This window comes from Dromaius novaehollandiae, chromosome 5 (assembly GCF_036370855.1).
Source record: "Dromaius novaehollandiae isolate bDroNov1 chromosome 5, bDroNov1.hap1, whole genome shotgun sequence".
NCBI classification, from domain to species: Eukaryota; Metazoa; Chordata; class Aves; order Casuariiformes; family Dromaiidae; genus Dromaius; species Dromaius novaehollandiae.
The window spans coordinates 8,061,339-8,349,696 of NC_088102.1; the positions used below are offsets into that span (position 1 = coordinate 8,061,339).

At 43.5% G+C, this 288,358-nt stretch overlaps 2 protein-coding genes and 1 long non-coding RNA gene across 9 annotated transcripts; all 3 read left to right on the forward strand.

Annotated features, from left to right (window-relative positions):
* The first annotated feature begins 307 nt into the window (after positions 1-307).
* Positions 308-10,090, forward strand: SNAPC1 (small nuclear RNA activating complex polypeptide 1). Its single transcript, XM_026114455.2, has 10 exons — positions 308-529; positions 1,139-1,298; positions 2,099-2,239; positions 2,733-2,837; positions 3,834-3,992; positions 4,448-4,522; positions 5,158-5,220; positions 6,229-6,370; positions 7,556-7,639; positions 9,584-10,090. The coding sequence occupies exons 1-10, from the start codon at positions 363-365 to the stop codon at positions 9,616-9,618; spliced, it is 1,131 nt and encodes a 376-aa protein (XP_025970240.2). The 5' UTR covers positions 308-362; the 3' UTR covers positions 9,619-10,090.
* Positions 10,091-14,361: 4,271 nt separating this feature from the next.
* On the forward strand, positions 14,362-130,966 carry SYT16 (synaptotagmin 16). Of its 7 annotated transcripts, none has more exons than XM_064511933.1 (7): positions 14,362-14,513; positions 84,381-85,013; positions 98,332-98,544; positions 103,845-104,101; positions 108,057-108,500; positions 109,575-109,764; positions 121,989-130,966. In XM_064511933.1, exons 2-7 carry the CDS (start codon positions 84,452-84,454, stop codon positions 122,300-122,302), a joined length of 1,980 nt encoding a protein of 659 aa, XP_064368003.1. In that variant the 5' UTR covers positions 14,362-14,513; positions 84,381-84,451; the 3' UTR covers positions 122,303-130,966. The 7 variants fall into 7 exon arrangements, with proteins under 7 accessions (XP_064368003.1, XP_064368008.1, XP_064368006.1 ...); XM_064511936.1 differs by lacking the exon at positions 84,381-85,013 and adding an exon at positions 72,770-72,949 and having other exon boundaries at positions 14,366-14,513; XM_026113864.2 differs by lacking the exon at positions 14,362-14,513 and adding an exon at positions 72,828-72,949.
* Positions 130,967-138,472: 7,506 nt separating this feature from the next.
* LOC112991757 (uncharacterized) lies at positions 138,473-147,810 on the forward strand. The gene is made up of 4 exons (XR_003261352.2): positions 138,473-138,653; positions 139,983-140,105; positions 146,687-146,804; positions 146,893-147,810. It is a non-coding gene; the product is annotated as an uncharacterized LOC112991757 (long non-coding RNA).
* The last annotated feature ends 140,548 nt before the right edge of the window (positions 147,811-288,358 follow it).

The following is a 288,358-nucleotide window of genomic DNA, read 5'->3' on the forward strand; positions in this document are numbered from 1 at the left end:
CGCGGCGCTTCCCGCCCTGCCGGGGACCGGGGGCACCGCGGGGACGGGCAAAGCGCCACGTCCCGCCGACGAGGCGGCGCGAGTCGCCTGGCAGGATGCCGGGGGTTTCCCCGCCACTTCCCCCGGGCTGCTCTGCTGAGGGGGCGCGCAGCCGCCGCGCCGGGGGACGGGGCTCGCCACAGCGCCCTCGGCGACGGGCACGGCGAGTCCCTGCTACCACCGCCCTCCCCTGGGGGGCGACGAGGCGGGTGGGAGCGCCGCCCCTCCCCGCTGCCGTTAACGGCCCGCGGCGGCGGAGTGCGCAGGCGCGCAGGGCTCACCCGGCGGGCACTGCGCATGCGCGGCGGTGCGGGACACTGCGCATGCGCGGCGTGCGGCGCGAGGGCGGCCGCGGCGGGGGGATGTGCTCGGTGCCGGGGCTGCAGGCGGACTGCGAGGCACTGCTCGGCGCCTTCCAGGAGGCCGACACCGTCCGCTTCGAGCGCTTCGCTGAGCTGTGGCGGGAGCGCCGCTTCCACGCCATCTTCTAGTGAGTGAGCGGCCGCCGCCCGGCCGCCCTGCCCGTGCTCCCCCCGCCCCCCCCGGCAGCGGCCGCCTCCTCGGCCCCTGCCCCGCCAGGCCCGAGCGGCCGTTACCGCCGGGCACCCCCCCCCCCTCCCCCCCGAGACCCCGCGGCCGAGCTCGTCCGCCGGCAGAACGCGGCGTCGGTTCCCTTCTGGCGTGGCTTCTGGGAAGGGTTTGGGCAGGCCGCTGGCGACGAAGCGCCCCATCCCTGTGTGGTGCAGGAAGAAAAACAGGCAGGAGTTTTTATCTCGTATACTAGTGATGCCTTCTTCAGCGCTGTCTTTGAGGAGCTTGGTGCCGTTCTCGTGGCGTGAGGTTTAAAACACGTGGCTGTAGGGCATTGCATTTTCATTCTAGATCTAGTCTAATCCAAGGAATGGTATGCAGTACTGCCAGGGAGCCTGAGGCCTGGCCACCTTTGGAGACTTGCCTCAACTTGAACCTTAGATTAACATGTTCTAAAATACCTAATGTTTATAATATTTATTTCTAAATTTAATTTAATTTGTTTTCTAAAACCCTAGCTCATTTTGTAGTCGCTGGCTTTAACATACTTCCTTTGTGTTTCCTCTAGCGGTAGAATAAGAGCTTTGGAGAGGAATAAATTCACAAAGAAGACTTTGGAACTGGTGCAGCAGTATTTCTTGCCTCCTTATGCTTTCCAGATTCGAGTTGGTGCTCTGTATCTTTTGTACGGGCTCTATTCTACACAGCTTTGCCAGCCAAAGCAAAAAGTAAGTGTTCTTGAGTTTTTTTTCCTCTGGAAATACTAGTTGCAAGATATGTGGTATACTTTTAATCTACTTTGTCATCACAAATTGATACCATATTTCCTCTCTCCTTGCTTTCCTAAAATAAAACTGTTTTGAACAAAACAGTCTGTTTGGAAAAGCTAACTTTGCAAACACCTTTGGGTCTGAGAGCTTAGGTGGTGACTAAGGTATTGTTTATATCTCCTAAAATTTAACCGTGGTGTTCTCAGAAGCCTTACCAAATATGAAGCTCTCTATTATTCAAAAATTAAGAAGACTTTAGCTTTGAAAATGGGAATTGGGAATGTGCTTATCAGCTGTGGGGACGCCTCCGCTGCAGCCCCAGTTATTCCTTAGAATTTCAACAGAATGGAAAGTGAGTAAATCAGTGCCCGTTCTTATTGACTGGAACCATGTTTTGCAGCGAAGCTAGATTTTTAACTATAGCTACTTGTGAAAGCTGCTGTTATCAGCAGAGCAAGGTTCCACGGGTGTGCGTTAAATAACAAGACTTAAAAATGAAGTGTGGAGAGAACTGTCGTAAGTGTATGCTTCTTGCTTGGTGCAGAAAGTCAGGATAAGCTTCAGGAGCATATTTGTGTTTGTTAGCTGCGCCCAGTGGAGTAGACCAGGGGAATTGGAAGAACGCGTAATATATCCCCTTGAGAGGGAAGCTCTTGGTCTTTTTTTTGTGCCTCATGGAGACTGAAAGGGAAGTTAAATTCCTATGTAGATTGGAAATATGCACTTTGGTATAACAATATACAGCTCTTCTCTTGCAGATCAGAATTGCACTCAAGGATTGGCCTGAAGTCCAGAGGTTTCAACAGGATCTGATAGAATCTCAGCATTATGATGCAGCATATATCTTCAGGAAACTGCGAGTTGCCAGAGCATTCCATTTCACAGCAATGCCAAAGCTAGTGAGTTGTTATATTAATGACTACTTGTATTTAAAAAGTTATCTTCAGTTGTCTATTGCTGACAGAGTTCAGCAACACTAATGCTTTTAGTTCATCTTTGACACTGTGTTGAAAAATGCTACATCTTGCTTTACGTAACTGGTTATATAAAACAAAACCTAGAGGATGTTTGAAAGTACCATACTCCTCACTTAATAAAAATATTTGCTGTTGAAAAAATATTTTTAGGTTTGAGGTACCTCTTAATCTATGGGAATTTCAAACTTTGAGTCCGAGTGCTTGATTAAATTCCTGACTAGAGAATACAAAAATGTAAACTTTGAAAAGTGCAGACTCTAAGCACTTGATAATAAAGTTATGTATTACTGTTCTTGGGATAGGTATATGCCTTCCATCATCTATTGACTGCTGGATATGCAGTGAGAATTTTCAAGAGGAGATGCACTTTTAAGTTTACTATTTAAGTTATGAAGCATTGTCTCTGTTGCTTTAGTTAAATTACAGAACTAAGAAGAAGATCCAGGAAAATGAATTTAAAGAAGAGTTTAAGGACCCAAGTAACCGAGTAAACAGCCTTATCACTAATGATGTACTGGAGGTACAGTAACTTTCAAACTACTGATCAATCATTGTGTTTTTCTCTGTTGTCCAAGAGCTAATTGTCTCTAATTGTCCCAATCAGGTCTTTCGTAAGTCTTGCTTATGGTATGCATATTAGGGTAATAGTCTGTGCGAGCAATTTTACTTAGTATCCAGAAACATAGCATTTATTTCGGAAGACCTGTGGTACTTTTTCAGCACCAAAATGTGCTCTAGTGTTTTGTAGGCACCTTAATATGGTCTAAAAGGGAAGGGGACAAATGATCAACTGTCACTTAAGCAGAGAAAAATGGAAAATGGGGTGGGGGGAGGCAGAGAGCTTGTTTGTTTTGATACATCTGTAATTCGCGGTTGGAGACTAGATGGTTATGGTAATAAAAGTTAGCTATCTGCAAGGTTGTTGCCTTCTCTAACCTTTGTTTCTCCTTTTCAAACTTGAGCTTGTTTAGTATTTAATACATTTTTTTAAAAAAAGGTAGTCTTTCAAGCAGGATATAGCTTTTTATGTTGGTCGTTATAAGTTGGTCGTAGATCTTTGCTTCCATTTTTTTTTCTGCTTGCAAAGATAAATAGTCAGTACAGATGACTACAGAATGGTACAAAAATCAATAATCTGTGAAATGATGGGGTGAGAAGACTGCAAAATCTCTCCTCCAGAGAGATACGAACAGACACCAGGATGAGAATGGAACCTCTGTGAGCACTAGTCATCAGTGTCACTGAGGCTTCCTTCTTGGTTTAAGTAACGAAATATACTCTCTCTTCCTTTGTTTATTTGCTGGACTGATAGGACAGTGCTGGGTAGCAATATTGCTAGGCCCCCTGAAACTGAACAGTTGATACTAAGGGACTCCATTCATAACACTCCTGTTTGTTCAGTAGTTTGTTTAACCCTTTTTTTTTCCACTGAGGACTAATTTTGGTTTGCTGCTGTAACCTTTTCTCCTGCAAAGCTTTTTCTGTTTGTTTTATTGTTGTTTTTTTTTTCTTTTAGGAACTGATGAATATTCATGACCACTATCAGAAAATGAAGTGTGTCATCTCAGCTGACAAGTCTCAGCCAGACAAAGCCCTGAGCTTAATAAAAGATGAATTTGTAGTTAATCTTAAAGATATAACTTTGGAACATCAGGAATGGCAGCAGAAGAGGATGGTAAGTTATACTGACCATTGTGCTGTGGCGACTTAACACTTTATGTGAACATGTAAGAGCTGGCTGATTTAGCTTGATGACATCCAAGTGTACTTTGTAAATCTGCGACTTAAGTAAAAAACTGTAACGCCAAAGACATGGAATAAGTGAAACACTAGACAAACATATGGGAGTGTTTTGGGGATTGTCTATGTGATACTGTCTCTCTGATAAAGTAAATATGTACTGAAATGTGAGCTTGGTAGAAGTGGCTTATGAGTAATACTGGAATGAGTGCATTAAGTACCTCTGTTACACTTATTCTGGGGTCAAGCAAAGGCCATGGTACTGTAGCGTAAGGCATGAAGAAAACAGAGGTATATGGTTACTTTAATATTTTTGTTTTGCACAGTTCTTGGATTTTTTTTAACTGCCTTGTGTATGATATTTAAAAAATTCATCTCTTTTTCCCCTAGAAGTTATTCTTAAATGCTAAAGACGCTGATGAAATACCAAACAGAGAGGAAGAAGGGACCTCTCTAGCATCAGAAGTAAGAAAAATTATCTAGTTTACCACACTCTGCAGACAAAATCTGTTAATTTCTCGATTTTAGGACTTGATAGTATCAAAGCAAGTTATAGGAATAGTTAGTGGAGTTGGCTTGGGCTTTTTTGTTTCTATTTTTATTTTTTTAATTGGGTTGTTCTCGTATTACTGTTCGCTACTAATGTGGCTCTTAGATGCTTATAATAAAAAGCTATGGTCCCTTTCAGGTAAGGAGGGGAAATAGCTGTATCTTCTTGGCCAGACTGCTTTATGGTTCCTCCTGCAGTTTCAACTAAGTGCAGTATTCACTAATTATGCCACAAAATTATCTGCTGTTGTACTGCCTTCTGTTTAAATACCTGCTTATTTCAACCTTGAATTTAAATGAGATAGGAAATTTCAAATTCCAGTTTTTCTTCCCGTGCTGATGAAGGCCATCAAAATTGTGCTTTGCCTTTTTTAATGAAACTTGTATTACTACTTTTCTTTAAATTTAGCATCAATTCTGCAGCATTTGTTATAAAATTACAGCTCTAGTAAGATATTGCTCAAATAATGTCCTAATTTGATATTGCCTTTTAATATTGCTATCATAGAATGTGAAAACTTTTTCTGACAGATTTCTTTGTTTCTTTGCAGGGCTCTGAAAGAGCAAATGCATTGGCTAAGATCAAGTACAGATCCTATTCTGCAGTTGCTGAGGTAAGGCATAAGATTATATTATAGGGATGTGTTTATTTTTTAAAAAATAGCTGTAAGTACCAGCATAACATAAAAATTAATCAAAAAAGAATGAGTTAAAATTGCACTCGAATTCAACTTTTGAATGCTCTATTTTCCCTGCTGAACATGCTGGGAAACCACAAAGCTTTTTTTTTTTTTTTTTTTTTTTTTTTTTTTTTTTTTAACACGTTAGATTTATGGAAACAGTGCAGTTAGGTATGAGCAAGCAGATTTTTGTTTTAAGTCTGAAATTGTCTCTGCTTGGGGAATTCTTGTTTACAAAGCTTTTTTTTTTTTAATGTCAATGCATCATTTTTTAAGTAGATGGAATAAAAAAATTAGGAAAACATTTGAAGTATTTGATTGCTGAAATCCCACTGACCTTGAAGCTCAGGTATTGGAAGCTCTGAAGATGCTTGGGGGTTTAAAGTCACTTGTCAATTCTTAAAAACATTGTTTCAAGTACTGCTAGTTTAGAAATATTGTTGCATTGACTTCAATAGTGGACCTGTGGTAAATGTTACATCTTTTTTAGTTGTTAAAATCTTATTTGAATGTGTTGTGGAATAAAACAGTTGTGGAATGTACGGCAGTCCAGCTTTGAAAATGTGGGGCGATACTGTTCCCTAGGTATCTAAGCAAGATACGGTAATAAAGGAAAGAGGCTTTATAACACAGCTGTTCTTGGAAGTGTTCCTTTTGGTTGCACACATGAAGATACAGAATGAGGAGAATAGACAGTGATGTGAAAATAAATGAATGTTTCATTATCTGAATTTAAACAATACACTATTAAACTGTAGGAGGGCATTGTCCTGTTAGGCTGAAGCACTGTAATCAGTGAGAATCCCCTCACTCCCTGACATCTGAAGAAGATGACACTTTAGTCCTTGCTGGCTTGTGAACTGAGTGACACACAATAGTGTGTGGCTGTAACAGCTTAGTTTTTTTTTTTATTTATTGCTTATAAATCTATTTGGGTTTTAGGCTTCCAAATCCAGAAGACACCGTCAAGTAAAACTAGAATCTTCTGATTCAGGATCAGATTATGGGAAATCTCAAAGCAGAAGTAGGAAAAACAGTAAAAGACCACAGGCCGCAAGGAATAGAGGTTCTGCGGAAATTCAAGGTATGTCTTCACTACTGTGGTGAATCTGAAGATGCTGCAAAAGTTTGTCTACTGCTTTGCCCTCTAAGGCAGCTTGGTTAAATTTTACTGTTCATCCATGGAGGTAGAAGATTAAAGAAACTGTTTGTGATGCCCCCGTATTAATTGAACCTGCCTGTCTGTTTTCCACAGTCTGGCTGGGTAGAGAGAGTGCATGCAGTTATATAGTTAATCTGAAATCTCACACATAATCTTCTGAATTTTTCTTTGGAAAAGCAACTGTTAAAACACTGCTACACTGCTAGCAAGGTAGCTAATTCTTCATGTTGCCATGCAAGAAACTTAGTGGTGATTAAGACTTGCATCTAACTGTTTCTTCTGTTGACAGATAGGCTGGTCTTCATAAAAGTAGAAGCAGGCTGACAATTTTGTAGTTAATACATCTTGGCGGAGTTCAAAGTAAAGCCCACCTGTCTCGTGTCTGTTCCCGGTGGGCTCTGGCAGGAATACCAGTTAATGTTTTTGAAGAGAAAATAATATTGATGTCTTAATGACAATGCTTTGTAAGACCAGTAGCTGCACTGTTACATCAGTCATTCCCTTTACATCTGACACTTGTTATTTATTGTCTTTTGTTATTGAAACTTTCAATACTTCCAAGTGAATTGAAACCTGTCTGATGCTGACAGTTGATGCAATTTCAAAACTCTTTTCTAATTGTTTTCTAATACTGCAATTATTACATCCTAGTTGTTCAAACTTTTGATTAGTTTACAGCTAGATCTAACTTTGTCCTTCTTGACAAAAGTTTTTATAGTCCTGTGACTCACTGTTTCTGACTCTGTTCTGTAATTTTATTTTCTTTCTCCTGAGAAGTACTTTATCATTTTAACTAGCAATAAAATAAAAGCAATTTTAAGAAGCAGACTTTTTAAAACAAGTACAGGGTCCTAATTCCAATATTTGGGCCCTTTTTTCTCTTTTTGAAAATGTACCCTGGAAGAAAACACTTTTAATGGCTTGTACTCTGTATAGTTCCAGGTTATCTGTATCAATATAAGAAGAGCACTGGGATGACTCTGTATGTGCTCAATGAAGGCCCTTGCTTAATGCAGTCAGGAAAAGACTGCAAAATTTTGACATGGAAATTTTTGGTGTAGAGGCAAAAGTAGATGATGGGTTTTTTCCCTATAAATTTATCACCAGGTGAGATGCGGACAATGAAGGAAACTCTTACTAGGCATGTTGGGATGCCTGTAATCACAGAAGAAGAAACCTCAGATGAAGAAGGTACAGTTGAAATTCTCTAACAAACCGGAGAGTTGTTTTTAATAACTCTCTACTGTTCTGTATGTTTCTGCAATGAAAACTGATACTTTGGACCATGTTTTGCCAAGGCTAGGTTTGTTTTTAGCCTGTATAGTGTTCTCTGTATAGAATTGCATGAAAATTGAAGCTTTGCCCTGAGGCTTTTTTACGAGCACACAAGTGATGACACAATACTGCAAGTCATATGCTTTTTCCACATAGACTTCACTGCAGTATGTTCAGAGTTTAAATTGGTCTGGTTAAAAGGAGATTTACTCTTCTATAATGTAAATCTGTTTTGAAGAGTTCCAATGTATAATATTAGGAAGAGTTACTTTCAGTTACTCTCCCACTTACTGAAGATGCTTGTTGATAGTAGTTGTGAAACTTCTGTAACCTGCTCTCAAGGTCAAAGTAGCCCTTGCTGTCTTCACCTTCATGGAAATGAGGGGATGTTGAAGTTTTCCCTTGAATCTTAGGTTAGGCTGGGCAAAGCTTCCAGGATTAAGTTCCAAACTAGTATATGTACAGTGATAGCTTCGTTGTCTATATTAGAAGCTGTCTGATGAAGTTGTAGAATTCTGGGAATTTGAGCTGAAGAATGATGACTTTGCTATCACTTGTATGTTACTGAAAAGAATGTAATTTTTGTTTGGAAGTAGTTGCAAGCAGGCTTCTTAAAGGTGATAATGGAGTTACTCTATGAAAGCCACCAATGGATTTAGTAAAAACTAAGGTGTTAGATGAGCTTGAACTGATCTGCAGCTGAGAAGCTATAGATGAGATCGATTTTTTTTTTTTTTTTTTTAATGTTGCTTGAGGAGAACATACACTGAGAACAGAACACCATGGAACAGACAATGTCCAGAGAACATTACACCTTTTTTTATCTTGAGATACCTCATTCAGCAGTGCTTTGGGCAGAGGCTGGAGTTCTGCTTTGTAGCCATGTCTCCTCCTGTACTGGTAGCATTCCTCGGACAGGAGCTGGCTAGCTAAAGGCATGATTTCCATTGGCAATTCCTAACTGGTCTAAGACTGATGGGTCTTGCTTATGTAATGGAAAGCAGACTTGATAGACTGAAGAAACTCGTTCTTAGCTTAAAAGAATAGTATTTTATTAGGTTACCTGAAGGAGCCCGAAGGGTTAACTACAACTCCTGAAAAGCTTTAATGGCATAGATGTGTGAGGAATGTACCTTTTGGAACTGACTTTCTATCCCAAATTGCATGTAAAAGAAGGATGCCTCATAGAAGGTAGCACGTTAAGAACTATTAAAATAGCTTTACAGTCAGGTAGCACATTTGTTTGCTGTTTTCAAAAGCACAAGGGCATCTTGTAGTTCAGAAGCGAGATTACATCCTCTGATCACCTTAGTCAGTTGTAGGCAGTTTGAATGCGTTCGAGTTTTAGGTGGTCAGGTTGAAAGCATAATAGTGCATTTAATACTGTACTTGAATTGCTTACGCTTTTTTCAAATTGTTGTGGACAAAACCAGTTTCTCTCTAAACCAGGCACGTTCTCCATTTCACTGAATAACTACCCTAGCAAATTCTGAAGCATTTAGAATACTCCTAGGCCGTTTCTTTGGGTATCGAGTGTTTGTGAGTATTCCATGTGTGAAATTCACAGTGAAATCCTAAAGGAGTTCATGGGAAGCAGAAAGGTGCTTACTTAAGCTTTGAAGTGCAGTATTTTGTTCAGTGTTTGGATTTTTTTTACTGATATTTTGAATGAAATTATATACTGTAGAATCTGGAAAGATTTTTTTCATATTAAAAGTGATGGGGAGAGGGGTTAGAAGGGGTTCTCGAGCTCATCTAATTCATTTCCTTTACTGAGTAGAATTAATTCTGTTTTAATCATTCCCATGAGGCAAAATGGATTGAAAAGCTTGTCAGAAAAATCTCTTTATTTCCTTTCAGAAGTACCTCTCCCCAAGAGGAAAAAAAGGCGTTAGAGGATCCAGTTGGAGAAGCACTAATGTGAATTTCAGTGACAAAATGTAAATGCCAGAAGTAACAAAGTGCTTGTTTTGGATGCCTTTGAATGTATGCATGAGATGCGGCTGGGACCAGAACTACAGGTGACACTGGAATACTGGTAGTGACTGGAACACCTTAGCTGTCTAGTGGTAAAAGCACCCAGTGCTTTCAGAAAAGGTAGTGCTTCTTGTAGGAGACAAAGTTGTTATACCCCTGTTTGAGATGGAATGAGACAGAGGATGGTTGCTCCTTTTATTGAGCTTGTACAATATGAGTAATCATTTAGAACTAGGTTGACTTGCAGTGATGTTTTTAGCAAAGGCTGGTAAAAGAACTGCTCACAAAACGTTTACTGATATAAAACATGTTTGGAATCTTTTATCTCTGAACATAAAATTATGGTTACTGACTGTTTAAGACTAGTGCAATAAATTATTCTTCACAGAGTTTCCTTGCTCTCTTTCATGGTGCGGAACTTCAGCAATATTTATCACTCTTAGATCTCTCAGGTGTGGGAAATGAAGATCAGATTTCGTAATGAGCCTGTTTATTGTACTCTGTCTCCGGTGGGTCTGGTATCATTGTATATTGAATGTATATATGTATATTGAACAAAGAAGTATAACATGCATTTATTCTGCAGATGACACCAAGCTGTTCGAAGGTAGGACTAGAACTCAGAGTAATTTTTACAGATTGCAAAGGTGATGTGGGAGAAACGGGTGTGTAAATAAACATGAAGATCAGTACTGAGAACTTTGCAGATGCAGGATTGGGAAATGATTGCTAGGCAACAGTACCACAGAAGAAGAAAACAGACTGGGAGTCATAAGCTGGAGTATTTTTTGTAAACAACAGCAAGCACTGGCATTAGACATTGTCATTCAGCCCTGTAAGGCTGTAGACTTAAATAGCTCCTTCTAACCCTGATAATTCAAGAAGAATGGTGATAATTATTCTCCTTGGTATTTTCTCTAGTTGATCAGAGTTGTGACAAGTATGACCTATCAAGAAAGGCAAACTGAACAGGAACTGACGTGTCCTCATCTAGAAGAAGTACAAAATGGAAATATGAAAGGTTTTGCATGTAAAAGAGGCCTAAATTGAGTGAATTATTCAGTAGTATGACTATCAAGAAAGGCCAAAAGAACTGAAGTGCTGTTATCTACAAGAAGAAATGCCAAGTGGAAATATATAAAGGGCTTTGAATATAAAAGGGGCCTGGACTAAGTGAAATTTGTTGGATAGGGTAAGGAGGAATACACTTAAATGACAAACAGAATTAAATTAGAAATTGGAAAAACCCTGATAATTAAGCACTAGTGTTACATTCAGTCCTGTTTATGGGCAAAGAGGAAATGTACCTTACTATAAAGCCAGAAACTTATTGTTTAAATAATGGAAATCTTAACAGTCTAATCCAAGAGTCATTATTAGACCAGATCTAATTACCACAGAAAAAGAAAGACTACCTTTATACAGAAGAAAATCTTAATAGTACTAATAATGCAGTTAACTATGAGGTGTCTGTATGATGATTTTTCTACCCCTTTTTCCTGGTGCAGTGTTCACCCTTCCACTGCTCTTCCAGGTCCTAAGATTGTTGGGTTCAGTCTGGGGTGTGTGTGTGTGCGTGTGTGTGTGTTACAGCAACTCATCAGCGCTTGGAGCCCTATGCTAAGAGGAATATGATGTTGATGGCTGCTTCCTTTGTCTTTTTCACTTCATAAATAAACTAGATAGAGAAGTTTCAGCTGAAACTTCTCTAGGATGGATGTATGACTGACTGAAGAATCCTATTCATAGGACAGTAATCACTATTCCTTGGCAAAGCTAAAGGATACTCCTGAGCGGAGGCTTGGATGAGTGCTACGCAGTGTTCACGAGTACAATGTGGGTGATGAAAAACAGAATACGCTTAACACAGGTGACATCAATTTAGGAGCAGTTTACATGGAGATGTTTTCAGTGTTACTTTTATACTAATAACTGGAGAAATCAACAATGTCTAACTAAGTAAAGGCAAGTATAAAAAGCTGCACTTGAGAAAGACAGATATTGGCTAGGAATGCTTGACTAAGCAGCTGTTTTGCAGGTCGGCTAGCAATGTGGGGGTGCTGTGAAATATCCCAAATGCCATTGCAGGCAGTGGTGATGTATATGGTGTACGGTTTGGGGAGCCTGTAGGCCTCACCTCTGAAAGAATCGGAGAATCCTGAAAAGGGCAACAAAAAGAAAACAGACCTTGTGGAATTTAGTCTGGAAAAGAAAAGCTTTGAGGAATCGAGTTAAGCCTTTCCAGTAACAATTTGCACAGCTATGTCAAATGTGTTTATGCAAATGGTGACTAATTGTTCTCCATGTCCACAGAGGTAGAGCTAACAGTAATCAATTTACAGCAATACAAATCTACTTAACTAAAAAAATACTCATTATTTTATGAAGATAGGTCCAGTGACTAACACAAGAATTGCTTTCACTGTATGAGTTCAAGGTTTAAAAAAATAGTAATCGTTTTCTGGTAGACCTGGTTCTGCCTTGGAAAAAGGACATGGACTAGAGAACATCTGGAGGTTCCTTCTAGTCCTATATTTAAACGTTTTACACAATAGCACCTTGTACAGACAATTTATATTCTCTCATCACACACACATAGTAATAACATTCTCCAAATGATGCAGCTCTTTTCTGACTTTTCTGGTAAGTTTCATTTTGAAATTCATCCGACTTCCGGAATTGTCCGTTCATGTTTTATAAAGCCTGCTGCCGTCTGTCAGCGCAGTTCTCTGAAGAGCTTTGTGGAATTCGCAGGAGTTGCCAGCATAGATGGAGCATCAATGTTCACTGCAAAAAATCTCTTCCTTGGCCAGATTAAGTGCTTGCTGATTCTGCTGCCTACAAATGATAAGGGTGATCCATTGGTCATTGCACCGTATGTGGGAAACTTTGGGATACAAGAACAGTGTAGTAAGATTCTGTCTGAGGGGAGGAAAAGAGGTGAGCAACCAAATAAGCTTTTTACAGTTGTTTTTGACTGATCTAAACTGTGTGCTGTTTCCTTCCCCTTAACTTTGAGACTGTGAGCAAACAGACCTGCAGATAGGTATTGCAATGTCTAATATTAAATGCAGGCTATTTTGTTTCCTTGAAATTTGATTTCTTTGCTTTGGCTAAACAAAAGTTCAGAGCTCTGCATCACTACCGTAGCACACTTCAGCTGGAGGCCTGCAGCTACCTGTTGTGGAAGTGGGAAATGTTTTTCAGCAGCTTAATTCTGGGGTTGGGGGGGGGGGAGGAGTGGCAGCTTCTATGCCTGTTACTAGTAATAAGATATGGTCCTGATTGCGGTGTGGTGGAGACAGACAGTCTAGCTAGCTTGAGTGAGTGGTGCTCTTGGGCCAGGGCAGCCACAGGCTTCAAAACCTGCCTGGTTCTCAGGTACTTTGCTGCTCCAAACCCTGTGCTGCTCTGACTGGTCTGCTAACCACCACCTTGTGACCGATCATATGTAGCTTGGGACAACTGATGAGGCCACTGCGCTCAGTTTTTCCAGCTTGCACACCATGTGTTGGCAGCTGAGCTGCTGGTAAGCCAGGAGCTGAACCACCTCGGTGCATATTGCTGTCTGTGGAGGTGCAACCATCAGTCAAGTCAGCAGCTGCTTTGTGAAAAGCAGTTGCCTTTGCTCTGGGGCTGGAGTGAGCAGTCCTGGGAAGTGCTCTCACTGTCACCCTGGGTGTGGTTGTTAATTATAGGTAACTATTTAGCATTAGTATGGATGTACCTGTGCTTGAATGGTCCCCCTAAATGGATCTGGCTTCCTCACCCAACCTTCAGCTTTGGTCTTGACTTAAGCACCAGGTGAGGCCTGTTAGCTGAGTGCTTCTCCCCTGCAGCTGTACAAAACCCAACACTCGGATGCAGGGCTGCAGTGGCTTCACAGGCTACGAGGGGTGGAGAAGGGTGCTAAAACTCCATCCTCTCCTTGGTGTTTCAGGGCTTAGGTCAGCTCATCTCTACTATGTGGTAGTTAGACTGCAGTAGAAAGAGGCACAAAGCAAACGTATTTTGCAACAGCCTGAACTTTGTAATAGACCCCAAAGTGTTTCCCCTTTAGTCATAGAAATGTAAACCTGGATATGGAAGTTATCTGAAATGGAGGGGCTAACTGGTTCCTTTGTGAAAGAGCTTTGCGCTTGTGATGGAAAGTGAGGTAGCCTTAGATGCAGGCTCAGCCCAGCCTCCTCGGTCCGCGGGTGGCTTTTTGATGGAGCGGAGTGCTGAGAAACTCCGTCCAAGCGCGGGTGGAGTTGGCCGTAGTAAGACCATACTTCATGCTTGCTCGTGACAGGTCAAGAAAGTCCCGGGGGAACTGCGTGTGAAAAGCGATTCTTGAAACCGGCACGAAATTTTGGAAGGCCTCCTGCCACGCGGGGACAAAGCCGCCTACCCTCCCGGGTCGTGTCCTGTGAGAAATGTCGCAGGTGAGGCGAGTGCGCGCAGGGGCGATGCGGGGGGGGCCGCGGGCGTGTGGGTGGCGGGGGGCTCTGCCCCCCCGGGTGAGCCTGCCCTCCGCGGGGCCAAGGCTGCGCTGTCGGTGCCAGGCCCGGCTGCCCCCCCGCCCGCCCGCCGCGGCGCCGGTCCCCGGGGGCAGGAGGGGGCTGGGCTCGCCGAGGCGGGGAGGCGCCATGCGGGTCAGCGCGCCCCCTCCCCTCCTTCCCCTCCCCGGCGGCGGCGGGCGGCGCGGCCCGGTCCGGCTCCCCGCGTCGCTGCGGCCGCGGGCAGCGCGGGGCTCCGCGGGGCTCGGCCGCCGCCATCGCGCGGGGGAGCGCGGGCGGCCGCGCCGCGGCCATGGCCACGGTCACGGACAGTAAGTGCGGGCGGGGGGCGGCTCGGTCCGGCCTGGCCGGGCGCCGGCACCTGCTCCCGGCCCAGCTCCGCCATGGCGGGGAGGGCGCCGGGCCCCGCGGCCGAGCCGGGCGGCTGGTCCCCGCCCTGGGGGGCGCGGGGGCCTCGTGCGGGGGGAGGGTGGGGCTTCGGGTCCCGGGGGGGCGTTGGGGGGCGGTTGGGAGCGGAGCCACCTCGGGCCCTGCCACTGCTGCCGGGCTGAGACCCCCAGCCCCTCGGGGCCGTGGGGCAGGCCCACCTCTCCGTGGGGCAGGGCCACCTGCGTGGTTGCGAGTGTGGGGCAGGACCACCTCGGTGGTGCCGTGCGTGGGGCAGGCCCAGCTGTGCTGGCTGGTGTGGGGCAGGTCCTCCTGTGTGGGGGGCAGGCCCACCTGTGCGGCTGCGTGTGTGGGGCAGGCCCAGCTTCACTGGTCAGGTGTGGGGCAGGACCACCTCGGTGGCGCTGTGTGTGGGGCAGGCCCAGCTGTGCTGGCTGGTGTGGGGCAGGTCCTCCTGTGTGGGGGCTAGGCCCACCTGTGTGGCTGCATGTGTGGGGCAGGCCCAGCTTCACTGGTCAGGTGTGGGGCAGGACCACCTCGGTGGCGCTGTGTGTGGGGCAGGCCCAGCTGTGCTGGCTGGTGTGGGGCAGGTCCTCCTGTGTGTGGGGCAGACCCACCTGTGCGGTCCCACCTGGGCCGGGGAGGAGGCATCTGCCAGGTGCCAGCCCTCAGCAGGCTCCACCCTGACAGGCGTCAAGAGGAGTGTGGTGAGGGTCAGAAAATGCACCTGGGTGGACGTGAAAACGGGGATGTTCAGTTCTGTCCTTCCTCCTCCTCCTCCAGGAGGCCTGCGTGAGGTGCTGGGGTGGGCTCTCCTCACGTGTAACGTGCGTTATTTGGAGGATGCCCCCTTCCTAACCCTGTTTTACATAGACTGAATTTTACAAAATGTGTTCACCCTGCGCGTGCGTGTTGTGTGTACCCTCTACAAAGGAAGAGACAGGCAGGTGCACACGTGCTAATACAGATTTTAGGGAGAATCACAGAATTGGAAAACTCATTTTTAGCAAGGAACAGATAATCTTGTAATTGTGAGAGAGAAGTCTACTTCTCACTGTGCGTCTGTGAACTTTTGGCTCAATTGGACTCTGAGTTGTTAGATCTTCTGACCACGCCATGATGCAAATAATCTTAATCATCTTCCCTTTTTTGATTGATTTATATTGTTGCATAATGACACGTACTGCCCTGGTTTAAGTCTTGGCTGCAGCAGTGGCGCAGCTGTATGGAGGGCAGATATTTCTGTTTATTGATTCAGGTCACAGCACTGGGGAGTTAAACCCTGAGTTGGTACTGTTAGCTTCTAGGGTCAAGGTCCCAGTATTTTCCTCCTCATTTACTGCACGGACATCAATACTTATTGAAGATTTCCCAGTTGATTGTTTTATACCCTGGAGCCTGACTGGGAGAAAATAATCATGGGAACCTTTAACAGATATGAAGATGACATGTAACAATTTCTAAGTAGTCCCGAGCAAAATGCTAGGCTTGAGCTTTTCAAAAAGATTTAATTCAATGGGGAATCTAATTTCTCCCTTTTGCCACTTAGTGATATTCACTTGTGTTTGCTTTTCCTTGTTTTCTTTCAAGAGCATGTCCCTAAGGAAGGATGATCTTGGGCAAGACCCAGAAGAAATGACATGCAAGTCATTCAGTACTTTTATGGAGAGGCCTTTGGAGAAGTAGAAATTGATCTGATTTGTTCAAAATAATTGTACAACTTTACCTAGCAAAATCTGTCCTTTCCTTAGATCCTCAGAGCAGAGATCCAAAGGCAACAATGGTGCTGAGTCCCTAATTATCATTGGTTTATATTTTATAACATTTTACAAATTAATAAAAAATACAGTAAGTTGGCTGCTCACCACTGTTTGTGCTGCACCAATATGAAATGAGTAATTATAAAATATTTAATTAATTAGAAGTCCTTCTGACCCCAAATCCAGTGGAGTTATGGCTTTGTTCCTTAAACACCACCTCTCCCCCAAAATCCTTGCAGGAGCAATCATTTGTTTATTGCAGCTCTTTCCCTGGTGATAGGATCAGGCTCTTTAGACTCAATCTTTAGGCTGAGTTAGTTGTTGGGGAACGGTTTCCTGTGATTTATATACAAAAGGAACAGGTTCTTCCTCTCCCTTATCTAGCATAATGTAACTTCTTGACAATTGTCACCAAAAACAAACACTGACCTCGTCTGCGTAGTGAGCCATTTTGTCCTGTGCGTGTTGGTCAAGTTTTAGAAGACACCTGATCGTTTAAACCTTCTTGTGTGATCTACAGTAAGATGAGGGCTTTGTAGGTCAAACTTTGATTATCTCGGAGAAGTCTATTATATTCTTTCACCTCTAATATACAAAACTCTCAAGCTGACTATAATTTTTAAATCTTCCACATAGAGAGGTGTGACTTTTTCCTCCTTTTACAATGTCTCTTGTTCTGCAGTAAGCCCTAAGAGAGTGTAATGCGAGGTCATGGAGACAACGTAATGTAGCCACTGAAATAATAACAGTTATAAAGGAAAGTGCTGATTTCTCTTTCATTATTTTGATATTTCATTGTTTTTCATGTGCATGCCAGTTCACTTCATTTTCCAGCTTCAGAGAGAATAAGACCTTTGAAAGCTGTTAGCACCTCACTTGTCCTTAATTTTGAACTGTTAAAGTAATTACTTTAGAAAGGAAGAGAGCTCTAGAGCACAGCCTGGGGTAATAGAAAAAGTAAAGTCCCTGAAATTGTCCACAGAAATGTCTTGTAAGAAAAGGATGGCGGAAACATAGCTGCCATCTTTCAGTTTGTGCAAAGATGAGAGAGAAACTGCGAGTGCAGGTGGCTTAGTGTCCGTTTGGCAGAGGCGTGACAGAAGCAGGAGCTGGGCCTTTGCCTGAGAAGAGCGTGTAAAACTCAGGACTGTGAGTGGAGCCTCAGAGCAGGATAACCCTATAAAAGAAGCTTCTGAGCTCATAAAGCTTTACTGGATGTTTTGGCGAGCCATGTGGGTAGTCTTTTTTTCCTCTGAGGCTACATGGTTGAGGAGTGGGGATGGCTGAGCTCCCACCATCCCACCCTGTGCTGTTGGCTTCAGGGGTGGCACGAGGCACTTGGATCAGCCGTGTGGACAGACTCTCCCTAGCCTAGGATTAGCAGGGCTGAGAAGGGGGGTGAGCGACATCTCACTTCATAGGTTTTAACTATGGGATCAGACCTGGTGGCCTAGAAGATCTGCATGCTTTCTAGTGAAGGGGAATTCAAGGAATCTTTTTTCTAGTATTTTAACTTGGGCACATTATTATTTTTTTTCTCTTTTTTGTAAGTGCAAGGAGATTGAACTAAGATAGCAAACAGTGAATTAAAGCAATTACTTACAGTGCTGTAAATTAGCTCCTCATAAGCATAACCCATACCAGGGATGGGGTTCACTGTAAAGTATGATCAGTGTATTGGGAATGTTGAAGTGCTAATAAACTGTCGTAAGTTTAGTGAGGCAGCCTAGAGACGTTTGCTTTGTCTTATAGCTCAGTTGCTGAAGCTCTGGTGTGATCAGCATTTCCCAACCTGCTTGTAGCTGAGCCTTGCTTGAGGAAGTTGGAAATGTTTGTTCTACACTGTATGCTGTTCCTTGTGGTTTCTTCTGCATTTTGCTGTTCTAGGGCTGCTGCTGCCTCTTTCACTGCCAGTGAAAGCAGATCTGCCAGAACTTCTTTTTCCTCCCCGCTCTGTATCTCAGCTGTGGCCTTTTCAGAGCTGAGATACTCGCTTGGGTGCTTTATGTTCACTATGTTCCTTGATGTTTTTTGTCTAATTTTGATGAGGACACCTATCATTTAATTCCTCAACTGGCTGAAAATGACTGAATGTTTTGATTGAGAAATACTTGAAGTAAAAAAGGATCTGAGAGAAGCTTAATAGAATGAATAAGCTGGCGTTCCTTGAACTTGGTAAGATGATGTATATATATTAAATTCTGTTCAGATATAGACTATCGTATTAGTTCCAGTGGCAAATTTGATTTGTTCTGTTTGGCTTTATATGCAGCAGGCACCTTAGCAGATGCCAACCCTGCTTGTACTTGCATGGAGCAGTAGCAGCAGAACTAGCTGCCTTGAGGAGCTTTGGGATGAGCAGGGTCATCCTAGTAGCTCAGGTAGTATCACTTCTGTCTTGTGTCAGAGCTGCTCCTCACAGAAAGGAAGGGTTGCCAGGGTGTCTGTATTCCTCTGTGATTCTGGGCTGCCAGAATAGTTGGTGGTGATGATTTGAGGTGGTCAGAGATACATGTTAGAGCAGTCTGCTCTGATTTTTATTGTTAAATAATTCATTGTTCCTGCTGGCTGAAGGATCAGAAGTGAGGGAAGTTTGGTCTCCAATAGCTTTGGCTTCAACCCAATTTGAAATGAGTAAAGCTTGGATGCAGTTCAGATCAGTGCTAATGAGAACAAAAAGCTGTGGATCATTTGAATGCACTTCTAATAATCCTCATGGTATTAAATATGTTCTGGACCTTTTTAAATGAAAATCTTCTAAGAGGATATATGGAAAAGAGTAGTTAGAGGGAGATGTATGTGACTGTTCAGAGTAGTCTTTAAATACTAGAAAATTATATTAGTTTTCATATGCAAATTCATTTCATTGTAGCTCAGTTTTGGTTTTCCTGACTTAGGAACCTCTGAGATGTAGAGAAATTGGTAGTGTTATAGGGATGTCCGAATTCAGTCCTGCTGGGTCTGGGGTATCGGGGCTTAACACCATTTCACCTCGCTCCCTTATTCATTGCGTAGAAGGGTGTGCTCACTCTGTTCCACCCAAAGGCAGCTTTGCTCTTTTAAAGGGCTGTTGGTCATTTGAACTAGCTTTTAATTAAGCAGTCTGTACCTATGTTTTTGTATCACTTCATGTATGTGGGTATCACAGCGCGCAGTAAAGTGGCAGTGGTGACTGCAGTAATCAGATCCCAAGTAGAGTAACTGAATCTTGAGTGAATTGTTGTCCGTAAAGATAGTGGGAAGGGGGTGTCTGTCTGGTATAGTACCCTGGAGGAAGACGGTCTCGTTCTCTTGGCTATTAAGGTCTTTGTTAATAAGCTTAGAAAATACAGGCAAGACTAGTAGATGCTTCTTCAAAAATAAGTGAATAAACTGACAACAACAATTTGGAGTCTTGCTGATTAACTTGCCTCATCTCTCTGGATGGCCTGAAGACGTGGATCTTTATGGTGTTTTTAGGAATTAGTGTGCCCAAAGCGCTGTCTGGGAAGACATGTACCTACTGCAGCTCGGTGTTTCTCAGGTTTTGTGGCAGGGCGATCCCTCAGCACTGTTTTCCCTCAGGAGTTCAGAGCATCGTAGCAGAGTGAGCTCCTGTCTCCTGTAACGTGTGGCCTTGTTGGCCAGCCTGGCCAAGCTCTGCAGTGGGCAAATGCTCATCCACACCGGGTCATTTGGGCCTTGCTGCTGCGGGGTGAGAGGTGAAGGCGATAGCCTGGCCTTCAGCTTCTCCTGCATAATTTGGGCAGCCTGTGGTCTGTGTGATCGCATTGCTGGGGAAGCTGGCTTGGTTTCCAGGTCCTGGGTTGCCCGAAGAGATGTTGCCTGCCTCAAAGAGTTGTTCTGCCGCTAAGCGAGGGTGGTCTGGGTCTCTCACCTCGGACCATGACTTTGCTGCCTTCAGGAGTCTGCTGCCCCAGGTAGCTACCTCCTTGACGCATGCCCGGAGCCACCCCTGCGCCTGTATGCCTGACATCTTACTGTAAAATAGTGCGTAATTGTGGAAGGCTTTGTTGAGTGGTGCCACGCTGGCGCATATGAAAAACCTTCTATTTGAAAATAACCAGAACTGTTAGATATTTTGATTTTTATTGTGTTACTACTTTTGTTTCAGTCTGACATCATGTTACTTATGTTCTTGCTAATAACAGACCTGCATCACATCTGGTTGTGTTGAAAGCACATCTTGAAAAATGCCTGCTTTGTGGAAAATATTGATTGCAATTGTATGCTCTTTTCTAAACACCTGAAATGCAGTTAATTTTATAAAGAGCTTATATTTGTGCTTACACTGTGTCCCCTTGAGAAAACATTCGAAGAAAATTACTTAGGCTTAAAAATGGCTTGCAAAATAAATTGAAGAATGTTTTAAACATATTTCCTTTCTGTTTTGATACGCATTCAAGTGGAGGATATTCTCCAAGGAAGCTGCCTCTGAAGAGGGTTTGTTTTGGGCATTAGTGTTCATGAAGATGGGCAATTTTATATGCTCCAGGAGGTGGTAGGGAGTGATTCAGCTGAAGAATGGGGGTGCCGTTGCAGGGGTGTGAGGAACCAAACCAGAATTTTGGGGCATGTGAGATACCTTACATCAGATCTGGCCCTGGATAATTATCAGGCTGATAATGGCTGCCTCACTAATTTAGTATTTAGTAATTTAGTATGCTGAGTTCACCATGAAATGGGTCCCTTTCAATGGAGATGAGTAATTAAGGAAGAATTGCTGCAAGCCTGGTGGTGAATCTCTGGTTGTGGAGGGGCCTCGTGCTGTGAGCCGTATGGCAGCAAGAGACCTGCTAGTTGCGTAAAGGTTTGTAAAATGAAGTTCTGTGGTTTTTCTTTGCTCTGAGCACTGAGGCCAGCAATTCCTGGGGACCCATGTGCAATAGTCTGTAACGTTTATTGCATGTCACTTTTTGGAAGGCTTCTTTTGATTCCAGTTGGCATGCCGAGCAAGTGTGTACCATCTGGCCTAGTTAAGTCCTTCCATGATGTTGCTCAACTGTAGAGATGCCTCCTATGTAAACAGGAGCAGTCATAATTAGCAGGGGAGGTTATCTAAAAACATGAGGCAGCTTTATTTTCAAAAGCAGCCTCTTATATGCCTCAGGCAGGCTGACGTTATGATCAGTGAGATTAAGTAGTCATTTAGGAGACCTCGTGTTCATTTTCCATTTGTATGATCTATTGCTGATTGCTCTTGTGCACTGAGAGAGTTTGATCAATTATTCAGCAAGGGCTTGAGTCTAATCTGTCAGGGGATGGGAAGACTCTGTGAACTGTTTTTCTGTGATTTGCTATTTAGGCATACAGACTTTGCACTGACTGTTCCACATGTTTTTTCAGGAGATGAATTCCCACTCAGAGGAGGATATAGCTATTAAGTATTTATGTGATATATATGCACTCAACCTACTACAGTGGCTGTAAACAAATCTGGTTAGACATCTTTTAATCAGTCATGGATATTGTGTTAGCTGTGCTATCTTTGGCCTTTTTAGGGGTAAGATAGATGAATATGGTGTAGAAGGGTTAAATGATGGATAGACAGTTGGTTACAATGGCAGGTGTCTAGTATTTACTCAGGATACCTGGGAACAATAAAGATGATGATGAAGGTGAAAGCATCTGTGTAATTCTTATTTTCTCTTAGAAGCTACTGCAGTTACAAATTGCACATTGTCCAGTAAATCTGCTGCCTTGATTTTGGTAACAGCCTTTTGCACTGACAGTGCCTTGGGACCAGTCTGTTTGTGGTAAGTGGGACAAACCACCAACTGGCTGTTTGCCTACCACACACCTGTTAGCGCTGTCTGGCAGTGGTTGGACATGTCTTCTGTATTGCTAAAGGGGAAAGGATGTGGCCCAGGTCTCTGTGGCTTTCCGATCCCTCATTTCCCCAGTCTCTTGACTGCCCCATCATCTTCACTTGTGGTAGGACCTGTGTCCCTCAGCACTGGCAGAGGAAGGGAAATGCTCAAGGCACTGTGTGCACATGGATGGGCCTTGCAGTCCTTCGAGTTTCTGTGACATTTGTCCCTTTGCCCTAGCTATCTGCATCTACGAAGATGATACCTGGCACTTTCACATTAATGCTCTGAGAATCCTTTTGCAGGTCCTGAGAGTGGAGATGTTTTACTCCCCTTTCTTTTCCTGGCAAGTGCCTGCCCATGTTTTATCTTTCATAGACAGGGTGTTTAAAAAAAAAAAAAAATTCACATAGATGAAGCACCGCAAACCTCATGAGATCTCTAACCCTGGGTTGCGCCTCCAGAGCCTGCTGGAACTGACAACTGCATGAAATTGCAGGCATGCAACGATGTACCCGAAGAAAGTGTGTGCAGATTGTAATGTCAGTGAATGCAATGGAAAGCAGGTTGCTCCTGACAGGCTCTTCTCAAATTCTTAGGTCCAAAGCTAATGAATTTTTTTGAGGTTTGACAAAATGTACCAAGCCGGCTCTTCATCAGAACATCTAGACAAAATACTGACTTTAAAACTGGCAGTTATTCTATGTTCTTTGTTTTTGTTGAGGTTCAAGTTGCCTATTGCAAACAGAGGGGAGTAGGTCCCTTCTGTAGGCTGAGGATCCACCAGCAGCACTAGTACTACTAAGAGTAATGCCATCTGGCCGCAGTATGGCTGGTCGCAGGACTTAGTTAAACCAGTGGATTTAGAGAGTGACCTTTCTAGCAGCTTTCTGTACGGGCATGAGGAGGACAAGACAACACTTGTGAAGTCCAGAGAAGAGCAGCTCATGGTAACCAAAACAGAAGACTGGGAAGAGCGTTTAAACTGTATGGGTGGAGTATGGGTGAATTGCAAAGAGCATAGACGTACAAAGAGATGTCGTACCAGAGCTTGATGCTTCCTGTGTGTGAGAGCAACTTCTGAGGCAAGAAGATGACCTGACTTTTGGCCAAAGTGGTAGATAGCATTGTGCTGGTGTCAGAGAGGCTGAAGATAAGGGCTGTGTTTTTAGGCACTTTGAAGTTTGAGCTGAGTTACAAGATGTACAGCAAGAATATTGGAAAGATAGCACATTGGAAAGAGCACGTGGCTGAGACTTGTGCCTGGGCAATAGTCCTTGTTTTGCTGCTGACCTGTTGGGATAACTGGCATTTTGTTTCCCTCCCCTGCCATTGTTTCCCTGTGATGTTTCCCATGTGATGCTGATTCTGTAGTACTCTGGCATGAAATGTGGTATATTTGAGCCAGGTATTATTGTTAAGCTTTTGGGGCCGAAATGTTTAAGATACTGGGTGCCTCCAAGAAGTAGACTTCCATATCCAGATAATGTGTACAAATTAAGAAGAAGAAAAGACCCAAACGTCTTCCATCACCTCCTCCTGAAAACCAAATGCTTATGCAGTGGATACAAACATATTATATTTGATGACTGAACCAAAACAGAGTAATTTTCACATGGATCTACTCAGCCCTTCATGGTGTCTGGCTGTGAAAGAAAAGAGATTTCTAAAAGAATTTATCGCTCTTTAATGTGACACTTTCTCTTTTCCTAACCATTAGCTCCCATAAAATCACTCTTCAAGTCAGGGGATTCTGCAGATAGAGGGCATCTGCGCACTGCTAATTCCTGCTGGTATGTCTGTTAATTTGATCAGAAGATAAGCAATCGAGCCGCTTTTTAAAAGTTGATTATGAGGATCTCGTGACTGTCATCTGCAGCAAACAATTTGTAATAGATTTTTCTCTTTTTCAGTGTTTAGTTTGTCTCTGTGAGAGACAAGGAAGTGAGGCTTGCAGCAAAGAGTAAATCTTAGGAGTGTCTAATGCAGCCCACCAGCCCTGCCAACAAATATGGGCCTAGGAGGAGACGGCCGCTCCGTGGCCTGTTTGACAAAGGTCTACGACGGACTTGTGCATCCCTTTCAGCAGCGTTTGCCTGGTTTGCTCACTGCAGACTGTTCGATCGCGTGCTGTTTAAACTGCTGAAGGGACAAAATTAACATGCAGCCCTGGTTCCTAGGCAGATGCACATATACCTCAGGTAGTTGTGCACTGGACAGATGTGCCTCAGCTTCTCCCATGCTTTTGTCCTCTCCGTGAGCAGAGGAAGGCAGATGCTCTCTGTCCTTCACTTGGGAAGTAGAAAGGGGGCCGGTGTCCTGCTATGCTGCGTGGTTGGGTGGCTGGCTGAAAGAGGAGGTTGCAGCATCCAAAGGGATTTTGCAGTGTGCGCTCTTTACCTCTGTGTTTTGCAGTATCAGATGGGCTTGCAGTTTCTGGTGCAGAGCCTTCTGGAGCTTTGCAGGGTCTGTGTTTTGCTAAGATATGGTGACTTGCATTTTAATGGTCTGCTTAAGAATCGGAAGCATAATTAGGATATCTCTTGTGCTGTGGTGTCTGTGTGTTGGCTGTGGGTATGATATGACTCCTTCCTTAGCACCTGTGTCTTGAAGACCCCAATTGCTGTAGTGGATTTGTGGTGCGTTGTCTCTGAAGTTATTTAGTTAGTGTTGTGTTTCTCCTCTCTTGAGAGTTAAGTGACCTGCGTGCAGTTGCTCTTAGCCGTTGGTGTAAATTGATGACTGTGCATGATGTGTTTAGATGAAGTGTACTTTGCAGTGCATAAGGAAGTTACGCACTGAGATTTAAATTCCGGCTCCTTTTGTACTGTATAAAATGAGCCTAAACTTTTTATTGGACAGTGGCAGTGGGGCTTGAAACACTGACTACAGCTGATCATTTTATCCTCTTTTTTTGTTTCCTAGTGGATCTTTGGAGTCAGCATTTTCTATCAAAAACTTTTGTTGAAGAATATACCTGAGAAGCTTTGTTTTTTGAAGTCTGTTTTGCAAAACATGTTATGGTTATGCTTTGTGCTCAAAAACCTTGAGTCAACACCAGAGTGTAATGCAATCACCATAAAAATCATGCACAAGATGTTTAATGTGTAGGAGGTTTTTGTTGTCTTTCTTGTTCCGCATGCACAAAATGTTTAATGTGTGGGAGATTTTTGTCCTGTTTCTTGTTTTGCAGCAGTTGAAGTCCTGTGAATTGCTTTTCAGAGGAGCCGGTGAAAGGGAAGAGGGCATTTTTTTTCATAGGCACAAGGACTAGAAAGGTATTTGTTGTAACAGCTGCATGTCTCACTTCATCATTTGCTTCAGGATTTACATGTTTAGGTAAAGTACGTATTATTGTTCAATAAAGACTTACCTTTTAGTTGGTGAAGTTACAACAGCTGCATTAAACAGTCTTTTAAATAAATGTATATGCTCCATGAAGCTAGGGTGCAGTTGCAAGTTACTTTATTTTCCAGTTGCAAAAATGGCTTTAAAAGTTCTATACCTTTGACCCTACGATTGTATTTGTCCGTCATCCTGTGGGTAACAGAACTGTGCAGGGAGCCTTGCTGTGGAATGAGTCTGGGGGTTCCGTTGTTGTACTTCAAGATAAATGTTTGTTATGGTTTCACGGAAACCCTGTTAGATGAGATACACAAAATGCTCACAGCATTTTGCAGCAGCTCTTTGCTTTTTTTGTTCTGCAGCTTTCAGTACTCGATTTGTTACCTGCATTTATGTATAGAATAAATAAGTGTTTCCCCCCTTCATTTGGATTTTATATGGTTGTACATGATGCATTACAGACTTTTCACTGTAAGTAGAGTACATTTCATGATATTGAAGTCAGAAGACAGCCTATAATCAAATTAAGTTATAATGCTATTGCCAGGATTCATATTGGAAAGTTCTGCTATATTTTTTAAGGGCAGTCCCTGATGAGGGATTTGACAGTTTGCAGGCTTTTCTCTGTTTTGTGCTGTTTGTGATGCTGTATATCTAGGCTGGTCAACCTCCCTGACACCAAGAGCCACATGCCAACATTTTCATGAGAGTGAGAGCCATGTGACGCACATCTAATGTCATGGAGAGCCATAGTAAGGGACAGTTCATGAGTGGGAAGATAGTGATTTCTCTGAGATCCTGCTGCTCAGTGACTGTTTGTACCTCATGAAATTCTCATTGATATCATATACTATATTTGCCAATGCTGGCAGCAAACTTGCAGCTGCGTCCCAGCTTTGCTTACCCAGGAGCTCTCTGGCTGGCCACATGACCCAGTCTGAAATGCTCCAAAATCACATAGGAGTTACAACTAACTTAGTAATTTGGTAAATCCAAGTGGAAAGTGCTAACCTGAGGAAGGAGTCCTCAAATTGTTGGATGCACTAACTATACTGATACAACTCAATGTGTCCTAATTTGATGATGTTCATGAATTTCCCCTTTATCACTGGGTCTTGCTGTAGTACCTGCTGTGACGATCAGAAGAGGCAGAGAAGGCAGCAAGGAGACATGCTGTTCCCTGGGACTGATGTGCTTTCTGAAAATCTATATTCACTTTGGTGTGTCTGAATGGTACTGTCTAGGCCCTGTGAGGAGGTCAGGGTGACAGTGTTGCTACCTGCTCAAAATCCATGAACCAGGCCTCCCAAACCTGTAATGCAGAATTTCAAAAGACTTTAAAAAAATAAATAAATAAACCATTTTCAGTGACTCCTGGGTCTTTAGTATACATACCTCCGACTCTCAGATTTTTCCCATATTTCTTCTGCAAACCTGAGAACCAGAAACAAAATATAAAACAAAGTTGAGTTTCCCTTTTGTAATTATAGGGTTCCTAGAGCTATAGTTTTAAGAAAAACACCAAATAACTAAAATCTCGTAGTTGCTCTGGTAACAGAGCTGCAGGTCCTCCTTTTTGGGGAAAAGGAGTGGATTAAAGGTCTCCTAATAGGCAGTCTCACAGGAGAGAAATGTCCTCGCCAGCACACTTGTTTTAGTGCTTCTTCAGTAAGAGGGGCGCAGGACATGAAGGCGTTTTTGCCTTGCTGAAGGTGCATGGACAGACCTCCAGAACTATTCTTCTTATCCCCATTTACTTTCCTCTTGCTTTCTTTCCTCTTCCTCATTCAGTTATTTTCTTCTGAACTCTCTCCCTCTCCCATCTGGCAGAGGGATGCAATCCGAGCTTCTGCTGTTACCTTGTTTTCTGTTTTGTTCTCCCTTTAGACCAGGGAAAGAAGAGTCATGTAGAGTTGGCCCCTTGGGAGGGAGAAGGAACACTTGCTCATATGGTGTTGTATAGCAGCCCTTGCCTGCCTGAAGTCACTGAGCAACATTTATGAGTGTCCCTTGCTGAAACCAGTATATGAGTCATAGGCGGTCTGGGATCTCTCGAGTTCATTTGGAGCATTAAATCCATGATTAGATGGTTCCAGAGTGGGAGCAATGGAAAATTAAGAGTGGTACTTGACGTGCTCACTCACAAGTTGGAGACATTGGAGGAATATTTCTCTCCCAGGCACTGCAACGAGATCCTTGATGAACTCTTTTCAGACTATAAACAGAATAGCCCCATAGCTCTTATGGTCAGTCAGGTGTCTCTGTGGGATACCCTACAGCCAGCAGTCAGTTTAACGCACTCAATATGAAATGCTGAGCAGAATAGCCTGGAGATGTGCCCCTCTCTGAGACTGAAAGGAGCAGCATTGCAGGCTCCTGAGCCTTTGCTGAGGTTCTCAGAGGTTCACATCAGCAGCCCCTGGAGCACGAGCTAGGGGTTGGGATTGCCTTGTGTCAGGTAAGCCCTCTAACTGTTGTGCTATGGAGTTGTGCTCCTTTGGCATTTGTCTTTCTGGCCCACCGAGCATTTAAATGGAATAGTTTCAGTGGCACATACTGAGAGCTCTTCTCCTCCAGGAAACCCCGATAGGCTGAGGGAATGTGATGTTGGGGCTTCAGCACCTTCTAGGCAAACCAAGGACCTTCAGGTCAGGGCTGTCCCGGCTTGTAGCTTTAGCTACTAAACTGCTGGAGAGAAGGTGCTTTGAGCTTGCTTGTCTTGTGCAATGCTTAATCTCTTTGGTAATAAATAAGCTCATCAGGAAATGTGGGCAAATATTTCTGCATTGTGGGTTACAGGAAGGATTACGAATGAGAGAGTGCTGCTGATGTGGTTAGCGCTGACGAGGCTTCTGTTGAGCAAGGAAGTGCTTGGGGAACGTTAACGCAGAAAGTGTTGGATTGCCTAGGGTTAGGTGCCAACTGACTGACAATTTTGAGGACTGTAGTTTTGAATTTGGCACCTAACATAGGAAATGAGTGGGACTCTTGCCCCTGATTTCCTTTGAGAATCAACCATTTTGATACCTTTAACTTTGGGATATTCAGTTCTAATATGTAAAGATTCATTTAGTGAAACTCTTCTCTTGTGCTCTAACCTGTATGCCTCCCTGTAGCATACGCTGTACAGCTTCAGCTAATGCGATGATGCTGGGTTATGTGAGGCATAGCAGGGTGAGGAGTGTAAGCCCTAAAACACACATGCTTAGTAACACGTTTGTAATGTGATGATCGCAAGGTAGCAACTCTCTCACCCTCTCGCTTTCTTTTTCGTTTTGAAACCTGCTCTGCTTGTTTTATAATTACTTGGGCTCATCATGAAGGTAAAAATAGCTTCTCTATTTAAAGAGAACAGATGGTTTTTCTAATGGTTTTCCCTTAACGTTGAATGAATTGTGGTTGAGTCAGAAACTGCCAGCACAGAGAAGTATGTTTTCATTAGAGAAATACTTGATTAGGTTAATTGAGTGTGATTCAATGTGATGTACATTTAGGCAACTTAAAAGCTTTCCAGCTTTGTCTTGGATGGAGATAACAGTATCTCAGTGTTCGCGATAGTGTTCAGTAGTTGCTAAAAACATTACGTAAGTAGTAATGAAACATTAAGGGGACGCTACAGAATTAGCAAAGGGAATATACATTTTGGTAAAATACTTCTTTTTTTTTTTTTTAAGAAAGCAGCAAACATAGGATGTATATTTAAGTCACGTCCAGACATAAAACTTACACTAGTTTAATTACACTAATTTAGCATATGTAAAATTTTAAGCAAGGTGCGTAGCTTCCCGAAGAACATTGGTGTCATTGGGATGGATCTGAGAGCAAAGGTGAGACTCAGCGTGAGATTGAGGCAGAACGAAGTGGTAGGTGTCTAAGCTCCCATTACAGTTAATGGAGATCTAGGCGGTAGAGTCCATGAAACTTGGAGAGTGATTCAGCTCGCTTTGTAGTAGACACATCGCGATTTGCTCAGCTGAGTGGCACTCTAAGCTCCACAGGCAGTGCTGAGGGGATATCCACTGGCTCTAACAGGAGTTTGGATGCCTGGTGCACACCCACCTGTAGATGACTGGGTTTTGGTGTCTTAAGTTTGTACTGAGGCTCACCCTTGTGGTCACACTTGCATGGCAGCTGCGTGTCTGGAGTTCCTCATCTCAGAGGGCACCAGCTCCAAGGAGCTGCTTTTGGAAAGGACAAAATTCAGCGTGTCCATGGCCAGGCCAGGAGCCCAAAAGCAAGCTCAAGCCTCATGGGATAGGGTAAAGCAGAGCTGATGTGGAGATTTGGGAAGCAGGCAAGCTTCAGGGAACAAGCTGAAAAAACAACCCCTTCAATGTTTTGTGATGTGTGATGGAGACTAAGGGATCACGATATCTGCTGGAGACCTCAGTCCTCCATCCGACTCTAGCTTATAGTCAGAGAAACTCTTTCTGAAAGGCTATGTGCTGTGCCCCTGTCCTCTGTGCTTAGACCTGGCACCCACAAAATGCAGCCCCTGATGTTCTTGCTGCTGCCCAGCAGTTAGTGTGGACAGTGTCAGGTCTGTCTATTTGGCCAAGTGTGGTTTCCCATGGCTTCGTATAAACTGCAAGGTATTTGAGAAGGGTCCTGAAAGTCCTGTTTTTGTCGCTTTGTAGCATGTCTTTCAGCAGTTGGGCAGTCTTTCATGCTTTTTGCAGAGTTTCTTCCTCCTGCTCCCTCCTCCCCATCTGAAGGACTCATGAGGCTGAGACCTTTTTCTGTCTTGGAGCCTAACTCACTGTTATTGCTGTGTTGGTGAGAAGAACTGGGCCAGCTGACAGGTGGAGACTGATCAGCCACGTTGCTCCATCCTTTCAAGAGTACTTTGTATGTTCAGGCATGTATGTCTATTATATGTCTGAAGTTGTCTCCCACAGCATTTGTGCAGTTTGATATAGACAAGGGGATTCAAACAAAATGTGTTCTTTCCTTATTTCATCTTCATTTTGTTCCTTCCTGAGGCTCCAAGTGAGTTTTAGGATGTAGGCTAGCTCTTATGGGGAGTTTATCAGGGACTTCTGCAGTCAGCCACAGCCTTCGAGTACTGTTCAAGTACAGATGATATATTTGTGTATTCCAAACCAGCAAGGCAGACTTTAGCTGTTGGGACAGTATATGAGCATAACTAACAGGCATGAAGTGAGAAGCATAAAGCGATGTGTTGAGGGTGCTCGGTCAGTTCCAATGCAGAAGGACAGAGTAGCCAGACCACTCCCTGCCCCGAGGGCAGTGGGAATCTGGGCGGGTTCATGGCTGTTAGGATGTGGTATCAGTGGAAGATATTTGATATGGTTAATGTATGTTTTGTCTTTCTCCTGTTAGCTTATGTTGGGAAAAAGACTGGTGGTTGGAGCCCTACAAAAGGATACATATGGTAGGGCTGTGTTGGGGAATCTTTCATCTATGAATTTGAGTGAAGGGAACTGAAACTCACTTAAAGCTCTACTGGGAGTAATATTCATCTTTCTGCAGCTTGGGGTCTTGCTCAGCAGTGTGCAGAATTCGAACATAACAGATCCGATTGCAGCAATTACCTGTCTCGGGAGGAGCAGGTTAGATCCTCCCTGCTGTGATCTGATTTGCAGGAGTGGCTGTGGGCAGCTTCTGAGCCTCTAGTCCGGGTCACAGAAGTAATTTCATGTCTTTTACCCTTAGTTTCTGCTTTCCTCGCAGGCATATATTGTGAAGGGAGCAAGTAAGAAAAAATATAAAATATGTTTTTACCTTGTTAGCGCTTTTATTTCTGTAGGATCTAAAGAATCATGTTGAAACTCCTTTGTAAATTATGTTACACTGTATTTTATGGAGACGCCCTCTTAAATAGGGGGGAAAATATTGCCAAAAGTAATACTGAGGACCACTTGAGGAGTCTGAATTTGAACTCTCATCTTAATTATTTGCTCTGCTTCATAGCTGGTCAACAGTGCTCCCCTCTGCAATGTCTTTAGAGCCAGTTTTGTAAGAATCTCTGCATCTAGATGCTGGAATGATAAATTAGCAAAGACTCTAGAGGGCAGTGCAACATCCTTGCCGTATGGGGAGCTCTGGGTTTTTTTCAGAACCATCTAACCCTTTAGGATGATCATTCGAAATAGGTAAAAATAATTTAGAATGACCTAATGTTCTGTTACTTTGCAGAAAGTTTTGATTAATGAAAATTGCTGTGCCAAGAGCATTTGTCCCTCTTTTTTAGAAGCACTTGGAACATTAAACTGGCTGTTCCAGTTTTAAAGAGGATATAATTCCTTAAAAACACTTGTAGGATATTCATGTGTGGTTTAAGCAAACAAACCTAAACTCAGTCTAGCAGAGTCTACAAAATAACTATTTGTTTCCGCGTTGCTTTCCTCCTGCTCTAGGACAGTCAGATGTAGCACATCCTTTGTCTGGGGGAGCTGTCTGTTTTCCTTGTGTAGAAGAGAGAAATTGATAAATCATACTGTCAACAGAGCAGAGCTTAAAGTGAAATTTCTGTGTGCACAAAGGTTTAGAATTAATTTTACGTGGGAGCTCGGATGTGCCAGGCACACATGTCTACAGATAATATCACAAGGCTGCATTCAAAATGACATGGTGTTGATTCAGTATGTCAAGCTGCTCTTAAGGTTATTTGGCCACAACCTAGATAGCTCCTTACTATCCAATATACGGTTTGTGTGTGTGGCAGGCGATGACCTAATGAGCATTTGACATGGATTTTTGCTTTATGTGAGAATTTGCAGCTCCAGCCTGTGACCTTACGTTTCTCTGCAAAGTGAACTGAAATCCAGGTCTCTCACCACGCTCGGCTTGTGGAGCCTGTCATCTGCTCAGCGTTTGCTTGCTGTAAGTTCAAGTGAGGGAACTGCACTCAAATGCCTCCAGTTCTCTTTGGATGGGGGCTGTGTGTGCGGGCACACAGTCATCTTGAAGGATGTTTCTGGAGGCATGCGTGGCACACGTGTCCCCCTTGCCCTGGTAGTCCTGAAGCAGGTAACAGGCGTGCTGTGGTCCAGTAGTGCCTGCTTGCTTATAGCCATCAGCAAGGCTTGTGGCTTTAGGTGTCAACTGTCCTTCTTGAGATGCCATAAGCTGCCTTTCACTTGGTCAGAGGAAGTGTCGCACACTTCTGCAGCACATGCTCGCTGCTCACACAACTGCACGTGCTGGGGACACGCAGAGAGTGAGGGCTTCCTACACCTTCCAGGCAGTCAGTAGTAGGTGCTGAAATCCCAGTACCGAAATCCAACAAGCAGGCGCTTGAGAAATGAGCGTGCTACCAACATAGCTCTGAAAGTCACCAGATGATGGGTTTCTGTTAATTTTCACAGTAGCAGTGCTTCTTTCAAATTAAAATTGACTTCTTTTCACAGCAAGAAAAAGAGAATCGTCCCAAAAAGTTGCTGTGGGTCCATGCAAAAATCCCTGTGTGTGAACTCAGCCTTAAACAACTGACTTTCTTCGACTACACATTTTTTGTTTTGCTTAAGGACTTTCTTCCGTTAATAGCATGAAATGCAGCTACTGCCTTGTGTTGTGCAAATTACACAGCATGTGTCTCTGTGCAAAGCAGTTCTAATTCTCTTTGATACTTTTGAAATAAGTGTTTGTTTTCTAAGTACACTGTAGCCTGTCCATCTGTGCAAACTGGAAGTGAAGATGGAAAAAGCTGTGGATCACAGAAACAGGACTTTACATGACTGGGCTGAGAAATAAGAAACAGCATGATCTCTTATTTAAATCCAAGTGAAGGGAAATTGCTTATACATACTTCCAGAATTAAAAAGTACAGTTTGATCCCTCTGTTGTATACAGTTTCTTTATTTTCTTCAGTTTTCATTAAAAAAAAATTAGCTATATGAGAGCTGTAAATGCCACACTTCTGTCATATCTTATTTATCTTGATTACCTATTCTCTATTTATCTATTACCTATTTGTCTTGTTGCATCTCTACCTTTTAGTCCTCGCTCCTGCCTTTGGAAGCTGCTAGTGGTCTAACGCTGGAGGCAACATCTTGTTGCAAAAGGATGCTGTTACAGTGGAGGGATCACAGACTCTTAAAAGGCCTCTCCTGTTCCTCAGCCCTCCAAATGGCCATGCAGAGCAAAGAACTGGAGGAGCCAGTGCAGAGGACATGCCTCCGGCCACCTATGTAATGTGGCCCAGGCCCTCAGCTCCTGGCCCTGTGGAGCACTGGAGAAGACACTCAATTCCCAGGGCTCTGTATCCCGCCCTATCTCTGCTAGGGAAAATACAGTCGTTGGGAAGGATACGTCCTGCAGGCTGGCTGGCTGCAGGCTGCCAATTGAACTGCACAGCAGTACCAAGGATGTGCTTTGTGCTGCAGAGGCTGCTATGAAGGTACCTTTGCTTATACTTTTAGAGCAAATTCTTGTATGAGCTGGCCTGGACACTGGAAGCAGCCTGACTGCAGCAGCGTGGAGCTCTGTAGGGCCAAGAGCCTCCTACAGTCTCAGCTAGTTGGGTATCTATGCTAGGTTCTTGTCAACATACCCCTCTCAAACAGCATGGTTGCTTTTTTGTTTGATAGTCTTTTCTAGACCATTGCAAACTCACTGCCTTCTTTTATTTTCCTTTCCTGAGTTGATGTCCATTGCCTTCTCTGAGCCCGGTGGACTTTCCCCATTAAATTTACATCTTTCAAATTCCAGGTCTGCCTGAGTATGAAGTCAGGGGCAAGTATTGCATTAAAACAGAGATGTATCTGTCTGATTTCTCCCCTGGAAAGTGCAGAGGGTTTTTTGGGGCTGGCGGTGGCACTGTTTGTTCAGTAGGCCAGATGACTTATCAAGCTGGCTGTCAGACTGCCCCGTTCTTCATGTACTGAAATATGGTGTGATCAAGTATAAGACAGATCAGGAAGAGTCTTTTTGAATCTGATTGATTATTGTGTGATGAATACTGCATAGATATTGCATAGAGATCACAATTTATGTTTGTACCAATTAATTTCCATGTGCGTTTTCTGATTAACTAAGGTGTGACTTTAAAGTGGATTAACATACAAGGATTTGGCATCATTCTATGCATTCCCCTTGTGAATGAAGGTTGTTATTTCTCTGTAGTTTAAAATTAAGCCACATGTGCTATTTTATTTGATTTAGACTAAAGGGTATGAAATCAGCTTAATTTTATACTCTTATTTTTTAAGACTGCTTTGATCTTTGAGGAAGAGAGATAGCAAAAGTGCTTAACACCATTGAACTGATCTGCTGCAAGTTCTTGTCTTCAGCTTTCTGTTGTGCATGCCTTTCTGTCAGTGCTTTTAAAGAAGTGGACCTTTTCTCTATTCCCACTGCTCCTCTTAGTATCTGCTTGGCATTCTCACATCATTCCCAGACTGCCTGATGTTCCAGGTATTCAGAAACTGATGAATAACAGAGGAAAAAAGTCATTTTTTTCCTGCAATTTGAGAGTCGAAATCAAGTTGTCATTTTTTAACAACAGTCGAGCTGGGGGTTGCAATTTTTTCCCCAAGTGATTTGATCTCCCATTAATGGGGGCAGATCTGCCACCAGGCAGCGAACTTGGCTGAATTCTTTAACAGGCTTTGGTGAATTTTATGCTGGCCAAAATTGTTTTGACAAAAAACAAACAAACAAACAAACAAAAAAAAACACAAATAAAAAAACCCACCAAACCCACCAGCTCCCTCTGAAAAGTTCAGGAACTTAAAAATCATTTCAGTTTGAACAGTTTGGCTGTGAATGAATAAATCTCTGCTGCAGTGCTTGGAACTTGTATCCACTGGATACACAAAAAGGGAATTGTTCTGCTAATGAGAGATTCCTCCGCCTCTCTCAGCTGGGTCTGCTGGGACCTTGGAGAATTAAGTAGGATGAATCTGGGCTCTAATGCTTAGTTAGTAACTAGTGTTACTGCTTTTGTAGTTGCAACCAGCAGAGAGAGAGATGACCACTGGATTTTTAATATTCTCTCTCTGTTAAAGGTGTGTTTATGACTCGCAGGGCTGTATCGGATGCAATCATCACAGCTCCCTGACTTCAGTGAAATTAGTCTTTTACAGTGGAAAAAGATCTGACCAAGTTTTTAAAAACGAAATGCAATTCTGTGTTAGCTACTAGCAAAGGCTGTTCCACACCTGCTGGGGCTGCAGGCGTGTGGCCACTTCAGATAAAATGTGAACAATCACCAGAGATTAGAAGGATAAGCCCATCGGCAGTGCTAGGGAAGGTACGCCGTCTCCTCTGTGTTCGTGTTCAATATGCTCTCCCTCGAGTACTGCTGCCTGTTTTAACGCTGGATGAAACATTTTTCTACCTAATACGTGAAAAAACAAGCATCGAGTCACGTGACAGCCAGGGCACATCCATGTGTCAGTCATGTCGCAGCAGAAAATCTTTGTTGCTAAGCTGGTGACATGCGAGAGCCAGAGCGTGCTGGGGAGGCTGCCCCTCCAAGGGGGTCCTTTGAGGGTGAGTCCTCTCCAGGGAGCACAGCCTCGTCTTGCTTCCAGCACCCACAATCCTGGATGTTGTTTGGGTGCTGAGATGGGAAACAAGCCACAGTGCTTTGCTAGGAAGGTGTGAATTGCTGCTGCTACAAGAAGAAAGTGCAAGACAGGGCTGGTGGGCGAGTATGACAGAAACCACTCAGAGGCTTGACAAGTGTGTTGCAGTTTTGCCAAGACAGAAGGGCTGGTTCCTGGCTCATCCTCTGACCTGTGCTGCCAGTAGCATGGAGTGGGGGGAGCCATCCGAGCGTGCTCTCTACTTTCGTCCCTTGTATGCTGATTGCGTCCAGAACGGACTTGGGTCCAAACATCATCCAAGAGAAGGAAACTTGGATGGCCAAGCCAGAAGGGATCACTGTGTGCTCTAGATAATTACAATGACAGGAGTTCGTATGGTACTTTAGTTTATGCCTGCCCTGGAGTTAAAATATAGGCTGTGCTAGCCCATCATATAGGTGCGGGAAGAGATGGAAGGATGAGGCTGACCCACTGGCTGAGGGTGCATGCAGGGCCCATCCTTGAAGCCCTGGCGAACAAGGAGAGATAATGAATTGGAGTTTTCCAGTCTTCTCTAGAGGCTGTGAGGAGAAGAATAACTGCAGCGGTGAGAGCAAAGAGCCATCTAGCCGGCATCCCAGCTCCGACGGCAGGCAGTGCTTGGGAGGAGCTCAGGAGCAGGACAGACCCAGAGGGCTGCTTCCCCAAAACACTCCCAGCTCTCACGAGTTGCTGCTCAGGTGCACCCCGCGCCAGACACGGTTATCTTTGCTGCAGGTTCCCGCGACGTTGCTTCGCAAAGTTGCATGGATGCAGACTTCAAGCAGGCAAGGTCACACTGCTTTCCTGTAAATGGCAGGCATGTGCAAAGTGTAATGGATAATTCCATGATGTCAACTACCGAAAGCAAACGTCTTGCAGAGTGTAATTGGTTTTTCTATAGTGTCAAGAGCTTTTATGTGTTCAGCATAAATATCTTTGCATTGATTGGAAGAAGGAGATAAAAATCGATGATTTACAATGCAGAAACGCTTAGAACATGACATTAAAAAGACTCTGGAAGACTTAACTCATAGCATAAGGACATACTAAATACTCAAGAGGTACAGGAAATGAAGAGACTCTTCCCAAGTCCTGAAAACAGGCAATAAATTTAATAGAGTCTGTGTTTCTCTGCATAATGAATTGTAATACTGACTTTGCTTTTGTAGAACTGTTTTCATTTTCACTGTTTGGCTTTGGTTATTTTTTACTCTGTCTTTTTTGTTCTGTTTGGGACCTGAGGCTAAATGGAGACTTTGTTGTTTTGTGTGTATATGTTCTAGCTTTCATGAAATGGGAGCCAAATTCTATTTTGACTAGCTTTGTATACTTACCAACAACAGGGTTTCTTGACCCCTGGGTTTTGAGGAGTTACCCCAGCACAGATATTTGTAAAAAAATAAAGCTAGAAAGGACCGCAGGTCCATTGCCTTGCCCCATGTCTAGAAGAACTGCATCTAAATCACGCCTAACAGATTTTCTTGCTGCAGTTTAAGCTCTGTACCTAATGGATATGAGGAACAGATTAATTCCCTTTTGATTTGTAGCAGTTTTTTTTTGTTTTCTTCCTTTCCTCTAACCTTCTGCTCTTCAGCCAAAATGGTCCTCCTTTGTTTATCCTCTGCTTGTATGTCATGTCTTCCATGACCTTTCTTTTTTGTATTTTTTCCTGGACATTTAAATTGGTCCAATCGCCCCCCACCAGTTTGCTACCAGACACTAGATGCATTGTGGAGTGGTGCAGAGAAAAGAAGGATTGCTACTCATGCCTTGCAGAGGAATGCTTGCAGCTCCATGCTCATGAATGCAATGGCAACTGCAGGGGATACCCCAACATAAAATTTCAGCTCATCAGAGGAGAAGGAATGTGCAACCCAGCGGTGTCAGCTGAACGTGGAACTGGTGTCCCTTGGTCGTAAGCACACCATAGGTGTTCAGGACTCTCTAAGGTAAACGGGCTTGGTCCCAGAGAAGCTTACAGCCTTTTCTGCATCTATCCTGCTAACTAGTCCTTGGCAGGACTAGTCTGCAAGTCCTGCCATGGCCAGACTGTCTCCAGTAATTGTGTGAGTTAGCCTGAAGCCAGCTGAGATCTCTGCTGCATCATCTAATGCAATGCAACATACAAAACAGACAGACAGCAAGCCAGTCTCCTTATCCCCTTCTGCAGAGACTGTCCCATGTCAGACCAGGGGTACCTTGTTAGAGCAGTGCTGCAGCTGAAGCCTTCTGCTAAGAAGGGCGTTTTGTTCCCATTACTGCCCTAAGACCATTGTGTTCACTTTACACAAGAGTTTCCCAAACTTTTTGCAAGCATGGTTATCTTGGGGCTCATTTGTTCTTGTGCAGTCCTTTCACTTCCTGCCCTCTTTTCATATGGGAGAGTTTAGTTCCTCCAGGGCTGGAAAATGAGAAGCAACTGTAAGAGTTCTTGCTGCAAGTATTTATATATTATTTTTATATTAGTCAGGAAAATGCTAACTGCCTTTCATTGCTGGCAGTGACTAGCAGTACAGTTCCCCGGAGAGGATAAATAGTCTGAACTTCCTCAAGACTTGCAACCCACAGTCTGAGAAATTCAACTTCGTTTTTGGATTTTAAAGTAGAAGAAAAAACGGCAACTGAGAGATCAAGGATGCCAGATCCGATTGATGGAGGAGGAGCCCATATGACTGTAATGCAGAAGAAGTATGCAGGAGGTTTGCTGGTCTGTTTAGCTGAAAGTCAGATGTTATGCGCTTGCCTTTATGTGAGGGGTCCAGAGCAGGATGTCCCTAGAGTACTCTGCTGGCATTGTATATCAGTACTAGTAAATGGCAGCATAAGGTTTTACTCTGTCCTTGGCCTATTTGTAAGTAACAAGGGCAGGAAATCACCTGAAGGGAATTGCCAATGATATTTTCAAGAACTGGTACCATGATTGCATCCTGCTACCTGCAGGCACAAGGTAAAATATCATCACATAGATCTAGTGCCTCTTTCTGTCTTCCTTGTACCTACACTGGGGAAGGAAAAACTGTTTTCTCAAGGCTTTCTATCTTATCACCACACAGGTCTGGTTTCACTTTGGCTGCTTGCTTTAATTGCTGTTTAATGAAAAAGCCATAAAAAGCCTGTGGAACAACCAGTAAGTCAATAATATATATGGAAAAAAAAGTGTGCATTCCTAAAATGACATGAGAGCAATGAGGGTGTGTTCTTCTAAGATCTTTCAATTTTTTCCCCCAAAGCTCTGAGGAAGCTCCCATTTTTTCCCGTGCCTGTTGTCAGAATCGATGATTTCTGTTTTGCTGTCTCCCAAGCCACGAGTTGCCTTTGAATCCAGTCCAACCCAGCTCCTCTGCCAGGCAGACTGGTGTGGGTGGTGCTGACTGCACGCTTATCTAGTGCTGCCAGTAAACTGCTGCCCTAGGGTGAAGCCAGGAATATTTTTATTGTTAAGCTTTTACAGAACAAGCCAAGGCTACTGCTGAACTGAGGATAGAAACATGCTGTGAGCTGAAATAATTAACACTGCTTTGATCACAGAAATACGGATTGCTTTATGTATGGTAATATAAGCATCACAAAGTTTACAGGAGAGAGTGAAAGGTGTTAATGATGCTTCTTCATTAACCTAATGCCCTAGATTGGCATTTGGGGGATTAGGTCCTGTTTCTGTCCCTTCCACTAATGTGATGTATGATCTGGGGCGAGTTGTTTCACCTCTCTGTGCATGTGTTTCACCCCTTCTCTCTTGTGCCTATAGGACACAGGCTGTTTTACAGAGTGTCTCTATAGTGCATTGAACTGCGGTGGCACAATCTTGGTTGACAGCTTTAAAGTGCTAATGTAATGCAAGCATCAATTTATCAAAACTGTGTTTGTTAAAGTGTACCCGTTCGGCCATCACCGAATTCCAAATAAACGAAGAGGGCCTGTCAGCACGGAGCAGGGCTGCCTGCTTGGTGCCTCCGAGGAGCTGTGGCTTCCTGGCTGCGTGTTTCTCGGAGGTCTGTGTGCGCTGCTGCGCGTGCTCTGGGTTTCTGCATTGCTCTTGCAGACAGGGTGACTGGATTAGCTGTGCTGACTTGTTACCCCTGCAAAACCATGAGAGATACAAGATTGTCTCTTGCTTGGTTATTTGGCCAAAAAGCAGTTCCAAAAAAAGAGCTGGTGGTGCCTTTTGTTGAGTGATTAAATATATCTTTCTCCCTCTTTAGTGATGCTCCTCTTTCTGTGCCTTTCGCTTTGCCCTCCTCAGGCTGTGGTCTGAAGAGGGGTGATGCTGGATCACCTGTTGGAATAATTTGTGACAGTTTGAAGCACAATTTAGGTAGTCAGACTATGGGCAATGGTGAGATGGTGCTAGTATGAGCCTTTGGCCTGTGGTGCATTATCACTTCCCACTGTGTTTGGCCTTTGCTTGCCACCTTCTTGGCTTGCCGGATGGCAGCCCTGCCAGCTCCTGAACGGCCGTGCTGAGTCCACGTGTTACTTGTCATTGCGAGGGGTGAGAATGCACGTCTGCGAGGAGACAGGGTTGCAGGTGTTACCTGAAAGCAGCAGTCCCCGACTGTCTCCACTCCCATCCCAGCCTGTTGAAGGTCTGAAGGTGATGGCTGTGCACACAGCTGGGAGGTTATGTGGGCAGTTAGGAAAGTCGTAGACATGGGCCCTCTGAAGGAGAGAGAGAGGCGACTTGCCAGTCCCCCTCCTCCGCCCACCAAGAGAGCTGGAAGGCCCCTTCCCTGTGGATGCTTTGACTGTTTCGTGGAGGGTGTGCGTTGGTTTGGCGTGTATTTGGTTTCCTCTGTAAAGAAGGAATCCTCTATCCTGTAGTCCATTTTTTATTCTTGCCTGCCTATGCCTTTCTGCTCTCTCCTCCCATGTTTTGCAAGCTGCGGGTGGCCAGGCTAGGGCAAACCTCAAGCCCCATAGTGCTCTTCCTGCCCTCTCTCCTGCATGCCTTGTAAGAGTGCTAGACAGGCAGCAGCACTGGGCAAGCACACAGCAGGGACAGGGAACATCTGTTCAAACTGAAGAATAAGCAGGAATGGCAGTTTTTGAAAAGCTGCTGAGGGTTTGGGAGAATGGGAGTGACGGAGGAGAATCTCGCTGTCCAAGTCTCGGTGATGGACTGTGTAGGTGTTGGAGGTGCCCCGTTGCTGGCTGTTGCTGCCCCAGGCAGAGCAGCCTCAGCAGCACAGTGCAGGGTGGATGGCTTTCCCTGCCGGGGCCGGCTCTCCCCGCAGCAGGTTCTCGTTGCAGACCCATCCGTGGGGGCTGGAAGAGGCAGGCAGAGCTGGCGTCTGTCCTGGTGGGCTGCTAGCACGAACCGCGAGCAGAGGCGGCACAGACCCTGCTGGCTGGGACCAGCTGCTTTGGAAGTCTCCTCGGCACAGAGGTGCTGTGCAGGGAGTTAGCGTCCACTCAGCCTGGATGGAGGGAGTTTAGCACAAGTTTCCCCAGCATGCTTACCAAGTGGTGGCTTAAGTCAGCCCAGGACAGTGGAAGGTATTTTTTAGCCTGGGCACGTATCCATCTACATCCAATCTGTGCAGCATCCAGTCCTGCTAAAGAGCAGAGACGTGTCTTTCCTGGGCCTGTCTCTAGCTTGATGTCTTGCAGAAGTTAAAGCACCATATGGAAGCTGATGGCACAGCCTGACTGTGTAAGCTATCTAAGAGAGAGGGAAAACTCGAGGCCCACATTTTTTTGGATAAAGGAGGGTGTGTGGGTGCCATTTCCTCGGCAACTGAAGCTGTTGCATTGTCTGATCAAACTCTGTCTCCCCCCAATAGCACTTCAGCCGAGGGGACAACTGGGAAGAACTTTTTCTCCATAGTAAACTTCTGGGAAGATTAGATTTGAAGTCAGAATGTGATTATTTTTTTAGTTCCTATTTTCTCAGCAGACGCTGAATTTTCCGTATGTGTGATGCTTTTGTTTATATCAATGACATTTCTGCTTTTAATTCTGATAATACTACATCCCTGATGTATTCTTGAGGGGCTTTTTTTTTTTTCCGTCATTCCCCCTTCCTTCTGCCCACTGCTGTTTCATAATCCCCCCTGCTATTTTATGTCCCCTCCTTCTTCAGAAGTTGAGCACTGGAATTTCTCACTGCTGAACTTAAGCATTATTTCTGCTACTGTGCCTTCTTTTTTAATATCCTGGACTAGTTGCTTAGCCCCAGATTCCCAGACTTCTGTCTCATTTGCAGTATGTAATTTTGATGCCCTTTGGACCCAGTTTCTTAAGGTACTTGGCAGGCAGAGATCCATGGAAGATACGGGTACTCAGCACGTCTGAAAATTGAGTGCTTGTGTCTCCAGGTAGACTGACAGAGATTAAGGTGCTTAAAAGTCTAGAGAACTTTTAGAAAATGTACCCTCCCTTCCTAAAGATGGTCTCCTGATTTGCAAGAGGAAGTTAATTCTGCGTGCAAGGTAGTTGTGAAGATGGTAAATTAGCTTTACTGTTCATAAGTGGTCATTTTTTGTAGTCTTGCAAGTCAGTGTGTCAACCCACATCATTAAAACTCAGTGCATGTGTGCTTGATATTAAACAAATTGGATAGCTCTGAGATTGCTTATTTCTTCCAGGGATACAAGGATGAATTGAACCCAAGCAGTTTGCAGCTCGGCGTGTTTCAGCTCAAGGCTGCTAATGACGCATCCTAGAAATGCAGAGCATCAGCAAGTCCTTTGTACCTTGCTAATATTTTTCCTGCAGTAACAGGAGAGCAATTATGGCTTGGAAGGATGGAAGCTGGAAGGCTGGAGGAGATGAAACAATTCTAAGAGGAGAACAGGATTTCTTTAAGTGAAAGGAGGGGTGTACGTGGGTGGGTGGGGGAGCAAGCATCTATAAGTGACTGCCTTGGAAATATATAGGAATTTGGAAAGATGCATGTAAAACACCTGCAAGTGTGTATATGTTTCATGGAAGAAGAAGGGGAACTGCCTGCAGACTGTGAAGAAAGGAGCAAAAGAGCAGAGCTAGACAGGAATCCATGGAAGGGGTGAAAGGAAATGAAGCATAAACAGAGTGAACTTGAGGAAGAAAGAGATGAATTTGAAGAGGTCTTCTGGAGTGGGCATAAACTACAGTGCAGCTGATTTAAAATTTGCTGTCTTGCTAGTGACCAGCAGGGAGGGGGAAATTGCTGCTGCCTGTCTGCCTGCCTTTCCAGTCTCTCCTCCCTCCCCCTATTTTATCTTTTGATTTATAGCAATAAGAAATTGTCCTTCCTAAGAGCAGATCATGAGACTCAGCTGGGGGATTAAAGCCGAGGCTCTGACCTCTGAGCGCATTGTACTGCTTGTGAGTCATGGACTCATTCTCTGTATTGGCAGGTTGATGGATTCCTAACTCGGTTGTTAGTGGCATCTCCGTGTTGCTGTCTAAGGTGTGTCTTTTGTGTTTAAACTCTGACTTAGAGAAACAAGTTCATTTCAGGCTCTTTGTGCTTCTCTCCTCCTTTTTCCAGCTTTTACTTCTTTAAATGTAGACTTCTTTTGACAGATCATCTCCATGGTAACGAACAGGACCGGGCTGCCTACAGAAATTGTAGTAATAAAGTGGTTGGTTTTTACACGTGATGAAAAGATGATGAAGCACAATGATAGGTGATAAAGACACAGGTAATTGCTCTAGAATAATATTGCTGCCAAGAAGATGACTGAACTCCCACACAGAAGATGAACAGATGGTGTATTTATTGAAATTCATAGACTGCAAGAAGAAAAATGTAATTGATGGCTGTGTAGGTTTTGTTTCAGTTTACTATATATTGAACGGAGCAGGGAGACCTGGTGTGCCGGCAGATGGAGCCCTTATGCAGAGCCACTGTATTTTCTCGCCGCAGAACCGGTTTTCCCCTTTCGATCAGAATTCCACTCAGAACCATAAAAGCAGCAGAACTGCTAATTGCTTTGGTGCATTTCACTGTTTTAGATCTGTCGCATAGCCTGGTTTTATTTTAGAAAGGGTGTAACACTTCTGTAAGAACAGTCGTGGTAAATTATACTAGCATACTGGGAATGTCTAAGTAGAAAGTAGAAAAGCAAATACTTGCAAAACTTGTGCTTGGTACAGATTTTCCAAGACTGGTTGCATGTTTGTGTTAGTAAACGGCAGCTGTAGTTTACTTGCTGATCTCGTTGCTGAGATCTCTAATACGGCAGTCTGCTTTACAGAATCCGTGGGAAGGGAAAGGCAAGGTTTTTATTCTGGTTGCTCTCTCTGCATTTTCAAATATGAGATAAAACTGGTCAATTTGATGTTGAGGCTTACCTCAAAATATTACCTGCCTGTACTTCAGAGTGCTGTAGATTTGGCTTTGTTGCTTCTCCATGGAGTTCAGAGGGGTCCTGAGCCTGGAGTGCTGTGGCATCTCCTGCCACAGGACTCTGCCTTCAGCTTCCCCAGAAAATCACTTCAGTATTGTCAAAAGAACATAGGTGCCTGTGGTACCCGTTGTCTGAAGGGTTTTTTTTCCCGAGAGGTGCAAATAATCCTAATTATGACAAGGAGTAATGGCTCTGGAGCCAAAAGTGGGGGTTTTTTGTTTTTGTTTTTGTTTAAATGTGTAGCCAGTGCTAACTATTAGGAGAAATACTGTTGGGAAGAACTGGTTGAGCTGAAATGTTAGTGACAGATTACTGCTTATCTCGAGGTGCTAGCAGCTCCCCTGTTCTCAGCAGTTTTTAACACCCCAGTTGTGCCTCTCCTAACTTGTGGGATACAGTGATATATTGGTGATAATGTTTGGGTGCTTTTTAGTCTTATGGCTCTTTTCCTCTACTGCCTGGGGCTACTTTGATTATATAACTCATTTTCACATCAAGTTCAGTAAGGAAACCACTTCCCAGTTGGGCTTACATCCAGCTGCATCTACTCCACTTTGACTATATTTGTAGGACTTGCATGCAAGGGATTTTGAGAAGGAGTTTGAGTAAAAGAAGAAACAGGTTCTTCTTTTACATTGACCATGATAGCATTAGTGAGAATGAAAATAAATGTGTAGCTAGTACAGAAGAGACTCTCTCCAGCACACTTCATCCTAGAAAAGAAGCTACAAGCTGTGGGTCCATCATTTCACAGGAGGTATTTGTGTCCAGCAAACTCACACCCCTTTTTATTCTTTCCCTGCTGCCTGACAGGGCCCCACACCTTTCATGGCACCTGCAAAACCACATTTACATGCAAATAGCTCCTGTTCAGGTTAAAACACTTTCAAACTTCTTTCCTTTTTCTGTAATGGAGAGGGAGAAGAAGTTTCTTAGGTGATGCACTGCCTCCATACAAGATTGAGCAGAATTGCGCTGGCAGTAGAAAGACATGCTTTTTTGAGACCTGTCAGCCAGCCAGCAAATGGAGCATTAAGTTAAAGAGGCACCAGAGAGAAGCAAAATATTAATAAAAGAGAGAATAGGAAAGGAAAAGAATGTGAGTCTGAGCGCTGGAAGGAGACTCACTTACCGGCTGTATTTGAGAAGTTACTTGAGTGCATGAAGTGTGGTTGGAGTCACGTTAACCCAGCTTGGTGGTTGTCATTGTGTGCTGATTGGTTCCTAAACAGCCTCCTGATTCATTTTCAGCACAAGCAGTTCACATCTGTAGAGCTACGCATCCTGAAGTCCCTGCAGATGTTGCAGGTGGGGATGTGGCAGAGCATGAGGGACCCATGGGTGAATCTTCTGGTGAGTCTGGTGGGGTTCTCTGGGGAAGATGGTGCGGGGCATCTGGACCATTAGAGCATGAGCCCTAACGGCTGAGAAAGGACCAGACACGTCAGCTTGAACACAGGATTGTCAGCAGCTTGCTGGCCTGGGTGCTGCCAGCTTCTCTCTCTCTCAGGTCAGCTTTATGTGCTGCCCTTCTGCTGGCCTCCTCTCTTTTTCACCCTATTTTCACTCTGCCCCTCACCACTAATTGAGTGTTTCAGGCAAAGCTGGTCAAAACATTTTTATTCAACACTTATTTTTCTGTCAGCCTAGCTTACTTTAATATTTCAGGGAAAAATTCTTATTTTCAAAGCTGGAATCTGAACTGTTTTGTCACCTGGTTAGGGGAGGGAAGACCTTTCTTACTGCTTTTTTCCATTTCTATTTCACCTTTTCTCCCCCTTTCTTCCTTCCATCTCTATTTCCCCGCCCTATTTCTTTTTTTCGCCTGTTCGACTGTTTAAAAATTGCCAGAAAGGTCAAGAGAATCTAAACTGATGTGAAGAATTCCTCCCCAGGTCAAATGGTTTTCATTCAGAAAATAATTGGATGTATTTCTGGCTCCCTTCCCCAAAACGTAATGGTTGTTCTTGGATGGTTTCTGCCTCAGATGGGCCAAGGCTTCTCTGCTTCCCTTGCCCATCTGAGGCAGCCGGTAGGGCAGAGCTGGGTTGTGTGCTGGTGCCCTGAGCGCTGGTTCCCAGGACCTCCCATCAGAGAGCAAACACCATCTGTGAAACTATCTGTGTATCTTGAATATCCCACTGATTATATGCATGTGACTGAGGCTGAAAGAAGGATGATGTTCTGCCACTTTTAGAGTGATGTTACCTGGCAGAGAGACTACGGCTTGTTAGTGTTTATCCTTGTGGAAGAGGAGACCCCGGGCTGTAGGAGGAGTAGCCTGGTAAAGGATTTGTTACCAGAGCAGTGACCTTTCCCTGTGCTCCTCGGCATGAAATGACTCCTTACCTGAGTAAAACACGCATAAATAAAGGTAAGACTCCAGATTAATACTTTGCCCTAGTTTAGGTGAGAATTTGGATTATGCAATATTGACCATACTTTTGTACAACTGAGTTGCAGGACCTGGGGAGTGGTGTTGACCTGTGTGCACAAAACGTACAGGTTGGGCTGGAATAGTGCACTATTAGTTGCCAGGTGATTAGCAGTATGAACTAGCTTTGAGATATCATTTTTGCTGGGCCTGCTACCCCTCCGCTTTAAAGCAAATGGTCGGAAAGGTTCATTTGACAGATAAAGCTACTGGAGCAGGTTGTTTGTTTGATCTGCTGAGTGAGAGCTGCAAACCATGGCGTTATTTTTTACCTTCTGTTATACCTTTATTGTCTTATGTATTTAGATTTGTATTTTTAAATTAAAAAATATTTTTAAAAGTTTTTTTTAAAAAAGCAATCCATGGTGCACTGCCAGAAGAAAGGCTAAACTGCATCAAAGCAAGGATCCCTGATACTTGCTGGCAGCAAGTACTTGGGGAATGAGTTTAAGAAACAGAGAATTTGGCTATGTGTTTCCAGCTTCTGACAATCAGCAATTTAGGAACTTTCTGAGCCAGAGGTTTCAGCATGACATTTATGCTTGATAGCCCATGATGAACCCATGCTCCATTCATCTCTTTGCTTTTTGAGCCCATGTATGCTTCTAGCCTCTGCAGCTTCCTGCAGCAGTGAGTTCCGTAGTCTTGGGTGTTGCATAAAACATTATTTTTATGTACTGCATTTTATACCTGATACCCATGCATTTTATTGTGTGCCCTCTAGTTCTTTTCTAGAAAAGAATAGTATCAAGTTATTCTTTATTTATCACCGCCATACTATCTTATTACCTCCCCAGTCCCAACCTCCTAATTGCCTCTTTCTCTAGCTGAAGAGGTGAAGTTTCCTCACTGAGTAGAAGCTATTCTAGACGTCTGACTCTCCATGCTGCCCTTCTCGGTCTGGCTCTATTACGACCTGTTCTAGGCAGTTGCACTGTACTGAAGAAAGCAGGTGCAGCATGGATTTATAGTGGCAATATTGTTTTCAGTTTTATTCACCATTTTGCATAATTTTTCATGATTTTTATATGCCTTGTTACTGAACATTGAGCTATTTTCAAAGAACTGTTTGGAGAGTTGCTGAGATCTCTTTTTTTGAGTGAAACTAGCTGAATAAGGGCATTCTGCTTCGCTGCAGGTAACACTGATGCAAAATGTGGCTTTCCTGCAGTAGGCCTATCATCAGTGAGTGCACCTTATACACCTCCATAATCTTTGACCCCACCAGCTCTCTGGAAGGCTTCCTATTTCTGCAACACTTGAAAAAGAACTGTAATTAAATTTTTATGCCTTTAGAAAATTGCTTACCACAGTTGTTTTTTGGTCTGCCCTCTTACAGTTCTTCATTTAACTTGCCAGAAGTTCATGTTCTTTTTTCTTTTCCTCCTTTGAACGTGACATTCACATTCTGAAGGATATCCTTTTTTCCCTTTTTTTTCTTTACAGTCAACAGCTTTCTTAATATGCTGTTCAACCACAAACAAAAAATTGGGTTTTTTTGTCCTTTTGGAATGTTTTTAATTGAGGATATAGGTATCCTGATGCCTTACTATGGTACCTTCATGTAGTTTCCTGGAAATACTTCCATCTTTTTAGCTATTTCTTTTTACTGCTACATTGATTTTTGTGCAGTTCTCCATTTTCAAATTAGAGTTTATTGCTGAGATTTTATGTGGGATTCTTCTCTTCCGCAGGGTTGTTGAAGAATAGCCATTCCTGTGTGTCACTTAGGAATTGTTGATTAGCTATTATGGGTTTTCAACTAGTTATTTATAATGTCTAAAAATACAGTGTTTTTATCACCCTGTCAAGATATTTTCCCAGTCTGTGTGGGGTAACTGTAGTTTCAAATTATTACTGTTTTCTGGCTAAATATCTAATTTCCCTTAGACCTGTGGACACTGTCACAATCTGGTTGGATCTGCTAAACTTAATCTGTGCTTTTTTTAATGCATCACAGCATTTGTCCACTGGCCTCACTTGCTCTGCTGTTCTGATGCTTTTCACATTCTGGGATTTACAGTTTCCCACTGACTTTTATCTTCCTTCAAGCCTTAACTTGATGTCTCCCTTCTGCAAGTCTTTCCTCTCCCTCAGCAGTATGGGGGTTGCCAGACTGGAGGTGTAACTGTCTGTGAGATCTCTGCAAGTCTAGTCTGTGTCTCTGATCTCCTGAGTTCGTCTGCCTTGCCCTCTGGATATGGTGGTTTTTGTCTCTGAGGATCAGGAATTGCCTGTCCCCATGATTTCTGTGCTGTCCACATGCGAAACTGGGGTATAATCATGGAAGCTGCCCTTTCTTTCCACACTTCTATTTTACTTGTAAGGTATTTGAAGTTATTTGTTGCTCTTATATAAATATATTTTCAAGTGTTAAGGATACAAAATCTTTCAGCTGAAATCCACTTATAAGCAAAGTCTTCTACCTTAGAAAACATAACCTTGAGTGTTGTGTGCAGTTTTGGCCCCCCTCATTTCTAAAAGGATGTATTAAGACTGGAAAAAGTCTAGAATAGGCAGCTAGGCAGGTCAAAGGTATGGACTATCTTTGATACTGGGCATGACTCACTGACTAAGATTCATAAACTGGGAAAAGAGAACAACTTTGGGAAATCTGACAGAGGTCTGCAGATTTACGTGAACAGTAATGGTGGGGTGGGTAGGAGTTCACTGCCTTACAAGATCTAAGGGTTAGCGAAGGGAGTGAGCAGGAGCCAGGTTCAGAACAAACCAAACGAGATCTTTACGCAGTGGCATTAGGTCTGCAGAGATCCCTGCCAAAGGATGTAGTGGGTGCAAAAAGTTGACATGGGTTCAATGGGAGGTTGGACAAGTACTTGGAAGAAGGATCTATGGGGGTTTCTGCAGAGACGAACAATATCAGACTCAAATCCTAAGAGATGAACGTGGCTGGAAGTTGTAGCACTACTCGGGAGAAGAAGTCACACGTGGTTTTCCTGCTCACGCTCTTTCCTAGGCATCCCCTTAAGGCTACTGTTGGAGAACAGGCTACTGTGGGGAGAGGGATCCTTGGAGGGAAGTGTGGCTGTTGTTATGTCCTCATCTTGTGCTGAAGCTTTTGCAGTAGGTTTTGATTTACATCTCTGTTCTCCACCAGACCTTCACCTAATTGAGTAGATTGACCCTGGCTCCTACACAGCAGGCAATTAATCAAAGACTGACTAATCAGCTCTCCCTATGGCTGGCACAGTGCAGAAAAACTGAGAATCACTTATGCGGTACCTCCACAAACTAGTTGTATGCTTGAAGATTTATAGTCAGTTAATCCTGCTGAATTCTGTGGATTTACTGTAAACTTTAACTATTGTAAGTTCTGAAATGTAATAAAAGTTACTTCCCTTAGATAACTTAAGTGGGATTTTAAAAACTAAGTTCTGTAGATGTTTTAAATAGCTACGCTCAGTAGTTTTACCACACTTTTAAAATTTAGCTGAAATCTATCATCTATCCTTAAATTAAATACCTCAAAGACTGACTGGCTGAGCACTAGAATTTAAGCTTATTCTTCAAGGTTTAACAGTTTTACTCAAAGGTCTTAATATTCATCTGGATAGCTTTCTAAATTATGGTCTGACACTGCTGAAATCTATAGGTTGACTTTTAAACTAAGGTTCTCATTTATCGAGCTTCAGGATTTAATAGTTAATCTATGATATTTAACTGCAGTCTATAGCTGCAGTCTATTAGGAGTTTTAAATTGGAGATGCACTCTGAAATAAGATAAAACTAGACAAAGCAAAGTATAGAAACACCTACCCTTCCCCATCGGCCAAACTCATTTCAGTCAGTGCAGTCTGTGCCAGGGCTCCCTTTGCCTGCCAAAGCAGCGGGCACCGAAGGGATCCCGCTGGAGGCTCTGGCAATGTCCTGAGGGCCCTGTCTGCACGGGAGCAAGCAACTGTTGCCATCCTCGTCAAGGATGACGTGAGCAGTGTGCGGGCTCCCAGGTAGTCCTCTGAGTCCCATTCGGACTTCATTTTTCTGTAGGAAGAGGTAAGTGGACTGTGCCTTGGTTGGTTTGTCACTGCTCAGCTTTGCTATGACAGTTCAGAAAATCAAATGCATTTTCTTACTGGAAACAAATGTTCAATTCTCAGATTTACCAGAGTAAATACAATTCATTAAGAAAACTCACTTGCCACAGACCAGAACCAGGGTTCTTCTGAGTTGTCCACTTCCATGTGCCTTGGGGCAGACCCAGTAACTCATGTAGCACAGTTTAGATAATTTTCTGAGCTAACATCAAGCACCTGGAAACTAACTAGCTCTTTATTAAGAGAGTTCCTTATGGAAATGCTGCTGCCGCACTGGCAGTCAGGACGTGTGTGTTGTCTGATTCCTGGCACCCCCTCTGAACTATGCCCTTTGGGAATATGTCTTTTAAAGCAACTTTTTCTTCGCTTACAGGGGCCAGAGTTTCCTAGCACACAGCTCACCAGAGACATATTATCTCTACTGCACTGACAAGTGTGCTGGCCTTGGAGCCATTCTCCTTCACTTTGTTTGCTATCAGTAGGGCTACTAGCCAATTATTAACCATATTTTTTTCTTTAAGTATTGTTTTAACTAACAATGATCAATTTAAAATTTATTTAACCAGTCAAGTGCATCTGCAAATGGGGCATAGTGTTTCCCTCAAGGAGACTTGAAAAAGGAGGAGGGCAAAGAGGTGAGTAAGCACTGTGGGGTGGGGAGTGATGTACAGCAGTAAGCATGACCCCAGGGAGCTCTAGGTCCCAGCCTCTAATCTGTCCTGCAGGATGAGTAGGAATGGCTGGGCTGGAGCTGGGAAGAGAGGGACTGTCAGCTCTTAGAAGGTGAAGGAGAGAGAAGGGTAAGTAGTTTCTGGAGCTGGGTAAGGTGAAGGCTGGGTGTGATGTCTTGTTGGGTTTTTTTGGATCATAATTGCAAATTCTGGAGCTACCTCAACAACCTCAGTTCTCCCTCGTGAAGTTGTCTGCACTGCAACTTCAGGTCACCCGTATATTGCTCAGATACCTCATTTCTTTTGAGTTTCCTGGGTATCTGAAGCATGGTGTAAGTCTCTCAAAGTGGTTACCCTCTCTCGCTGTGTAGGCTGTCCATTAATACTCCACAACTTTCCTGTGGTTCATCTTCTCACGATTCTGAACCCTGGAGGTCATCCATGTTACGTATAAGCCACTAACTTTTTCCATAGGTTCCCATGACTGATTGATTGACTGAGCGAATCCCCGACAGTGTGCTTTGCCTGCACGGTTAGTCTAATGGCTCACTCTTCCCTGTTTAATTTTCTTTTCATTGGTTAGTACCAACCCAGAGGAAAATGTTTCATGTTCAGTCTCTGGCTGTTCCCACTTTGCATTGCTGGTAGGCAACTATGTTGTGTTCAAGCGGACTGGCACAGAGTCCAGAAAAGTAGCTGATCTGCTCAAAGTGTGGGATTCCCTCCCTGTTCTGGGGCCTGGGCATTTTCTTAATACATTTCAGTTTCTCTCTGGAGTTACTGAATGTTTCTCAGGATTATAACTATCCGTTGTTGAAGTATTCAATTTTTCCCCGTTCTTTTCTGCATTTGGACAAATCTGTGATTTGGAGCACTCATGAAACTGGGCTGAGTTGGCAGCAGGGCCCTGGATTCCTCCTTTCCCCTCGTTGCAGTGAGGCACAGCAGGCAGATCCCTGGCTTTCATTCACACGCACAGAGCATGGACAGAGGACAGTGCTCATCTGCCTCAAGTGCTGTGAAGCTTTTGTGATAATAATCCTGGTGTTTTGGGCTCCTTATTGGCTGCCTGCATTTGCACATCCATCTCATCCTTTGCTGTGTATCACGAGCAGCAGGTTACTTTCCTCCAGTCTGATATTGCTGCTTATCAGTGTTGCCAGGATTAGATTGCAGTGTTTGTACATGCCAAGTGTTTGAATTAGCTAAAGCCGCTCTGCAGACATCTTCCTCTTCTTTGGCAGTATTCTCAGTTACTGCACGTCTTGCTGTTTAGTTGGGTTTTTTTGTTTTGTTTTGTTTGTTTGTTTTTTTTCCTTCCTGGGATATTTGGTTCTGTTTCCTCTCTGCTTTTTGTATCACTTTCCACAGTGCCCACACTGGTTGATACTGCCCAAATTCTGGGCCAGTTTGGCCCTGTCTGCCCTGTTGGGTTGCTTTAGGAGGAGCCTATGTGCTTGTTTAGTATTTGTGTTCTTACTGTTTTGGTTTTTTCCCTGGACAGTTCAGCTGTCCATGGCTTTCTGTAAGCATTTTTTATAGGTTTAGATCTGCTCTTCTCCATACTCTTGCTTTCAAGTTGGGCTCATAACCCACAATCACTAACTAGCTAGACCTTTCCAAAGCAGCATGTGGACTCAGTTGCAAGGTGAAGAACCCTGATCATCTCTTTCTTGATTTCTGGTTAAAAGCTGATGTTTTTCTGGGGAATTCTAGCCTCTCTTCCGCTGCAGTTGTAATATTTTTGCTTGTTATTTCTGGCAGCAGTCTCTTTCAATGCTTATCCTTTTCCTGGAGATATATAAAACAACCCCACCCTTAACTAAAAAAGGAAGATCCCCGCTCTTGATTTTGAGGTCTCTAAATAGACTTGATCCTGTCTTCTACCTTTGTGTGTATAGACTTTTTCTCTGGAAATCCACCTTCCTTGGAGTTTGAGTCAGCCTTTCTGCTTGCTCTGTTTTTAAGGGTTGACTTGTCTGCCTGCTTGTCCCACAGGGACAAGCCTGGTGTCGCACTAGGCTCAGTGCTGCTCCCGACTTTCCTCCCTCTCATCTCCCCTGTTGCAGGAGACTGAGAAATGTGGGTTGCGATGGAGAACAGAAATCCTTGGGTCACCCCCTGAAACTGCTGCAAAAGTCTGTGAGCTGCACAGCTGACTTCAAACATTAACTTAGTGGGAAAGTTTTTAACTGGAATAAGTGAACCCTGGAGTCTAAGATCGGGGCAGAGGGCAGGATTGGATCATAAAAGCCTTCTGTGAAGGGTGCAGGTACCCAGAACGTGTAGTGAGCCAGTGATGAGACAGCACATGCAAACAGGGAAACTGTTTGATCAGGTAACTGCTGATTTAATAATCTGAGAGGACACAACTTCTTTCTTTGCATAATTCTGCAAACTGGGTCAGATTTCCCTACAACAGGCTTAGTGGGCACAAAGATTTTGTTAGTATTTTGGATTATAGGCAATGACTTATGATCTCATCTCAGTTTTCAAATGTGGTTTTAGGTAAATGAGGTTGCGTACTTGGTCTGCTTCAGTTCATAGAAATTTTGGGAGGAAATGCAATGGAGTCCTGGCGTGTGTTTAATTTACACACTGTTTCTGCTGGGACAAAAAGTTTCTTCTTCTTGAGTTTGGGACATTGCCATTTATCCCTGTGAGCAAACAGCAAGTGACTATGACTTTGGAAATATGTTGTACAAATATTTCTGACCGCACACTTTACTGGAAGATGCCTGTGCTAGTTTAGCTTGCTCCTATGCATCCTCTGTTGGCCTAGAGGAGTGGAGTACTGGGTGGGCGCTGGGCTGGTTCAGCAAGGCAGGCCTGGGATTTCTCATCGGTGCACTTGCACCTTGGTAAAAGGCCTGGGAGGTACACTGACTGCAGTTCATTTCACAAGGTCTTCCAGTTTGTGGCTCAGTGGCTGCTCATCCCTTGGCTCACGCTCAGGGTCCTGACTATTCTACACAATTTTCTCTTTTGTCTTATATTTCTTCCAGAATGAGGTGGAGAGGGAAGAGTAGTTTTCCCTTGAGCCCAATCTAATAGGAGACATTTTTACTTTTGATAAATCTTTGAGGAAGGTTTAATGCAGTGAAAGCGTGTGACATTGCTGCTTATGTTATAGGTACATCTGTGATCCTCCTTTCCCATTACATAAAGGCTTTATTCAGCCACGTTTACCTTTAGCAAATGCTGTGTACAGTGATATTTGGTTCAAAAAGAAGCTTAAAAAAAAAGTTTTTGGCACTTAAAAATAAGTTGAAAAGAAGATATGCCAACCAGTAACACAGTTGCCGTCTCACCGGGTTCGTAATGGATCTGTGTGTATCAAGTGTGAACAACAGGCATTAACGATGATTGGTATTTCAAAGATAATGGTACCATCAAAATGTACTGGAAGGAGAGCATCGCTACCTTCTGAAATGCAGCCAGTCGCATCTGGTGAGGGTTGGGCATGGCCCTGCCCTGACTCTGTGAATACAGGAATTCCTCTTGTGGTTTCTTGTAACACATTTTTCGCCATTTGTGTATGTTATGGGGCAGATCTTGTGCAATAGAGAGGAATATTGTTGCTACTCTATGAGGAACTGAAATAAGTTGCACCAGTTTAACGAGTCTTTTTCATGGTGTGGGTAGGTCATGCTGGCATGATGCAAATGTGATGTTTCCTCTTTTCCCCCTTTGTTAGTAACTGTCTGTGAGAGTTCATGAGTACTGATCTCAGGTGGCTTTGCGTGTAGTGATTTGATCTCCTGTCCGTGTCTGGGGCATTTGTACTGTTGTCGTCTCCATGAATTCTTTGGTATCCTGCAAAGGGTGTGCATGTACCAAAGTGTTTCCCCTAACAACTCTAGTGGATTCTGTCTTTCACTTAGCTGCCTATTTCCCTAAGTCTAATATATTAAAGAGTGTTCCCCTTGTGATAGATTTGCTTGAAATTAGCCAGCAGATTCAAACCTTAGCCGCTCCCCCTCAAACCATGAAGGAAACCTATGCATCGTGGTCTTTGTGCCGGCACGTCCTGCCCCACACTGCGGGATGCCAAAGGATTGGGACTGTAAACGAGGAGAGCTTGTCGGGATCAGTTCATTTGATTCGGTATGCCTGAGAATAAGTGGGGTCAGGTGGTGTGAGACAAATGGCAGTAGTCTCTGGGGAAGACTCCCGTGATGAAGTCAGCTTTACACCCTAGAGATGCTCCTGCTTTGCCCTGTCTTGCTTGAATAGTATTTGGGGAAGAAAGAGCCTGGGGTGGGCAGAAAGGCTGTGGTATAGCAGGGACAGGTGGTGCAGAAGCTGGGGCTTCTGGTACCTGGACACCTTTCTCTCTGGGATCTCGTGATGTCCCATGGCAAAGGCGTCCCTTCTTCCCTCTCCAAGTGTTTGCAAAAACTCCTCTTTTTCCCTTCCCTCAGTGCTTCATGTGTCTGAGTCAGTGCCAGTTTAGACCTATGGGGTGATTTTGTCCATCGTGAGTCTATTTAATTAAATAATTAAAGAGATGACATTCCCTGTCTGCAAAATCACTACCAGGAACATGCTGGCCTAGTTTTACTCCAGGTTCTTTATGTGGTGATGTGCCTTTTTATCAACATCAGGGCAAAGGGGCTCTCAATGATATTCTTTTGAATTCAGCTCAGTGCAAGTGAGCTGCTTGCTGTCTGAGGAGGAAAATTGTGGTGCGGGAATATGCCAAGAAGTTTGCTTAGCTTTAAATTAAAAAAGCAAATTCAGATAAATGAGCAGGCTCATGTGAAATACCCTATGGTCTTTTTTTTTTTCCTCGCTCGGAGAGATGTAAGCTTAGTGCATCTTTAAAAGGAAGAATTAAAAATCAATTTATGACGGGTTCATTTAAACACTACAAAGACACCTTGGCAACAGACTTTTTATAGAGCTTTGAAAGCGAGTTTTGGCCTGCCTGAGCACTGATTCGCTGCTGCGTCTGGTGAACTCCTGAAAAGGATCTCGCTGTTCCATTGAACTGGAAGCAAATTATGTTACCAGGGAAACTGGCCGCTCTCTGATTCCCAGGTGAAAGGATGTTTGATCTTTAAAATAATGGTGTAAAGGTTTATGTGAGAGACATTGTCCAGGTTTTAAAAATAACAGCTTGACATTTAGCAGGGCATAAAAGGAATATTTCTACAGTTTAGCTGATGGTTGACAAATAATAATAAAAACTGGGTCCCTTTGAAAAGGTGTTTGGATTTCTACCGATTCCACTCTAGCTCTTTTAGCACAACAGTTTGGAAAAACCAGAGTGGGATGAAAAAGGGAAGTGTTGAGCAGACAAGGATGAGAGTTTTATTCTCCTAACCTTATTGTAGCAAGATTTCTGTATTGCATTTCCAACTGGAACTTCATAAATGATGAATTCGAGATTAAGTTTAGTAAAAACTTAATGTGAGAGAGCAAGGAAAGCAGCCAAGTGCAACGGAGTTGGAGCGGAAGACTTAAATCTCCTATTTTCCTTGGTAAATATGACAGTTCTAATGAATTCTGGAGAAAAATGTAAGCGAATAAATATACTGTTAGCACAGATGTTAGTGTCCCCAGTGAGAGCTACAAGGTAGAGACCTCAGTAGTGAGGGAATGGCAGAGGAACCAGTGGGAAGAAGTTTGGTGTAAGTGACTTGTCTGGCATAACTGCGGCCTGGAGCAGCATCCTGGATGGAGCATGGTTTTCCCAGGGGCCAGGTAAGCTACCTCGAGCCTGAGACCTTCCTCTCTTTGCAGGTCGTTTTCATTGCCTCCCTTCCAGATCTCCTGCTAGTGCATTGTTTTTTCATCATGCAGAGTTGTGGCTACATGTATGTATGGGGGCTGGGGGAATCACCGACCTGCATGCTGAAGTGACCCGTCCCATGCCTGGTAGCCCATCTCTGCAAATCTCCAAGGGATTGCTGCTCTCTTCACAGTTATTGGGAGATTTCCCACCGGCTTAGCGGGCAAGCCAAGCATTGCAGCCATTGCACAACACTCGCTCATTCAGCTGGTGGCAAAACTGGACTCCGTGTCGCCCTTGTTGCTCCGCTGTGCCCCTGCATGTTTTGAGCTCAGTGCCCTGGCCACCTTCTGCCCGGGGACCTGCTGGTGTCCCAGAGGCCGGGGAGAGGCTGCGGATCTGCAAAGAGCCCCGCTAAAAAGGCACGCGGCCCCAGGAGTGGCCTTGCACCAGGGCCTGCCCATCCTGTGCCCCCTCCGTCTCCCGCGGTCGTCACGCAGCCCAGCACACCAGACGCCCACTGCGGTCACCTGGTGCAAGACTCGAATACAGCAAGGGGTTTGATATCGGTGCAGCAAGGACTTTTTTCCCCCTCTTGGGCTCTAAGTTGGTATTATTTTGAAAATTTCAGTGTGGACTAATGTAAAGGGATCTGCAAAGCAGCAGCTTTTATAAGATCATCATAATACCTTTTTTGGGGGGAGGAAAAAAGGTGTGGTGTTAGGAACACCTGCAGAAAATTGCCTCAGGGAGCTGTTTACCTCGGAGAGACAAGATCCTGCTGATCCACAGATCGCAGCCAGCTTGCGAGGTCCCACCAGCAGCGGGGCCAGAAGCCGTCCTTGTTCCTGAGCCGCAGGCTGCGAGCCCCTGTGAGCACGGAGCGTGCTCCCCTCCTGCCCCCATTTTTTGTCCCCCTTTCCCACACATGCTCCTGTTTGAGCACTGTCGGTAGCTGCATTCAGGTGTGTGATTTTTATTTGACAGCCTTTCCATGCTGTTTTTGAAGAGCATTAGATATTATAAAAGCCAGAAAAAGAATTTTGCACTAATTAATAAATTGCTGGGAACAGCTCCAGTTTCACTGCCGAGAGACCTTTTGCAGGCAGAGACAGTGGGGATTAATTTGCCCTGAATGCATGGGAAAAATAACCCCTTTTCCCACTGGATATTAAAATCTGTATCCAAAATCTACATCCAAAGCAGTGGTTGCATGGACAGTGAAAACAGGATGAGATCCCACAGGAAGCATCCCAGAGCTAGAAGCCTTCATTAAAACATGTTAAGCTTAAAAAAACCAGGCAGATCAGGCAAGTGTGTTCTATGCTTTTTTTGCAGTGAAGCGTGGTTTTATAAGAAAGACTGCAATATAAAATCTGCAGCTATTTGTATGTACAGTGGGTGTGAAATGGGTATATCATCTGGTATGCATTAGGACCGGTGCTGGGCTGCAAACATTACTTTCATAATAAATGCATGGCAATTTGCTCTTTTTTTCAGGCAAATTTGTCAGCAGGATGATTGTTCAGGTAAAGAGGTGGTTATCACACAGGCGCAGGGCAGCCAGGAAAGCTACAGGTGAGGCGGTAGTTTTTAAACAAACATCTTTGGAAGTGGCTTAGGCTGTTTTATCTCTTACTACTTGGGCTAACATTCCTTTGGTGGTTGTCACATGTTTACCAGCCAGCTGCCTTCCTTGTTCCTTGGGGCAGTAAATGAACAAGTATGTACAGAGAAAGAGCAAGAGCACCACTCCGGGCTTTGAAACTCAGGACTGTGCTTCTGTGCGGCTTTGCCCAGCTTGTGAAAGCTGCAGAACCATAGGATTTGGCAACCTGTCGCAGGATGAAAGCTTCAAAATGTGTGATTTGTGAGAAGAGTGTTCTTGGGAAATTGCATGGCTTGTTTGACTTGTTTTGCTGCTTTGTGTAAGGTCAATTAGGTAAGTCTGGTGTTTTGAATGTTTTGTGGCTTTTTCTTGGTGAGAAGGTAGCTGTCGAATTTTGTAACTTCTGTAACAAATCCTGTGTTATGAATGCTTGTTACTTTGGATTTGCATGTTTTGTTGGTTTTCTTAAAGTGAGTAATACAAATATCCTGGAGGCTGCAAATAGTGAAACAGAGCTGAGCTGTTTCTTCCATTTTCTGCTTTGATATTGTTACTTCCTGCTGTCATTTAAAACTTTACTGTAAAGTAATAGCAAGACCATAATGCTAGACCCATCGTGTATAACAGAAGTGCAGAGCATCTGCATTGCCATTAAGTAGAGTGCACATCCGATCACTGTACAAGGGAAGCCATGGATACTTGCAGGCATGTGCAACTGAAGATGGTTAAGAAAAGGGCCTAAATATAGCATGATGGCTGAAGAGATGAAAATAAAATAGTAAGTAGAGCCCATAGCTTGATTCCCTGGGTCTGAAAACATCCAAGGAACATACTGCTCTTTATTTTTGTGGTCCTTTATGTCAAGTGTTTTGCAGAATGTGTGTGGAGACGTTTGTTCGCAGCAGCTAGACTGAAGTTTCAGAGCTGCAAAAGTGCTTGAAATATGTGGAATCTATTTTAATATCTTCATCGCATCTGCTGTGGCTAACGGTCACCTTTTTTTTTGCCTCCCCCCTTCTCACCATTCTTCTGGCTTTTAAGTGATATGGCTCTCCATTTTAACCCTGAGAATGGTCCAATGTCACAATTTTTGCTTGAAAAAAACTCCTTGCGGGTGCTTTTGAAACTTGTTAATGTAAATGAATCATCTGAGGCAGAGCTGTGGTCGCTTTCATCTGGAGGGGGCCGTTCTCACCGCTTTAATAGTGCTGGGATCCTGCTCTCTGCTTTGCTTTTTCAAAGGAATTGTGGAGGCAGTCTTGCATCACCAGCATTTGTTTTCTCCGAGTTCGTTCCTGCTCCCCACTAGATCAGTGACAACTCTCCTCTTGATTTCCATGGCTCTCCACCCATGCCCTGTAGAGAGAGATATTTTGGGCATGAGATTCCCAGGGTCCATCTTTCATTCTGTTTGGTTCAGCTGAGTTTAAGCAAGACTGAGGAGAGCCGGTAATAGACAGAAAGCCTGATTTAAAAAGGAATAAAGTGGGAAAGCAGGTATAGGCATCCAGCCATTCTCCTGACCAGTAAAGTTAGCTTTGGTTCCCACTTCCTTATATCTCCAGGACTTCCTTTCCCCTGTAACAGTGTCCTTGGCTAGCTGAATGATGATCTCAGTCCCTGCCCTTCCCCTTGCAGCCCTAGTAGCAAGTTAACTGGTTTGTTATGCTAATGTTATACTAATGTGGTTAGAGAAAAGCTCCCAGTGATGTGGTAGAACGTAGCAGTACTCACTAAGCTCTTCACCGACAAATAAGTGAATCTAGAAACCACTGGCATCTTCCCCCCAAGCATTTGTTTCAATGGCTTTCATTATTGTTAGAGCATATTTTCCCAGGGCGTAGGTCAGTTGGTCGATACCAGTGGCCTAGAAACCTTCCAGGAGGCATTCTTTCTTTGAAAACACACCCTCTTTTATGAGCAGCTTTCTTCCGCTTCAGGATTCCTTTGTAAATGCCAAGCTTTCTAAACAAGGGTTCCTCCATCCTGTTTCTCAAGAGCTGGATCCTGAGGTCAGGAGCTAGCCCATGTCCCAGGGAGCTGCATAGGAGGCAGCTTTGCTATGGAGATGCCCTTCATGCTGGGACATAAATGATCTAAGGGTCCCTCAGCTTTCCTGACAATTGTGGCAACAAACACCAAGGGTGGAATAAAACTCGGTGTAGGGCCTGTGGCTTCTAGGTTCAGAGAGCAATGGGTTAATGTCTTCTAAGGTATGATACAGAATGGGAGGGAGAGCCCAAAAGCCATGACTGGACTCTGCTGTTTGGACTGGATTACAGCCTCCCAAACTTGCTTTTGCAATGGTGTGGAAAGATCGTAGTCAGGGCCATGTTAGACCCTTAGGTGAGGTAGTGCTGAGGGATGTTAAATGGTAATTGGTGGTTTTTTGCAGACATGAATCTCTTCACCACCAACTCCTGTCTCAGCAGCAGCAGTGTAGGAAATTCTTCTCCCATCTGCCGTTTGGGCCTCTGCTTGTGGCCCCTTGGCTGTGTGAAAAGCAAGACTCATCGCCTGTCTTCATGACTGTACTTCGACTCAGGGGATGGAAACCTTTAGAGGAGTGGGAGAAAGGACGGTCTTGTTCCTGCTTTAAAAAAGAAATCAATTACTGATTGTGTTTTTAAGGCAAAATTAGCCACCAAAGCTGCCCTTTTAGCGTTTCAATTAGAAGTTTCATAATAAAGCAAGCCTTCTGCACTGCAGCTTGACAGCAGTCCATGGTCTAGGAAGGCTGAGAGTCAATGATACGTGATTGTCACCCTTCTTCTCTTCTATCAGCAGATTGTCATTGCTGTTGTTACTTGGGTGTGTTCAATGGGTGCTCGAAAAAGGACAGAGTGCAGTGGGAAGGCTGCACTTAGAGCAAGTAGGGAGTGTATGTTACCACTCTCAAAAATGATTTTTTCATGCAGCATGTGGAGGGGGACACAAGACTAGAAGGGCCCCGCTCTCGTGCTATGGCAGACAATCCCTGTCACATAATCCCATTCAAAATCCCACTGTGAAACCAGTTTCCCCCTCCTCGTGATTCTCTGTGGCTCTTGCGACTGCTCCATCATCTAGAAATCTTGTGTTAATTTTCAGTCCAAATGTGGCTGTGACAAGGTGAAACCTATTCACCCTCATGCCAGTGTTGCCCCTCGGGGTAAATACTTCTCTTTGCTCATGCCTGCCCTGTCACATAAGCATGGGGAGGGCAATCGTAACTCCTTTCAGACGTCCTTTTGCAGTCTTTTGATCTCTTCTGGTCGCACCGTGGGTCCTTTGGCAGCCCTGCTGTTTGCATGCCGCTCCCAGCCAGCAGCGGTCTCCTGGCCTCCTTCCCTGTCTGCTCTCTCTGAACTGGCTCTCTGAGATGACCGCGATGGCTGGTGCCTGAAGAGCAGGATATGGAGCTCGCGTGCAGATTTCCGAGGATGTTGTGGCCCCTTGTCGCCCCCTCCGCTCCAAACATAACTATTGGGAGATGTCTATGGCCAGCAAAGAGCTGACAACTAACGAGTCAAGGAGAGGCCAGGGCTGTATTCGGAGGGTGCCTTGCTTTCTGTGGGCCCGTGGCCTGCTCTCCACAGATGGGAAATCATCTAACTATTAAGAGATTTGGTTTGATTAGCTGATATCTCCTGTTGGCAGCACATTTCCCGTCCCTGGAGCAATAGAGATCAGACAGGTTGCCAAGGCAACACGCACAGCCTTCAGTGAGAGGTTTACTGCTACATCGTCCTTGGTCAATTGATGGAGTAGGGTTTATTTAGGTCTTTGAAAAAAAGCTGCTGTCCGGCCTTTTACTGTGATGAGTCATTCTGCCTTGGGTCAAATCAGTGGAAATAAGAACAGGGTTTTGTGGATGAGAAAAATAACTATGTGAGAGCATAAAGATCCCAATTAGATTCCTCTCTGAAGAGGAGAGAGCACTTCAGTTCTGAGTGGAGACAACTTATTCTTTGTTATCCCCCAAAATAAGAGAGAAGCAGTAACTGAGATCCTTCTTTCTTCTCCATCTTCTTTTCCTCTTTCTCCTTCCCTAAGGTAAAATATTCATTTTTGTTCACTAGAGGACTGTGTGCTCACTGTTGAATTCTTGGCCCATACCAGGGGATCTTTCCGGTTTGACTTTTCATCAGTGCTTTGCTTGCTGCTCTCCATTCCCTCTTCTGTTTCAGAAGCCTTGATAAATTCAGCTTATAAAAGCTTTCATTTCATTACATTTCTCACCTTTTGCACCTCCTGGGAGATGAAATGTTCAGCTTGTCACCACTGTGGACTCCACTGAGACAGTGCAGCAGGGCTGAGGTGTGTGTGGAGCAATGGTTTTGTGCTGAAAGTTGCTCCTGTTTGCCATTACCTGTTCATGGATCTGAACTTCACACTCAAAGTCCTGGAGTGTGTTGGGACATGTGCATTTCTCACTTTGACTGTTCTCTGGTTTTACCAAGATAGTAAGGTTGGGCCAATGGTATGGAGAGCTTCCTCTGAAATTTTGGAAGGGAGCTGGTGCAATGTTCTTGTACACATAGTCTGGGAGAGAAATGCCATCATGCTGAGTACGGGGCCTTGATTTGCTAAGGTGATAAACGTTCCATTAAGGTAGTTCTGAGGGTGACAGAAACCATACTACAAGGATAATAAGACCACACCTGGTCACTTGAAGATAGTATATGGGAGGCATCATCAGCGTGCCCTTTTGATTTCTCTTACCGTTGAGACAAACGTGGGTTGTGCTCAGCAGTAGATACCTTGCTGGTTCACGAGGAAATCAGTGGGCAAGTGAGAATTATGAAGCAATCACTACATGGTTTAACATGCAGAGCCAGGCAGGCATTTTCTGAATGTGCAGGTGCTCTGTTTTTCTCATGAGTGTGTACTCCCCATATTACATGATACCAGCCGAAGAAGAGATGATACCAGCCGAAGAAGAGAAGGAATTAAAAAAAATCTCTGGACACTATTTGCCGAGAGACAAATTCTGACCTTCTCTGTCTTAAAACCAGCTCGTGTCCTTTGTAGACAGCAATTGCAATTTGTGTGTGTGAGAGAGAAATTAAAAAGGGTGGAGAAGCCTTTAAAAGTCTACATTAGCATCCTTATTTATTTACCCTTTTTTGAGAGGATGCCAGTTGATAGATGTGTCACTGATGATGCACAGTTATCTTCCTTCCCTGTCTCAAAATACTGCATTAGTGATACCATGGCAACAAAGAAATTGTCTTAAAAAAAAAAAAAAAAGAAAGAAAAGAAGTGTGACTTCAGCGTTCAAGAAAGGTGGCAGACTGACAGCCCCAGTCTTTCCTTTCTACCAGTAAAGCAGTGGTGATGTCAGCTCTGACAAAATGTATCTGACTATGAACTCTGTGTTGTGCTATGACTGAAAATAAGCCTGGGACATGATCAAAGACAAACTTACTACAGTAAGAGCTGGCTGGGAATCTTCTGAGGAAAGAGCTTCTTGTCAGACAACATAGTTCTGTTGGAATTATAACTTTTCTAAGAAATACATCATCTTTAAAAACCTTTCCTAAACCCAAGTTTTGTCCTTATTCAGGATGGAATTCCTCACTGGGGAAGAGTATGGTGAAGGTAACAGAAACCAACTGTCCTTTGCCACAGCAGTAGGTGTCTGGAGATAAGTCAGTCAAAGGACATGTGGAAGGTGCAAGTTCAAGTCTTGGCCCTTCTTGGTTCAGACTTAGTGTTTGAATACAGGTCTGTCATCTCTAACCTGAGAGCCTTAGGCAGCAGGGGATTGTCTTTTATGGACTAGCTTCTTTCTCCCTTGTTTGATTTAATCCAGATTATATAGGCATCACTACAACAAAGGCTTTTTTCTTGCTTTCTTACATCTTAGGTGAAAGCTTTGACCGCCAAGTTAGTCCCCTTACTGTGTAGTCTTATGGTTATTTACACAACAGAAAATCATTCCAGCAATCAGAATTGAGAATTTGAGCATAGCTCAGAGGTTGGGATGAGTATTGAGATAGAGAGGAAATGACAGGGCAAAGATTTGAGTTCAAGGTTTTTTTTCTCTTAGAAGACAGAGTACTCACTGGGCATGTAGATTCAGTCTGTCTATAGTCAATTCTAGCTGGAGATAGTGTTACCAGTCTCAGTGGGTTGATGATGAGGACAGTTACCAAGAGACTGAAATTCAGATCCCTGGAATGTCCCCCCCATCTGTCTCTGAGCTGCCTTGGGCTGTATGTGTTGGTGCCTCTGTGTGCCTCATTTCCATTCATTTATAATTTTCCGAAAACCTTGGTTTTGTCCCAGTGCTGAACAGTACATCTCAGAAATGCTTGTGGAATAGGAAAATGATTTTCTGCCCATTTCTATTTTTTCTTTCCAGGTCTGGCAATGGGCTGAGACTGACAGTTGTGAAGGCTAGCAGTTTTTCATCATCTCAGATGTTGGCCCAACTCTGAGAACATTTGTTTTTTCTTTATCAAAATTTTGCATTTGGGGCAAAAGTGACAGGAAGAAAGGGGATGGAGCCTCTTAGTGGAGCAGCTCACGGAAAAAAAGAGAGCTTAAGACCGCTTCTCTAGGGGAGGTAGGAAGTGTGACCACTGCTGTGTGCAGTGGGACTCACAGAAGGATTCAGGCTGCTCTGCCCAGCCTGAAGTGTTCATGAATATTGGACTTGTGGAAATCTAAATGGGAGGAGGAATTATCTGGGTATTATAGTTGCTTTTGTCTCTGATTCTTGAGCACAGTAGGCCTGTTTATTGCTAAAGATTTGTGCCATGTTTTTCCACCAGTTTACCTTGAGTTCCCGCAGCTGAAGTAGAGTTTTGGGGGAGGATCTGTACATGCAAGGGGTTGCTCAGGAGGATAGTTTGGGGGTCAGGCAGAGCTAAGTGCTCCCAGTGTCCCAGGGAGGGAGACTTGGTCTGTGTGCGCAGCTGGAAGTGGCGACAATCTCCTGTTAACTTGGAAGCGTTGACTAGGCTAGGCTGGGACCAGTGGTGGCACAGACGGGCCGTGGGATGGGTGGTAGCTCATGCTGCCCCTGTTAAACGTCTTCAGCTCTGACTTGGAGGGGACCTGCTTTGAATATGTGAATGGCAATTCAAGTGCTGTGCTGCTCGATTCTCAGTCTCCCTGGCCCTGTTAACTTCAGTGAATTTTAAATACCTTGCTGAATTGCAGTCTTTTTCTGAGATTATTAATAAGATTGAAGATTAGTCTCTGAATCACCCTTTAGAGGCCTAGACTGTTACTTGAATCACTTCAGTTAGACAGCATGAATACTCCCTTGTCTAATATGACACACTTTTGTTTCCTTGTTTCCTTTGTATTTGTCGTGTGTGTGTGCGCTTATGTGCAGAGAAGTGGGGTGAGAGCCAGTGCTCTTCTAGATGCAGATCATCAGGCATAATAATTTGCAAATGTTTTGTATTTGCTGTTGACTTGAACTAATGCTCCAGAGTTAATTGAAAGATATCTAGCAAAACTAATACTTCATCTTTTCTAATCGGAAAATGCCTTTTGTTCAAGGCAGAATATTTCACAAAGCTGTATCTGCCTGCTTGAAAACGTTGTTAGGAGCATTGCTCAAGACTAGCGTGGAACTTCTGCTGGAGGCGTATCAGTGCCACTGCAGAGTCATATATAGTGAAATATGCCCTCTGGAGACCCAATCTCAAGGAAAGCCTTCTTGAACTTGGGGCTCTCATTGGCTTGTGGCTCTCACAGCTAAGCTGCTGGCTGCTTTGAGGTTGGGGTTCTGATGATTTCTCTTTCAGCAGATACTTGGTTAGTCCAGACCAAGTCCTGAGAACATGAGCCTGGGTCTGCTCTTTTTGATCAAGAACCCCAGTAGGCAGGTTAAAAACTTAAGACATATTAATGCTGGCTCTACTGCTGGTCTAGAAACTGGCTGTGTAGTGACTCAGGTTTGGCAAGAAGGTAAGGGGTGCCCTTGTGTAATCTTGTGGATAGAGCATAGTACTGGGAAATGAAAAATGTGCGTTTATGGGGAACTTATCTCAGGCCTTCCATTTCTTAGGTGAGTGCCCTAACTTTCTGGCATTACCTCCATGTCCTCTGTTGTGCCTGATGTGCCTTCCCTTAAGCCTGGTGTTCTCAGGAACTGTCAAGTGTCATCTGAACACGTCTACTGGGTTGTGTCCCTTAGAAGAGGTTTGAAGGGAAGAAGTGCCAGTTCTGTGGCTTTCAAGCAACTCACGGTGTCTGAGGAGATGCCTGGAGGCCCACGTATACCAATGTGCTGTCATTTGTAGGAAAGTGCAGTGGTTGCTCTACTATGAGGGCCTCAGTCTTGAGGTGAAAAGTAAGGTATTTTTACACACTGAGGTACCTAAGCAGATGGATGGGACTTTTCTACCTTGTTCTCCTGGGCCTAATTTCCACCATTTTTGGTCCCCTCTGTGCCGTGGCCATCTTTTCGTGGAAGAGTTCTGTTAGCATTTCCCTGCTTTATGGAATTGCTGGGAGGATAAGCACACTGAAGACTGCAAGGTGTTTGGATACTGTGGTTACGCAGATTGAGAAGAAAGGGAAATGAAGTTGCTCTGCTGTCCCTGAGACCTTAGAAATTGCATGCCCACGTCATATGCCATAAGGGCAGCTTAAATCTTTAAAGGTGACCTACAAACACATCAATAACAACTATGAATAGACCCATTTTTCTACCCTTTGATCAATCAAATTTTACAGTCAAATTTAATAGAAATACCATCAGGCTCAGTTTATCTTTTAGTTCTTCATATTCTTAAAAGGGCTGGAGAACCCCCTCATTCTTGCTATCTGGTGTGTAAATCAGCACATAAAAATAAAGTGTGTGAAACTGAGCCTCAATGCAGGGCAAGTCCCCCTGTCTTGGGTGGGAATTTCACCCTTCTGCTTAAGTGCTGAATCTAGTCTGATTGCATTTCTGATAATGTATTTGCGGATCACCTTGAGGAGAAGAGGAGGAGTTATACAACTGTTCCCTCACAGTGCTGTTAGGAAGGTCGGGCTTTGTCTCATTTGAAATAGATATCAGGAGAGAACTGCAATCCTGTGAAAACACACATTTATTTCTGAAGCGTTTGTGTACTCTGTGTGTGGTGCACATGAATAGAAGTGCCACCTGTCCAATGCTGATAACGATGGTCCAGGGAGCAGTGGTCATGTGCGCCTCGTTCTGGCAGTTTGCTGTATGAAGGATCAGCTCCTACAACTCTGCCTTGATCTGAATTCATGAAATGCTGCATGCAATGACTTGCATTACCCTTTGTAGCACTTTCTGAGCTTGCATAGATGTAGATTTGTTAGGGGCTTTGCTATTATGGAAACACTATTAGCTGTGACTGATGAAAACCCTTTAGCCTTTTTTTGTCTCACTCAGGAAAATCCTATTAGCTCTCCTATCCCTTTAGGAATCCACATATGACACTATTTTCCTTTATAACCCTGACCTCAGCTTGTGGATGGGCAAGGTGACTTCATTCTAGATCCTGATACCCATGTGCTTTGGGCAAAGAATAAAGGAATTGACTGAGAAACCTGTGTTGTGTTCCCATTGCACCCAGCAAGAACTTGTACTTCCAGTGTATCATCATTTGGCCCCACGTGTCTTCTCTTCAGTAGTTGCTGATCATTGCCGAGAGTGAGGCTTGTTACAGATGGCCTGCCATGCTTTGCCGCACTGTGACACTGTTGACAGGGGTGAGGGTATGTAGGTATGCAAGTAGGTGGAAACTTTCTAATACACTATAATAATAATAATGCACACTTCTTTTGCCTTACAGCTTTTGCTAGAACTTCTGCCCACACATCAGCCTACTTGGTTCACAATGCTGTGTGCATGCTAGACAATTAGTGGTTGATAATGAAAAATGTCATGGGAACCAGCAGGAAAATCATAGCTTACTCCAAATATATAATGAAATGTAATTAGCACAGACAGTAAAACAGACAATTTATGGGTTTTTTTGTAATTAAAAAGTATCAGTAAACATTCCTTTTGCAGGAAGCTTGGTAGCAAATGGAATTAAAAAGCTATTGTCTGGAATAGGATTTTGTCCAAAATTTAACCTTTGCAAAGCTGAACGGATTCTACTTGTAGAATCTCCAAGTGAAACTACTGTGGCACTTCTGTTTATTTTCCTGGTCTGTCTGGAGGGGCCCAGTGTGCTAGTCTGGAATTGCTGTGACACTTGTCACAAGCCAAATACCCAAATGGATTTGATGAACATAATGGTGTGGCCAATATTTCCCTTGTGCTGTTCCAGACAGACTCTACTCTGCAGTCACCTTGTAGTGTGAAGGTGGCTTGGAGAGAGAGGCTGAAGTGGGAATACCACAGTAATATCTTAGACTTTCTACATCCTCTGTCGAATGTCTTCTGTTCATCTCCCATCCATCTCTGATCTCTCCTTTTCTTGCAGAAAGGACCTTAGGGCCCTTCAGATTGCATTTCCTGTTTGTTTTTAAACAGTGTGTGCAAAGGAGCGTGTGCAGTTACACATCCTCAACCTGCCAGGAATGTAAATGCAGTTTCTTGGCTTGCGCACTCAGCCGGGGTTACAGAATGTGTGGATCCACTATGGCATTGCACAAAGGCGTCTATGGCATTAATTTCTTAGTTTAAAAATGCATAAATGAGTGGGAAAGAGTCCTGGCTGAACAGACTGTTCATGCCACAAAGCACATGGTAGCCAGCGCCTTCCCTGGCCTTGGGTATCCAAGGTTTGAACGAAGAATTGAAGGTAAATGTTAGGAGTCTCGTGCGAGTGCCCAACCTTTTCTCTTGAGGTCAATGCTGGTTTATGCCCATCACTGAAGCTGGGATGACTGGTTTGAGAAGACTGTAGCCTGTTTGTGGCTGGAGGTTTTTCCTTTTTTCCTTATGTGAGAAACTCAGATGCGCCCTACAGATGCTGTAACACGAGTGATGGCTGTGCATTACTGCTGCTGTACCTTCTCAGCACCCTCCCAGGCCCCCAACCAGAGCAGAGCTCTGCCCCCAGTCAATCTTTAAGCAATTTCCCAGGTATCGTCTTAGCCTAGAACTTCATGTTTGCAGAGAAAGCCGTTCAGTTAAGGGTGGAGAGGAGAGATGGGCCACGTGGTCAGGACTGTGTGCAGGTGCAGTGTGTTGTGCTCCCTGCTGACGGAGGCGCAGAGACCCAGCGTGGCTCCCATCGCTGAGGGATACTCACTTCCAGCAGAAGCCAGGTGCACAGATTGTAATGTTTCTACCCACGTATGTGAGACAGCGTTCAGGTGCAAACTCACAGCCCTCCCTCAGAGACGCTGCGGCACAAACTTCTAGTATCTAGCATGGATAATGGGGAGAGAAGAGGAAACTTCTGCTTAAAGCTGTGGGACAGGATCCAGCCACCTCCTTGCAGTCCAACAGACCCCCCCTTAGGAGGTGGGCTCTGTGCTTTGCTGCAGGAGCAATCTGTGCACGGAGGTAACGTGTCGTGCATGAACTGCGGTGGTCCTGCTGCAGAGGCACCTTTTCCATGGTGCCTATAGTGAAGGGAGTGGTGGTACAGGGATCTGATCCCAGGTGATAGCTGACTGATAACCTTTGCTGTTCAGGATGTGTGGGGGTGCATCCATGCTGTCCCTTCTCCTCTGTGCTCCCAAAATGGAGCAATGGGCAATGATGCTGTCATGCCAGTTTGAGATCCTCTAGACTGGGTGGATAGCAGCTCATAATAGGTCTCCAAGTTTTTATAGCTTTTTGTTTTTATAAGGTGGCTTAATAAATAAAAAGTTCTTGCAGCGCCTCTACGTCATGGCCTCTGTAATGAAGTCGCTCACACTGACAGTAATGTTTTGAAGGCTCAGTTTGCTCCATACCTGCTCCAAACTTGCAGATTTTAAGCTAACCCCCCCTCCCCCCTCCCCCACACACTTGTGTTGCAGATCCGTGGAGATCCAAGGATTTTGTGTGTGAGATAGAGACCAAATCTTTCTTCCTGCCTACGCTATGCTCAGGAAAGGAAGGACTCAGCGATGGGATGCAGCCAGGCTGTTGTATGTATTCTGGGGTTATGGCTTCTTTGATTTATACTTGGCTGCTTTGATTTATTCTTGGCTCTAGCGGCCTCTCAGTGGTGACTTCAGCAGCTGAAAATAGCTAGGGTGAATGTGGCTCCAGCCACTCTCACATCCTGAGCCCTGCTCTTTGGGTTGAGGTCTGGGGGAGGAGATAGGACTGGTACCTGCTCGCCAAATCCTCCAGGGAAGCCGTGGTACCAAGTGTCAGTCCTGACAGCGAGACCTGCTCTCCTCACGGTCCCCCTTCAGCACTGGTGTGGCACAAGAAGGACGTAGAAGCAATCACCAGAGAAGGAAAATGTAGACTTCACCTTGTTGTTTAAGCTCCGTAATTCAGAGCACTTTACTCCTATTTCTTCATGCTACAGTGAGCAAGGTCAGAGCCAGCTCCAGAGTTTGTGTAACCCATGCTCCTCTGGGTTCAGTCTCAAACGCTTGTGTGTCTTGCATGTGGGCTGCTGCTGTGCATTTGTGATTTTTGTTTCCGATCGAGCTGCGTTGGCCTGTCTTACCTGTGTGGCGGGTTTTTTTGGCTTGTTTGTTTGTTTTTTAATTCCCTGCATCATGGTCCTAGTGTGTGCTATCAGGGTTGTAAGTGGAGACAGTTCAGCTCTTCTAGACTGAGTCTTTTGCTGAGTCAAGTCTTGTAAAGTCCCAGTGGGATGTGTCACAGGCAGGGCTGGCTCTGTTTACATCCTCTCCTCCTGCTCATCTCATCTGTGAGCTGTAGCTTTGCAAGCCGTCAGCATTCCTGATGTGCCCCTGATATTTCACTTTTATGGGGTCTTTGACTTGAACTGGACAACTGAACTTCGTCCCTTCCTGGTGAAGTAATTACCAGAATAACAAGCCAAATTGTTTTGCAGATGGCACTTACAGTTTTTGACGCTTGTGCCCTTGCTGTTTGCACCGGACGATCTATGTAGTGTTTGTCCCTTGTTTTGGCATTTTGATAAGTGTGAGAGAGGTGAAATGGCTTTAAAAGTTTTTCTGCTGGCACCTGCAGATTGTTGCAGACCCAGTGGCACAGGCAGCATGTGATAAATGGAAATAAGACTGTTCCTGTAGAATTTGACAGTGATGTTGACTTACAGGACTAGGTTGTCAGCTGGTGCAGACCCACTGTGTCTAGTTACATGTGGCCAAACCTAAAGGAACTGAACTGAATTACCTCAGTTGGAGACTGGTCCTCTGCAACCAAGAGTGGTAATTATGTAGGACAGTAATTTACTTCTTTCTAAGGGTAAAGTAACAGTTTAACAGGGTTCATAGGCTAGACATTAACCTGGTTCTTAGTAAATTTGATGAAGTTTTCTGAGTACCAGAGCTGTAGTCTGATGATTTAAGAGAAAACATGCAAGTTTCCCAAAAGGCGTTGGGCCCTTCACCCCCTTCAGCTAGTCCTCAGTTCAGCCTCCTGGGAAAACTTACTGTGCCAGGGTGCATTGAAGTGGTTTATGATGAACTGCCCTATCTTAGCTGAGTCCTTTTTGCCAAACTGTGAATGCCTCTCCTGAAGCCAGTGGACTTTTGCACTGCTATGAAAGTTTATTAGAGTTGGTAAGAGCCTCTCTGTTGATGGAGTTCATCAGAACAGAAATGCGTGGCAGAAATGGAGTCCTTGATCAGAATCAGATTTGGTTGGTAGTGTACCCTCTGGTCGATATCCTCAGTAGATTGGCCCGATGTGGATGTTATATCCTTTTAACGCAAGTCCAAGTTCTGCTGAATTTTATTTCTAGTTCTTTCTCAGAGAGGAAGGGAAAGTAGGGCTACAGTTGCAGATGTGATTAAACCATGTCTTTCTCTAAGGCAGTTTTTCCCGGTTGCACTGATATTTTTCTTTCCAAATTTTTGTTCCTAGTTCCTCCAGAGGCTATTGGGTTTTTGTCTGCTGTTGGAGTCTTCATTATCCTCCTTGCAGTCCTCTTCCTCTTCATCAACAAGAAGCTCTGTTTTGAAAAGATAGGTGGGCTCCTGTGCCTGGAGGAACAATGGAGACGAAAACACTACAAAAAAAAGTCTAGAGATCACAAGGGCCTTGGTAAGTATCACAGTATTAAACCATCTCTGATTACGGGATCTTCTTGAGGCTTTGACTACTGTGAGGATAGAGCTATTTGTTGTCTAGGGTTGTTTGTGGGGAAAACAGTAGGGTTTTGGATAGACTATAGTAACTTCCGAAACTGGATCAAATAGATATGCAAGTTGTTGCAAGGCTCCAATTTTCTTTGTCGTTTGGAGAAATCTCTTGAGAAATGGGGGGCAACACTGGGAGAAAGCACACTCCTTGTGTACTCGCTCTCTACCTGTTATGGGAGTATTTTGTTAACCCAGTGAACAGCAAAATGTGAGCAATTCTGAGTAATGGCACTGCCTTTCTGTCACTGAAGGATATGTCTGTCTTTGTTCTCTTGCAGTAGCTATTACATGCTCTTTCATGTGTTAGTTCTAGTGTGGAAACATTATATTTTGGGTAAACCCATGAGTCCTAGAGTCAAAAGAATAGTGAGTGTGTCCATCAGGGAATTTTAATACATCACTAAAATAGTATTTTAATGCTTGTAAGCCATCAAAAATGCATCCATTCCAGTAACAGTGATGAGAATTTGGTAATTTCATCATACATTTCTTTGTAAATGTGCTTGTCATAAGTATAATCATCCAAATAGTTGCCTCAGAAGCCTCCCAATAGAAAGGTCCGCTTCTTTTTAGCGGTTCAGTCTTAAAGCTAATTGTAAAAGGGCATAATCACAAAGCCTGGGCCTCCAGGAGTTTTTTTGATGCATATTTTGCCTTGTCCACTGAGTTCAGCATGGCTATTGGAAAGTTCATGGTCCAGCCATGCCCCGAGAGTCGAGGACTTGGGAGTGAGCAAAGGCTTGGACGCTGCATGCCATGGGAGGTCAGTCAGACTGAACTTCTTGCTAAAGGCTTTAGTAAGCCACAACCAGGCTGATGGCACTAACAAGTTGAAAATGTGGATGGCACTAAAGATTTTTCCCTTCCTTTTAAAACTCCTAAATTAAATGTTTCTAAGCAAAGATTGTTATTTTTTCACTAAGTTTCCTTTGTCAATATTATTTTTAAGTCTTCCTTCCCTTCTCTGTCCCTCCCATGAAGTAGTATAAGACTGTGGCTTTTATTTCAGTTTTTAAGATGACACATCTCCCAGGAATGTGTGGGCGATGACATTCTATGGAGCTGTCACAGGCTATCATGTAAACATGTATTTGCAGTGCCTTTTAAAATGTGAATTATTAATAAACAGAGTGGCTTGCTTTTTTAGTTATTTTGTTCCTTCCAAATTTTGAAGGACAAAAAACTGCTTCCCAGCTGACACACTCAATGGCAATTTTCATTTCAGAGTAAATCTTACGTGTCTGAGTAATAAACCTTTGAAAACATGGGTTTATAATGGAAATACTAATTCAACTTTAACTACAGCTGTGCCGTTCAAGCAAAATACCAAACACATTAATGAGGTGCTAAATCTGATACGGTAGAGGAATGTGTTGTAATCATTAATTAAAATGGAGGCTTAAAGCTGGAGACTGTTTTTTCCGTTCAAACAAAATCAGATTGGCGAGTCAGAGCTAAATGCTATTTAAAAATATCAAGCCTCTATATTTAGGTTAAATTTTGCCATAGCTTTTCAATGTTTGTAAGGCCAATATAGAATATGTGTGTTACACATGTTCTATAATACAGTTTGTGATGGTAGCAGCCTGTTCGATTGCCATAATTGCCTAATGAGGGTGCCCTCCCAAAAGGAATATTGACAAGCAAGAGTTTTGTTTCATGATCCAGAATCTGGCTTTTGCTAGGTGGAAAAGAGCAGGATGTATAGCATGTAACGTGTTTGATAAGGTTCACTTTTTTGGTCTCAGCTTCTTTCTTCTGGTGAGCTGTGTTTCTTGCAAGGAGGTCCTGATTCTACAGTAGGATAAACCTGAATTTGCAACAGCGTATATAAATTAAGACCGTAGCCTAAGAAGGTGCGTCTAGGTATGATGCATGAACTGTTTTTCTCTTATCCTTGGATCTAGTTGAGCGTTGACTTATATACCAATAAAGAGAGAGCTGGTGTAGGAACATAAGTAATTGTCTGCTTTGCACTTTGCAGGTGCACAGGGTGGCATTCAGAAAGTGTGCTCTAAAGTATGGGGTATCTGTGCAAAGTTTTTTTTGTTGTCTTTGCCTTACTATATACAGTTTAACCTCAAAATGGACGAAGTGACAGAACAAAAATATATGTTTCTGTCATCATGGCTCTAGGATACATCTGGTCATTTGATTCCTAATTTAATTATAATTGCATAGTTTGTGTCCTTATGAAAGGAACAGGATAAGGGAAAGATCTTTGTGAAACTGAAGAATTAATTGAGAACCTTTCAGGAGACTCCAGGACACAAAGCCTCTTAATTACTGGGACACAATGGCTAATGTTTTTGATACTTAAGGTTTCTGTGGTTTATATTCTTGACTGCCTCATTGACCTTAGTGATGAGCCGATGTTTTGAGCTTGGATGTGCTGCCACTGATTGCTTCTCACTCAGCTGCAGGAATCCATTCACTGCAAGAGCTGGAGCTCATCTGGATGTAGTCAGCCTTAGTCTATTTAGGATAGACTTAGCACTGCTAGAGAGAGCTTATAGCAGGCTGCAAAGCTTGATAGAGAAGCTGGAAAATACTTTGCCAAGAGCAGGGTAGCAGAGAGTTCACTTTGTATGTATCGAGCTTGCCTGGTTACGTTTGCAGCATGTGCAGAAGAGAAGTGACAGCAGCATGGAGGAGTCCTTAGATGACTGGAGCAACCTACAGCCTGGATGTAGTTCATGTGCACAATTCCTTAGCAAGAGCAAGATTAAACACCACATTTTTCTCTCGGCCTTGATAGGGTCCACTGGAGTGGTTCCTCACAGAGTCGGTGATCTTTCAAGTGGACAGGGAGGGGAATTTCCTCTTGGATCATCTCTCAGTGCAAGGAAGGAGTGCCTTCCCTCAGAGGCCTGACAGATGTCACTGCAGTCTCATGTGAGACTTTTCTTGATGCTGTGATGGTTTGGTGTGTCTTCCTATAGTGTGAATTTCATGATCAAGAGGTGATGATAGTGTTCTTACTTACGGTATTTATAGTTTTGCTGAGCCATTAGTTTCAAAAGTTCATGTCTGAAATGAACTTCTTTGCAGAAACATGCAACAACACTGGGCAAACTCTTGTGTAAAGAGCTGTGTCTAACTATGTGCTTCAGAAAAGAAAACCACCCACTTTGTTCTATACCTTAATCTTTTTTCCTCTGGGCCTTAGGTCATATCGTTATAAAGAAAAAAAAAAAAGTGATGTTCTGACTCTGATTCATACAAAAAGATTCCAGTTGTACCTTGCCTTGAACATTTGCCATGATGATAAGAATGTACTCCTGCTACGTGAAATCAGCTTAAACATCATGAGATTTGAAGAAAAATTTTTCCGTTTTTCTCTTCTGTCTTATCAACCTTGAGAGTGCTTTTAGTTCATGTTCTCAAGCTGTTCTACACAATCACTGTTCTAGCCTCCAGGGCTAGCAGTGTACTTAAAATAAATAAATGGAGATGCACTTCTTACATAAAGTACTCATCTCTTGTAGCTGAGGCTGTAAGGAAAGCATCAACACCTAGAAAATTCAGCAAAGCCAAGAATGTTAGCAACACTGCCTGGATGTTGCTCTTGCTTTGCAGTATAGCCTTCTGGGCCCAGCCAGGCACTGGGAACCTGTCATGTGCAGAGTGTGAGACCATCATATGTTAGCAGTAGCTTAGTTTGGTGTTTGTTCATGCACAAGGTAGAGAAAAGACAAGTAATGTGGGTGCAGTGTGACAGTAATGCTCTGGTATGTACAGTAAACTGGCTTCCTCCAACAACACAGTAAGTCAGAAAGACAAGAATGTACTCTTCCGAAGGCATACCGTTGTGATTGGTCTTTTTAACACTGACACCGAGTATCCTGTAGTATTGGGCTTTGTTGTCCTTGCCAAGCTGCAGATTGAAAATGAGTCTGGGTGATTTATGTCACCTAGCTGGAACAGGTAGCTTAGCCAGGGTGTTAGACTCCCTGAGCAGTCCATGGAGGGGGAGAGATGAGCTCTCGAAATGGACGTTTCCAAGTGCCAAATGAAGCTGCTCTTCTAAATTGCCTTCTCTCTCTCTTGCTTTTGTGGAGGATCTTAGGAAGAGTGGGTCATGGATATGGGACCATGGGAACGTTGCTGTTGATGCCTGCCTTTGACATCAGAGAGTCGAGTTTGAAACGAGGTAGAATGAATTAAATGAAAGATAAGAGTTAGCTGTGGGAACAGTTGCTAAGTTGGTAAGAACAACTGCTGGACCAGTTCTATGGCTCTGAATTCTTTTAAACCATTTGAAACTACATCTGGCTTTACCAGTGACCTCTCAGTCTCCCAGCATGACCAGCTGAACTCGTGGTTGACCTTGCAGAAGTGAAAGGAGGTGAGAAGTATGGACTTACCCATGCATGCACACAAAGATAACAAGGGTATCCAGGTCGGGCCACAATGTAGACATCACTACCGCATCATTACCACACCATTACCATTACCACAAGGGGTAACAAGGAGCAGACAGTTTTCTGGGGTTTGCTACTCAGGACTGTGGTTCCCAAACAGCACTTTCTGCACCACTTGCTGGTGGTCTGTGCAGAGCAATTCCTGCAGACTCCATAGCAATGGAGTGTGTGGGGGAAGAAGGAGTAACAGTAACTGGGTGACTCCTCACAATGTTTCTAAAATAATTTCATTGTGTTAAGCAGCTAGACCTGCTGTCCCACTGTTAATTTCCATGCAAATAATTGCTCTGATTGACCCTGGCTTGCTTAGTTACTGCAGATGGGGTAGAGTGATTGCCTCAGTCTATTGGGTCTGCTCTGTGAGAACAGCTTGACAGCACCAGTGGGTGGGTTCAAGTGGTGGTGTAAATTGGTGTTTCTCCAGCCTTTTGAACTTGTGATTTCCTTTTGGCTCCTCTGTCTTCATGCAAGCTGATGAATGACAGCAGCTCAATTACAGAATGTGCTGTAATTTCTGACTGCAGGTTTATACATTCATTCCCCTAATCCAATAATTACAGATGTTTTTCACTCCTCTGCCTTCAGAGAACTCAGTTGCTGCTACTAACACCACTTTTCTAATACTCCAAGGATCTTGAGTTTCTTTATGCCCTCTTTGTAACCCTCAGTTTGAGAAATGCAAATATAAATAATAAAAGTTATTCATTGGTGGTTTATTGTACTACCACTCAGCACAGAACTGTGTTTTTGTGAGCCTATTGTGACATGTGGCTATTTAAATGCAAAGGACCTTATTTTGGTTTGGAGGACTTTGCTGGCTGCAGGGGAGTGACTCTGGAGTTACACCAGTGTCAAGACAGAATCTAGCTCTCTGGTATATCCAGGCCAAATATTATGGTCAAGGAAGGAGTTTCCATTTTCTCCTTCCTGAAAATTCACTCAAGGTAAGAATGGAGAGAGGCAGCAGCATCTGTGCATGCAGTCGCAGGTTCCCGGTTTTGTGAGCTCTGGATGAAAGTGAAGGAAACATACTTCCAAATTCAAGAGCTCTTGTAATCTAAATAAAGGGAAAGGTGCCCAGTAATCAGGAATGAGAAATCGCCATCGGTGCATCAGCCCTATTGTGGGTGCAATTTTTGAGCATAAAAAAATATTTGGATGTTGGACTTCTGGGAGCACTTTTTTTTTCTGCCTAAATTTTTTACCATTCCTCTACATTGTGGACAGACCTGGATTTTCTGAAAGAGGCTCAACAGTTTTGTGTCAAGTGTGCATAATAACTTTTGCTGCCATCCCTTTCCACTTCTCCCCACTCCCCTAAAACTGGGGGGGGGGGGGGATCAGTAATTAATTTTTGCTATTTTTGTAGCAAAAGGAGAGCGTGCAACAGAGGACTGGGAAGAACAGAGAAAACAGCACGGGGTTAAATAGCCTGACCAAAACCACTTCTGTCATTTGGAAATCAGTTTTTACAACTAATTTGGCACAGCATCAGTAATAGTGAGCTGCCTGCAAAGACATGAGGTGACTAGGGAATGAGGAGTAAGTCTGCAGGCTTCCCCTGCTTAGGCTAAACCCTGTCAAGTAGGGTGCATTGCTGCCTGTCTGGTCTGATCTTTGTTTTTACTTCACCCTTTCAGGGGATGCAGGACCAGTGCTTTGCAGCAGTGGGTTTATAACCCTTTGATTTGTAACCCATGAACATTTTCCAATGAAATGTGTATAATTTATTGACATAAACCATTAGGTCTTGCTTGAAGCCCCTGGAGTTTTTGGATCACCAGCTGCAAACTATTATGACAAAACACGTGATCACTTGGAAAATGCCTCTCTGTTCTCTTTTTTTGTTTTTAATTCGGCTGTGTAAGTAGCATTTTTATAGCATGTAGGCCAGAAAAGTACCAAGATGTTCTGTATTTTTGTTTTGTTTTACCTTAGGGAAACTGGGTCAGCAGCGAAGCTCGCTGCTGACGTGAACCTTGAGCAGCACTGGTGAACTTTCCTGATAACACTTCTGTAAGAGCCTCAGATTAACAGAAAGGCTTCAAGTGCACAGGCTGGATTTGACACTGTGAGCATTTTAACTGGAAATAGTTTCATTGTAGCCATCCATGCTTATCCTTCGCTGTGCAAATGGAGGAGCTTTATTAGCGTCTTGTTAAACGTGCTTCTGGCAGCCGCAGGGGGAGCGGAGAGCTGAGAGTGTTCCCAGAATTGGGATAGAGGATTCCTCGGCCCAGTGCTCCCGCTGCCTGCCTTCAGTGGAGGCTGTTTCAAATCTGTTCTGCACATGTGCTAATTGGACTCCAGACTAAAAGGAGAATCAAGCTGATGGTGATTTTCAATAGCTTAAAAAGAGCTCTTAATCATCATACTCTTCCGAGCCCTCTTCTCTTCCTCCTTTCATGGGCTTGCCTTTGCACTGACCCTTGATGTTCTGGGCATCAGCTTGGACTCAGGCCTCATTTTAGGACTTCACTCCTAGACTTAGAGCCAAGCTTTATGGTGTGTCTGTAATACAGCATTTCCTAGGTGCCCCCACAAATAAAGCTCCTGTGCATGGGTCAGTGGCATTCCAGGTGGCTGTGGAGGGCTGGGTGCTCTCTTTATGAGATCAGGAAATAAAGGTAAATAATTATCAGTGGCTTAATTAAAATTTGAGAAGTGGGGAAGGCAGGAATCAATCTCTCCTTGTTCTATGTAGTGTCTAAACTGGTGACCTAGTACCAGCTGAGTTTCAGTTGTGGGAAGTTGGATTCAACAAACTTCCCAAACTGTTAATAAAGCTTTTTGGCACAGTATTTTGGTAGTGGCAAAGTCTTTCTAAAATGGTGATATGACAAAGATGTCTTCTGATCTTCGGAAGCTGGGAGCTCCTTGTGTTTCTATGCTGGATAGTACGCTCCCAAGCAGAGAGGTGAGGCTGGAATTCTTCCTCATTGTTTCAGGAAAAAAACTTTACTTGAAAATTTTCCAGTTAATATATACTTGGACACTGTTTTCAACCTATGGTCTACAAGCCTTAGAGGGCCTGGGAGGCATTTGGCAAACACAATGAGACTTAAAAAGCAGAATTTCATGCCTATAGCATACAGTAGCCTGAATAAGGGAAGTCCCTGTAGGGACTGCATGTTTAATGACAATTTTTTAGGGGCCTGCATATCAAGAAGATTGAAACATTTTGCTAATATTATAAACCTGTACCTTCTGATAGTTCTTGAAATTCTGCTCATAGTTGTCTTTTTTTAGCTATGCTGTAATTGCACCTCTCAATGGGAACACTGCTTGAGGAAGAATGATTCTATCAGGACAAGGAAGTATAGATTGTAGATGGCCTATAGTAAAGGTTTTGATTAGGTTTTATGAAAGGTTATGATGGTTTCTGTGAGAGGCCTAACATTGAACCTTTTAGCTGTATGATTTTCCAAGAGAAGAAAAAACCGCTCTGAGTTAAGCAGGCTATTCTATGTGAAAATTCTTGCGGTTAGTTTTAGAAGATGGAATTTGAAGTGAATCCACTAAGTTGTTTCTTTTTCTGCTCTGTTTTTGGATGAATGCTTTTAGAAAGAAATGGATTTTTCTTTCCCACACATTTCAAATGCTCTTCTCAGTTCTCTTTTTTCCCTAATGCAAGCTGAAATTGTTAGAGTATTTAAAAGTAAAAATCTGTAATGTGGAAAAGGCTGTGTTGTGAACTGTATCGTAAACACCCCGTTAAAACGGTACCTGCTAATTAAGGGAGAGAGCTCCTGGGAAACAGCATGCCTATAACACAGATCAACCCCCTTTGATCCTCTGTAGAGTTTGTAAAACCGTTGCCCGCCTAAACTTGTCTGCAGCTTGTTACCCATTTTATCCATCTGCTGCAAGACCAGAAATAAGCAATTTATAGTTTGATTGAACTCCAGTTGTTCAGCATATCACTGACTACAGCATGCTAAGTAAGAGAGAGATCACAGGAGGAAAAGCAAAGCAGAGACTCGGCAGAGTCGGGCACCCTGGAAATTGTTACTTCTGCTGGTAAGGGTTGTGTAGTCAGCGGCTGGGTTGCACGTTGTGCAGTTATAACAACGAAAAGGTTCAGCTTCTTCCGGTGATATACACTTCAATGTCTGCCCGTTACCTATCCATTGAAATCAAAACATTTGTTTTGGATGTCCGGCTTTAATCCAGACAAGTTTCTCAGGTCTTGGTTAGAATTATGGATGGGTGTACGTGTCATTTTTGCCCCCAGGCTACTGATAGCAAGATGTTTGGGACATTCACCTGATACGTGAAAGATGCAAGTTCAGCTCCATCTTATTGAGATGACTGGGTGACCACATCCCAGCCCTCCAGGCGATTTTAAATCACTGCATTAATTCTGTGGCTAAACTGAAATCTCACTGTAAAAAAACTCTCTCAGTCTTTGTGGTCGGGACAACAACCTCCCGATCCTGGAGACTATTGTGCAGCGCTGTGATATTTGCCCAAGCCTTCAGGCAGCCAGCCACAGCACCTGAAAGAAGTGGGCATGGTTCTGTTGAACCAGAAGAGTGTTACTCTGAAATCTCGTAACAAGACAAGCTAATTATTCCCTGTGAAAAAGATCACAAGCCTATGTTCTGTTTCTTGGGTTTTTTTGGTTATTGTTTTTTAAAAAAATCAGTGCTTCATTTTAGCACTGTTTTATCTGCGTTGGTTAGCTATCACTCCTGCATGCTCGCATCCCTCCAAGGGTTACTGCTGTCATATGCCTTGCTGCTGAGGTAGAGGCAGAAGGTTAAGAAGTCCTCTTTTTCATCAGAGCTCAAAGATCCCTTTGCTGTTGCCTGTATACAAGTGAGAGGTTAAAAATGCATCCTGTATCCAGTACTTACCCCAAGTTACCTCCTTCCATGCCTGGGGGAATCTCACTGTCCAGACTATCGTCTCCTCCCAGTGACTTCTGTGGTGCTGGTGACTTATAGCAAATCTGCACTGTCCTGAAAATGTATCATTTGGACTGTGTAATCAGTTTAGGTCTGTGAGAAAATAACCAAATTACACAAAGCAGAGAGGCTTGAACAAGGGCAGGGCTGGAAAGAGGCAGGTCAATGAAGGGAACAGCTCACCTGGGAGGTTATGTCATGACATTGTTCTTTGCCAAAGATTTAATGCAGAGCAGGGGACATTACCCAGGTCCTAGGGCTGAGCCAGCAGCCAGTGGTTGACAGATGGAGATTGGAACAACGTGTGCCCTGAGCCAGGAAAGTTTGTAACAGTCATCAGCTTTTAAAATGGCTTTAATCACCTAAATTCATTTATTGCCTTTGTTAGGACTGTAATTTTAAATACGTATTGGAACTGATGATAACCTTCTTGAAAGTGTCTGCAGAATACAGCGTAACAAGGTCAACATTGCCAAGCGAAGTTATTCGGCACAGGTGGTTCAAAAGGAAAAGACCTTCTAAGTCACTGATCTCATCTTTAAAAAGTTGCTCCCCCCAAAAGCTGGGATCTCCTTAGTCCATGCTCATTTAAATATCCAATACAATGAAGTTTCCGCTGCTTTTCTCTGGAAACCATTTCACAGGGTAATATACATTGATGCTTAGGTTATTTTCTTGCTGCTTATGCTGTATTTTCCCTTTTATACTTTGATTACTCCTAGCTAAGCTTTTGCCATCATGCTAAAAAGTTGATTCTTGGGGAGTGAAACACTGACATTGTAGAAACCTCTAAATTCAGCAAGACACAGATAAACGCTGGTATTGACTATTCGAAGCGTTTTTTTGTTTCTTTTAAGTTGCCCTTTACCCCCAAATCTCTATCTATTTAATTTTCTTCCTAAACCCATCATCCTATTTGTAGGTTTTTCCTCCTTCTGTAAGTTCATCGAAGAAGTTCTTATCACATTGTGAGAGATCTCATGTGGGAAGGTATATATTAGATAAAAATTAATTTTCTGCAAGTTATGAAAACAAAGACCTGTATTCTTATCTAGGATCAGATGAGTTTTAAGAAAACAAGATATGATCAGTCTGTCTCCATCCCCAACTTCAGAAAAGTCACATCCCACAGTTTATCACAGTCCAAAAGGTTAATATTTACGATTCTACAAATATGTGATTATTCCAGATATAACACTAGTTTAATAACAAATAAAATATACCAACTTTTATAATTGCCTTATGATTGCTCTGCACTTAAGTGCTATAAAGATCTGGGCCATGTCTACTTCCATAGTGAAGGTGTAGCTTATTCTAGCCACTGAGGGTTATAATGGGTATGTGGACATCATACCAAGGCTTTTGTTAACTCTCCTGTTCCCACTAATTTCATATCTAAAATGTTCCACCTCCTGTGTTTCGTTCACTTCTGTGAAGGGGAAAAGAAATTTGCATTGTGTTATTCTGTAGATAGAGAGGGCTTCTTTAGATCCTTTCTGGAGCGTGGCATTTGAGGTAGTTGTCTGCCATGGGCTCATTCTGCAAGCTTTAGGCCTGTCACTTTAATCAAGCAAAACCCTAATTCTCTCCAAACTCTCCACACTCCACATCTGGATGTGATAATGATTAAGGGTGTGGTGGAAATCAGGACCAGGAAGTTCTCTTGATTTTTGGCTGCAGGTTGTTTTGTAATTTTGTACCAGCTCTGTTGACAGCTGTAACCAGAACGTGTGTGCTTAGAAGAGGTGCTTTTGCTCAGATGCTTTATGTTTACATTTTTACATAAGGCGGCAGCAAGTGAATGAAGGCTTTCCAGAGTTCTGCTGGAATCTATATAATTTGTCCATCATTTCTGGATTTCCAGTGGAATTCTGAAATGGGTAGAAGTGTTTTTTTCCATTTCTCCTCTCCGATCTAGACATCTTAGGTACATACTGTGTCGTCATAGTGTTGATGGGCAAGCAATTTACAGTAATCTCTTATGATGCTTATTCTATAGCTCCCTGAACTATAAGTGACATGCTGGCAAAACTGAACAACTGATCATCAGATACTGGCATAGTGTTAAACATGGCTTCTGAGGCTGCTCAAAATTTCCTTCAGCCACTGTCTTCTTGGATGTCTCAAATATATGAAGCTATCCAACAAGCAGGAGACTCTATATCTGCGTCACTGCTGAGCTTGAGTGGAGCGGGTCGTAAGTCAGAGGAAGAGCGAAACCGGGACCTGGAGGATAATGGAGGAGTTTATGAGCATTATTGTGAGGAATCAGAAGATGAAAGACACCTGGACCTGTGGGATGAGGAATACTTGCATCCTAGAGTAAACGGTCACGTTCCACTAACAGGTCCTGGTCTTGCTTTGCAAGCCCTCCCCTGTGGCTCTGATGTGGGTCTGCAGAGGCAAAAACGGGTTAAAAATGCCACCAGCCTGCCAGAGCAGTGTGCTGAAAGCACCAGGTCTTTGGCAGCCAACGGATCCTACTGGACTAATGAAGATCTCCAGCCGCTTGATCAGCTTCCTACCATTGCGGAGGAAGAAGGTGAGCCCTGCATGAGGATGAGAGACCGTGAGCAGAACATCAGCATGGGTGGCTCCTTGAAAAGTAATAATGGTAAGGCAAGCTTAGCAGGTAAGCAGCTAGCAAGCACCCTGACAGTATTATCCAGGCCTCTCTTCTCTGGCATTAATTTGATTTAATTGCTAATCTGCTTATTTTGTTCTCTGTCATCTGTTTCTCACAGCTAAAGAAAAACCCCAAAGAAAAATCCAACTCTTCCCTGTTGTGTTTCTGATTCTCCTCTCTTTTCTGAAAGTAATCTCACTGAAATAAATGGAAATCTCCAGGGTGAAACGCCATGTGTTTAAAAGGCAATCAGGCCCTATTGCTGTAGCAAAGAGTAGTTTGTTCCTCCCATGTTTTGCTTCAGGTATCAGGACCCTTCAAAGGGAGTGTTTAGCCTTAAGCCTTTGCTTTGAGAACCATCTGCCTTTGCGTCATTGCTATTAAAGATATATATAATCTCAAACCTTGTTTCTTTGTGCCAGGATTCTCAAGATGTTACTGTGCCATGTGCTGTGAAATGCTGTACTAAAAAGCTAGCCGTATCTCATGATTTTATGGATGAAAGGTTCCCAAATCGCTTTCCTCCCCTCCCACCTCCCCCACAGCTTTTCAAATAAGTCTGAAGAGAACAGTAGGCAGGAAACGATGGGAAGGAGAACCAAATTTGATATTTTTAGTTTTAAATAACCTAACTACAACTTAGGATCATTAAGTAACATGAACGGTTTCTCAGGCAATTGCGTTCAGGACTGAATCACAGCCACCTGACTCCTACTTAGTAAGTGTGGCTTGAGGTTCCCCAGGTCACAGAGGACTGATGAAGGTGCATGTCCCAACAGCACGTAGGAAAGCTGGAATCCACAGCTGACCCCATCTTTGGGTCATGGTGGGTTAAAGCCCCTCTTTAGGAACAACGTCCTTTCTGAGAAAGGAGGGCAGTAAAGGAGGAGGGGGGGTGTCTAGATATGAAACTGATGAAAATCTTGAGACTCTCTAAAGATCTTCAGAGCTTGGTTTCAAATATCTACGTTATTTTTTGAAATAGGAGGTAAATGCTTTTGAAAATATTTGCCTTAAAATGACAAAGGGTTTTTCATTGCTTTTGGCTTCTGGGGAAGTCTTGTGTACCTAGCCTTGCTGTGCAGCCAGCAGAAAATCAGCCTATTTGTTTTTGTATTTAATAGGAATACCAGACTGAGAGGGTATAAACCTTGATGGTGTTCTGTGATGAGTGTTAAAATTAGCTCCTTCCTTTATTACCGTTCCTTGCACCGTTATGGCCAGGGAGTAAATAATTAGGAAGAGCTTTTGGTCTAGCTGTTCTGTCTCCCAGACTGGGGCTGCTCATGTCATATCCCAAATAAACAAGTGCTGATTCTCAGGTTAAGCCCCCCAGAGCTGTATCTGTTAGAGCAGGAGCCCAACCTTTTGTCTGCACGGCTTCTCTACCTTTTGGTACCCGCAGGTCCTTTCCCTATGTGCCGCTTATGCGGTATCCTGACCCCAGGGTCTGTTCACAGGCACTGAGGCAAAGCTGAAGGGCTGGATTTGCTGTGTGTGCGTGGGTCAAGTGTCCAGCATGCACATGGACACGATAGAGCTGACCGACCATCCGAGCATCCATCCGTGTCTCTTATTGTTAGCTTTCCTTCGCACTAGCCTGTCTGGAGGCACCAAGGACTGAAAGGCTGCCGTTGCAGATCTTCCCTACATCGCTTGTGCTGGGAGCTTTCTGCTTCTGTTTGAGGAGCTTTAGAGGCATCGCTCCATATTTTGTACCAGAGGGAATGTCATTCCAAACGCTTTCAAATGGTCATTTATCTGTTTCTCTCTGCAATGCACTGCACAAAGGGCCATCCAGTGCTCTTGAGACTTGATAGTCACGAAGTTGCCTGCTTGAGGGTCAGAGGGCTGGGACCTGATTCCTTTTTTCTTGGAACTATCTAAGTTATATAAAACAGGGGAAAGCACTGAACTGTGGTTTGAAAACGTCTTCCATAAGAACTTTGATGTGGAAGAACACGTTTTGCTCTCACAAGTGCTGCTTCACTTCCAAAACACACGCATGCTCTCTTTCATTTTTCAACTCTCTATTTCCTCTTCCTCCTTTAGATCCGTTCTCCAGCATCAAGAGTATGCACTGGTCTGATGATAACCTAGGCAAGCAGAGAGGTTGTAACGCCCTGACAACTTAAAATTTCAGTCATGGATTAAAATGATCAAAAGAAGATGTTTGAGGTATCCTTATTTCTCTAAGCTTTGTTACCTAACCCTAAGTGACAATGTAAGAGAGCATATGGACTTGCTGACATTCAGCAAAGGCATTCAGTAGCATCAATATTAGCTTTGAACATTTTTTTTCCTTGCATTTGGCATTTTCCCCCATTTCTGCAAAATACATATTTCCTGTTTATCCTTATATTCTTTTCAGAACATTGCATCTTGACTTTATTTCACTTAATGTACTGTATTTCTCTCCACAATAGAATATTTTAAAGCTAAATTGGCACAAAACAGTAGCAATGCTGAATGCTTTTTGTTGCCATGGAAATATTTCTGGGCACTTACTGAAGACCTGGTTGCCAATAGTAATGTAACAGAGAAAATAGACATGCTTCATTTAGCAGCCACTGGTGATTAAAGAGCCACAGAAACCTGTTACAAGGTCATTCCAATATGTAGTTTATTGGGTTTAGGCAAAAAAAGAAAAAGACACAGATAAGAAGCTTTTTCTTTTTTTCTTTTTTTTCCTTTTTTAAAGACACAAAATCCAGTTGTCATCCCCCATTCTTAAACTTATAGCATGCTTCTGAGATGAAAGAAAGTAGAACTGCAGCTAAAAACCATCATTACCCCTTCTCGTTTTTATCAAGTATGTTTTTGCTCACATTTTTTCCCCCTAGGAAATGTTTCCCAGCTCCCAGAGTACCTTTTCTGAGGCCCCAAAGCAGCACGCACGTTCCTGAAAACCATTTTTAGGCAGAGGGATCTAATAAAGTGTTTGAGCAATGAAATTCTTGGGCTCTTAAGTCAAACGTCTGTTAGGTAGTGTGAGGCATGCTAATCAGCAGGGTGCACGTTTGGCTGCTGCTGAGAGCTAGTCTGTACTTAAAAGATGCTAGTAATATTGTGCCAAGATTTCAAACAAATGCAGGGAGAAGTTCTTCACCTCAGATGCTTTTGATCCACAGTTAAAAAGCGAGGAGGTAGTTCGGCAGCAAATATTGCAGTGCTGGCTGGTTGGTTTGAGAGGTTAGCAACAGGAATCCAGCCTCCTCATACATGCAGGTCCCTGCCACCACTTGCAAATCGTGTAATTGTAAATTTTGCAAATGCAGATGAACTTGCTTCTGCAGCTTCCTTGAGACCTTCCTTCATCATCTCATCTCAATGTTTCTGACAGAGCAAGTCTCCTGCCTTAGCAGGAATGGGGAGAGGGAAGCCTTTGCCTCTCCCAGCGGCTAAGGTACTGCTGGTCAGCTGACTGGTGGTGGCTGCCAAACCTATCATTGTACATTTGGCTTAAAAATTGAAAAAAAGCAGCAATAAGTCACTTCTAAAAATAGTGCGCTGTCAGCAGAGGAGTAGAGCTGGCCAGTCCCTCTGTTTCCCAACATGACTCTGTTGAGAAAATAAGTAATAACAAAAAAGGTGAAGAGCAGCAATAATTGTGTAATCAATGCAGCAGTCTTAGCCCACTTCTTCCACAAGGCCCACGTCCTTTGCAAATAAAAAGTCAAAGTGACCATTGAGCTAGCAGTTTCAGCAAACACAGAAAAGATATGGAGACAGAAACACCAGCAGAGCTGAATCTTTTGGATCAGAACTGAAGTACTTTTGCACAGCACATTCTGTGAAGAGTCTCCTGTGCTGTCTGACACCATGTTCATAATGCTGGTGTAGTGTATAGGTGAGCACTGAACTTAAGTTGCACAAGGTCTTTGGCAATTTTTCAATTAGACAATCTCAGTGCTAGCTAAAGGTTGCATTTTGATCACACTAAAACAATTTTTTAGACCTTGGAATACCAGAAAGTTTGACTAATAGGAATTTGAAGATTCCTAGTAGGAATCTTCTCTGGGTGGTTAGATAGTTATCCTCAATACATGTGCAAGAGGAGGCACATGGAGGCTCTGGAAGTGTTTAAAACCAGAAAGAGCTATTGCATTTACTTCCTTTGGCCTCCAGCTTAACAGGGGTCACTGAATTTTGCCAATAATTGCTGTAGTAGAGGGAATTATTTTTTCTGCTGTATGTGAGCACTTCTGACCTCAGGAAATGATTGTTCATACAGCCAGGAATCCTTAGGCGAGTTTTCATTAGGTCCTGCAAACCTTTATAGCAAAATACACGTATAATGAAAAGACGTTGCATGTGTGATAAATCAAATTTCTGCTTGAACTTGAGACTAAAACAGATAGATGGCCAGTTTCCACATAAAGATCCTAAGTGCAGGTGACTTTTATCACCTGTCTGGTTAAGGAGCCAACCAGTGCTCTAGCTAGAATACATGTTTGGGAGCCCTGTAAGGACCAGTGCCCGTACTCATTACTCAGGACATTTAAAGAGGCTGCACTGAATTGATAGCACCACTAGGACTGAGTGAAGGAAAAGAAAGACAGACGATGGACAAAAGCAACTTCACAGAATATGTTCCTGGCAGCTGAAGTGGGAGAAAGCACTGATGTGACTGGGGATATGCATCTGGTCTCCGAAGCATGTGGTAAGATCCTGCGGCTTCCTGAATTGAAGCACAGATGTGAGTCTGCACTGAACGCTTGCTCTCTTTCTGGGAAATTTCAGAGCCACACAGAATGTGTTTGTGCGTATACTTTTGTCCTTGGGAATGTGGCACCATATTTCTTTTTATTTTCCCATTTAAAATACTCCTTTGCACTTCCGTCTTTTCAAAGTTTCGTGTTACAAGATATTGTCATCCAGAATGCCAAAATTAAGCAGTGATGAGAGTATGCGATGGCCCTGGGAGGAGGGTGAATTGCAGTATGTCACCTTCACAGCTCGGGGAATGGAGGCAAGGAGTGGGTCAGGACAGAAGCTTTTGAAGGTGCTACCGTTAAGGTAGCTTCATTTTAGGCCTGATTAAGATCATTGCTCTTCTTCCTCACCTCCACTAGGAAAATCTGTGATTTTAGACACTGTCTTTGTAAGCCCTCAGTGGATCAGAGTGGCCTGGATTTTCATCAAGTTTCTTGTCTGGCGGGCAAAGCTGCCTCCTGCCCCGCTCTCCAAGGGGCGTGAGGAAGGATATTCTGTCCAGGAGTGTCTGTCATCTGTGCTTGCCATCTAGAAGGTTGCATAAGCTATATGGAGGAAATCTAGAGAAGGATTTATTTAAGAGAGAGAAATGGATGTTACTATTCAGCACAGTTACCGAACAAATTGTGTGTGTGAGCGTGTGCGTGTTTGTGCCTGTATTTTCTGATCCACTTTTGCTAAGTGGCATCCTCTTCCCACTCCCCATATGGCAGTTGCGACTCTGTCTTCCTCTGGGAAGATTGTTTAGGACTCGAGAGGCTTCATTTACCAATAAACAGCATCTTGGCAGCATCTGTGAAGTGCTGCATCTCTCCTAGAAACCCTGCCTCCTCACCTTCCATCTCCTACTACAGGCAAGGCAGGTGTGAATGATCTCATTGCATCGTGGTGGAGCTTAGATGCGCTCATACTAGCAGCACTCGCTGCAGAGCTGGATCATAGTATTTGTGTGCTGATACAAACTGTAGTCCTTTTTGTCTTTTTATTTTCACAGTTGCAGTCGTTGCTAGCTCGACCTCCTTTGTAGCAGGCTACTCATGCAAACCCCCGAGAGCAGGCAAATGCTTGCAGGAGGGACTGATCCTTAGGATTGCTAGAAGCGTGAACAGTCCTTTGTTTCTTCCTAGCCTGCTTGCATTGCTTAATGTGCAAATGCACAGAAAGCACTAGTGTGCGTTTAGATAGGATGAGCTCACTGTGCCAAAAGGTAAGCTGATGTTGATGATTCTTGCCAGAACAGAGGTGTGGATATGACTTTCTTGTGCCCAGTTAATTTCTGGCTATTGTAATGACCTTTTGGTAGCTGCCAGCATTTTGAGTCACCTCATAGACTCATGAAGCACAGTTGTAGAAACTAGGGGGGGAAGACTGAGATGAAAGAAAAGAGGAAACTTATACTCATGGAGGAAAAAATGTGCAGTTTTATGCATGGAGGATGGCAGTGTTGTGCTGCGTGAACTTTTTAGGTAATGAGGAAGGTGTGATTGGGCTGTACCTCTGCAGATGCTGCTTGCGTGATTCTGAAGCAGTTCCCTCAGATCGAGTTAGGGAGACATCATTAACGTGCATTTGTAGTCTAACGATGGATGATTTAGAAAGGTTGAATCTCAAGCCAGTCCACAGCAAGATCTGTAGATCCTGTCTTATGATTGTGCAGATAGCTCATGCTCTCATGAGCTCTCATGAGCTAAAAGTTCCCTGACGTTCAGGCAAGCACACCCATGTCTAGAGAGCTCAGCACTGGGATGTGAGCTGAAGTGTCCCTGGAGGTCCTTGCTGCAGCAACTGTAAGTGCAGCAACAGCTGGGAGCTTGGATTCAGCTTGTTCCTCGGGTTGGAAGAGGTGCAAGCTCATATCTTCCCTTCTAGAAGACTGTGACAGCATCATCTGTGTGGGAGCATTTCCCAGCAAATAGCATGAGAGTTGCGGTGCTGGAAGGAAAGCCCTGAATTTGGATTAACGAGAGACCAGAGGTTTGCTCAAGGTCTGTGTCACGTTATTATCATAAATAATGTAGCCATAAAACTATTGAGCCTGAGGATGCAGTTTTGCAGCTGTCAGTAGCTGATCTAAAACTGCCTTGCAGCTGAAATAGGTTGTCCTGCCCCGGTGACAGAGTTGCGCTCCTTTCCCTGCCAGGCCTAACTAGTGTGCAACCACATGGGGAGATGCATCTACTCATTGCTTTGGCTGGGCGTTACCAGCCCCTTCCTATTACTTTTTGATCACATGAGTTGGCCACACAATTGCTAAAACTGGGGAACGAGAGCAAGGGGAAGAGAGGAGGGAAAGGAAGGCAGGACTGCCCCTGTTGGTGGTCCTGGATGCGTGTGAGTCTTGCTGCACCGCAACCTCGCTCGCCGCTGCCTAAGCCTATGATTTTCCCCAGTGTGCCGTGGAAACGGTGTTGCAGCAGCGCATTGGTAAAGGGAGGCCGCGGTGAATCAACCCCATGGCAGCACACAGAAAGTTTCAATTAGAAAAATCAGTGGGAATATAAATATCTGTCTTGTTGCAATGCAGTAGTTATCCGTAGCAACCCCAAATAAATATCTTTGCGAGGGAGTTGATTCCCACCCTGTTAATCAGCAAACAAAGACTTGTGGGTGTGAAGCTAATGGTTACGGGATTGAGTGTTACGAATGGTATGTAATCAGTGTGTGTACGCTGGAGCTGGCTGCTCGCGAGTGTGGCACAGGGAAACCGCGCTTTAAGGAGGAACGGGAGTGAATGTCCTGGGTTTCCTGGCACTTCCTTTGCCAGCTTGAATTCTGCTGGGAGGGAAGTCATTTTCTGGGAGAAGCTAGTCCCAACTCAGAGAAACTTCCTTTACATGCGTTGGAGAGAGCTGGGATGCAGTTAGGCAGCAGAGCTGGATGAATTTTGGGGAAGAGTTTACAAGGCAACTCTGTTGCCTTAGGAGGAGGAATGAGTGTCTAAACCAAGCAAACAAATAAAAGAGGGAACTGATAGGGAGCCTAAAAGAATTCAACCCATCATGGTATAAAGTCTACCAGAAAAAATGTGATGAAAATAATGTTTATGAAGTGAAAGTTATTTTTCCTTAGGAGGAAAGACAGCGTTGCAAAAAGTGGCCATGGGGATCCAGCGATCTGTGCAGTTTCCTGGTCCGTGAGCATTTGCACTCCCGCACCCCAGAGCATGTGCAGCGACGCCTGTGCCTTGCGGACCCCCCACTGTAGACACAGTATCTGCTGCCAGAAGGTGCGTTTCTGCCTGTGCAGCTGTATGTTTTCTTCAAGCACCCTAACCTAGGCTGACGAAGGGCTGTAGGCTGACTCACGGATGTAACTGCGTCCACACCAGGGATTTTCCTGGCTTAGCAGTGTCTCCTACAGTGTAATCTCTTTTTCTTTCCCTTCGCTGCCTACCTTGAGCCTCTGCTAATATAACCCAGTAACATAAATGATGCCTGACTCATGCTTAATCCACATGCGAAATGTAAAGTAGGTGATGGGGAAAATCAGAGAGGATTTTGCTTCTGCAAAACTTATTGGCTGCCATCTCCTTTAGCTACGGAAAAACCATAGGTAGCAAAGTGAAAGTCAATTTGAATCTGAATCCTGTGTTCTTATTTTTAAAATCCCAATTCAGGAGTAGGAAAAAAGCAACAGGAAAAGATGTTAATTTTCATGCTGTTTTCTGTGCGCAGTTCCCTATTTCTTTGCACAGCAGCCTGCAGAAATTGGAGTTTATTTCTCTGACCACTGTATTATTCAGCTACAGAGGTTCTTGGTAATCAGAGCCAAATAATGCAGTTGGTCTTGTTTCTGATTCCTCTGACTTGTTTTGTTTGCTTTTTTATTCCCCTTTTTGCTGGAAATTTCCCCTGAAATGAAAACTGCCAAGCTGTGATCTCTCTGCCTGCATCCCATGCAAATGTCCCATGTGTTTGCCTCACAGAGCTCCCAGTCTGGTTTGGCTCATGACAGGGCAAAGGGCGAGGACGGACGAAAAGGTAGAGATCAGTGTGTTGCAAAAAGAGGACTGCCTTCGGTTGGGTAGTAAATGACCAGTCAATGTAGTCCATGGTTAGTCACTTTGCATGATCTATTTAGCCATAACGACATACGTAGAAACATCATAGGTTTACTATATCACAAGGCATTCCCCATACATGTTCAATACACTTGAGGTCTAGGTGGATGGTTTGGATTTTGTTTCTTTGTTATAACAAGAAGGCTTTTTGGTGATCAGTTTGTATCTCCAAATAGTTTTGAGCGTAAAGGCGCAGGGCGCTCTCTTCCCTAGTTGAACCCATAAATCAGGTAGGTGGGTTACTTTGTGCTTTCATTTGAACTCCCAGTTCAGATGATTGATAGCAAGTGTGAGAAGACGACTCAAGATTGAAGACCTTGTGCAAATCAGAGCTGTAGTTACGTAGGAACTGGTAGCAGCAACTCCACATGCGTCGCCTTATGTTCCCTTTATAAAACGTTCCTTCTTTTTGAGAAGCTTTAACACATCCATTGTTTGCAGCAGGTCTTTCCAGTTTTCCCAAAGAAAAGCCCTCCTCTTTGGTGTGTGCACAGTTCAGGGGTTTGCTGAGCTGGAAGCCACTGCAGATCACTGCTGCTCTCCTGTCGCTCTGAACACAAAAGTGTTCAGGCCAGCCGCTCCACGGCTTCCTCCGTAATAGGAAAGAGCACTGCATGGAGAGCTCCTGGGATCCTCCAAGTGCATGCATTATGCATAGATGTGCTGATATTGTCTTTAGTTATATGATCAAATACAGTTTTTTGTGTGTGTAATACTTCTGCTTCCTTCAGAGCTTGATCCTGCTCCCATTGAAACCGATGAGGAACCTCGCACTGACTTAAGTAGAGCAGAATCAAAATCTTTAGCAAGAAAGTGGGCACACAAGGGCAGAATTACTTATTTAGGAAAGCAGAAATTCGCCATTTGCTAGCTTTTCATTGCTGGGCCAAAATGACCATTTTTTTAACATGCAGCAGACAGGATGCATGCAATACATCTGTATATTACACTGCATACTATGTATTTTATTAAATAGCTTATTTTTGGATAAGCTTTGACTAAATAATAATTTATTCCTTTTAGTTAGTAATGTTGAAACAAATTTTTGAATTATTTATTTCATACAGTTTAGCTCAGTGTATTTGGATGCCTGTAAACTAACCCACTGATTTGGTGTTTGAAACTTCCTTATAAATAGTGGTAGTTTGAAATACCTTGCCATAAAACGAGGTCACCTTTCTTTTTCTCCCCGGAAAAAAAAGTCTCACGTGCCTCTATGATTGGTAGGAAGTTGATTTGTAAAACAGATGCTGTGTATAAGTATTTGAGTTGAAGTTGCTAGAAATATGTATATTCTACACAACATCTGCAGATCTCAAGATGTATTCATTATCTTTCCAGAATTTAGATTGTAATTACGGGTCCTTTATTTAAGTTTCCATGGTGATGAAGAAAATGTTTCCCTCTTGTCCTTTTCTAATCAGGACACTTGTATATTTGAATGGTGAACGTTCTTCTCTCCCCTGGGTAAAGTTAGTTGTATTAATACAGAGATATTAACTTGATGTGGAGCTGTCTGCTCCTTAGACAGAGATTCAGCAGCAGGCGTATCAAGCATTTGCTACAGATTCCCCAGTGCCGCTGTTTAATTAGCCAGCCTGTTTCCAAATGCAAGTAGGAAATAGCATCCAGTGTCATAACAAGTGATGCAGTCATGCTTTGGGGATTTGCAAAGTTGAAGTCAAAGTCAAGAGGCCAGCAGTATATCAAACTGGGCCAAACTCTTCCCCATTCACCCAAGCAAGATTCAATAGATGAATTCAATAGATGGTACCAACATGCAACTTGGCTTATAGTTTGATTCAATGTAATCTCGCATATAATAAAAATGTTTATAAGTACTGTGGAAACAGATAACGAAGCAGCAGTAACCTCATCACGGTTAAAGGCTGTAATTGAATTACTAATTTTAGATTTTTGCTACGTTTAATTTACAAAAGAATCCCTGCAGTAGTGTTGCAAACAAAGCTAGCATTGTATCTGTCTTCTCTCCTGCACCATTTACTTTTAAATGAGTCTAATGAGGTATTTCTTAGTTAGGTATCCAAAAAAGTGTTGAGTTTTTCAAACACACTCGGAGATTTGAAGGGAAGTTAATGCTTGGGAAGCACAGGTTGCACATTCTGCTCCATCCATGTGCTGCAGAGCGTGTGGGTTTGGTATAGCATTACCTTAGGAACTGCAGTGCTTGGTCTTTTTCCTCACACTTTTATCCAAAGAGATCCTTGATTCATTCTTGGTGTATGTTCAGCTTGGTGCATCTCAGGAGCAGCTGTACAGCTCCAAAATTGTTCTAGTGTCTGCTTTCCACATGGCTGCAAAGCTAAAAAAGCTCCAAATGAACCGCTGCTTCCCAAAAGACAGCGAATTGGCTGGAATTCTTCCAAACAGCTCTTCTAACTTTTAATTTTGATCTGAATTTTTAGCAGTTCTGAAACAGGCCTGACATATTGACTGTCCCGGTCAAAGGGCTCTGCTCTGTTTTGCAGGGAATTGCATGCAGGTCGCCCCAGGGAGCGTTCGTCCACAAGCGTTCCCGCAAGGCTGGATCCACAGGGCCCTTGTGATATTTCTTTTCATAACCAGATTTCCACACTGTGTTAATGCACATTTATTTAAATATACAGCCTCAAGTACATGGATGCAGGATATTAATGTTACAGGGTTTTTTTAGAAAATGGTGAAAGACACATCTTATTTACTGAAGATGATGTTTTACTTGGGATTTTTGGCAAGCTGTTTGAGTGAAAAATGGACTTTTGTATGGACTGGAATAATTCTTAGTTTCTCTCTTACATACCCAGAATATATATACATATAAATAAAACTGATCAGCATTTGCTGACCATTTAAATTAATTCTGTAGATGTTGCATGAGCTGCAGGTAGTGAAATGACAACACAGTTGGCTGTAAAGCACTGTTTAGTTTTATCTGTTTTGATTATTTGAATAGATTGGAGCACATTTAGGCCATTGGGTTATTATAGCCTGAAATAATTTTTATTTAAAATCATTTTAAACCTTTTTCTTTATAGCTTGTATAAAAATAATCAATTTTTATGATAGTTGGTCACTGACCATTACAAACTAATGTCTGAAAACCTTTGTCTTTTTTATCAGCATAGAGGTATTTATCTTTTCCCTCCAGTTGAGATCATTTTTCTAGAAGGAACAACAAGCTTTTTGTCAAATCGTGCCAAACCAGACCAGAGGGTCAAGTCCGCCAGCATGGCTGTGCAGAAGAAGTCACCTTCTGCTGAGCCGTTGGTGGGAACAATTCCCTTAGGTCCTGACAACCTCCTTGCTCTGTTCCCTCTGCCGAGGAATCGAGCACTGTCCTCTGCGCCGCAGCCACTGGGGCAGCAGCTAAATTCATGGAGCGGGGACAGCAGTTGCCATTAGGTTTATACTGCAAGTTTTTAATAGACCTAACACCACGTGTGAAAGCAGGATCCTGTTTCCCTACCCATAGCCGTGTGGTTGGCGTAAGTGAGATTTGGGGTGGAAAAGAAGGTGCTTTCCCTCCAAAATCAGCCAGTGTCACTGAGAAAACTGTCCTCCACCCCTTTGCCCGGGTTGTTGGTTTGTTCAGCTGCTGGGGTTTGCCATGGCGATTATCAAAGCGAGTCTTGGCAACCATTCCCGTGTGCTTCATGCTCGAGAGCCAGCAGCAAATGGACCACGCGGGGCAGCTGGCTGGTTCGCACATACGGACATGCACGTGCACACCGACTGCCCGTTGCCCCCCTGCTCCTTCCTCTGGGCACGTTTGTGAATTAAAACCTCCTGCTGTTCTGCCTCCTTGATGCCGATGGCTGGGTGACGAGCAAAATGCCACCGCCTCTCCTTGCCCCATCTGATGGATATTCCCCCACTAATGAGGGTGCAGTGATCTCCTATTCACAGCACGCGCGGGTGGCAGGAGGGGAAGGGCACGCACGGTGAGGTGCTCAAGTGTATCTTCACTTTTAAAGGTTAAAATTTACATTGTTCTCCTGAGTTCCCCTGCTGACTGGCAGATGGAGGCAGCGGTGCCTGTTAGCCTGTGCGGTAACTATGTGTTCGTGGCATTGCCCAGAGCAGGTTACATCTCTGTTGCTTTTTCTATACAGAAAAAAGTTCCCTCTCTACCTTAGCAGGAGCTGAAGGGGAATGGAAGTATGAGAAAATTTTTAAGTCCTTTGCTTGGCTTTGGCTTTGCATATGGTAATCATTTTATAAGTGGTTCTCTATGTATGTTTTATCTTATTCTGTGGTTTTCTGCTCTCTAAAAATCTGCTTAACAAAAAAAAAAAAAAAAGGTGATGGGTGGAATTGGGCAAGGTATGATACTATGTAGCTGTTGCTGATACAATAGGACATCCACAGGCCTTCCAGAGGTTTGAAGAAGCAGGTGCTGCTTGGCTTCATTCTCCAGTCCTCCCCAAACACATACTACCCTTTTTCTCCCCAGAAGGTCCCTCTGGGAGCTGGAAGAGTGCCGTGTTACCTGGTTTCTGGGCCAAGGCCCACAGACTGTCTAAAGCCTGAGTTATGTTTTTTTCCCAGTAAACAGTTACGGGGAGGATGAAGAATTGACGTCATCTTCAGACAGCGATGATGAGGTGATTAAGCGTTTTGAGATCTCTGTGTCACGCTCACAAAGTTTTCGATCGGGAGTATCTGAGAAAACAACACAAGCGGGTTTGGAGCATAGACCCAAATTCAGCCGCTTGCTCTCCAGCCGTGAGGAGCGCAGTACAGAGGCATCTGAATGCGAAGGTATTGCTTACATAAAATAAGATTAAAGAAGTTTGCTTCATTAAGTTTTGTAGCCCTCAACCTGGAAAAGGTGCTTTTGTTGTGAACAAGTCCTGACTCTTGTTTTATCTCTTGCTAAATTTGGTTTCCTAAGTCATTACCTGTGGCTAATTTCTAAAATACTTCTGGAGGGAGAGTCTAGATCCAAGCTCTGCTGAAGTCCATGGAGATCTTTCCATTAACTGTACAATGATTTCAAATTTTGGCTTCTAATTCACTGGGATTTTCATGGATTTTATTGGCAATTTTGCCAGAGTAAAGACTGCAGGACTTGGTTCTGATAATTTTAAACTGTATTACTTAATTCATTTCTTTAGCAAGCCCTTTAGCAGAATTTGAATGCCTCCTTTTATAGCAGCTTTGCAAACACAAGGTGAACAGTGAATGAATTATGCTGTATCATTTACCAGCACATATGCCAAATGTCAGGCAATGACAGAAACTAAAAATTTACGGCACAGAAGGGAAGAATTTTATGATCTTCTATAGACTAATGTAATGACTCTTTTATACAAACAAAGATGAAATGCTTTTAAAAATGTAGCTACTTAGAAAATTGGCCTGAACAGATTCTAAAATCTAGAGAAATTCATTAGAGGGAAGAATCATGAAAGTGCCCTTTGTTTTCAGTTCCATTAAATGTTTTAATTTTGAAATACGTTTGTTTGATTTTAATGCTCCCTTTTATTAATGTGATCATTTTGAGTTACGGCTCTCTGTTGAACTGTTCTTCTGTCACAGCATGGCGCAGAGTTGCTCTTACTTTTCGCTTCAGAGGTAACATTGATATTATTTAAATAGCTATTGAGAAACTAGATGAAACCAGAAGTTGAAGCCTGCTTTCACTGAAGATATTTTGTTCTCTGCACCTTTCCTCATTGGGCTCAAGATTAGACCCTTCATTACAAACGTGTCTATAAAAGCAGTATCTGTAGGTGTGTCAGGTGTCCTTCAAACCCAGACAGATCTCTGAGGGGCGTAGAGCCGCCATTACCGGGTGTACCGTGATAGTTACACCCGCTCACAACTCCTGACAGGGGATGCCTGTTCGTATGAAAAGCGGAGTGGTCGGGGTAATTCCCCAGTAACCCCCATATCTTGCTAACCCCTAGCTGCTGGTCAGAGAACTTCACGTATGTGAGAATTCAATCCAGTCCCTAGCTGGCGCAGTGATCGGCACGGTATGAAGGTTTGTGCGTGTAAAGCTGTCACTGATCCCCTGAGAGCATATCAAATGCAGTTTGACCTGAGCAGATCCCTCTGGCCTTCTGGGTGGGAGGATGAAGCATCTTTTGAAAGTGCTGATTCCAGACTGAGATCATGGCACTTTCAAACCAACTGTAGACTCTGCCTGAGCTCTTATGGACTTGTCCTCTCTTAACAGACATTTTATTCATATAGCTGGTAGTTTTGTTCTTTACATAACAAGAGATCTACAACAAACTTAGGGATACAGCTAGCTGAGCATCTTGGAGGGCCCTTAATAGCTTCTTTCTCATTCAGCCCTGACATACTGCAAAGTCTCCTCGCATCATCTTCTTACACAAGATTTTTCTTGACCCTCTGTTTCTGGTATCAGTGTCATGGCACTCTGCACTTAAGATTCACTCAGCTTTAACTTTTCACCCATGAAAAAATCTTTGTAGTAACCTGAATAGAAGTTGGAAAGAGAAGTGTGCGTCACAGGAAGGAAGTGTTTGGAGGATGCTCTGGGGAGCTGAATGGCTAGGATGCCATCTCTACCCACAGCCTATCTGCAAATCACCCTGTTAATAAAGAGCCTATTTTAGTTCTGGAAACATGGAGTCTTCTCATGCTATTACACAGCATGTGGTAAATTAAACAATCTTGGCCTGATTGCATAATGTCACTTAAAATTTAAGATCCTTTTTCTCTTTAACCCCTAAAATTTACAAGCCATTTTTGTTTAGATTTATTGTAATTAGATAATGATTCTGCTCCTAAGAGGCTCTTCTGGGAAGTTTTTTAGCACTTTTTGCTGGCGGATCTCAAAATAACCAGGAGCAGGAACACTGCTCAGCTGCCCTGTGCTTGGCTTGTCTGGTTGTGTGTCAGTGAGCACCTGGTGCCAGGGTGCTGAAGAGTGATTTGAAACTGGAGCTATAGCAAGAGCAAGGCAAGAGAATTACTGCTATATGAAGACTGACATCCCTCAGTTCCACTAACCCGTGTCTCTGCTGCTGTTCCTGGCTTTCAGGAAGAGGGGCTTGAAAATCACTGCTAGTAGCTAGTAGGATTTCAAGTCAAGAAGTACCCACGTCCATACTGAAATCCTTTCCTCCTCTGGACAGTATTTAAACAAGCTCTTAACTTTCAGCATACGTTTGTGTACAGTCTGAAAGCAGGGATCAGATTTCTTTCATTTTGGAAAATCACCAAGGCAAGACCTTCTTTTTCTTGTAAAAGCACAGTGATTCACTGCAGTCCTCAGCGCAAACATCCCCCTGGTTAGCGCAGGGAACAGGCACGCATTAAACTCTTAGCATGTGAGTGCTTCTTGCTAGTCAATGAACTGTGTGGTGTTAATGTAGCTAGATCTACCAGGCTTCATCTTTTAACTTTGGTGATGGCTCGTAAGAGTCGATGAGGTCACTCAGTATTTCTTTCCTTAGAACATAGTAATGCTTTAAAGAAGTCAGAGATTGTTTATCACTGAAAAAGAAGAAGAAAGATACTTTGAGTTTAGCAGTTCATTTACCTGCCAATGTGAAAGGGGTCTTCACAGTATTTTCCAGCCTAATTTTCAATGTTCGATGTGCTGAAACTTTCCCTGTATCTTTGGAGAAATGCTTCCATAGCCTGGTACCTGTGAGAATTTTGTTTCCTGATGTTGTGAGTGAGGTGCATCCTTTCATCTCACAGAATCTGTAGCTTCTTCATAGCAATTCTTCAATCTTGAAAACAGACTTTGCTGATTTATTGATGATTTACATTCCCCAGTATTCCCATTGCCAGCTTCCTGGCTTGTATACATGTATGACTTAACAAAAAAAAATTTGGGGGGCAGGATTGGAAAAATACTCTTTTAGTCTCCAGGACTCTCTGTTCTTAAGTCTAGAGTTGGCTGCTATTGCTCTGTGGGGACTCTTGGCTAATTACAGTTCAGATATTTAGATAATGCTGTTTCAACATATGCCTGATACTGTGCTGTTTATTCACATCACTTATTCATAAGACAGTTAACATTTTCTTCCTTAAAGTTCTCTCAGGTCAATTATAGGTTTTTTACTGCTATGACCTTTTCTCTTACATGAAGCACTTCTGTTTTGACTGTTTTTTGCGAATGTAGTGTTAGAACGGATGTAATTGTAGAGGTGTAGTTGTCCTTGTCTGTATAGTTGAGCCATTACCTGTAATGATCTGCTAATATGTGCATTTATAAGTGATTATCACTTACCAAACTACCTTAAATTTAAAGAAAAGGCCAGACTGTTTCACTAAATGGTTTTGGTGAATCACCTTTCCCGTTCCTTTCCCTATATGTCATATTTGCTTTCCTAACACATTAATTTTGTGTCTGAGTCTTAGGGAAATGGCTTGCTCTATTAATATATTTCTGGAGTTTTCCCGTTATGAATAGCCTTTTATGGCTTTAATGTAGTTTTTGAAAATTCCTCTCTTATTGATCTAGATATTATCCCAGCAGGAGTCAAAACCACAAGACAATTGTGTGAGGATAATTTCTTACTACAGTAGCTTTTTATTCTGAAAGCCTGCTGTGTGGTGTGTGCTTTGATGGATGACCCACTGTTTAAAATGTGTATCAGACATTGCCTTGCTAATTAAATGCCTTAAGGAGAGCCTGTACCCATTCAGTCTCAGTAAATTTGTATATGTGGATGTTTCGTTATTTTATTTCTTGCTTGCATTCTTATGTTTACTGTTTTCTGACTCTGTAGAGTTGCTCAATAGAGAGCAACAGCAAAAATCAAATGACTTTCTACTCTCACTCAAGAGTTTCAGCTCAGAGCAGAGGCGGGAGAATGAGGGCTCTTAGTTTCAGAGCTGGGTCTACCAAATGGGAGGCAGAAGAGGGGAAGAGGTGGTTTTTTACATTTTAGAACTGAGAAGAGCACTCACCTAGAATTTGAGAGATCTGAGTTTGGATCCCTCTTTTCTTGAAGGACCATCTCCCATGTCTCAGAAGAGCACCAGAGTTACAACACTACGAGGTGTCTCAGACTTTTCTGTTGAAGTGCCCATGCTTGAGGCACTTTACTGGGAGGTGAGACCCTTCTTGGCAGGAGGAAGGAGACAGGCTGCTGGTGGCTCTCCTAATCACTGAACTGTTTGTTTTGTTTTGTTTTGTTTTGTTTAAAAAAAAAAAGAGAGAGAGAGCAGCCAGGGAGAGGGGCAGACACTTCTGCCCACCTTTGTGAAATGGTGCCCAAGTATAACCTCCTTTCCCCTTGCATTATTTTTACTGAGCAGATATGAATCAGAAGCAGCGTGTTTGCTTAACAAACTAATTGTTTTCTATTAACTCCTCCCCTCCTTTTTTTTCTTTGTTTTGAACTGGAAGCCCAATTTTAAAAATTGATTGTTTTATAATAATGTCCTTCTTGAGAGCAAACTTTTCAACCGCCAAATGAAGGAAACCATTCTGATTTCATTACTTTCGCCAGCTGTCTGGAAGCACAACTTGTTTTATTTCGCTGTAGCCACTACTTGCTTGCTTGAAAGTGCTGGAGGCAGAATCCGGTTCTTTCTGTACCTAAAGCAACATCTGTCATCAAATTCATTCGGTGTCAGAAGGTCTCTCGTTTTCTTCCTAAAGTGATTGCAGAATAGTCCTGTCCTTTCCTCCTCCTCCTGGATAAAAGGAAGACATCAGGCCTATATATGCTGTGCTTTTCTGTGATTTTTCTGATCTGTGCTTTCATGGAAGTGAGTGTTTTGGGACCACAAAGTAGCTCCAAGGCACTTTGAACATCCCAAACACTCCTTTGATAATTGCATTTGGTGAGTAACTTTTTCAAGTAAAGGCAGCCAGTTTCGCTGTTCAGGATGTGGAGAGTGAGAAAGAGCCGTGTCCCCTCCATTCAAATGTTGGTTTATACAGGATGTGTTATTTCACAAGTCTAGTGCTGGAGTACTCGTAAGTAGAAACTCTGCCAGCCATTCACTGTATGTGAGGGTAAAAAGAAGAAAAGAAAGAGAGGAAGATGCATTTGGGGAGGGAGGAGAGGAAGAATTCCTTCTAATCCTTCTGAAATTATTTTCTTGCTGAAAATTATTAGATCTGGACAGACTAAGCCAACTGAGTTACCAAGACAACCTGTCATACCGCGAAGATGACCATACATCTACTGATTCAAGAACAGCAACTGAGAGTAGGGGTTCTGGGCAGCACAGAGGGCTTAGGATGGAGTCCAGCCTTGCTGATAACGTTAGCCGGCAAGCTGCGGAAGCACGCTTGGAAATAGAGATGGCATTTACCAACCAGGGATTTGAAGGAAATGATGCTGCTGACAGCTCATCAGCTTGGAGCCCTGAGGTACGGTGAATTGTTCTTTATTGCACACAGTAGCTCTGTTCTTGAAGGATATTGGGGGAAGAGTAAGGAGGAAGGAGACGCTGAATCTCAAAACATTAGGGGAGAAATGAAGTGAAAAAATGATCTGAACAGCGCAAGATAATGGTACTTCTGTGTGCATGAGTGCACACACCTCTGTTTCCTCTTCTCCTTACGTTTTACCTCTCATTCAGAGAAGCTGTTTTATCCTCTGATTTCTGACTGCAATCTTTGATCTGAATTGGAGCCATTTGCTGCCTGACAGCATTTGCTGTCAATTAACAATGAGCATCCAGGGATGCGCTGCGGTGGCACAGGGCTGCGTGTGCAGGCTGTGCATCTGGGGAGGTGGAGTGAGATCACTGGGTCAGATCTGTGCCTCTTTTTCCAGGTGGTTCAGACACTGGGAAGCATCTGGAAAGCTGGAGGCAACTGGCGGGGGGTGTCTATGGCTTAGCCAAGTGGCCATCACTCTGGTCTCCTTTGACATGAGGCTTTTTTTTTTTTTTTTTTTTTTTTTTAGTAAATAGGGTCTGAGGTTGAAGCACCTCCGCCCTCCATTAGTTAGTTCTGTGCTTTCATTTCAAAGCCTCAGGAAACCATTACGGATTTTAGGATGCCGTAAGCATCTGATGGCTTAGCATTCCCCTTTTCTGTCGTATTCTTTCTGTGTGATATGTTCAATTTCATTATTGTTTTACCACAAGATTTAATTTCTGAAAAAAAATCAGCCTGCATCAGATATATTAAAAGAACAGCACAAAGGTCACATCTTCCTGAGTCACGAGAGACCACTCAGCTGCTGTAGAAATGAATACCTCCATACTCTGAGCAGCAAGGCTTTGATGGAAATGCTCCTTTCCTCAGAGCATGTTGCCCTGATCCAAGTAAAGAGATGGAAAGCAACTCCTTAGTGCATGTGGACCAGCCCTAAGGGGCATTTTGAACAGCATTTTGGCTTGCTGTACAAACCAGTCCCAAAAGATACTCCGTGACATGCCGAAACGCTGTGCAGTGGCGGTCCTCACCTCTCTTTGCTTTGTGCCTCTGACGCGCTGTTTGTTGACCTACCCGAGGCTCCTTTCTCCTTCTCTGCCTTCGATGGACATTGCCATGGTACTCATCTGCTGCAAAATCTCAAGTGTCCTCCCATTGTACATCTTTGGAATACGTCTCTCGTTTTGCTTCTGGTATGTGCATTGTAAAGATGCAAACAATGGTTATTGCATAAGGGGGCAGATATGCCCGAGTCCCAGTTTATCTGCTACAAGTAGCTGCTCATCCAAACGTATTGTGCGGATTAATGAAAGACTTTCTATTGTGGGAACTAAATGTTCTGACATGCCAGAAACGTCCATACGCTATTATGCTCCATTCAAAGGACCTCTCTTTAGAGACAAAAATGGTAATTTTATGCCCCTGCAGTGGAACTGCAAGTACCATTTCAAGCCTAGTCCATAATTAGCTGCTCTCTCAGGTTTCTCTGGCAGAAATGGACTCGTTTTACCTTGTGAAATGATTATCGGCTCTGTCCTGAACGACTGGCTTAGACATAGAGTATCAATCAGTACACTTGGCTTGACGTAACAACAACACTGCTGGGAAGAGGGAAGGAAAAAAAATCAAATGGAAGTATTTAAACCCCACACTTCCCTTGGATAAGAGTTTGTTTGTATAGCTAGTACATTCACAAAGCATTTACAGCCCCAGCTGAGCTCCGAAAGACAATGGGAATTCTGGCGACAATTTCAATAGAGAGAAGATTGAGCGTCTGTAAGCGTCGTGTGCTGGAAACCTGCACAGCAGTGAATCCCAGATAGCACAGTTCTCTCTGAAAGAGAAATGAAAACGAAAGGTCACTGCCATGGAGTTTAGCATTTCTCTTTTGCTCCCTCTTTCCTGTATGTGCAGTTTTCTCTGCAATGGATATGTCCGTAGCTATAGCAGTACAGCTTGAGATTTTCTGAAATCCAGATCCTTTTTGACTATCATGTCGAAGACCTGGCTTTCAGTCTGCTCTACACTCTGCTAGAAGAGGAGACATTCAACTCTGTTGAGACACAAAAGTGCCTCTCAGCCCTTTGTACCTGTGAGTCCATGATGACGCACAGGAGTTCTCATTCTCCAGCTCAGGCGTGTAGATGAAAGCGAAGTTATGCTGTGAGCAGTTTTCTCCACACTTCAGTAGCAATTCTCCAATGTGTCTTGATTCCATCTCCTCAATAGCAAATGCACAGATGAAAGTGGGGAGGGATGAACATGTGGAGGGAAACATGAATCAAGTGTAATCCCATTACATTTCCTTCTTAAATATTATTTCAGCAACCAGACAAAAATAACTTGACAGCTACACAGCATCACTTACATTTGCATAACTTCACGCTCTCTCCAGGCAGCCTGGCCTGCCTTGCATTTTTGTCTTTGAAGCCTGGTGTTCATACAGAAAGACATTTTTATGGGCAACCAAGTCATTTTGTGCGCTGTCCAATAGAGGTGATTCTTCTCTCTTTGACATTACTTCTGCAAGATGTACGACAGAAGTTCTGCATAATGTGCGCACGCTGACTTTTGTATTCGCATGCACAAATCCCATAAATACTCATGTAAATGTGAAAAGCTGGAGCTTTGCGCTTAATGGTAGATGAATATGAACAATTGAAAAATAGATCAACGGGAGGTAGACAGAGATTTTAAGGCTTGTCCAACATCTTGTTTGAGACATAGACCACCCTCGAGACTTATCAGGGGAACTATATTAGAATCCTTATTATGGCCCATCATCTATGCTCTAAACAATATGATTCCTATGTTGAAAAGATGCGTTACTTGAAATGCAAAAGAAGATAAACGTTTGAGGAGGAGGGTGACTCAGACTGCTAGTGACAGGCCTTAATTCACCTTCTGGCTATTAACTGAAAATCTTTCCCTAGTACAGTGTATACTCATGTTTAAATACAAATCATTGATCACTATAGCAACCCCTTTATCACATGAAGCACATTTTTGCTCTGAGATAAAAAGCACTTTTGAACAGAAATGCACACGCCCACTCATCAAAAGGTAAGGTGAGCATCCATGGTTTTTATCTTGTTTTATCAAGATTTTTGTTTAAAAAGTAGGTAAAAGATTGTGTGTGAATAGGTTTGCATATGTTTTGATTGTATATTTTGAATTTTTGTTCTGAATGTATTAGTATCCAAACTAAACAGAAGGAACAGATGCTTCTCTTGGGAGATTTACAAAGGGAAAAAGGAATCAATATGTATTTGATCAGACTTTTTCTCTATTATCATTTCTTTAGCTGTGGGGAAAATATTGAATTGTAGGGTAGCATTTAGAAATGGAATTTCCATTCTGCAAGAAATTCTGACACTGTGATTTCTGCCCCTCATCAAACTGAACATAGTGCTGAAATTTTCCAGTGCTCTACAAAATAAGTCATCCAAAGAGTTACCAGGTTTGACTAAATTGTTTGGTTTCGGTAATGTAAATAATTCAGTTTTGAAAAAATTCCAGTATATATTCAAAGTAGTAGCTTAAGCCAATTTTTGTAACAAGATGAAAAAAGTTTTTATTAATCCCTCAGAACTGACATTAATGAAGTTAAGTAAAAAATAAGTTAATTTTGTTTCAGTTTTTCCCTATGTAGAATTTTTGCCAAATTAACAATCTCCTGGAAAACATTTAAATGTTGGTGCAACTTTTTGCTAGAAACATTTCAACAAGTCCTGTTGCTTACTAGATTGTATGGGAAACATTATGCAAAATCAGGCAATTAACTAGCATTAGCCTCTCAAGAAACAGTGGAATCCTTGTTTTGCAGAGCAGCTACCTACACTTGTAAGCACAAGTGAGAATAACATTTTTTTAATGGAACTGGGATCACAAAGGGCAGCTGAACTCCAGTGGGGGTCTTATTTCTTCCTTCTCCTCCCAGGAACATGATGAAATGAACAGCGTACCGGTTCGTCGCAGTGCTCATGAGCCCATCTGTAAATGTGGTGATTTAGATGTCATCTTCAATTATAAGGCCTCAAGTCAGAAGCTGGTAGTTACTATCCTGGAGGCCAGGGATATCCCAGACAAAGACCGCAGTGGTGTGAACACCTGGCAAGTGCACACAGTCCTGATGCCCAGCAAGAAGCAGAGGGGAAAGACAAGTGTTCAGAGAGGACCCATGCCCATGTTCAAGGATAAAATTACCTTTAGTAAGCTGGAGCCAGAGGAGCTAAGCGGCCATGCCATCCGTTTCCGCCTCTATGCGGTGCACAAGATGATTGGCGAGAAGATGATGGGAGAGCAGTTGTTCTACCTGAGCAACATCAGCCAGGAAGGGGAAGTGAAGGTGACGTTGGTCTTGGAGCCAAGGAGTAATCTGAGTGTAAGTCTGATGAAAGAAATTTGGAGTCCTCGAAGTTGTGTGTTTGGTGAACGGAGACCAACTGTGTCTAATGTTTCTTTTGGGGCTGTTAGGCTGCAACTCATATATCTCACCTACTATCACAGAAGTTAGCTGAAGTGAGAGGAAGCACAGGTCATGTCTACCCTACATAAAGCTGTGCCTTGTTTACAGTGGCCAAGTTAGTAAGCTTGTAAATCTACACAGCTCATCAGATGCTGTGGCAGGCAGAATTAGTAGGTTGGGTCTCAGAACCATCAATTAGATCTTCAACAAAGATAATAGTTCCTGTGCACCATTATGTTGGTGGAGCTGTACTACTTCCAGTTCAAGAGCTGCCTTGTTTGGTACGAGCTTGTGGATCTCTACTTCGTGCAGTGAACTATCTTCAGGGCTCAGTTTCCATCTTACCAGAGATACTCAGTGATGTTGCTTTTCATGGAAGATTGGAGAGGTGAGCCATGTGATGAGGAACTGGCTGTGCTGCCTCGTAGCCTTCCATCCACATCACAGTTGCATCCAGCTCTGGCTATGCCAATCAATTTGTGTAGACAAGCTCTGAGATTATTCACTGTCTATAAGAAGCTCAGTGTGAGGTTTTGCAAGCAAAATGAATAAAACATCATACTCTGGCTGAGTAGGGGGTGAAGAGAACATCATGGTAGCAAGGAAAGAAAGCAAAAAAAAAAAAAAAAAAAATCACAGTGTGTGACCAAGAAAAAAAAAATTGTGCTAAATGCATTCCACCCAAAAATCATTTTCAAGATTTACTCTTCATTTAATGTACTAGGATGTATGCTTATCTCGGAGGCTTTGATTTACACTAGTAATAACACATTAGGCAGAGTTCCTCATCTTTAAAGAGAGAGTTCAGAGATGTGTTTTTGTAAAGTGATGCTCCGATTCTTTTTGTGCCCCATCGTAATTCATGCAGATGATTCTTAGTCATTGTCATCTCTGAAGGGAGATCTTTACTAAACGAGGCTACAAGATACAAAGTAAAGGGAGGGTGGTAGTGAGTGTCCTGATGAGACTTTCAGTGCTCTTTCCCTGCAGAGTGGAGACTCTCAGCTTAGTCTGACAGCAATCTCTCACAGTGATAGCGCTTCTTCAACACAGTCCCTGTCGCATGGAGGGGTGCCAGAGCTGCTCGTGGGATTGTCGTACAATGCCACTACAGGGCGGCTGTCAGTGGAGATGATCAAAGGCAGCCATTTCCGAAACCTTGCAATTAATAGGCCACCTGGTAAGTACTTTCGCTACTATTAAATAACACCATTGAGTCAAAATTTGTTTTTTATTTTCTTCCTCGAGACATCTAATTATAACATTTCTGACTTGGGTTTCCTTGCAGAGTATCTGACTGAAAATTAAAAGCATTATTTGAAATGTGTATTGGTAGATCTTACAGTGTAAATGGAGGAAATGCAAGATTGCCCAACAGGACAGTAATATCTGAATGCCGCCTTTATTGCATTTACCTCTAAAATGTCTGATGAGGGGGAAAAGTGCTAATATACTTCCCTTTTATAGGTGCAGGCCCAAAGCACAAGAGAAATTCACAGCAGATTCGTAAGAAGAAAGAAGCACTTTTCAAATGCTTATATGTTACCATGTGACCTGCAGAGGCCCTGCTAGTGCCATAAATGTTTCCATGGGCTATACTTGACTTATTCCCACTTGCTCTTCTGCTGAGCATTGACCTAGTGCTTTGGGCCCTTTGGGGTTCTTGCAGCTGCGAGTTCCCCACAGCCACACAGGAAAAACTTTTGGAGAAAAATAGATTTGAAATTATTTCTCCTGGGTCCCTGTAGTTGAGTCCTCTTCCTCCAAAAGTTGAATAATTAAAAAAAAAAAAAAAAAAAGAAAAAAAGGAATTGCCTTGCAGTAGGTGTATTTAATGTTTGAGTTGCATTTAGTCCTTGGGAGGGACGGTGGATGGATGGTGCTAATGACCATGGTATAGATGGAAGCATGCAACTGTAGTGCTTTGTTGCTGGGGTGCCTCATTCAGGGTGGAATGGCAGCTCTGTGTTCATGTTGTCTTGTCTTTTTGCCTGCTGGCTGAAATCAGCAACACATGGCAATGTGAAATAACATTTTTTGCTTGTTGGTGTGTTTGTTTTTTGTGATGTGGTTGCTGTCTGTCTGAGGTAACAGCCTTTGACAGCTCCTTGCGTTCACTAGATTTGACCTTGTATCTACAGCTTGCAAAGCAGTATAATGGCTTTTGCCAGATGCTGTGCTCTTTGGCCTAGATACAGCAATATTTCAGTATATGGATATGAAAACTTAAATTTACATTGAATTACTTCAGTGTATTACAGATATAATCTGTGTAGTCAGCCAGTCCCTCCAGAATTAAGGACAAGTCTGCATAACAGTCAAAGACAGGACCAAAGTCTATGTAGCCCTAGCTAGTCTGGTATTAGCCATAGCAACTTAGGTTGCCGTGCGGGTTACTTGAAGACTTGTTCTTACTTGCATTTATGTATTCTGTTAAAGGGTTTCAACCTGAGACCTTATTGGTCAATTTAAAGCCAAGGTAGGCCAAGTCTAGGGTCTTACCACATGCTCTGACAAGCAAGCTTAAGTATGGTTATATATATGCTGCAGAGTAGATGCATTCTAAGTTTTATTTTCAGAAATTAAATGAAAATAGGCAGAATATACATCCTGGGTAATTTGCCAAAGTTCTTCTGGTGTGTTTTCGCATATCTAGCTGTTGTCTTGGAGTTTTGTCTGTCTTCTGCTGAAAGGTCAAGATTATGCAGCTCTTTCATTCTTAAATCAGGCCCTACACAGCTCTTCTGGTAGCTGACTGGGTCCAGCATCAGTAGCGTTGCCACTCTTACCCCAGAAACGAAATGGCTTCATTGCAGAGAACTCAAATAGTTGTCCTCCTGCTTAGCCCCATCTGGGATGCAAACAGGGCCTTCAAATTACTGGCATTTATTGGTGTTCTCCTGGTGAGTGTCTTAGGATTTTCCGGGTGCATGTTGTATAGCTCTGTGTGTTGCAGTAAGATGAGCAGCCCTGTAAGTCTCCGTTGGTGAATCGTGGAGAATTGTGTCTGTCCTGGGCCTGTGGCGAGGATAGGGTTTGGCAGATCAACCACGTGCACACAGGTTAGCTTTCAACATGGGAAAGTTTAGCTGCCTTGATTATACATCTCATTCAACTTTTATCGCCGATGGGCGCACAGGAGGCGCATTAGCTTGGTTGAAAGCATCTTTCAACCTGCTGAGCATTTTGTATGTTTATTGATGAGAAGAGAGCAGAAACAATATATGAGAAAAGGAGGCATTTGAGAGAGTTTTCGTTTTAAACCCTGCCTGAATTTTCTGTTTTCTGCGTTTGTGGGGTTTCAGATAAACCTAGTTAAATCATTTCAGTAGGCTAGACAAAGTCTGTGTCGGCCACCCAAACTGACATTGCTTCAAAACAGTTCTCCGCTGCTAAGGCTATCTTGAGTTGCTCCTTCCTATCCTTTCTGTATCCAGACCAACTTCTGTGCTGCCAAACCAGTATGTCTGTGTTAGGCCAATTATTAGGTGAAACATAGGAATTCATGAATTACTACAGCGAAGTTCTCAGTCTGTCACAACCTGCTGTTCTTACTCAGTCACCTTGTTTTTTCCTGCTTTCTACATTGTTCTTATGAACCTATAAAATTCCCAGTAGTGTAGTGAGCGGAAGTAAACCCAGTGAAGCAGAAACTGAAAGAAGTTAAAAAGAAGAAAAAAACCAAACAAACAGCACTTCTCAGATGCTGGGGGACAATTTTGCTGGTAAGTCCTGCAGGCACTGCGGAGGGGTGCTGTGAGGTCTGGCTGTTACTGTCTGAAACATGCTGGTGGCTGAATGAGACGTTCAATAAGAGTCTGTCACTAGGTGAAAACTAAAAGTGCTATCTCCCTTTTTGGAGGGTGAGAAAATAGCCCTTGTGTTTTCTCTAATACTTCCTACCTCAGGTTCTGTTGTTTGAGGCTCTGAGGGGAATGATTTATTTCTTTATAAGTATCATGGGGATTTTAGGCATAATAGCACTTTGGGACACTTAAATGCCAAGCCCAAACTGCTACTCAAAGCAGTCATTTATGGGAAGACTGAGAGGAGTCAGGTGGCAGAAGACTGGGATTTTTGCTTTACACCCTTTGCCTTGTCTGGGGCCCATCCGGCTCTGTCCACGTTGACCGGAGAGTTTAGTATTTTTGGTGATGTGGCACAGGGCAGACGCTCAGGGGAGAGCAATGGGCAGAACCTGTCCCCTTCCCACCCTGCACGCACACAGCCTGCGGGGTACCTTTCTGTGGTCCTGTTGCAGCCCCGTGGTGCTGTTCCTGCCTTGTCCCATTCCCTGCCCCATGGGGCCTGGGCAGGAGAGCTCGGCATCTCCTGCAGCGTGCAGGCTCCCTCCTCCGCCCCTGCGTCCTTGCACAGGGATTGCATTGTGTGCAGAAGCAGGAGCTGGACTTGCACACCGGTGATTTAATGTGGTAGCCACTGCAGAGGTTAAAACACTCTTTTCTGGAGAAGAAAAGAAAGATCGGAGGTGGGGGAATTGTGCATGTGTCTCCACTTTTTCCACACACTTTAGGTTTTAAATGGGATGTAGAGAATTGAACTGAGTCTGTGAAATATCGAAGTCATCAGTGCTTACTTGTTTAACAGTGAGTTAGGAAACAACCGGGCAGTTTACAGAGACTTGAATCTTTCAGGCAGTATCTTCTCTTCAGGTCATGTATGTGGGATTTAAGGATAGTTTGGTCAAAGACAAGTGCCCAGGAGTTGTCTGGGGAATATGCTGCTTTATAGGCCTGAGTCTGTAATCCCTGATCACACAAATAGATCCATTATCACTCAAAGTACTTAAGAGCACTCAAAAGCATGGCTGCAGCATTGGACCGTAAATTATCAGTATATGCCAAAAAGCTTCATGCAGAAAAGCAGCTACAGTTTTGTTAAATGAGGACACCATAGTTATTTTAGTGCTAATGACTTGCATTCCGTGCACTTAATTTTCTTCAGTTCTTGTAAAAATCATGAACCTGTGTTCAGATTTCATAAGGGTTCATATTCTAGTCTGTGATACTGTATCTTCTTAGAAGAACAAAACCCAGTGTGTTCATTTAAAAGATGTTTACTTTAAAGAAGGTAACAAGAGAAGACTACAGCACTGGCATAATCTTTAAAAATTTATAACCAATTACATACTATTTGCATGGTAGTAGTACCTTGGGACTGCAGTTATGGACCAGGAATCATTTGTGCTAGTCAGTGTATAAACACACAACAGAGAGATGCTCTCTGCCCTGAGGGTGTTTAACCTTCACCTGCTGCTCTGCTGAGTGCAGCTCTCTGTCCTCTGATCCACAGTCTTCATTCTTTCCCCTCTCGCATTTCTTTTGGGGGATATGTCTGTGTGTAATGCAATTTGAGAAAGACTATTGTAAAGATATTCCCTCGTCTTAGAAAAATCCTCCAAGCTTTTCAGCAGCTGCAGAATTAATTGCACATAATAATTACATCTGTACATGATCATTATTATACCAGCAGCATATTAACCCTATTAAACAAATACAATAGCATTAGCACTGGAAAAGACAGGAGGGAGAGAACAAGCTATCAGAATTGCTGTTGGGAACAGAAGAAATTCTTGAAGTAAAGACTTTTCTGAAAACAAACAACTACCTGAGCCACCGATAGCAAGGCCAAGAAGCATAGAAGATGCTAATATAGAAAAATTGGGGTACTTACATGGTATTTGTTCTTCTGGTATCAGAGTGCTTGAAAGTCATTAGTGGATTTTATCTTGTCAATGTGTTTTGGGGGGAAGGAAAATTTTATTATTCTTGTTTCATACCTGGAGAACTAAGGCACATGTTAATTTCTGTAATTGCTCGCACCCCGACCAAGAAGCTGAATAAAAAATTAACTTTTAACCAGCATAGCTGGCACTGAACAGGGAGCTTGCTTGAGCTCCTAAAGCTTTTTAATTCATACTCTCATCTCATCAGTTATAAAAGGGGGACCAGTACCAGGATGAGGTGGGACGGATTCAGTCTAGAGAGCTTGGTTGTCAGAGGAGTGGAGATGCTGGGACAATTACTCACTGCTGAGTAGTTATCAGTGTGTCACAGTGAGCTTCTACAGGATCACTTCTCCTTCTGTATCTTTTTATTCCCCATCCTTGAATATGCCTTGAGAAAACTTACAATAAGATAAGCTGAAAAGATTTTTGTTCAGGATAGTAAAGATGAGGCCAGCTGCGAGGGATGTCACAGTAATGAGCAGCTGAGCAATGAAATGGAAGATGAAGTGTGGATAAATGTAAAGTATTGCATGGAGGTGGGGATGGAATTAAAACTTAATGTGGATGGACTCTGAGCCTGTCAGGAGTGAGATACTAGGCTTATAGTAGATACCTTCAGGAAAATGTCCACCCAAGGATCAGCAGCAATTGTGAAAAAAGCAAATCAAATGTTAGGGATGGACAGAGAATAAAATGAAAAATACTGTTGTGTCACTATAAATGTCTGTGCACCTGCATAATGAATACCATACACAGTTCTGGCTTCCTCCGTTCAAAAAAAATATGGCAGAACTGGAGAGATAGTGAAGAGTGACAGAGACAACCAGGGCATGGGAACAGCTTCCATGCAAGCAACAACTGAATAGACTGTGCCTCCTACAATGCTATGACGAAGAGAAGTGGGGGAGGATTTCACAGAGGTCTTTGAAATCCTAAGTGTCATTGAGGAAGTGAATTGGGAATGATTATTCATTGTCTCTCCCAATACAAAAACAGAAGGTCATAAAATGAAATTAGGAGGTAGCAGATTTGGAAGAGAAGGAGGCAGCTCTTCACACGGTGCATACTTAAGCTGTCAAGGTCCTCAGTGCAGAACATCGGGGATGCTAGAAGTCTACTTGAGTTCAGTATGACGCTGGACAAGTTTGTGAAGAAAATCCGTTGAGGGCTATTAAATACAGAGACACTGCCTCTGACTAAGGAAGTTCTTGAGTCAGATCACTGCAGACTGGGAGAGTATTTTTGGAGAGAGTCAGTATATGCCTTATTTGTATAGACTTACTAAGGCATCTGGCGTTGGCTGCTGTTGGGCTGGCTGGACTGACTTGCTACAGCTCTTCCCATCGTATGCGAGACCTGAGATTGATCAGGCTCAGAAAACGGAGCCACAGAACAATGGACTTTTAAGGAGCAATTGTGAGATTTCTGTGTGGGATGTTCCGTGATAATTGTACATCCAGCGATGGCTTGCAATTTTCCAGTAAGTTTTTCAATACTTTTGTATTTCTAAAAGTCTATGAAAAGTGTATATTTGCAGTGTATAAAGTGAAGATATTTCTGAATCAAAGGAGTGCATTTGAAGCAGAGTGTATGGTGATGCCTCCTCCACTCCCGTAGCAGTAAACAAGAATCTCTCCCTCCCAAATAAGCCGAAAACAAAGCAAATGCTCCTAGGGTAGAACTCTGCTAATTCCAAATTTCAGTCGGAGCTGAATGTTTCATGCAAATCTGCAGTGACTCTGAAGAACAGCATTTGCAGGAGACCTGATGATAGGCTGTGTAATAAAGCCGTGCCTGTGGGCACCAGTGCTGTAGGTGAGAAAGGCCAGGCTTGAGCGCCCTTTACATTGTGTGCAGCCCTGTTTCTGTTCCTGTTGCTGAGAAGCCGTGCATTAATGCTTTTTGATGTGCTCTCAGTTATTGTTCCCACCCCTCTCTGAGGCCAGCAGCTAAGCAAAAAGCCCACTATGCTTTATATGAAGTGCTGAAAATGGTTTGCCCTCATTAGAGGACAGACACCTTGTACATCTGGAGAGGTATTTGTAGTATGCTTTAGCGCAGACTAAAAATAGTGCTACGTGTCCTCGGGGCTGGAGAGCGCAGCGAGGGAAGCATGCTGTGGACAGCTGGCTCCGCAGCCTGACACGCGTCCCAGGTGAAGTCAGATGAGGGTTGTTGCTGTAAAATTTAGTGGGCACGAGGCATTGTAGCAGTAGGAGGATCACTGAAGAGCTGAGCTGGGAGGCTCTCCAGAAGCTGCCTTGTTCAGCTGCAAGAGCTGGGCCTTCCTCCCGGGCAGTCCTGCAGGCCGCTACCTTGCACGAAACGGATCACGTATGCTGGCAGTTTACTCCCCTGCGTCCAAACGGTGCTTCCAGGAAGCAATGTGCTCCTCTCTGCTGCATTTGAAATTAAAGGCACTGCTGGTCTCTTCTCCTGTGACTCACACGTTGCGAAGACCGCCAGATCCCAGCCTCTCCCTTCCACCAGAGCTGCCAGCCGAGGGAGAGGAGACCTGGGTGGAAGAGACTCGGTGGAACGGGGAAAAAGAGTTGGCTCCGCAGAGAGGTGGTAGGCAGCTCCCAGCTCTTCAATAGTAAATAGAGTAGGCCACAAGCTGCCTCTGGCCTAATCCAGATTTTCACAATGTGGGGTTGAAGACAAAAGTTTGAGTCTAATTCTCCTTTGCACTTTTTTCTTGATGCACATCTATGGCTGCAGTTAACTGGGTTCAAAGTATTTTTGCCTCACTACAGGTTTAACTGGGCAGGTAAAGCCATGCATTAATGGAGCAACAGTCTTCTGGGTCTCAGGCCAGAGTAGCTAAGGTATCTCTCTACCTCACACTGAATTGTGCCATATAGGATAAAACAGAGTCTAGATCTGGGCCTGGTTTGCCAAGCCATGCTGCTATTTATTATGCAGGCTAGGAGTGTGGGCCTGCCAGCTGGGTGAAATTAAGCTGTAGGCCCAAGGCTGTATTTTATTGCAGGTCTTATTAGTCTGGATTGCAACATGCTGACATGGTTATACTGCTTTTGGAAATGAGCTAGCTTGCCTAGAGCGAGAGCAGGGAAGTCCATACAGCACTGCATTATACCCTGCAGTCCACAGACCAAGAGGTCAAGAGTCTTTGGTTGTTTATTTCCTTTCTAAATATAAAATGAAGCATGGGGTTGGACACTTTCGGATTACAGTGTTTTTATTTGCAGGTCAGCTTTATTGATAACTGTGGAGCTCAGGGTAAATGAAAGCAGAACTCATGCTATGCTCCTTGCTCCAAAAACAGGAACACATAAATTATCGTTGATTATTCCCCTGAGTTGTCATTATGAGTTAGTTCCCTTAGAAGGATGAAGACCGAAATGGGTCATTAGAAGAATCGTAGATAAACTGATTGCCTTTGCAGATGAGCTCTCAAGAGATGTTTTATGGTTGGGGCAGTGTTGATGAAGGCAAAGCAGTCTGCATGTGATGATGTTTGACCAAACCTCTGGAGTAAGATTATGCAGTGCCAGCCCAAAATGTGTCTGGCTTCTTGCAGTGTTCCTTGATTTACTACTTTTCGCTCTGATATTAAATGCAGAGGTGTTGATATTTTATGTATATGTGAACTTTCATCTGGCCACTTGTCCCAGAGATGAAAGATGAGTTTAAAGCAAAAACGATCTGTAACGAGAACTTCTATTCCAAAGCCTGTCTAGAAGGGGAGAACTCAGAGGATGTGGTGCTAAAATTGATCTTGACAAAATTAGACTTTGTTCCTGCTGCTTTGCAAACTTTTGTGTAACCGTGGCAAGTTTCAATCTCAGACACACCCAGATATATAGAGGTCTGACTCTTTTTTGTGTCAGCAAGACAGGTGCCTGACTAGAGGGTGAGCACTTATGCATTTTAAAGAATATAAGCCTTAGTTTCACTTCTTTTGTACTTGACAGAGGTGGCATGAAAGTAAATACACTGAAGAGTGTAAAGTGCTGAGATGCCACAGTAATGAGGCCATTACTGAATCTGAGCATGTAATTAAATGGTAAATGTTTGCCTTCATAATGAGTAGATGCTGTCACACATACATTCCTCAGCAGATAGGCAAGTTCATCCCTGCTGTACTTCCACTAATCTTACCGAGTATCCAATGATGGGTTTTGTTTGGCAAAGCCAACCAAAGGGGAGAATATTCTGCCTCAGAGGACCAAGATGGACCGGAAAGTGAGCGAGGAAGCATTTGCCAATGAGACACCTGGAAAGATGCTGCAGGAGCACAATGGGTGAGCCACAATCTTAAAGTGCAGTTAGTGAAGCAGAATAACAGCTCTGCCTCATACGCACCAGCTTTGCAAAGTAAATTTCAGCTGCTAAATATATTACCCACACCTACTCTTTTATTTCTGTTCAGGCAAGCTTGATTCTTTTGGCTGGTAAAATACACCCAGTGGAATATATTTGAGAAGAATAGCAGCCTGATTCTGTTGTAACCTGCAGCAGATTTTTGTCTGTGTTTACACAGGGATGACCAAGGCTCCTGGTACTGGCTCTGCACTGAGCTTAGTCTCCTTCCAGCATGTATGTTCTCACCTTATCCAGATGATAGCTGCAGAACCCCTACTGACCTTGGTGCTTTGCAAACAGGGCCCTGACACAGAATTACTTAACAGATTCTAATGTATGTTAAAGAAAAAAACATATTTTCTGATTTTGATCTCTATTGGTTTAAATCATCATCCATGCAATCCTTGGATTTCTTTAAAGCTAGTTATGTTATTCCTCATTTGCTAAAGTTCAAGCCTCAGCCAGGGATGTGACATTCTAGACTTTATGACTGCAAGAAACCAATCTGTTCATCACCTGGAAAATTGATGGGGCCATCCTGAAACAGTATCCTATGAGGTCTGGGCTGTGGTACTTGCTTTGATGTTAAAACCTAAATCATCTGAAATGATAGCCTGGTTTACTAGATCGCTGCTGAATTATGCCATATACTTCATTGGTGGTATTGGCAATGTTTTGGTTCACCCTAAAGGGGGACTGCTCAAATGTATGCGCCTGCGGCTAGGTGTGATGAATCCTACTGAAGCACTCAATGCTGGCAGCAGTAGGAGGGATGGATGATAGCAGGGTTTACTAAGAGGAAAGTTTAGACTTCAGTGCTCTCCACATCTTCTCAGAAAAACAGATAGAGGCGTGCGTGGGTGACCATTCGCTCAAGTGGGATGGGAAGATGAGCTAAAGACGTACTTCATCTGCTGTTAGTCAAGTTCCAGTTCCCGTGCTCAGATGGGATGGCAGTGAGAGCGTATGCTAGCAGTTCCTGGCTGCATGCCGGTTCTCTGCTCTGCCCATCCACTGCCCCGGCAAAGCTGGGGATGCCCTCTTGGGAGCTGTGGAGGGTTTCAGGGGCTCCTGGTGCCTGTGACTTCCCTCAGCCCCTTCCTGCCCAGGACAGAGCCTTACCACTGCTGCTCCGTGCCCAGCTCTGCCCTTACTTACTCTTCCCAGACCCATTTCCTCCTCTCATCCCAACCAAATACCCATTCAAGCAAAGCAGTTCTCAGAGGATGGTGGGGAAAGGGAAACGAGACCAAGGACGTATCTAGACAATAGCTAAGGTATTGGGGCAGGAGCAAATAGAGAGGGTTCTCCTCTCCATGAATCCCCATGTCCCAGAACTGGCCTCTCTCGCATGCCAGCAGAAACAAATCCTTTCAGCTTTCTGCCTGCAAACGGTTTGGAAAACGTATTCAAATTATGTAGAAAATGTGAGATTTCAATTTGAAAGAAACAAGCTGTGAAATTTAAATGGGGAATTGTCCTAATTTAGCTGATCATTTGTGTTTCAAAATCAACCTGGCTGAAATTTTTCAGTAATTTGAAGTCCTCTCCTCACAAAAAAGGCTGAATACATTAAAAATCCATAAACTCTCTATTCCTCACTTAATTTTAATTCCAGGGAGTTCCCAGCAGCCTCTGACCAAAACAGCCGCATGAGGAATACTTCTAATGCGCATTATGGTTTGTCAGTGCAAAGTATCATCTCTACAAGTATTGCAGGAAATTGCATCTCTTAGTTATCTTGCTTGGTTTCCCATTCAGTTGAGCTAGGAGAGTCCTCTGTTGTGTTTTTCATTTCTGATGGGTCTGAAGTTGTAATAGAATTCAATCCCTCAGTGTCACCAAAATTGAATATTGCTGTGGGAGCTAGGTCCACCTCTTGGTAAAGTACCTAGAGCCTGAACTCTGCTTTGTCTGGGTTTGAAGCGGTTCTTTCCTTCCCAGCTACAATCAGCAAAATATTTCATGTCAGAGTGAAGCCTGAAATTGCTCTGCTTTTCCGTCTAACGAGTAGGTCTTTGTTGGCAAGATTTACTTCATCTCCAATGTTACGTTGGGTGCCAAATTGGCACCACTAGCTAATGATTGGACTGAACTTTCTCCACAGTAATTCGATAGCTGTACAGCTGTGCAGACTTACAATTTGCTCCTCGATTGTCAGTCTCCTGACAGCTTTTTCAGTGGAACAGTTTGAGGAGCGGAGAGCCCTGCTTTTGAGACACAGAAGTGTTTTCACACCTGAAGTGTAATTTCACACCTTGTGTTGCTCAGCGGATAAGTGCGTAAAATAGCACATCAATCGGGAACAGAAAAGGATAGACATGCTGTAGACAAGAGACGGTGGCTTGTTATTTATTTCCTATCTTCAGCACGCTCTGAAATAGTAATCATTCTCAAACTTGGGTGCAGATTTACGAAGGGTTAGAATGGGACTTTTCGAACCAAGTCATCTGCTACCACCATGCAAAGAGCGAGGCTGAAAACTTGCACTGAGCTGAGTCTGTGGGGCAGTGGTACCACAAGGTTTTGCCTGCAAATGCTCTATTAGTAGTGAAGGTGAAATAGTTAATACCAGAGGCAGCAAGAGTTTCAAGGTTGGATTTACTGGAAGTCTGAAATGGACCATCCCTTCCTTGTATCGTTTAACCGCTGTTACTCTGCACTGGCTTGAATTGTGAATAAAATTGACCTTGAGTCCAGCAAAAAAGTAAGATGAGAATTTGCAATAGGCCCTGCAACCTTAGTGTGAGATCAGATCATTTCACTGTATGTGCAAGTTTCCTCTCCGTCTCTTTGAGGCCCCTTTTTGTTTGCTGTTCCAAATAATAGGTCAAAAAGGCTTTCTTCCAAAGGAAAGCAATGAGAGGTAAGTGCAGACAAGGGAAGCCCTGGTAAGACAGCTCCCATGAAGTTATGTTGTGAGGAAGAGGAAGAGAAGGTGCAGATATGCCATTTGATGTGCAGAATCCACAGGGATGCTCGTAGTTTTGACTAGTCTTTGACAGATTTGCTAGGTTTGGGAGCCAGATTTCCTGCTTTTTTACAAGAGAGTAGGGGCAAATCACACATCTCAGTTTCCTTCCTTTCTTCTCTCTAGCTAAATATGAGGAAATCCAAGAGATGTTTCACCTGCTGCTCCTCATCCCGTGGATTTTACCAAGGAGAGCAGTCCAGTCCTGTTCCCATCCATCATTTAGTGCTTATGCAGACAAAGCTGTTCTGCTTGGAGTTTTTTGGGTGTCTTTTGACTGCTTGTTGCTTTCATTTAGTCTGTCACCCATGCCAGAGATTTTACTTCCTCTGTTTTGTCCTTTTTTTTGTTCTAGACACCTATGGAAAGCTCCGTCTGCTCAACTCAGTGGGCCAGGAGATGTCTCGTTGCAAGACCTCCATCCGTCGAGGACAGCCCAACCCTGTCTACAAGGAAACTTTCATTTTCCAGGTTGCCCTCTTCCAGCTCTCCGATGTCACGCTCATGATTTCCATATACAACAGACGCAGCATGAAGCGCAAAGAGATGATTGGCTGGATTTCTATGGGTCAGAACAGCAGCGGAGAAGAAGAACAAAATCATTGGCAAGAAATGAGGGAAACGAAGGGGATGCAGGTCTGCAGGTGGCATACGCTACTCGAATCCTAATGGTTACCAGGACACCCCATAGGTCCTGGGGCTGTGGGCTGCTCTTCCCTCCTCCTCAGCCAGCTGGAAGCAGTTACCTTGTGGCAACTCCTGAGCTCCAATAGGTCACGTACACTTTAACCTCGCTTTTCAGCCTCAGCAGTCATGATGATTATAGGTGGCAAGGCCTGGGAGGCATGTTTAGTTCTTGTTTTTCCAGGTTATCCTGCATTTTCCCCATCCAAATAACTAACCATTGGGAAAAGCAGTGGAAAAATCTACAAAATCCTCTCTCTGGTCATTGTCTCACTCATTTCGTCATAGGCTCAGTCATCATAGACTGATGCTATTTTCTTCTGGAATAAATTCTCCTCTTCCCTCTTTCCTTGAATTCATATTAATGATGTTTGCAAATATTCTTGACACGCAGAGAGCTTATTAGTCTAGCCTGCATGCAGATCACACTTCCTCTCCTTTACTATTGTGTTTCTAAGTCCTAGAAATGAACATTTGATACCACTGCACACTGGATAGTATAGCACTACAGAATTCTCTGTCAACTTCTAAGTGCCTAGACATTACTACCATTATCCTATACTACCAATTGATATTATTCATTAGGACTAAACACTAGCAGTATTTTTAGTTAGATATCCTGTGCACTTGTTAGTCTGTATTGCCGTAGGTTTGCATGAAAGATAGCTAGCATTAATTTTTTATTGTGATTATACACTGCATGTTTAGTTGCTTACTTGAAGTTCATGGCTTTTGTCATCATGAATACCAAAAAAACCACCAGAACAAGCTGCACATCCACCTTTGTGCCTAAATCACTCTTTTCTGCATCATTGTTTTATCTTGTTTAGTAAAAGTTAAGTTCATTCAGAAAAGCATTTCTGCGAGTACGACACAGAGAGGTTTTAAATATTGCTTCTCAGTGATTCAGTTAAGCACAACTCAGTTTGCTGAGAGCTTTTCTTTGAATGTCCTATCCTGTAAAATCTTCTGAGGATCTGAAAAGGGAGCATTTTTGGCACTGAGCAGTAAAGAGTGCCAGGCTGTGTCACCATGTCTTTGGGGCAAGCTCTACTATAGGCAAGGAGTAGGATCCAGGGGACCATCTCCTAGGGGGGCTGGCTCTGTTGGGCTAACATGAGAGAACAGTGCACTTCTTGCCTTTAACTGGACACAACGGAAGGAGCAGGCTTGCTGGATGAGGTGATGACACTTTTATATAGTTACTTTTCAGACTATGATGCCTTTTTCCATTTTAATCTTTTTCCCTGTCTCTGCAAGTTGAAGTTGTGGTGTCAAGAGATAGGAGGACAAGTCATCTGCTGCTTGACTATTGAAAGCTTAGCAGTTGTTAGCTGTTATGAAGCTGCACGTGACACATCAGAGGACATGAATCCTCTAGTGCAGTGGTTGTATGTAGGCAGTAAGGTGCCAAGATCTTCAAATACTATTAGCTGCCCAGTTTCCCATTCCCCATGTTCTCTAGGAGTGGACTGGCATCTCTTCATTCATACTGACGGTAGCGAGGCACAAGAAGTATCTTGCTGAAAAGCCTTCTCTGTGCTGGACCATTCCTTGGTTTATTTTTGTTGTTTACTGAGACCAGGCACCAGTTCTACTTTCCACTTTACCACAACAGCCTCCTTCCCTTCTACAGTGCTGTTCTTCTCACTCACCTGTATGAATCCAGCATCTTTTGTTGCAGTGAGACTGGTGGGATCCTATGCAGGAGGGTTGTCCTCCACTGCCTGGGTAAGCTGGCAAAATATCTGCTTTGCACTACTGGAGCTTTGCACCACAAAGCAGGATCTAACCCAAATATAACTGCGCAAACAAATACGTTTTTGACTGCACTGTTAAAGCTGCTGAATTACCAACAGGAGAGAAAATGAGCACTTGGGGCATATCTAGCAGAATAGGTCTGATTATGTGTTTCTTTATCACATACTTTTCTTCTAGGAAAAAGAAAAACACAGGAAACTGCCACATTCAAAAGATTCATTGGCTGATTTCAGTTGCGTTTTCAAATCTCTGCATCCTTTTTCCCTGAACCTCACAAAATGTATATACAAATATTTTTAAGTAATTTTTATTACGTGAGATGTCTACGTATAATAAACTAATTGAAATTCTCTTCATAACTTCTTGCATCTGCAAAGTGTCGCTTGTGCTTAATATAGTGATTAACTAAGGGAGAAGTATAAGTTGATAAGGTGTTTCCGAAATGAACTGGAGATAACCCAAATTTATAATAGTGTGGTTTAAAAAAACACTTCCTGGAAAAGATCATTTTAAAAAGCAATGAAGTAAAATGGTCTTTAACTTCCATACCATTTTCACATCAAGATTTGTTCTGAAGATGGAGCATAATGGGAATTGAATTTTAAAATATATTTTCAGTGCAGAATGTAGGAAGTCAAAGGAAAGCAAGAGAAAATAGCTCAGACTAAGTTAGTATCTGAGCACATGTTATAACTTTGCTCCCAGATGGAAGCAGGTTACTGCATGATTGCAACAACATTTTGGCCTGATGTTGTATGAGAGAAATTTGGAGGGAAAGGGGATGAGGCAAGGGGAGCGGTGGTCTTGCAGAGCTGCTGTTAAACCTGTTAGCTCCTCCGAGCCTTGAGCGATGTGTTCGTGAGGTTTGTTAAGTCCTGCTGAAGCACGGAGGAACTCAGCAGTACTGGCATGAACACAGCATTGGGGTGCTTGTGCCTGCTGGCTGTTTTGGGGGGTTTTGTTGCTGTTGTGATTTGTTTTTCTTCACAGTTTGGACTATTTCTGAAATGAAGATGGTTTTCTAGTGGCTCTCCCATATTCCAGAGTTCCCATAATTCTTCCCATTGATGGACTGAATTAGTCATTGCTAATATTGATTCAGGCTGGGCTTGTGCTCATGGTCTTTATTATGTAAATACTGCTGCCCTTTCAGTCACTGCTTTAACCCTTTGTTTCCTTTAGAGGAGCTGAGAAGACTGAATTTCCAGAAGTATTCCTTGGAGATCGTGACTCCCAGCTGGCACTTAGCTCTTCAGCAGTTAATAGGCTCAAGTCTCTGTGCTGTGCCGGCCTCTGTCCGCAGGGACGCCGATGCCTGGTCCCCGCTTCCGCAGCGCTCCAGGTGGGGGAAGAGCCGGGGGCAGAGGCGTGGGATGCTCTGTGAGCCAGAAGGCGAATGCTGGGAGTGCTCAGCCACGTGCAAGTGCAGATTTCTTATTGCACTCGTGTTTTCAAAGATAATTCATCCCCCTTTCACACTCCTGCCTAGGATCCCCTTTTGGCTTATATGAGTTTTCTTTTCTTGAGGGGAAAAGAAAACCTCCCCAAACCCACAAAACCATTGTGTGGGAAGGACCTAATTGCACTGGCACAGTCTTCTCAGCCAGAATATTGTGGGCAAGTGCTCTGGAAACATCTCCATATCTTGAACAGCATCTTTTAGCTAGTTGCGGTCTGTTCCTTCCTTGGTCTCTCCCCAGCCCAAACACCCCTGTCCTGCTAAGTGCTCTGCTGCTGTATTATTTTTTGGTTTAGTGTGTATTGACAACAGAACAGAATGATTTCATGGCGTTTATTTTCTCTGTAATGATGCTGATTTTCGAGCGATGCCCCCACAAATGAGTACCTCTTTTAGCCCACTGAGCTACAGCTCGAGCTAACTGAACTGTCCATTTGAAAAGGCTTTCTCTGGGCTGCCTGATGCACGGTCTGATTTGTTTGGGTTCCTTTTTACTAGCGTCTTTAATTACGTGGACCCTGCTGTGGCCTGCTTCACCCCTGTCGTTGGGGATCGTCCGCGCTTCGCTGGCGGCTGCTGTGCTGTGCGGTTCCAGGGGTGGGAGCACAATGCTTGCAGGTATTTTCAGCAGCAGCAGATCCTGAGAAGTAACTTGGTGCTTTACATTATTGACTGATCTTCAGTCAGTAATGTTTTCAGATGTTCTTGAACTCGAAGAACCAAATGCTGCCAGCTGCGATTGATTGCTGCTCCAGCATAAAGCCTAAGGTGTCAGCTTGGCAGAGGAGCAGGCGTTTCCTCTGGTGGCAGTTCATTTTCTCCATCATTTAAAGCTGGGGATGACCTTGGAGCTCGCGTGCCTGCAGAGTTTTTTTTCCACTCCCATATTTATCATCATCTTTAATCTGTATGATCGCTGTGCTTCATCCCTCTGCCTCTCAGCTACCTCCTGCCCTTCAGCACAAAAGATGGACAGAAAGGCTGAGCAAAGGCCTTCCATATTGCATTATCCCGGTGCTCAAGGGTGGCTGGCTCCTTGTGGAGTTATTTTGAAGGTCTGATACTCATTTTCAAGACTTTGCCTTTGTGCTCCTTAGTCCGCTTGTAGAGTTTGAACATTGTTGGTGGGCTGTGAGGCTTGGTGTCACTATTTTGTAAACAATCCATTCAACTCAGCGTGGACAGTTACAATAGAAGAAACACCCCGCTTTGTATTTGCTCCTTTTTCATAAGCCCCATGTTCTATGAAAGGACTAGAGAGCCTGAAGGAATTAGCAGGAATTAATATGCAGGAGCATTCCCTTTCCAATTTGCTAAGTGTGATGTTTGCAACTATGGTTTGAGAGGGGGAAAAAAAAAGTCGGGGTTTGTAGAAGAGCTCACACCTTTGAGTGAGGTTTTCCCTTTCAGCATGCACCACCCAGCAAGTACTTCCTCATACGCCAGACAGTGATGCTGTCTTCAGGCTGATCTTTAGTGATAAAAGCAGCCAGAAGCTGAGAGATCTTAAAGCTTGGAAGGGCATAGAGGATAATTCAGTAGAGCTGATTTGGGTCTTTATTTGGAATTTACTGCAGATTTAACAGGCTGTTGTGCAAGAAAGGAAGGCAGCAAGTGGTGGCTGCGCAGGCTCTTGGTGCGTTTGCGCTGCTGTGGAGTTGTGAGTTTGCTCTGTCTGCCCCAGAAAGGAGCACAGCTGGTTTCGGTGGCATCAGGCCTGAGCTGAAACCCAGCTTCTCAGCGTGATCTCCTAGCTCCAGATCCGCTGAAGTCATACAGCTTTTTCTTTTTTTTCCCTCCTCCCTTCAACATAGAGTGAGCTCGTGTCTTCCTGCAGCCTACGCTGTAGGCCTGAAGAAATGAATGTGTAAATATTTTGTCTCTCACAGCAGCCCAAGGTCATCTTTCTGGAACAGCAAACAGGCACAGAATCCAAAGAAGATCAGTCCGTCATGTGAGTAAGGTTAGCATCTGCAGTTACAAATGACAAAGGCTATTAATCCTCATGCTGTAATCCCCAAGCTGTTTGCCAGCTGGCAGCAGGAAGATGTTCCTGCTCAACCCACGCAGTTATCCATGTTTTTTCACCTTTATGAAGCAGACACAGGTCAGTACTGTAGGCTGGATAAAGAAGTTCGTAGATACCATTCATCTCTTCTAGTATTACAAGCCCTCTCTTCTCCAAACAGTGCAGCAGAGGGTGTAACAGGAGAGCTGCAGGCTGTGCTCTGTCTGCTGGTCCCCCAAAACAGAAGGTTGAGGGTGTGATTTGTTCCCCCCCCCCCCCCCCCCCGCCCCGCGTTTCTCCTGTGAGGATAAATTTTGAGATCTGGCTGCAGAGCCGAACATCTTAAATAACGCTCTGTCACTAGAGGGGTTTTTACACGCCGAGCAGGGGAAACCCAGTGCTTGCATAGGGCGGATAAAAGCCCAGTGTTCAGACATTTTCGATCCTTATATGGGAACCTGCATGGGGATTTGGGTATTTGCCTTGTCCCAAGGACATGCAAAACCTGAATCCTACAGTTTGCCACTGATGAAAAAGAAGAAAGATAGTGCCAACTGGCAGTGAGACAGGCTATGGTAACCAGTATGATCTTGCACAGCAAAGAATGGAGTAGTTGCCTCATTGCATCCAGTAAGTGATTAGGCAGCTGAGCCTAATGCAACGGAGAGTCAAAAGCCAGACAGAAACAAGGAAGATCAATTCAAACATGCCAATTGCTCGTCGCTTTGGAAAATTGGAAAGTAGTATCTTGGGTCTTACTTAACAAAAGTATGGTTTAACAAAAATCACAGCTCCTGGAGAACCCACAGGAACTAAGAAGTGAGGACATAGCATTCTGGCTCATAAATTTCCTCCCAGTTAGCAGATGAGCATCAAACAGATACCAGATACTCTGGGGGCACATCATACCCAGTGTGGGCTGATCTAGTGTAGTAATGAGAGATGAAGACCTGTTCTTGGCTGTAGATTTTGCATGACAGTGTTCAAAGCTGGACAGTGCCCTCTGCGGACCATAACCAAAAGGCCGGGCCTGTGGGTCTGTGACTCCTGGGACAGAGGTGCGTGAGCGTGGTTCCAAGCAGCCACAAAAACACCACCTCTTGGTGCTACCAAACCAGACCTAGCAGTGGATGGCAAATTAGGCACAACTCCGCCATCTTCCCTGAAGTTTGACTCTGACTCCAGGGACGGATTTGGCTTCAAATTGCTATTGTGGTCAAGATCTTGCTCCAAACAGTTCTTTGGGGATTTTCTTCAGCAGTTTGCAGTAGACTGTGGCACTCCTGGGACATTTTACCGAGATCTGAATCTTAACCGAGTTACCCTGACAAATTTGTCATGGTACTTAAGCGCACGAAGAGATCCAGAGGCAAAAAAGGACAAAAGAGAAGGGAACTGTAATGTCCTGAAAAGAGCTTGTGGAGGAACATTGCGTGCAACTTAGAGCAAATATAATACTTCATGTTTTTACCAACACAGACCCAAACTTCTTACTACCTTGACTTCCATGAACTAAAAAAAGAAAGCTGAATCTTTCCTGAATCCCACTAGCATGAGCCTTGAACTTCAGTGAAGACATTTGATTGTGCCAAGTAATTCCCTTTCCATTTCTCAGACTCCCAAGAACATTGCAAATTTCTCTCCTCATTAGCAGCAGGGAAAAATTACTTAATTTTGCCAGCTATCCTCATCCCGGTTGTGTCTTGTTAACAGGTGCTTTTCCTTCACGCTCTCTCCACCATCACATCTTCCATATCCTTTCATTAATATCTGTAGAGATCTGCCCCAAGTCAGGTCCGTGTCTGGTAGCAATATTTTATGTTCATGGTGCTCAGGAGAAAACCTGTTCTCCAATCTCTTGCTGTCACTATGTGGCATCTCAAGCACAAGTTTTCCAATTAGACCAGTACCACATCCTTCTCGTAAGCCTCTGCTGTCACTGCTCTGTCTTTTGCTGGGCTGCAATCTCTACTGTAACTTCATTGACATAGAGGAATCATCCCAGCAGAAAATTTTGTCTCCTATTCGTCATGAAAAGAACTCATGAAGAAGTAATCATTTGGTAGACTTAGCATTTAAATACCATGTTGCATTTGTATCTGTATATACAAAAATCTTTTTTATGGTAGAGTGCCCCAGGCGTTTGCATGAAGCACATTTCAATGTATGTTTGACTGCTGGTTTGAGTGTACTGTATATAATAAGTTATTTTCAGGGCATATTGGCCTATTTCTGTATCGGAACAGTATACTGTTTCTGGCAGATGTAGGTTTTTGTTGTCTTACTGTTGCATTTACAGCTGGACACTGGAGATGCACTGGCTGGTGTGTGTGTGTGTGTGTGTGTGTGTGTGTACACTGTTTTTCTTCTGTGCAGTACTTGGCTCGTTTTGGGATGTGTTACGGGGCTTCACCTCCACCAGCTTGTGGGTGAGCATGCCTAGCTGGTGGTGTGCATTTCTACAGGATGGCGTTGTAGGCCCACTTAGGGCATCTCCTGGTGTTTAGAAGAATAATGAGCCTTTAAAGTTTTTTCTTTCATTGCCATCATGTGCTTAACACAGACCACAAGCAGGCAGCAAGCTGACTGGCATTCTGAGTAATTTGGAGACCAACCTTTGGCTAAGGATGCATCAAGAGTAATATAGATCTTGGTACTCCTTTCCCAAGCTGAGCTATACAAGCACACAATATGTCTTTAAACTGATTGCTTTAAATAATAACAATGCAAACAACTTAATAAAAATGTCAGGTCTCTAACTTCTGTCTATGTAAAAACAAGTCTTGTAGAGCTTGAATTTATTGCTGAATTATTTTTACAATAAACATGTCTACAAAAGGAAAATTGTTCATACTGTGAATATTATAAGAAATAAATTCAGATACCCTTTTCACTTTTGTAAAGTTCAAAGATTGCACTGAAAATTGTATCTTCTATCTAGTTAATAAATGACTGGTATTGACTGGCAAGGCTGCTGGAATGGTATGACCATCATTTTACTTGCTGTGCGCATGATTGAAAGAATTATCTGAAGTGCAAAACTGTGATAAAAAATATGAAGATAAAAAATACGATGAAAAGATGTTTGGATATTCAACAAGAGTGATATGGGTTTATTCTTAGCCTTTCATGTACTTGACAATGAAATATTTTTATTCTACTTAAGTGCTAACGTGCATGATCATACAATATATTGCCTCTTGCTAATTATATGCTGCGTTAGGAATACTAATGTCTAGATGATATCTGACTGGAAAAAAAGCATTAAACTCAGCTTCTGCAGAGTTCTGTGCTGAAATTATCCATACGTGCATATAACCATCCACACCTTAGAGCAGTCTTATTTTGTTATGGTGAATGATGTTATTACTGTTTTTTATCAATAAAATGGAAGCAGGTGGCTCATGCAGACATGCAAAAACAGCGTATCTTCTTTTTTGTTCCTATTGTGGCAGAATCGAGTGAATATGCATCTAGGGGAGATGGATTTGTTTTGTTCAGAACAAAGATGCAGGTGTCCGGTGCATAATACATAACTGCGAGGAGTGGGAAGTATCACCCCCCGCCTCGTCCTCCTGTCCGTCCGCGCTGAAAGAGGGGCACTGCCGAACCCCGCAGAGGCTGCTGGCTGCGCGCCGCGGGAAGGAAGAGGTTCCTCCTCCCCATGAGATGCCACGCTTCGACCAGCTATGCGTGGGTGTAATTGTCACTGCTGTATCTCCTGTGGGTAGACACCAGCTCTGCGCGTAGGCCTTCATGTCCTGGACACGTGCGTGTGGTGCTGAGAGGTGCCCAGATAGCCACCGGCGCGGCCGTGGGGCTTTGCGGCTGACGTGTCCTGCTTGGGAAACAGGTAGGAGCTGCAACACTGTTGGCTTTCCGATGGGGGCTGGTCCCAGTCACCTGGGCTGTCAGTGAACACCTAGTCATTTGGGCTGGAAAGCTGAAGTTAGACTGACATGATGCTGCTGACATCGTACTGTAGAGTAGCCTGACTTTATCCCGTGGGCCACTAATGCTTGCATGTACCTTTGATCTTAATATATTTATACGTGTGCAGCATACTTCTGTCAGGTAGGCGGTGTAAGCTGTGCCTGAATTAAGACAGCGAAAGACAAAAGCTAAAAGATTCAAATTCACCATGATTTTGAACTGTGGGTAGTTTATTCCTTTCAGAACAGCACTGCCGTATCTGAGAGGTCGGCGATTTGCAGCCATGAGAAGTCACCATTTCTGAATTCCTGCGTGAATCTGCAGGGCTGCCTTTCCAAGACCAGCCTAGAAATAGAGTTGCTTTTTCTGGCAGCAGTTGGTAGTTTCAGGCTCTGGGAGCCTCAGCAACAGCAATCGGTATGAGCCCAAGGCATGGATTCAAACACAATCCAGTGCTGAGCTCTTCGTCTGAAAGACCCCAGGGAAGCGAGAGAGGCTGGGAGGCTCAAAGGAGGAGAGAGTGCAGAAAAACTTAACCTGCTTGGTGCATATTTGTGATGGAAAATGTGTTTGCTAGGGGCTAATGTTGGGTGAGATGACCTGCTCCAGGCCTAGGATGAGGGGCGAAGGAGGTAAGGAAAACACTGGCAAAATTTTGCATGAAAGGAGACATCAACAGCAATGATTCCTGCAGCAGAAAAACTTGTGTATTTTCTTGAGGTTGCAGCCAGCCCTAGCTGAAAGCTCCTTTGGCACCAACAGAGCAAAGGGGGGATTTGCAAAACCAGCTGCTGTCTGTGGGTTGTTCCTGGGTTTGGGACCACAGCAGGGTGCTGCAGTGGCGGGGTCCAGAGTCGATAACGGGGAACACTTTTCCCTCTTGCAATCCAGCCTGTTTATTCCAGAGGGCTGAAATACAGGCTGGTAGTGTGTGTGCATGTATGTGTGCTTCAGGCGCCCATCAGATGATGCTGCACGTGACCAGCTTGTTGATAACGTTGTTATTCCCTGTGCGTTTTTCTGAAGTCCATCTAAAAGTCGCTCGGCTCGCGACGTGTGCTGGAGCCCATCTCCTGTCCTCCTCGATTCCCCACTCAACTGCTAGTCATTTCTCCCATGTAAATCAAACGCTGAGGGATAGCAGCAATTACTTAAGAGACTGGGGCACTGCTGGGAACGCCGCGCTCGCTTCGCTGTTCCAAAGCCCTCGCCGTGTCCTTGCAGGATGTCCTCAGCTTCCTCGCGGTGACAAGCGAGCTGGTGCTATCACAACAGGCTGGGTTTTCTAAGGCTGCGTTGCCAGCGTAGCGCTAGCCGCGGTGGTCCTTGTTTCATTATTCCGGGCAGACTCATTGCTGGGGTGGCTTGGTAGGGGGTGAAGCAGAGCTGCTGGCATTGAACTCTGCGGGAGCCAAGAGTGGGCCATGTGTTTTGGCACCAAGATTCGTGCAGCTTGGCCCAAGCGACTTGGCTAAGGCCACCCATGAAGTCAGTGGTAAAATACTTGGGCTGTGCAGGCGCGCGGTGGGCTGCGCAGCCTCCCAAATGCGATAGCGCCGGCGAAGGGGGCTCAGCAACCCGCTTGTTGCTGTTCTTGCTGCGTTCCCTGCGGCTAAGTGCGTGCGAGCATGGATCTCGCCGGGCTCCCCGTGGGCTCTCCGCTGTGTTTTGTTTTATTGTTCCCATTATTCTGTCCCTTCTCCAGCTGCATTTTAATTCCTCGTTCAAAACTGTTTCCTCAAAGAGTTAGAAATCCAAGCAAAACAACCAGTATTTTGTTTCCACAGTATCCCTGATGTCATCCAAATTTTGACCCGTTGGAAAAGTCACATTTTTAATGCCTCTGCAAACGGGAAGCTAAGTTTTGGATTCCATCAAAGGAGTGATATAATTTTTCATGAGAGGATGAAAGGATGAAAGCATTCCTGCTTCTCCATCAGTTCAATTTAGGCTGAAGAAACTGAGCTGTCTACCATCTGTCTCCTTGCCAGTCTCTCCCCCACCCTCATCATTTCTGAACAGTTTGGCCGATTTCAATCATATTTGAAGGAAGGGTAAATGTCTCACAGACAATTACATTTTTATATATTTTGTTACCTCATAGAGGAACATTTACAGTGAGAAAGAAGCAGAAAGAGCTATGTTTGACTGCTACTGGCAGGTCAACTAGTCCATCATGATGGCATACAGCTCTTGGGCTGCCTCTTGTTGAGCTGGAGATGTCAAAAGGGATGTGGTGGCATTTAGTTGGTGGTGGGAAGGGCTTAGTGGGGAAAGAGCATACACGTATAGAAAAAAGGGGTTCATTAATTTTGCTGTTCCCTAAACAGATTGCTTCTAAAGTCTAATTATTGATTTTTTTTTTTAAATGTAAGCACATCAAAAAAGACTAATGAAAATTTAAATATACAAATTTTTCTTGCACAAGGAAGTGGGAAATACAGCAGGAAAAGGGAGTTCTAGTACAGAAGAAGTAAAAAGAGACAGAGCTGGTCTTTCAGGGTGTGCGTTGTGCTGTCTACTCCTGCACAATATGAGATACAGCGGCCAGATTTTAGATGTAGGCAGGATTAGCCTCCCAAATAACTTGGTTCCTCTGGGGTTTTGACCAGCTGTTAGGAGTCGTGCACAGGAGCGCCGAGACTGGAGTAATCGGATCGATTTGCTGTTGACAAGCCAACACCTGGGAAAGCCTCCGAGGGTTTCTGCCTGCCAGAGGCTGCTGAATGGGGCTGGCCAGCAGCAGGGGTAAAGACTGGTCCAGGATGTAACTCTTTGCATCTGAAACTGCTCAGCATTTCGGGTACAAATGCTTAACATTTCAGGTACATTTTGTCTTTCAAACATACTTTTTGCAGGTGGTTATGCCTTTATGTCAATTGGTTTCATCAGCTGTGTTTAGAAATACTGCACATACGCCGGCTGCCTGGGAGTACTGGTGCTTTTGCACATATGCCTTTTGCATGTTTGGTGCTTACACTCAAAAGGGCACATTAATTTAATTCATTTTTCTTTAACAGTTGGTTTGAGGAGACATAACTGCTTAGAGATGAAGGAACTGATTTTCTCTAATTCTGTAAAGGAGTTAAAGTAAATGCTAATCTCCTGGTTTTATATAATCCCGGTAGCTTTAAACCATTTAAAGATATATTTTTATTATTGCATTTATATGCTAGGCAATCTTACTTTCAAAAGACTGAAAAAAAAAAAGCTCCTCTTCTATTGTCTGCCTGTCTAGGTTTTATCTTGTGCAGTACACATTTTAAGGTCTTATCTTTTCAAATAATATCACTGTCAATAGAGACTTTGGTCCCAGTTCTGGGTTCTGTTTAATTTCCATCGCACTGGAACAACGTGCTCGTCAGCTGGGCAGTGACTGCCAGCACCGAGGTCCCTGGCGGAGGAGAAGGCTCCTCTTCGCACAGGGACGGGAGGGCAGGTGATCCCCCATGCTGCCATGGCAAGAGAGAGGAGCACGGCACATGTTACAATGGCGATGGGATGGGGCGGGATGGGGCGTCTGCCATGAGTCTGTCTTGAGTCTGAGTTAGCATGACCAGGTATTCGGATCACTTACTGCCACAGACTGAAACAGAGTTTTGGTCTCAACAAAATATTCAAATGCTTTAAGAGCCTGTTGATGCCTCTGTGTTGGACCATGAGCTTTTGAGGTGCACATTGGTGCCACTGCTCAGGCATCCCGCTCCTGCTGGGGCTCCCCTAAGCTGGAAGAAGGAGCATCTTGGCATTTCTGGAGCTGGAGCTCGAGCCAGTAGGTGATCTCAGGCATTGGGATAGCACCGAATTCAACGCAAGCCATAGCGCTGCTGAGGGTTATACGCTAACCCGGTGGGTAGGAAGCGAGATGCCTGGGTTCACTCCAGCAGCTCCCACATGAAGCTCCCATGTGCTTACGTGCCTGCTGAGGCATGCCGTGCCACGTCTTTCCTCCTCGGTGGCCCCTGACACCGAAGGCACCCTCCGTAGGGCGCACGGTCCTTCGCGATGGAGCAGATGGGCTAAATGTGGCCCAAGGCTGCCCGGGCTGAGCCTGACCAGCAGCACCAGCAATTGCAGTGGTCCCTCATTGCCTGCCCCTGCGCCCCAACCCAGCAGGCTGTGGTGAGGAGCTGCACGTTTCTACAGGCACGTGTGTGGCTAATGCAAATCGGTGGAGCTCCCTTTAAGCCAACGAAGTAACGCTGATTTATATTAGCAGGAGATCTGTTTCCTTGCCGTCTCTGCCCCCTCAGACAGGGGGCAAAGAGAAGCAGCTAGACCTGATTTCAGACAAATGTGCTCCAGGCTGAGCAGGGGATGGAAATGCTTCTTGGAGCCAGCTGGGGAAAGATTAGCTGACCTTTTGGCTGTAAATTATTGCCAGGTAATAAGTCCTGCCTGTGTGCTGACACAAGAGGGGAAGATGTGTCTTTGCGGCAGAAATTATATTGAAAGTTTAAAAAAAAGACAGTCAATTTCAGGAACACTAGAATAACTCAGTCTGTTGTTCATTCAGCTCTCAGATGCAGAGTAGGTTCTTCTGTGTCTCCCTTTTCTATCTCCTAATGCAGAAGTGATATTACTGAATTAATTATGTCATCTTTGTGAAAAGCTGAAGAATCACTGAAGTCCTCTATTCGGTAGCAGAAAAATGTCAGATACATCTCACAGTAAATTTAAAATTACACCATCTTGAACTATTGCTACTAGCAGCATAATAATAAGGCAGGTAATAAAAATCAATTAAATTCCAGTGCCTTCTTATTGTCCTAGAAAATTCAAATGTAAAATGAGTTTGAAATACTTGGACTTTTCAATGAAAGAAACAGCGCTTCAGAAATAATTTAAAATCAGAATATGATCATGTCTGATTTTTTTCAAACCAAAAAAACCAGAGGAAACATATGTGTGACGTGCACATGCATATCAGTGTATAGTTAGTACCAACCGCAACCAGATACTTGGAGTCAGTAGAGTGACTGGTTTGAGACTGCTGCTCTGATTTTTATCGGCTGGGAGCTGGGCCTGCTAAGACTCAGTTTGTTAAAATTTGGATGAGGTGTCAATCAGGTGAGTGTCAAATGAAGTATGCCTCTGTTTCCACTGTGTAAGAGAACAGAGAGCAAAGCCTAGTGTGCCCTGCTGTGCAGGACCTTCACGGGGACCATGGAGCCACCAGAAGGAGGGGAACTTTGTGTGTCCTCCTGGGACAGCAGTGACATGCCCAGATGTGACATGCCCAGGGCACCTGTCATCCAGATCACTGGAGAGAGGGGAGAGCCCATGAGCTCCAGCTTGCTGGTGAAATGGATGTAACCCCTAGCACCTTGCCTTGTTTTTGGCACTGGCTGAGCCTTTGAGTCACCTCCAGTAGTAGGATGGGGCGTGGGATGGAGTCACCTGCTGCTGGGACGAGGATGTCCATGGCATGAGCATGGAGCTGTGGGGAGCATCCGTGGCATCTGTGGCCACTGCATGTGTGTGGACACTGACATAGCTGGGAGGTGCAGGAGAAAAATTGTTGTCTAAGCAGGTTTTCTCTGAGAGAAAGGCGCTGAGCTGAGCCCAGGCAGGTTCTGGGTGAGGTTAGCTGGCACTGCTCCCTTAGCTCCAGTGTTGCCAGCGGCATGGACCCTGGTGTGCCAGAAAGATGCATCTGGTATGGCCCCTTTTTAAAAGTCTGGGAGCTGAACACTTCTTCCAGGGAAGAGCCCTACACATGGCTGCCTAGAGAAGCTGGTTTAAAACCATTCTACTTTTTTTGTGAGCTCCTCTCTGCCAGCATCTACCTACAGAGTTAGGATCTTTGGGAAAGGAATCACTTTCCTGGAGCATGCTGCCTTACACAGGTCAGATTTTACTCCTTTTAAACTTTTTCTGAGCTTTGCTGGCTGGACCTGTGGTAAGGAGGGTAGTCTGAGCTTCGTATCCTACCTATAGCTGAAAGGTGCTCAGCAGTAGGATCCCTGTGCTGGGCTGAGATGACCAGGTCGTCCCACCCCACACTGAGCTGCTGTTTGGGAGAAGGGGAGATTTGGGCTGTTTTGTTGGATGACATCTATTTCTGCAGCAACCCCTATTTCCACCTGCTTTCCCATGGGGACTCCAGCTCCCGTCCTGGTGGGATTCGAGAGCACTGTGGTGCCTCTCAGGGGTCACAGGGGTATGTGCCACAGCTGGAGAGACCCAGGGTGTCGTGGCAGAGCATCCCGGAAGCTCTGAGGACGGCCAGTGTGTTCAGAAGGAGCGGTGGGCATTTGGGGGAGGAGGGAGGGAGGTAAGTTGGGAGGGGAGGAAGGAGAAAAGCATGACCCAGAGAGACAGCCAAAGAGCCTCACTCCATCTCTTAGTGCCAGCAGTCCCAAATCCAACTCGCAGCTCCCTCAGGTCCTTCCACACACTGGGTTATGTTTCTCCTGGTCTAACCCTGAAACTCGCCATCTCCCCGGTGCTTCAGCGAGCAGGCTGCACCCCTCGGCTCTTCCCCCGCGCCCGCAGCACCTTGTCTCCTTAACCGTGCCAAGGCGATGGCTGGTTTTATGTCCTCCCCCTTCTGACCTCTCCCCCCACCCAGGACTCAGAGCAGTCCTGTCCCCTCCCGGCTCTTGGAGTGTCATATCCCTATCGGGATGTCCCAGGCACCTCCTCACCACCTTCTCGGCTCTGAAACCTTCTCCATCGTCCAGCCCACGCTCCTACCTGGTGGCATTGCCCCCAGGCTGTGTGACCCCACGCACGTCCCCCGCGCCCCGTCCCCGGCTCGGGGGACGCAGCCCCGTGCCCGTGCGGCTCCGGAGCACCCCAGCCCGGGCCCGCTTCCCTCCCCTCGGCACCAGCCTCCCCGCAGGAAAGTCAAACCTCCCCTCGAGTCGCTCCCGAGATGGGGAGAGCGTCACTGCCTCCTAGCAACCCTCCTAGCAACCGGCTAACATCTGCTCCCGCTGGACCAATCCGGGCGGCGAACATCTGGCCACCCACCTCCGGCTTCTCCTCGGCCAGGAGGTGATGAGCTCCTCAGTGGCTGGAGGGACCCGCCGGAGCTGCAGCCGCCACCACCGCGCGGGCCACGCTGAGGAGTGCCAGGCGGCTTGGGGCGCCCAGGGACCGTGGCCTCGGCACGCCGGGGCGAGCGGAGGAGAGCAGCCGGCTCGCGCTCCCCGGCCGTGGCTCGCTCGGTGAGTGCCTTCGACCGCGCGCGGTGGGGAGCGGCAGCCCGCGGGGTCGTGTCGGCGAGCCGGGGGATGTCCTCGGCGCTGAGCTAGCTTGGGGCTTTGCTCGCGGGACCTCCGTGAGCAGTTGGCAGGCGTTTGCTTGCATGGAGGAAGTTTTTGTCGGCTCTTTGCAAGCCCGCGGCATCCTCTGCGGCTCTGCTGCATCATGAACGAGGGCGAATAGCCGAGGGGAAGGCTTGTAACTCATCCTGTGACGACATGGGCTGTGGACAGGGCTGCCTGCTGCTCTGCCTGGCCGGATCGTGCTCCCGGAAAGGTCACTTTAATCAGAGCCAGCTTTTTTACGGTCAAAGCCAAACTCTGAAAAGTAACCATAGCTACTCCTGCGATGGGTTCCTGCCTGTTAGCTAAGTATCATCCTCCGGGATGAGACAACTGTCTAAATATAGATGCCTTATAGCCGAGAGGCACGCATGCACACACACGCGCTGTCTCCCTTCTCCGCTCTCTTGCAGGATTTAGACCTGGCTTGTTTCATTCATATATGTTACAAGCGTGAGGGTCTGTGCACGCCCCTGTGAAAGTGCAGAGTTTGGGTATGCACGCGTGCATCTGTCGCTGTTTTTTCCCCGGAGTGAGAAGCATTTGTACTACAGCGGGCGAAACGCTCCCCTCGCACCGCCCGCAGCATGCCCGGCGTGAGCTGGATACCGCCGCAGCTATTTGCAGCCTGGAAACCGTAGCGTACAGAAGGCAAACACCGAAACGTGCACGCGGCAGTAATTGTGTTAAACAGAAACGGTGATCGGGCTCCCCCAGACCTGTGTTACTCTGCAGGCTGTGTGGGTGTCTGCGTGTGCATAGCGCAGGAAATTAATGCTGCTGCTCAAAATAATGCTGTGATCCGAATTGTCCCCCTTGAGCTTCCCTCAGAGGCTGACAAGACCTAATGGATTAAAATAGTGTGCAGTTTTAAAAGGTGGTGTTCAGAGAAGTAATCGTGTTTTAGCTCAGGAAACTTCTGGATATTTAGAGGAGCAAGCTGTATTTTTTGCAGCATTTGCTCTGAGGGGATTACAGATCTACTGCTAAGAGACTGACACGATTTTTCTTAATGCTGTATTTTACTTTTCTGATGTTTGAAAGGGAGCCCGGGAAGTAAGGTCGAAGTTAGAGACCTGGATGTGACTTCAGAAGTCTGTTTTTCCCGTTATTAAACTCTGTGGGTCTGCTGCAATAACAGTCTCCTCTCCTGCAGTCTTAACTGCTCGCCGTGCATGTGCTGCTTTCCCACCTGAACCACGTGTGTTTCTCCTTGATCCACCACGGCAGGTAACGCTTCAGCAGTGCTGTGCTGCCAGAAATGCTAGCTGAGCCCGTGCGAGGAGGAAATCTTGCCGGAATTGCTGACGTTATCCCAGAAAGACCCTTTGCAGATTGACTCAACAGCCACAGGTAACTAACACATTTGCAGACGACCGCTGGTTGACTCTCCTCCAGGGTAAGGGCAATTCCTGGGATTAATGCTGAAAGGGGATGAAGCTGGAAATATGATGTTTTTTCCCGTTTCTTTGCTGTATGTGGCCCAAGCTCTAGCCATCCTGTTAGCCAGAAGAATGAAGGCAGTGGGGCTGCAAGGAGTAAGACAGAAATAGTCACTCTGTCGTCGCGCCCTGGGTCTTCATACACTCATGAGAGGTGTTCAGGTGCTGGGGCACACATGTTCCCGGGGATGAGTTGGGGAGGTCTCCAAAGCAATTAGCAAACGGAAGGAAAGGCAGATTGCAAATGCAAAGCCAGCCCATCCAGCACGGCTGGGGCTCCCGATCTTTGCTCAGTGAAGTAAAGGGAGCTTTCCCAGCACGAGCAAGGAACGGGAAGTCTGTCCCTATACGCTGACTGCAATTGATGGCCAGGCGGTGGGAAATCCTGGGGCTGGCGTGTGTTTCCGATCCACATGTTCATCTGCCTGTGGTTTGGTAGTGTTGCATTATCCGGCGGGAATCCCACAGGGGGACCAGCTGCTTCTCCTGCCCCGGGAAGAAGGGAAACTTGGCAGAATAGCGTGTGAAATCAGAGGCAGATTTCAGCCAGGCACTCCTTAATTGCTAGTGCTGCTAAGGTTACAGACCGAGGAATATATCACTGCAGTTTGACAGCAGTCACAAGGACGTTATGATATTTTCTGCCGTGACAAAGTCACGTCTCCGGCTGATAATAAATGCCAATTTCTATGTGCTTAGAAGCCGAAGTTTTTCTATTTGGGCGTGCAAGAGAGGCTCAGAAGCGGCTCCCGTCTCAGCCATCTTTGACTTGCACGCGTGCTGTCATCCTCCCTCGCCCTGCGATAGGAGTCCCTGCAGGGCACAGGCGCGTTTCGCCGAGCGTCCTCCGCGCGCGGTGGAGGGAGGGCGGACTTGCTCCGCCAGCCTCTGTGTTTACCCCCTGCAGACGCCCGCATCAGCGAGCCCGTAGTCCCCGCTCGTGCAAGCCCTCTTGCTGCAGCACGGCGCGGGGACTGGGCAGGCGGGTGCAGTAACTCTCCCACCGTCTCCGTACAAAGCCGGGGGCAGAGCCAGTGGAAAGCCCCAGTGGAAAGCTCTCCGGTGCCCTCCGTGGAAAAGCACAAGCTTTGTTTTTCCCGGGTGGCTCGATCATTTATTAAACCCTGTCTTGCCTCCTGTCTGATCTAACTTGCAGCCCTGTCGACATTGCCCGGCGCTAATTTGCGCCGAGGAGCGTGTCCCGTCGCTGGGGTGACGCTTGGCACACGGGGGCCAGGTGAAGAGAACTTCTTGCAATTAGACCACGAAGTTGCCATGTTATGAATCTATTTCCAAACCAATTTAGATAAGATAACCCCCTGACCAAACATGCCTGATAACTCTGCGGATACCGCCCCATATAATGCTGTTACTGTTACTGGAGAAGTGAATAGGAAGAGGCATGTTTTCCATTTCTGAAGATGCAATTAAAGACCCTGCGAAGCTGCGTTTGAAAGATCCAGGCTTGAGGCAGAGGCACCCGGTCTCTCGCTGACACGTGAGGGATTTATGCTGCAAACTTCCATTAGTGTTAATGGCAGCTGGAGACAGCAGTCTCCGATGTGCCGCGCATTCAGAGCAGGCATGCACAGCCGGGTGTAAACACAGCGCCGGTGCGAGCCACCGCCGGCTGAGCTTTTGCTCCCGAGACCTGGCATGGCTGCTGCAAACTTTACCGAGCCCTGGGTGAATAGCAGGCAACTTTAAGCTGCAGGCTGTCGGTTTGCTGAATGCACTTTGCTGAGGTTTGTCCAGGCTGCAAGGACAAACCTCGGCACTCGGGGTCCCAGAGCTGCACCTGTTAGACCCAGGGGGGAATTTGGCCCTGTGCCTTGAATTGTGGTGTAGCGCTGAAGACATGTAACGTGATTAAGATATATCTGTCTCTTCGCTTGACTGAGGCAGAGGCAGTGACTCATACCACCTTGATGCAACTGTCAAAACACTTGGCTCGCAAGAATAGCCTTCTACACAGAAAGCACTGATTCAATATGTTTATATTTAAACAAAACACCAAGGGTCTGATTCACTGCGGCATTACTACAGCTTTGTATGCATGTAACCTCGTCCAAGCAGCCCTGAGGCAAGCACAGAGCCAGCCAGCTCTGACATGCAAGGTAAGTATTAGAGGAAGGCTTGGCTATCGCTAGCCTCCAGCAGGAAGAAGTGGTCCTCTTCGGCTTTGTAGCAGCAGAGGCTCTGTGACGGGGAGGGGGATGCGGGATGCCGGCATGTGTGGCAGCACCAGTGTTCCCTGCCTGTGTTTTGCCCTTGCCGATGTCCCTGCGCGTGGTGGCACTGCGGGACCGTGCCCCCTCGTGTCTGTTTTCTTTCTGTCTTGGTGCTGAATGGTGGCACCCCCAAGACGTCATCCCCATCAAACGTCGTCGTCGTTTCGGGGGGCAGGACCCTTGCCCGTTAGGAAGAGTGTGCACCAACTCTTTGTTGGCCTGCTCCCCACCACGGGAAGGCAGGCGGTGACCCTCGGTTGCTTCTGCCTTTACGTGACTTTGAAGCAGGGAAAAGGCAAGAAGAGCCATAGACCTCCCACACCCCAAAACAGGCAATGGCCATCCCATTCTGAGCCAGACTTCCTTTCCCACGTCAGTGATCCTTTCTGCAGGCTCACTCCGTGTTTTTTCCCCATTGCCAAACCCCGACCCACCTCATCCCATGGGCTGTTATTCCACCGGCATTGGACAAAGGCAGCCACAGTCTCATTTCTGGGAGATGCAGGTGTCCCCCGGTATTCATTCCCCTTTTCTCACCAGCGCTGGTGTCCAGGACACAGTGCAAGGATGCAGTTCATGAACGCATTCTCCTGCAGCTGCAGAGGGATGTGTGGACATCACCTGCAGCCACAGAAGATGATGATGACCATGATGCTGATGGTGGTGGTGTGGCAGATTCACTGAGCACAAGAGCAAACTTTGAACTACCGTGAAACAGTCCTGCAATAAGACTTGCTTGCTTTAGGTCTGTTTTCTTGTCCTGTACCTCTGGGCATGCAGCCAGCATCCCGTCCCTCCTGGGAGCAAGGCAGTGGAAGTTGATGGGCTGGGAAATGGGTGCCCCCAGCCCTGCAGATTTGGAATTGCTGGAACCTGCAAAGAGCTACTGCAGTGCTGAGCAGCTCGTGGCTGCTTCACTGTTGGTCTTTGCGTGTAGCCTTCCACCTACAAGTGGGAACACATGTACTTTTAAATCAGCCTTACAGTCCAGAGATGCTTTAGGTGTTCAGTTGTAGACTGTTTCCCTTCTTTATTACTAAAGCAAATTACTGTCATTTTAATGCTGGGAGGTTATTTAGGACTTGAAATACAGTGGACCTCTTAGTATCCGAGGGTTATGTCCCAGGCTGGTGGTGTTGTTGCGTGAGAAAGACTGTAGTGTCCCCATAGACTCAGCTGGCAGAGAGCCAGTGCCAGCTGGATGCTAAATGAAGCCACTGGGATGGTCATACATGTCCATCTGCAAAATTCAGTTCTTTCCACCTGCTTCTGCTGGCAAGAAGCAGCCTGCATCCTGTGGCATGTGCTAAAATTCACCCCTCCCTTCCAGGAGCTGGGCGCCAGCTCTCCAGTGGCTGCTTCCCCTGTCTGGAGTCTCTAAAGGCAGCTGCCACCGCTCCTCACCAGTTACACCAGGCCTCAAGACACAGAGAAGCGGAGCTCTCTGGCTCCCCTGGCAGCCAAATCCTTAGGCAGGAGACCCACAGGTTCTTTTCTGCCCTAATGATGCAGGGCAGCACTGCTTGGGGGAGTTTGTGTCCCAAGGAGCTTCATCTGGCCGTCTGCATGTTGGCATTGCCCCTTCAAGCTGTTTGCTGGTATTTCTCCAGCACCTTCATTCTAAGACAAGAAACACATGGAAAATATTGCCCGTGCTCGAGGTGGTGCTGAATGTCCAGCTGTCCCCCTCCGGGTCAGGGAGAGGAACTCCTGCCTCCAGGAGCAGCAAAGGAAAGGTGTGCACAGAGCTGTCTCAGTTGAGCTGATGGACTGAGCTCTCAGTGCTCTGCACGCTGTGGTTTTCTGTCTTGTACTGGAGCTAATTCTCTGCTTGAAATGCACATATACACTGCTGGCTCTGTGCCTCCAGCCTTTCCACTGAAAACTATCAGGGAGAAAGTTTTAGCATTTCGAGGCTTGGTCTGAAGAGGAAGGATGGTCCCAGGGTTGGTTTATCAGCCTGTAGACTTGGTTTGGTTCCCTTCCTGTCACTGACGGCTTGCGTGGCTGCGGGAAAGTCGCCTCATCTTTCTGTATCTCTGCCTTTCTCAGAGCAATCTAAGCAAAATTGTAGCATTTAAATATTGTAGCATTTAAGTATTAGGATAAAATCTGCTTGCGGTGAAGGTTGCTCTGTATGAATTTTAAGCAGTGTTTGCAGCTATTCAACACTGACAGTGCCATGAAGTCCGCAGCCCTGCCGTTTGCACCGAGAGTAGAGGTCAGTGGTGGGAGCCTCTCTGGTGTGTGCAGTGGCCCAGGGTGACAAAAATGTCATGTTGACTCTTTGCAGGAGTGACGGTTCCTCTCTGACCCTCCTGGGTAAATGGTGCTTGTTTTGTATGATCATTGAAGGGCCAGGTCCCAGAGTAGGGCTGTGGGACTTCACTCCAAATGAGTTGTTAATCCATCAGTCAAGGGTTTTCTGGTCAGGCTTGTAACGTCCTTTACGGGAACCTTCCATCCTCACTGACTCAAAATTCAAGGAGGAAACACAAGAAAAAAATCCCTTTTGAAGGTCTGTCATCTTTGACCACTTCTTGTACATTTTTGATTTAGAAGAAGGAAAAGAAAGTACGTTATTCCTTCCTTCCAGTGAAGGAGAGATGCTGCCAGCCCTTGCAATAACAGTGTGAATATCTTTTCACTGCAACCTGCAGCTAAGACTCAAGAACTAAGACTCCCCTAACCCCATGGCGGGATCCTTCCAGTAACATGAAGTTAGTGTTTTACTTATGTAACGCTTTTTGGCTTTGCTATTGTGGTAGAGAACCAGTGAAGAGCCAACTCCTTTGTTTCCTCAGAAGAATCTAAGTTTCAAATGCCCCAATCCAGAGACCTGAGTTTTGGGGAAGAAAATTTATCTCGTAAGACCTGACTTTGAGGTAGTCTAAGAAGTGACTCCAGGCATTTACTTTTGCTGCACTCTAAAAGTCAGTGCAGTATGCTTTAAAAAATAGCACATTTAAAAGCAAACCACATAAAATTCTTATAACAGAGAGGGTTTAGGGGGTGACTGTGCCATGTGCAAAAACACATACCTCCTAGTAATGTCTAATGAATAGTAAAGTGAAAACAGAGTGTGATGCTATTCTGGGTGTCCTAAATTTTTAAAAAATTTTGAACCTCCTACCATAGAAGAGGCCTGTGACCCACCTTTTCTGGGAACCCCTTGCATAAAAGCCATCCTGGAGTATAACTATGACATTCCTGTGTTTATGACGTTGGCCGCCACAGCCACTCCTGGGGTCGAGTTATGACTGTTTCTCATTCTTCTGGCAGGGAGGAGACATGAAGATAACATAAACCCACCTTTTGCCCTTCCTGCTTCTCCTTTACTCTGGGCAAGCATGGGGTAGGGGTAGTCTGGGTCAGTGTGGTTAGTCCATCCAGTTCCCATTGATGCTGACAGCATGACTTCTGCTCCCATGCAGTCAATATTGGATTGGGCCGTGGGCATCACGCAGTGCAGACCAGCTGCTGGGACCCAGCTGGTATGGTTGCCTGCTGTCTTTTGAGTCAGAGCTCAAAGGCACATCTGCACAAGCATCTCAGGGCTCTCACAGGGACCTGGCATTCACGAGACTAAACATTACCAAAGTTATGATCTCATTAAGATGCTGCATTAGCACAGGATCACCTCTCCATAGAGATGAAAGAGCTCAGGGGAGAAAGCCAGTCCTAGCCGGTGATGTGCAGAGAGCCCTGATCCTCTACAGGGCTCCTCTCCAGGTGAGCAAACACCCAAACCAGCTCCGAGATGCTTCATTTCTCCTACTATCTATAATCCCTGCTGAAGTCTTATCACAGGACAAAAGTGAAGTCCTTTCTCTTTTCCAAAAACGGAGCCTCAGTCTTTTGTGCCCTTACTTAAAAGCTGAAGCAACCAGAGACCAAACCAGCTCCCTCACTTCTGACACCTAGCTAGAGTGCTCCTGCTTCTCTGGGCCAACACTACCATCTAGTGAATATACTCTGTACTGGCTTGCAAGTGAAGCCACAGAAGTGTGTGTGTGTGTGTGTGTGTGTGTGTGTGCGTGTGCGTGTGTGTGAGATCTTTTCTGGGGTTGCGGGGGGATGAGGACCGCAGACAGTGAGTGCAGGCTCAGTGCCACAGCAGTAGTCCTGCCCACCATGCTGCAGGCTGGATCCCACGTCTGGATGCTTCCTTCCTTTATGTGCCCAAGACAGGGACATTGCAGTGACATTGGCAGCAAGCATCGAGCATCACCAAGTCTTTTTTTCTTATTGTTTTATGCAGAGCTGATCTGATTGGGGGCCTACTAAATACATTAACGACGTCGAAAGTAGCCTACTTTAAGAGAAAATATGCAGAAGAAGAACATTTACATCAAGATTACCATGAGTATTGTCCAAAAGTGAGTAGGTTTCTTATTCCAAATCCAATCCTCCATTGGTTTTATTCCTCACTACTAAAGACCTATTTGATTGTTCTTTACTCCTTAGCACCTGATACTACCTGAGGACCGGACTTGCATCCTAAAACTTTCTCTCCAGAAACTCAGATTCCTGGAAGACCCTGAAGCCTATCTCCGTAGGTCTGTATTAATTAACAATCTGTTGAGGAAGATTCACCTAGAGACAGAGAGGGAGAGCTATGAATACTTTAAGGAGGCTCCATGTTATAGGACTACTTACTCTGATGCACGAAAACGGCTGAAGTTTATGGTACAAGAATGCTGTTCTCAGTCACTCTATTATGAAGAGCTGCATTCGTATCATATTGTGCCTTATTCTGCAGAGAACGCCATTTATGGAATGGGCTACACAAGCAGCCACTTGGAGCAAAATTCTCAATTGCTTATTTATAAAATGAATTAAAAGTAGCTGTTAGACCCACTGATGTTTGTTTCTGAATGCTTGAACTGCTTATGGAGATGTTAAGATGAGGCACTAATTGCAGATATCCTTGTGATCAAAGCCGGGATGCATACAGAGCTGAGTGGAAGGCACTTTGAATAATGCTCTGCAGTCACCGGTGTTAACCCCTTGGTTATGAAGTGCGTTGCTGTACACACAGAGCTGGTGCAATGCAAAGGTTCTCATATGCAGAGACTGTGTGCAATGTGTTTTGTAGAAATAAAACTGCATTTAAGTTATCTGTGTGTAGATACAGACATTCAAAGCCACTTTGCAGTTAAATTATGCCATCCCTGGTGGAAGGGGAGCCCCAAAGTAGCAGAGCAGTCTAACAATGAGGAGTCAAAAGCACGTTATTTACTGTAAAAGTATAGGTAGAAAGTTTCATTGAAGATGGAGGAGTCAGTGCCAAAGGAAACAGCCTTTTGCTTAGGATTTTCAGAGACTAGCTCTCTTGCTACTTGCAAACACACTCTATTGAGATTTATAGTTTTTTTTTTTTTTTTTTTTAAAGTAATTGCATTCACTTTTTACTTATCTCTTAGCTGGTATCTACTTTGCTATTTCAGAGCAAAACAGAATGACTCACAGGAAAGACTGATTCTGCAACCAGTCACTAGTGTTTCCTTAGCTTCGTTTGATTCTTTCCCTAGTTGTTTCCCTGATACTTTTTGCATGCTAATTTACTGTTTGGCCAGAGGTTCATATTGGTGCTAGGGAATAGACAGTCATTTCTTTTTATGTGGAATAAAAAAGGCGGAAAAACAACAAAAACTCCTATTGCTAGAGAATGAATGTATCTGACAGATGCTAGTAAAACCTCAGAGGTTTTCTCGATGACAATACTCAGCGTTAGTAATAGTGTTTCAGGTTAAGTGAAATGTCTAATTTCAGTCTGGGAATTAACCTTAGATTATGTAAATATATATTTCACAAGTGTGTACTATGACATGAGAGATGTTCAGCAAATTGATGACCAGAACGGGCAAGTTTTATAGCTGCCAAAGCTATGTTACGAAAATACCAAAGAGTAATATAAGGGAAAAGATGATGCTCCAACAATGGGGTCAAAAGCAAAGATTGCACTATAACCTGGGGAAATGTGATTAACGAGCCTATAAACTACCAGCTACCGATACATCTGCTGTTCACTTGAGGGTGACTTGCAACGCAGAACTGCTGAACAAACGCACGAACTGATCCAAAGCCGGCCAAAATCCTGTGGGTCTGTCGGCTTATAGTGAAGGAATTGGCTTTGCATTGCTGGCTATCACCACTGCAACTTTAAAGCGAAGTAAATAACAACGCACTCTCAGCTGGAGGCAGATATGTATCTAAGAACCTAATTTTTATTTTGAAAGGCTTTTCTCATGCCCAAGTGGCTAATGCTATTTCTGAAGCATTATACAGTACGAACAAATACCGCTGCTTGACCTGGATGTGCTTAATCTAGGAATCCTCCCGTAGCCCTGCTTACAATGTCTTAGTCCTGTGTCTTGCACATATAAGCGCAGCTGTCAGGCACATTTCTACGGTACAGGAAAAGAACTAGAAAGGCAAGAGCAGCAAGAGCAGCAAGTGCGAAGTGCAAAGCTAACTGATATATTAATAGTTAGAGGCCAGTATAGGTTTAGGAGGCAGAAGGCAACAGAGTGAAATCCCGTAACATTTTTAATAATAGTAATAATAAAAAAGGCAACAGTCTAGTTCAAAAAAATGGATAACCTGCAAATCTGAGAACATAAACAGCACAGATATTGTGGGAAGGCTGGAAAAACAGGGCAGCACTGTTTGGGAAGTGCTATTAGTCATTGTGGATGCTCAGGCTGCGAGAAGCCGCTTTGGTTTTTATTTTGAGAGAAAGCGTGTTGCTTGTCTCTCAGGCAAGGGGGCCTTTACACCCTCGGGCAGTGCAATTCAGTGCCAGTGTCTGTCTGTGGGTTGAGTCCCACTGTCACTGCAGTTGCCCCAGCCAGAAACTGAGTGGGGGATTAGCTCACCGTGGGTCAGCCGGAGCAGTTCGGAAAGGCAGCAGCTAAAAGTGACCATGCCCATGGCAACGGGGCAGGCTGCGAAAGCAAGGTGAATTTTCAGCCCTAATACAGCAAGTAAAGCTGGCAGCGAAAGACATCTGCTGCACGGGCTGGGGGCTGATTATATGATCGCTATTGTGAGCGGTGCCATTATCCCTAAAAGAGCGCTTTTTACCTCTGACGGCACACTGCGCATCGACTGTGTGCAGAAAGGTTGGGGCAGGGACATTAAAAGACAGCTGGGTGTTAAAGGAAAATGACTTCTGTCTTCTAATTTTTCAAAATATGTAATTTTTTGCTCCAAATTGATCTCATTCATGCACTTTTTTCTTTGTGTCCGTTTTCAGCTGAATTCATAATGATCGGGCAACTACACGAAGTGCTAAAATCCTTTTTTTTTTTTTTTCACTTACTGACCTACTTTATTATGTTCATATGATAACTCTTGCATGAAAAACGAAGCTTTTTACATAAAATTAGTAATGTTATTTCCTCTATTTTGCCAAAACTGGGAATGAAAAAGCCTGGCAGGATTAAAGCCTTTAACCTCTCCTAAAAGCCCCCATTCCTCCTGTTGGAATCACCTTTGAACAATAACTTCTTTGCCTGGTGAAGGAGGCAGATGCTTTCTCACCCATTAAAAGCCTCTCTGATAACGTCTTACGTCTCCGTGCACCTTACTGAACAGAGAAACATCTGGATGAGGCCTCAGGTAACTCAAGTGTTTGAAATTTCCCAAGACAGGAGGTATGAGTACCCTTGGGCTACCTGAGAGAGAGGACAATATTTTACTAATGTTCTTCTTGTGCTTTTTTCTTGAATGAAAAAAAGAATTGTCGGATTATTTTTTTTCTGCTTGCTCTAGGAGCTGTTAAAAATGATTATTTCTTTCTAGAAAATAGATTGTTTTTATGGTTGGCTTTTTAATATGAAATTGAATCAAAGCCCCAGAAGTCCAAGTATCTGAAGTCTGCTCAAGTTTCTTCTGCCTTCTGCTTTGCACAGTGATTTGTGCTGTTGAAAAGTGGGACTGAAACACTCTGCTTTAGTGCTTAAAAACCGTGTTTTGCAGAGTAATATATAACCACAAAGATGCAATAACATTGCAAGTTAGTCCCAAAATATTTAATTTGACACTTTTTATAATTATATACTGATTTTAACATTTAGTTACTGAGTTACCAGATACCAGCATTTTGACACAGCTACATACAGTGATTTTTCTTTTGCAGGTTTGTAGCGACAGTTCAGTTCTTCTAGCTTCTAATGTGTGAACCTATCTGTAGGTGGTCACATTTCAGCGATAAATATATATATATTTATATATATTCTATTATGACTGCAGTAGGCACTCCCACACATGGGCTATGTTTGCACTGGATGTAAAGAAAAGTCCTTGCTTCCCTTCAGAACCAGTTGCCTTGGAGATAGTACGTTCATCAGAGAGAATATAGCCAAGATGTGCGACAAGGACAGACTTGGTAATGATAGCTGATAATTTTGAAAATGCCTGGCATAAGACAATTAATTTTCATCTTGGAACAGCAGCACGCTTGACTGTAATGAGTGCTCCAGCAGTTTAAGATATCTTTGTGCCACTTTTCCTAAGGGGCCGCAAGTGCAGGGCTGCTGCTCCGTGGAGCGGTCACCTTCCGCAGGCGCCCAACTATCGGACAGGCACGGAGACAACCCGTAAGCATCATGCCTCGTTCAGCAGGAAATCATCTTTGCCTATATTACTTGGTGCAGACATTGCAAAAATATTAGGGTCCTGATCCTGTAATCCCTTCAGTTATGCCTAGGTTTATTCCCGCAAACCCTGCAGTCGGAGAGGCTCCTCGTGTGCTCGGTGTTCAGCATGTGCATAGGTATACGCAGGCCTGGGGCTGCTCTGGCCTGCAGAAGTACTCCCAAATTGCCTACTTATCAGTGGAAGTGATTATAGAGCTACTGCTTGAGTTCTTGAATATGTCTATATTGCACTGTCAATGGAACTTCTGTTTTCAATGAATGTGTTGAGTATATATGGACTCTTGTGCCTTAAAGTCCCACCATCATATGAGCCTTTGTATATGTTCTGTAAAAACTGCAAGCCGTATATAGCTGATCCTTCTGTGCACTCGATACAGAGCCAGTTTGATACTCGAGCGGGCCTTGGGAAACGGGATCCTGACCCCAGCGTGCAATGAGCACCGAGGGGGGTTGGCAATTCCCTCTTCTCTTTTTTTCCATTGCTTTCTCTTCGCAGTTTGTGAAAAATCTTTTTTTTCCAGTTCCTGTCATCAGTGGGTGCTGCGTCACCTACAACGTCAGATGCCCCTCACATGAACTCAGTTGGAGAGTTGTAAAAAAAGTTGTCTCTAGCTTTTAAATCCCATCTGTACAGCACTCTCAGCAGGGACTCACAATTGCATATAATAACTGCGGCAGGTGTTGTCAAGTATATCATCATATATTTGACATGATTAACAAAGCAGAAGAGGAACACCTATTTCTGTTGAAATGCATGAGCCTGCATTATGTTAAATACATGGTGATTATACACCACTTAATTGGAATAATGCTTACTGGTTCTATAATAAAAATGGCTTTTTAATGTTAAAAATTACTTGGGACCTGATTAAAGGTTTTTATGAAATTGTTTTCTAAAGTGAATAGTAGAAAAATGTATATGTATTTTAAATATATATATAATGTGCATGTTATTAATAAAGATCTATTTCTATTGAATCAAATGGACTCTCATTGAAAATATACTGCTTGGTTTACAAGTTGTCATGTCAAGTTACTAAAGAGAGGTTTCTAACACCATCAGTCCTCAGAAAAATTTTAAAACCATAGATTCTTTGAGGAACCTGGATCCCAGGGGTGAGCCTGGATCCACCTGACATGTACACAGAGCTGGGGCCACCCCTCTGCAATGCGGTGCCAACCCTGGCATTTGCTTCACCTTCCCGGGCCCTGCATTTGCATCTCAACTTGCCTGTGGGCTTGGGAGACCCTTCTCTTTTCTTCATTTAAGTTACAGTATTTAAAATTGTGCAAGGAGCCATTTTCCTGATGGTACAAGCTCTGCAGGGCACCTTCCAGGTACTGCAGAAGGCTCAAAGATGTAATAGGTAGCTATTGGAGCACTTCGGGAAAATGGGATTTTCCTGCCAAAACTCCTGGTAATAATTGTAAGAGTCCCTTTCTCAGGCTCAGGACTTTTGAGATTTTTTTTTCTTGAAGAAACTGTAATCAAAACCTCGGGAACATTTTAGGAATATCGAAAAGGTAAAATATTTACAAAAGCATGGACTTATTCTTTTTCCCCAACGAATGTTTCAAGGCTGATTTAAGAAAAAAGAAAAGCTGGGGGGGGGGGGGGGCAAACACAAGGCGATGTAGGGTTGGGATGTGAAGGCCTGGTCGCACTGGTGAGGGGTGCCTAGAGCAGCCATGCAGATATCACACCCTGAGCTGGAGCCTCTTGAAACCGCTGAAGGGACCCGAGAGCGAATCCATCCCAGTTCACCTGTTTCCAGGACACATCAGTAAATCGGGTGCTGCGTTAGGAGACAACTACAGCTATGTGTTGTCCATCTGGAGGGAGGTGCTGGAAACTCCAGCGCTGAGTCCCCTACATATCTTGTTTGAACTGTCTAGAGAGGGTGGATGCTGCCAGGATGAAGCAGCAACAGGACGGGCGCCTTTTGGTCTGTTATTGCTGAGTTGTGTACTCAGTCCCACCTGAATCCTGAGACCATCTTTTTTCAGGGAAAACTCTTTACCCATGGCTGAACCACTTCTCTTTTTAACCAAAAAGCAATATCTGGATCTTGGCATCTGTGTGTACGTGACTTCCTTAGAGGAACCCGCTGCTTCGAAGAGGTAGGTTGCTTGGCTGCAGAAGTGTCCTATTTACACGCCTTGCCTTGTGACATGTGGATGGCCTGGGCCAAGGACCTCAGTATTTCACCCTCGGGATTTCAGACCTAAATTTCATCCTCCTGAATCAGAAACCTTGGAGTCAAGTAGCTTCCCACCAAGAGTGCAACTGCACTAAGTTGTCCAATCCCTGCAAGTACTCTCCCAGCATGGATACTTCCAAAGCCACGGGGAGGGTCCCACCACATGGAAAGGTCTGCTGCAGACTCCATGCAGACTTCTCTATGCTAATACACCCACTGCTAAAAGGGGAGGTGAAACATTGTGGCCAGGCTAGCATGGGCTTACATTGCTCTAGGCTGTAATTTTTTTTTTTTTCCTCTTTATGGCCATTTACAGCCAGTTTGAATCAAAGCAGCTGCTGGGCTGCCCTGCCTTGGCATTGAGAGATGAGAATTGTGGAGCAGCTGTTGCAGGATCAGGGGAATCCAGATGAAAGCTGTAATTCACCATTACATCCCACACTCCATGCATTTCAGGGCTTAATTAATTCAGGCCCTAAGATAAGCAGCACTGTTTGCCAGGCGAGGCTGTGCATTGGGCTCCTGGCTGAAGTGCACTGCAGAGCGTTGCATCCTCCCATCTTTTACAGCACAGCGGGACAGTCTACACTGCCTGGGAGCTTGGAGGCTGATGTGCCAGGGATGGTAAATTATCCCCAGCTGGGCTGAATGATGCCAAATTGTAGCTCTTACCAGGGGAAGGTGACTTTTTCTGAAACAAACTGCTTAGTGGAAATTGTTGTCATTTTGCAGCAAGGAGGGTTATGTCTAACATGTGATGGCAGTGAAGAGGAAGAATGGCTTGGAAGGTAAGAGTCTTTCTCCCTGCAAGATGCCAGGGTCTCCTGCTTGTAGCAGGGAAGCTGCTTTGGCTCTCCCATGCTCGCTTCCATTATCTTTTGAAGCCGAGACTCTCAGGAGCAAGCAGACATTTAGACTGTGCTGAGACCGCCCTGTTACAACGTCCTGTGTGGTGTCCTCCAACCCAAATGTCTCATGCTTGCAGTGTGCTCTGGGAATCCGGAAAGCCAGCAGCATTTGCTGGGATGCTGGGAAGAGCCACAGGAGCTTTTCAGCGGGCCCCTATGCACCGCTGGGATCACAAGTACTGTGCTGGGAGGTCTGAGGTGCATTCCCAGAGGCTGGGCACCGTGGTTTGCACAACTGCCCTCTGTGCTGTGCCTCACGTAGATGGTGGCTCTTCCAAACCTCTGCAGTGCAGGCAGGGTTTGCAGGTTGCTTGGTGATAATGGGGTGCCATCACAACCTCAGCTCCACAGGCTTCACCCAGGAGGCCTCTGCACACCCCTGTATAGGTGGAAAACATGTGCAAACAATTTTGGGTGAGAACCATGCCCCAGTCATGCTGTCTTAGGGATTGCTGAGGGAGAGGGCCCATCTGCAGCCAGGCCGTGGACTCCTGCTCAAAAAGAAGTGAGGGAAACACATGGCTTTAGGTGTGAAATATTCAGGGACGTCCTGGGCATCTGTCTGTCCATGGGGGTGGCCAAGTGGAAGGCCACATGTCACTCCGTGATAGGCAGAGGGCCACTGGCACCGAGTGCCAGTGTGGAGGCAGCATGGGGACAGCAAAATGTCCAGAACTCACAGAGGTGGGGTGGCCTTCCTTGTGGCACTACTCTTAGGGACGTTCTTACTCCCATTCTTCCAAGTCCTCGTCCGCTGTGGTCCTAGTGCTGTCTTGGCCTGCAGGTTAGTTTTTGCTCATGGGAGCTACTTGTGGAGCTGGGGCAGCCAGGAGTGGCTTGGAGGAAGATGGGAAGTGTGAGATGGTGTCATCCAGGAAAACCTCAGGACTCGGTAAGTGCATGGAAAAACAGGGTGCGACTTTGTGAGAATATGTCCACCGTGACAGTACCACAAGGACTTGTGAGTCCTGCATTGCTTTGCCATATGTTAATACAAGTGCTGCATGGCCAGTTGTAGAGGCTGATACCCATCCACATGTGCAGCTTTTTCATCATGAAATCAGAGGCCCGTTATTAATAATCGCAATGAGAAGGCCCATTATTTACAGAATTAGTGTAAATGGTTGCTTTACTGTGGAAATTGTGGGACTAATGCTGGGGAGGGAAGGGGGTGTTTCAAGGCCCTTTGGGGACCCAGGTCCATATGCAGATAGGCAAGCCGAAGGGAGGTCAGCTCTGGAGGAGAGCCTGAGTCTGGCCCCTGGCTGCCACTCAGACATGCGGCCTGCCAAATAAAATCTATAGGGAATGGAAAGGCCTTTGGGGGAGTGCCTGAATTAGGAAAAAGACCTGGGCTGGAAGAGCTGAAAGCAAAGTGAACTGAGCCCTATGCGTAGCAGAGGAGCTGCTCTTAAGTGATTGTTTTACCTGATAATTTGTGTCTTGAGACGTTGGCCTGAAACAGGCTGAGTAAAGTAGTGACCTGGGGCTGATAGACTGGCTCAGTGGTGTGTGCCGTTTCCATTTAGGATAAGAAATCAATGCTGTGAGTGTTGGGAGGGAGCCTTTCCACGAGGCTGAAAAAGCTTGCATCGATCTGGCATTTGGTGTTCTCAAGACTGCAGATCAATCGGAAAGTGAAGGCGAGTTGTGGCTAAAACAAGAAAACATTAAGGTAAACACTGTTGCCTATGGGGACTTGAGTCTGCTTGCAATCCACCTTGCTGTGTGCTCCCAGGCAAGTACCTGTCTTTAGTGGCATGAGTGCATGGCAGGCTTTGTGCCTGAAGATGGCACTGCTATATTAAAAGACTGCTAGAAAATTGCTGCTAAGAGAGCTATGCTTAAAACTAGGTTGGGAGACGTCTTGCCAGGAGCTTATTTCTTGGTGGAGTGGTAGGTGCTCTCTGGATGAGAGCTCAAAGCTCTGGACGAAAGCTTCTTCCTGATCTGTCTTGCAACCTCATTTTGAGTCTTTGCTTGGCAAAAACTCGAACTTTTTTTGCTTCCCTGAACAGTGTCTAAATCTAGCTAGTTTGGTGTAAACTCTTTCTCCTCTGCTCTCTTAAGAAGCAGTGCAGTGTGTGTTGGTTATTGAATGCTGCTGGGCTCTGACACAAGCACAACACAACGCAAGGAGATGCTCCAACTTATTCCCACTGGGACCCCTCTATGTTCTGGTGGCAAGAGAGTGGAGGGGACATACCCCAGCTATACTTCAAGGCTCTGTCTGGGTGCCAGCATGGTTTAAAATGGTGGTGACAAGAGCCACAAGGGAGTGAATGAAGTTGTCTGTCCTGGGCCTATGAATTTGTCTCTGCACTGGGGGAAATGTCGCTGATTGGCCAAGATCTGCTGGGTCCCAGGTGATTTACATTTTGAGTATCGATACTGACTCTGAAAAAGTCGATGAAGTGGTGTTGGGAGACTGACTAAAATTATGGTGTGCAAAATGGCAATGATGTCCTCAAGGGATTGGGATCGGGTGTGACGTAGCTTAGCGGTAGTGTCCAACCAGAGCCTGGTGGTTTGCATATTTAGGTGGGTTGCAAGAGGCTGAGCAGGCAGAGTTTGGCCTGAATCAGGATGGGAAGGTGCCCTAATTGCCAGGTTTCAGTGCACCTGACTTCTTGCTGAAGGGGCACCTTGCTGGAACATCCTGCTGGGTCAAATGAGGCTGCACATGGAGAAACCTTGGCCATCTGATCACAAAAGAAAGGCATTTGCTGTGGCTCATCCTTGTGCTTATTGCTGCCTGTCCTCCACGTCTACAAGCCGTGGTCCGCATGGGACAGAGACACGTGCCTGCTCGGAGTGTGGGATGGATTTAACGACCTCTGGGCATTTGCATCCCCAGATGCCGTCAACAGAGAGATGCAGAGGGAATAACTCCGTACTATGATGATTCTGTCTTCTAGCTATGTACACAAAAAATACATCGCTGATTGTGTTTGTTTTCACCACTGGAGGGCTACATCCCACCACCGACTCCTTAAACAAGTTACATTAAACCCAGAGCACCTGTCCCCTTGAGAAATGTGTGTGCGCGTGTCATCGCGGAGGGTCTCAAAAGCAGAAACTCTTTTCTTTGGGGAAAAAAACAGGATGTAAATGTTGTCTGTTCGCAGTGAAAGAGTTTTCCCATTTGGCAGCTTTCCGACTAGGTTTAATACAGGTGGTGGGTTGGGGAGGGTATTGCTATAGCGCAGTGATGCTGTGCCTGTGAAAGCAGGAGCTTTAGACTGTTTTGGGGTGTGTTCCTGCTGTCGCACATAACCGAAGTACTGGGGCCGTTGCCACCAGAGGTGAACAGCTCCTGGGCCTCCTGAGAAGACGGCCAGACCCTTGGCTATGTCCCATGCCCACGCCGGCGGTGGGATGCTGCAGCTCAGCCCCTCGCACGAGTGTCCCAGCCCTCCCCAGCCCCTCGCGGGCCCTGGACGTTCCTGCAGAGTCTGGCCCATGGCCTGAGCCCTTTTTCTGGTTAACTCAGGGGTGGAAAAAATGTGGCAGGCAAGGAAATCACACTTGGCACAGGAAATGTCATATCTGCTGATGCTTTAAAGTATGCTAAAGAGCTGGGCTTCTCTGGGGGGCTTCATTCAGGCCGTTGTTTTTCCCGCTTTGTGCAGACTTTGCAAATTTCTATTCCAGCTTTGAATTTCTACAACCTGCAGAGATAGCAGAGCTGCTGGCAGCATGAGAAACAAGCCAACCTTATGGGTGTTGCCCCAGGCCATATTTGTTCCCTTTTGAACTGCAGTTTGGTTCCTGTGAAGCTTTTTGATTGACTCTCAGGGAGCACTTCGTCGGTGATGGAAAACTAGAGGGATGACTTCGGCGGTGATGACAGGCGCTTGCCTGGTGGCTTTGTCACTTGCCCCATTGGGCCTGTCATCGTTGCCTTTCTCCTGCCTTCTTGGGCTCACACTGATAAGGGTCCATGGAGAGATTTGCCTAAAAACACAGTAACGCTTGTCTTGCAACAGACTGAATAATGAGAGCTCTGCTTGGACTACAGAGGGCAGCAAATCGTTCAGAATAAAGTACACTTTATCCAGCACTAATTTTAGCAGCTGCAGTTATGCTGGAGAAGTCCACTGCGGCTGAGACGAGGAATAGTGCTACAGCGCGAGAAGCGAGCGGCAGCCTGCGCGGGCAGACCCGGCAGGTCCGCGCGGTTCCTTTCTGGTGGCTGGTGTAGCCCCAAGCTGCTCTCCTCCGCAGACTCCTCCAGAAGCGTGTGTGCTAGCTCGTGTGCCGGTTAGAAACTGCTTGGGATGGAAAATCAAGCTCTATCTCTTTCCGGGCTGGATGTGCCTAGGGTGTGATGTTTAAAGTGATTTTTCTTTTCCCCACGTTGATATGCACTCTCTCCTGTAAAGACAGAGGTGCTGAGCAGGGGACGAGCGCCAGCTCAAAACCACAGGCAGCCGCTCCATGCATGAACCCTTCTGCATCACTAGCAGTGGGTGGGATGTGTGTTCAAACCCCTCTGTGCTTGTGCATTCGGTGTTCCTAGACAGGCAATGGGCAGGGGAGTGTGTAATTGTTTTTGCTAAAAGCTTTTGGGGACTTCTTAAAGAAATCTCCCATGGAACTTGAAATTTTTGAAACGGCCATTTAGAATTGGAGCTTTTGTGCTGCACCTCTCCGTCTCCCCTCCCCCTAAATGACCATGTTTCCTTTAAACCCCTCTGAAAATATCAGCTTTGATAAATAAATCAAATGGAGTCATAGCTCAGAATCACTAATGGGACCTGAAGCAGAGTGTTACTTTTGAAACCCCTTGCAGAAAGGGAATCGATTGTATTACGTATCTTGTGTCTTGGTTGCAATGACGCTCGTGGAGACGTGAAGCTGTACAGCCCTATTGGTTCCTGCTGAACAACTTCGGGCTTATGCTTATGAGAGCTTCTGTACCCCTGTTACCCTGTTTTGGGTGGCCTCCTCTCCCTCAAGGATGATTTTGCCAGGGTGGTTCAATGCACAAACTCTACTAAAGCCCGGATGGAGCTGGACCAAAATGACGACATTGAGACACCATTGCCGAGGAGGGATATTTCAGCTTTTTTAATGCAATTATTTTGGAGGCTCAGCTTAGGTCAGAAGGGACTGTGAGATGAGAGATTAGTAAATTCCAGCTAGGTTTCCCTCTCCTGGGCCCAGTTAGGGCCAACAGGGCATCTCCCAGAAAGTACTCGGTCTTGGCATGGAGACTGCCACTTTCTATGTGGTCTGTCCTCGTGGTCACAGCCATGCAGATGGGTGGCTTTTCCTTAATTCACTTTTTTCAGTGCCTCAGTTCTAATGGAAAGAGGTCTGGATTCAGCTGCTAGCCGCCAGTGTTTCGTTAAGCCTTTCTCCTGGATTAAGAACCCCTTTTAAGTGCCCGTTATCTTTGCCATGCGAAGACAGTGTAATCAAGTTGCCTCCCACTCTCTCTCTTTCAAGACTAAACAGAATGATCCCCCTGTCTGTGGCTAAAAGGCCTTTTCTAAACCTTCCATCAGAGCTTTGCTTGGGTACCTGGCTCTGAAATGGTACTGTAATCACTAAGCGAGTCTTAGGCTAAAGCGATTTTCTAAAGCATGACATGGAGCATTAAGTATTTCTTGGCCAATGCAGAGTGAAGTCTCTTTTATCCCGGCTCTTTACTCTTGCCTTTTTGTGTTTGTTTCGGTGCCTTAGCTGCTAAAATGCAAGCTTGATTCTGGATGAAATGCCCTGCAACGCCGGGAGGCAAGGGAGTCGGCTGGGGGCACAGAGCTCTTCGTCAAAACCAGAATTTTAACAGTTCCCTTTAATTTCAGGTCACATTTGGGGAGGAAAATGAAAACAGACATGCCTGCTGGCAGGGGCCAGGGAGACAGCGAGTTTGGGTTTGAACTCAGGAAAGCCTAATGCTTTCCCGTGCCAATATGATAGCTATAGGGCAGCAGATATTAGACAGAAGGTTATATTGGTTCCCTGTTGGGGATGATAGCAGTTTCTCATTGCCTTACCTGTACTAAGAAAATGGTATCCTGAACTCTTCAGTGTTAGTGACATGAAATCCCCACAGACAAGACATCTGTTTCTCACCCCCTCCCAAAAATATGAAAAAATGCTGTATATTAAAAGAAAAAGGGGGAAAGCCAAGCTCATAAACAAAACGGGCTGTCTCCACCCAAGGCAGCCAAAGTGTTAAGGATCAATGTTAATCAGGAAGTCCTGAGCCAGGGAAACCTTACCCCATACGGGTAACAGGAACTTCAGAAACGCTAAGCGTTTCTTTCTTCGATGCCAGAAGCTGCTGCTGCAGAGCAAGGACAGGAGAAGTGACTATTAAATCAACATTAGATTAATATTTATAATGATATAACTGATGAGGAGACAATCTGCCTTCACTCTGATACGTCAAATCTAGTCTGATCCCAGTTACAGGAGCTGGATCTGCACGCCCCCGTGTCCTGGTTTACACTAACACTGTCCAGAACACACCAGGGTTAGAAAACCCCCACGTCGTGAAGCTCCTGTGTGTAAAACTCAGATGTCTTCAAGTGGCCATTAAGGCGTTTTGGCTCCTTTCAAAGCAAGTTTCTACTCTTGCAACTCAGCTTTGAAAGCGAGTGCAGAGCGATGGGGATGGGGATGGGGCTGGGGAGGGCAGGAATGGAGGAATATATTAAGACCAGAGACTGGTTTATTGGTGATATTGCCACACAAGTGAGCTTGTGCAGATGGCTTTGCTACTAGCTGACTCATTCCTGGGGATGAAGGAGAAATGCAGAGCGGAAGCAAAACCAAAATATTGCCTGTACTGTAAGAAGAGTAGTGCTACATGCTCTATGTCCAGTTATACTCTCTGACAGCATCAAACAGTGCAAGGAACCATGTCACGTACCCTCTTATTACCAGAAGTTTCTTTCCCAGTTAGTTACTGGTTTATATTCCTGCTTACCTTTTATTAAACATACTGCAGGTAAGAATAAAGAAACAAGATTTTTACCAACTATAGCAAGAGTGTAACAGGTAAATCCTCTTTTTTCCTCATAACTCCCCTGCCTTCCACCGAGAAAAGAAAAGATAATCTCTTAAATTTTCCTGGTGAGGGAGATAAAAAAACATCAGCTAAAATCTGAGGTTGCCAAATTATTTTTCTAGGTCCAAATTAAGAAGAGGTCTAGGACTGAAGTACAAGACCCAGAAATATGAACATCACAAATGAAGCCAAGAGCAGAGCTGCAGATCTGGCTGCTGTGATTACTTTCAGAGAGGAAAGGAAGAGTGTGTCTTTGTAAATTTTGTAGTATAAAGTCAGGCACACTTCACCTCTCTGAAACAGATAGTAAAATAGAAAGGTTTCTTCTGGAGACCATAAAAATAAACACAAAAGAGGGCACTTCAGAAATAGAAATACAAATATCACTGCCTACACTACTAACCCATCATCTGTTTTGGTGAGTTACATTAACTAGCAAGCTTTGCTTTCCTAGCAATTGCACTTCTAATGAAAGTATCTTACATCTTCCTGGTGAGCAGCTGAAGTCAAACATTCATAGCTAGCAAATGTGTTGGCTGTGGTACGTCACAGTTAGCATGTGGCTGTGCCTATTTGGCAAAACAAAATGTCCCTTAACAACTCATTAAGGTTTGTTTTCCTTTCTCACTCATACATTCTCATTAATTTGTCAGGTCAAAGAATTTTTTTTTTCTTTTAATTTTATAGTCTTGCTGTCTATGAGAATCTTATTATTACCTGTCCAATCTCAGCCTGTGGAAAAAACTTTGTCAGAAAGTTGCCCCATGAAATCCCTCTCTGACAATGAAAGGATGGCCTGGTTGCTCAGCTCCCACCAAAATCATCACGAGAGGCACATCTCCAGGTGTGAAAGTTTACTTCGTCCTTATGACACTGAATGTTCCTGGTGCTTTCTCCTTTCATCACACATGCACATGACTGAGGTAGCACACGTGCTGTGCAGCTGCTGGGTGAGACTATCTAGGAGCCAACAATATCCAGGACACGATATAGAAACCTTCTGCATGAAAAGTGAAACCTTTATCCTCTTTGGACTGGACTGGAGAAAATGTAGGTCTATTATATTTGCAAAAGATCTTCTCCTGTCATTCACAGGAGTAAATTCTTCTCCGGGGTGTCTGGTGTGTGACAGTAAATAGGGTGACCATCATTATAGTATGCAATTTTACAAGCCTTATTTATTTTACTGGTTTACTACTTACCTATTTGGGGAACTTTATGGTTCTACACTTCTGTTTCTTAGCTCTGCAGTCTGATCCAAGAAACCACTATGGTAATAAATTCCACAGATATCTTTGGCTCAGGGCCAAGTATAATGAACTTTTTGGAAAAAAGCAGCAAAACAAAACAGAGAATTAAGTTGTAGAAACCTACAGGGTCTGTTTATTATATTTTTGGTGAAGGAATTAAATACGTAAAAGTACTCCTAGCTTTGGGATGTGTGTCTAATGCCGTGTTGTACACAGGAGCTCTAGAATTATAATTTGTCATTTACTTGTAGTTTATGCATGCTCCGGTTTTAATCCTCCTTTCCGTGCCGTCTGCAGTGAATTGCAGTCAGGTCCAGCTCCAGATGTGAACAATCCTACCGCCTCCCAGTGAGCTGGTTATGAGAATGAACTAGATGGGTAGGAGAGGTGGCCTTTGAGAACTAAATCCAAAGATACTGATGAAGATTGGAGCTTGGAATAATGAGATTATATGGCCGTTTTTGCATTTAAGTAAGGGTGTCAGATGCCAGTTTCATTACTTCTCTTCCTCATTCCTCTTTTCTCTCCCCTCTCCATCCCCATGCTGCCGTGTACAGGTTGTCTTGTATTTCTGAGCTGTGCTCCAGTCCGTAGGGTCTGGGTCTGGTGCCCTGTGCTGCCCCCACGTTCCCTGTACCAGCTGGGGCCCTTCTGGATGATGGGGACCACAAATGCCTCTGCCCAGCAGCGGGGTGTGGATTTGGCCTTGGGAAGCTGCCCCGTCCCCAGAACAGCAGGACTTTTGCACCCAAGGGAGGTACGCGCGTGCGATGGCAACGCGAACGATCAATCTGAAACGACACACAAGGACCCACCAGGGCACAGGCAGATGTGACGCTTTCTGCCACTGGAGAAGAACGACTTCCACAAAATGACTGTGGGACACCATTAAACTCAAGAAAAGAGCTGAATTAATCACAGGCTCCACCAGCACGCTGGGAAGTATCGCCCAGCTGAAAGAAAATGAGCAACTGCTGAGTGCTGAACTAGATCAGCGCTGCACCCAGCTGATTAGGTGCTCTCCTCTCTTCCAAGAGACTCACAAAGGGATTTTTCTCACCCTCGCTCTCCCTTGAAAATAAGGTGACTTTTCAAATGTGGGGAGGAAGATGACAGTAAACATATGTTCTGCTTTCTGTTAGCTGCTGTCTGAGATTTTGCTCCTCCTGCATACTACTGATTCTTGTTTTGTTTCCACACTTCACTTGCTGTGCCCAAAAGCAGGAACAAAAGGGCATAAGAACAGAGAAAATGTTAAGACCAAGAACAGCATTTACCACCCACAGGCCCTGGTTTTATTTTTTATGACTTGTTTATTCTGGGGAGGGCTGTATGCAATGAGATGATTTATTGATCTAATTCCTTGGTCCTACTTAGTCACTTTATCATTTGGTCCCCTGCTTCTCCAAAAATGTCTTACAAATTCATTTTAGCCATCAGCTGCAACTTTTCAGTTTCCATATGTTCCCTGACAACTCCAACATACCTAACTGCATTGGAGCCCTTTATTCATAAAAAGAGACTTCCCTATACCAGACACCTAGTTGCTTGCAGAGTTTTGGTGCAACGCAGATTTCCAGACTTCTTCCTTCCACTGAGAATAAGTAGCCCACAAAGGCAGTAGTAGTTTAACCATTTCATGTACAATCAAAGAGATGTTTAAACTACTTCTGCAACACTCCCTATCAAAGAATTACCTCTTCAACGGCAATGAGATGCAGTGTAGCCTGCAGAACAGCTGATGCAATACTGGTCTACTATACAATGATAGAAACTTGGATAAAGCCCTAGAGGTTTGCAAAGCTTCACAAGTCATGGGTTCTTCATGGCCAGACTTGGGCTTAGGGCTCTGGTTTTCAACAGCATCTCTGCGAGGCACAAGGGAAGAGAAAGTGGAGACTTTGTTTTGTAATCCTCTCTCTTTATAGGACTTAGAATATTTTTGGTCTAGGTCACAGTCTTCCTGAACCTTTAGTACAACTTAGACACAGGAGCAGTCCCAATCGGATGTAAAGGCACTTATGCAGGATTGTAAAACCTGCTGAAATGTGGCTCTCGGTTGTAATCAGAGGAAAGGGCTGTGTGGCACTGTGTGTATCTAATCTCACTACTTACCTTGGGATCCATGACATTTGACTCATTGCTTATGCTGCTCTTCAGAAGATGGAGACTCCACAACTTTCTCCAGTTGGTGTATTACTGTGCTTCCATTACCCGCAGCATTTGCAAGCTGTTCCTAAGGGACATCTCAATTAGGCCTTACTGCATTTTAAGGGCACTGATCTAACCTCAGTAAATACAAAAGAAGAGTTTTATTACTTTTACTTGTGCTTTATCTTTTACATGTTGGAAGGGTGTCCCCACCCCCAATCCTTTCTTATCCTGCCTAGACTGCAGAAACCAGAATTGTAAAATCTTTTTCAAAGTAGGCTGGCCACTGATCTTGGAAAGGCCTCTTTTGCTCTCTCTGGCTCACATAGAGCCCCTGCTCTGGGGAAAATACAAGCTAAATGGCATTTATTTACTCTTAATTGGATTGAATTACTACTCGCACTGGAGAAGCTCCAATACTACTTTTTGGCATCTCTACAGGGTGCTGAAGCTCTGGCCACCTCTTCTGTGGTGGCACTGCTGCTTGTAGGGACGCTGGTGGGGATGTACCGGTGCCTAGACAGGTTAGGCTGGACAGCCTGCCTGCTTGTGCAGGGACCTGCATTTTACCTCCCTGCTCTCCAGGACCTGGTGGGGCCAATCCACCAGCAAATAATCCCTTGCTGCCTACAGCTAGGGAAGAGCTGAACCCACTTTCTGCACCCCCAGGACTTCTGCCCATACTGTGACACACCAAGTGCTGCTGGCCATGTAATTGTACAGCCGCACACCAAGTAAAAGTACAGACCCTCTGCTCTGGGCTTCCTCCCTGCAGCTCCCATCATGAACTTCCCTCCGTCCCCCACAGAGCCACAGAGCATCTGTCCAGCAAAAGTCAACTGAGTCAATAATATCACTCTGTGGCACTTCTGTGAGCGGCTGCAGAACTGAAGTCCTCTTCAGCAGAAATGTCACCTACTCTTTTACTTCCTCCCAGGTTAGCCTTGCAAAAGCACTCAGTTTGCCTCCTAGTCTTCTGTTTTAACTTTTTTGGACTGCTTCTCCAGCCCATTATGTGCTCCTCTGTGGTCTCTGTGTACCAGAGCTCCAGGGCTGCCATATATAGAAGTGCTGGTGTGCCGGAGCAATGCTAAACGTGAGAGCAGTCAGATTTATTTATTTTCTCTGACTGCAACACTTGCCTTCTGGGCAAGCACTGGGGACCTGCCATGTAAGCAGTTACCAGTTGAGCTCAAGAGCCAAAGTTCTGCAGTTGGAGTTATAAACAGCCTCTTATCTTTGTGCTGGACACGGAGGGTGACCTATTTAACACATTCACCACCCTGTTTTAAAACAGTTTTAAAAATTGCAAGTGAATGATGAAAAGATGGGCAGAAACAGTTCAAACAAATTTTGCTTCTAAAGCTTCTGCTAAAATCAGTCTTTCCCCGAAATGGTTGTCTTGGCTTGTTACTTGCCTGCAGGCTTAGTGCCAGATGGAGTTTAATAGCAGGTACATAATATCCTGCTGCTTAAGGGTTTTTTATTTTTTTAACAAAAAATCCCCACCTCTTCTCCCTTTCCTTGCTTTTTAGAAGGATCACATCTATGAATAGAAAAAATCCTGAGTTTTGCTATATTCTGCTAATTTGTGTTGGTTAAAAATGGCCTTACCCTTTTCTGGGATGCTGTACTTTTTTGCTTGAGTTTCACTTTTTTTCGAAATGTCAGAAGTGAAAGTCCCAAACCTCCCTGAGAATTTTGCAGTTATTTTCCTACCATTGCAGCTAAGTCAGCGGAGTTTTGCATATTGAAGATGACCAAAAATCATCCCAGTACGGAAGGAGAAAAAACTACATTCGCGCTGCCTGACGGGAATACACCCGAAGCATACACTGGAAGTTAATTTCAGAGGACAATATCGGTCATTAAAATCCTGACTCCAAACATAAATGTTCTAATTCTAAGCATCTTTTTCACATGCAAGTTAATGTTAATTTGTCATTTATAGAGTGTGTATAGAGTGTTTTGGGGGTAAGAGACAGAAATGGGAAAGAGTTTTTGGGACAGAAAGGAAGAATGGCCCAATCTCCCATCCCTGATGAAATTAAAGGTTGCTTAGTCGAGGGCTAGGGCAGACTGTAGGTCTTTTGATATGGACCAGCCTCTTGTCTTAGTCTGGCATATTACGCTTAGGGGGTTTCTAAATCACAGTGGTGTTAGGACAGAATACAAATTTAGCTGTACAGTGTGCTGGTGAAGTTTTTGTTATTTGCATGCATCTTTTTTTCTTAACTCAGAGTTTAGGCAAGCTTGTTTCTGCTGCATGACCAGTTTATGGGAAACCAGAACATGAGTCTTCCCCTTATGTGAGGAATTGCTTTTAGATGTGATAGGAGTGTACAAAAGCTCAGCACCTTGCAGATAAAGCCTGTTTTGTATTCAGTTCCCTCCTGCTGCCACTCCAAATCAGGGAATAATTGCATTAAGAATAGTTGAATCAACAACAGGCTTCATCTAAATGTGTTTGCTTGTAAAGCTCTCTTTGCACAGACATGCAGGCCAGTTTATTTTGGTGCTTCAAGGATCAAAGGCATGATACAAAGATCCGGTGTTGCTGTGTGCTGCAGAGGAAGGCTGGAAGCAATTTGGGTCAACTAAAGTTAGAAACCGTCCCCCACCTCACAAGACAGATGTGAGCTTTGAAGTCAGGGAGATTATCAGCAAGACAATCCAGTAGAACCAGTTTACCTCTGAACCAGTTTCTAATTTGTTGACATGATGCCTGCGTAGGAATCGCGTTACTGGATCAGAACAACAGCCTGTCCAGTCCCATAACCTGCCCTTGACAGAGGTCAAAAATGGATGTCAGAAAATGTAAAGCACTTGAGTGACTTATGCTGCAGTGTGCTCCCGGGAAACAGTCCTTCCCGACCCCAGCAGCTAGTGATCAACCTAGGCAGAAGCTCAGAAGGCTTTAGGTCCCTTATGTTTGTCTGCTCCATCTGATGTGAGTGGTAGGAATAACCACAGCTCTGTACACACCTAGCATTATCTGTTCATTTGTGTGAGTACTTTGTCTTGTGCTTTTTGGGGCTGTTGGCAAGATATTGGCTCTGTTCAGCAGAAAAGGGACATAGCCAAGGCAATATGGCTGTCCTATACAGCTGACTTGCTTAAGAAATTCTGTTCACAGAATAAACGGCTTTCTATAAGGAAAGATTTATCTCTGCCTTGTATGACAGATGGATGATGGCTTATACAGGAATGAGACATTGGTCTGTCTCCTGGATGTCCTCCCCCACCTCCCCGAGCTCTTCAGAGGTCAGGGCTGTGGTTAAAGAGCATGGCAGAGGCCAGATGAAATCCAGATCCCACTGAAACTGGAAAGAGCAGCTTTGATGAAGCCACAGTTTTGCACCTATGCACGCTCACGACCTCTGTGTCTCTTTTTCATTTTTCCTGTATGTGAGAAGATACTCAGCTCAGTTCTTTTGTGCTGTTTTGATGAGTAACCCTATTATTGGGGAAATCCCTGACGTATATGTCTGGCTTTTCAGACTGCTCCCTACTGCAGACTCATAACTTCTAAGTGACAGATGACCGCAACACAGTCTGTAATCCACGTTATCAGTGAAACAGGCTCTGTTCTAGATATGCTATCTTACCTTTCCAAATAGTCTCATGGCAACACTCAGTTACAAGTGTCAGTCTAATGCATGGCTGCAATAGCTTGGGCTGTTCTCTCTCTGCAAATATTTAATGCACCAACATGTGGACATAAGCCTAGTAGAGCCCGAAGCAGAACCCACTGAGCAGCATGCACCCATTCTGCACTGCCCAACCCAGCAAATGTGTTGGTCCTGTTCCTGGTGTATTGATGCAGCTGAGTGTAGAGTTAAACTCCCTTAAACACTCTCTAATGAAGGCTCAGACAGTGGCTTATGCATCCAGAAACTAACTTGTGTAGTAGAGACTCACTGATCTAGACCTTCTCCCTGACTTTCCTTCCCTGTCTGGGGGTCATAGGCTGGCATCAATCTAATGGGTTACCTTGGCTTCCACAGGTAGTTTTCTTTCTTTTCTTGACAAGCCATACAGACAGAAGGACATCACCTATGTGGTGCATGAATACTGATACAGGGACTAACCATCTGCTTGTCTGTCTTCTGTTAAGATCCTCCCTGTTCTTCTGCAGGTGGAAGGGACAGTAAATGACAAAATACGGCTTTTTCTGAGTAGAGAGCTTGAAAGAAGGGACTACATGGCAAATGTTGAAGCAAACTCTGCTGCACACCTATGCTGACGAGTAAAGCAGTGAGAGATGGCATGCATGTGCTAGAGGCTTCCAAAGAAAAGATTGAAAGTCCCTCCCAAACCTAGCCCCAAACACCAAGCTCATATCTTCCTGATTATTATTATTGTTGTTGTTGCTGTTTTTCTTTCCTTAGATGCCACTAACCTGTGTGGCTTTAAATGTTCTCAAAAAATGCACCCTGAGGCAGCTGTGTAAACACTTCAGCACAAATGCTTAACATTAAACTAGAGAATAGAAATTGTGGGATGGGCTTAATGCTGAGCAACATTGTTAGTCAGGCCCATGATTTGAGCAGATCTTCAAAGAAACTCGTGCATGAATAATCTTTGGGAAGGCCCATGGGTAACAATTTGCAGGTTGTTAAGAAGTAAACTCCCACAGGTCTCCACGGGTTTGGGATTAAGATCCATGTGTGAATAATCATCTAATTAATCACCTCAAGCAGGGCGTTTTGAGACCTTCAGGCTGTGTTCATGTGGCAGGTGTAAAGTGTAAGTGTGATATGATGAAGTTTCATTAGTAGGTCACTGCTTAACTAGCCCTCTTTTCCAGAGGCCAGCTCTAGAGATGCGTGCTCAGACCATGCTTTACTGGTACCAGGGAACAGAAAGGTGATTGTCATGAGTGAGCTGTGTAAGAAGTTTTTAGAATTCCTTAAATAGTAGTTTTCAGAGAAAGGTATCTAAAATATGTCTTTGAAGCTGTTCAGTGGATAAACTTTGGAAAAGCATCTTCTTAAAATTGTTAACTGAAAAACAATTGCTCAGTTTCTCTTCTTTCACTCTGCTGCAGCTTACTGAATATTTGTAATGCCTTTACAATAATGTAAGAAGAAAACCAGTGTTAATACTCATATTGTAAGCAAATATCTGTTTTAAAAGTACTGATCTCCACAACAAGGCTATGGATTTAATAGGCTTTTACAGTATTATCAATAGCACAATGCTGTGGCATTTATAGGGAACAATCCAATTATTGTTCAATTAAGTCAAAGTAATTAGTAGGTTTAGGCTATGAGGTAATACAACCAACTGAAAATGCTGGTCAGGTTTGCAGACAGCTGAAACTCATGTTTTTCTTTCTTTCTGTATTAGCTGACTTGGAGACCTTATCCTAACTGATGAATAAGGGCAAAGAGCAATAACTCAGAATATGGTGAAAATGCAAAAAGCCCCTGAAGTCTGTGGCCAAGGTAAGGATGGCCTGTAAATGGCCAGGTTATTTTTGAGATGTGGGAACTTGTAGGCCTCTCTCGGTACTTCATCATCAGTTAGAATGTGCTTAACTGCTAAAATATATACAAACTAGTCTTCATACTTTGAACTTCATTTTCTTTACTTATTTATTTTAAAAGGAGTTACAAAAGTGTACTCTTACACCTGAAGTATAAGAACCTAAATAACTGTTAAAGAGATGGTGGATGTAGCTATAAAGCTTTGGTACTGTGGAAAAAAAATAATCAAAGCTTTTCTCAGAAATAGTATATGTTTGTACTGAGGTCAAAAATGTTTCTCTGGAAAGGTTTTTCTTTAAAACCTCTTTCTAATTTTTGAAATGACACTGCGTTTTGGTGATTGTGTTGCCTCTGTTCAGTGAGAGATGAAAAGATTCCAGCTACAACATTATGCCTGAGTATCCTGTGCTCTTGCTCATAACTTAATGATCATTTGGAGGCAGAATTAATGCAACCAAAGCATTAAAGATCCAAAGACTTAACTTCAGCCTCATGCTGGATGAGTAGCTGATACCTAATGGTTCTGACTAATACTTTCAGAAGTATTATATTCCCTTTAACTTCATTTGGGATTGTTACTACCAAGATTAATGGTATACAGCATCCAAGTACTCTTGCTTCTAGTTGAAAGAATTGGAAGGGGGTGCTTTACATCTCTGTAGAGTATTGTTTTTGTTTTGTTTTGAGTGTCCTGAAAGAGAATTGACTGAATAGTGCTCTTGTGTTTTATAATGGGGAAAAGCTGACATGTTGCTGCTGTGTGAGAACTGACTCAATGCAGTTTGAATAGTTTAACACTGGAGGTCCTAGTCTGACACAGGTGTTCCTCAGACTTTGTTTTGCTGAAAATCTCTGGGGCTTGACTCCATTATGTTGACAGAAGTCAGAAGATAACTTCATTGCTTCAAAGACTGGATACAATCTGGGTTACAGCACAACTGGCCCAGGAGAGATTGTAGTATTATAGGCATGATTCCCTCTGTACTCAGTCAAAGGAAAGCTGCCCTTGAGCCAGTGCCTCTCAAAGTGAGCTCGTTGCTAGGTATACCATAGCACCGTTGGGGGTGAGTCTGTAACCCAAAGCTGCGTCTGTAACCCAAAGCTGCCCTGACAGGGGGTCTAAGTTTTGGGTTGGAAAGGAACTGGTGGATTTCTCTGACTTGAGTCAAAAAGCAGAAGTAATGCACACAGTGGGGTTTCTTAAAGGCTAAAGTAAAACTGGTCATGGCATCTCTCTTGGAATTAGTTCAGCCTTTTGCCTGTCTCTTTGTCTGTGATAATGCCTGGAGCACATATTGGGGAGTGCTTTTGAGATATATAGGAAGGCTCATTTGGAGGAGCTTTTTGTGTAACTCTTTAAAGTGAGCTCAGGAATCTGTCAAAATGAGATCTTCTCTGGGTAAAGGAGAGTAGTTAGGGTTTTTTCCTGTCTAATCGACAGATTGAAGGCACTGATGTGGAATGGAAGAGCTTGGGCTAACTTCCAAACTAATGTACTGCTGTATGTAGCAGTAATTCTGAATTAATAGCAATAGGATTTATGGACTCTCCCTTGCATCTAGTATTGGTAGAAAGCTTAATAAGCCCTTATCTTGTGTCTTCATACTGGAATGGATTTATGGGGTGGGGAGGGGGACTTCAAGCTGTATTCACCAGAACATCCCATTCCAACATAAGCAGTTTTGGTTTACACCATCACTGCAGCTGGATCTGGCCCTGGTATTCTATTGAAAGGGGAAAAATATCATTATCCTTGGAAATTATGAATGAATATAAAGTCTTTGAGTGTGAAAAAGGCTTTTTTTCTTGCTGCTTAGGCTATCTTGAGGCTGTTTGAGTTCTGCCTGTTCGGATTGATGCATTCCAATGAATTTGGTGCGAGTTGTAAGTGACTGTTGTAATGCTAAGTTAGAAATATTTTGTGAGGACATTAAAATAGTATTCTAGAGGGTTTGACACATGGTGCCATTGTGTACTGCTGTATTAAAGCTGAATAAAAAATCAACTGAATGAGCTGCACTATTCACTTAAGGCTTCCTAACCTATGAATAATGCGATCACCCTAGACACAAGAGCTGTAAAGGTTTTATAAGCATCATTAGGGTATTTTTTTCTGTATTTGCCTGTCTTAAAGGGAGAAAAAAGCAGCTAAGGCTATGCAGTGAAACTTTCAAAGCTAAAGAAGTTGGCTCTGGGTTCTGTGTTTCTTTAATTTTTTTGTTCAGATGTTGCTAGCTTGTGGTATGAAATGCTGACTCTTTCCTATAAGAGGAGAACAAAGAGGTTGGGTAGTGTTATATGGACTCCATATCTCTTTCCTGGATGAGATTTCCTATGTTGCATGGAGCCATTACTCACTGGTAGTATGCGAGCACTATAAAAGGAACTTATATCTACTCAAAGAAGTATCCATCTGCCCAGCCACCTCTCTGCTTTCCAGGTATGTGGCCTTGACAAAAAGAGAAAGCAGATGATTTCAAGGCTTGATGCTGCGGGGGTGCCTTGGCGACATGGGCTTTTGGCCTGTGGAGTAAATTCCTGTGTAATGCTGAGCAAATCAAGCTCTTCCCAAGTAGCCACCAGCCTTCCTCAGCTCAGGACCACTGAGAAAACTGCAACGAGGGAGCGCGTGCGATGGCACTCTCTCTCTTTAAGGGAGAAAGCTCTACTACCTTCCCTGCTCATGGTGATAGTGCTATTTTGAAGTTAGTGTTGCTGCTCGGCTCCTGAGTTACAGCAACTGGTAACAGAAGCAAGTTCTCACTGTGGGCAAGGGCTGGAGGGAGATGAGCTGCACTTTGTCAGCTGCTTCTTCATGCTCGCTAATACTGTGAACAGGAGAGACTGGAATTCGGGACTGTGTTCCAGGCAGTGGAGGGGAGATGGTCCCAAGCCCTTCTGTGCATTTTCTCTAAGCTAGTCTCCTTTTGATATCTCCCCACGATGTGTGGCCATCCTATTTCTTTCTTGTTTGCCCTCTCAGTAGGTTTCCTGGCCCACACTCTCAAAATTGGCCCTGTGTGACCCATTTGTTTTGCTCTCTGTGCAAATCTGTTGTCTACAGTTTACCTAACAAGTGTCTTGACACTTGGCTTTCTCCTTCCGCTTAACTTTTGACACCTGCTTTAATGTCCAAACCTAGTCCATTTGGGTGCTCTGTCTGAATCTTTACTTCTCTATCCCTGGTACGACAAGTGGGAGAGTTAAAGTTGTGGGGTTTATGCTTGGGCATGAGCAGCAGAACCACTAAGAGGTGGCCTCCTTGCCCTTGGTTCTTAAACTTCTGTTTTACCCTGCTCAAAATGTTAAGTAATAATCATGCAGAGAGTCTGGCTGTTACTTGGATGATCATGATCTAAAATTTACTTAATTGTCTGAATAGGGCTGGTACATGCACAAGCTGAGATATTTCAGATACAAATATATCTAAAAATAAATTATTGTTTTGCCATTTATGATGTTTCCCCTCCAGCCTTGTTTTTGCAAAGGTCTGAAAGTTTTCCTTCCCCCACAAAAACCAGAGCTCAAAGCAGATAAAACTTAAATTCTAGCAATCGATGCCTGGAAAAGTTACTATAAGCAGTGATTTTAGTGTCTTGTTTTGAGATGCTGGGCAATCTTCCACTTCAGTTGGCATTGGTAAAGTGTGGGCTGCAGTTTAAGAAAGCTGTGGGTGGACTGAGGTCTAGCAGAAAGGACTGCATGACTGGAGGCCTAGAAAGCATAGTTTGTAAAGAAAGATGGAACACATTGAGGGTTTTTCTTTTTTTGAAAAGGCCTGCAGAGACGAGGGGAATAATCAGCTTTTTTGCCTTCATACATAAAAGAAACTTAAAATTTGAACCATGGCAAGGGAGGATTAGCACTGGAGAGCTTGTTGCAGTGTTTAAGTGTGTTGAAGTGCTGGAACAGGTTGCCCAGGCTCATTGTGGTTTCTGCTGTTGGTCTGGCCTGTTTTTCAACAGGCTCAGTTGATCTCATGTTTGTCTGCAAGCATAAAGTACGCTTGCTTGCTGCTGAGGTAATTTTCAGCCTTTGGGATTAGGGGGGTCAGTAATGCACAGTGCTGCAAATTGTTGTGCTGGTTGTTGTCCAAGTGACAGGACAGTGTGCTGCAGTGTGGGGACCATAATGAGCCCTGGGGTGCAGGGTCTTAAGCTACCAAGGAACATTGTGTAATTGCGATAGCTTCCTTGAAAAAAGTAACCTTAAGTATTGTACTATTCTTCCTCTTTTTTTTGTTTTGAATGACTAAACTGGGTAATAATATGACACATTTTTCATTCCTGATTAAAGAAATAGTCTGTTTAAATGAAGTTCACCCTAAAAAATGCAAATTGGTAATTTGGGATTAAATCCATTGGGAGTGGTGCAGCTTTCTAAATGAAGAGTTGTGAAAACCCATTCCAGGAAAACTAAAGGCAGTGCCAAATTTGGAAATTCAAACATGTTTAACATATGGACATGCAGAGATGCAGCACTCTGTCCTCAGAGTCAACAATGACTTGGTGAAATCTGAGGCGGTTGCTAGCAGGGATGGAAAAAATGCTAGTGGGCTCCATTCTACATGAAGATAACCAGTGATCACTTGACTAATCAGGCCTATCAGTTTTCTTCCTCTGTTCTCTTGAACCTCTGAAGTTAAGAGGCCAGCACAGCTGAGGAAAAGGTGTTTGGCCCTTGCTCAGAAGGCAGTCTCTGTAAGCAGGTATTAGCTGAAGCAGACTGCCTCATTGTGTCCTTGCACTGCTGCAGTGAAAATTCATCAGGCTACTGTATGTTAGAATTGAGTCTATTTCTTTTTAGCGCTTCTCAGAATTGCAGGGCTTACTCCTTGTCTGGAAGAAATTTGTGCCATCTTCTGGACTTGTATCTGGGAGATCAGCTGGGTGCTGTGGGTGAAACAACTGATTCCTGAAGGATGGGAGTGTGGGAGGGGAACATGAGACCAATATGAGAAACAGACCTTCTGCCCTTGCATCCTGCCTTCCTTGCCTGCTGCTCCTCATCCAGAGGACTTGGGAAGGTGGGGAGGCTGTCTGCAGAGCAGGTACCAGGGCAGCCAGGAGCACAGCTTCCAGGCATCCCATGCCCAGTCAGAGAGGGAAGGTGGGATGGGACTCTGGGGGGGTGATGGGGAGGGCCCCAGTCAGACTCTGTATGCAGACAGGCACAACAGCTTTAACTTTCCCAGCCTTCAATAATGCTTGATATCTAAGTGCTACTTCAGTACGCACAATTACCATGTTATCACCCTTGACTGAACAACAGCTTCCTTTGCAGGGAGTCAGTCGATGTTGGCTACTTGACTATGCTTCACCTGTGATGCTTGCTAATAACCACAGTTACTGGATTCTACCTCTCTAATTTCTCCTTTGATTGCATCTTTCAAATCCACTTTGCAACAGCCTTTAATAGGTGAAAGCAGAGTCCCTTCCCAGCAGAGGCTACATAGATTTTTATGTGGTGGCAAGATTGGCTTTAGAAGTTCTTGTCCTTAGCAGCTAACTCCTCTTTGCCCCTGCTGTTGGCCACACAGTTAACCTAGTAGCACAGCTTGGGATGGTAGGCAGGAAAGCTGGGCTCTGACTGGATCCCTGAACTGAAAAAGTCTCTGCAGCGAACATCATCGTTCCCTCAATTGTGAAGTAGTGTGAACTTGGGGATGGGAAAAAACACCTGGGGCAGAAGAAAGGACAGGCTCTGTCTCTGGAGAAGGTAATAGCAATTACTCCCCTGGATTAAAATTAAATTATACAGACTTTCCCACAGTAGATCCAGGTTTCTGTTTAGGCAGAAATTGTTTGATTCCTTTCATGTGACCTTCTAAAGAGTTGTCTGGAGCCAGACAATAGTTGCAATAGGGATTTGGCAATAATAAAGGTGTCCAGAGCAATTGAAACTCTCTCTGCACTGTGATCCTCACCCTCTAGATAAGACACTGCATGTTTCAATTGGCTTAGACCCTGTAGCACTCAAGTAAGTGGAAAGAAGCAGGAGCACGGATCATACTGGTGTGTAGTTGCTATCTTCTATCTGTGTATGTTACTCAGGCTCTGGACAAAATTGCTGCTGCTTATTCACCTCTGATCACTACTATATTATGTTCTTTTATGTTGTGAGTCACCAGATAAGACAGCCCTTCTCTGTCTACTAAACATTGCACAGAGGTTGCAAATTGAGTGACTCACTGCAGTGTATTGTTTTTAATGTTGGTATGTTCGTTTTTTTTTCTCCTCATTTATCCAGATCTCACTCTGGATGAGCTACTGATGCTGGGGCTATTTTAAGCACTTGATTACAACAAAAGCCTCCTTAAAGACTTGACTCAACAAGCTGGTGTGATAACCACAGGTGTTTCTAACATGAGAAAAGGCTCCTTCAGTTCATCCTGAGCACTATGTTGTTTTGCATTAATTGCCCCTTGCTTTGTCACATCTGACAAGACGTGTTATGCTGTAACCTGGTGTGTGCTGGTGCTGTGCAGGCTGTCAAGATGGGCAGAGCTGTGGAGCCCTTGAAGACACTGGAGTCAGCCCAGCTCTGCTGTCCAGTGGGGAACTTGCATACCTTGTCCTAGGGCTCTGTGGGCCCATGTGCATGAGAGGTTTGAGAAGGTGGCTTAGAGAAAAGGGGCAGCAAACATCTGTTACTATGGCTAGGCTGGTTGATATGGTCCAGCTGTTGTTTTTCTGAGCCTAAGGAACTTTTGTTCTTCCATAGCTGTGAGTCTGCTTTGTGACCTTGTACTGGAGATGTGCTTTATGATGATTACTTCAGGTGTCTTGTCCTTTGGTGCAGCACTGTGTGCAGAGCCCAGGCGAATTCAGGGCCAGCTAGTACACTTATGTGACAGAGCACAGAGCCAGGCAAGGAAATAACTGAGGTCCTGCAAACAGCAAAGGTCAGCTAGGGCGTTTATTTGTTGCTAATATATAACACAGTGCTGGTGTATCTATATGCTGTTCTCGATCTAGCTTTCTTCCTCCCACATCATGCAGTGGTGTCTTAGTGATCTCTCTGCAAAATCAGGAAGTGCCATTTATTCCTGTTTTCCTCCTCCCAGTCTCAGAGAAGCTTGGAAGCTTTCTGTTCATTAAAGGTGATCCAGTCCTTAATACTATGGGGAGAAAAGTGAAGAGCTGTACAGAAATGGATTGTGAGGACACAGATATATCTGCTTTGAAGTGTCTCTGTTATTGCTGCATCTCTTTGGGGATCCCTTTCTCATCCATAGTTCACTTACTTTATGGCATCTCCTAGGGGACTTTTTTGGATGCTCTTAGTGCCCAAGACTCTGCTACACTTCCACAGCATGGTGGGAGTTAGTACAGTCATGTCACTTGGCTGAGAAGTCACTAATGGGAAGAATCTTCACCAGTCGCAAGCAATACATGCTCAAGAGTAAGAATTGGGGAGGATGTTGGCTCATGGCTTAAATCTATTCTAAAACAATTTTGCTGGATGTGCAGTCCTTTAGGTCCCTGGATTTCAGCTCAGCATCTCAGATAACTGTCCCATCTTCGCTGCCCCAAGCTTAGCATGACATTGGGCAGTGAACTAGAGCTTTTCAAGGTCTTTCTGTGTTGCCCTGCATTTCAACTCCTAGATACACTGAATGCCAAGAGGACTTCTGTGCTCAGAGAGTGTCTCTGATCTTCGAGATGAAGGGATTTCTTATGTGTGCTTAAAATAGGAAGTGCACAAAGCTCAGGTGAGTGCCAGAATAATTTTTGATGGATTCTAGTTAATGTCTGTGTGATTATAGAATTTTAGACCAGAACTATGTGCAAGATTCTTGATATGAGAGGGAAATGTTTTCATTCTTCCCAGGTAAGTTCATTTCTTGGCACTCTGTTACAATGTGGTTGGTAAAACAAAAGTGTTCATCTTATTGCTGGTTCAGTTGCCATGGAAGCACCCAAACTGACAAAATAGTAAGAATTACTGGCAAACTAGGACCACTTTCATGACCCTTGGAGTAAGCAGTGTAAGGTCTGCTGATGAATTACCTGTGCCATGGATAGACAATACCCATATGTATCCACAGCTCTTTGTAGCTGCTGCCTGTATCTTCTGTTTTTCACCATTAGCCATTAGCACTGCTCGACTACTTAAGATCTCTGACTTAGAAATAGTCGATAAGGTCATGGAGAGAAAGTCAAGGTCATCTAGGACATGCTCATTCCTCTGGATAGTGGCTGGCCAAATGAGCTGAAAACAAAAATGTAATTTAACCACAAAGCATTTGCCCCTCAATTAGGCAAGAATTTTTTATTTTCTTTTGTTATGGTTAATATGAACTTTATTCATGTTTGTGCCAGGTGCAGGAGAAGTTTCAGATCTTTCATGTCAGACTATAAAGAAATGTAAAAGCAAAAACTTCTTCCAAATATTATTTTTTAACCTTCAGGTGGTTTGCTGTTACTGTGCTGATGAGAAATAGAGATGGTCTATAGATCCCCAAAGTATTTACATGATACATCCTTTGAACTCGGTGATATGCAAGCATTTTAGCTCCTCACAGAAAGAGTCGTTCCCTTGCTGTCTTGCAAATGAATTGAAGTATTCATTGTAAAATGGAAAGAGGAGGATTTTTTTTTAAAGCTGATAGTGTGGAGAAAGGAATAAAACACCCAACAAAAGTCTCCCTCACTTATGTGTTTGGCTTGGATGTGTGTCTCTGTTTTTAACTAAGCATAGCTGTTTTAGAGTCCAGATTTGCCAGTCTTCTGTATTGCAAACTTATGAGTGCCCATGGGTACTGACTTTGAGACAGAACTTGGCTTTCTTTCTGGAGGTGGTGAGTCCAAACTCTTCTTTGTGTGGTCTCCATCTACCAGGCTTGCCTGTAGCCAACTGAGCTCCAGCCCAGCTCCAGCAAGCCTGGATTTTCCTGACCACAGGGAATCCAAAGAGGGGAATGAAACCTTTACATGGAAGTCCACCAGCATATGTGGGAGTGAAGGGAGAAGGCTGTCTTCCAGCACAGTCCAGACAGATTGCAAGGTTCTCAAAATAGTCTGCTCTTGTGAAACTTCCAGCTTGATTTGGAGCCTGGTGCCTCCCTGATGTAATGGTAGTGGCAGTCACAAGCAGTTGTGTGCTTGGGTGTCCACTCAAATCAAATGCAACAACTAGACTGCGGTCTGGCAGGAAGTCTTTAAGAGCACTGTCTGGGATGGGTGGTGATAACAAGACTTCGAGACTTGCAGAGCTGCTGCTCTAATCATCGCTGCCAAATATCCTTAGAGTAACTCCTGCATTTCCTCCTCAAAGATGCTCTTTCCCTAATCCTAGTGTGGATCTGTGACCTATCTGAATGCAGCTTGCTGCAGGACTGAGTATACACACTGTTGCAGGACTGTGATTATTTATTATTTTTAGGGGTTTTCAGCCAGCTCTGTGCCATATATCTACAGGGCCTTCAAGGCAGCTTCCTGGGAAACTAGGAGATCTTTCCGGAAAGAGGGGAGGACAATTATGGGCTCTGGCCAGAGGACAGTGCTTAGCCACTGGCATTTTAACCTGAAGAGATGCCATAGATGGAGAATGTTTCTGTCCTATTGGACAGTGTGCCTGCACTGATCTCTGCAGGCTTGAGATGACCTAAGAGAACTTTGCCTATCTGAGCAGGCTGTTTGCAGAAGGCCAACTGTGCTTACCCGGACTTCTGACTCCAGGAAAGGAAAGAACTTCATTAAGCCTTTGAATAGAAATAAAGCAGATTTATGATCCTTCTGAAACCTTGTAAGATGATGATGAGGGGAAGGAACTGTGATTAAAGTAAACTTACAATCTCATCTAAGAAGTTATGACTGAGGCAGGGAAAAGCTGGCAGACAAACATTTCTGAAGCCTTTAAAACAAAACAATCCCAACTTGATGGTTTTATGTGAGAGTGGGATAATCTTTGAGAACTGCAAGAATAACTGGCATGGTTGATTGGGATGCTGTATTTTTGTTTTCTTCCATAACTCTGTGGACCAAGGCAGAATCGGACCCTGTTGTGTTACGTGCTGAATAGACATGCCAGTGTCTGGTAGGTGGTTCTGAAGAGCTCCCAGCTCAGAAAAGGGGGGACAAACGCAAGGGAAGAGAGGATGTAGAGACAAGTGAAAGAGTGACACTGATGACTCTATAAGGAAAGCTAATAAAAATTGTGAGGTTTTCTGAGTTCCCATTGTTTTTCTTGTCTATATATGCTGCATTTACAAATGCTCTGCTAAAAACAATCCATTTCAAATGGTATGAATCCCCTTGTTTCCTGCTTTGAATGTTTCTCAGCTTCATACTGTTGAAGACCCTTGGACAAGAGGTTCCCCATCCAAGAATAGTCATATACTATTGACAAACATACTTACCTAGATTTCTTTGGTAGCTCTCTCCATCAATGTCCGCTTCCCCAAAAGAGTACTTCATCCTATATAATAGGGTACTGAAATTCAAAAGACTAAGGCAACTTGCATGAAGGCTGTTTGCTTGTTGGAAGAGTCAGGTTGTCTCCATTGCCCAGTTCCTTAAGGGGTACATATTTACAGAAAGGATGATGATAGAGGTTGTGCTTGCTACCATGGAAAGCCCCTGTCCATTTGGTGGTAGAGAATCTCTCACAGCATATTGGTGCTTCTTGCTGAAGGAACCCATAACAGCAAACCACCTCTGAACAAAAGAAATGGAAGTATTGTTTTAGCGTGGCTCTTCTAATTCTGGGAACACTGCTGCAAACATGTGCAACAAGGGATGTGTGGCACAGAATTTAAACAGCTTTTTTAAAATCCAACTCCATTTAGAGTTGCAAAATCATCCAATGCTTGTGTTGGCTTGAAAACATTGAACTAAGCAAGGTGGTTCCCTTGCTAGGCTGTACTCATGCTGGGAATAGGCCAACAGGAAAGAAATAGTGAAACAGGGACTGTCACTCCTTTTGGTGGAGGATGATGGGCAGATTTCTAGGCAGGGTCATTTTCTAGCTCTATAGCAGGTCACTTTCCAATCTGCAGAGGCTGGTGTATCACAGCTTAGATGGGATGACCTGCAGTAGAGCTGGTGGGTTAATTCTCTGGGGGTCTCTAGTCTGAAATATTCCATCAGGTGTGTTTCCCACAAAAACATGTGAGCATATACTGTTTACTGGGGAGGTAGTACAGTTCAGTTTTCTGGCTCTTACCTGCCTTAAAATATGAATTATTCTGTGATTAATGAACTCTCTTAAAAGCCTGTAAATAAAAGCAAACAGTTACTGATGGAAAGCATCCCAGCTTGGCAGCCCTTCTCAGCCCTAGACAACTGCCACTTGGTTGCATTACTTTTATTGATTTGTAAATATTGCAAAGCATAATGACTTTAAATTTTTATGCTGTAACTCAAGGCTGTGGCTGCACTACGGAGAGGAGTAGGCTGGATAGGAGCTTGAACACCAATGTTGGTAATTCATAAAAACATGCAGATGGGATAGGAGAGGTGACTTGCTGGGACATTGGAATTCACCAGCTGCATGGCTGGAAGTGTCCCTTCAAGGTGAGAAGACAAACAGCAACCTCCTGTCCAAAACATGGGAGTGAAAGCTTTCCTTTTTGGAACAGAGGAGTGAGAGATGATGGTGAAGATCTGAGCCCCTTTTCTTGCTTCACCCAAAAAAAAAAGGACTAATGAAACATATTTGTGTTTTCTTTCCCCTTTTATGTGACACCTTACTGATAGAGAATCAGTGCCTGCCACTGTGAGGGCTACTAAATTTATTGAGGAAAGTGTCTTTTTTGGCACTTTCTGCAGGAGCATTCTGAAGTTTCCTGATGATTTTGGTCCCAGCCCAATAACTGACTATTCCCCCTGTCTCTTTCCTGGCCTCCTGCCTATTGCTCCTCCACCCCCTCAGGACACTTCCATGTGCCCTTCCTTTTGCTCCCCTCTCTCCTGTGCCCCCACGACGGAGTCAGCAACCTGGGTATCACTGGCAGGTTTCCTCAGCCTCCCAGGGCTGGACGCAGCAGGGGGATGGATGTGCTGCCCGGCAGAGCCCGGCACACAGGGCTCCCAGGGCAGGTGAGGAGCTGCAGAAAGAGAGCAGCGGCCTGGTGTTGTGTCCCCGGCCGCAGTCCCTGCTGCCATCCTGACTCTGCTATGTTGCTGGGGAAGGGCCGTGCTCCTGGGCTGGGGTGCTGGGAACCGGGGGGGTTGCAGCTGGAGAGGCAGGTGTGGTGACCCAGCCAGCTCGCTGGTCAGAGCCGAGCAGCGCAGCCAGGCCTGGGGGACCCTCTCTGTGCCCAGAGGAAACGTGGAGATCAGCCTGCCAGGTCAAAATAAGTACATTTCAGTGAAGCCCCCGGTAGCCAGGCCTGATGCAGGCTCCACACAGTTCATTTAAGCAACTTATACAGTCAAATTCCTGCCAAGATGTTAACTTGCAAGAGCTGCAAAACCCCACATAGTCCGTGGCTTTCCTCTTTTTCCCCTGCAGAGTGGCTCTGGGAGTGACTTATCTCTGTAGGATGTGAGCAAGAGCCCAGGAGCTGGGAGGATTCAGGTGGAGGCTGTTCCCCAAAGCTGAGACTGCTGCTCAGATGGAGGCACGATTGCTTTCTGAAATCCTTCTTCCCCATCTATTACATTGGTTAAACTGTACTGTATCCAGACCAAATGAAGTTTTGTTTCCTTCCATGGCCCTGATGCACAGGTTTAGAGCTCCCCACTAGCATTTAAGTGTTTATTTGTGGATCTTTAAGTAGTCCTACATATTGGTTAAGGTTTCCATTTGGGAAAGCACTGAAGTACACTGCTTCCACCTGTCCTGAACATGGCTGGACTAAGCATGAATACAAATGTCCTTGGCTTTACAGAGCAGATCCTTGTGACTACAATAGAACTTAATCTTCTGAGTTTCTCCCTAACCAGAGAAGCATAGTAGGCTGAGGGATGCTAAGTATACAAAGTGTGTGTGGGGGGGGAGGGATGATTTTACAGATAAATTAAGGTGTTTTAATATTGTTGGGTCAGTGAGAAATCCTGTACAAGTACTTCAGAATGAAGTCTTTGACTCTGGTAAGTATGAAGTTCTGCTTGACTTAGCTCCTGTCATCTTCCTGAGCTGACTTAGACCCTTACAGCTTGAGGCGAGGATGCTTGCTAGGTGCAAAACACTCACTGTGGACAGATTATATTAGTAGCTGTGAGCACCTGGCTCTTTCCATGTATAGTCATACAATTAGCCTTTTGTGAGCCAAGGAATAATTTCCAAGTTGACTGTCTTTTGTGTAGCTTTTCTTTCCTAAATTTCTTGCATACTGTGTATAAATCACACATCCAAACTGCGCATGTAACAATTTGTATTTCGGTTGGAGGAAATACGAAATAGGCAGCCTGTGTTTTTCATTCCCAACAGTCAGTTTGCAAAAACACCATACTCTCAAAGGCATTTTCAGCTTCTCTGTTTTAAGTGTCCAGCTTGAGAGCTCTTTAAAGAACTTCTGCTCTAAAAATATGTATTTGGGCAACAGGAGATAAGTAAATTTGGTTAACTGAAATCAGTAGTGGATTTGGGAAATTTGAGGCTGGAGGCAAGGACAGCTACAAGATGGAGCATGTGGAGAAAGACGAACACACTGGAAATAATAATAGTTGGAACCTGCTACATTAAGGCTTCTACCACTGTCCAGGATCTGAGAGAGGCAAGAGCTCCCCATGCTTTTTCAAGATGGGATAGATCCTCCATCAGGATATATATTAGACTATTTGGCAACCACAGCTTGTCAGACACAGATCTCCCCTGGCCATAGGGGATTGTTTACTGTCCTTGGGAGTGACTAGGTGGTAGACTTGCACCTTTACCCCCTGCATGGTCAAAAACAAAAAAACCTGTTTCTTCCATCTAACCAGACAGTAGAAGGTGAACAGCCCTAGTATCACCTTGTCTGCTTCAGTGATGATAGGTGGGACCCTTCCATGCAAAAGAGGAGTTAGCTGTGAGCAAAGCAGCACCAGAGTGGCTGCAGATGTTGTAGAGCCAGCAGTCAATGCATATACTGCCATTCCAGCTTTTTAAATGCTTCATGCACAGAGGGATACAACTTGCCTTGCTGAAGTTACTCCCTATAACATGTTGAAGAGCTGTGGAATCAACGCTAGCTCTCCGTGTCCTTCTGCAAGTATTTTGGTGTGGCACTTGTTCAGGGACTTCTTCAGGATTTGGTCTGTTAGCAGCAGTTTTAAACTGCTGATTGCTAGCAAATCCTTTTTAATGGATAGCATTGTGCATGTTTAATCTAAAGCCTGGTTACTTGGGTTTTGGGCAACAGGGATGAATTTCACCCAAAATGATTGAGGATGTAAAAACTGGTGCTCTCTGACTGGTTGCTAGCATTGTTGTACTGGATACGCATAGGGTTTTTGCCAGCTGGGAGGCATCTATAATAAGTACCTATGCAATGATTACAGTAGGGGGTTAAGACTGCTTGGCTTTGACCATTATACCTCACTGCATACCTAAACAAGTGCAAAGAAAAGCCTCCCCTGGAAGTGTACTGCCTGTCATGTCTTATTGCTTAATGATGTAGCCAGAGGCAGATCTGACATTAAGGCCATTCTTTCCTCTCGGTTGGAATGCATCTTTAATCCCATCAGAGCAGATGCATTCAGAAACTGCAAAGGGAACTTGCTCAAAACTGTCACTTTGTTACCTTAATGAGCCTGTTCTTCAGTCAAGGTAGTTTATTTTCCAGCAGCTCAATGCTAGCGTTTGGGATACTGGATATTTATAGCATTAGTCCCAAGCTCTTAGCGGCATAATGGCTGAAGGTATCTGTCTGCTTCCTTATGCTAAGTCAGCCAGGGAAGGTGAGAGGTGGGTAGAGTAGAGGCACCAGCTGAGCTAAAGACTGACTCAAAAAGGACTCCTGAAAAGTTGAGACCTCATTAATTCCTCTTCCCTCTGGGCTGGACACTAACTTAACAAATCAAGCCAGAGAGAGAGGGGGAAGGGGAAAGAGTGTAAAAATTAGTGCAAACATAGAGCTTACTCTTGAAACAAGGACTGAAACGCAGTATTGTGCTGACAGTGCTGGGACTCACCTGCCACTATCAGCAGTGCTGCCAGCTCCATTTGCTTAGCTGTGCTTTGCTTGTCTGGACTGCTCCTTCAAAGTAACGGGACTCAGCTTTGGCAGAAGTATCAGACTGATGGCACACAGTGTTAGAGGAAAGTTTCTTCTCCTATGACAACATCTTCCTTGGTCTCTTCTCTTTTGTTTCTTTTCTGGGGGGTGTGGGATGGGATTTTTATCCCCTGTTACCTAGGAATTAGTCAGGAGTAGGCAAACAACAAGGGTTGTGTGTGCTTATATTGCACATTGAGCCCAAATGGGGGCCTTTGAGTCTTAATGTACTTCCTATTAATGGAGTTGGCACCTTAAACTTTACACTAAGGCTCCTAGCCCAGGTCTGTGACTTAGCCATTCCTCCAGGCTCAGCAGGAAGAGGTGAGAGTTTTCTTGGGTCTGCAAGCCATGAAAATGCACTTGACCTGGCCATCAGCTTGCCCATTTCTGTACCTCCTCCCAGGTTATTCCGGCTGCTTGTGAGCATCGCCAGCCAGCTGCAGAAGCACCTGGCTTTCAGCCCATCTCACAGGCTCACCTGCTACTTTGCAAGCTGTCAAATGCCTGCTTGAGCATTTAAAAAGAAGGTGGCTGTACAGCTTTGAGTTCAAACATTAATGGGTGGCTGAGAATTATCAATAAACGTGTCCAACCACAGCTATGCAAGAGTGGAGAGTTAACAGTTTACCAAGATCTAGCCTTATCACCATGAAAAACCTCTGCCAGTTGTCTGCCCTGCTGCCACCACCACTCTAGCTGTTAACACAACTGCTGGCTGGAGAGGTGGCAGCAAGGCTGGCAAAATACCGGCAGCGCTTATTGGGCGATACTGTGGATATTACAAATCCCTTCTAGTTGTGGAGCAGACTTGTGGTTTTTCTCTGTTGGGATGCCAGCTGCGAACAAAGTGCTGGATGCAAAATGCTTCTTGCTGAACTTGTAACTGTCACTTTTCATCTGGCTAAAGTTAATTTGTGTTATGGTAGAAGGAAAAACTCCTTATCTTGGTGAACATTGGAAAACGGTGACTTTCCAGAAGTGCAGGCAGTGCTTCCTGCTGCTGTTTCAGAGAAAGGGCTTGAGGCTCAGAAGTTTGATTGTTCCCCTCCATACTTACGTCAACTGATCTACTAAACCTGTTTGTTTTGTGTAGCCTAGTGTAATAGGTAGTTAGAGGTGTCTGCCCTCATCACAGTTTAATCATCACACTGTCATAATGCAAAGAACTTTGGGGTGTTTTTGGAGGGATGTCATTGGCTCTGTAACACTGTTTCCCCTGGCAGCTCTGACATATTTGTGAGATACGTGTTCTGCATGGTCTCTCTTTGTGCACTTCTTGCTTTTGTCATGAAAGCATTTGTATATTTTTAAAAATACATTTCCTTAGGCCTTGTTTCCTTAAGAAAAGGTAACACTCCATAATTGCGTTCAACAAAACATCATCTCAAAATTTTGTCTCCAGTCCACAGGCTCATGCTTCATTTACTGTTCTCCTGCTGCTGTAAAAAAGAATTGCTGTTGTTCATGCTCCTTCCATGTAGAGCCCCAAATATATAACTCTTAAGAAAAACAAAAAGCCCCCAAACCCCAGTATTTTTTCAGAAATGAAACAGGGCTGTGTAAGACCTTGGAATCAATGTTGATATTGAAAATACCTTTTCTTTACAATAATGAAATAAATTGATGTTTGTGTGCCAATAAATGAAACATTCTGGAGGAAAGCGCAGAGCAAGGCCCACATGTTTCTGCTCCTACCTGAGGCCGTGTTTTCCAAGTGTGTCTCGCATGCTATGGCCAGAGCTCTGGAGTTCCTTCCTCACTGTTTGTAGGAAGGTGTCCTGTGGGCGCTGGTCCTCAGACTAGAGACACCTGGATGGGGTTTGGATGGGGGTCATTCAAGTCAGGCTTATGTGCCATTTCGGGGCTGCTGCCCTGCTTCTGTGGAGGGACTTGAGCTGATCCTACTGAAGAAGGACCGGACGAGGGTGAGAACTCATCCCTTGGTGCATCTTGCTGTCTGTGCAACTCTGCATGGGAGATCATTGCAATCATCCTCACTGCTGCAGGGGCTGCCTTTTAGGCTGGCTTGTGCTGAGCTGTGCCTGGGGAAAGAGGCATGGGATGACCAGTCTGGTCCCTAATGCTGTAAAAATTGATGAGTACCAAGGCAGGCAAAAAGTTGAAGTGAGAGCTCCCACTGCTGATTCCTTGAAGTTAATGGCTGTGTCATTTAAAAGACTACACACTTTAAGGCCTGGCATGTGAGTTGTCCCTTGCTAATGAGGATCAAGGGAGGAGAAACCATCACACCAAGAGTTTAAGTCCAGGTCTTTATGTATTTTTTTACTATTGTTCTGCTAGCTCTTAAACTATTTGCTGCTACTCATCCCAAATTCATGAAGTTCTATAAATACCCAACTCACAGAGAACAACCTCATTTTTTCATAAAGGACGTAGAAGTATAGTTTGGAAACTCAGTTTAGTGTTCATGCTTCCCAACAACTGAGGACTTGCTAGGTTCCCGTTAAAAGTTTGTCAGATGATGCCTATGCTCTGAGTCCTGGATGGGCTATTCCAGCTGTAAAAATGGAAAAGTTAAATGTTTCTAATTAGTTGTGTTCCCATATGTGAGGGAAACAATCACCCCCGATGATGTACTTCATAAATCCTCTAAAGACTATGGAAAATGCTCTCTACCTATTACCACCTGCCAAGCTGCAGGTTTGTTTCCTAATCCAAAGCCCTCTTAGTTTCTCTTTTCTAGGCTAAATGGTCTGTGTTTCCTTAGTGGTTGTATTTTGTAGATCTGTATCTCATGGTCTTGTCCAGCCTTTAGCTGGCATCGTTACTGTATTGTAGTGCTGCAGATGGGATAATCCAGGCTTGGCCTTGTCACTGGAGAAAGGGTGAAGAAGTGCTCTGTGTCTAACAAACAGTGCTTGCTCCTCTCTGTACATCCCAGGAGGTTGTTTACCGCAGTGAGACACAGTGGAGTCAAATTTCTTGTAGAGCTGGAAATGTGGCCTCCTAGGCTAAACACCCCCCCTCCCTTTTTTAATCGACCCTCTCTCAAACTTAGTGCTTATGTGTCCTTACAGATTTGGTATCCTGGCACTCTGCTGTTCAGATGGTAACAAACTTGGACTGAGGGAAAATAAGTGCTTTAATTTTTTCCCTGCAGTGATTTGGTACAAGGCCTGTTGCAGTGATGGGGGCAACTGCTGTTATCCTTAGACTTTTACCTCAGGCATAATCTGACTCGGTTTCTCAGGAACTGCCATTTTTTATTACTGTGCTCATTATACCCCCTTAAATGATATTTTAAACCTTGTTCTTAGTCATCAAGTAGCTTTTCTCCCCTCCCACCCATTCGTAATATTTTCTAGATATTCACTCAGGCTAATGATCATTAATTTATGTTCCAAAATTAATAATCCCCTGATAAAATACTCCAGTTCAAATTACTCTTTAGGGCTGAAGGCAGATGTCATTTGTGAGTCATAATGTATTCCCACCACTTGGAGGGGAATACTGCTCATAATGTCACATCCAGAAACATCAAATTATCTGCTGAATATTTAGACAAGTGTATATTTGGTAACTAGAAAGAACAGATATAAATGAATGTCCTCAAATGCTATTACTGTAGTGATTCTTGTTAGAAAGGTGTGTTTGACTATAATGTAGTGGTTTAAAAGTATTTGCATTATTTTCAAAAGACATGATAAGACTCTCTCACAGGAATGCTTGCAAGCACTTTCTAAACCATTTTCTTGCTGAAATAATCAGTCCAGGCCTTCTGTGGGCTGGACAACCATTGAAACATTCCTCAGCTATCCCTTGTACGGCTTGGTCTGTATCTATCTCAACTTCAGAACTAGGGAATCTGGGTGAGAGCAGGTGTATTGCTCAGTCTTCATCCCTTTATCAGTTTTCAGGATGGGTCTCAATTTCTTGGCCATTCAAGGCTACCTTTATTTCAAGTTTTTGTATGTACTTTTTCTATATCAGGTTTAATGTACAGCTTACACAGTACAAGATAGTGGGTCTGTTATGTGGCAGGCTCAGTACTCTGCACAAGTTGTTTTCATGCATTCCCAGTTTCAGTGCTGAATATACCCTTACAACATTATTTAGTTGCCCTCAGTAAAGCACGAGCGGTGTGCAGCACCTGGTGTGACCACTCCTGATCTGAGCAGAGTAGAGCATTTGGTGAAGAGGGTATTGAATCAAACTTGTATAAAGTTAATAAAATAATCACACACAACCAGATCCTCTGAACTAGGTTTTATTGATTTGCACAGTGAAACAACAGACTGAAATTCTTTTATGAGACTAGGGTGTAACTTTAATAGCTTCTTCTGTATTGTACTAATAAACATACGCCAGTATGTTGTTAGCTTTCCTGAAGAGAGCCCATTAAATTTTTGCTCTTGGAGAAGGTGGAACAAGGGATTTGTGGGTGTGCCAGAATGCTCCAAGCAGGTAGCTTTCTCTCCCTGTTCACTCAACCTGCATCCCGCAGGCACAGAGACACGCTGTGCTGCTGGCTTGTGGCCAGCTGATCCTATAATCAAGCTTCTGACATGCTAGCTTCTGCTTGTGTAAAACTCCATCTGCAGGTTTATAGGCTGTGATATCTAGAGACAGATTGGCACCAAAAACCAAGTGGCACCCCTGCCAAAGAGCTGCCAGTTGGAGCGTGTTAGCAGCATCCCCAAAACTTGCCAGCAAATTGAAATTAAAACCAATTTTACCTAGTGTAACAATCCGGAATTGGACACACACATGTCCCCTTCCAGGAATGTCGCCCATCCAAACTGGTGTTGGAGCCAAAAGGGTCGTATAACTTGGTTGTAATCCTCCATTTGTAAAGGAATTATAGTGGTGCTGGAGGAGCCTGGGCGTGGGTCATTAAAGAACACAACCGATCTGTCAGGCGCAGTGAGATGCGTTGTTGTGGTGGGAAGTGCTGGTGTTGAGAGCACGGCGTTGCTGGCGCTCTGCGGGGCACGTCAGAGCAGGCGTAGCAGGAGGGACAGGCGCCAAGTCTGAGACTTGCGCTAGGACCCTTTGGCTGCAGAAAGGCAAGAAGGGGAAACAGACCTGCCCAGCCTCTGCGTGTGTGAGGGGGTTTGTGGGCCACACATGGAATACGATTTAGCAAAGAAAAGCCCGTTTCATCTTGGGACGCATGAAGGAGGCCGGCAGATGTGTGAAGTCATTCCACTCCGGTGTCAGCGAGGCCTCCCTGGTGGTGCTGTGTCTCGGGACAGGCACTGCAGGTCAACAGGGATGTGATCGGTGAGGGACAGTCTAGGGGAGAACCGTGGTGCTGATTATGGACCTAGAAAATGGGCTTTCTACATGGAAAGGCAGAAAGAATGGGGACTTCTGAGAACTGAGGGGAGAAGACTAAAGGAGAGGGAAAACAGTTCTTAATTGGGTAGGGTGTGTAAGGGGCTTGAAAGAGCGGGGGAATAATCTGCTCAAGTACATGGTGGGTAGAAACAATAATAATGAATTTAAATTAAAACAAGGGAGGTTTAAATTAGCATAAGAATTTTTGCTCTAAGAATAGCAAAAAAACTGGAATAGGAGGTGGAGCCCCTGCTATTCAACCTGTCCTTAAATACTTCAAACAAAATCAGTCAAAGATGGCTCAGGCAGAGTTGGGTGGGGAGGTTGCTGGGGTTTTTTTTCCTCCCAACCTTATTTTTTGCTGGCAACTTGTAGGGAAGAAACAAGATATAAATATCTGTTTTTCCTTTAATTTTGAAGGGTGGGATTCTGTTTTGCTACCATGTAATTGCTCAAATTGTCTCTGTTAAGATGATGACAGCTCTGAAATGACAGCCTTCAGGGGAAGAGAGGGCTTATTTAAGGTAAAACTGTAAATTCAGGGTCTTGCTTCGGCTTCAATTTTTGGCAAATCAGTGTTTAAACCTTCACTTATAAGAAGTGTGTGGGGGGAACCTACCTTATAGTTAATGAAGACTTGAAACTAGTTCTTGGTTCTGGTGCAGTCTTTCTATGTTTCCTTGGGTAACTCTGTAAGGTACGTTAGTACATCAGTAAAGGCAAGGACAGTAACCCTAATCCTTCAGAGAAAAGAGCGGAAGGGAGCCTGTGTGATTGTACATTCTTAGTGGCAGGGACTTTCTTATCTGTACAGCCCCTACTACATGCATGCTTGAAAACTTAGTGCTGCTGCAGTAGACAGTAATCTTTCTTCAACAAGATCTTGTGTCACTGTCTTCCAAATTTTTATATATATATATATTTATCTATATATATATAAAAACCATCCAGACAACACTAGATGAAATTCAGTAATAATGGGTTTAAAGTGGCCTTGTTTCAGGATCCTACTGTACAGCGGGCTGGTCTTTCAGTGCAGTGGTTTGAGTCACTGGCTGCCTATCTCTGCTTAATTTTGGGAAGCAATATCCACTGCATGGGACATGACAAGACTGCAGGGATGTTCATGCTGGAGCAGGTCTGCACTTTTGTAAGAGAGGAGCTTTTTCTTAAATTCAGAGCAGTTTCAGGGGAGAAAGTAATTCTTCAGGCCTGGGAAAAATAAGAGGAATTTTTATTTCTTGCTGTCTCAATGTTTCTGACTTCTTTGAGAAATTGTTTCAATCTGCCTGTCAGGATCCTGTAACCCCTCCTGACTCACGTCCCCTCATCTGCATCTCTCCCGAGCACTCCAGAAAGGTCCCTGACCAAGTCCGCATTGTGAAACCACAGAGAGCGGTGGTTAGAGCAGCTGGCATACCGATACACGCAGCATTTAACAAGACTCTGAGCACACATGATGTTCACCTGCTGCATGGCTTTTCCAAACCTTACCTGAAGGCCAGTCCCATCCCTCAAGGCAGAAGCATTTCCCCTGCCAAAGAAATCACCGTCAGGGACCCCATGTGCAAACAGCCTCTCTTCCCCATCTGGGAGCTGCCTTCTACTCAGCAGCACAACCCATCTCCCCTTTCTGCCCCATATAGTTCTGCTCTTCCCTATAGCAACAGACTGCACTTATGCCACATCAGGAGGGACTCACTGGTTTTGTCTCGTTCTGAATTTCCATGCTGTGTATCGGGGATGAGGCCTTAGCTGTGTGTGCGCATTTTTGCCTTGCCCATAGCTTTGCTCTCTGGTTCACTTCAGGCATGTCTTTTTACTTAGATGTGACTGTGAATCTGCTGCATGAAGTAAAGCAGCTCTGAAGTCTGCGCAGATCACCATCTTGTCGCCTTTAAACAGAGCCTCCTCTCCCAAGCACAGTTCTCCCTTGCTCTGTGTGCTCTCAGGTGGGAAGCTTTCAGAGCCAGTAGTTTAGATTGCCCATAGTAGTTCTCTCCATGCTTCCCTAGCTTTAGCTGGGACCTCCAATTACAGATGCAGCAGTAGTGCTGCATGTTGATGGTTTTCCCCTCTACTCGGAGGGATCCATCTGCGCTGTCCTCCGTGCTGAGGAAAGCACAGCTTCCAGTCTGCTCAGCACTGCTTGCTGAGCACTGTGTTTTCCCTTCCCTGATAGGCAAGCGTTCTTCCTTGAGTGATGTTCCTGATGCTTTCCGGGGTCTTGAAATTGGGGTTCATGTCCAGCCTGTGCCAAGAAGTGGAACTGATCTTGTTTTCCAAAGATCCTAGAAAGAGCTTTCTCTCTCCCAGAACAGTGTGTTGTCCTCCCTCCACGGCTAGCCAAACACTTGCCAGGGGCTTGCGTTAGTCTCTTCTTCAGGCTTGCTTTCACGGTATTGCTCCAGAGAGGATGGGGTGCTACAGGACTGGAGTTTTTACCCTGTCAGTTGCCCTTAAGTGATGTTCTGCGTTGCCACTTGTGACTCTATGGCTTAGGCAGTGGATGGACACATCAGTAGGGTATAACCTCCCTCTGCTTTGTGGTGCTTGTGGGGGAATCTGTTACTGTGTGCAGGGAGACTTTCTGAGCAGCATATCCACAATTCCACATTACAGAGACGTGCAAGTGCCCAGTGAGTCTCCGTTGACCAGGCAGTTGGACAGCCCGGGGGAAGTATTGCTCTTTGAAACAGGCAGATCCTTGATCTTGCTCAGTTTCCATCCTCTGGTTCTGTTCTTAGTTTTATACCTTTCCATGTTGGTACCTTTTTTGCACTTGAGTTACTAAGTATTAACATCCCAGCAACTTCACTTGTGTGTGTGTGTGTGTGTGTGTCCCTTTTTTTTCTTGCATGGTTTTAGCTTACAGTCTCCTGCAGCTCATCAACAGCTTTCTAGGAAAGCAGTCACCTGTGCACAGCTGTGCTGCACAGAGCTACCTCAGGGCAGGCATCTGAGTTCTGGGGCAGGAGCTGCAGAGGAGTTACCTGATATAGCTCATAGTCAGTCGTTGCACAGGACAATGCAGTCTGTCTTGCTAATTGTCTGCATTGGAAGATGCCCACAATAATTTTGAATACTGAAGTGCTGGGTTGCACTGATAGTCTGCCTGACAGCCAGTGAGATCCTATGTCAGGGACTGAAGTGCAAGTGGTGTGTCTTAGTATTTTTTTTTGCGAAATACAGTTGCTGAGCACAAATGCAGTCCTAGGGACACACTCTGTCAGGGGCTCTCAGACACCAAAGTAGAAGTCCTTTTAGAAGTCATTAGCCTTGTTTCAAATATCTACTGTGGGCTCATAGGGTGCATTGGAAAGTGGCAGTAGGAACAGCTTTTTAGCCTGGAGAAATGTTGGTCTGATCCTGACTTGGTAGTATCAGTCTGTGGGTGGCGTTTGCATCTGTTTTCCCTGGCACTGAAGCTTGAGCAATGATGAAGCTGAGATGGGGAGAGCCCACAAAGCTGGATGGGTTGAGCCTCTGCAGACAAATGTTGAAGTATGTCTCTTCTTACTTATTCTATTCTTACTGGTCTATCATTGTGCAAATTCGTTAATTCCCAGGATATTTCATTAAGCTTATGATCAGTCATTTGCCTTTCAGAATTTGAAACTCTGACTTTTGCTGGTTTTTGTTTCAATCTCTTCCCCACCACCAAGCAAACCCCCAGCACTTTTCTCTGGGCACTTTAGAAGATGGCACTTCTGAGTTTACCTGTTTAAAACAGAAAACTGAAAAAGAAAAGTCTCCCACTGCAGGGAAAAAGCTGGCACTGAAAATACAAAAGCGAGATTCTGTACGGAGGGCAAGCACGTTCCTGGTGAGATCTCTTCAGGGAACTATCTCATTTCCATGCTGAGATGGGGATGCTTTTCTGAGATGTGATTCAAAGAGAAGCAGGAGGACAAGGGACTAAAGCATTCCCAGATTTGCCTGTAGAACCAACTTCAAGAAGAGAGTGGCTGAAGCAGCGATTTAATAGCTATGAGAGATTCTGCAATGCCTTTGATTTGAAGCTGTTCAAGCAGAACAGTATTGTTATCAACTCTCCTTTTTAGGCACTGCTGGAAACCCTTGCCTAGATAAAGGAAGAAGAGACAGCAGATCCACATGAATTGCACAGCAATTTGACAGTCTAGTTCTTAGTATATGGAAAAAATTAGATGCCATGGTAAGGGCAGCAGCAAGAAAATGAAGTTGGATAACAGTGTCCTCTCTCCCCAGTCCCTGTTCTTGGGTGCTGAGCAAGTGTAGCGAGGTGGAACACTGTCTGCTGACACAAAGGTGTTGCAGGGTCTAAGACCATTCATGGCTTTTTTTCCATGGTGGCTGAAACTCAGACTTCATTCAGCATCTGCTTTTGATCTGGCAGTCCCCTTGGTGGAGGGTTCTCTATTTTGTGTCCTGCTCTGCATGTGAAAGAGGTGTCTTTGCCCAAAGGGACAAGATCCCATCTTGTAGCAGTAATGAGTTGCAAAAATGCGTATAAGCTGTGGGAGAAAGCACAAGGAACTGAAGTGAGAAGTGACAATCTGCTCTATGCAGCAGGGAAGGAGTTGGCAAAAATGCAATTTATAAATGAAAGAGTTGACCAATTCCTTTTCTAATTTGTTTTGCTGACTTTCGCAGAAATGAAACCTGGGAGATGGTAGGGACAACTCCTCTGTAACAGATTTCTGTACAAAATGAAGCATAACATACCAAGATATGGTGAGACAAATTCTCAGCATCTCAAAGGTCATCTTAAACTGATTTGTCAAAAGAAAGGTCTGAAGTGAGCATAACTGTAAATTATGGAACTTAAAAAAAAAAATTGGAAATGTGTTAATTATGTGGGAGCAGGAGTTTGGAGTAGGTCTGTATAGTTGTTCTTGTTCAAGTTTAACTTGACTTAAAAAAAAAAAAAAAAAGCAGTGTAGAAGAGCATATGAAGACTTTGACTTTGGTTTAACCCTCAAGTAGACTGAGGCAGCTGGTCAAAAGTCCTTTGAATTTTTTTTTCCAACTCCTAAAGGAAAACTTTGTTTCCATTACACAGCAGAGAAGTGCTTATAATGCAGGTGCTTGTCTCTGTTTGCTTGTTTTGGTGTGGGCTAAAGACAAAATAGTTAGCTTCAGGTTAAACTTGAACTCAATTGAAAATATTTTGGGTTGTCTAGCCAGTTGGCTAAGGGGCTGGAGCTGGTATCATGGGGGGTTGTTGTAGGGTCCCAGGGCGGGTGGGGGAGCTTGGGGCTTCAGGGCACCCCTGTGGGGCCTTTGAGGGGCATTGGGATGCCTCTGAGAAGTTTGGGGCTGGGGTGGGAAGTCAAGGTGCCCCTGAGGGGCCTCAGGGCTGCAGGGGGGTTGGTTGCTGTGGAGAGGTCCATGCTGTGGGGTGGGAGCTGGGTCCAGGCGAGGGGTCACTAAAGAGCCTGGGGCTGGCAGGGGGTGGGTGCCCTCGGTGGGGGGGGGGGGGGGGGGGCTGGGGGTGGCAGAGCAGATTGATGCTGTCTTTATTTTGAGGGAGAGAAGGGGGAACAAAAGCACCGGAGCCCTTGCCATCTTCGCACTTGGCTGGCACCTTTTGGGCTGCTTTTGATTTGCTCCATGTAGCGCAGAGCTCTGGGTAAACGGGAGGAAACAGAGCAGGAAGCTCGCCCTGCTTTGGGGGGGACAACTGCTAACAGCAGTCCCCATCACTTCTGGCAGTCCCTGCCATGGCCGATCTCTTGATGGCTTGTGCTGCATTTTTTTCTTCCCTTCTTTGATGTCAGTGCCAGCTCTACAGAGCTCGTAGGCCTGACCATGCCTTTGCCAGGAGCCCAGGTTACTACAACCTAAGTTAAGGGCTGCCCCTCTCACCGGTCATGCTTAAATGCCATGATCCCAAACAGTGTCTCCCATTGCCAGCCTAGGTGGGGACAGGAAAGCTTCACAAAGCCTGTCCTGCTCCCCCAGCTCTCCTGGTTATTAGCAAGGATGTTGAAAGTCAAAAGGGAAGAGAGACTTCCACTCCCCTGGCTTCCTTGCACAGTTATGCAGCTTAAGCCATAATCTGCCTCTCTTTAAATTGAATTTAAAAAGATTAAAATACTTGGTGTCAACATGAGTAGGCACCTCTCTATCTTCTTTTCTAACTACTGCTCCTCACCTCCTGCAGTGTAGATGATAAAAGTCTTGTCCACTGAAAATAATGGGAAGATCTATGTTGGTCCTATCTCTGTGTGTGTGGGGGGAAGCCTGAACTCCCATTAATTTCAGTGGAAATTATTAGAGGTCATAGTAGTCACCATTGTTATGTTAAATATGAGCATTGCTACTTCTCTTGCAGCAAAAAATATTAATGTTTGTAATGCCACAGGTTGTCTGCTTCGTGAATTTTAATGCGCCCAGCAGAGCTCCTGAAAGGTGAGTTACTTTGCAGAATCCATAACAATACAGAGCTGTTTCTTTCTGGTAATTTGAAAAATAATCTTGCAATGCTGCTGTAGCTGTTGGTTTTCAAGGCTTTCATTACCTACAGAGAAATCATGTTTGACACAATACTGTAGTTACTGAGAACATTGGCCATATTACACAGCACATCTAATAGATCAAACTGCACACATCCCTGCATACAGTAAAGAGAATTTCTTAATCTTTTTCCGAGTCGTGCTGGACAGCTACATCATTGGTAGACACCACCAGAATTACAGTGGCTAGAGCAAAAATAGAATGGAATTTGTTTCTATATCAAATAGGTTTTTTTTTTTTTTTTGAGGTCTTTGTTTTGGTTTTTTTTTGTGCTGTAAGTGGGTTGTTCTCTGACTTTAGCACTGTTGCATCGCCTGTTGAACTAGCTGGTATTTGCTGTTGGTAGTGACAGGAGGCTGGAAAAATAATCCTCCAGTTTTGATCCAATTTTCTCATGTTCCTAAAAACATTCTCTGCTTGCAAATAAATTTACCCACCGTTGTGGCCATTATTTTCATATGTGGAACTTGTGCAGTTCAGTGGCAGTGTGACTCTTTAGGGGAGAAGCATACTTCAAGCAATGTGAAAATGCTTAAGAGGAGAAACATGAGTGTAATTGATGGTGGCTTAATTCACACTGACATTTCTACACTTCCAGTTGCTCTACCTCCCCTTCCTGCCCCTTAGGATATAGAGGGAAGAACGTGTAACATAGTAAAGGATCCTTGCCCATGAGGAAATTGTTTGCATCGAAGTGGTAGATTTTACCAAATTAGGCTGTTGAAATGAAGCAAACTGTTACCTGTGCCCCAGGCTAAACCTGACATGGAAATTAGTTGAGATGAGGGTGGGTGTTGGGGTGGACACCCTCTGCATGAAGCTTAAAGGAGAGGGGGACCATAGTTTTTTTTTTTTTTTTCCCTGAGAGACTGAGTTCCTCATTAAGAAATGCAGTGTGTCTCTAATAAATTAAAGATTTATTAAGAATCCCCCTAAGAATATTCAGAATGAGATGAAAATTAATTCATTATTCATTAGTAAAACTGCTTAGATTTAGGAAGTGTTTGTGGTTTAGATTAATGGGCAAAGTTATTGAAATAGCACTTTCAGTTAAACAATCTGCTAAATTGCTGCAGTAAGGAGATTGTCACCTATCTGCACGCAGTTTTCTGCAGTTATCTGGAGGTAATTGCATCCCAGCTGCTTTGAGTTCTTTGCTGATATCTTATGTTTTAAATGGTTTGTAAAGTAATTTTCTTCAAAGAATAAAGTCTCCTTTCTGCTGTGCCAGTGATGTGTTCGCACAAAGCAAAAACATCTGATAGCAGACAATATTTAATATTATCAGCTTGAGTTCTCCAGCAGCAGAGCTCAGGGCTTTGCTTTGTGCAAAGTTTGTAAGTGAGCAAGGCAACTTTTCCTCGCTGAGATTATTGCGCAGTGTAAGGCACGTCCCATAGTGCTAGGAGCATCTGTTGTCTGGCTCTAATGATATTCTTCACAACATCCCTGTGTGCGTCCTTATGCCAAGGACCCTTCTTTATCCCTGATCTCCACTTCCACTGTGGTCTATCTCTTGCTAAAGTATTGTTGTCTAGTTGTCAAAGCTATACTGATCTAAGCTTGCTGCATGTGCTCAGTGGTTTTAAATCCTTGAGGAGACTTAGGGCATCTTTACTTGGGGATTATGCCCATAATAGGTTCAGGGTATTTTTTCCTTTTTGAGTGAAAAAGTTTTTGACGTTCCACCATCTGTGTAAGTTTTCCTAGTTTGTCACTGCTGGAGGTTTGCCATTTCTAGAGTAAAGTCCCACTCTTCCCATCCAGCAAAACAACTCATCCTTTTTGATAAAATAAGAGGGGGAAAAAAGGCTTTATTTTTCAGGAAACCTTGGAAGGTTTCCCCCCTGCCCCCCACCTTTATATCTTTATTTGACAGTGGAGAGAGATCGTTTCAGCACAACATTTGCTCATTTGATTTTCCAGCCCCAGTGTTTCTAGGAATTTGTTGTTGCCTCTATGCAGTTGCTCTGGTCTTTCCTGTTCTCCTGACTTTCCCTCAGGGTTTAATAAAACTTAGCTTGATATTTTCCTCAAATCCTTGGTGCTCTTAACAATCACTTGTAAGGCATGAGGTTATAATAATCATTTTCAATTCTGTTTTGTTCCTTTAATATCCTTCCAGCAGTAAATGGATATGATCTTGTAAGAATGTTTATATGGAGTTGGAAAGTTTATTGAAATCTATTTTGACTCAAAAGTAGGATATCCTTTGGGTAAGCTTCTCTCAGGCTATGTGCTTGCAGTCTCTTAGACCTAAATTCTGCAAGCATTTATGCATGTGTTCAGTTTTACAAATTGATTTCACTGGGCCTGTCCCTACACAAGTGTCTGAGGAATCAAAGCCTTACCAGCTTTCTGATGCTGTGTCCTTCCTTTCGAGCACTTCCCTTCTGCTATAAGGTGATACAGTGATGTCTTAAGGAGAGGAGACCAACGCAGTCTTCTCAGCCATTTAAACTATGCTACAGCATAGACAGCTGAAAAGGCTCTGTCCTGTGTTCCCTGAAGGGCAGAGGTGGGTCTTTCTGCAGAGCTGCTGGTGCTGCAGCTGACCATGTGGCAGCATGGAGCTTTATGCAGTGCCCCAGTGGTGCAGAGCTGCTGGTCAATAAATTAGAGGAAGGGAAAAAAGTGCGAGGGGTCTGCTGGCAGGAAGCTCCTGCTCAGTGTGTGATACTTGACAGGCATGGCATGGAACGGAGGAGTTCCCATTTCCTGGGGACCTTGGGACTGGTCCCTGGTGTGAAGGCAGGAATTTGGACCCACAGGAGGTGAAGCCTTTGTAGATCAGGAGAAAGACTGGGAGAAGACCTGAGATAGAGGTATCCGTTGCAAAGGATGAGCCAAGAGAGGTGAAGGGGTTGTGATGAGGAAGAGCTTGTGACACCTGAATTTGAATGTTGGCATAGGATGACCCCTGGAACATGGGCAGGGATTCATCTCTCCTCTGCTGAAACCCTGAATTCAAGAAGAGAGAGATCAGAGCAGGCTCTATGGAAATAAGTCTGTTTTTGGCCCAAAGGAAAACTGGGAGGCAATGATCTTGCTCAGAAGAGCTGAAGGTTGCTTATTTCTCTATTTTACACTCTGGAAAGGGATCCCACTTGCCTTGTGGTTTACCACAGGAGTGACAGCCAAGTTCCTCTGTCACCTGGACGGACTTAGTTATATCCTCCGCCCTTGAGAGAAGGAAGCAATGAGTGAGGAATCTGGCCAATGTCTTTGCTTTCTTCTGGCCTTGAGATAACTACATGTAGGGCTGCTTTCTTTTTCTTTTGTTGGGGGGGAAGGGGAGGTGGAGATGGGGGAGGAGTAAAGTGCATGATAAGAGAGGAGAGAAAATGTTAGTGCTTTCCAAGCACAGGTCTGGAAGTACTGCCTGTATGATAAAATTGTTTGGATTTCTCCCTCTTTCTTCTACAAGCTGTCTCTGTGCACATGTGCATGCACAGACAACTATTGCACCCGCAGTACCGCAGTGTATCACTTGAAAGAGAAAGCTTCTTTTCCAAATTAAATCAATCATGAAAATATGGCATCTTCTGGGGATGCTTTCAGCTATCCCTTAGTGTTAAAAGCCTGAATTCAGTACTTCCCCCTCCTCCCCCCCTTATGTGTGCAAGTAGTTCTGTTTCTTCTTAGGAAACTTTTTAAAGTGGGTGCTTAACTTCTGCAGCATGAAGAGTAGTCTTGTCTCATTAATTTTTAGCCCACTTCTACTTCACAGGAAAAAAGAGCCATAGAAAAGTGACATAGCTTGCTTAGAATACATCCCTTGAGTTTCTAGAGATGTTCATTTCTATCCTAGTGATAGATTTTGAGTTCTTGCTTCCTATGTAAGAAGCAGGATTATTATTACAGAGAAACGACAGTAACTGATGAATGGGTAACTTTATCAAGATTGTTTTCATCATGCCTCTACGAAGAATAATCTGTAATTAGAGAGCTGCATCGAAGGTTTTAGTTGGGAATCATTCCACATCTTTTTTGAATCATTCCACATGTTTTTTCATAGGCTTATTAATGTCTTAATTTCAGTATTGTGGTTGCCCCTTGCTAAATCCATGCTTTACTGTGCAGTAGTTAGTCTGATCATTTATTTCTGTTCTCCTTGTCAATTAGGAGATGAGAGTGTGAGTTCAATAAACTTCAGAACTGTGAAAAGGTTAAAATCCTTTGTTTCTATTTAGGTGTATTTTGGAACCTCCTCAAACATATTCAAGTAATGGTTGTTTTGTTTTCTATCTTTTTTCAATTTTAGAAATGCCTGAGACTTGAATAGTGCTGTACAAAAATTGGCTAAAATGTATTGGCTATTTCAGATTTCATGTTGTGAGCAGCAGTGAAAGATCTAAATACATTTTAGCATCTAAACTCTCACCTTCAGCCTACCCCCATTAGAGACTTCAAAGTTCCTAGGCAATTATTTGAGGCTCTTTGCAAGGTTAGGAAAGCAATGTTTTTTCTTATCTTGCATGCAATTTTCTTCTCTAAAACATTCCTTTTTTTAAATGAAGGCATCTAGAAACTTGTTTTCCTAATTAGGTACTGGAGTGGAGCTCTGGTGAAGAACACAGTAGTGCTGGGAAGCAAAGTTTCTCAGGAACTCACACTCTCCCCCCCAGCAGTTTGACGTGGGCCCCTGGCAATCCTGTGGGGTGACAAATTCCTCTTCTGAAGTATTGCTTCCCTGTGGGCGACACACCACTCCCTTTCCACTCTAACAGTAGATGGAGATGCTCCATTGGCAGAACAGATTCTCTGCTGCCTCAGAATGTGATGGCACTGAAGGATTAATTGTACGGTTATTTAGACTTCAGACAGAAATGCAAGACCCCATCTGACAATCTGAAGCTCATCAAGTATTGTCCCAGCTTATCTAAAGCTCTGCTGGGTGTCTTGAAGGACAGAAACATGACAATTTAGAAATTACAGCCAGAAACATGACAATTTAGAAATTACAGCCTGCAGCAGCTCTCTACTTTTTTTGACTTCTATTATTCTGAGTTTAGTAATTGTGTGGCAGATAGTGACTGCTGCAACTGGCCAGGAGAAAGTAAACCACACTTCTCCCAAGGCGTGTTACTGTACCTTTTTCAATGCTTCTATTCACGTTTTCAGCAGCGGTTGCTGCCTCTTTTGCTGGATACTTGGAGGGTGGTGTGACTGGCATTGCAGACCAACTCCTTTTCTCAAAATAGACATAGTGAGCTCATATTGGAGGTGACTGGCAGTGCTAGGCTAGTGCTTATTGCTAGGGGTAGAGTTTAAATGGTCAGAAGTGGTGGGAAATGAGGGCATGCAAGTAATTACTTAGGGTATTGACCTCATAACTGGTGTTTGCAAACTAGGCTAACAGGCTTTTTGGAGGCATTTGTAAGCAAGTTGGGATTGATGCTGACAAACATCTGTGGCTCTGAGACTACATCTAATGAAGAGTGCATTATGCTTACAATAGGCAACTTGTTCATTAAGCAGAACTTGGGTTTTGTAGGCTGGGGATTGTCTGCTGTGTTTGGGTTTGCCCCCAGCTCCCCCCACCCCTGTGTTGCTCCTTTTCTTTGCGCATACCCTGAAGACAGCCCTTGCACCAGAACAGCTGCGTGTTTGGTCTTTGCTGATACAGAAAGTCATTTATCTTCTTGTACCTTGCTGTGCAGAGCAAAAAGGGTTTCAAGCAGGCAGGGCTTCTGGGTTCTGCAAAATAAGCTCACAAACTCCACTCTGCAAGATTACCATTTCCTCTTACTATTTTTGGAAGTGTTTATTTTAGAGCCATGAAATTAATCTCAGGAATGTCAAGCAATACTTTAAAGGAGGAGGGGTGATGGGGCCTGGGGAGGAGGGAACTGGAAGAGAGCTTATGTCACTGAGTTTTCTTCATGTAATTGGGTTTGTTCTTTAATCACAAAAACCAGTCATATAGCTATGAAATAACTGTCACTGCAGTGCACTCTCCTCTTTTCTGATTTCTGCCGTTTTTGGCAAATAGTGCATACAGTACAAAGGCCCTTGCAGAGTTATTAATCATATTTGGCAGGCAGGCTGCACTAATCTACTGTCTGGAAGCAAAGAGAAGCACTAACTCCTGTGTCTTAAGATGTAGTGATTAAAGCTCTTGATACCTTTCTTGTTGCAATGAGAGCTGCAGGAAAAACTGGATGACCATGTGAAAGGCAGAACTCCTCAGCCCTCCTACTACTCACATGCAGCTTTTATTGTGCTGGGGCTGGAGCTAGGCCAAACTTGCATTGATTTACAGGGTATAGCTGGCAGCAAAGCCCCATGGAGTTGGTAGCTGTAGTGATGTGATGCAGCTTTTGCATGCCAAACTGATGGGAAGGGCAAGACTTCACATACCTTGCTACAGGAATTTAGTGACTTAAGAATGGGGAAGGATTCAAAACTTGCCTAATTCCCATCAGAAATTTTGAAACAAGGTTCCCAATGAAAGAAGGATAATTTGGTGAAGGGATGAAAATCTTTCATGTTCTCTGGCCTGGTGGCCACACTCTCTGTGCTGTAGTACATTCACCATGGAAAAGCGGCATCAGTAAGTTAGAACTTGCGGCCAGCAGAAAGCAACTGCACGTTTCTGCCTTACTCCATCAGTCACATCTTCACAAACACTGGGCTGATAGTTCACCTATTTAAAAAAAAAAAAAAAAAATCACTGCTTTGGATTTGAACTCCTTCAAGCCTCCTATGTACATGAAGTTCAAACACTGACATACATTGGCTCTTCTAGATCTGAATAATAGTTCCTATCTTTACAGCAAGCTGGAGATGACTGCTGGCTCTGAAAACACTTGAGAACTTCAGTGTCTCAAATCTGGTTGCAGATTGTTGGTCTAATTCTATGACAGAGCATGCTGAGGAGTAGAAGCTGGATTATAAAGGTCAGATTGCTTGTGGCAAAAGGATCTGTAGTAACTTTTCATTCCTTTGATAACCAGCAGGCGAATGTGGTCTCTTTTACGTGGAGCACAATAATGGTAGAGGATGTTGGTCAGGAATTGTGGTCCATCTATCAGCTCTATGTTCTGTCACTCCTTTTTTAGGGATGTAAATTCATACAAAGCATTGCAGTCCTCCTGTTAGGAATTTCCCAAGCAAGTGGATTTTAAAGGAAGCTTTCCGTTTGCCAAATAATTGAAATAAAAGTTAATGGTGTGTACCACTTGTTTAGTGGAAAAAAAGCAGTTAGTGGTCTGGATAAAGTTACTCTTGATTGAGAGTGTTTGGCTTCATACCAGTGGCAGAGTTTCTTAAAGAGCATTAGCAATGTGTTCAAGGTCTGTCAATTCCTTTCCAAATAAGTTAATGCACTTTTTAAAATATTCAGAAGTTACTAGGAAAGTAATAAGTCAATGCAAACTTCTTATTTTACTTCATAAACAAGCTGAGAGTTTGAGGACAGCTAGTAAGACATGAACACAGTTTGTCCAAGAAGAAATATTCTTCTAGTAGAGAACTTAATTTCTTTCTAATGAGTGTGAAGTTCAATGCACAGCTGTGAAACCTTGGAAGCTGAGGCTCAGCTCTCTGTAATGAGTGGAGGCCAGCATGAGGAATGCTCCAAGATCAGTGTCTTCATGTGGTGTGTTGAGAAAAGGGCACTTACCTCTGCAGAGGGAGCTCAGTTCTGCAGTATTCCTGGACACCAAGTTTACAACAGAGCTTGTGAAAGCAAAAAGGTTAGGAAGGATCTCAGTCAGTAATGAGGCCTTGTGTGACTGATCTCAAGTGGACGTAGTAAGTGTTGAGCATCCTAGGCTAAGATTTCTTAATTAGTCTAGAACAATTTTTCTTGTGTTGCTTTAAGATGGCAACAGTAGGGACTTGCTGAACAGCAGAGAAACTGGGTTGTGTAGTGCATTAAATCACTTGCTTCCATCATATAAATATGGAAAAGCCACCAAAACCTCAGAGGCAGGGCTAAGCTAGCAACTTAATGCTTCAAGGAAACAGGTCTGTTTCTTTTTCCAGCGTCTGAACCGTTCTTTCATTCAGTTGCCTTTTCAGATTTTTCAACATAAGAAGAAATGACATAGGCAGCAAACTTGTTTTCATGGACTTCATATATAACAGATTTAAACTATATTAATTTGCTTCCCTGAAAACATAATAGAACAGTAATGACTCTGTCATCTGCAGTGGAAATTGAAAAAGATTAGATTTCCTTTTGTTGTTGTACAGGATGACATCACTTGTTGCAACACGCAGCTCAGAAGCAGATCCGAGATGCATTGTGAAATTGGTGTTATGCATGGTGAAATTCATGTGTGTGATACAGAGGTCCAGCAGCTTAAAAGCCTATTCTGGAATGGCCAAACTTTTTGCAGCAAAGCTGTTTTCTGTGAGAAATGGTTTCAGGCAAATGAAAATCACTCATGAAATCATGTTGCTTTGTCTTTCCTCCCCCAAGATTCTTGAGAGATGAAGCACCTATATAGGCATATTTCAAAGATTTTTCTGGGTTTGATTAGTTTCCTGTAGCTTCTGTCCTATGCTGCCCTTTTGTTCTCTAAATAACTGGGTATGTTTTTTCTTCCCTCCCTTGAAATCTGTCAGAAAGGCTCTGTATGGAAACTGAATACAACTTTGATTCAATCTGTTGCCCTTTTCTCTTTAGAAGTGGTCTGTGCCCCACAGATCAGGATGGGAATAAAATTCCTAATTACGTTGTGGGGTGGGTTTTTTCTTGGTAGTGTTAAATTAGGTTTTCCATCTGGTCCTGCCTGGTATACAGAGGATCATGAGGTGTCATTGGGGATTTGAATGGCAGCCATTGGATCATTGGATTTATTTTTCAATGTGCTGAACATCAGCCTTGGGTTTATTGGGATTATGGACCAGACTGGATGATAGACAGAGAAATAAATCAAATCTGCCCCTGACGAGGTGCCGTAAGCACCAGTGAAATGTCTCACTGTTCAGGGAACCAAGTGAGGCTGCACAATTGCTTCTCTTGTGGATGTTATCTCATTCTCCCGTTCCAGGCAAATCTGGCCTGTATAGATGCACAAGCAGGTCTGCAGTGATACTGAAAGCATGCTCCATTTTATGCAGGAACAGACGTTGCTGACTCCAAGGGTCTGTGTGTATTGGATCGGTTAATACTGGTGGTTCAGTTCCCAAGCTCCTGCAGCAATGTCTGGGCGTGCAAACAGTCTCCAGATGGCCTTGCTAGCTTGCTCTGAATATTAAGATGAATTCACAGGGTCACTTCTAGATTTCGAAGTGTGGGGTTTTTTGTGTATTTTGAGGAGCAAAATGTGAGTGTTCACCAGCTCCATTATTACATAATGCAGGGGAAGGTGAGAAGGGCTAACATGGTTTTCTTGTGCCTTATGCTTCACCCTTTCTGGTAGTGATCTGCAGGCACAGATTTACTGGCTTTTCTCAGTTCTTGCTGTTGGAGTGAGTATCTCATGCTATCCTGTTTCTTCAGTATCCCTTTATATAAAGTTTAGGAAGAAAATCATCTGTGCGTCCAGTGGGGCAAATGCTTGTGTTTGCAGGTGAGGAGGAAGGGGAAGCGTGTTGTTTGCAAAGTCCTCAGTTAAAGCAAATGCTAAAAGCCTGGCCAAGTGAACCTAGTAGAGTTTGAGAAGGTGTGAGTATCAGCTTAAACACAAAGCAAAGTTAGATTTTTGTCTCTTTCCTAAATCAAACCAGAGGAATTTCAGTAGATGGACAGAGCATAGCTGACGCAGGAATTCCTCTGTCTGAGGAGGTGAATTTCATGCTAAAACACATTTTATACTGTTCTGAAGTTGTGCTATTCATATATTTTGCACTGTTGCTGAATCTTCATGACAGCATGTCTTAAACTACTGTCATGTGCTGTTAGATTCTTATAGCCAATATATTTTTTCCTATATATAGAGTATTTTTACATGTTGAAGCAGCAGTAACTTCACCTATCTGAAACTTCTCAGCTGAAAAAGATAGAAGTTGTATTTGGGATTCCCTGATGAGGAGCATGCTTTGAAGAAAGTTGAAGTGCCTGGAAGGATTCTTAACTTGGGTATATCTGAGTCAGGCACAAGCTATTGTATACTGAGCTATTCGGTAGGGAGTTCCATGTGGACAGAGAAAGTCTACTGGCTCACATAATACCACAGAGACTATTCTTGGCCTGGCTCTTTCCACTGGTAAAGGAGCCATATATTTAAGCAAGCAGTAACTGTTGCAATAGGTGGTTTGAACTGCTTGTGATATTCCAGTAAGCCAGTGCAAATCAGACGCTGAATAAAGCAAGTCTTGGCCAAACCCTTTCTCTGTGAGCATCTTCTGAGCCATGCACACATCAGTAGGGCATGGGAAAAATGGGTTGCAAACTGCTGACTGTATGTACGAAGGTCTTCTGGCAATTAATTACATCCCCAGTGCTATGAATTGTCCTGCTGCTTCCATAAACTCAGTGTAGTGTGGCTAGTGTGAGGATACTTTGATCCCAGGATACTTTTATTCACTAGGAGCACATCTATTCATATCAAAAGGTGCTCACTGTGATGTTATACTTGCTAGCCAGCTGTGAGGCAGAGGTACTGAAGCCAAGGCCCCTGTGAACATAGGGACTAGGTTGCAAGGAGTGACTGCAAGAACTGTCACAGCTGAAAGTTACACAGCCAAATATCAGTAGCTCGTGTCTGGGAATATGGCAGAATCTCAAAGCCAGTCTTTTCTGCTTTGCTGTGCCCAGCTGTGTGGAGGATCAAATACAAATGAGAGAAATAGGAAGTGAAGGTCCCGTTGGCTCTTCTAAGGCCAAAAATGACAAATGGCATTACAGTAAATGGAATGACCACAAATAAGAATTTATAGGTGTACTTGCCCTGCTGTGGACTCACTAGAGAGGGAGGCTGGCACCAAAGGTGCATAGAGCACCATCTCCTCTCTCCAGAAGCCATAAAGGGTTGCAACGTGCTGGGTCATAGTGCTGCAGTCTTGTGACTATATAGACCTTTACTCCCTCCCGTTACCCAGCCTTGCACTGGACAGCTGGGATGACTTTATGTAATCTCTAGCTGAAATGAGTCCAGAACCTCTTTACACAGGAAGGGTGGGGATCCAGGGATGTTGTGTTCAGATAGTGCTGAAAATTTTTAGATATATCAAAATGTTGCTCTCAACCAACTTGTTGAAATAAAGTAATTACTATTGCTTTTTGTGGTTTGAAGCCTACGTATTATCTTTGCTCCTTTGTCTTGTCTACAATCCTGGGCTGTCACATGCAAATTGGATCATCAGAAAGGCAAAAACTGACTAAGATTTCTAATTCTCTTGTTTGCACAAATACCACTTGGCATGTGAAAAACTGTGTTGTATAATGTATGTTGAGCCTTGTCTCCCTAGGCACTCCAGTGGCAGAAGTCACTTTCTGTGAGGCCCCATTGTGAAGGAGTGATTTTTAGTTCCTAGTGTGACTCACTCTAATATCCTCCCTGATGATCTTTCTTGTCTGCTAAATTAGCATATGGATGCTGTGTGTTAAGTCATGGAATCGCAAATGTTGTGCAGCTGGCTTCCAAGGGAAACTAATTTTAGCTCAGACATTCATGTGAGCGGTTTATATTGGAAGGAGGACTGGGAAAAGGCCTTTTGGGTCATTAGGCCTTTCCCACTGTCTCTTAGAAACCAACCAAAATCTGTCTTGAAAGAGGTTAAAATTTCTCCTTGTCCCTGTTCTTACTGGAAGATTTTCCAGAACGTCTCTGCTCTTCTTACACATTGAATATATTTATAATGTGGTTATTGCAGTCACAGAATAGAGTGGAAAGTACTTTTTCAAGGTGTCGTATCTAATTGTCAGTTTATTTTGCATATAAATTCCAGTATTTCGAAGAGTGCAATTAAATATTCTGACTATCGTTTAAAATATTTACAATTCTGTTAGTCAGATAAGACACAATATTTTTAGTTGCAGATATTCCCAAGACATCTGCTTTTTTTCAGCCCATATGGTAGAATGGGTGCCACACATCTCATCTGTATGTTATGCCATATAATTACTGCCAAAAAGGATTCTAAATTACAGATCTAAAGCAAAGCAATTCAGTAATCTGGCAAAAAGCCTTTCCAGAACTCCCATGTTTTCAACAATCTCCAAGCAATTGAACATCAGTATCATGTTCTGCCCTTTTGTTTTGAGCTAGATCCCATGGAAACCAAGGAGATCCAGCACATATTTTTAAATGCAGAATTTAGTTCCTATGTGTTGTTCAACTGGTTGAAAATACCTGTTGCTGATACCACAGAGGGAGCTGTTCAGAGCAAGAATCCTCTAGCCTGGTCTTTTTTGTACACTGCATGTTTATTACACAATCATAACAAGCAGTTACATGGCAGTACCAACATCTAAAAGCTATTATTTAAGGTGGCTTTGGATTAAAATCTCACGTGAAAGGATAGCATGTCAGTATGGTGCCCTGCACCTGAAATTTCTTAGGATGTTTAATAATTTGCATCTTTTAATAAAGTATCTGTTGAGCTGTAGCTCCAGCCAGATGCTTACTGTATCTGATGAACTTCTATGTGTAACACCTGTAGCAATACTTAATGGATGCTTTTGCCTGGTGAGTAACACGAGAAAACTCTGAGCAGAAAGCTTGAAAAGTGAAGGCATCTTTCCTGCCACAAGCCTCCTAACAGATGGCTTTTTTTTTTCTTTGTTCTTCCTGTTGGTGTCTGTAACCCAAAGGCTGCAATGAAACTCTTCTGGTTACTAACTGGGGATAGACATATTGCCTAGCAGATATATATACTTCTGCCTTGTTGCTGGAGCTAGCAACCTTCATTCTGGATTTGGACTTTCTCTGCCTCATTTGAGGGGCATTAGGATTGGTCTAGGCTATTCTCCAATTAATCTGTGATTCATGAATCATATTTTGGTGTTTCAGGTAGAGTCAAATGAAGGAGCCCTACTTCTCCTCATGTATAGGTTTGGTGCCAAGGATTAATGTAACTTAGACTGAGAAATTGAGTTAAACCAATGTGACATCCCAGGTTCGTATCCTAAGGGTTGGTTGCCTTTTGCTCACACCTGAGGTATAAATATGTAAGAATAGATGTGCATTTTAACAAGAGCTTAAATAGCCCAAGGCACCATGCTTTAAAACTACTGTAGTTGATTGTGTGCTCTGCAAGGACTTGAATCCTGGGACACTTGAGCTGTCACATCTTCCTGCTCTCTGAAAACTTTTGAGAATCTATATACTGTTTCCATCAAATGAGGTGGTTCTACTTCTATAGTAACGTATGTTATTGATGAAATAGACCCAGCGTAGGTGTCTGAGTTTTAAATTACTGTTGAAATGTTGCTGTACCTGGTGTTCAAAGGATACTTGCTTATAAACCCCCTTCTTTCTCCTTTCTGAACGATACCAGCTTCCTCACCATCCTATTGTTCTACATTAATTGTGGACAATTAATTTAGAAAGGCACTTGTAGGATGCCGGCTCAGTAAACCTATTAACTGTGTACTTATCAGCTAGAGTCTACTTACTCTCACACATCTATGCTGGAGGCAAAGGTGTTTGCATGCAACTCTCTTACCATAAATGATATTCCCTTGTTGCAATGCCTAACTCAAATGTGATGTCTGCTGTGGAAATACTGGAGGGAGGAGGTAGTGTGCTCATTAAATGGTAAGGAATATAGAGGATTCTCTCTGTTTTCGTGTCCTGACCCTGAAGGAGGTGAAATACTAATGTCACCAACCTGCTAATAGCCCATTCCAATTCTTTCCCACCTTAACTGTTTCCAATTATTTTTTTTCAAGGATTGCCTGTTTATTTCCCACTGCTGCATTCAGCACTGTAACCCTTAATGTCTTTATCAGTGGTTTTGCAGCAAGGCTTTGACTGGCTGAGTGATGAGCACTGATAGAGATCTAAATAAGATATCACTAATGGGACAGTTTTGTTGCGTATACTGCCAGAGTAGAGGAAGAGATGTGAAATGACCCATGCCTTTTCAGAGTTTTGTGAGTAAATCCTGTTGCTATAACTTCTTAGTTCAGCTGTTCTGTATTGCTGCTTCACTGAGAATTTTTGCTGCATTAAGACCTTACAGAGTGCTTCTTTCTCAGTTGCTGTCCCTATTAGCCATCTGTGACACTTACTTTCTCTTGCTGTGACTTCTGTCCCTTCCTACATTCAGCAGAGGGGGGTGGTGGGGAGAATAACTGCATCCCTTTTTATTTCAGTTTTGGTGCCTTTCAGTGGCATTTTCATAAGCCTCTTGATCTGCTGAGGACCTGTCTTTGCCTTTTCCAAGTTCATAATAATTATTTTTAATTAACATGTTCACCTGGGTATGCCAAAATACTCCCTTTCCTTCCCTTCCATTATTACAGGTTTTGGCTAGCTCTTATTTGTGTAACTCACTAGTGACAGTGCTGTTACTTTCTCTGGTAAAGTTTCTGGTAGTAGCTGTGTACTGCTCCTCAAGTGAAGATTATCACCATAAACCTAATACTGACTTTTCTGACCGGCGCATGAAAAATGAGGTGCTTTAGAAGTAGCACAGAATATGTTTTACATTCACCTAGCATCTTGTTTTCACAGTGGCACACCATAGAGCAGGATCTTGATATGTTTTGGGCCAATCCAATCTTGTTTAGCAGGGAAACGATAGCCCAGATGTTACTCAAAAGTGCAGCTTGCGCTGCGGTGTGGACTAGCTGCCTGATGGGTAAGGTTGTCCCTACCGGGGAGACTTGATCAGCAAGGTCAGATGGTGGCTTGCAATGACTCACAGTTGTGCTGAAGGCTGGCGTAGAGAACCAAAATGGAATACTGTATTTTCAACTCCTCTTAACATTGGAGTGTGTACAATGTGAGTTGTGTTCACTTACATGTGTCCATCAATCTGACCAACAATCACTGTGTGATGTGGCAAGACCCTCTCTAGCTTTACAGAAAATCTTTATATGGTGAGAGACGTTAGAGCCCCAATTTAGTGAGGCTTTTGTGGTGCTAAGCTTTCAGGGGATTATGGGCAGTGTTGAATTGTGGCCTGGTTAGCATGGTCAGACCTGACAAACTGTAGAAGCCAGTACAAAATAATAAGCACAACAAAACAATGCAGAATTCAGAAGTGTTTGGGGTTTTGGGGATCTTTTTGAAAGACAAAGGAACTGGACTGCAAAGTTTGGCTGCTGTACATGTTTTGTTCCCCTTTAGACTTCTCCACAGGATGACAGGGAAGCCACTGGTGACAGAGGCCTAAGTGCTGCTGCTGCTGGGAGTGGGGTCTGCTCTCCCCTTCCTAGTGCTTTGGAGAAGCAGTCACCTGGGGGCAAAGGGCCTGACAAGGAGAGGAGCAATCCTGGCTTGGCTAATGAGCACCAATTAAAATCCTGACCTGGTGTAACCTAGCACTGAGAGGAAGGGTAGAAGTGACTTACAAATTACAGGTGAGAAGCAAAAAGGAGGAAAGCTTTTGAAGTAGCCTCTTATGCAAACAATGCAAAAAGCTTTTTACTTGCCTATATTAATCTTGAGAAATTAGCATTTAATTTCTGTAATTAGCCTTTTCTACACTCCAAGGAAGCAAGCACACACTTACACACTCATTCTCATTTCTTTTAAGCCTTGCAGGCTTGTCATTTGGTTGCTAAGGGGAAGAGAAGTTTTTAGTTGGAGATGAACAAAAGGCACAACTTGCTCCCAGGTGTTGGTGAATCATCAGGGAATTAAGCTTTTTTAATAATGTCTAGAGTGTGTGTGGTGGTGGTGGGGGGGGGGGGAGTGTGGGTGCAAATTTAGTTTTCCTGAAAGTTGCTGAGCCTGACAGCCTGGGGACTGCAGTGGTATGAGCACAGGGGACTGATGGGGACACGGCTGGCTGCTGCCTACCTGTCCTCTCCCCAGCTGCCTGAGTCATCACCAGGACAGGATGGTGCTGAGGGTCAGAACAGCGCCCTGCGTGCTCATTTGGGAAACTGCCAACGCTGCTTATAATGTGGATGGTCATCTGCAGGCAGACAGGCAAAGACAGCTAATGTGGTGCCTGCAAATGATGCTGTCCTCCCTGGAAGAATGGGTCAGCCCGAAAGACGAATTCAGGGGAAGCAGGATGGGCTCAGGGATGGGCAGTGAAAGCGTCTTACAGGCAAAGAAGCTTCTTGTGGGGCAGGTAGCCTAGAGGGAGACTATTCAGCATAGAGAAGAGATGTTTTTTCTCCCCCCCTCCTCACAAAAGGAGAACAGGGCAGTGAGGCACAAAGTGTTAAGACATAAGGAAATTTATCAAGATTTAACTTCCTTAATTTCAAAAATAAGGAGGTGCTAGAGGGAGCAGAAAGCTGATGGATTAAAAAAAAATGAGTTACTGATCTTTGATAACTGAGTCCAAGTGTGAAAATTGTGGCATAAAAGTCTCATTTTACTAAGGTTATTATTGCTTCTTAAATGTTCACTGCACTTTCAATATTTGGACCATAAATCTGATCTTGAGAGTTGCACTTTTAGTCCTATGGCTAAATTTCCACTGCCAGCAACTGATGCAGATCAAATCTTGAACATGTGCAGCAATCCACAGATCAAAGATTATACGCGGAAGTCTTAGCAAACGCACTTTGCGTAAAATGGAAGAAATTCTGTACTCTGCTTGTAGATAACTTACAAATAAGAAAAGTAGAGGGGTGGAGAATAAATTGAACAGCTTACTATGAAATAATAACCATTGGGATGTAGTACATAACCTGTGGCTGAACACTAAAGGACTGCTGCAGCTTTGCCAATAAAATACTGGATATCTGAGAAAGAACCACCACCTAGCTGGAGCTGTTCTTGGAGAGCAGATGTAGTTGTTTAGACTCTTTAGTCTTTGGATGTCAACCATGTTAGAGAGATCCCACAATGATTAGGTATCAAGCGACCTGTGCTACCTCTCTATAATGAGTTTACACTTATCTCAGTGGCTCCATCATGAGACTGAGATGTGTTGCATTATTTTTTTTTTCCAGATCAGGTTGGTCCAACCTGAACAGCTGTTGGGAGATGGATAATACTAGTTCTGGCCCCTGCCCACTTCTTGGGTTGTGTTCAGCCAGCATTGCAGCCTCCTGCTTGATGCCTTAGGCCATGCATGCTCCCTCCTTTGGGAGCTTGTCTTTCATCTTATCCGCTACCTCTTGTGTGGATGCTATGGCCTGACCTGGCTGCGTTCAGCACTGGAGGTAGTGTTCAGCATACGTTTACTCCTGGTAGCCCTTCTCTGAACCCTGTCTCTGAAGGAAAGGTTGAAGGAAGATGTGGAAAGGGTTGATTAGCAGAGCTTTACCTCAGGTCCAGGCCTGGGTGATGCTGCCCAAGTTCAACTGCTCAATCAAAAATGTGCAGATGAGAAACTTTGGATACCTCTCCCTTTTTTAACCTAATAAGGAAAAAAACTAATATTCTGCACTCTTTGGTTGACTGTGCCAAGCCATCTCTTGGAGAAAATATGGTGTCCTTTCATCTAGCAGGAACTAAAAGAATTAATTTCTTTGGTAGCCAAATGTCAACTCGGTTAGTCAATAATATTGCTTCTAGCTTTCTTTTGATGCTCAAATACTGAAAAACTTTGCCAAGGAGATTATTTTCTGACCCTGTTTGTCTGGGGATTTTGGAGACTTGTTCTTTCACTTGCAGACGGTGAATGACCTTGTCTTTGTCCTTCTGTTCTGTAGCAGATAAACTTTCCAGATTTAATACCTGGTAGGGTTTTAGTGTGTCGTGCAGGTGTTCCTCTTGCAGTATGACTGCTATAAAAACCGTCTTCCATTTTGAAATATTCTATTAGCTTTAGGTGTTAAAGCCAGAAATTCGCATCCTTTTGCTTTGGTGTTCTTTGATTTCCTCACCTTCCCCTTTCACACCTGCTCTTGCGCCCATCTAGTCAAGACTCCACTGAATCTGTTATCAGTAGTATTTTGTCTTGGCTCTGTGAGCATCATTACAGGGTGTGACGTATGCTCCAGAAGGTTTGTAATTGTTTTTTGCTGTCCTGAGCCTAGTCAGTGCTCTGCCCAGCTCAGGGCTGGAGCTGGAGCCAATCTTGGGCTGCTGAAAGCTTTTTGTGGGCAGCTGGAGCAGAGTCATTCCTCCACCTCCTAATACTAGAGATGAGAAGCGGCTTACATTGCTTTTTCTCCCTTCTAATGGTTCTGCGTAGTTAGGATCAGTAAGTAACCTCGGACTAAAAGTGTTACTTGTTAGTTCTATCAGGAATCAATGAGGTAGGTTAAAACAATGCAGTCTGGAAATACTGAAAACGGAGTGGGGGGGGGAAATGAAACCACTTGTAAAGTTACTAGTGCTTGAAATGTGTTTTTATTATTCGCTGCAAACAAACACAAAGCATGATGATCCAGTGTGTCCACAGTTTCAGAGTAATATATTGGAGATTAGAAGGGGGAAACAGCATTTCTGCTTAAAGCCTGTGGAAGGTAGGAATATACTCTTACACCTTCTGCCGCACATAAGCTGATAAATTCTAAGCAAAACCACATCTATGTTGGATGGATTTCACTCATTCAAAAACAAAACAGGTCAATTCAACAATAAGAAAGGGTTACGTCAAGTTTTTATGATTAACTCCTCCAAAAAAGGGAGTTTATAGCTGGTCACTTTATTCACTTCAGTCTACAACTTGTCCTACAAAATCTCTGCCAGGTAGAGAATGCAGCTGGTATCTTGTGCGTGTGTGTGGTTTTTTTCTTTTTTCTTCTAAAGGCAGAGCAGTTGGGTGTGTAGGAAGGATCCCTTGCAGTTTCTGAAGCACTATTTCCTGTGAGATTATGATGACAATACGCAGGCAGTCTGTGTATGTGTGCGCACACACTCACGTTAGAACAAAAATCCCAATAAAAACAAAAGCCAAGAACTAAAACCAGAATCTAAAACTCTGGTTAACTGTTAAGTCTAAGCTAAATTCTCTGCAGGGCCAATGCTGGAAAGAGACTTAGTGAAGCCCTGCTTGAGGGAAAGTCTGGGACTGCGGTTGGTTCAAGCAGCTATCTCAGTCTGAGCAGGTCTGAAGAACATCTCTGAAAGGAAAAGTCCAGAGCACATTGAGAATGTGCCACAACAAAGGGTGCACTTGATGCATAGGGATAGGGAATTAGTATTAGAAATAATATGAACATGCCTTTTGCAATACTATCTGCTTTTAAAAGCTCTGAGAAACTAGTGGGTAATGCATGCATGTTTCTGCAGATTTGCTGATTGAGTTCATGCTGTTCTGTCACAAGCCCCCACCTGTGTCCTGAAAGCTAAGTTTTCAGACTGCCCCTGCTGTGAATACTCTGGCATTATCCCCCTGGGTGCTCAGACCATGGGTCCCTGAGGAGGCTGAGGACCATCTCGGGATACTTAGAGCATCCTGGAGAGGTCCCACTTACATGCTGCAGATAGCTTATGTTCTGTAGGGCCTCCGGTTTAAGCAGTTTGTCAACAGAATTATTATTAGGTGGTACTAACACATGCTCAAGCCCCAGAGCTGGTAACCCACTGTGCAGCATGGTGACAGGACCTGCTCTTGCAGCCTTTGCCTCATTTAGAGGGACTGCACATGTCTTGAAAAATGCTACTGGTGACCTCTATCTTTCTGCAGTGATCACCCATGACTGTCCCACTGGGGGAATCTGCAGACCAGCTGTCAAATATGGCTGAAAATACGGCAACAACAAGGCCAGGGCTGAGGGGCAGGAACGAAATGTTCGTGTTGTAGAGCTGTTTTAGGGTGGAGGACACTTTAATCTATGGCACTCCAGATTTGCCGATTTTGGTGATTAGAGTTATTCACTCTGTGGCAGGAAGGAGAAGGATGGATTTTGAGTTTAAAAAGACTGCAGCCTTGCTTGCCTCTCTTGTTGTTTCAGCAAAAAATGTTAGACTCTATTTTTTTGAGCGCACATGCAATGCATGAACAGGAAGCACAAGTAAGAGCTTGACCTTTTTGCCTTCTAACCTCCACTCTGAGACAGATCAAGATTTTTGCTTGGATGATAGACCTTGTGTTTTATGGCTAAAAATTGACTGCGAACACAGAGAATTTTCTTCAAAGGTGTCCCCAAGCAGAAGAGCTCAATAAGGAGAGGAATAAAGAGCTCCCATGGCTGTGAACTTTTGCAGTAGGATCATGGAGTGTCATGGATGAACTTATGTTCTTGGACTTCCTTACAAGGCAGCTGGCTGTCTTGCTTAGCTTTATAAAATTCAATCTAGAACATAAATTCTTGCAATGTTGCACTGACAGTGCAATATGCTTTGTTACTTGAGTGATAGAAATTAAAGTATTGAGTAGATGTCCATGGCTTGCAAAAAGTCTCTTCAGTCCTAGGATGCCAGCAAAAGCATCCCTCATGGATCCGTCTATGAAGGTGTACATATGAGGTGAGATAATTTAGGACCCAAGCTTTTGAGTCATATAAGCTTTTGTACTACTGGTTTATGTAGAATAGGAATGGGTTAATGTCTTGCTCTAAAACTTGGATCAATTAGAACAGCTTTGTGGTACTTTTTAGTTTTGTTTTTCTGTTTCCTCAAGCTTTACTGAGGGGACTTGCAGGTTTGACTTCCTATATGATTACTTTCCATCTAGATGTAATGTGCAAAAACGAGTGTGTATGATGCATTCTCTGTCATTTGAAGTTGAAGCACCAGGATTGGATATTTTTCTGGAAGTTGTGTGTTGGGTCAAGCAGACGCCTTGTGGTTAATGTACAGAGGATTGGGTGAACTTCTACATGCTGCGTCACCCAGGTGCTTAGATGTTATACTAGGCTGCAAGGTCAATCTTTGTTTTACCTGGAACTCTATCCAAAGTCTAATGAGAGGCAATTTCTCATCCTCTCCCCTGTCTTAATTCAAAAGTAGTTTCCTAAATCTATAGGGCCAGAAAGGAGAGTTACTGATCATCTATTCTGATCTTGTCTGTCATTAAATTCATAATGTTTTCCAACTGAATTGAAGTAAACCATTATTTTAAATAATAAAATTAAAAATCTAGTTTTAATTAAGAATGGTCTAAGATGTTGAATCCACTTTTTTGTTTATAAGGCTTGGAAGATGACTGGTCAGTCTACATCTTTAATATCCTTGGGATTTAACCATCTGTAGTTTTAAAGTTATCTTTTGCAAGCCTACTTTTAAGGTTTTATAGAAAAAAAAAATCAGCAACTCCCACCATGAAGTTCTGCTAGACTTACTATCTACTTTCAGTCTTCAAAGCGTGTGTGGGTGGTGATTGATTGTAGATGTATTGCAGAGTGAATATAAATGCCAGAAATACTAAAGCTCTTCAACTTTTCTAGTTCTATAAGAGAAATATCTACTCCTTTTCATTGCTGTAAAATGCTGAGCTTGGTGTCCAAATGTATTATTTTTGGAGACTAAGAATTAACATGTGGTATTTTGTTTGGTTTGGGTTTGATCCCCATATTAAAAGCTTTGCAATTTGTCCAAAATTGGAATATAGTACTTCCTGTTGAAAGCAAATACATATTTGCATTTTGTTCATATCTCTAATCCAATGCATAGGTTCATTTCTTATACACAATTCTTAAGTGTATTTTAAATCTGATAACTACTGTGCATTTAAAATGAACTGTTAATTCTAAATCCCTAGGAGATATCTTTACTTTTTTTTAATGGGACTTAAAATGGTTATCATTATTTTCTGTCATAGCAAGTGGTGGAAGCTTTTTATATTCTATAAAGCAGTGGTATATGACACTTCATTTCAGATGCTGTACCATTTTGTCAACTACTTTTATAGGTACTGAGCCTTAAAGTCTGGTTTATGCCAGGTGCTGTACAGACACCTCCCGGGGACGTGGTCTGTGCCCTGATTACAAACAGAGAAGACAGAAGCAGTGCAGAGTCAAGTAACCTGTCTCAAGTCGCAGAGGAGATCAAGAACAGCATGAGGAATAGGAGACAGGTATCCTGCCAGTCTAAGCCAGGCTGTGTTACTTGTGATATATAAATCTGAGGCTTTCTAAGAAGCTGGAGAATATTCTTTTGAGAATAAAGCTTTGCTGGTGAAGCAATAAATCAGGTGGTCTCTGAGGGTGGCAGGTAGTCAACAATGTTATGATAACTAATTACTACTCGAAGTGCAAGAGAGAACCTTTAAATAACATTGTTGTAAATGTTTAAATGCTGAGCTTTCAGCAACAATCGTGGTAGTTCAGAGTCTGAAAGTAGGAAGAAGTCCATTATCTGGAGAGTTGGCTGGCTGACAACTGGTGATTATTTTTTCTGCAAACTTTTTCGTGTGTGTGTGTGCGAGAAAACATTATTTGGAGAAAATTGAGAAAAACACGTTGTCTGCTCTCTTTATATATTATAGGAAATGTGGCAAAGCATATAAGCAGCTGCAGCTAAAGTTATTACATTTATTTCTGCTTCTTTACCTCAAACTCGTGTGGGGAGTTAACAATTACAGTAAGGATGGGTTCCACCTGCGGTAATCTCTGCAGTTTAAGGCTGATGAGCTTGGAAGAGCAGCATCTTTTTGATGTTCTTTATCTCGACCTGAGTGAGACTGTACAACTAATTAGCATTAATTATTATAGGTCATAGAGAGGGAATTTCACTTATCCTGAAATATGTCCTTTTTTAAGCAAGGTACTCAAATATGTGCCTTACTTGAAGCAGGCAGAAAGCTGTAGAGAAATTGAGAACTAATAAGTATCTTTTCTATGAGGTTATAATTGGCTGGAAAATGGAGGATTTCAGTAAATTGGGGATATGAAAACTTTAATGGAAGTTGCAAAAAAAAAAAAAAAAAAAAAAACAACTGATGTGAGACAATCCTAGAGATGGCAAGTTCTGGGGAAAAAGTAGTAAAGGCCATAGATTTTTGGGAACAGAAATTGCATAACTGTTAGGTTTGACCTTGTATATTAAGCTGTAGAGGTGAAGGAAGGAGCTCAGGTTCTGAATTTAAAAGACACAATTTCCAAAGGATGTGAGAATTGATGGGCATAGATAATTGGATCCTGTTACTGCAGGGTCACGATGGAGGCAGGAAGGTTGGCGTGAAGGTAAGACTGCAACTAATAGCAGCTCAGCAGAACCTGTTCTTTCTGGAAATAAATATTTAGAGGCAATAGAATGACTGTGCCTGATATAATAAAGAAAACATGCATGCCAATTATGAAAGAAAACAAGGCACAAAGGGACTGGGAGGGTTGCTAAACATAGGGTGTGACCACAGATATAAAAAGAGGTTTGAACAGTTAAAAAAGCTGAAGCTTTATATAAAATCCATAAAGTCATTTGAAAATTTTCTGATAGCACTTTTAAAAACTGGTGTAAAGCAGTGTTATATAAATGGGTTACTGTACATTTAAATGCAGGTCAAAATATGTTGGTTACAACAACACTTACTAGAGGAGACTCTGAAATACGGAAATGTGCAACTTGGGAGTTTTTCTCTTGCACATTTAATGTAGACTGCAAGACACTAGAAAAATGATTCAATATTCACATCTCATCCTATTTTAAGCATATAACAAATGTTTTTATGCTATGCTGAAGATAGGTCAGCTTACTACCAGAGCCTTAAATAATGTGTTCGATAGTATTCAGAGCAAACAGTGCAGTTATAGTTTGTGGCTTCTCTGAAGCATCTTGTCTCTTTCCAGTTTTCTATGCAGGGTTTTTTAACATCTCTCAATTTTGGTGCTTGTCCCTATGTGGCTTTATTAAGAGCACTTGGAGGGAGCACTTTGGTCAACAAGCTTATAATAATGCCTTCTCCAAAGGTGCCTGAAGGAGTGTGTACTCTCACTGAATGTTGTATTCCATTTAACTACTTTCACTGCATTGAGTCAAACATGTTTGGGGGAGAGTTAGATTTCAAAAGATCATTATACCAGATTTTAATGATCTTTGAAACTTGCAGGTGTTTCATGACATGTCATATGATGATTTAGTTGGAAGGTACCTCTGGAAATCATCTGGTCCAACTTCTATTAGGAAGGCCCAGTCAATTCAGGTTGCTCAGGGCTCTGGTTGAATTTTGAATAACTGCAAGGATGGAGAGTCTAACTTGGAAAACTCACTCAAGGGTTTGACTACTGTCACTGAGATATACATATATTTTTGTTCTCTCTAATCTCTACATGGGAATGTCTCTGTTGCAACTTGTGTCCATTGTTTCTTATCCTTTTACTGTGTACCTCCAAGAAATAGCTGGCTGTATATCTCACTTGTATCTGTACAAGATGTTTGCATTTCTGAATATTTCCATAATGAAGACCATAGCTTCTCCTAGATGTAACCTGCAATTTTAAGCACAGAAATATTTAGAAATCTGGTCATGTCTGCCTCATACCAGGCAGTAGTGGTGGTGGCAGGTTCGTCTTAATTTCATTCTCTTCTCCAGTGAATTTGACTCTGGTATCAGGGTTAAATTCTTTGAGGTGTAACACAACTTAGGTTGGGGAAATTAACACCCTGTGAAAAACGAAGTTCAGTGCCTTTAAGTACAGGATTGGTGTTTTTCTGAAAGAACAAAGCCAAGATAAATGTGTGAGGGAATTCACAATCCAAATGCATTAGTGAGTGCAGGTGAGTGGGGAAACAATTTTTCTTGACCCACAGTGGCTGCTGAGTAGTCAGGTGTTTATTTTCGGTATTTTCACACTTAAGACATTCTAGTTTTAAACTGGTAACTTCAAAAGACCTTTTAAATGCTCTTTGAGTTTAAAAAAATAAAATAAAACCCTATGTCTAATCTACTGTATAATGGTATATAATTTCAGTGTATTACATTAGCCTTATGAATAACTTACACTAAGAATGTTTATAACTATAGAATTTAGACATTCTAAATTCTGATTGTATATATCTCTTAGAAATTACTTTTAATTTATTAGTCTCTTGAAACAACAGAAGGATTTCCTAGTTTTTCCCCTAAAATCACTTTACCCTCTTCCTCCACTAATTTGAAAATGAAAAATGAGGCCTTTGCAGTTAACTTCTGGGAATATGTGGGACATGAGGTATGTAGTTAGAAATTTCCCAAGAAAGATTACAGGTGAGTAATTCTCCAGAGGGAGATGTTGGAGGGACTGTAAGGCAGGGAAGTGGCAGCTGTGTGGGAAATCGTATGTTTGGATGCATTCTCAATAGGGCTGGCTGCAAAGTTAAATTAATATAACTTACCAGAGCAATCTCATTACTGACTGCAATTGGAGGAGGTCTCGCCTGGAGAAGTCCACATTAAACAAGGAACTATAAGAGGTTAATAGAAGGAGTCTTTTAAAGAGACATGTAGTATTGGTGCATGGCTCTGAAAAGAGGCTTAAAAGTGAGCCTTTGTATCATTCTTTTTACTGCATTTGTAATATATTTTGTGAGGTGAATAAAAGTTGCTAATGTAGTGTTAATGGGACTGTTTCAGTTAAGCCTTCAGTAGCAGAGTGTGAGTAAAAAGGGAACACCCCAAGAAAAACCTCTTCTCTTTGGAAAGTCTCTTGATGTTAATCAAGCAGCTCTAGAGGCAGAAGGTGTGAGAGAGAATATGCTTTTGATTTCCAGACATGGCCTTGTTCATCTCTCAGCTGTTTACAAAATATATTGGTGAGAAAAGATGGTGAGGGGGAAACCAGACAAAAATTATTAGAATATCCTCATCTAACTTTACTGGCTGGAATGGCTGTCCATGCAAAAATACTGATTTTATAAAATACTGATGTTTCAAAGAACTGGGATGCAGCTTGCATCAGAGAGGGCCCATTGGAGTCTTCCTTCAGCATGCATAGATGCTTCTGTAGTTAAACCAAGTCTCTGTTTTGACCCTGTAAGTTCTGCCCTTTCAAGCTTCTCTTTGAAACATTTTGCCCCCTTATTTCCCAGTGTTGTGGAAGAAAGCAAGTGCTTTTAGCAAAGTGGATTTTGCCCCCCCACCCCTCCATTTGTTATGGGTTTTGTTCTTGAGTAGAAACAAAGGGGGCAGGATTTCAGAGTATATTGTGCTGGCTAAGGCTTGAGGCATGAGCCTGACATCAAGAAAGTAAGCCAGTCTTAGCCAGTTGCTGATATGCCTATGGGTTTTTCTACTTGCTTTCTTTGCATTGCACAGTAGCATGAAGGAATGCTGTGGTGTCACTTCTGATTTGTGGTCTTAATGTTTGACTTTGCTTCTTTTGTGGGGTTAGTCCTTTCCCTCGGTGCTCTCTAAACGTAATCTTGAAGTTGAATTAATTAAGATGGGTTTATTCAATGTACTGCAATTGGCTGGAAAAATCCAGACATGGCTCACATGTTAGCATTAAGGGGTCATATGTTAGTATTAATCTTCTTATTGGTTGAAACTGTACTAACTGCAAGAAAATGAAGGTATCTGGGAAGGTTGGACATTACTTGAACTAGTACTAAGTTAGAAGCTTTGTTGTGAATGCTTCGTTTTTAGCATTTGTCCAGTCATCACTGGTCACTAGGCTGGCAACAAACTTTGTCCTGAAGTTTGCTGTGCGGAATGACCTTTTCACTATGATTCGAGATAAGAAACTTCTGGTTTATACATGTTCCTTCTTCCCTTCAGATGAAGGGAAGCTTGAGGTCAAAGAGCACAAAGCTCTGCAAGCCTTGAAAGATGACATTCTTCCTCTTGCGAAGTCTTTCTTCCGGGTGTCCTGTGTGAGGGTGCGTGTTAGGCCCTGACGTGTGGACATGGTCACAAGCACTTATGATTAGCAATACAGCGGGCTACAACCTCAAGTGGGCCAAGTGCACATACCTGCTTGGTGGAGCAACATTGACTTGTGCCAGCTGAGGATGTAACCAAGTCATTAGTTCCTTTAACCCAGATACCTCCTTGTTAGTATAAAGTAAATATACTTCAATATAATTAAAATTACTCTTTCTTCTTATCAGGTAAACATATGCTGAGGTTTGTACTTTGTCACTTAAAATAGGATTTCCCTAACTTTGCTAATTAGCAGTGTTGTCCAAATGGAAAGAAACATATGGCTCATGCCATGCTGACTTGAAATCTTTGGAGTCCCACTGGAGAATAATTAAAGTGATTTTGATTTACTGGCATGATGAAGTACAAGCCGTTCTCATTTGGCCTTGTCTAGAAGCTCTGAGACAGTAAGGTAACTTAGCAGGATAGCTGTAATAATTAACACGAGCCAGATTGTTATTAGTTGGGTAGTTTTGTTGCTGTTAACAATCATTTGTAATTATTAAGAGGCTTTACATAATCCATGCATGATCTCGCATTTACCATCTCCAAAACTGCATGGTTAGTTGGACTTGGTTTGGACTAGGCAGTTGAAAAATTCCAGCATTTCAGTTCTTCAAAATCAGGTAGTTTATTAAAGAATATTATGAAGAAAATATCTCCTGTTGGATGGAATTCTTTTCTTTTTTAACTGATACCACCAAGAAACATGCTGTCCAGTGTAATTTTTCAGAAGTGTGTATTCATCTTCATTTTTCCCATGTGGAAACAGTTGATGAAAGCAGATGTGCACGAGAAGTGCAGATTTCTTCACTGAACAAATGGGAAGTTTTAAAATGAAAGCCCCAAATTTTTGACTGAAATATTCCATAGCAACTCAAAGTTTTCGGGGGCGTAGGGGGGGAACAAAGACACTTAATAGTTGTTTCATATGAGTGCAAACTCAGCTTCTTCCTAGACAAATTTGTGCAGAATTTTTACCCAGCATAGATTAATTTTCCCCATTTCTATGCTCACCATGAATTGGAAATAACAGAGCTTGTTTGCAAGTCATTGAAGACTTTATTTCACAAAACGCAATTTAACAAATGTATGTATCATCTCCTGCATGTTATTGGATAGCATAGGCATGAATACTGCTAATTTACACAGTTTAATTTCAGTTTATGTAGGCAGTGGATGTCTTAAATATACACCACTTAGAAAATGTGGAGTATATACTGATGCCAAAACCTCTGCTCAGAGGGAAACTGCACAAAGACCATGAAATAGGAAGACTTTAACTTCTTGACTGAAACAGCCCTGCCAATTAATTTTCAAGTATGTTTCTCTGCATTCCATTTTAAGTAAGCTTTTATGATGCTCTTAGAGAATAGTATTTGAATCTGTGTATGTTTAGACTAATGCCAAACCATGGTTTGGTTTAGAGTAGTCTTGAAAATTTGGGAGACTCTGGTTCAGAAAAGTGGAAGGATGTCTGGGATCAGCTGTACTCATGTACTCTTCTAGGGATATAATCTCATGAGAATGGTGGTTCTCGAGGGATTCATCTTGCAGTGGAATTGGACTACACTCTTAAAGTCTTGAAATGAACACCAGTTGCATTATCCTCACAAGGAATTGTATCTGAGTTGTATTGGCTGAGGTACAGAACCTGTTGGATGTTATAAATGGGATTTCCGAGAGGCTTTTAAGTCCTCAAAACTCTTGATAGGTCTTTAAACTTGGTTTCTTCTAGCTAATGTTGGAAGGTTACTGGGCTTGGATTTTTCAGTGAGCAACATTTCTAAACTGATGTACCAATGTTATCTTTTAAATGAAAATTTGATGTTAGGTCTGTAAAGTAATGAATATTCCATGTGCTCCTTTCCGGGAAGACGAGTTTGAGAATTCTCCTTTTTAATGCAAATGGGTGACTTTGTCTTGTACAACTGTCCTTTGGGGGTGGTGGTGGAGCAAATCTGGAGCTTGTGTTTTGCTCATGTTATATTACCCAGGCCAAATTCTGTGTGGAAAGATGTTCTTTGTTTTGTTTTGCCTCACCTACTCTGTATGGAAGTCAGCTTTCTGTTTTGGGCCAGATGATGCACCTCAGGAAAATAATTTCTCTTCCCTCCCTGATGGCAACTTCAGGAGACAGGTTTTTGAGACTAGAAAGTGAGGCACAAATGGAACAGGATTTTTCTGGTGTGTGATGTTGCATATCTGAGGAAAAGTCACACAGGATCTATGCATAACGAATCAAGTAGCCTTGCATTTCGCATGAGAAATCCACCATGCAGTGCTCTGCTCTGGTGGCAGGCACCGTATAGGCATTGGTGCCTAATTAAGTAACTTAGAATCAGTCCAGAAGTAGTGTTTTTCATTGCTAAGATGTGTTCTACCCAGCAGAAACTGCAAAATTAAATCGAGGCCTACCTTAGTGCGAATCTTTGCCTCTCTCTCAAACAACATAGCTCTCTTTCAAGAGTGTAAGTCTGTTTGTGACGCAGGAGTTGCTATGGAAAAATGCATTGAACCAATCATTCATGATTTATTTATAGCAATTAGACTGCACATCTGAATATCCAATAGTAACTTTGATTTATTTATTTATTTTGAACTACAGACAAAGGATTATAGCAGATAAATTGTTGGGAAAATTTGTGAGTCTGTATGCTTCATATATTACTAAAAGAATTGACTATATATGCTCCCGAACAGGGCTTTGAAATGCCAACACTGTTGATGTTTGCTGCTGTATTTCTGCTGCTAATGTTGTTACTGCTGTTGTATGCTTACTATCTGTTCGGTGATGATCTAGTAGATATAGTAAATCTCAAGTCAAAATGAGATTTTTTTAATTTTAAATTTTTATGCAAAAGTGAATGTTTTGGAGAAATCTCTACACCCACATCTTGCTGGGAACAGGGTGGTTAGGGTACTTAAGAATGGACTTATTGTCTATGATGTTTAAACTACATGAGACTGAAAATTTTGAGAAGATGCTGCAACAGCAGCCGTTGTTCAGAGAAGCAGGGACAAGGCTGCCTTGTATGAGTTTTCCCAGACATGTCCTCCTTGTTGCCAGTTTTAAATGACTTTCAGACAAACCTTTTTCTCCTCTTTTCTTTTGAATAACATCAACTGTATTTTAGCGTTGGTTTTTTGGTGGTTTTTTTTTTTTTTTTTTTAGGTAGCTGCAAAAGCATCAAAATTTCTATTGATATCCCAGATGCGCTTTGTCTTGGGCAATGATGAAAATCAAACAAGTAAATGCACAAGTCTTCAGTTTATATTTATTGGATTAATGGGTGGAAAACCCTCAGAGGTTTGCTCTCTTTTCCAGCAAGGTGTCTTATCAAGACTTTAACTCTGTTAGAGGATAAGGAACTCCCCTGGAGTTTGCTGCCCTTGTCCTTCTATCATTATGTGGCTTGCTGAGTTTCATTTCAATTTGGCGGGGAGTCAGGAGTGTCAGCTCTTTGATGTATAGCTCCCTCTGAGGTTAAATCAATAGTGTTTTAAGTATACTGCTTTCTTTCAATGAGGCCATTGCTGAGGAAATTCTTACAATTTTTCAGCTTTAATATTTTGCACTGAGAATTTGATGCAAAGGAACAAAACTTAGATTAAAAATCCAAAAGCAATTGCTGCACTGGTCTGCTGGTTCTAATTACCTGGTCAATATGTGGGTTAGGAAGTCTAAGGCTGTGAGTGCCTTGGAGTTGGATATGCAAGAGATTTTTCTAATAATTTGAGTCTAGTCCCATTCTCTCCTGGTTCATGCAACTGGCAGAGAACTGCTTTCCATGGACCTGATTTTTGTCTCTGCTTGTGCTGATATTGCTCTGCTCCTTTGGGCTGGGTTACCCCTACTTGTGTGTGAGAGAGTGGGTGATGCAGTGATGCATAGCTATGATCTCTCAGCACAGCCACAGTGACCTGCTGAAGTGTAAAGGTCTGCTACGGATGACTGGAAGCCAAGACAAAGGCATTCTGAGGGGCCGAAGATGCTGCTTATATTGAGAGCTTCTATTTTTGCTTCTTCTATCTGTCAGTTTCTTGAGACCTGTTGACCTTCCTGAGTCTGTGCGTGGTGGGAAGCAAGGTGGGCTTTATCTAATCACGTGTATGCCTGTCTACCATGCGCCAAGCCCCATGAGGGCTGCACTTGGACCACCTCATGGGAGAGGGAGCCACACTGCTGCTGGAGCATGTGGGCTCATGGTCCTGGGCTCAAAATCAGTGGAGCTCCACTCAGGGTGGTTCCCTGCTCCACTGAGAGCGATTCCTTGCTCCATCTGCCATATGCCTCCATCCGCTCCCTTACAGCATTCTTTGTTTGGTACACCCTTTACCCTCAGAGGACTGTGGGTCTCTGAAAAGAAAGACTTGGACAAGACACCCAAGATTGTCAGGGAGCCCTTCTGCAAAAGGAGGGGCTTTGGGAGCCACGCTGATCTCACATCCCTAGAGCAGCAGGAGATAGTGCCTTCAAGGCTTGTGCATCCTTAAGCATTCACTCTCAGCATTGCTGTTTTTAGGCCATGTGATGCATTTGACCAGGTGAGGATCTCTCACATCCTTCCTTCATTTAGCAGTGTGCAAGCAAATTGCAGTTGCCCCCCTGCTGGGTTTTATTGTGGTGTTTAAGAATGCCATAGGCAGTATCTCACTTGTGTCTGTTTTTTCTGGAGTGTGCAATGATTTTGTCACCCTAGAGAACTTAAAGAAATCATAGGGGTCTTCTAGAGGCAGTAAAGAGTTGTGCTTTTTTTTGAGAAGGAAAACACAGCTGTGTTGGAAATCAAGCAAGAGTCCACATGCACTGTCTGCAAACACCACCACAATAATTTCCAAGCTTCACAAGAAAGCAACCCTCCAACTGAGAGACCACTTAGCCTGCTTTGTCACTAGAAGTTACAAGTGCAGTTGACTGAAAGCTTCCTTTATGTGCAGGCTGGAAGTGTAACACCCTCTCTGCCTCTCTCCCATCCACAATTCATACCTCCAGTACTGCAGGGAAGTAAGTGCCTGAGGTTGGACAAGTGCTCTGAGCTGGGATTCACCTTTTTCAGCTACTAGACATCTGCACTGCAAGCAGCTGATCTGAGTTGTTGTCTAGACTCCCTTCAAAATTGATGGAGCAAAATGGATATTTGTAATGTGATTGATTTCATGCCATGACAGCTGTCCAAAATCTGTTAGATGTACTGAACCTTAGAAGCCTCTCTTTCTCTCCTGGTTAGAAAGGAGTCAGGACAACTAACTTTGCTTATCTGTTTAAAATTTGGCCAGTTCAATCCTAGCTTTTAAATCTGCATTCCTCCTCATCTAAGGAATATTTTGCTCAAAGGAGAGAACAGCTACTGATAGATTAGCTGCTTTTCCCCGTCACTATCAGGTCAAAATCTGTGGGGTGTGGGTTCCTGCTCTGAACCAGTTGCCTTTAGCTTTTCTAATGCTGCAGACACATGGGGTTGCCTGTGAATACCTGCATGTATAGTCTGAGCCTCTGAACACCTCTTGAGATTGCTGTGGGAATGAAGTGTTCAAATGCTTCAAGAAGCTCTGAAAAATCTCAACCTGTGACCAGTTTTAGTGCTCAGTAAGAGTGTGTTTTTCCTCCAAAAAAAGTCAAGACAAGACAAGGCAAAGATCCATCTCACTTCTCAAAACTCTTTGCTTCGTCCACAAACAAATGGTTTCAGAAGCTCAGAGGCATTCAGCTGTCTCAGGCCCCAGTGGTTTGCTTGGTGGGTGGGCTGCCAGGGCTGGCTGTGTCTGCAGGAGGGCTTCTGGGTAGCTGGAGCTCTCAAGGAATCTGCCTGCTGCCTGTCAAAGCTTCAGTGGCATCAACATGTTCCTGTGCAACACTTCTGATCCTTCTGTAGGAGCCTTTTTCTGACAGAAATCTCTTTGACCTGAAAATCTCCAGACAGCTTTGGCAGACAGTGAGAGATCCCACTCTACTAATGAATTGCGCATAGATTCACATGCTGAGCTATCTGGAGAATATGCTGCATGTTCATTGCATTAAATAGGTTGAATCTGCAAAGGGAAAATACTGTCCAAGCCTGCAGAGATGGATAACAGCTTTACATCATTCAGTGAATTCCTTGTCCCTTCCTTCTTGATCCAGTGGTATCAATTTAGCTCTTCCTTTGAGGCACCTCACATTCTTGTTCTCCCTTCCTAAGGGCTAGGATGCTATCAAAATTGTATTGAATAGTCACCTGCAGACCAGAGACGTGATTCCCCCTCCCTGTGCAACATGCAGTAGCTGAAATTTGCAGCTTTGTGAAGTACTTATGGAGGGAGTGGGGAAGCGTTAAGGTCCACATCATTGAATGTGTCACTCTAACTGATAATTTAGCACCATTTGAAATAAAAATTAGCATGTCCATGAAAAAATCAGTGACTTGTATTCTTCATTATAGTCCTGTCTCAGAGCCTGAGGAAAGATTACAGCACCAAAGCACAGAGCAAGAGTGGAGAAATTGGCAGTCTCCATTCTCAGTAATTTGTGAGAAAAATGCAGCAGCTTGGTTTTAATAAATCCTACTGCAAGTGACATCTTAGGAAAACGGGGAGTTTTTCTTCAGCCATGAGTTAAAATAGGAGCTGTAGAACAAAGGTTCGGCTTTTCTCTTGCCTTCAGGTCTTTTCTGTGGAGTGTCTCATGGGGTTTTCTAGTGATGTCTGTGCTGATTCATGCGGGAGCTCAGTCAAACCATAGATTCATTTCTTTTTAAATTCACTCATTTCTTTTGGACATATCTCAGTATGAGCTCTGGACACCATAGTGTTGTCCATTGGTCTCTTGTTTTCACATGGTGCCAATATCATTACGTTTGTTTTAAGAGGCTTTAGATTTATGTTACAGCAAGTTTTGTGCCTCTTGCTCCGTGTGAAAAAGAAATTAAAGAGGTTTGACGTTGTGCATCAATGGACCTCTTTATACCTACTGGACCTTTCTTCAAAGCTATGCTTCTTTATCAATAGCCATGAGAAGTTAGATGTCTCATGTCACGCTTCTTTCAGCAGAAATTGATTATATGACTCAATTACAATCTTGAGACGAATGATCTTAGTGCTTATATACAGGCATGATATTGTCAGATTTTCTGCTTGCTGACATGAACTGTATTGCAGTGAAGAAGCCAATTGAATTTACTGTCCAGTGAGACTTCTGAGACCTGGGAAAGCAGCTCTTCTTCCTTCTGTTTGGGATGTGCATGGAGGTAAAATTGGCAGGCAGCTTAAAGAAATATTTAAAATGGTCTTTAATATTAAATGTATTCATATTTTTATTTTTTAATGGTTGTAAACAAATATATTCTGTTCATAGCCATCCTTCTGCCAAACAAGAATGTGTGGAAGATGGTTAAGGAAGTTTAATACATTATTGCATTTTTCAGTCTGGTTCTTCCTGGGAAGAATCAAGTTGCTGGAAATAACTTATCTCTGCAGGTCAAAAGGAAAACTCTCAATAGCAGTTCCTAAGATGTTGGCTGTGATGATGGAGCCAGCTGAAGAAATTTACTGCTCTCCCTTGTCACTTCTTCCTGCTCTTAGTTGTGCCAATACAGTCTTTCAGAGCTAGGGTGTGTTGCTGAAATGATCCAGGTAAAAATATCTTCTGCGGAAAAGGATAGGGAGTTATTTTTAATCTGACTTCTAGCATTATTTTTGTGCAAAATATAGATATATGACTGTCAGAAATTAACCACTCTGGAAATAAAAGCTTTGGAAAGCTTCACAGAGTGACCACTTTTCACAGAAGAAGGCGTTTTGCTTCAAGTCTTGCATGACTCTCAGGATTGAAAACTGAAGACGTGGCCTGTCTGTGAGGAAACCCAGCACTGCTGTGCATGCAAAGGTAGATGATTACAGGCAAGAGGGGTGTTATGCTACCTTGAAAGCTGATTGAAAGATTTCCATAAACACTAGTTTTGACAGAAAGTGAGGTTTTTGATTAAATAAAGCTTTTTCTGTAGAAATAATTTATTTTAATAATGGGAAAAAATTGCCAACTTCTTGTCTGAGGATTGTGATCTGGCACTTGCAGGAATACTACCGTTGTTCAGGCAGAAGGGAGCCTGTAGCTTCTACATTTTGTGTGTAGCTGGGGAGTCCAGGCCATGTAGAAACAGGAGTTAGAGGGTTACAAAGAGTCTGAAATGCACTTTCCGTGAAGCACAAAAGAGAAGAGCTGAACTACGGTTTCCTAGATAAAAGTTGTCCACATTTGTGTACTTTTTCTGCCCTGCAGTCACCATTTTTTAAGGTGGAGTTGTTAGTTTCCTGCTGCAGCTGAAGAAGCAAGACATGTGTTGACCAAACCACTGCACAGGCATCACTTGCATGCCCAAAGGCTCTGTTTCTGTTTCGTCAGCTTTGGGGGCAATTGCAATTCCCTTTCTTAGCTCTGTTTGCATGATGTGTTTCTCATTGTTCTTCCTATGCTCAGAGGTAAAACCTCCATCTGAAATGCAAACAAATAGCTGGGGCACGTATGCCTGCATATGAGAGAGTGTGCTTGTGCTCTGAATAGCTGCAATAGATGAATGTTGGCAGTGTCACTTGCTTGTCTTAGGGAGGAGAGATCATGTAGGGCCTGCTCAGAGCAGCAGCATGCTGCAGCCAGCACCTTAGAGGAGGTCGTGCTGCTGTGCTAGTCATGGGCAAAAGAAGAAAATTGCAACCTTAAACTATGCACTAACACTGACAAAAGCAAGAGAGTTCAGATGTTTCCCCTGGTCTAATTGTCATCTTAAATTGATCTGCAGCCACATACAGCTGAGAAATGTGACTCAGGAACTTTATTTCCTGGCTGGATTAGCAAGATGTTGCTCAGTCCTGGAGATATGCCTTGTCATAGGCATATACTAGTGTCCCTTGAGTGGCTGCTGCAAAGATCATCTTCCCTGTGAAAGGCTCAGCTGACAGCACTCAATTCTCTCCTCTGCATCTTTCCTTCCACACTCATTCCTTCTCAGAGGTGTGCTCTCCTTGAGGAGACGAGACTGGGGTGCTCCTGTCTGTCCCAAATTAGTTGCTATTGATGGGTCCTGGAAGCTGTGCACTGACTGGAATAGGAAAGGGTTTTCTGTACCACTGACAATGCAAAGCATATGCTGAACAGTAACCCTCTCTCTCTTCCAGGTGTGTTGCTTTGAAAGATGCTGGGATCTGAACGCTGAAGGCATCTTCACCTTGCGTAGAAAGAACGTGCATACAATAAGCAAACACTTTAACATCTCATGAAAGGTTTGTTCCCTAATGGCAGGAGTATTTCCAAATCTGAGGCATCATAGATGTGCCAGTGTTGATGAGAACTAGTAGACTTATGACAAGTTTTATTTTTCTTTACTGCCAAATGGGGAGTTATCAGAAATGAAGGCAGAGGCCTTGCAAAAGCTGAAGCGGGAGGCACAAAGCTATTCAGGAAATGAGCTCGTGCACCTTTGCGTCTGCTGTGAGCTCTCTAGTAGGCTGTGGTTAAACAGTTATGGACCAATACCAATCTCTCATCTGCCATGGACTAGGCATACAACACTCCTTTTTTTTGTCATCCACATGAACAGTTTATATTTAAATACATGGTTTTGTATGCATTTCTGATGTTCCCGTAAGAGTTAGTCATTACAAGATTCATTTGCTATGTGATTGGAAGTATTAGAGCCCTATATTCATGTCTCTTGGGTCAACCCAAGGTCTGGCTGCTAACTACCATATTCTCAGGCAACTGTCAGGAACTTTGTTGAGATGCAGCCTGCCGATGTCTAGGTTGAGTGACTTGTGCCCTTGTGTTGTGTAGCGCTTCTCTACTGACTGTTCTGTGGCTTTCTGATGTGCATCCTGGCTGTGCCAGCCCTCAGAGACTGAGAGCGAGATCCTTCAAGTGGGGAGGTTTGCTTAGGTAATAAATCTTTGCTGGACTTTTTTCTTCCATATTAAGGTAACTTGTGTTTTAGTTACTGCTATGTATCCTTTGCCTAGTCACCAGTGTGTAAGATTTGGAAACAGGCTGTTTGAGGATTTCTTTCTACTTCTACTAGCTTCTTGCTGCCTTAAGCCATCCCAGATTGTCCCTGATGGCACTTCTCAAACACTTCTCCATCAGCCTGTGCCTGCTTCCTGCTCCTCTCCTCTTTCAGCAGCTGGAGGCATCTAACTTCAATTCTTTGCTCTGCCAGCACTCTTGTTCCAGACTGATTAGGTTGGGGTTGAGTGCAAATCTGAGGGGTTTAGCTGAGTCTTGTCCAAGTCTTGGATTCATTCTGGGATATGGTACTAGAAGAGCAGCAATAAATGCTGTTTGCACTGTGTGCAATGCACCACTTGTAGTTACTAGAAGGGGGTTGTATTAACTGCTCTGGCAAAAGAACTTTTTGCCATATTATAAGCATTCTCCAAAGTCGCTGATGGGAGAGCAATGCCATGCTTGATTTGATGGTTCCTGAAATGGACAATTTCTCACTATTCTCAAACTGCAGAAGTATTTCAGGGTGTTGAAAGCCTGTGATCTTATTTGCATAAAAGATATCTAGGAGCTCATCAATCTTTTCTATATAGGCTTGGATTCAGTGGATGCAAGGAAAAGATAGGAATCAAACCTGAAAGTCTATTTTTTCTATTGTAGCCCTTGGGTCATGGTTTGTGGCTTATTTTTGTTGTATTAGATATAGTCATGGCTTGGTAGATGAATCTGAAAGTCTTTGTCTTTCTCCTTTGCAGCTGCTTATCATAGAGGCTGTGTGTAATACTTGCCTGTGAGGCAGAAGGTGCTCCAGGAAGAAATCCAGTATACCTTTTAAAAATCCTTGGTATGGGTTAGGTAACTCTGAAACCTCTCCCTAGTCTGCATGTAAAAGGTTGTGTGAGTTTTAGTCTTCTAAAATACAAAGTTTGAGGAACTAGATGCTAGACTTGGAAAACATACAGAGCAGTAAAAGCAACAGCAGCTCTTACAAGCTACTTATGATTTGTTGGGTGAGAAAGGACAACCTCTGCCTTACAAACCCAATGTTGACTGGGAGTTAACTTGGATGTAAATGTATACCTGCAGATTTCCTGGAAGCCAGTTTTTTAAGTTCATATCCTAAACAGTATAAATTGCAATCTAATGCAAAGCCATCTGTTGTAGCAGTAACTTATAGTCTGAAATGCTTTTGGAATATTTTGTGGACAGACAGACTGAGGTGATATTTGGACAGAACTTGTATACATACCTATCCTCTCTTGATAAACATGCAGCGAAGAGGATGAGCAGCTTTTGTCTGCAGGTATAAGCTTTCCGAACGCTGCTTTACTGCCCAATGAGAAATGAAGCTCATTACTAGTCTTAGGCACTCAGCTTGATAACATGTCTTATTCTTTGTTCTGACATAGAACAAAAAGATCATTCCTACCCCAAAGTACTTCTCTGACTGAGCTGAGATGCTGAATGGATGCGGAAAGACGGTCAGGGTTGTGGCTTTCTTTTCTAACCCTCTCCAGGTGATGCAGCACAGAGAAAGAGGGTGGAGAGAGCCAAAGAGGTTCTCCGGAAGACTACCAGGAGCTCTGGAGCAGTGGGGAAGGGAGCACAGCAGAGGAAGTGAAAGATGCGTGTGTTTGAAACCATAACCACTGTGTGTGGGCAACCTGGCCTGGACCTCTGGGCTTCTGATCCAGCTTGAGAGATGACTATAGAGTAGCAATAGGCTGTGGATGGCTTTGAAAATGGGGAGAGGTGATTTAGATTTGGTGAGAATACAGAAGGAGGGGTTGGTAACCTTGATCAAAGCTTTTTGCTTCAGTGTTCCTCTCATAAAGCAGGAATGATGTTCTTTTTTTTTTTTTTCTCTTGCCTATCTTTCACCTACCTCTTATTTTAAATGTTTTATGTCAGAAAGATCTCATATATTAATTTCCACTTAGCATAATGGAGCACACATCACAGTTAAATTTCTTACTAGTACTATAAATATCTGGAGAGTGTAACTTGCAAAACCTTTTTATTGTATAATTCTGTATTGTTATAAAAAAAAATCAATAGTCATATTTAAAAGAAATGTGACCTAGTACTCTAACCCTAGATCAATTTGCTTTTATATCATAATAGCATAAAAATTTATCTGCTAAGAGCATTATTAGTTAGTTTAGGTTTGAACATCCAGATATAACATTTAAGAAAATGCAGTGAAATGATTTATTTCACATTCAGCTTGAAATACCTTATATAATGGGCTTTATTAAGAGAAAGGGCTTGAAGACACTGTTCATATTAAGGAAGGTGGGGGAAGGGCCTAGATACAGAATATGCTTCCTGCTTCTTAAGTTCTTGTCCATTTGGAAATCTAAAAAATGTATACTATTGGTATGTGTTTTTGCACAGGAATGTTATAAATATTTGAGCAAAATCAAACAGAACAGCAAGGGAGCACTGTTTGAGATATGTAGCGTTTTAGAAAAATAACAGATCTGTATCCAGTGAATATGGGCTAGCATCAGACAAAGCTCAGTGCTCGTGGTATTTAGTCTGGGATATTCTGCTGGGTTGCATTACACAAACATACTTTAGAATACAGAAAGCGGTTAAGTGATTTCCTCTCCCTTGATGCCCTCCCATACCCTGTCTTCTGGCTGTGGGAGAAATGAGCAATTGCAAGAGGTGGAAGCCAAAGGCTGAGACTTTTCAGAAGGACCAGTCTTTACTCAAATTCTCTTTGGCTCAGGGATCTGATGTGGAAACATCTGGCAGGAACTGGGCATAATGTTTTTATTTTGAGTTTTAGGTACCATATTTTTAAGCCCCATAATGTCACTTGCAGCTTTCCATTCAGTATAACTTACACACTTTGGAGTAACCTTTGCTTTCCAACGGTGCTTCTGAGCGCTGAATTTGGCAATGTGGAAGAAATTGGATCGTCAAGCAAATTCTAGCATCTGGATCCAATTGACAGTCAACATCTGACATGTCATGACATCTCGTTATTTGCCTTTTTTCCTGGGCAGGTTTTGTCTTAGCAGAGTAATAACCAGCCCCAAGGAGAGGGACACCATTTCTTTGAAAAGCCAGGAGGTTATCACTGAGGAAGTGAGGCAGTGCCTCATGCTGACATGTTAACAGTAAGAATCGCAGTGCCCTTTTGATCCCTGCTAACATAGTTTAGTCCTGCAAAATAAGAATCCCCCATCCCATGGAAATTCAGGAATGAAGCAACAAGAACGTCTCCCATCCTCTGCTGGGATCCTCTGCTACATGCATGTTCATATACCTAGACGAAAATAACGTTGAAGAACAACATCTGGGAACTGGTGCCTTCCGGGGAACATTTTGCCTGTGTTTTAGTACTTGTGCTGCAAAGAAGGAACATGGCTTTTGTGTCACAGCAGTCCCTGCCCGTGATGTTATCTGTCGCAGCCTGGCTGCCCGCCCCTCTGTGTCCCTGCAGGTTCTGTGGTCTTTGGTTGCTTTGTCGACACAAACTTGCTGCCTTCCCGCTCTCCTGCCGCCTTGTTTTAGCTGTGAAAATTCCTTGCCTCAGCTCTGATGTTTTATTTCACTGACTTACAAGCAGAGTAGCAATTAATCCAGTGGGAGAGAAAAGCAATTCTAACTTGTGTTCAGGCTGCTGATGGAATAGCACAGAGCAGCTTACGAGCCTCGACGGGCCCGAAATACCTTTGACAGGAGGCACCACCCAGCTACTTACGTTAGACGAGCTCGCTGTGAACATTACTAGTTTTGCAGCAAGATCGGTGGTTAGGGACTGGCATGTGGAAGGTATTTAGGCGCTGAATATCTACAGCTTGCTTGTAGGGGGGCACCTTTAGGCCCTGGCCATGAACTCCCACTGCGGGCTGCAGGTCAGCGGATGGCTCACTTTTGGTGTCCTGTTGCCTAGCAACGTCACCAGCTTAAGCAGGTACCTCAGCACTTATTTACACACAGTGCATATGCAGTGCAGGAAAAGTCATAAACCTGAAAACAAGAACTATGGAAAGAGCAGGACAGAGGCTGTACCAGATCATCTAGCCCAGTGCCCTGCCACTGACAGTGGGTGCTGCAGGGAAGGTGTCCCCAGGCGCTTACTGCGTCCTTGTTCTCCGAGTCTCCAGCAAATTTCAGATCGGGGCTTTTCTTTAGCCATCAGTGATGTCTTCACCTTTAGTAGCCCAGGATGGATTTATTTTTCTTCCATGGAACTGTCTAGCAGCTTTTTGAACTCTGTGCCTCCTTCTGATGTCTGTAGCTCCAGCGGTAGGGAATTATGCAGCTTAATTCTAAGCAGTGTTAAGGACTGCTGCCTTTTGTTTGCTTTAGACCCTGATGCCTGCTGAGTTCATTTGATGGTCCTTGGATTGGAAGGGCTGGTGAACAGTGCTTGCCTTCTCTGTGCTGCTTGTGGTCGTGCACAAGGCATGGTCTGAAGCAAAGCACAGCACCCGCCTTAGTGTTTCCTGCCAGCAAACACCTCATTGCTTTTTGGGAAGGCTCAGGTTTTACTGAGCTGCAGAGAGATTCCAGTACCTGGTCAGGATTCAGAAAGTTGAACTTGGGCTGGAAGTCAGTAAGAGCACAAGTGCTTTTCCTTTGGATGTATGGATGCCTCGGTAGCACCGGTCTTCCTTTTTCAAAAAGGTCAGGGATTGGGAACATGTTCAGGAGGTGCTCACCTTCCTTTTCTTTGTCTCTTGCCAAAGAGAAATTTGGACTTGTCATCAAAATGGTGTGAAAGGGAAATATAGAGCTAAAGAGCTACTCTGTATTAATGTTTTTACTGGTTTACTGGCTGGTGAAATTGTCTCTGTGCAGAAGAATTAAATATCTGTTGAGTCAAGTCCCAAATTAGCCTGTGGTCTGAGAAAACTGGATACCGGTGGGGTGGAAAAACTGATTTTGGTCCTGTGGCTGAGTTAACGTTCTTGTTTACCTTGTAAAAGTTTGCCTGTACACCCTGTCTCCTGGGTGGCTTCAGTACTGTGAAAATGTGTCATAGGTCCATGACTAACAGAGAACCAGTTTCCTCATCGTTTAGGTGGTGATTTAATGATGGAGGAGCTCTGGAGTTCTTGGCCAGCCCTGTGGGAACGCTAAACTCATCTGGGCATGGACTCATTAAAACAGAGACAGCGATGATGAGACTTCTGTTTTCCAGAAGCTGAACTTTCTACTATGCTGATCTCTAAATCACTGTGCATCCATTTGAGTCATCTGTGTATTAAATCAACTGTATACTCGATGCCTTTCTAGTGTGGATAAAGCATCACCAATAAGGAATCACAGTAGTAATGAAAGGAATTGACTTCCAATGGATAGATGAATAGCTTTTTGTTTGTTTTTCTCATGACTATATATATAATTCTAAGGCCTGGCGTCCTATTGGGAGTGCTTTGGCAACTAACAAGGTACAAACAGCTACTGAAGTTTTTTGGAAATGCTCCTGGTATTCCCTAAGCTCAGAGAGTCTCTGTAAATTCCCTAGTGCCTAGGAAGAAGGGAGATCATGCTAAGGCAGTACTCTTTTGGGATCTTTCTTTTCTGTTCAGCTGCATATTTACTGAAACCTGAGGAATCTTAATACCTTTTGAAACCTGAACAAGGAAGGGGTTCAAAGCTTTTTTGGGAGCTGGGTATGCATGTGCACTGCCAAGTGGCATCTGTTGGGTAAGTTTAGTTCTGTTTGGAAATGAAGGCAAATATGGGCCATGGTGTTTGAGAAATGCTTGCCTTCAGAAAGAGATTGAATGGTGAAGCTTGAATTTGAAATATGAAAATTAAATTACTGCTAGAGGAGAGAAGACATTTCTGTCAAAAGCATATGCTTTGGGACCATGTCTAGAGAAAAACTGGCACTCTTCATGAATTCCTTGTTTGCATTAATGAAGCTAGTCTGTTATAGATTGATTGAACTCCTTTACAGCATGTGCTTTGTGGATGATACTCTGATATTGGAGAGGGAATGGCACAGGACCCTGGCCTGCTCACAAGCAGACAGTTTGGGTGGCACTTGTGTTTTTAAATTGATTTTCTGGCAAGTGTAGAAAACAATGATGTTTTTTATTGGAAGCATTGATTGATCAAAATTGTTGTCTTGCATTTAGACAGATGTACTAAGTTTAAATCCCACAGCTGAGAGATTTCTTCCCTTCATGTTGTTTGAGACATTTGGCAATAACCTTCAGTGCTATGCTGTTTGTATCATATTGCTGGAAAGCAGAAATGTGAAAAAAATTGGATATTCAGTTGCCTGATACTGCTTTTCTTTATTATAACTGATATAATACAGTCTGTAGCTAATGGAAGGCTTCCCATTGACTTCAAAAAATCTGTTCCACTGACTAATAAAATACTCTGCAAACAAGTCACTTGAGGAAAAAAACAGAATTCACCTGTTTTGTATTGCCTGAACATAAGAGGATCTGGGCTTAAATTCTGTATTCAAAGACTAAGGTGTTTTTAGCAAAAATCTGTTCAGAATCTGACCTGATCTCGCAACACACTCTTCAGATAATTCAGCGCCTTAATGTCAGATCTGCATAACATCTCAGCCACTTCTCCCTATGGTTCACATAATAACAGAGCTACAGCATGAAACCTCCTCCTGGAATCTACCAAACAAAAATGCTATGCTTTTTGTGTAGTAACTTCCTGTGGTATAAACGATGGTTTGTGTATTTTAAAACTAGTTTTAGAGGGCTGCTATCTCCAGCTCAGCTTTGGGGTGCTGGGGTCAGAGTTCTTTCTAAAATTTATAGTCCACTTTGACTTGACTGCACTCCTGGAATGGCCTTTCTGGTATTGCTCAATGTGGGAATGATAGAAATAAAAACATCTCTTCCCCCCCCCCCCCCCCCCCCCCACTAATTTCAAATGTTTTGGAACTAGTGATTGTAACACAGCCTGAATGAACAGCAGGCATTTTTTTTTCCCTGAATGTTGCTTTTATGCAAGGTTTAGATTAAAAGCACAGAGCAGAGTAGCGCGCTCAGGTACACTGAGTAGAAATTTACTCACACTACTTTGCTTGAGTGACAGTGACAGCTACTTTTGTGTGGTCTTTATGCAGTTCCTGATAGAAGTCCTGATAGAACCATCAGTGGAAAATGCAAGTACTTCATTAAGTGTAGTGAGCTCTGCTGCTTTGCTTTCTGAGCTGTGGTACTGCCTGGAGAGCCTCCTGAGAAAGTCAGACCCTAGTGATGCTCAGGGCATGTCAGGTGTGACATGGAGGAACAGCAGTTACCTTAGCAAGCCAGAGTCTGAGCAGAGGATAATCGATGCATAAGTGGATTCAAGTGAGAGGATGGATGCAATGAAATTTAGCAGTGCTCAGGGCACCCAAAGAGACCTGGCAGGCCTTAAATTTAACTCATAAGCCTTACAGACCTTTCACAGTCCCCTGTGCTAGGTCTGTCTGCTGGATTTATGTCCTGATACTACTTCTCTTCTGCCCCTCTGCAATCATAACTGATCTACCATCACTTGGGCCTGCTTGTATGATTTGAGAAGTGTGGAAGAGTGATGTTAGCAGCAGAGGTACACCGTAGGACAGGACCTTCAGAAGAATGGGGCTGGACCAGCCAGCACAGTGAGCTTTCTCCTGTGAGATGACCTGGTCCTGTCATCCTGCCTCTCAGCAGCTGGATCCTCCCTTCTGTGCATGATACCTGCCACAGCTGGCAGAGGAGAGAGAGCTCCATTCAGTGTGATGTGCTTGCTTAGGGGTTTTCTTCAGCCACCTGAGAAGCATTTCTGCAAATCTCGGGTGTGTGCGCTGCTGCGCGAGTGAACTGGGCTGCCCTATTTTTATAAGCTCTGCATAGAAAAGAGGTTGTTGAAGGACATTTCTTGCTTCCAGTACTCCATACGCGACTGATCCAGAAAAGGATGGTTTTGTTGAGACTTGAGTATTTCTGAGGGAAGGGGCGCATATGCAAGTGTGTGGAGAGTAAAAAAAGAAACATTAGCGAGTTCTGATGGAATCACGTCCCCATTTAACTTAATGACAGACTCCCACGGACTTCACAGGGGTCAAGATTTCAGTATCCTGTGTGCGGGGGATCTGTCAGTAACATTATCCTTGTTATAGCAATAGCTGAACTCCTGTTAGCATAACAAGCTACGGGGAACTGCCAGTTAGCAGCTCTGTCACTTACGCTCTCTAATGTGACTGTTTGCATTCGATTGCTATCTTGGTTAGCCAAAAACTGCTAATCTTCCTGGAATGGCCCAGGAATTATCTTAGTGCTGAAAGGGGATGAGGGAAGAGTTTTCTCAGCCTGGGCAGCTAAAGTCCTACATCCTTGTCTTAAGCTCCATCTCACATGAAGGTGACCTTACCTCTGCCACTGTCTGAGGCAGTCCCTGACTCCTGTGGAGCTCCCCGCAGACCCTGGATGCACAGCAGCACCTCTGTGTCTCATGTTACGGCCCAACTATTTTGAGGCTTAGCTCTATTCTAGAGCTAAATCTCCTGGTCTCTAGCCCACTAAAGTGAGCATGGGCTCAGGAATTGTTAGCATGATCCTTGTCAAAGAATGGAGAGGGCAGCAAACTGCAATTTTAATGGTGATTTCATGCTCATTGAATTCTTACTCTAGAGCTGGAAAGACCCTCCAGAGGATCAAGTCTGCTCATACCATTCCCCACAGATGTTTGTCCAGCCTGTGCAAACAAATATCCAATGATGGTGGTTTCACCTATGCCCAGGTGCTCTATTGACACTGAACTCTTCAGTGCTTAGTTGCATTCAACCATTCTGGGACGCTCTTTGTGCTTGGTGCTGTACAAACAAAAAAATCTCTCAGATTTTGTAATAGAAACTAGATCTAATCCAGAACAGCTCATCTTCCAACTAACTACAAAATATAGTGTGCTTGAAGCATTGCATGTACTGTAGAAGCGTTAATTCCTGCAGTGTCTGCATCCAGAATGTGTTTGGTTGAAAGTTCAGATTTGTCAGTGAGACTAGTAAAATCTCTCTAATTTCTATTCTCAGAGACTTGATTTTTACACTTTTACAATCCATTTCAAATATGACAGCTGACTTCCTGGGACCATTTGCGTCTATCTTGTGGTGTTCTGACTTTCTGGTCATGTCTTCCTAAATTTCCAGCTGGTGAGAATGCTTTTTGGGACTTGAAGCTATTTTCTTCTCTGCTTAAGGGGAATCTCTGAATAAACCATTATGGCACTACAAGCCTGAAGAGGGACTAGACCCTTCTGTTCTTCGCACTTGTGCAACTTCTGGTGTTGGTAAAATTCTTCTCATCGAACAATTTCAGAGTGCAGCCAATAAAATGGTAGTGATTTGAGTCTGAAACTGCATTTTTGAAGAATGTATTTCTTCAGCTGAAAATGCATTGATGTTTCTGTTGCAAATGCTTTTTGGCTTCATAAATCTTATATTTTTAAGCCTGGAGGAAACTGAAAGCCTTTCAGATGGTGCCTTTTGGGTCCTGTGTAGATTACATTTTATCTCCCACTTTCTTGCATGTTTTCCATGAGGTTAGTTTAACTGACTTCTTATACACAGCTATATCCTCTTGTTATCTACACCTTTGCCAAACATGCATTACAAGTGTTGCAAAGGTTTTTCAACATGCTTTGAAGTTTTAGGTCTATTCTTTAGAGAGTATCAGAGGTGACAGATTTAAAGATGCTGGAAGAGGCTTTCAGTGAAAATGGCGTGTATGAGCCTGGCAGGGCTGACTTTTAGACTCTCTGCTTACTCTAGCACTGAAGACAGATGCAGACTCCTTGTTTCAGGAAAGCGGTCCATATTTTCACATGCAGGAACTGCCTCCATGTAACTGTTGCCGACAGTTTTTCTGTTTATCTCCTGTGTTAGTTCTACAAGCGCAAATGATAGATATCAGAGAAATTCTCAGCGGTATTCTAACATGAATAGGATTCAAATTTGGGAAACATCTAACTTTTTTCTGATTAAGAAGATATCAAAGGCTGAGCTCGTAGCTATAGCTAAAGGCTGATGTGGGGAAATACCCGAAGAAGGAACTGTTTCTGAAAATTTCAAAAGAAGCCTAACCTTAATCACTGCAGCCTTGGATATGCCATTGAAAACTGGCAAAACATTTGATGAACAAATTATAACTGTTGCTATCAGGAGACAGGTGGACTTGCAAAGCAGAAACAGGAACTTACCCCCCAACTTACTGACTTTTGACTACAAATCTCTACAAAGTGGAAAAAAAGCTGAGGTCTAATATGGCTATGATGCAGGAAACATGGAAAAGATAACTTATGCTTGATGTGGTTAATGTCTGATTAAATACTTACTTTCTAAATAGCAAATCAGACCCTAAGTTAAGAGAGCCCATGAAGTTGTAAATATCTGCATTCCAGACCTACAATTGCCCAGCTTGTTTAGACTGGTGTAGTTATTGACTAGATACAGAAAATCAATAATATATATGATAAGAAATATTTTTCATTATAGAATATTGCCACAATTAAGCAAATATAATTTAATATTACTGTGAAAGAAGCTAATGCACTTAAGTTAATCAGCTATTCTGATTCATCAGATTTACATGTACAGTACATAGTAAGTATACACAAAGGTGGAAATATTTTTTTGAAGCTGTTTCCAAAGATGATGTGGCATCTTGCATGCTGCTAATCTTGCTTCTAACACGCTGGGATTTAGGCTGGAGTTAGTCAAGCAAAATTCTGTTGTGGGTGATTAACTCGGTTTGTTTTGTTTATGTCAACACACTTCAACTTTGGTCCATCTTAACAGTCACAGGGTTATCAATCTAAGTAGTAAGCTAATAAACTAAAGAAATAATTAGAACTTACTATGCAACTTCAGACAGATAGTCATGCCCTTTGATACTAATGGTGCCAAAAAGCTTGTCTATTTTTTCAGTTAGATTGTTTAGTCTAATAATAAAATCCCTACAAGCTTTATGCTTTCATCCATAGACAATCCTTGCTGCAGCAACATTTATACCATGATGTAAAGCCTGATTAAGGTATTAGCGGGATCCTAAGCATCAAGCCCAACAGAATAATGGTGGGTTATAAAAACAACTGATTTCAGAGTTATGACAGCTCCCTTCAAAAGTTAAGCTTTTTAAGCTCATCAGTTTGAAGAGCTAGGTTCTGTGCTGGATGGCAAGGAAGAGACTATCAAGTGATTGAGCAAACACACTAACTGCTAGAATAGCAGAAGAAAGACTTGCATTTGTATTTGGATTGGGTATGCCAACGGCATAAGAGGACATCAGCAGGGAGAGTGTCATGAGAAAGTTCAGAAGCAGCACTGCCAAAGGAGAGAAAAGGAAGACTCCCAACCTTGTCCACATAACATGCGACTCTGGTCCGAAGTGAGTGGGAAAGCTCTGAATGGTATCCAGAAGTGATACCAGCTCTCTCCCGATGAATGGAGAAGGGCCTTTGAAAAGGGATAGTGGACAGTTTCTTGCATGCAGCTTGCAAATCCATGCCAGAAATGAGATGGTCAGAAGAAAGGTCAGTGTGTAAGAAACATTCACCAATGCAACAACAAGGCAGTATCGCTTTTTGGATGCGTTTGCTGAATGACAGGTAACAGGGTGCTGAGGGCTGTGTTCTCTGACTTGGTAGAAATAGCAGACGACAAGCCAGATGAGGGAGAAAGCACAAAAATGGTAGAGCAAGGATCTAAACATGCCACCTCCCAATGTGCAAGATAAAGCATCACAATCTAAATGCCCACTGTCCTCTCAGCCATTAGGTGAGGTTCACAGGAGAGGCTGCCAGTTGGAAAGAAACAGGGGAACATTAAAGACAGCGGTGAAGCATTAAACTATAAGAAACTATGTTCTGTACGAATTCTAGAGACTCCAAACACTGATAAACATACAAACATGACATGTTAGAGCTTTACATACCAAACTACACTCGCTTATCTCTTAGGCATGCTTTGTTCTCTGTATAGTAGTAAATTCCTCATTATAGAACAGCTTATCAAAACTTTCAATTGCTAAAACAGTTCCCAGCTCACCTTTTGAAATGTTATAATGTATGTAAAGAGGAGGAAAAAAATCTTTACATTCTTAAAGTAACTCAAAGATTTTGAGTTCAATATTGCTTTGTGATTCCTGTTCTTTGCCTTCTCTAATCCTATTATTGCTCGTGTATAAGGGCCTAACTTTGTGTCCCATCCACGTAGATTCAGGATGTAATCTGGCTCAAGACTTGATCTTTTGTTTCATCAGGAGCTGCATTATTGGGTCTCCTGAAGCTTGCAGTCTGTTTACAAAATATGGGTGGCTATACTTTTAATTGCTGTTGCTCCTCCACTAATGAGAGTGAATATATTGATAGATTTCATCCGGTTCATTACAATGCTGCTTTCCATACCAGATATAGAAATAATAGCAAAGACACTAAAATACATAAATAGTATTGGAATGTTGGCAATCACAAAGGTCATCCCTTTTTTGGGGGGGGGGGGGAGAAGGTGGCCTCTCTGGGCTTCCTTGAGAGTTGATGCGAAGTCTTCTAGGGTTGCATCTGAACATCCATCTGAACTGGGTTCCTGAACTGAATCATTCTCTCTAGGGAAACTATTTCTCTCCACCGACTACAGTGGAAGCTTGGGAGACTTGTCTCCCTATGTTAACATGAGCCTTTGAATGACTGCTGAAGACATTATAACCTTTCTCTTCTAATGAGGTCCATTAGTGTAATTTAAATCTCATTAAGCTAATTGTACTCCATTATACTACACATCTCTGAAAATATGTTTAAAAAACACTAGGGATGTTTAACACAGTAATGTAGTATACGAAGCACCCAGTTAACATTTGGGTAAATTTTCCTCTCACTTTTGCTGCTGTCTGGAACAGTTTGGCTAGCTGAAGGGATATTCCACATCAATAATTACTGTGAAGTATTTGTCTTTCTCTATAGAACATATAGATATTCTTCTTAGAAAGCCAACTCCTTAAAGTGATGGAAAAATCAAATATTGTTCTTAAATTACTTTCATTCAGGGTATGAATGTTTGTATGGCTAAGTTTAGCCATCTGTAGCTACCTTCTAAAAAACAAAGTGCCCTCATTTCTGGTACCCTGTGACTCCTCCCAGGTAAACTGAGATAAATGCTTTTTTGCTCCTACTGAGGAAGGCTTACCATGTCCCCTCTGAAAGTTGCATTTCTATAAGAGACCCTCTAAAATGGGGGCACCCTAAACCCCTGCTCACCTTTGGAAAATCTTGGCTACCATCTAAGGCCATAAAACAACATCTGCTCTCCCATGGTGGAAAGCTAGTGGACACATTGAAGTAACTTCAAAAACTTCTCAAATCTTTGCTTCCCTCAAGAAATGTCAGGCTCCAGCCTTGCATTAAAGCCTGCTTGGAAGGATTGGCTTTGCTTGATGGAGGCACTTAAACTCAATGTCTAGGGAGCTATTTCTGATGCTGGAGAAGGGAAGTTTCCAAAGTTGTGTGCCCTTCAGGAGGCTCTTGCCAGCAATGTGCAGCTTTTGATAGGGTGAATCCAGCCAGCCCTGCTCTGCTTGAGGAATGAAGTAATCTATCAAGCACGCAGGTCTTATTTTATGTAGGTTTTAACAGGTCAAAACTTTACCTCTGAGTCCACACAAAACCAGTGGGTGTGGGTTCGGGAGCGCTGGGACTGCATGTCCCTGGTCACAGACTTCACCCAGTGAATGAATAGGATTCCTTCTGCGCCACCTTTGACTTCTGTGTGTATCTATAGTTTGGTCTGTGGGCATTACATAGAAATAATGTACTCTAGAGATGGCAGTGGGTGGAGAGCAAGCTAACAAGGTGCAAATAAGAAAAAGCATCCTCAGAGGCTTTCTACCTGTAACCAGGAGATAGGTTTTTTTTTCTGTTTAGAAGTTACTATTTTCACACATTGCAGCTCACTTGCATTATATCATAACTACTCTGAACATTCATAGGAGTGTTGGGCATTAGCAAATGGACATGATCCTTCCTTGCTTTCCTCCATGCACTGTAGTCTCCTGGCTTTCCAGACTTGAAAACTGATTAGAAATCACAAACCTTCCCTGGCCTGTACCCTGCAGAGCTGATGAAGTCTGTGATGAATAGAAGTGGAGTAATGGTGGAAGCTTTCGGTATCCAAGAGATAACTGTGAGAGAAGCCTGTACTGATTAGTAAAATGTGTGATTAAAGTAAGTATGGGGTGGGGGAGGAGAGAAGAGGGGTTGCTGCAGCAGTAAAAGCTGTGCAGGTGCTAAATATGCTGATTATTATAAGCTTGAACTCCTTGGAGAAAGGGAATGGTAATGGCTTATTGCTGACAAAATGTGTTTTAGAAAGAAGATAAAAGTATAACATGTTTGGGAATGCAGTAGTGTTAACTTGTGACTTTCAAAGTGGGAGACTTGCTCTCAGTTCTCCTTAGCAATGGGGGAGTTGAATGTTAAATTTGGGGATTATAACAGGACGAGGAAGCAGGGAGCAATGAGGATGTTTTGGCTTCCAAAATTGGGATGATAGACAAATGTGACAGTGCTTGGTATCAATTCTTGTAATGGTTGGAATGTTTCCAATGGAAAAGTATCCGTAAAGCAGAGTTGTGCACTTCCTGAAATACCTTAGGAAATGCTCAGGAAACAGAGTTGCTCTCTAGGATATGGGAGCGTACTGAGGAATAGATGCTGGGAACGACCACCACCCACCACTGATATGGCCGAAGAACGACGTGTAGTAACAGGGAAGTTGCTTCAGAAGCTATTTTCAACTTTAATGCTCCTCTATTCCAAGAGCAAGAAATTGTTTGTTTAAAAAAAATGTTCCTTGAATCATATCTTTCCTGGGAACAAAATGAGAGAACAAACTATAGATGAGGTTGGTCAGGTTACTTGGTATGGTGCCAAAAAGCATCAAGAATGAGCTCCAAAAAAGGACAAAGCAGTAGTAAATACTGTATGAATCACTGAAAGGAGACATCATTGACTGAACACTCCAACTGCGGAGGGCAAGAAGGTCAGGGTAGAGACACCCCAAAGAGGGAGGAGAGGCAGCAAAGCAATTTTGAGCTGGGAACACTGCAGGTTAACACCAAATCTGCACAGAAAAGTCAAGAACTTCTGAGAAGGGAAGGTCAGCGATAGAGTGAGGTTTTTTGCTCTTGCTTAGTGTTTTGTCGGTGAGAAGATCTTCAGACAGGAGAAAAATGGCATATTGGTTTAATTATGAAAGATGTGATTCAAGCTGGACTTCAGCACAGAAGGTCAGACACTCATCAGATTTTCATCCTAAAACCATAATTCAGGGAAGTACTGAACATAAAAATAGACCCTTTGTGAACTTTGTATAAGAAAACATTGGGAAAAAAAAGTTGAACTGTGTCTCCTTTGATTCAGCGTGGCATATCTTAGAAGAGTCACAACATTTCCCTAAGGAAGTAGAAATTGGTATGCAGATCTGTCCGTTGTCTGACTCCTTGGCACCGAACAACAGTGTTTCTCCTTCTTGCTCTTATTCTGACCCTACAACTCTTAGGTCCTTGGCTATAGAGTGGATGGTGACTTTGTATTTGAATTGCTGTGCTGCTGTAGAGAAGACAGAAATCAGGATGGGCATGTTAGCCCCTACATGCAGGAGAAGGCTTCAGACTGAATTTCGGTTTGTCACCCAAGAGGGTGGCAGTTTGAGCCACGTCCTCTGGACTTCAGCAGTGGTTGACTTTTAAGTATCAATTATTCAGCATACTGAAGTGGGAATCCTTGTCTGATGTGAAATTTAGTAGTGTGAATTTTATTCTTTAAACAAAATACTTAGTTTCTAGGTGCTGCACACCTTTATATCATGCCTGTGTTCTTTTGGGTTCTGGCCTCAAAATACTAAAGCAGTGATTGGTGCAATGCCTGAGTTCAGCAGTGATGTTTTTGAAGCTTTTCAAAATGTGACTTGCGTTTTTTCCAAAAAATTCTTTTGTATTTTCTGTTAGAGCTCTAAAGACAAACCCTGTCTTTTGGAGAAGATACCCAATTTGATTGAAAGATTTCAAATATTAAAGGATAACAGCTGGCATGCTTTATCTTAGGCAGTGGTTTAACACATCTCACATTTTGCTCTTCTCTCTTTGCCTGAATATGTTCTAACCTCAGCTTCCGATCTTTGAATCTTGTTATGCCTCTCTGTTCCAGTCATGCACTACACTGCCTCTGAAATCTTGCCCCCAGTTATGTTCTTGCAATAGCTAGAAAGTGCCAATCTTCTAAAGCAGACACTACGTAATGTGGTAAAACACATGAGCAACCATTCATTAAAAAAAGAGATGTACATATGCATCTCTCTGTCTGATTTGAATATCCAAATGATAAAAGGAACTAGCACAATGAGGGTGATGTTTCGTTCCTCCATTCCTATTCTTCAATAATCTGAGAATTTGAAAGGCATAAATATGCAATGAAATCTTTATTTTTCTCAGGTTTTTTATATCACAATACACTATAAGAAAAGACTTGAGGTGAGGTATTTTAGTATCAGCCCTCTTCAGTTGCTGACAACTGAAAAAAGTACAGCAACAATAAGCTACTAAACCTGACCGTGAGGCAGTTTCTAAATAATTACTAGGCACAAGCTTGTCAATGCTTTATTAAAGCACTATTACAGTTAGGGGAACAAAATCAGCAAGAGCTGTTTATCAGTTTGCTTATGTATCCAGAAAAAGTTGAAGCAAACTGGTAAGAGGCTTTAATGGCATGTAAGAAAATGCCACAACTTTCTTTGGGTGGATTGCCCTTAGTACTGCTGCTTCAGCAGAATGTTTTACAGACCCTGCCCTTCTCTTCTACATGTCTTCTCGACCCAAATACACAGACAGAACAGGGTAGGTTTGCATAAAAACAGAGGAAAGTTGCCCTTCCCAGGACGACCTGAATCTTCAAGCTTTTAAATACTAGTTTCCTGCAAATACTAGTCTTAAAAACTTGGCTACTTTAATGGCTGCAGGAGCCCAACACAAAAGGAATGTGGAAACAAAGAAAGTTTGTAGTGTATTGAACCATATCTTAGTCCTATGGAGATTTTCTTCTGATCTCTACTTATTCAAGTTTAGAAATCCAAAGCATGTTTAATATACCTGAACATGTTAAGCAAACCGAAGTTGAAGTATAGGAGACAGTATTACGTGCAACATGTGGCAGCAAAGAAGTACTTCAGTGTCTTCAATAGTTAATTCCCATGTTGCCTGAATAGGTTGTGTTTAAATAATCATTTGAGTAACTGGCAGAACTGGTACCTCTCAGTTCATGTATGCACTTTGTTTCTGCAGTGATGCACTGCTAATGACAGCACTGTTAAAGCCTGTTCTGCTCTATCCAAAAATATGTATGTATACCATGCCATGGATTTATGATGCTTAACAGGAGACTGCTAACATGTGAAGTAGTTAACTTCACTGCAGAGCAAAGGAATAGGGTATGGCAAAGTGTGTAGTCACACTGAGAATGTTTGTCTGTCCACCAGAGGATGGTGGAGAGACGTGTTCAGAACAAAAGAATCTGATTTGGAAATGCTGCTGTAATTAAGCACAGTTTATGTAGTGCAGTGGCTTTATCTCCTTGGTCTCCTCTGTGAACTAGACTCTGGGATGGGATCTGTTTCCTATAAAGCACCGTGGTTGGTGGCTTTTGTGAGAGAAGATGAGGGACAGTTGCTCAGGCCATGGACAGCTGATTCTCCCTCAAGACAGGTGAACAGAGGTGTCTCTTAGTCCCCTGTTATTTGCAAAATAAACATTGTGGTTTGGCCATAAGGATGTTCTTCCAGTGTCTTAGCTGAAAATTAAGCTTTTGCTACTAGCATGTGGTATGGCCTGCCTGGATTTGCATTTGTTCCACTCTCCCTTCTGCAATCCTGAGAAATAGAGAAGAGGGTCAGTATAGCCTGTGCCAAGACGGGCAATATTTATGTGAATGTATTTTAGACCTTCTGTTTCTATAGTTGTGGAAAGGAAAATGCATCTTGTGTCTTTATGCTGCAGAAGATTAAGCTCTTTCTTTTTCTTTTATGATCAGTACTATCATCACAGACTAAAGGGTGGATCAATTTGGCAGAGAGATGGAGTTGGGAGGGAAGCACAGTAAGAGCAGGAGTACTAGTGACTTCTTGATCTGTAAGGGTAGCTAGAATATGGGAGCAATGAATAGAGATTGAAAATGCATCAGAAAAAAGCCAGTGATGAAATACTGAGAAATAGGAAGTGGTTCATTCTAAAATATATATATGTATATATATATGTGTGTATATATATATATGTATATATATATGTGTGTATATACATATATGTATATAAAAATTACCCATAGGATTCACCAAACGTAGGTAAGTTCTACTGAGATCTAGTTTTATCCAATTCATCCCCAATTTTTCACAGGAAGAAACATGTCTAGCTAAGGATACTTTACTGACTCCTTGTATCCTAGAGCTATTGTTTTTGAACATGCAAAGGTGCTCTGAACATCCACATAGCTGTTATTCACTGCCTACAGTAAGTCTGCAGTTTTACCAGAGAAAGGCACCATGGTTTGAATTATCCAGAAATGGGGATTAGCAAGCCAAATGCATGAAGAAAGTTTGCAGCATGGCTGATTATTGAGTTCAGATCTCTTGAGTCCCAGTGCAGTGTCTCAGCCATACTGTTTGCTCAGCTCTCTGGCTTCCAGATATAGCTGTCTGAGGGAGGAGAAAAAGCTTAACAACAAGCAGTGGAAGTGAATGAAAATTCAAGGAGCTGAACTGATAACCCACTTTTAAAAAAAAAAAAAAAAATAGGGAAACTGCTTCAGGTTGTTCAGAATAACTGAAAATATTTTTCCACCTCACAAGATTGAAAGGGTTTCTACAAGCTTATGCACAACATAAGAAGTTACTGAAGCAAGTCTTTCCTTTTTCTGCCCCTTCTTTCAGCAAAATTTCAAAAATTGCTTGCAAATGTGAGGAGACACTGAGGGAGCTGGGACTGTTTAACTTGGAGAAGAGAAGGCTTTGAGGGGATCTTAGGAATATTTATAAATAGCTGATGGGGGAGGAAAAAAAAAAAGGAGCTGGACTCTTCAGTAGCACCCAGGGACAGGACAGGAGGGAACAGGCACAAATTGAAATACAGCAAATTCCATATGAACATATGACAAACTTTTGTAACTGTGAATAGTCAAACACTGGAAGGGGTTGTTCAGAGAGGTGGTGGAGTCTCCATCCTCTCCATCCTCATCCTCAGTGCTCAAAAGCTAAGTGGATATAACCCTGAGAAACCTGCTTTAGCTGACCGTGTTGCAGGAGGATTTCTGACTGCAGAATGACCAGGCTGCTGTATGTGCTGTTATAGGTCAGACTCCCTGTGGGTAACGACAGGTAGAGTGGGGTGAGAAAAGTATAGCATGCATAGATAACCTGCAAAATTATGCACATTAAGCATCTTTTGCTGCCCAAGACCTCTGTGTCTGTTCTTTAATCAATATCATTGAACTGTATGTCCCCCTTCCCAGTATCTCAGTATGGTACATCTAGTCCTTCATAAGGGCCTGATCCAAAGCCAGATGAAGTCAGTGTATCATTTTCCACTGACCTTCTCAGAAAGGGGTTCAGTTCTTAATTGGCCTTTGTTCTCCATTGGCAAATCTGGATTGTAAATAGGCATTTTCCTGATTAAAAAATGAGTATCATGCTGCTACGTAGACTAGCCTGAAGATAGCATCTGGCATAAGCTGTTGTTCTTGATCTTTTTAAAGGAAGAACCTGAAAGGCCTCAGTTTTGAGACAGCTCATGGTATTGCTTGGACTACACACATTAATCACTCTCCAGAATGATTTGTCTGCAGATACCATGCTGTCACTGAAAGACCCCCAACGTGCGCACACGCACGCTACCCTGCCTACTGTGGTCTCCGACTGGCAGCTATTTTTGAAAATCTGCCTTCTGTTTTGTCTCCTGCTTTCTTGTCTTTGCTCATATGCGTCTCTCACTGATGCTATCTTTCATTTTTGTAGGCAGGGAGCCCTACTCCCACTTAAAACTGTTCTGCTTTTCATCCCACTCCACCATCCTCACCATCTCGGGCGGTGTGCTGAGAGCTCTTTGCATTTCTGTTTCAAAGGACAGACTTCCAGTTTACGCTGTTGCCAGCCTATTTCAACTGATACATAACCATCTCCTATATGCCTTCCCTCTCCAACAGAGATCTGTTTTGCAGCAGCCTTTGTCTTATAGACACCTGCAAACTCTTTATTGATTTCTCTTGTCAGCTCTCCCTGCTTAGTCTTTGTATTGTTAGGATTTCTGGCTCTATTTACTTCCTGCAGCTTTTTTCTTCTCCTTGGATAAAGCTGTAGGCAGATATGCCTGTGAGGCCTCTACTGTCAGCAAAAACGGTGGGCAGAGAGCGGAAGCGGAGCTCTGTAGCTTTTTTAGCAATGGACACCCAAGGGCAAAATATAGGGCTTCTCAACATGGACAGAAGCAGAAATAACTCTCTTGCAGTCCCATCCAAAAAGATATGTTTAAGCAAAGCCCTTTTATCTGTCTCTGCGCCCCCAGAAAGTGCAAAAGGCTCCACTGCTGTGTCTTCTGCAGGTCTCTAAGCACACTCTTATTTCCATGCCTTACTTTCTCATTGCAACTCAGTGAATATTTGTCCAGGGGAATTTAGCCCCCTGGTAGAGATGGCATTAAAAAAAGAAAAAATATTTGATGTAAAATGACCATTTGCTTCAAAAGAGCATTGATTGAATAATAGATCAAGCTTCACTTCGGTGCAGTGATTTAATGAAAGATGTGTCTTTCCCTACATGCCCCTCCACAGCATTAACTTGAGAGACTGAAATGTATTGAGTATTCTCTCTAATTTAATAAACCAGTGGTTAATTCTCCTCTGGCCTTTTCTGATCCTCCTGGTAGAATTTGTTGGCCCCTAAAAATATGAAGGTGAGATTTAAATTGAGCTGAACTTTCTGAAGCTTTGATCAGTAGACTAAGTTGGTTTTCTTTGGCATGAACTAACTAATGGATTGTTGGGTCAGGTTCCCAGCTGGAGCGAACTAGGAGAGTGCTACTGCAGCAGTGCCAGCTTGTGCTGGTGGTAGAGCTGACCCCTCTGTTTGGGAGCAGGGCTGATTCGATGGCACTTAACAAAACAGTGTGCTGTAGCCTTAGTTTGTGCAAACTGGTATGAATCCATGGCCTTGAATGCTGTGTGAGTTTGATGACTGTGAATATCAGGGAGGCTTACTGATCCTGGGATGCAGTGTGGGGAGGAGACGTGGGTATTCAGGAAAGCTTTGGAGGGGCAGGCCAGATGGGCAGGACATCAGCAGAAAAATGTTCCAGAAAAGAAGAAAAATGGCTTATTGAACAAGCCTTCCCTTGGGAGGCTGCTGCTTGAGGCTGTGAGAGTGGGGGATCAGCTAACAGCAAAATTGCCTGCTGAGTGTGGGTGGAGGGATGCAGCAGAGATAAGGCTATTGGGATGTCCCTGGCGGGGTGAGCCGCTGAGGCAAAAAACTCCCCCGGGAGAGGGGGTTCAGGATGCTCTCGCTTGGAATAATGGCTGGACCAAGTTAAGATGCCTAGACAACATCTCATGCTTTTTGAAGGACTTTGCCAGGGATTTAAAACAGAGAATTTCAGATTGTGCCTCCTTGACCCTACTCCTAAGTCATCACAAGTAAAGTACTCTTTTTAAAATTTTTTTTCTCAATACAGTTCAGAACTACTGCTCCTCCTGTCCACACAGTGCTGCTTTTGCTTTTCCTCCCAGTTCTCGTCCTCTGGAGGATTTCTCCTTTCATCCTTCTCATGAGACTCGCTGAAATTCCTGTGCCCCCCTTGCATCAGGGCCTCCTTTGCTGTCTGATGACTGCAGCCGATCAAAGGCAAATGACCTTGGCCTGCGGTCTGACACTGACAATTTCTCTAAATGGAAATTGTACTTTCATGGGCTAATTTCATGCTAAACTTCACAGTGGATGTGCTGAAAGTGAAAAATAATAAGATCATTTGTAACTTGGGCAGCACTGATTTGCTAAATCTTAGTCTTGACGCTATCAGTATTTGGCCTCAAAATATTGGGGATGCTATTTCTTTCCTCTGGGAGAAGGGAAAGGATAATTTCAGATTTGCATTTGGTTAATTAAAATGCATACCTGTTTTTCTCAGGGAAAACTTATATTTTTTCACTTTTTAGTTGACGACCTGCTATATGAGGTGAGACCAACAATTTCAGAGCATAAAGCCAGGTCTAGTTCTGCTTCTAGTTGGTATCTATGGAAACTTTACCTTTTACATGAATGGCAATGAAATCAAAACATACTCATAAGCAGGTAGACCATTATTGCTTTAGTCCATATTCTGATGGCTTGCTGATATCTTAAGTAATAAACTGGCTTTGAATTTCTTTCCCAACGTTATTTTGTCATCATAATTATTTGCTGTTCTGCTTTGGTGCTGCAAATTATCTCACATATTTACATTTACATATGCAATAAAAACTGAGTATGTGATCTATAGTCCTGCCAACAGAAAAATAAATAAAACTTGTGAAAGATCATTTCTGACTTCTTGGCATAGACGTAAAATTAAATAAATTAATTATGTGGATGATGGGTTCTTAGAATAGGTATGCAAAGAGTTTGAAACGCAATACTTAGCCTATACACTGTTACAGAAGTTATGTCTGAAAGCAAATTCTAAAGCCATCTTCAGATTAGAAATGCAATTGCAATAGATTTTTCATTTTGAACCATGTGCTAACAAAATATTCCTCCATAAAAGGAGTAGTGTCTTTGAGTTTGAGCATTTGTAGTTTAGCCAATAAACCTGTCTGAGTGAAACACTGAATGGAAGAACATCAATCATGTTTTATGATTATGTTAGCAACATGGCAAAGAAGTAATGTACCAAGTAAGTGTTGAAATTGATGGCTGTAGCCTTTCTAGGTTATAAAGAATAAAGGCTTGTGAGCTGTATATATTTTCAGTATTGTTGGCAAATTAGTCTGTTTTGGATACAAATATTACAAAATCAGATGTAGAATTAATGGCATCTATTTTTGTTTACAAATGTGTAAAATTCTTCATGTGAGAAGGACCACTGACTACACATAGAACAGAAGTCCATACAGAGGTGTATTCCAGCAAGTGTATCTTGGAGCCCTACTCCTGTGGTTTCTACAATCCTTTTAATTAATTTTCTACGTTTCCTAATAAAACAGACTTTTATTTCAATTATCAATGAAAAAAATAGTCTTATAGGACTTTCAAGTATTTTATTTTGGTAAATGTTAGCAAAAGAAATTTGACTTGCCTTTCATTTTGTACTAGTTTAATCTATTTGACCCACAAACAGACATCACGTTCTAGCTTTGGTGACAAATTGGACACAAGAGCACTGAACAATAGATAAGTCACAAGCAATGCTCACCCTGACAGAAGCTGAAAAAAAGACTGTTTCAGAAGTACAACTGAAAAAAAAAATCATGGTTGACATGGTTTGTGAAATAGAAATGGGTCAAAATCATCAAATTAAAAATTTCATCTGAAGGATTCATCCAACTGTAGTATTTACAATTGCATACAGCCAGAAGCAAGGAATGGCATAATAACTCTGGGGTTCCTTCTTCCTTCCCTAACATTAGGTGAATGTACAAACTGGCCAAAGTACTGATAGGAGAGGGGACGTATGCCTTAGTATTTCTTAGGTTTGTCTGTTCTCTCTCCAGCCCCCCCAAATCCAGTGGCAGCTCTTCAGGTTAGCAGTACCTTATGCTCTTTCTTCATGTTCTCTGTTGTCCTTAACTGAGCAGAGTCAAACTCGATCCCTGCAGTGGTGTTAGCCTGGCATGGAAAATAGTGGTTACCCTGGAGAGCTCTGCAACAGGTGATGCATCTTCACTGAGTCGGTGTGCTCTAGGAAATGCATCTGTGTCCAGCATGATGCTGGAGATGTCATTGACCAAGGGGAGGGACAAAACCACAACCATAAAAATCTTGTTGCTTCTGCAAGAGTCAAGATGTTGTCTCAGGCAGATTGAAGCTGACCTAGTTTGGGTAACTGAGACCCTCTCTGTGCTCTCGGTGACAAACACTTGCGTCTCACCCACACAACTGGCAGGGCTCATCCAGCTCTGCCCAGCGGTCATGTAGCCAAGCAGTCCTGCCTGCATTAGTAAGCCCAGCTAAAAGATAGGACTTAGCGCTGTTGTAGTTGTTTGCTACCTTGTTTAAACAGCTTCTAGCCCAAAGCTGCTTTGCAGCCCGGTGGCTCAAAGGGTGAGCAGAGCTTGTCTGTACAGACAGTGTTTCGCAGTCTCAATATGCCTTTACAGCGGCCTCAGTGCATTTCCTCCGAGCCTTGAGTTTGATGCAAAACTCTTCTCTGTCCGTTAGACTTGCGTAGGTTCGTGTGCAGGGAGCCTGGCATGTCCTGAAGGAGTCTGCATTTCAGCACGAGTGAGTGATTCTTGGGGACCTGAAATAGTTGGTGGGTGTGGAGTTTCTTCTGCATTTTCTCTTCTGCTAAGCATCTTTCAATCTTTCAGGATAAGAAGCCTTATCCTGTAGTAAGACAAGGTTTGTTTATTGCACTGGAAAAACAGAAAAGAAGGCAAAGAGGCCTTGGGTTGATGAAGAAAACACTAGCCATGGCACTAGCCTCATACATATGCAGTCGCTGATCAGTTTGTAAGGGAACTACACAGCCTCATTGCACTTACATATAGAAGTGAGTGAAAAGAGGACAGAATTACTGAAGGCAGCAAAACCCAAAGCTGTTTATCAAGTAAATCAATTCAAGGGGGAGCTGCAGCTAGCAACTTAACAAGGTTTTTTAAGCCTGTATCTCTATGCAGATTGCTGCATTTTAATGTCTTCTTCCCAACCTGCAATACTTAAAATTTAATTTAGATTTCTTGTAAATCAGCAGTAATAACAGCCATTGAGGTACTCTTTACTGGCCTCCCTGCATGGTACTGAAAGTAATCAACTCTGTGTAAAAGTAATGTGTGTGGAATGCGACATCCCCTTGGGGAATAATTCCTTTCCCATATTGCCTTGCCCATATCCTTCAGGTACACTTTCTGCAGCTGTGATTGTTTTGCAAATAAGGATATTGGCTTTCACACTGCTGCATAAATGTTGCTGCATAGTATGTGCCTGATGTGGCAGTTCTTGCAGGTATTTTATCTGAAAGACTGTTAAGCACTGAAGGAGTCTATTGGAATAGGTTCTTCTGGCCTTGACTTGCACAGGCCAGTGTGGAGCAAGATTAAAGAATACGACCTGTTTGCCGAGGATGATCTTCTACCTTGTGCATCAGGTGGGCAGATGTCTGCTTTGGAAGTGTGTTTGCTATTATGCAGCCTTGCTCTGATGCACTTCTGAAAGGCATCCTTGGTTGTCATACACCTTTCCATAAATATTCAGAGACCTTTCCAGACTCAGGAACAGGCAGAATGGACAGGGGTGAACTGCACCGGGTGTACTCATAAATGCTTCTGCTTTTAAACACTAGATGTTTAGAAGTCCATCTGTCTAGAGGCTTCTGTGGCCCTTATTTGCCTGATAGCAGCTTGTAGTCTTCACTGGACTTCAGCCTTGCTGAATTTTTGTGAGGAAGAGAAGTGGAGTGATACTCTGCATTTACAGTTGGGGGAGCTGAAGTCAGACCCAGATAATTTACCTGAGGTTGTGAAGCCCATCCACAGCTAAGCCCTGGTTTGGATTAGGTGTCTAGAGTCTCCAGAGATGCCCAGTCCTCTTGATGTGAGTGAAAGTCTTTCACAGTTCTTGTCAAGAATCTTTTCTAATGCAGCAAACCAAGCTATCATGCTGAAAGCTGTTCTCCTGCTGGACTGTGCTGACTGGTCCAATCTGTTTCCAAGTTTGTGTGGTCTTCAGCTGGGGGAATGTAGGTCATGATTTCCATCTGTCACCTCTGTACTCTAGACCTTTCTCCTGCTGAAGTACAGGCTATGTAAGCTGAGATGACGCAAGACTTTCATTCGCACAGAACAGCGTAGAACCACTGCATTATCGTAAACTGCCACATTTCATGCTCCCAGATGTGCTGTAACCATGACTGTATGGCCATCCTCCCTCCTTCCCTGTTTTGTTCAGAGCTGGGTTCACCTCCTGAGTCATGGCCTCATCAGTGCTGCTTGCTCTCCCTGCTTTTGAATGTGTGAGCCTTGAGCAAAGGCAGGTGAATTCTTGGCTGGTTTTGCTCAGTGTAAAAATTGGTGATGCTCTGTACTTGAACAAGGGGAAAACCTGGAGTCACATGATGACTTCGAGGTACAACATGGTTTCTATCTCACTTGTGAAGAAATGGAACCTTAGGGCATTTCTTATATGGGACCTATGACCAAATCACAATGTATCGCAGAGCTGGTCTTTCGTCCAACCTTTTATTAAATGTCATGATGTTGAACTCTATAGAATATTATGGGTGACTTTTTGATAACTCTTTCACTTTGCAAGATTCAAACATGACGCTCTGCTAATACAACTGATACCATGCATGATGAAAGGCAGGTAAGGTAAATTTTCAATCCCTGCATTGAAACAGTGGTAGTAGGACTGACTAATGGCAATTATTTATGTCCCAGAGACTTGCTGTACTTCATATGCTTATCAGAACCGCTTACAATTATTGTTCACTTACCTTTTACTCTATGGCAATGAATGCATTGTGCTCTGAAGGCACGAAACACATTGAATCAATTCCAGAGGAGACTGGCTTACATTTCAGGGTAAAGAAATGTGGGTTCTACTTTTCAGAATAAGTCCCAAATTGATCTGAAAACCTTCTCTTGGTCTAAAGAGCTTTATCATTCTAGGTCATAAGCACCCTGTCCACATATGATATTCAGGCCTCCCTGTAGGGATGCCCGAACTCCACTGGGCTATTGGAACAATTTCTTCTCCTAGGCAAGCTCCTCTTGTGCGAGCAAATTAAATGCACAAGCCTGCATTTGCACCTGGAAATGTAAAGTGTAAGCAGCAGGAAGGGACAAAGGGAGCCAGTGACAGTTTATCTGGAAAATGCACATGCTGCCAGAGAGTGGAAAGGCACAACTGTGCTAATTTAGCAGGGGTGGGATAGTTGCCACCAAAATGGTAAGCCAAAGGGATTTCTAAACTGAAAAAGTGGGCTGCTTAGTAACATGCACAACCCTCTTGGACCTCTCCTGCCTAAAAATGGTTCTAGGTTTGCAGTGAATGGCATCATTTCCCCGTGATTCTCCCCCTAGGATTTTACCTAATGCACATGGCTGTAATGAAGCAGTGTTTGCATATAGACACCAAGGAATCAGGGCAGTAGAGAGACAGGGAATATCAGCATGAAAACTTCAAGTCTTTATCACCAGAAGATCTCTACTAAACCAAAAGATCAAAACAGGCTGCTGTTATAGCTCCCAGCCACTAGCAAAATCCTTAAACCAATGTGTAGCTGTTCTGGCCTGTGTATTCACACTATGTATCTGTTGTGTTTTTATTGTGGATCTCCTGAATTATATTAAAGATTGATTGAGCTGCACCAGCCGTTATTGGAAGTCATCTGACTCAGTGTACTCTAAAACCAATATAATTCTGTAAACCTATTTAACTTTCCCACTTGGGAATGCATTTTGCTTGATATAGCAGCTTGATGTTCATTAAAATTAAAGACAGAAAATAATTTAGGTAATGTAGTGCTTTTCCCTTGGCAATGTAGGACTGGTACCTCCTTGATGTTCCATTTTGATCCTTTGTGATGCTATGAGGAGCTATAATTTATTTTCACGTTATTGGGATATTTTCTCTGATTGCTCCCCATACTTCTTGTATGTGATCATCACTCAGTATTTCTTTCCCAAATCAGATTCCTTTTGAAGTGTGGAAAACCTACATCTAGGAGTTTCAGACCTATTGTTATTCCATCTAGCACATAGCAATAGTCAGCTTAGGATACAGCACTTACTAATTTAACTCCTCATTCCAGTTCAAAGAAAAAGAGGTAGCTGTCAAGGTAGAAATAAAAAATTTTGTTCATGATGGGCATCACTGGGACTGTTTGGGTCTGAAATAACACCAGTAATGTTCATTTTGCAGATCCTATATCTTGGTTAAAGCTACAGAAGCCCATTTCCAGTATTACATGTCCTGCCTCATTGGATCTACAACTACAATTTTTCCAGCTCAGCACAAGTCTGATGTACCTCCGGTTTTGAACTGAGCTGATCTCTATTGAAAAGGAACAACTGGAATCAGTAGCAGTCTTACAAATGCTGGATGTGGAAAATACTGTTTACAAAGCTGTAGCCCCAGGACCAGAGCAGTCACAGACCCAGAGAGGCAGTAGTTAAATATTAATGTATAGAGACTCTTTACAGAACATTAGGATTAACCTAATGGACAAAATGCATGCTGCGTGTTAAGCTGGCTGAGGTGATGTACCAGAGATGCAGCTGATGTAAGACATTAAAGAAAGTACTCTTTTTTTTTCTTTGTGGAGACTTGTTGCTAAGCAATTTGGAGAACAGTAAAGCAAAAGATACGAAAGCATAATTCACTTTGTAAATAATAAAAATCTTTAGAATTTTGGAAGAAGTCATAGCAATAATACATAATATCAGAAAGGAGAAGCTCTACAGAACATCAGTAGAACATTTTTTTTTTTTTTTTTTTTTTTTTTTAAGAGCACTAGAAGATTGATGGCCGTATGCTGATGCAGAATTGAGTTACTATCACTGATATCAATCATTTCCCTGCTGTGGTATACAGTATCTATAACTACAATAAAGTTACAGGGAGGCACATGCATACACACGCTCTCACTGAAGATTTATTTCACCACTGTAACGTTATTGCATCACCAGTGGTGGTAAAGTTTAACATTTTGCAGGTGGGGAAATTTCCTTCATGTTAATACAAATTTGCACAGTTAGCTCTTCACAGGCTGGCTTTCTTAAAAGTACAGGTTAACATATATGCTGTGTTGGTTTCTGCCTGTGTATTTGTACAGGCAGCACTGCTTTCTCATCTGTAACATATAGCATCCGGAGTTTGGGTAGACTATCTCTTTTTGGTTTACCTGGCAGTTGGTTCACCACGTCTCCTCATTCTGAAAGACAGCAGAAAATTAGCTATCTTTTGTCCCTACAGATGAACAGGTTTGGCAGAAGGAAGCAGTTACACCTGTTCTCTCCCATGCACAGCAATAGCAATTTCCTGTTTATGGCTTTTCCAAATGGTGTTGACACTCCTGCTAGGTGATTTCAGCTCAGCACCTACCTGTGGATCTTGCAGAATTATCCACAGTACCAATCCTTGCCTGGTTAAATTGATATTGCTCTTTTGAAACCAGTAGAGTGAAGACATTTTACACTGTCTGGGGAACTGTGCTAAAGTAGAAGCGTGTCTGTCGCGGCCCGAAAGGAGTCGTTCAGGACGACCTCCCTCCCCTTGGGGCCAAACGACCAAGTTCGTGATGCCCTTGGACTGAATTAAGGTGAAACGACACCAGCCAACCGGTTTTAAGATTTATTAACACAAAGATAAGGCATGTGGTCAAATAGGATAATTCAATGGCGAATACTGCAACTAGCTAGACAAAAACAGATCTTACCAACATTCAACAAAAGAGAGGGGGAAAGAGAGAGAGAGAGAGAGAGAGAGAAAGATATCACCACCCGTGGATCCAGCGGCGTCCTGTTGGTCCTCTTCCTTTGGGAGTCTCGGCAGTGGGGGGGGCTCCCGTCTGGTGGTAGGTGGGTCCTCTTCACCCTGGGTGTAAGTTTTGGTGGTGCGCGTGCAGTAATTACAACTCGAGTTGGGTCCGACCCTAGGTTAGCTCGGAATGACACGCGTGCAGTGGTTACAGCTCGAGTTGGGTACCTCCAAAGAGGGACCCTGAACAAAGAGATCCCTGGGCAATTATAGCTTTTTCAAATTAAGTTTCCCACCCCCCCACGTGGTAGTTCAGACCAATAGTAATTTTTGAGTCTGGGGTCTCCTGCTCCTTATTGGATCTCATCGTTGTTCCTAGGCAGGCTGTTTCTTTTCTCCCTTATCTTTTCTGTTGCAGTTTCTGCAGACAGGTGTGTCTTCCTTCCTTGGGTCCCACCATCATCTCTCAAGGTCTTGACAAAGAGGTGGTAACTCCAGCAATTAGCACTGTTTCAGCAGTGCACAGGAATGCAAATTGCTGGTAACTCCCTTATCGTTCCCGCCTGCACCAGCTCTGGGGCCCTTTCTCACCAAACTAGGGAGTGCGGCCTAAGGCTTCAGCAAATTTAGCCACTCATGCCAAGCAAGTTTTATAGAAGTTGTGCTAAAAACGGATCCCAAAGTCTCTGCTCGACTGTGGTCTCGTTCAGTGCAGGCTCGGTGTGTTCTGGGTGGTCGCAGGGAGACCATCTCGGGGGTCGCAGCAGCCCAGTCCTGTTTCCGCCAGGGACAGATGGCTTGTTCGGGGTTATGGCCTGCCTGCACCCCATGCACCAAGAAATGTTTAAGGCAAAAAATTCATTCATCTGTCCGCCACAGTGTCCTTTATGAATAGCTCCACCAGTTTAGGTGAGGTTTTCTTCCCAGCTTAGAGGCGAGTTTGAAGACTACAGTAAACTCTTATCCTTTAAATCACCCGCCACACTATCATAAGAAAGGGTAGCAAAATCTGTCCTCCTCTTATCTCATCCATTCCTCTTCTTCAAAACTCCCAAGTTATGGGAGTCCAGATGTGCTCAGAGCTCCTGGGGATTTCGTGGAAGGTTGTTCAAGCAAGATAAGTCATATGTTTCACACCCAAAGGAGATGTGGGAAGGTGTATGTCTGAATGTCTGAAAGCGATTGCTCAGAAACCTTTTTTTCTGCTCATTTGTATTTAGCCATATTTCACCATTAACTATTGTCTCTTCAGTAAATGTAAACGAGAAAATCCTAACATCCCTCTTACAGCAAGTGAGGCCTGTGGCATCCAGAAAGGGCTGGGGGGGGTTAAATCAAAAAATGCCTCTTGTTTATTTTTTCGCAGTACCTTGCATCAGGTACCTTGACCAGTTTATAAAACCTTTTCAGAGAGCTGTATGGAATTTTTTCTAGGGGCCAAGAGAGTGGAGAATTTGGGAGTTAACATTTTATCCCTTTTGTCAGCTTCTCTCATTTGCGCTTAGCCTCAGGGCGGGAAAAAAAAAATCCCAAATCCACTCTCTAATCCTCCTGCGGCACCTCTGGATCGCTGCCAGCTGCCACTGGCAAGCGCAGTGTACCACGACGTACCAGAGCGGTTGTCCCCATTAATAAAGCAAAGGGGAATGCAGCAAGCATGGGACGTGCACGCAGCGCCTCGCCTGCGCAGGCCCACGGTGCTGTTGCCTGTTTGCTCCTCCGTTGCTCCTCCGGTTTGTCTCCCGTCTGCTGCGTCCTGCGGTGACGGGACGCGGGACCTTGCCTAGCCGTCTGCACGCTGTCTCCTGCCTTCATCAGGAGAGCACGTGCCTTAACTGCGGCAGAAAGCAGAACCACAGACAAGCTTGTAAATCCTGAGGCAAGAATTGGCTTTTAGAGCATGCTCCGAGCAATGGGACCTCTGGCACTAACCTTTAATTAAAGGCCTGATATGAAATTCTAACAAGTTGCTATGAAGCCTTACAATCCTTTGAAATCAATGGCCCGAATCCTGTTGATTGCAGTGGATCTGGGCTCTGACCTAAAGTGTTTCTGCTTTGCTTATATCCTTAGAAATGCTAAGTAAGCCACAGCGTCTATCCTTTTGATGTGAAGCTCTGCAAGTGAACAGAGACAGGGCTAAAATATGGTGGGTTTTTGACCTTCTGTGGAGAATAAGAGTGTTTGTTTTTAAAAGTTTTGCTTTGAGTTTTATATTTTCATTAAACTGCAGCAATTCAGAGTTTATTCCCCCTTACCAATTCTGGTAATATAAAGTGTATGCTTGGTACATAGGTGAACTCATCCATGACAAATTACATGGAAACTATGGAAACACTCTGCTTAATGGAGTACAAGGTCAGACTGTCTCACACTAAAACATTAATCATTCCTTTGCTTTTTTTCTACAGAGTTTCTTCTGGGGTGGGGGGAAAGAGGTCCAGATTAGTAGGACAATGGAAGACTAAATAATTGAATTGTTTGGAGTTAGCTGAATTAATCATTGATAAGAAATTACCTGAAAATTTTCATTTTTCCCTTTATAATTGGTTCTCTTTATGTGAGAAGAAGTCTTCATTTTGTAAGTCTTTGTCAGATGACTAACTCAAACATGTTTCCATTTCTGGAGTGCTCACCTCACTCCCAAGAGATGTGTCTGGTCCTTCAGGTCTTCTGAGCCTCAGTGATGGGAGCATCCTGAATTGACCAATTAACAACCCAAATGAGGAGACAAGGCAGTACTCAGACAAGCAAGAGCTTAAGGGAGGGCTGGGATCCTCATGCACTCTGTTCTTCAGCGGCTTTGGTGCTGGCGGCTGCAATAGGCTGGTGTACAACAGCATGTCAAAATGTTTTTAGAATGTCAGACGTGGATAGTCTCGTTTTTCATGTAGCCTGGCTGCTGGGTGCTTGGTTTCCTACAGGATACTTGATTTCATTCCCATAATGTGATTTTGTGTTTGCCTTTGTCACAGTGATTAGTTTCTCGTTTCCATGTAGACCTACTCTATGCCCTTCAATATGTGTATGTACAGTGGGTGCCCTGAAATCATTGATAGTGCTCAGTATAGAGTAGATATTTTTAGTGGACTTTATCTTAAATTTAGTTGTTCTTTGGGGTTTGGTGAGACTTTCAGTTACTTTCTCCCTGTAATATTTTTGGATTCTGACAAAAGTAAAATCAAGTTTATTCTTCTAATACTGAGATAATCTAAGTGCTTGTTACTTAGCTTAGAGTATATTAAACTAAATGTACTTTTCATATTTCACATGAAAGTTACCAAAATGAAGAAGAGATGTCACACCTGTGTTATTCTTCCTTGGCCGCCTTCTTGAGAAGCATGTGACGTAGTCAGATCTGTTTAAAAGAATTTATCCTGGATTCTGGATAGTGAAGAGTTTTATGGATTTCAGAAATGGAGGAGAAATGAGATGCCATGTATACAAGCTTGTTATCCTTAGTCTAATTTTATTTAATACAAATACTTTAGGTATTTAATGCAAAAGAGCAGGCTGTACAGAGTAGTTTGACCTCAATAGGATTTTAGCATATGTTTAAATGCTATGCTGATTTTGACTTTGTAAGTAGAGTTAATCTGGAGCATTTTTGATGAAATTGTGTGCGTTCACAGCTACAGCATACTGTGGGGGCGAATTGGTTTTGATGATATTTTCATTAGAGAGGAAGAAAGTGGAGGAGAGACTAATAAACCATAACCAGTAGTTAGGACCCTGGCTGGGCTCGTGGGAGACAGCTCTTCAAGTCCTTGCCCTGCCTGAGTCAGAGACCTCTGAAGCAAAGAGCTTGGCTGTGAACCAGGCAATTTCAGAGCGTTGAACCTGGATCTTTCCCGTTCCTGCTTGATGAGGGTAAATAAGCTAGAGCTCTGTCAAATTTGTATTTTCGTAGCTACTTTCCAATTTAGAAAATTTCCCCTGATGGGGGCTGCCTTTATCAGCATCTTTTATCAGTGAGGATGAGTGACTCAGCTTCCAGCACAGGCCCGGGTCCTGCCTTACTGGCTTTGTGAAGTGCCTGGAGAGCAAACGTGTCCATGAGTAATTCATGGCTCATGAACCCCTATTTCCACCCGGGCGTTTGCGTGAGGAAAGAGGGCAGCTCTCCATGAAGCGGAGTTGCTGCGTTCTAGACAGCCGTATTCCCAACCACACACGCAAGAGGCAGTGCCTGGCGTTCTTGGTCCATGGTGACGTCCTTCTGAATTGCGGCCTTGGGTGTCTGGCTCTGGAGGGAGAGGAGATTGCACCCTGCCCGGGGGCAGCAGAGCCTGCTTGAGGAGGGATGTTTCCAGAGCACAGGTTGTGACAGGAGAAAGAAGGAGCATTGCAGCAGAGTCTGAGAAGAGCACAGGGTCCAAACAGGCCCCAGAGAGGATGGTGAGAAAAAGCTTCCTTGGAATTAGGGGTTTCCTGAGGCTGAAAAAATCCTTGGGCTGCCCAAAGCCAAGCCCAGAGGCTGGAACTGGCCCTGCCAAGGTGCAAAGGGAAGGTGGCAGATAAACCCCTTTTTATTCATCTTCTATCTTTCCTGCTCATTTTTGATTGTTCTTTCTTTAAGAAGTTTTCTGCTTTATGTTCAAATAAAACCTGGCTTTTGGGATTTTTTTTTTCTTGTTCTACCACCTCAGAGCTCTGATTCACCTGTGCTTCTGTTGCAAGTGTTAAGCTCCTGACCAAGAGCTGTCATTTTATGAGTGCTCTGTTGTTGTTCTTTTTTTTTTCTTTTTCCAGCAATAATTTTGGCCACTCATAGAAAAGGGGACCTGCTTTACCAGTCACTTGTGTGTATATCTAGCTTCCTCTTTATCCTACTCTTGCTCCTGCATGGTCTATAATTCTACTTTGCTCGGGCTTACGTTATAACTGGTGTTCTTCAAGTACTACTTGTTTGGAGGCTTTTGTTTAACATTTACCTAGGCTTGTGTAAGCTGGGAAATCCCACCTCTTTCAGGAGCATACTTGCTACTTTGTAAGCTTAGGAAACTTGCAAAGGTTTGATTCCCGCTAGCCTTCCCATTTGGAGGTATAGACACAGGCTGGCCAGATGCTTTCCTCTCTAAAACTGCATATATTGGGTTGAACGAGGCATACAGTGAAAGAATGATTTAAACCTGGATAGGAATCTTTGGGCGCCATTCAGGTTCCTATGATTAGACCCCTGGTAGATACCCCTCGTAGGACCATGACTCATCCATTTTAACCATTTTTGTAGCTGAAACTCATTTCCCTGCAGGTTGAGTCTACATTGCCATAGCTGTAAGAGGTGAGGCAAATGTTAACTTCCTGACCACGGGTTTGCCGAGCTTTTGGTTCAATGAAAATAAGCTCATGTTGTGCATCATTAGGGACTTCCCCGCGTGTGAATTACAAATGGGCACACACTTACCCTACTCACAAACTAAACCCAAAGTATTTCTGAAATGCAGTATAAACTTGTTCTCCTTCTGCCACCTCCTTTATCTCTGTCTCAGCAACCTCCTTCTCCAGGCAGATGGTTCCCACTCCCTCTCAGTTCCCCTTGACACCCTGCCAACGCCATGCCCAATCACCCTTGTCATCTGTCTCTTGTCTGTAACCCAGTTCCCTCAGATATGACAGACTACAGTCTCCTTTTCCCTAAAAAGAAACGCCGCACCAGCATGCCAATACCCTGAAAATCTGGTCAAAAAAAAATTGCGCTGGAGATCAGAGAGGGGGTGGAAGGTTCCCTATGGAAGTTTTTTGACTTTTCAATCGATAAAACAGGAAACTGAAAAATTTTCAGGCTATTTTCTTTCCTGTCCAAAAAAGCAACAACACCCCTGCACTCCCTTCACCCGAGCATGGTTAGAAATGCTGCTGAAGCACAACATGGGAACTCAGGTTAAACGCTTTGTGCATCCTTTCTCCTCTGAGACTTCCTGACCCACCTCCTCCCAAAGCTCTCTGCTGAGCCACCTGAATCCAGCCGCTGTTCCACTAATCAGAAACCCAACCCAAAGGGAGAGCGAGAGCAGGTGGCGTCTGAATATCATGCCAGTCAGATGTCATTTTGTGGTTGAAATCTGAGAGCTTTTCCAATTCCTAGTGCTTTGGCTTTCCATTTTCTCTAAAACCTCAATTTTTGTTTTCCCTCAAGGAAAGCAGACCCTCTCTTTTTAAGGAAAAAAAACAGGAAACCCTTTCTCCTTTTGTTTCTATTGCAAATCATTTCAGCAGAAAGGTTTTCATCAGCCTCAGTAACAAGCTCTCTGCTGTAGTGTGTAAGGTAGCCGTAAAACGTGACTTTTCTGAAGACATCTCTCTAAGATCTGCTCATTCCAAGCTTGACAGGTTTTTGGTCTTCAGTACTCCCGAAATTGTCTGATCATAGTACTCTGGTCTACTTTTCTTTGCACATTAAAGAATGCAGTCATCTCCCAGCATTAAGTTTGCACATAAACCTTTGTAAGTTGACCCCAGGAGATTCTGGGGAATTTATAATCAGAATCTTGATATATCTTCAGTAAAGCATCTTCATATAAGATTTTACATTTGAAGTTAGACACATTTCTTTCTAGTGCAAGGAATAAAATGGGACATCTGCCCTCAAACTAAACTTTATCAACTTCGCTCAATCCAATGTCTCCCATGGACCCTGCCCAGGCATGCATATACATTGGGCTTTCAGTGATTTGTTAGGCAAGACCTTGCCCTTTCTCTCTGTTGATCCCTTGTTTGTTTAATATATTTTGCATTCCTTAGTCCTGCAGTGATGCTTTTCCTAGGTTGTATTTGGCTTAGTGATACGGAAGATAGCATATTTGAGAGAGACATCTGATTTTTCCTACTTATAACACCTTGATGTGGAAGTTCTGTCAATAGGATGGTGTGAGTACTGCATGCAGTTGCTAGAGGAGCACTCTCAGAAACCCTGTGGGGCTTCCCTGTGCTTGGTACTATATATGTAAGAATACACAGCCCCAGCTAAGGGAGCATAAAAAGTCAAGGCAAAATATGCCATTGTATGTCATTGTGTCGTATGGATACATGTAATCATCATGTGAATAGGTATATATGTGTCTTAAAAGCATGCTAATGGATGCAGACGTGTAAGGCACATCTCCATGGGGATGCTGACTTCTTAACATGGAATTTATTAGCTTAGGCATACCACCACAATCACTGTGGGTTTGTTGAGGCCTCTGGCTTGTATCTGGCCCAGTTGGGGCATGAGCAAGAAGCTGTGGTGCGCCTGTACCTGTGTGCCACAAGTGATTTGCCCAAGATGATGTCAGAATTGATACCAGGTCTCTTGAAGCCTTTACCAATGCTCCACATTGAGTATTCTTCATCTGCTTTCTTCCATGTAAGATAAACCTAAAAGCCATTCCAGCTATTCTTATTTTTATTACAAGTTTTGATCTGTGTTTCAGGGAGACAAGGCCTGAAAAAAGGAACTAAAAGCAGAAGCTACTGCTGGACACAGCCAAGTCATGTGGCATGATGGATAATCTGAAATGATGGCACCTTTATGCAGTGATACCTGGGTTGATGTGGAGGGGATGGATAATATTCTGCTAACGTGTCTCTTCTATACTGTACAGAACAAAACTAGTAAAAAGTCTTATCTTCTCAATATTTAATTCTATCCACAAATCTCTACCCGTTTTCGTGCTGCACTCCTCAGTGTTACGTCATCTATGGGGATAGCTGTTCTTTTCATATCAATTTTGCTTTACTTTTATCTCATATCCACAGAGTTATTGATGGGAAACAGGACCTTAAGTTTTGGTATGGAGTTTTGGTATGGATCTGTGCTAAGCATTTGAAAACCTCGCTAATTCCATTTATAAGCTTAGCAGAGGCCTTAGGAATGACCATGCCTAAGGAATGGGAAACAGGCTGAGAAAGTGGCTTTATTCTGAGATGCTGAGCTGTTATCAAAGACGCTATATGGCTCAAAATCCCATTATAAAAATAGACGTGCACCGCACTATTTTCAAAAGCAGCCAGTTTCTTTTGATGCTAAAACTACAGCAGACAAAATCATGGAAGTGAAAGGTGAGTCAAGCAAACAGTACTGTTGTTTCTATAAAGCTGAAAGAAAGATTGATTAGTCTGGGTTTCCACGCTCTCTAGAACCATTGAAGCTCTTGAGGAAAGCATTGCATGAAAGGTCTTGATTTTTGGCTTTTGTCTAACTCATCCGGGAAGACTTTGTAAGATGCTGCTAACTTTCATTGATTTTTTACCATTAATTGTGGTTTTGCATTTCTTACAGTTTGGCCAATGGAAATTATATTAATCTATTTCTAGCCACAGAAAAGTTTTGGTTATCATGGAGCAGTGGGAATTGGGAAGATAATTTACAGGACTTGATAAATCTTAGCAAACAAAACTGCTTGCATTTTATATGTAAATTGCTCAAAGGGGCACAAATCTGCCCTTCCTAGCTTTAACACAAAAAAGTCACATTCTTGATGTAGATGTGAAATACAGAAGAAAATGAATAATAATAAATAGGGACCTATGATCAGGGTCTTTATTTTTCCTCAACGTCTTTTCTGAATAGTTAAGTGTGTAACGCTATTAAGGTGAATAAGTGCTGTCTCTCAGCAGCAGCTTCCTCTAGGATACAGTCTAACTAGCTTTGTTTGGAAAACTTCAGGCTCCATGATGTAATTTCAACAACACTTAAGGTTAATGTTTGTATTGCAAAACAGAGGGAAGTTGCTCCCCTGTAGCCAGGCTTCCCTTTTCCATGCAGAGGTAAGGACAGTAGGAGTTCTGCTCACAATGCCATGCGTAGTGTCCAGAAAAATGATCATGACTGGAAGTGAAAACAACTCCCCATTTTCCCTCTAGTCATTCAATAAATATTTGGCCAATTAATAAGTGCTCATCATTTTAAGCAGTGGGGTTAGCATAAAAAGGGAGGATAGAAATTAATTTGTTCCAGCTGGGACAGCAAACTTGCTGGCCACCCAAGTGTGATAAACAGCTGCTAAAAAGGGAGCAGACATTTGCACTTAGCGTAAATATCACTGAACCTGTATAGATAAAGTATTCATTATTGTTCCGTCTAGCAACAAAGCCGCCGGTCTGGGAATCAAGATTCGGATAGTTCATGTAGCTCACGCTTCCGTTCAGCCCCGTCCAAATACCTGCTAAGCAAGGTATTTAATGTTAGCCGCTCTGTGGTCAGTGGGACCCTATTTTAAGTGGAAGCTCTGCCAGCTTCCACCCCCCAGCTAGCACATTCCTGTCACCCGGATGTTGTCCTCCTCACCACAGATGGAAGAAGAACCGATGCCATTCATTGTCACCCAGTCCTGCAGTTGTAGCCCAGAGGTCACAAGTATTTATCTTCCTCTGTGTAGGCCTACACAAACGGTTGAGAAGGAAAGCTTCTTTGTGCCATCCTAACCCCAGTGACTGAAGTGGCCTGTGTAGTACTGAGCATGTCCTGGGATTTTGTCCTGTCTGCTTTCGGAAAAGAGATGAGTGTTTGCGGTGAGGCAGTGAGATGCTCTGAAAGTGGGATTTCATGATCAGATTAAGCTGATTGAAGCCTACATTGCTGCCAAAAGCTGGGGCCTTGCTTTCCTCCATCTTTATCCCCCCCTCATTGGTTTCTCAGCCTTGCTCACTATGTGCCGGCCTGAAGGTCTGGGCAGGTGCGGTGGGGCAGCAGAAAGGGAGAGAAGGTGGCCTGAGGGCAGAAGCAGGCAGCTGGGTGTGCATGGACAGGTACACCAAAGAGGTGGACGTGGTGTCACAGACCAGGCACGAGGGTGAGTATGACCCTTGAGTCTCACAGGCAAGGTGCTGTCAAGTGGGAGTTGGCAGAGGTGGCATTAGCGAGGCCGTCACTGGAATACAACATTCAATTCTGATAGCCGTCCTAAGAATGGTTCCAAAGAAACTGTGGGTTTGGTATAGGCATTGGGGTGAGGTGAGGGATCCTTGGTCCACAGGCTCCAAGAAGGTAGTATAAGGCTCTGAACAATTCTGTGCTCCTTTAGGGGGGGAGGCTTTGTTGGCCACAATATTTTTTCTCTGTGTATGTAGGGAAATTCTCTGTGTCTTCTTGGCATGAATAAAATGCTAATCTTAATGCTATGTTGTTTTTCATTTAAAATTGCAACATTTGAGAGGATTTTTTCCCCTTAGAAATGTCTTTTTTTCTGTTTTTATGGCCTGGAGGTTTTTTTTCCTCTTTTTTTATTTATCATCTCATATTGCTATGGTTTGAAGATATATAGCAATGACGCAGGCTGCTGTTGAGTTTTGGTTCTTAGACTGTTTTCTATTTTTAGACTGTTCTTAGTTGCACTGAAAACAAGAAACAGCAACTGTATTGGCCCCAATATGTAGCAGAATTTTTGTCAGAAGTTACAACGTGAATAAAATAATTTGTCCTGTATTTGGGGACTATGCAGAACGTGACCCTTTTAAGAAACATACTCTACGTTTCTAAGTAGTAGGTCTTCCTGTGGCCACCCCAGCCTCCCCTGGATGACTGAAACCAGAATGAATAACCTTGGCTCAGCATCCTCAGCAACGCGCAGTGCTGGGACCAGCTGCAGCATGAGCTCACCCTGCAGAAATGGTGAACTATAGCTCTTCTGCTGATGCTGCTTAACTGGCCACGAGACACTTAGCAGGGGCTGGAGCGCAGATGTACCGCTTTGCAGACAGATGCGCTAGCCAGCCCAGAGGATCATCCTCTCTGTCTCTTTTGCCCAGAGTTTGATTAAAAAGTGGAACATCTCCTCCAAGTGGGTAAGGGTCTGGCACCTAGATCCTCAAAGCATTAGAGACTGCAGAAGAGCCAGGATTAACTCTTTAGTCTGAGTTTGGCAGAGCAATGCCTTTCCCTCAGCTCCCCCACCTCCCGTAGCCCTGCTGAGCAACCTTTGTGCAATTAGTCAGTTCTCTTCTTTACTGCTGAGAGAGGAATCAAAAAACACTCAACCCTCAGTTTCTTCCCCAGATATGATGGGAACGCTTGGGAGTTCCCGAAATTTCCATGGGGCGAAATAAATAAATTAAAAAAATCCCTGCTCAGTACTTATTTTAGTTCCTTCTTAGTGTTTGTGCTTTAGAGAAATCAGAAATTCCCGGTTCTATCCTTTCAAGCAGCCACCTTGTATCTAGCTCAAACTCCCTACCAGAGAAATCTCCACTTGAGACAAATAAAACGAAGTAGTTTTGCCAGCAGTTTCCTTTATAAGCAGCTTTGTCTGTGAAAGACTTGTTGAAATTGATTTTCCTGATATGTGATTTCCTTTTTTTAGCTTGAATTTCCTCTGAGGTTTCATCTCTTTATTTTTGACTGGATAATATGAAGTAAGAAAGTTTTAGCTGTGCTGCTTTTGAAGAAGGAACATTAGTATTATGAAAGAAAGATTCTGCACAATATTGTTATTACTACCATAAAAAACTATACCTAAAGTTTGGATCATCAAGGGGAAGATATTAGTTTTGCTTAAAGGCAAAGGGTTTTAAAAAAATGATGAGGAAAAGAAAAGCTAATAATGGTGAACAGGGCTAAGTGGACAGAAATGTACACTTAGTTGTGACACGCTTTTCGAATAGATTAGAAAAGATGCCTTTTCCCAGGCAGTGTGAAAACCATATCAGTGTCAAACATTTAATGCTAAGACACAGCCCCGTTATATAAATCCCTAGACTGTCTCAGTTGGCGTTTTTTGTGAGCTGTATTTCTTCTTGCAGTTTCACTTGATTCCTCCCTGTAGCCGTGTTCTTGCAGCCCTTGTTTGTGTGGCAACTTTGAAGGGCAAATTTCACTGATCACACTTGTCCACGCTGCAAAGCGCAGCCCCAAGCCCTCTCCTGAGGTCTAGCTGGTGGCAATCTGCTTGCGTACACACAGCCAGGACCCCAGGGTAGGCATCAGTCAGGCACCTCGAGATTTATCAAAGGGAAAAGGCTCAACCTGGACCCAAACTCCTTCACTCCGTGTGGATATATCAGACACAATCTAGGTAGTAAACTGGAGTATCTGACAGCTCTGTCCCCAGCAGGTATCTTCATAAGCACCTGTTTGAAGTCAAACCCACTTAAATCCGTGGTCACCACGTGCATGGAGCATGGGTCCTGGTATGTTTTATTACACTTGACACCCTGGTGCTATCTCCCTTTCTCCATCACAGCTCAAGCTCATGGGCAGAGACTAACAAGACAGAACCTTACTGACTTCTTTTCCACCTCAAATCAGAGTCTTAGGGACTTTTGCTTTCTGACTGCTTCTGACCTAGCTTTCTGCTTTGACCTCGTGCTATGCAGTACCTGCAGTTCACCTTCCCAGCTGGATCAGAGTCTGCGCCTATCTTCCCTTGCATTGTTTTAGATGTGGAGTTACGTGCCCACTCTCTGTGCTGGATCACTTCAGTTTCTGAGAGATTAGGGCATGAGATAGTGCTCCCAAGGGAAGTTACAGTGGAAAGAAGTGCCGACAGCTCTTCCTGTTTCAGGGCTTTTACTGTTGCACAGATTTGCCTGAAATGGGAGTGACAGCCAGGGCTGGGGTGTGAATGCAGCCCTGCTGAGGAAGTTTGTTTAATGCTTCCCTGGCTGCAGTCTGAAGCTGTGGATCCAGAACACCAGGGAGCAGGGTAAAGGATCAAACACCACGTGTCCTCCCTGGCGGCTTCGTGGCTGGAGAGTCCTCACATGCTCAGGGAGATGAACTTAGTACTTCCCTGCACCAGAAGGCGGTGGACCAGAAAGTCATAATTTAAATCCAGAGGAGGCTGTTTAGACTACTCTAGTCTCAGCTCCTGCCTGACACGGGCCAGAGAATGTCACCCAGTAATTCCTGCCTGCCGCTTTGCATCCTAGCCTCTGTTTGAGGTAGAGCAGATCTCACAGGAATAGGTATTTAGTCTTGATTTAACAACACTATGAGATGCAGAGTGTGCTACCTCCCCGGTAATCTTTTTAGTCTAATCAAGGCCCTAAGTGGGAGAATAGGCCTCAGAATATTTCATAATAAACTGGAACTTTAAACCCTTTTAAGAAGCTTGCTGAAATACTTTTTGAAATAGATTTGCTGACTATTAGGAGCTTAATCTTATTATTCCTCATCAGGAAAAAGGTCATTTGACTTCAGAAGCAGATCTGGCAGGGCCTGTAAGTCTATCTCATTTCACCTTTTTCTCTGGATAACTGAAGAATGCTATTACTTATCACTGATTGCTCCACTATTTTAAGGTTATTCTTGCAGCCATTAGCTTTTCCAGTAACATAAGTATGTGACTGGTGTTCATGCTGTTAATTAATCGTATTTATTATTTTAATCGCCATCAGAAACATGGAGTCCAGCTGCTTATGCAGATGCCAGGCAGTCAAGCAATCAAACCCCCCAACCCCAAAAGACAAGCACATGATGGATTGCTCTGTCTCCCAGCAGTCATTGCATATGCATTTGTTGATAAATCTGATCCTTTCTCTGCACCATTGGCCAGCAGCTTGTCTCCTGTTCTTTTTCTTCAGTAGCTTGTAAAATGTCGTTTCGACTTTGTTTCCCAGCTGCAGCCAGGAAGCTGGGGGAGGCTTTGGCTGTGCAGGCAGATGAACTGACTGCCCTGAAATTCAAGAGTAGTCAAGGAAGCGAGCTGAAGTGCTAATATTGTATTCCCAGACCTGTCTGCCCAGCCACAGAGTAGCCTTCAGGGCTCCGTCAGGCGTAAAGATGCTCAGCCCCGGCTGCACCAACCAGGTCCCATTTCAGTTGGATGAATTTCACCTCTCAGCTCCACTAAGGGCAAGGTCTGGACAGCTTTTGGGATCTCCAAATGAGTAAATGTGGTTAGCAGATGTCCTTAGTTATCCAGGCTTTGTAGACTGTGAGCCCTGGGATAACATGTTGAAATTCCCCCTGCCTTCAAGGTGAGCAGGATGGGGTTGAGGAGGCAGTAGTTCATCAGTGTCCCAAGGAACAGCAAGAAAAAATAGCTGGGTGAAAGAGTTCCCTGAAAAGCTGTTGAGCTGAGGGGGCAAGATCAAGCCTGTTACAAAGATTTTGTGAGCCCTGAGCAGATTAGAAGTCCTTTAAAGTCCCAGACATACTTACTTCAGATGATGTCGTTGCGTGTGTGCACAGTTCAGCTGTGTGGTGCACGCGAGCGCTGGAGCTGCAGTACTCCTGTGATTTATCTGTGCATTCGTAGCAGCTGCTTTGGAGGCCAGATGTCCAGCAAACAGCGGCTGCTGCAAAAAATTTGGGAAAACCTATGTCCCGGATACTTTTCTCAAAATATACAGCACCAGTGTATGTGATAGGGGAAGCCTTGTATTCTTCAAGGTATCTGGCAATTGAATCAATCTGAGATCTTTTTCTATCTGAGGACCAACGGTCTGAGCTCCATGGGACTATGGCATAAAGCAACACTGAGCCAGGTACAGATAAAGTAGTGCTTGAATTGCATAAGCAAACAGAAAACAAGGGGTGGAAGAAAATGGGGATGAGGGGTCCAAATTTCTGCACCGGTGTATTGCTCAGTGCCAGAGAAGGCAGGGTGATTCTTCTTTTGGTGACATTATTAAATCCTCTGTAGTGTAGACACTGTCATATTTCAGTCCTGCAACTGGCGCTTCACTGTGAACTCTGCTCTTTGGTGATTCAAAGCAGTTTGCTGTGAGCAAGGGGAAAGCTGTGAGTCCAGTGACATCGGAGAACTGACTGCTGCACACCCAGGTTTTCCTTGGGGAATATGATGTCAATACCTGCAAATGTCTTTCTGCTTATCTACATCATTTTAAACTTCTGGCCTCAAATCTGGGAATTGTCACAGTGTTCATGCCAAATTAAGATGCGGCCTGCAAGACTGCTAATGTGATCACCAATGCAAAGCGGTGAATGTTTGTTCCTAAGGATAAGAATAGGATCTGAGATTATACCAGTAACTCTGCATATCTACTAGTATGTTTGAACTGTTATTGTGGTGGCGATTGTACACCGTATCTCATTCATTTTTCCAATTTTTTAGAAACCAGACTATTTAAACACTTTTAAAGCACAGTCAGGCCTCGTATTTAGTTACAGAATACAACCCTGGCAAATTATCTGTAAAAACATGTTTCTTCTGTCAGTCCTGATGAGAGCCCACACCCCATTTCACAGAGTTAAGAATCTCTAGTAATGCAGGTAGCAGAGTAAATGGTATTTGATCATTATAATCCAGAGCTGGATTACGGCAGCTGCAGCATCTACAACGCAGCGAGGGTTTCCCAGGAGCCTGTTACACACACTCCTATCAACTTGTGCGTCTCTCCAGTTCTTACACGGTGTACTAACACCTCCCCAAGAGTGCTCCTTAAAAATGCAGTGAAATGACATTAGGGGAAGCAGTTTGATTGGGTAAGAGCTACTTCACATCTCACCCTCCTGATGCACCCCGAGCTGGGATGACCTGTTACAGGTCAGTCCCGTGTATCCTGATAATATACATACCCTGCTGTCATGTTCTGTAGAGTTTAAAGCAATCATAATTACCTGCTTTGGTCTCCTGCACAGAGAAGCTTATTTTTCTTGGAGCCTGATACTTCAGGATTGAAATAGAGCATACAAACATTTTAATATAACATCTGATCTTGACTTACAAAGGCCAGATGATGTTTTATTGTATTATCCCCCTTTATATTCTGTTACAATCCTTAGTTATTTTCACTGGTTAGAATGTGTCTTATTCTGTATTTGAACTTTGCTGACTTTAGCCTCCAAAGCATTGGAAATCATTGTGTTTGCTGGTTAAAAGGGCCTCTTTCCACTGTTCCTATCTCTTGTCTTGATATGAATCACCTCTTAAGTTTCTCTCTCATAAAGCAAATAGCATAAACGGAAATCGCAATTTCTGTTCCAGAAGAGATAATGGGTTGTGACATTTATTTCAATTGGGTCAGAGCACATCCTAAATTAAAATGTATTGCAAAATTCAGGTGATCTGTTGGAGTAACATCAAACTAGAATGTTTTGATAAGTCTCAAATACTTTATTCTGTGTATTTTTGAGTGAAATTTCATTTAAAATGACAAGCATGTGTTGAAAACTTTTCCCATGAAGAAAAGATAATTTGGGATGTGAGATCACACTGTTGGAAAATTAGTGATTAGTCTGAGCTCCTTCTCTCTTCTTCACACTATATCTTCAAGGTATGCAGCTTCCTAATATCCTTTCAGAGGTGTGGACGTTCCTTCAGTGAGTTCATGATGTGATATGTAGAGGAGTCATATGGTACCCCTTTATAGATACATCCAAGGACCTTCTTTGTGTTCTTGTCTTTATATATTTCTCCTGTTAGTTAACATCTTTGCACTAGTTTCCTTTTCACTGGTATTCCATATTCTGTTGGTCAGCTACACATATGAGTTGCTAAGAAAGAGATTTACTGTCTCCTAATGTCATTTCTGTGCATATCTAGACTCTATTAATCTCGCCATGCTACCTTTGCTTTGAGTCTTTCTGCTACTTATTCTGTCAAACACAACATTAATCTATTTTTAATAAATGCAGCTTGGTGGTCTTATTGTAGACAATTTTATTAGCCAATAAACCAATCTCAACTACTTGTTGCCTTCAGCTTTACATCATGATCCATTTGGGAACCAAATTATTACTTTGTAAACTATTTTCATTTCTTTTATGAATTGTAGACATCTGTGTTGTCTTTATCTTTGCATATTTTTACAAGTGCTTCTTACCCTTATCATTTGGTACACAGCTTATTGTTGGTACTGGTATAAATCCACAGAGGTCAGACTGTTCTCAGCATTGAGCTGCTGGGAACTTGGTCCCAGATAATTTCCCCTCCAGATTTTGTATACTTTATTTTCTGATTATCTGGCTTTAACAATGGCTCCCTCCTGAGTATGTTCTGAAATGTATTCATTTCATCGCTAAATCATGTATAAGCTTTTCCTGAGGATAGAAACCTGGGAGAAGATCCCAGTGGGAATGGGTTGCCTTCCCAGGTATGGATGAAAGGGAAAATGGGGGCCATGCACAGCAGTGAGCATCACAGCATTCTTCACCCAGCACTTTGTGGAAAAAACCCTACTTTGCAGGAAATCAGAATCTTTCAATATGCAGTTGCATCTGGTAACTGGAAAGGGTCTGATCACAGGGAAAAGGACTCAGGATAAAGCCATGTTAATGACAGGAGAGCTCAGAGAAAGAGCTTTTTCTGCTTCAGAGTGTATTTCTCTCTCTAGTTTCATTCCTCAGATGAGTTTGTTTAATTTCTAAGTCATAAATGGCTGCTTTCAGATATTTGTTGGTTTACTTTACAATATCCCCTGTTTCACTGATGCACAGACTTGAACGTGACTCTTCCCTGCTCTTGGGGAGTGAGAGTCCTAAACGTGGGTCTGCAGAATTGCTGTGTCCCCCCGACTATAATACAGAAGGGAACAGCTCCAACAAGAGACAGGTAGAAAGAGACAGACTGTCCCAGTGGGCCAACGGCTTGGCTTTGAGGATATCTGCCTAGATTTTGGGAAATCTGGTGATCCTGACTGATATCCAGTATACCTGTAACTGGCGTACTCATATTCTTGAAGAATAACCTTGTTAAGAAACCCTTTCCTTTTGGAGTGGGATAAAATATTGTATCTCTTTTGAATCATTCATTCTACCCTGGAGCTAATAAACCTTGCCTGACCAAAGTTTTCATGAAAAGTGGTTTATTTCCCTGAAAGGGTTCAGCTTCAGTAAATCAGCAATTTTTGATGAAAAAATAATTTCATTAAAAGAAAAAAACCCTTCCAGGCAGGTCTCCTAATTGTATGTCTAGCAGAAGATTACAAAACCTGTTTAGAGCAGATGGGCTCCAAACTTCAAGAGATCCTATGTTCATCCAAATACTGGGATGCATAGTCCAGATATTGCACAAGTATGTAGGCTAATAATGACAAAGACAGCACAGGATTGTGCCTAAAATAGACAGAAAAATATAAAAAATGATTTGTCAGAAAAATTATAACCAGTCACGTTGGAGAATTTTCTATGAGGCTTCAGGGGATCTTTGACCTAAACTCAAAAAAAATTATTCTGCATTTCATTATGTATCTTACTCACAGAACGACATTTTAAGTTCACTTTAGTGGAGTCTATGCCATAAGAATCAGGCACGAGTTCTTCTGTGACAGCATTAGATCAATCATGTTTTAAAGAATGTAAGTAATTGCATCTACTATCTTCTGAGATAGTCCAAAACTGACACTTTGGGTTCACTTCAACCTGAGTTGCTAACAGAGGTTGGAAGGTGAGAGAAGTCTCCCAGAGTTGCATTTTTAATATTGTCTTTTCTTAAACAAGTTGGTTAAAAAAAGAAAGAAAGAAAGAAAGAAAAGTGAACAAAATGCCTTGAATTAATTTTTGAAAAATGCTGTAAGACTTGGAGACTTCACTGAGCTCAAAGCACTGTTAGCCCATCTCAAACACATGCTAAGGTTATGTTTTTAATTGGTAGGTCAGGCTATTTGAAGTTGAGATGTCTGCAATAACCTTTGTGCACCAGGTCTGCAAAGGGAATCTTTACTACACCAGCAGACCTAAATGGAGAACCACAAATGCTGCGTGGGTGTAACTTACTGGCTGAATTCATTAGGAAGCGCTGGTACACAATGTCTGTGAAGAAAAGGGGTTACAAGCCCAGTGAAAGAGTTTTCTCTCTGTCTGTACAAGCTCCTACTAGCAATCATGATACGTACATCTTTGCTAAACTTACACTTCCTCTTCATAATCTTATATGCAGGAACTGGAAATTCAAGCCAAGTCATTCTGGCTAGAAACAGACAGCATATTTTTCAAAGCGATGGCAAGTAATCATTGGAACAAATGCAGGGAGCTCTTGTCAGCTGTCTGTTGCTGACATTTCTTAAACTGAGGGATTAGATATTTTTTTAAAACAGAACTGTAGTTTAAATGGGGAGAAATCCCAGGAAGTTCTAGGTTCTGCACTATACAGAAAGTTAGACCAGATAACAACAGTGTTTCCTCCTGACCTTGTACCATACCGCACGGTAAAGCTGTACTACCAGAGAGGGTGGCTGTGACACAGAGGCAATTCAGATGTTTTGCACTGCTATCAATTTACATTCAGAGAGCATTCCCTCTAGCTTCAGTGCTGGTGTCCTGCTAACAGAAATGCCGTACATATTTCTCCTTCTCTTCCCATGTCTCATGAGGGGTCTTGCAGAACGAGCCAGGCAATTTCACCGAGGAGGCCTTCTAAAAGCATCCTGCACCTCCTGAAGGCTTAGCTGAGTGCTCTTGGTGGTGGAAGGGGATGAGAGACTCTTGGCCAGCTATTTTCTTTCCCTCCCTTTCCTCCTCTTCAGATGAATCTTATCCCCAGCATTTTGCTTAGATGGCAGAAGAGTGGGCACCAGAAGCAATAAAGATTAAATCTTCCCAGTTCTCTGGGGTTTCTTGTGGGTAGCAAGTCAGGATGGCCCAGGATAAGTCCTACCAGACAAAGGTGGAGAGACAAAGGCCAAGGAAATGGTACAGGCACTGAACTTTCTCTTCCCCACTTCAAAATGCTCCCATTAGCCTGCCCAAGATCCATCCACAGGAGAGGACTGGTAATTGGTGGTCACTGGTAGTGACTAGGCCATGAGTGTAAAATCTGCAACAAGCCTAGAGGTATTGAGGACATATCAGGATAGTTTTGTCTCTTCTCTGTGCCTTAAGCCCTGCAGTTTTCTACAAAGAAATAAGAAATAACAGGTTATATTGATAAACTTAATCATCTGAATCGTTGTGTCTGTGCCCTTGATACTGTAAAATCAAAGCACTGCACTCCTGCCAGGCATTAAAATGCCAGATTTGCAGGTCATTAAATGCAGCAATGTGCTTAATCAGGAGGCATGTAAGAGCAGCACAAAGCTGCTCCTCCTTTTCTGTAGATGATTTATTTTTTAATAAGGGCGACCAAGATGGCAGCCTGTGTAACGCACTGTGCTATGTGAGTTGCTTTGTAACAAGACATGATGATTTGCAAACTCTCCCTGTGGTGTTAATGTTTGTGTGAGCAACTTTGAGAAAGCAGCGCCTGGTTATTGCTTTGAATGCTTTCCCCAGTTATATAGGCCTTCCTCGTTCGGGGATAATAAGGTAGTTGCAGGACTCGTTATATAGATAGGAATTTTTAAATGGTGTATCTTTATTACCTTCTGGTTTACTCCACAGGCTCCAACACTGGGTAACCAAAGGTACAGAAGCCCACCCCCTTGGTCTTCAGGGAGCTATCTCACCTTCAGTAGAAGGCCAGATAGCTCCCAAACTCCCTGATAACTGGTCTTTATGGTAGGCCGGGCTTAATAGCTTCATCCTCAACAGCAAGGATATTGGATGTGGGACTAGATGATTCTCAGTCTGAGTGCCCTCTTAGGAGGGCAAAATACAACACACGGTAGCCAGCTGAAAGCTGAGCCGCTGTCCCAGTTCATTGGTGCTCCAGGACTCCAAGCCCTACCCTGTATGGCCTGCTGTTAGGTCTTCATCCCTTCAGAAAAGACTGATTGTCTCCCATCATCATCACCACGGCCTCCTTGCCTGGGGGCTGTGTTGCCCTTGCTGTCTCTTCTCCCCTGTTGCTGCCAGCTCCAGCCAGGTTGCCCCAGAGCTCAAGTAAGCAAGGCCAGCAGCAGCTCTCAGCTTGGGCTGTAGCCAGCAGTGAGCTTCAGTGCTAAGGGACCAGTGGTTTACACTGCACAACCCTGTTACGGGTGTGCACCCAACCTGACTATTTCTCCTCTGGCAGAAGTGGTGCATTTAGACCAAGTGCCTCAGGACATGGACCTGTCACATGTCAGGCAGAATTTTGCCAGAATACTTGGTGTGTACCAGAGGACTGCAAAGCCACAAAGACTGAATGTCTTTTGTCTTCCCATCTTTCTCCCTTTGGCATATATGGCTATTATGCTCATCTTCATGGAAAGGGTGGGACTTGTGGCTTATTCTTGTAAACTGCAGATTAATTTTGAGATTCTTTGTATGTATGCAGCTATCAGAAGGGACAGAGATCAAGGGAAGGACATCTGAAAGGACAAAGTAGTAGAAAGGTGAGATAGAAAAAAAGTTTGTTGAGTTGAAAATTTGGATTAATGCCAGGTAAATGGATAGAATAGAAACTAGAGAGAAGCCTGGAGTAGGAGCATGCTATTTTAGGTGCATATGAGATTTTCTAGAGAGATAACATGGGAGAAATTACTAGGAACTAGAACACAGCCCTGGAGGACCCAGAGTAGACCAGACTCAAGGACTGAGTGCAACTTTCCCTCACACCTGTTATAGGAATGGTGGATGGGACACCTTAAATGCCCAAGAGGAGAGCAGGAGGTGGAAGGAGAGGGCAATCACAGCAAAGGCAGTCAATGACACGTGAACAGAACACAAGTGAGTTAGGCACCTAAGGCATTTTCAAAAGTTAAAACGTATAATTTGGGACATAAGTTGAAAGAGCCCATTGGGAGCTTTTAAAGTAGACAGCTGGTGCCTACTTGAAGGATTGCCCTTGGTCTCTCTGATCTGGGCAGCATCCAGAAGTTGTCATATTCAAATGGCTGAAGGATTAGGAGAAGAAGTTCCATATGGTGGACCAAATGAGGATCACATTTGCCCTTTCCTTTCAAATCTCCTTTTTCCATTTTGAGTCTTTGCTAAATAAACAAATCCTCATACTCCAAACTCCCATTTATTTTGTCTGTTTTTTAGACATAAACATGCCTCCGTTCTGTGGGCCGTGAAGTCCATTCTGAAACCCGGTGAAAAGGCAATTCGGCATGTAATTTCCTAGTGGCTTACAGCAAAGGTCTTCAAACATATCTAAGGACTGTGGACAACCAATCTGAGAAAAACATAATGGGAACCTGCAACTCAGAAAATGCTGAGCCTTTTGAAAGCTGTCTGCTTAGACAGAATTTTTTGGAAGGAGAAAAAAAAAGTTTGCTGATTTTTTCTTTTTTAAGCTTGCAGATGGAGCTCAACTCTTATGAGAACAGGGGATGAGTAGCATGGATATGAGCCAGACATAGGACTGGTAGGCTGTGTTGCGACTGCCCCAGATAGATGTGTTGATCCCTTGGCGTGAAGCATCCTCTGCTGTTCCCATCCCAAACAGCTCCTGATCACAGACTAACAGCTGAGCTGTGGTGTTGATTGTCATAACACACAGGGTAGGTTATAAAGGAGCCTGCTTTTCATCAGAGGCTGAAATGGGAGAGTTCATTTCCCTCTAGTCAAGCCAAAGTTTTCAGACCAGTTGGGTGTGTTTTAATGATCTTGTTGCACAAACTCATCCCACTTGTGTGGCCCTGACAGTGAAATGTTCGAAGATTAGCCTGTGTTTGCTAAGAGTGCATAAGCTGGTTCAAAGAATGATGAAGACAGAAGCCTGAGATTTCTCTGCCTTTTGTGTTGAAGGGTCCAGAAGAATTTCCTAAGTTATAAATACCCTACACCACTGAAGTGCAGCCATTTTTAGGGTACCAAATGGATGTCCCGATGACTGGAAGAAGCCAAGACTGAATTCTGTTATGGCTATTATCTAGCCATGGGTGCAAGAGTGACTAGCCAAAGGCTGCATCAAATGGTGTATTGATGACAAGATGTTCTGTGAACTCCCAAATGCCCACATGGCACAAACAGGGTTTAGCTCTCATCTGAAAGATCAAGGTTCATTAAACACTTGGTACTCCATTTCTGTATTTGGAAATACTGAAGGGCTGAACAGACTCTGCCAGGTTGTGAGCTTCTGCCTAAAAGGCATTAACATACTTCAAAATATGAAGTGTTATAATGATACAAGGTATTTCACTGTATGTATTTCACAGTAATTAGCAGGCAGATATCATGTTTCCACCAGCTTGGTAGTTGTTTCCCTGCCTCTTGTTTTCTTTAAAAAAACCTCTATCCTGCCCCCAAATCAACCCCAAATCTCCAACAGCCAACACTCACCACAGCATATGAAAAGCTTCCAAGGGAAATATTTTGAAAATGTTGCAATTTGTTTTTGAAAAAAGAATATTCACTGTTGTACTGTTTAAAGAGTTTGGCTTGGCTATTCCTCCTTATGCCAGTGCGTAGCAGGAAACTGGGACCAGGCATCCCACGCCAGCAGTTCCCCATGCTTCCCAGTCCAGGGACACCAATATCAACATAGGCCTGGAGTGTTGTGTAGGGGAGTGCTTGTCTGGTCCCATCACTAGTTTTTCACATTACTTTTGGCACAGAGCCTTATCTTTCTGTCTGTATTGCTCTCCTAATGCAACACAGGTAATACTTAGTCGCTTGCTTGTGAAGTGCTCTGAACATGCTGTATTTCATTATAATTGTGGAAAATGAGAGTATTTTCTTCCACAGTAGAGATGGAGCTCAAGGTTGCAGCAAGGTGACAAAGGGTGGTGTAGCAGATACAGGCTATGTCTGGCTCTGGCAGCCTCTCCTTAAGGAATGTGTGAAGAGGGCAGCCACATTCATCTGCAAAGAGAAAGTGCTTTTGGAATTGCTGAAGGTACTTTTTCCTCTCCCTCTTTGAAGCCATTAATTTGCCTGGGTTTTGGGGTTTTTTTGTGTTTTTTTTTCCTAAGTTCTTTATAGTCTGGTATATGTAATTTTTTTTTTTTTTTAGTAAAACATTAGATAAAAGGTCAGATTGGTAATGTTGGAATAAAATAATTCCAAGCATTTCAAAAGGATTTTTTGACTGTGGCTAAGGTGGAAAACTTAAATTTTGTTTGGAATGATCTTTTCATTCTGTGAACTTCTCCTATGCCTTGGAGTAGGAATGCTAATAAAAGCCAGAGGAGCTGCAACAGGACCACAGAAAAGGCTTTCTTTGAGTCTGTGCTGCTTGTGTGGCCTGAAATGGCACTAGCTTTCTGTGTGCTTGCATGCTTAACATATGAAGTGTCAGTGGGGGTTACAAAGAGACCAGAATTTAACATAATGGATTGAGAATAAATAAGAATTTAACCTTCCTTCCCTTGGAAGGAAGTCTCCCAGATGGATCTGGATGTGTGTAACATGTTTTGACCATTCAACCAGCTTTAAATTTCTCCCAGACATTTTTTAACCCCAAAATAACGCTTCTTCCTAAAGAGCCTTCTGCCATGCTGATGAGACCCTCCCAAACAGGAGCACATTAGCACTAGTTAGTCCACTTAATGAATATTCATAATTAATAAATATTCCATAATTGGTACTCACTCTGTTGGCCCCCAATATGGTGGCATTGAAGTGGATACACAGGTTTTAAATGTGAAGGGCTGATTAAGAGGCCAGGGGAAGGCAAATTTCACACTTCAGTTAGTGCTTTTGAGTCAGTCTCTCTGGCTGCAGATTGCCTAACGCAGTCGGCTGCTCCCCACAGCTGCTGCCGAACATGAGAAGCAAGCCAGCCTGCCCCGAAATCTCTGGTTAAGAGCGGAGGTCATGGGAAAGCAATATTGTGGTATTTGACAAGTTAACACTGCAATTAAAGAAAGGCTAGGAAATAAAACCCTGCGGATGGTTGCCTTGTAAACGTAGGATCTCTGCATTCTAGCTAATATTCAGGACAGATGCCTACAAAAAGCAAATGAAATCCATCCCTTTTGCACAGCCGGCAGAAGGAATATGAGAGAGGCACAGACACGAGTCAGAGCCTCTCAAATGTTCGTCACAGCCGTACCCTGGCAATACCCAGTCCCTTTGCTGCAAGAGGTGCTCAGCACAGTGCAGTGGCCCCTGCGGACTCTCCAAAGAGGCATCTGGCCATGTATTCTTTCCCTCTATCCCCAGGTTCATGGTTGCAGCCTCTTTACCTCTCTTGTTTCCTACCCTCAGCTCAATTAGATGTGACTCAGTGGGGAGCCTGAAGGCACAAGAAATTAGTGATCTGATAGAGGCAGGATGTGGACAGGTGGACGCAGTGTGCTCTGGTAAA

Excerpts from the sequence above, each read along its gene's own strand:
- SNAPC1 (XM_026114455.2), top strand. The coding sequence starts at position 363 with ATGCGCGGCGTGCGGCGCGAGGGCGGCCGCGGCGGGGGGATGTGCTCG. Across the intron at positions 1,299-2,098 it reads TTTGCCAGCCAAAGCAAAAA|ATCAGAATTGCACTCAAGGA; the intron begins GTAAGTGTTCTT and ends CTTCTCTTGCAG. Across the intron at positions 2,838-3,833 it reads TCACTAATGATGTACTGGAG|GAACTGATGAATATTCATGA; the intron begins GTACAGTAACTT and ends TTTTTCTTTTAG.
- SYT16 (XM_064511933.1), top strand. The coding sequence starts at position 84,452 with ATGGCTTCTGAGGCTGCTCAAAATTTCCTTCAGCCACTGTCTTCTTGG. Across the intron at positions 85,014-98,331 it reads TGGTAAGGCAAGCTTAGCAG|TAAACAGTTACGGGGAGGAT; the intron begins GTAAGCAGCTAG and ends TTTTTTTCCCAG. Across the intron at positions 104,102-108,056 it reads CATCAGCTTGGAGCCCTGAG|GAACATGATGAAATGAACAG; the intron begins GTACGGTGAATT and ends TTCTCCTCCCAG.